The sequence below is a fragment of the Leucoraja erinacea genome, chromosome 3 (assembly GCF_028641065.1).
Source record: "Leucoraja erinacea ecotype New England chromosome 3, Leri_hhj_1, whole genome shotgun sequence".
NCBI classification, from domain to species: Eukaryota; Metazoa; Chordata; class Chondrichthyes; order Rajiformes; family Rajidae; genus Leucoraja; species Leucoraja erinaceus.
Genome location: NC_073379.1, coordinates 56,681,077 through 56,957,779, shown reverse-complemented (window position 1 = coordinate 56,957,779; position 276,703 = coordinate 56,681,077). Strand labels below are relative to the sequence as shown.

The window sequence follows — 276,703 nt, the reverse complement described above, 5'->3', positions numbered from 1 at the left end:
CACGGCTGAAATACGGGGAAAGAACATTGGAAAAGTGTGCAAGAAACTTTGGGGCCTTGCAGTTGCCATCATTCACTAGTTGTGTAGCTTCCAAATATTAGAATCTCTCCACAACACCACAACTTTTATAAACAATTCCAGAAACCATACAAATTTTGGGCGGCATAGTGATTCAGTGGACAACATAATGGACCGGCGGTAGAGTTGCTGCCTTACAGCGCCAGCGACCCAGGTTCGATCCTAACTCCGTCTGTACGGAGTTTATACATTCTCTCTGTGCTGCGTGTGTTTCTCCCGGTGCTCCGGTTTTCCCCTCACACTCCAAAGATGTACAGGTTTGCAGGCTAATTGGCTTCAGTAAAATTGTAAATTGCCCCTAGTGTGTAGGATAGTGCTAGTGTATGGGGTGATAGCTGGTTGGCCGAAGGCCCTGTTTCCATGCTGAATCTCTAAAGTCTAAAGTAAAATGCTATCTAATTGAATCTAAGTTTGCAATTAAACTTAAAAAAAATTATAATTCACTGAACCCTACAGAGACGTATCATTGAATTCCAACTGGCATAAATCAGACACACTGATTTTTATTTCAACGGTAAGGCATATTTCTGTTGATGAGTTGCCTGCTGTAATTGAAACTTAGTGATCCCAAATATTCATTTCAGGCTCCACTACACCCTGTGAAACATCAAAATGATGTTATTATTGTTATCATTTGCTGCTATTCCAGCCTAATGACTAAACCCTATTAAGAATTTTCTGCTTTTTTGTTTAAAAATTTCAGTAATAATTCATCAATCAAGAGCATTTCAGAACTAGATAGTAAAAATAACACTGCAGCCCTCTGCACAAATACACAAAGCAATCCCCGCCAATCTGCTATTCTAATCATTCTAATCATTTAATCTGCAGGCCAAATATGACTGAGACTTAAAATCTTCCATTTATCTTCTTGCAAATGATTGTTGCGTTATCCATCATTATCATCTGCAGCCTCTTGTTATCACAGCTTAATGATGGGGACAGACCTGCTGTTAACTCAAGTGGGTGTGTAAGCACAGGGCAGCACACTCTGATTCAGTCTGAATCAATGCCAACCTCTCAAGGTAAACAAGGCAAAAAATAAACTACTGCACAAAGTCAGCAGATCAAACAGCAACTGTGGAGGGAAATAGACAGACCACATTTCACCAGATACTGCCTGATTAGCCGAGTTCTTCAGACAGTTTTTTTTGTGCTCAGGATCCCACCTCTTGCAGTCTCTTCTGTCTCCATGGTAAACAAGGCATTGACTGTGCCGTTTTGAACACCACCATAGGTGGTTTCGAATCATGCTTCCAAAGGCAGCATGAATTCGGTAATAATATAATTGGAACCAAAGGTGCTTTATTTTACCACCAGGCAGATTGATGTTTGAAATCTTCAAAACCATCCCACAATAAGAGGGTGTTTTTATTGCTGCAGGCCTTGAAGACATTTCTCAATGTTTAGACAAGCCAGCTCCTGAATCTACACCCAATTCATTGAGGATAGATACGAGAAAGGACTTATTACTGGTGCCACTTTTGTAGACCTGTCAGCGGCTTATGACACAGTCAACCATCGAATACATGTGCAAAAGCTATCTAAGATCACAAAGGATGCAAATCTGACAGCTCTGATCCAAAACATGCTGGAGAATAGACGCTTCTTTGTAGACCTCAGGGGTGATCGCAGCAGATGGCACAGACAAAAGAATGGGCTTCCTCAAGGCAGTGTGCTTGCCCCTCTGCTTTTCAACATTTACACCAACGACCAACCCATCCATCCAAGCACCAGGAGCTTCCTGTATGCTAATGACCCCTGTATCACATCTCAGTGTCAGTTCTTCGCGGAACTTGAGAAGTCCCTCACTGAAGCATTAGACGACCTTACCGTCTACTATGCCCTAAATCTTTTACGGGCAAACCCAAACAAAACACAAATTAGTGCCTTCCACCTCAAGAACCGTGATGCGAACCGCAAATTAACTGTTCACTGGTAAGGGAAGAGTCTAGCCTACTCAGCCAAACCCATATACCTAGGAGTTACCGTGGACCGCACCCTAAGCTATAAAGACCATGTTATCAAGACAAAAGCAAAGATAGGAGCCAGAAACAACATCCTGAACAAGCTGGCCAACTCTAAATGGGGATCAGATGCAGGAATATCCAGGGTACTGCCCTTGCACTATACTATTCAGCAGCCGAATATGCCTGCCCAGTCTGGGGACGTTCTTCACACGCCAAGAAGTTGGATCCGGTGCTAAACGCAGCGTGCAGAACCATCTCTGGTTGCTTCAAACCCACACGAGTTGATGACCTGTACCTGCTGATTGCACCCCCTCCAATCAGAAGAGCAGTATCCTCAAAAGTGGAAGGCACCAAGCAGGAGGATGACCCTCGTCACCCACTCTTCCAACACGTACACGCAGCAAAGAGGTGAAAATCCAGAAATAGCTTCCTACATGCAGTTCAACCCCTGAATAATAACCCCTGCACCTGTAGGATAGATGCTTGTGTGACGCACCTACAATCAATACCCCACACACTGACTCTACCCTGAGGAGTCCCTTCCATTGGGAGTGGAAGAGACATGGCCAGTCTGGCTCTGCCTCAATCGCCTCAGAATATGGGTCAGATGGTGCAAAGCCCTCATGCAGAAGTGGGGGTACAACAATGATGAGCCAACCGAATGTGACTGTGGGGAGGCAACCCAAACTATGGAGCACTTACTTACCCGCCCCCTTCTCCCAGAGTCCTGCAAACCAGGAGATCTCAAGGTCTTCAACCCATGTGCCAGAGCTTGCGTTATACAGTGGCTTGGAAAAGTGGAGCGACATGACAAGAAGAAGAAGTTACATATCATCCTGCAGCAGTGTTGAAGCAGAGACTCTGAAAACTCGACAACCCAGGGAAGTACCTAACGTCTCCAGTACCTTTTTGTGCTCTGCACATCACAAGTACCATGAGTTATAGCAAAGGCTATGGGGCCAGCCAATATCTCAGCAGTGTAACTGAAGAGCAATGCTGCATCATTAGCTGGATGGGTCAACATTCAGGCATGGGAGAAAAATGGCAAAAATTATATGGCAAGTTTGAACTTGCACTTGAAATATTACATTTCTTCCACATTTGATAATGGTTGCAATGACTGCATATAATATCACCCGAATCGTAGCAAAAATTGAGATATAATTATAGAATCAAGGAACTAGAGAATGGAAGCAGACCTTTAGGCCCATCTTGACCATGCCAACCAGGTTGTCATTCTGGGCTAGTCCAATTTGCCAGTATTTCGCCATAGCCCTTTCAACCTTTCCTATCCATATATCTGTCCAAATATCTTTCAAAAGTCATTATTGTATCCCCTTCTATAGCTTCCTCTAGCACCTCATTCCAGATAGGGATTACCCTTTGAGTGAAGTGGTTGGCCCTGAAGTCCCTCTTAAATCTCTCCCCTCTCGGTTTAAGCCTATACTCTGGGGAAAAACTGTGATAATTCACCTTAATCATGCTCCTCAGGATTTTGTACACTTCAGTGAGGTCATCCCTCAGCTTCCTACAGTCGAAATAAAACAGTCCCAGCCTATCTGGCCGCTCCCTACAATTCAAGTCCGCAAGCTCAGGTGGCATTCTGGTGAATCTTCTCTGCATCCTTTCCAAATTGATGACATCCTTCGTATAGTTGTGGAACCAGCAAACAGTACTCCAAGTATGGTCACACCAATGATTTGTCCAGCTGAATCAAGATGTCCCAACTTTTGCACTCGACATCCTTCCCAATTAAGGGAAGCATGCCAAATGGCCCCTTCACTAAACTGTCCACCAGAACAGCAACTTTCAGGGTACCATGCACCTGTATTCCCAGATGTCTCTGGTCTATAACACTCTGGGGTACTACTATTCACTGTGTAAGTCCTGCCCTTGTTTCATGTACAAAAGCAACCCCACCTCATCCTTGCCAAATTCCATTTGCCATTCCTTGCCCATCTTCCCATCTAATGTAGATCCTGATGTAAACTTAGATGTCCTTCATTATTGTTCACTGTACCACATAATTTGGAGTCATCTGCTAAATTGCAGTATTAACTACAATATCATCTAAATTGTTAATGGAGACAACAAACAACAGTGGACCCACCACAGACCCCCTGTGACCCTTGACATCCTTACTAAACAAGAATCTGCCAAACTCCACCTTAAAAACACCCAATGCCTTGACCTTCACAGTCATCTGTGGCAATGAATTCCACAGAGTAACCACCCTCAACTCTCATTCTCATAACTTCCTCACAACCCTCATTCTCAACACCATTCACATAACTATATATACTTCCATCAGGTACGCTTCTGCTGCCAATACTACAAAGAAAGCAATCCAAATTTGTCCAGCCTCTCCGTATAGCTAATACTCTTCAATCCAGACAACATTGGTGAACCTCTTCTGCACCTGCCTCTTCTTTATTCCTGTAATACAGTGGCCAGAATTGCACACGATACTCCAACTGTGGCCTAACCAATATTTTATATGGTTACAACATGAATTCCTGACTCTTATACTCAACATGTGATGAAGGCAAGTATGCTGCATGCCTTCCTTGTCATCCTATCTATCTGCGTTGCTACTTTCAAGGAGCTATGGACTTGCACCACAAGATCTCTCTGTATATCAGTGCTCCCAAGATCCTGCCATTTACTATGCAATTCTTCGTCATATCATTAGTGATAGAGCAGAGCGAGGCCATCCAGCCCATTAAGTCTACTCCACCATTCAATCATGACTGATTTATCTCTTCCTCCTAACCCCATTCTCCTGCCTTCTCCCCATAACCCCAGACACCCATACTAATCTAGAATCCATCTATCTATGCATTAATAATATCCACTGACTTGGCCTCCACAGCCTTCTGTGGCAAAGAATTCCACAGATTCACCACCCTCTAACTAAATAAATTCCTCCTCATCTCTTTCCTAAAGGAACGTCCTTTAATTCTGAGTATGACTTGTCCGAGACTCTCTCACTAGTGGAAACATCCTCTCCACTTCCACTCTATCCAAGCCTTTCACTATTCTGTACGTTTCACTGAGGTCCCCTTTCATTCTTCAAAACTCCAGCGAGTGCAGACCCAGTGGCAACACACGCTCATCATATGTTAACCAATCATTCCTAGGATCATTCTTGTAAACCTTCTCTGGACCCTCTCCAGAGCCAGCACATCCTTCCTGAGAGATAGTGTCCAAAATTGTTTGCAATACTCCAAATGCGGCCTGCCCTGCATCTAAAAGAGCTCCAGCTTTACACCCCTGTTTTTGTATTCTAGGCCTTTTGAAATAAATGTTACCATTGAGTTTGCTTTCTTTACTACCGATTCGACATGTATATTAACTTTTTGGGAATCCTGCACCAGCACACCCAAGTCCCTTTGCACCTCCGATTTCTCGATTCTCTCCCCATTTAGAAAATGGCCTACGCCTTTATTCCTATTGCCAAAATGCATGACCGCACACTTTGCTACACTATATCCCATCTGTTACTTCTCTGCCCACTCACCCAGCCTGTCCAAGTCCTTCTATAGAGTCCCTGCTTTCTCTACATTACCTGCCCTCGGCCTATATTCATATCATCCGCCACAAACTCGGCCACAAAGACTTCAATCCCCTCATCCAAATCATTAATGTACAACATGTAGAGTAGCGGCCCCAGCACAAAACCCTGTGAAACTCTGCTAGTTACTGGCAGCCAACCAGAAAAAGCCCCCTTTATTGCCACTCTTTGCCTTCTGCCATCCAATCAACCTGCTATCAATGCTAGTATCTGTCCTTTGATACCGTGGGCTCTCATCTTCCTTAGCAGCCTCACGTGTGGCACCTTACCAAAGACTTTCTGAAAATCTAGGTAAACAACATCTACTGACTCTCCTTTCTCTGTCGTGCTATTTACTTCTTCAAAGAATTTCAGCAGATTTGTTAGGCATGACCCCTCCTTTACAAAGCCATGCTGACTTCGGCCTATTTTGTCATGAACTTAGTACTCCGTAACCTCACCCTTTATAATGGAATTCTTCACATGATAATGATAATGGTTCTACACATGAGTCCAGATTAAACTTCAACTGCCTTTTCTCTGTCGATATTTCCAACTGATTGGTATCCTGTTCCATCCTTTGACAATCTTCCTCATCCACAACTTCCCCAATTCTTATGCATAAATTATGCCAGATCGTACAGTTATTCCTCTGTAAATATGCTTGCCCAGGATAAGCTATTCAGGACCACTGGTGTTAATGACGGTATGGATGTTGAAGAGAGACTAGTTACCTATCATACTTGCAATGGAAACAGCCAAGATTAGTGGAAATAGATTTAATTAAGTATTGCATTTCAATAGATCACCACGGAACATGAGCCAAGAGTTGTTTTACATGGACCATCAACTTTATCCAAATGCAACAAGCTTTCTTACCAAAGACAAAATCAGATGTTTAATCATGGATGACTTTCATGGATATTAACCAATATCCTTTTTGTTCATTGCTGCAGTGGTACCGGCTGAGCTCCAAATACTGCAGTACTAGGTTTGTCCCTCGACAATATCTGGATGCTGCCAATAGATTGATGCAACTCGAAGTGTACCTGCAGAGTCTATTGCGTAAGTGGATGCTTTGCAGCACAGAATTTTAATCATGTGGTTGTACATTGTGTTAAACCAGATGGCAATATTTATTTAAAAAAAACATATTTGCTCACCAAGCTCTCCAGAAGAGATCACTTGAGAACTTGATAAAATGCAGGGTTGAAAATAATAATCCATTTTTATTGCAAATACAATATCAAACCTCAAAGAGACGTAAAAGAATTTCTATAAATTTACAGATCAAGCAGAATAATTTTAATCGGTTATTGAAATACATTAATCCCATTCTAAGTACGCATATGTTTCTGAGGAAAATAACCTGCCAGCAAATCTTTGGAAGTAATTATTTTCTGCAAGAAATAAGGGAATATTGCGGAGCGCCACAAAAAGCAGAGATGTTCTCATTGTTTCTGCAAGAAACACAAGCATCAAGACGCTCACAAATGTACCCATGAGGAAAATAAAAAGAACTGCCAGCGAAACCATGCAGAAAATAAGAGCATGACTAACTAGATGTAAAGAAGAATTCCAGTCAAAGAAACAGAGTGTCCAATGCGGCAAGGATTTCTGGTTAGAAGTGATTAATCTCTCTAACTAGTTGGGAAATAAAGGCCATTGCAGGAGTTTCAAGGAACCGTGTATTCCAAGCATAAAAAGGATTTCATATTTGTGATTCCAGCAGTGATATTTGTGACTCCAAATATTTGTGACTCCAGCAATGATATTCCTTGTAATATCCAGATAAAATTCACATTAAATGCAGGAGCAAAATCTCAGCACCTATTGTGAATTACGGAGGAAGCTCAAAAATTGTGGTTGAAATTGGCAAGCCAGCAGACTTTTGAAACACTGCAGAGAAAATTTATGGGGAGGTAGGTACATTTATTTTGTTAATGTGTACAACTTTTTGAAATGTTAAGGAGATAGTGGGGAAACTACTGGAAAAAATGTTCTTTTGGATAGGATTCATGATCGCTTGGAAAGCGGGAACTGTTTTGGGGGGAGTCAGCGTGGTTTTTTTTGCAGGGCAGATCATGTCCCACAAATCTGATAGAGTTTTCTAAGGAGGTTACTAATAAAATTGGTGAATGCAAAGCAGTAATCATGGTTTTTATTGACTTTAACAAGGAATTGAACAAGGTCCTGTAAGGTAGGCTGGTCCAGAAATTTAGGATACACGGAGTTTTGAAAAAACTGTATCCAAAATTGGCTTAGTGATAGGAAGACAGATGACATTGGTGGAGGACCAATTCATTTTGTTCTGACTGGTAGTCTGTAACCATGGGTGTATTACAGGGATAGGTGTTGAGACCTTTGTTTTAAATGACCTGGATGAGAATATGGTCTGATGTCACTTTGGTGGTGATGCATGGATTGGTGGAGTTGTAGATACAGAGAGACATAGAGATGCTAGAAACTTGTGCAGAACAGTAACAGATGGAATTTAATCCAGACAAGTGTGAACTAATGCACTTTGGGAAAATACATTCTGGTAGGACATATTAAATAAACTGCAGTGAGCTTAGGAGTGTTGATGTCGAGAGGGACCTTGGGGTGCATGAACATAATTCATGAAAATAGCAACATGGGTGGATAGGATAGTAAGGAAGATAGAATATTGGAATTGGAACAAAATGTTGCAGCTGTACAAGGAATTGATTATTATGTACATATCTGGTCACCATACTATAGGAAGGATTTTGTGGCATCAAAAAGAATGCAGAAGAAATGCATCAAGGAATTGCTTGAAATGGATGGCTTTAGTTACAAAGAGGGGTTGGATGGGTAGGGATTGATCTCAATGGAGCACAGGAGGCTGAGGGGTAACTTAATGAAGGTTTATAAAAATGAGGCGGGACATAGATAGGGTAGATGGTTACAGTCTTTAGTTACAGTTACAGGAGAGGAGCCCAAAACTAAGGACATTGATTTAGGTGAAAAGGTGAATTATGTAAGAGATCTGAGGAGCAAATTTTCCACACAGGGGATGGCGGGTGTATGGAACGAGCTGCCAGATGAGTTGGTAGAGGTAGATACAATCACACCATTTAAAAAGCATTTGGACAGATACATGGACAAGAATGGAATTGAGGGATATGGATCTAATGCAGGAAAATGCATTGATAGACCTTCATCAGCTTGGATGGGCCGAAGGACCTGTTTCTGTGCTGTATGATTTGATGGCTCGTCGATTCTATGAGATAGTTGAGCCTTTCTAAAAGCCACATTGTATAAACAAGTAGCTGTCATGACAGGGCAAGAAACCAAGTCTGTTGGCAAACTAGAACACAGCCTCCCTGTTTGACAGGTGCCAAGCAAGAGGGATGTAAACAATATTTTTCCATTTGCTAATTCACTACATCCTCCCCACAGAACAGCAGCTCAGATTGAAGTATAGTAACATATTGAGGATAAATGTGGCAATTACTAGCATTAGCATTCAAATAATACAGATACATTTGGATCAGAGACTTGATTGGCAGCTTAATTAAGCTTCAGTTTGACTCAGTTAGCAACACTTGTCTGAATTGTCAGACCACGAGGATACAATTTCATGCTGGGCCATATATTTCCCATAACAATTCACAACAGGAGGCTTTCCTTTTGATGCAAGCTATTTCCATCTACTTTAGCTATAAATGTTACCCCTGAGTCTCTGCATGCCATTGAGGCCTCTCACGCTGCATGTCCATGGGTCAAACTGTGTGGCACACCGGTCTGGGCTTTCCAGGGTTCACACCTTCTCCCAGGTAGACAAGAATTCTGAGGCACACAGGCAGCGATCATCACATCGAGGCATGTGTTTGTCAGACAGCAAATTCTGAAAACTTTGGACAGTGATTTCTGCAACTTTGAAATGCTTTACATAATTCGACCAAGACATGTTCTAACTCTGCCATCACACACAGGGTCAGCTCATCGGAGGAATTTCCCAACTCCAGCCAGAACAGTGGGACGTCCTCGGTGCAGCCTTGGCGGTGGCGATGGTAAAGCCTTGCAGGTCGACCCGTGGTCGGCAGTGGAAGAGAACTTTGGGGGACCGCTGTGAGGGTGAGGGGGGAAGAACAATGGACAATGGGGATGGAGGGGGGTGAGGGAGGGAGAACAATGGACAATGGGGAGCTGGCGTGGGGGGGGGAACCACTGTGGGGGAGAGCAGGGAAGAACAAAGGAGGAGCCATAGGTGGCCGCTATTTGTATAGTTTGGGTGTGCAGCAAATAATTTCACTGTGCCTTGTCACATGTGACAATAAAGTAACCCATTCCATTCCATCACATTAGATTTCCACTCCTTCAATCCCCATGTATTTTCTGAAGCCACTCGGTGCCATGTCTTCACTGACATTGTCCAGTATCCCATGGCAGGTGGAGGAAGCTGCCTTGGACTGAGGAAACATAGTGTAGTGTGGACATGGGGCTGGGATGGATTCATTCAGGGGAGAAGGGGACACGTGTGCATCAGTCCGCAATGGGAGCAGGAGTGGATCATTCAGCCCTCAAACCTGTTTTACAATTCAACAGAGCCATGGCTGATCTTCTCCCTCAACACTATTTTCTGCCCCCTCCTCTTAAATCTAAACATCTAACAATCTCAGTGTCAAATGAGACATTGACTGATCTGCAGACCAGAGCAGGGAATTCCAGAGATCTGTCAATCTAGGTTTAGAAATGTCTCATCATTTCAGTCCTAGTTGGTTTACTCCTTACTTTGAGACTGCAAACCCTGGCCCAAGGGAAACTTCCTCTCGTTATCTATCTCTTCAAGTCCTCTCAGAATTCTGTTCATTTCAATGAGGTCACCTCTCATAGAGTCATAAAGTCATACAGCATGGAAACAGACCCTTTGGCCCAACTCATCCAATGCTCCCTCTAAACTAGTCCCTTTGCCCACGTTTGGCCCATATCCCTCTAAATCCTTCCTACCCACGTACCGTTCTCATTCTTCTAAATTCTAAAGAATGGGGCCTCTGCCCACTCATTCTCACTCCAGTAACAGACCTGCTTTCTCAGGAACACTCAGCCTAATATTTACAGTACTCCTTCTATAGCAAATACTCCATGGTATCACCCCGTGCATTCGCACTATCCAACACGCAAAGGACAATTACAAATTTTACAGAAGCCAATTAACCTACAACCCTGTACATCTTTAGAGTGTGGGAGGAAATTGGAGCTACTTTAGAAAATGCATGTGGTCACAGGAAGAATGTACAAACTCCGTACAGACAGCATCTGTAGCAGGACCAAAACCAGGTCTCTGGCGCTGTAAGGCAGCAACTCTACCGCTGCGCCACTGTGCTGTCCAAATGTGCAGTTGCTTTACCATGGTTCAAGATGAGGAAATAGAAACAGTCTTGTATGTGACGTGTGAAGAGATGACTGTGCAAGCATTGCTTTATGGGGATGAATAATATATTGATGACCAGGGAGAGCAAACTCACTCTGTCCCAGCAGTTTTCTGGCTCCATCTGATGTGAGTGAAATTACAATGTTTTACAGAAGTAGTACAGACATTTCTAACTCGTGCAGTGCAGGTATTTAAGAGTGGAGAAAAATAGTGGAGCAAAGTTTATCTCTTATCTAAATTTCACCAGAGCTGTGCTCAAAAGTGATACGTGAGGCTGCCTATAGCTATTTTACTCTTACAATTGCTACAATTGCATCAATAAAATATAACTGGAGCAAACATTTTCTTTCACTGATGATTGCTGAACATATTCCTTCTAATGGAACATCTAGGATTGACTAATTTCAAGAACATTTCAGGTTCAAACCCAAATCCAGGATTGGTGCATAAAGCCACCCTCATCTCATGCACGGTACCAATGTGCCAAAGTGTCCCCTTTCAGGTCATGTGTTTAACCAACAGATGATGCGGATATAAAAATCCTGGCACATTATTCTCCAACCCAGTATTCATGCTTCAACCAACTCCACCCTGAGAAGGCCCTTTGTTTTATTTACATTTTGCTCAAGATTCCAGTAACTGCAGTTTCCTACGTCTCCAATTTAACTAAGGCACATCTTCACCACTTTGACATTGGGCTGGATGCAAGGAACAACATTCCCGAAGCAACATTTGATAATTTTGGTTTCTGATCATATGCTCACCCTACAAGGTGTTTCCAACTGATGCTTTGTTCTTGCCATTAATAATTTCAGGTGGTGGATTAGGAAGTGGTCAGTTCCTGCTGGGTGTATAATGAAGTCTCAGCTAGGTTTGTCAAATCTAATGTAAAAATAGCAGTACACAGTGTCATAGAATCATTGCAACATGGAAGGAGGTTGCTTGAGGAACAAAACAGTCCATGTGTTACGTGTTGAGCACAGAAAGAGGACATTTAACCCTTCATTTCCATCCTTGCTCCCAGCTGAACAATCCCATCATCCCATTTCCTTTGTTTCCTCTTACAGGCCCATGAATTTGCCTTTGGTTCTTATTTCGCTTACTTATCTTAAAGGGTACAGTTGCAAATTAACCTAAAGATGTGCAAGTTCTAGTGGCTTCTAACGTATAGATGAGTGTTATAATCTGGTGAGAGTTGATAGAAATGTGTGGATTCATTGCCTTATGCCCAGGGTAGAAATGCCAAATAACAGAGGGCAAAGGTTTAAGTGGAAAGGAGACAAGTATAAAGGAGATTTACGTGGTAATTTGTTTTACACAGAGAATGGTAGGTGGCTGTAAAGTGCTGCCATGGAAGAAATGAGCAGATTTGGTAGCAACGTTCAAACATTTAGGCAGGTGCATGAACAGGCAGAGATTGTGAGATATGAACCATGTGCTCATGGGGTGAATTTGGTCTGGCATGAGGTTCAGCACAGGTATGGTGAGCCAATCTTGTGCTGTATTGTTTGTTGTGTGTTACACACCACAACAGCTTATATTTGTGTAACATTGTCAGTATAAGTCATGTCCCTAAGGTGCAGTAGAGAGACTTGATCAAACACGCTGGCCAGAATTTCTTCAAAATGATGCCTCTTCTGTGCAGGACCATCAACTTTCACCTGTTACATGGAAACATAGAAAATAGGTGCAAGAGGAGGCCATTCGGCCCTTCGAGCCAGCACCGCCATTCATTGTGATCACAGCTGATCGTTCCCTATCAATAACCCGTGCCTGCCTTCTCCCCATATCCCTTGACTCCACTAGCCCCTAGAGCTCTATCTAACTCTCTCTTAAATCCATCCAGTGACTTGGCCTCCACTGCCCTCTGTGGCAGGGAACTCCAGAAATTCACAACTCTCTGGGTGAAAAAGTTTTTTCTCACCTCAGTCTTAAATGGCCCCCCCTTTATTCTAAGACTGTGGCACCTGGTCTGGACTCGCCCAACATTGGGAACATTTTTCCTGCAGCTAGCTTGTCCAGTCCTTTTATAATTTTATATGTTTCTATGAGATCCCCCTCATCCTTCTAAACTCCAGTGAATACAAGCCTAGTCTTTTCAATCTTTCCCCATACGACAGTCCCGCCATCCCAGGGATCAAACTCGTGAACCTACCCTGCACTGCCTCAATCACAAGGATGTCCTTCCTCAAATTAGGAGGCCAAAACTGTACACAATACTCCAGATGTGATCTCACCAGAGCCCTATACAACTGCAAAAGAATCTCTTTACTCCTATACTGAAATCCTCTTGTTATGAAGCCCAACATTCCATTAGCTTTCTTCACTGCCTGCTGTACCTGTAAGCCAACTTTCAGTGACCGGTGTACAAGGACGCCCAGGTCTCGCTGCACCTCCCCCTTACCTAACCTAACCCCATTGAGATAATAATCTGCCCCCTTGTTTTTGCCAGGGTTATGCAGACTGAGACGCTGGTTGACTGACATCGAACAGGTCTTCTTGTTGCACATGGGAGAAATGAGTTTGTGGAACATGCAGTCAATCGTAATGTTACTGCATTATATATTTTAAATGAAGTAGCTTTTAATTTTTATTGAGGGCACTATGGACCGGCTGGAAAAGTTGTATCAACACACAGTATACATTGAGGCTAACTTACTGATTTTAGCTGTTTCTCTGGTCCCCAATCACTAGTTTTGCTCTTGCGACACTACTTTCAGGACTATGAAATCAAATAAATTGTGAAAAATGAAAATATTACCATGTGTTGTCAGGAAAATTGAGAATGTCAGAGCAGCACCTGTGGGAAGCGGGAGAATGGCTCCAAACTGTGTGAAAAATGACGCTTTTATAAACATTGCAAATCCCAGGAGAAATGATGATGTGTTGCTTTATGAAAGGCAAATGTATTCCGAAGAACCGTTGAAAGAAAAGAGCACTTCAGTGTTTGATTGCACAAGAAACCATGAAACTCACAAGTGAGTTTTCAAGTAGCTGAAAATCCTTCAGAAGTGATAAATTGTTCGAGGAGAAGGTAATACTGCAAGCACCAACGATGAACATTGAAAACATTGCTATCGTTTTTCTTTACACTATCATGACCAAAGTCAAATCTTGTCCTAATTCTTTGCATTTATGCTGTCAAATGCCTCCAGCAGTTGGAATGCTTTTAAAAGCATTTCCTCCTCCCAATTTATTTACAGCATCACTAGCTAGGACCACCCTCTGACCCCATCCCCAGTGCCCTTGAGATGGTGTTGATGAGGACCTTTCCGAGCTGCTGTAGTTTATGTGGTGAAGCAGCTCCTAGCAATCTCTTGGCTGGGGAATCCCAAGATTTATACCCAGTGACAATGAAGGGACATAGAAACATAGAAACATAGAAATTAGGTGCAGGAGTAGGCCATTCGGCCCTTCGAGCCTGCACCGCCATTTAATATGATCATGGCTGATCATCCAACTCAGTATCCCGTACCTGCCTTCTCTCCATACCCTCTGATCCCCTTGGCCACAAGGGCCACATCTAACTCCCTCTTAAATATAGCCAATGAACTGGCCTCAACTACCCTCTATGGCAGAGAGTTCCAGAGATTCACCACTCTCTGTGTGAAAAAAGTTCTCCTCATCTCGGTTTTAAAGGATTTCCCCCTTATCCTTAAGCTGTGACCCCTTGTCCTGGACTTCCCCAACATCGGGAACAATATTCCTGCATCTAGCCTGTCCAACCCCTTAAGAATTTTGTAAGTTTCTATAAGATCCCCTCTCAATCTCCTAAATTCTAGAGAGTATAAACCAAGTCTATCCAGTCGTTCTTCATAAGACAGTCCTGACATCCCAGGAATCAGTCTGGTGAACCTTCTCTGCACTCCCTCTATGGCAATAATGTCCTTCCTCAGATTTGGAGACCAAAACTGCACGCAATACTCCAGGTGTGGTCTCACCAAGACCCTGTACAACTGCAGTAGAACCTCCCTGCTCCTATACTCAAATCCTCTTGCTATGAAAGCCAACATACCATTCGCTTTCTTTACTGCCTGCTGCACCTGCATGCCTACCTTCAATGACTGGTGTACCATGACACCCAGGTCTCGCTGCATCTCCCCCTTTCCCAATCGGCCACCATTTAGATAATAATCTGCTTTCCCGTTTTTTGCCACCAAAATGGATAACCTCACATTTATCCACATTATGCTGCATCTGCCAAACATTTGCCCACTCACCCAGCCTATCCAAGTCACCTTGCAGTCTCCTAGCATCCTCCTCACACCTAACACTGCCCCCCAGCTTAGTGTCATCCGCAAACTTGGAGATATTGCCTTCAATTCCCTCACCCAGATCATTAATATATATTGTAAATAGCTGGGGTCCCAGTACTGAGCCTTGCGGTACCCCACTAGTCACTGCCTGCCATTGTGAAAAGGACCCGTTTACTCCTACTCTTTGCTTCCTGTTTGCCAGCCAGTTCTCTATCCACATCAATACTGAACCCCCAATGCCATGTGCTTTAAGTTTGTATACTAATCTCTTATGTGGGACCTTGTCGAAAGCCTTCTGGAAGTCCAGATACACCACATCCACTGGTTCTCCCCTATCCACGCTACTAGTTACATCCTCGAAAAATTCTATAAGATTCGTCAGACATGATTTACCTTTCGTAAATCCAAAAAATAACTGTCAGGAATGTGCATGACTAAAAGAGAAATGTTTGGCTGGTGGCCCATGGGCCATGCAAACGTTACCATCTTCATTTCATAGTCTCAGGACATGGGAGGACTTGAGGACACCTTGACAAGTTACAGAAGTGCCGTGATGAAGTGAATGTGTAAGATGGGGTGCCACTGAATGAGAACCACTTTATCCTGGCTATTTCCCCTCACCAGTTTAAGTATTGATGCACGATTTGGACCTGAAACATTCTCTGCCTCCACAGATGCTGCTCTCAACTCACTGATTCCTCCAGCTATTTTTTTTTTTTTAGATTCCAGTATCTGCAGTCTCTTGCATATTTACTCTACACTTGCCTGGACAATTGCTGCACCAAAAATATTCAAGCATTCTGAAGGATGTTCCTATACATCACTGATTTCTTCCTCCTTGTTTGCCAATAATTATTGTCTCTCATCCCTCTCCTGAATGTTTTAACCTCTTGCTGAGGTATTGTCATTATACAGCAATTATTCTTAATTGTTTTAGCCGATGATTTGCTTGCCAAAAACATTATTGAGCCATATTCTGCACTCCAAGCGATTTAGTGATTATACAAATATTGATTTAATTCTTGAATGATACCCTTATATAACAATAGTTTAATAATGTATTAGCATTCATTCTTCCTGGAGTAATTCTGCAGTACAAGTTTACACAATAGAATCCTCCACATACTGCAAACTTAAGCAAGTGATTAAGTCATGGAGTCAGAGAGAGATATGGCACTGAAAAAAAAGGACCTTAGCCCATTGTCCAGTGACCACCCATTTACGCTAATCCTATAAAGTCCCTTTTTGTTGTTCTATCCACATTCTTATCAATCCTCACTAGATTCGAGCACACACCTGCACTCTTGAGGTAATTCACAGTGCCAAACTAACGTACCAATGAACATGTCTTTGTGATATAGGAGGAATACAAACCATTTGGAGGAAACATATGCTGTCACAGGGAGAACATGCAAATTTAGTCCTTTAAAAAATATTGTTCCATATGCTCTGGAGGAGGATTTAAATAACCTTTGTTCCTTTAATTAGCTGGCTAGATTTGTTTTCTGCTGAAACCTCACCTTATTAAAGTTAATGTATCATATTGTCTTAAAATTGGATTGAAAGTTGCTCACATTGATTTCTCCTGCCTTTCAACTTTCAGACACATTTACTTTACTTTCACAGATTTCTAGCTTTGTAAATATTTGTGTGAAAACATGAGGCCTGATTTCACTCGTGGAACATCCTTGCTTTCATTTTAATACGTTTTTTGCTCTTGTTCCTTCCACCAGAGGAAATGATCAGATCGTTCCAGCATTTTAACCACCTCGATCAAATCGCCCGCAATCATTTGTGTTCAAGGGCGAGTGGGGAAAATTTATGCAACCAAGTCTCACATCTCACATCCATCCTCGAGCCCTGCATTGCAATATTGTTGTGGCCTTCGTGGCTGCAGAAAGAACTATGGGATTACTTGATGTTATATATAAATCAGAGGCAGTAGCTGGATTGCCAGAGATGCTGGCTCCAAACCAAAGTAAAATCAGGTGTTCCTTGATATAACCTATTAGGACTGGCAGGCTCTTATACTTGAGTCCTTCAGAACTGATTAGAGCACCAGCTAATTTGTCATTGGGTCTGCAGCTGTCAGGGCTGATGCGGTGATGGGTGCTCTTGGCACAGCACATCACCACCTGGCAAATTGTGGGGCTGAGAGGTTTGATAATCCCCTCCAATCAACCTGCCCTTTGTTGTCCACTTCCAGCACCAACTAGTCCCCAAATTAACATACACCTGGGAAAGATTTAATAGGAACCAGAGGGCAGGTTTTTCCATTCAGAGGGTGGGTGGGTGTATGTAAGATGGTGCCTGGGGAGATAGCTGAGCAGGTATGAAAACAGCCTTTAAAAGACACTTGGATAGGTACAAATGTTGGAGTAACTCAGTGGGAAGGCAGCATATCTGGAGAGAAGGAATGGGTGACATTTTGGGTTGAGACCCTTCTTCAGTCTGTGACTTCAGTCTGAAGAAGGGTCTCGACCTGAAACGTTACCCATTCCTTCTCTCCAGAGATGCTGCCTGTCCCGCTGAGTTACTCCAGCATTTGGTGTCTGTCCGGTTTCAACCAGCATCTGCAGTTCCTTCCTATACTTGGATAGGTATATGGATAGGAAAGGTTTTGAGGGATATGGGCCAAATGTTGGCAAATGGGACAGGGTTAGATGAGGCATCTTGGTTGGCATGGACAAGATAAACAGAAGGGACTGTTTCCGTGCTGCGTGTTTATGTGAATTTGTACTGTTCATCCAATTTATTTAGCACTGCAGAGAGGAAATAAACATGCTCCCAATTTTATTGGCTGTACCAATAACATCTTAACAATATGATCCACCAAAAATCAGATTGAGTTTTTTGAAGATGTGACAAAAAAGATTGATGAGAGCAGAGCTGTAAATGTTGTGTATATGAATTTCAGCAAGGCATTCGTCAAGGTTCCACATGGTAGGCTGCCCTGGGAGGTTAGATCGCAAGGGTTTGAGAGATATCTGAATGATAGAAAATTAGCTTCATGGAAGGAAGCAGAGAGTAATGGTGGAAGGTTGCTTCTCGGACTGGAGGCCTGTGACTAGCGGTGTGCCTCAGTGGTCAGTGCTGGGCCCTTACTGTTTGTCATCTATATCAATGATTTAGATGAGAATGTAAATGGCAAGATTAGTGCGTTTACAGATGATACAAAAGTGGGTGGTATTTCAGAAAGTGAAGATGGTTGTCAAAAATTGCAGCAGGATCTTGATCGGTTGGCCAGGTGGGCTGAGGAATGATTGATGGAATTTAATACTGAGAAATGTGAGGTGTTGCATTTGGGAAAGTATAACATGTGCAGAACTTATACAGTGAATGGTAGGCCTCTGGGACGTGTTGTAGAGCAGAGGGATCTAGGAGTGCAGGTTCATAGTTCATTGAAGGTAGCATCACAGGTAGATGGGGTGGTCAAAAAGGCTTTTGGTACATTGGCTTCCATCAGTCAGAGTATTGTGTATAGAAGTTGGGAGGTCATGTTGCAGATTTATAAGACATTAATGAGGCCGCATTTAGAGTACTGAGTTCAGTTCTGGGCACCATGTTATAGGAAAGATGTTGTCAAGTTGAAAAGGGTACAGAGAAGATTTACGAGGATGATGGTAGGACTCGCTATATGGAGAGGTTGAGCAGGCTAGGACACTATTCCCAGGAGTGCAGGAGGATGAGGGGTGATCTTATAGAGGTGTTGGAATTCATGAGAGGTAGACGTGCAGAGTCTCTTGGTCAGAGTAATGGAATCGAGAATCAGAGGGCATAGGTTTCATGTGAAGGGAGAAGGATTTTATAGGAATCATCTGAAGAAGAATCCGCATGCACAGGTCAATACCACCGACCGGACTGACACCTGGGCCGCTGGGGAACTGCTACAGTCATGAAACCTGCTGCCCAGAACATTGACATCAGATAACTTGTTCCACTGGGAGTGCTGTAGCAAAGCCACCCCTGCCATTCTGCAAGAAGGTAGCACTGGCACTGAATGGCAGCTTCCTCACCATGCAGTTCCCATGCAGTGCTCTGTGGAACATGCTCAGTGTTCTTTCCAGGAACATTGCCAGTGTCTTTGGCAGCTGTGGGACCCAGAACCCATGGGCACTCGCCTGAAAGGGAAACTGAGGGAAGTTGAATCTACTTTCTAACACGGAGATTGTTCACAAACGTTTACATGTAGCAACTGAAACGTGTGGCAGCATTATTGTAATCGGCAACATTGCTGCAGATAGGAACCGATCTCTGATCACTGCTCCAGTGGAGCATAAATTAAACATGTCTTTTGACGTACTCAGTGATAATAAAAAGCTGCCTTCACAGTGTCCTTTAGACTTTAATTTCGACTTTAGCAATACAGTGTGGAAAGAGGCCCTTTGGCCCATTGAGTCTGCACCGACCAGTAATCATCCCGTATACTAACACTATCCTGCACACTAGGGACAATTTTACTCATAGTCAGGATTGGACCATGGTGTCTGGCGCTGCAAGGCAGCAACTAAACCACTGCTCCACTGTGCCACCCTCATGGTGCCATTAATGGGGCATCTTGGTCGGCATGGGCAAGTTGAGCCAAAAGGCCTATTTCCGTGCTGTATGGCTCAATGGTTGTAAGATCTGACTGTTGTGACTGTCCTAATAACCACAGAGAAAGTTGTGCAATCATATTATCACGGCAGCAGGTGTCATTCTGTGTGAGTGTAAAATTCTTGCCACCATTGACAGGTGACAGCTTCCATTGAGCAGTTGTTTGATGAGCCACTCTGAAGTGGATCAAAATAGATTCCATGTCAGAAGCATATTTTATATTGATGAGGTGCTTCATTCAGTCATATTTTGCATACATTTCAATCTTAAATGAGGCTCTCATTTCTTCACAATGGAGCCGCTTTATTCACCATAAATTGAACAAAATGCGCATCAGAAATGTGAAAGGCCAATAGAAACATAGAAATTAGGTGCAGGAGTAGGCCATTCGGGCCCTTCGAGCCTGCACCGCCATTCAATATGATCATGGCTGATCATCCAACTCAGTATCCCGTACCTGCCTTCTCTCCATACCCCCTGATCCCCTTAGCCACAAGGGCCACATCTAACTCCCTCTTAAATATAGCCAATGAACTGGCCTCAACTACCCTCTGTGGCAGAGAGTTCCAGAGATTCACCACTCTCTGCGTGAAAAAAGTTCTTCTCAGCTCGGTTTTAAAGGATTTCCCCTTTATCCTTAAGCTGTGACCCCTTGTCCTGGACTTCCCTAACATCGGGAACAATCTTCCTGCATCTAGCCTGTCCAACCCCTTAAGAATTTTGTAAGTTTCTATAAGATCCCCTCTCAATCTTCTAAATTCTAGAGAGTATAAACCAAGTCTATCCATTCTTTCTTCATAAGACAGTCCTGACATCCCAGGAATCAGTCTGGTGAACCGTCTCTGCACTCCCTCTATGGCAATAATGTCCTTCCTCAGATTAGGAGACCAAAACTGTACGCAATACTCCAGGTGTGGTCTCACCAAGACCCTGTACAACTGCAGTAGAACCTCTCTGCTCCTATACTCAAATCCTTTTGCAATGAAAGCTAACATACCATTCGCCATGTTTCATTCCTGCTCCTTGCACCAGTCAGGGTCCAAGACCTTTGCAGACTGAGGCTGGAAATGTAACATAAAATTATATATTTATATGGAAATGGAAATGCAATAGATGGGTTCTCGTTGTGTAGGAAAGAACTGTAAATGCTGGTTTAAAACCTTCGACACAAAATACGGGAGTAACTCAGCGGGACAGGCAGCATCTCTGGAGAGAAGGAATGGGTGACGTTTCGGGTCGAGACCCTTCTTCATGGATTCTCGTTGCCTTGCCTCTTAATGTAATGCAATGGAGAGGGGGCAACATTCTCAGATTTTTGCTCCAGTCCGGAGTGTTTTGGGCAGTAGGTCTGGCCAGGCAGACAAACACTTTGAAAATGATTTGGATGCAAAGGGAGATAATAAAGAGCTGCCTTACTGAACCATTAAAGTAAGAGACCTTTGGACATGAACTTAAATAAGGGAAAGTTGCTGAATCCTAACAAGTTACTGCTCTGGCCTCCCGGGATGTACCACGCAGTGGCAAAAGACTATGCTACGCGGCAGCAGAAAACGCTGCTGAGATACGCTGCAGAACTGAACGACTGGCGGGGCGAGAGCAACCCTAGATGCTGTCTGATTTTACTGGAGTGTATGCAAAGACAAATAATCTCACTGTACTTAGGTACATTTGATTATATAGTATCATTGAGTATCACTGACAGAAGAATTGTGTTCAGTTCTACCCCAATGCACACTGTAGGAAGCAAATGAAGGAATGAGGGAGGATCGGAGACTAGTTCCTGGCATGAAGAACTACAGTTACAAGGATGGGTTAGGGATGCTGAGACAGTTTTTTATTTGGAGAAGAGGAGGCTGAGACCTAACTAACTCACAGAAAAACATGCTGAGCTGATAATGATTTTTTTTGCTCCAGAGAAGGATGTTCAGGGTCAAACATGAGCTGTTTCATCACACCAGCTGTTGTGAAAGCTAACGATAGCTCTGCAATGCAAGCTGAATTCAAGTTTTAATTCAACTTTAACAACAATTCAAGTTAATCATTGTGAGCATCATGATATCCCTGAATGAGCTGATTCTTATATTTAAAAGCAGTGAGGTATTTAGAAATGCTTTTTTTTTACTGTGCCTTGAAAGGTTGAGCTTCACATTTGTCCACAGTACAGCCCCGTTGTTTCCCTAAAATTGAACAAATTGTTTGTCAGAGATGTGGAGACAAAGGCCCAATATTTCATTCATGCTCCTGGTTTTAGTCAGAACTTGAGTCCCTTGGCAAACCGAGGCTGGAAATTAATACATGGATCCACTGTTTTTCTCTCTTTGCCTTGTGGCAAAGACAAATGGGCATGAGTTTAAAGTGTGAGAATAGAGTTTTAAAGGGGTTTTGTGGGGAAAGATTTTGACATAGAGAGTGTTTGCAGCCTTTTAAGAGATGCGTAAACAGGAATGTGAATAGGCAGTGTATAGTGGGCACGTTAGATTAGTAGAGACGGCCATAATGGTTGGCATGGACATGGTGGGCTCAAGGACCTGTTTCTGAACTGTGTGGCTCTATAAATCTGAAGTTATAAGTCTGAAGAAGGGTCTCGACCCGAATTGTCACCCATTCCTTCTCCAGAGATGCTGCCTATCCCGCTGAGTTACTCTAGCATTTTGTGTCTACCTGACTCTATAACTCTTTGAGTTTAAAGTTCACTGTTTTAAAAGGTAGAAGAAGCTAGGGCAGAGAATTTAAAATCAGAAGATGCTGAACCTTTAACAAATACCAGCCAGCCAGGGCTAGATTATTATGTTCATTGTACGAAGGATGGGACGGAATGAGGGAGGATCCAGAATTGGTCTCTGACATAAAGGGACAGTTACAAGGATGGGTTCAGGATGCTGAGACTGTTTTCTTTGGAGAAGAGAAACATGAGGGAAATTTGATAGACATATGTTAAATGATAAGGGGTCTGGACATGGTGGAGAGTGAGAAGCTGCTTTCTTTGATGGAAGAGTGGAGAACAGAAGTCATTGGAGGGGAGGAGAAGAGAATTAGAGGGGAGGGGAATGGAGGGGAAGAGAATGATAAGAAATATGGTTAATCTTTTTAATGCACTTTACTGCTGTAATCTGCAAATGCACCAGCTGTTGACTCGGCAGAAAGAGATCCTATTTAAGAGGGATTTGGCAGCATACAGTATATGGTGGAGAAAAATTAGTGAGGTTAGAGAGAAAGGATGAGTGGGTGGAAGCAGAGCGATGTTCTTGTGGACAGCTGGAACAGACATGATGGGTCAAATGACCTCTCTGAAGCATTGTAAGAGTTTGGGTGTGTGGGGAGAATTTCCTACTTCAAGGACTCCATGCCTATTGCATTTACACGACTTTTCTGACAAATGTTTAGACTTTTTGCCTGGAATCATATCCCTATATCAATTTGAAAAATAATTTGTGATTGACAATAATGCTGGAATTTAAAAGAGCAAATGTTGATGATACAGTAAATTAACCATCCAGGATATTGGATTAAAGAAGTCATAGAATCGCTGCCCATGATGTGTTAAATGGACAATCCTCTGACCTTCGTATCCCCCCACCTGACTTCACTCAATGGTGTGCAAATTGATGGATGAGTAGCATGATCATACCTTATCTAGGAATTGTTCAGTTTATCATAAGGTGGCAGAGCAGTGCAGAGCTAGATCTGCTGCCTCACTGCGCCCGTGACCCGGGTTTGATCCCGACTATGGATGCTGTGTGTGTGGACAACATTTGCACATTCGCCCTGTGACCACGTGGGTTTCCTCTGTGTGCTCCAGTTTCCTCCCACATCCCAAAGACATGCAAGTTTGTAGATTAATTCACTTTTGTAAGTTGCCCTTATTGTGTATGATATGAAAATGGGATAACATAGATCGATAGATAACATAGATAACATCCTCCAGTGCTTCTACGCAGCGGCGGTGGAAAGCATCTTGTCCGGGAACATTACCATCTGGTTTGGGAATTGCTCTGCCAAGGACAAGAAGGCTCTGCAGAGAGTAGTGTGTTCGGCGTTGTTATGAAGGCCAATATTCCATTTCTTCACTGCCTGCTGTACCTGTAAGCCAACTTTCAGTGACCATTGTACAGGGACTCGCTGCACCTCCCCCTTAAGTAACCTAACCCCATTGAGATAATAATCTGCCCCCTTGTTTTTGCCGCCAAAGTGAATAGCCTCACATTTATCTATATTATAGTGCACCTGCCACGCATCTGCCCACTCACTCAACCTGTCCAGGTCACCCTGTAACCGCCTAACATCTTCTTCACAGTTCACACTGCCACCCAGCTTTGTGTCATCCGCAAACTTGCTAGTGTTGCTACTAATTCCCTCTTCCAAATCATTAATATATATGGTAAACAGTTGCGGCCCCAACACCGAGCCTTGCGGCACTCCACTCACCACTGCCTGCCATTCTGAAAAGAACCCGTTCACTCCTACTCTTTGCTTCCGGTCTGCCAACCAATTTTCTATCCATGTCAACACCCTACCCCCAATACCTTGTGCTGTAATTTTAGTCACCAGTCTCACGTGCAGGACCTTATCAAGGGCTTTCTGAAAGTCTAGATACACTACATCCACTGGCACCCCTTCATCCATTTTACTTGTCACATCCTCAAAAAATTCCAGAAGATTAGTCAAGCATGATTTCCCTTTCATAAATCCATGTTGACTTGGACTAATCCATTTACTGCTATCCAAATGCCCCATTATTACCTCTTTAACAATTGACTCCAGCATCTTTCCCACCACTGAAGTCAGGCTAACTGGTCTGTAATTCCCCGTTTTCTCTCTCGCTCCTTTCTTGAAAAGTGGGATAACATTAGCTATCCTCCAATCCACAGGAACTGATCCTGAATCTATTGAACATTGGAAAATGATCACCAATGCGTCCACTGTTTCTAGAGCCACCTCCCTGAGGACCCTGGGATGCAGACCATCCGGCCCAGGGGAATTATCATCCTTCAGTCCCATTAGCCTACCTAATACTATTTCTCGCCTAATGAAAATTTCTTTCAGTTCCTCTACCCCCTTAGATCCTCTGTCCTCCAGTATATCTGGGAGATTGTTTGTGTCTTCCTTAGTGAAGACAGATCCGAAGTACCTATTCAACTCTTCTGCCATTTCCTTGTTGCCCATAATAATTTCACCCATGTCTGCCTTCAAGGGACCCACACTTGACTTTGCTACTCTTTTTCCCTTAACATACCCAAAGAAGCTTTTACTGCCCTTTATATTCCTGGCCAGCTTCCCCTCGTACTTCATCTTTTCAGCCCGTATTGCCCGTTTTGTTTCCTTCTGTTGTCCTATGAAAGTTTCCCAATCCTCTAGCTTCCGGCTACTCTTTGCTGGGTTATACATCTTTTCTTTTAGTTTTATTCTATCCCTAACTTCTCTTGTCAGCCACGGTTGCCTCCTACTCCCCTTAGAATCTTTCTTCCTTTTTGGAATGAAATGATCCTGCGTCTCCCGGATTATGCCTAGAAATTCCTGCCATTGCTGTTCCACCATCATTCCTGCTAGGATCCCTTTCCAATCTACTTTGGCCAGCTCCTCTCTCATGCCTTCATAATCCCTTTTGTTCAACTGCATCACTGCCACTTCTGATTTAACGTTCTCCTTCTCAAATTGCAGATTAAAACTAATCATATTATGATCACTACCTCCAAGCGGTTCGTTTACCTCAGGTTCTCTTATCATATCTGGTTCATTGGACAACACTAAATCCAGAATTGCCTTTTCTCTGGTCAGCTCCATTACAAGCTGCTCTAAGAATCCATCCCGGAGGCATTCTACAAACTATCTTTCTTGGGGTCCTGAACCAACCTGATTTTCCCAGTCTACCTGCATATTGAAATCCCCCATCACCACAGTGGCATTACCTTTGTTACATGCCAATTTAAACTCCTGCTGCAACTTACACCATATATCCGGACTACTATTTGGGGTCTGTAGATAACACCAATTAGTGTCTTCTTGCCTTCACAATTCCTCAACTCAATCCACAGTGACTCTACCTCATCAGTCCCTATGTCTTCCCTCGCAAGGGACTGAATTCCATCGCTCACCATCAGAGATACCCCCCCCCCTCCTCTGCCCAACTGCCTGTCCTTTCTATAGGATGTATAACCTTGAATATTAAGTACCCAGGCCCGATCCTCCTGCAGCCACGTCTCAGTAATCCCCACAATGTCATATCTACCAACCTCTAACTGAGCCTCAAGCTCATCTACTTTACTTCTTATACTTTGCGCATTCATATACAATACTTTTAATTCCTTATGCATCTCACCTTTCAGACATATAACTAGTGTACGGGTGATCGAAGGTCGGTGTGGTTCCAGTGGGCCAAAAGCACTGTTTCCACACTGTATTTCTGAAAAAAGCAAAACAACTTGAATGATCTTGAGGGACTCCAAGTTTAGCTTTTCAATACATATATTAATTCCCATCATGAAGTCCTGCAGGTATTTGTGCATTCACCAAGCATTGTTTTTTTTTTTTTGATATTTAATTTTTATTAGAAATACGGTAAATTACAATAATACACAACACATATGTCTTAATACATTTTTTGTACCGCTTCATTTTTTGAGCTTTAAGAAAAAGATAGAAGTAAAGAAAGTAAAGAAAGTGCGCAAGAGTCGTGAAGGTGCAGGAGAGTGTTGAGAAAGGAAAGCCCCTTAGAAAAGAAGTTAGAGAAGGAAGTAAAGAAAGAAAATAGACCCTAGAAAAGAAGGAAAAAGAGAGGAGAAACAATCGCTCTATTATAACATTAAACTCCGCAGAAAGGATGACTACCAACCAAGTCTGTTTTTGTTGTTTTTTGGGGGGTTTTTACCAGATTTTACCCCCCGTTGCCAGATCCTGGTACCTTTTATTTTTTTTTTTATTTATTTATTTATTTATTTATTTTTTAATATTACTATTGCACCTTATGCTTGTAATAGTTCCAAAAACGTAGACCACGTCTTTTGGAAGTGGTCTGGTCTGCCTGCTAAGAGGAATCTCATCTCTTCCAGATGTAGTGTTTCAAACATATTTGATATCCACATTTTTATTGTTGGTGTGGGCGCATTTTTCCAGAATTTAAGTATGAGCTTTTTTCCCATTATTAGCCCGTAATTGAGTACATTCTTCTGAAACACGTTTAGTTCAAGGTAACCCTGAACCAAGCATAGTTTAAAGTAATGGATTGACTGGACTTTTATGAAGACATTAATCAATACTTATAATATTATGAATTAAAATGAAGATTTGGGAATCGGCCATCCAGCGGAAATGAAGCTCGGGGAAGATGTGTTGTTCGATAGATTTTCAGGGCATTCCTGCATTTCAAATTTGTTGGTTCTACCTTATGACTGAGAACAGATACCTATTAGGTTTTCAGATTTCATAGAAACATTGAAAAATAGGTGCAAGAGTAGGTCATTCGGCCCTTCAAGCCAGCATCGCCATTCAATAAGATCATGGCTGATCATCTAAAATCAAATACCCAGTTCCTGCTTTTTCCCCATATCCCTTGATTCCTTTAGCCCTAAGAGCTAAATCTAACTCTCTCTTGAAAACATCCATAATGGAACTTTAAGCTGGGAAACGCAGGAAGGAAATTAACTGCAACTTAAAAACCTATCATGCTGCACTGGCTCTGCATGTTCATTATCCTTTAACTCCGCTTTGATGTGGAGTCACTGTGCATATACAATAAACTATGTACTCTTTGCCTAGCCGTACAATTAAGGATAATTTAAACACAGCTAAGAATGAGAAATCAGTTTGCCTTGCGGTCTTTTCCATATGAAACAAAAATGACCTTTCACAATAATATATGATGGTAATTGGTGCAATAATATTTTTACTGTGAAGTTTACAGCTGTAGAAGTATCATGATCTTGCCTTCTTCCTAATGTATTGTGAAATTTGTCATCTGTGCAAATCATAGTCCACATTGGACTAACTTACAAGGCTAGAACCCATATCATTGTACATGCAAGCCACCACTTTATTGTTTGTTCATGATAATATCATGCAAAATTATGCATGAAAACAGGCTCTTTGCCCCACTGTCCCCAAACTACTAAAGTTGTGACCATTTACCATTAGTAGATGTGCATATTTGGCATAATATTAACCAGTCATATAACCAATGTTACTTTGGTTCATCACTGCTAATAAAGTCAGTTACTCTTGCTCTTATAAGGCAATCCTAACCACTGGTACAAAGGCACAAAGGCACAAATGGGGAGCCTTGTGTTTATGGTACAAACTAGCAACCAGCTTCATGAGTGTGACTATCTCCTTGACAAACTGCAGAATTGAATTCAATGAATTGGCTTTTTTTAAAGATGTAAATGGCCATAATAGTTCGCTAAGTTTAAAAATAATTTTAGATTTATACCACACCTTTCCCTATCTCAGCCTCCAATGTGAATAAGCCCAGCCTATCTTGTCTTTTTTTTATAACTACAGCCCTCCATTCCAGACAACATCGTGGTGAAGCTCTCCTGCACTCTCTCTATTTCTAACACGTTCTTCCTACAGTGTGGTGACCAGAGCTGTACACAATACTCCAGTGCATTCTAAGTAATGCCTTGTTCACCTGTAGCATGACTTCCCAACTTTTACTCTCAATGCGTTGAGAGTAAAGACAAGCCCGCAAACTGCCGTCTTCACTGACCTATCCACCCGCATCGCCACTTTGAGGAAGCTTGGGACACATCCCAAGGTCCCTCTGTACATCAACAATGTTAAAGTCTCTGCCATTTATTCTATATTGCCATCTTGTGGGAGAATCTAAGACACAAGGGTATTGCCTTGGAATGAAAGGATGCACGTTTGAAATGCAGATGAGCAGGAATTACTTTAGCCAGAGGGTGGTGAATCTGTGGAATTCATTGCTACGGTTGGTGGTGGAGGCCAAGACATTGGGTATTTTTAAAATGGAGATTGATAGGTTCTTGATTAGCAAGGACATCATACAGGGAGAAAGCAGGAGAATGGGGTCGAGAGGGAAAAGTAGATCAGCCATGATAGAATGGCAGAGCAGACCTGATGGACTAAGTAGCCTAATTCTGCTCCAATGTATTATGTGGAGAGATGAGTAAACATTTTTTCAATCAGAGTGCTGGGGGTCTGGAACTCATTGCCTGAAAGGGGTCGAGAGGCAGAAACTGCCACTAAATTGAGCTAGGATGCTTGCAACTGTGACCAGCAGGGCTGAAGAGTCAACGATGGGACGTGGGATGTGGTTGTGTGAACAGAAATGAATGGGCTGAATGGTCTCATGCTGTGTCATCCTTTTCTATGGTTCTATGATCCTAAACTATGTATTTCTGCAGCACATGTTTCAAGCCAGAATACCCAAAGCATCTGTTTTCAGTCATTATTAATAGATTGTCTGCTTATAATACAAATGCTGGATTATGGTTTCTATGCTAAGAAGATTAAACCAGAATAATTCCATAAACCAGTTGCAATCTGATTCTGATAGCATGTTGGGGCCACAGTAATTTCCCCATATGTCAGGATATTAAAAGGACTTTATGAACAGGATCCTGCAGAAGTTTATCTACTTTACCAAGGACAATCCAGTATTGACATGCTCTCTGTGAAAGCTACTTCTGTTGCTATAAGTAGAAAAACAATTTTGAAATCTTTCACATCAATATACCTGCAATGTAATGAGAAGGTCAGGAGTTCGGGCATTTGTGTTTTATTCTTTCATCATAAGGGATTAGAGCCATAAGCATATTTGAATTATATTTATATAGATAGTAGAATCTTATTCAAAGCAAGGTCAGGAAATGTTCCAGTTGCGAGGGCTACTGCTCTGGATGGTGCACTGTGGCAGTTGCCATCATCTGCCAGGTGCTCTTGTGTTGCAGCCTACAATGATTGTAGCAGTATTGGGAGCAGTTTTGGGCCCCATATCTGAGAAAGGATATGCTGGTTCTGGAGTGGGTCCAGAGGAGGTTTATGAGAATGATCCCAGGAATGATTGGGTTAATGTATGATGAGCATTTGATTGCACTGGGCCTGGACTCTCTAGAGTTTAGAAGGATGAGGGGACACCTCATTGAAACTAAATGAATAGTGAACGGCCTGGATAGAGTAGATGTGGAGAGGATGTTTCCACTAGTGGGAGATTCTCAGAAAAGAGGCTATAGCTTCAGAATAAAACGAGGTTCGTTCAGTAAGGAGATGAGAATGAATGTCTTTAGTCAGAGGGTACTGAATCTATAGAATTCATTGCCACAGAAGGCTGTGGAGGTCAGGTGAAGGGATATTTTTAAGGTGGAGATTGCTACATTCTTGATTAGTACAGGTGTCAGGGGTTATGGGGATAAGACAGGAGAATGGGGTTGAGAAGAGAAGATAGATCAGCCATGATTAAATGGCAGAGTAGACTTGATGGGCTGAATGGCCTAATTCTGCTTCTACAACTTATGAATTTATGAATGATCAAACATTAAAGTGACTGGATTGGCGAATCAGTGTGAGCAGGAGTTGGTGCATGAAAATGAAATGGACGATCAGGAGCTCTCCCTCCTACCTTTCCAGCATCAATGTATGGGGCCTGCCAACCCAATGCCCATGTCCCACCAACACCACACCAAACAGCCACAGCAAAGGCAGATGAAGTCTTTCAATGAACCTTCTTCAGCATACCTCTTTAAATCTGGATAAATTGAGTGCCTTTGAAGTAAAATTTACCAAAACTGGTTACCAAACCTGCAGCAGAGCAGCATATCATTTTATAAATAAATAGCGTGTATTTCATTTCAATATGGCCCAATTTTAATATTATACTAGACTAAGTGGGACCCGTTGGATCCCTGTCACACGGGAGGCCTGGTCCCCCAATGTAACCTGTTCCCCGACACAATATTCCACCACTCACCCGTTCCACAATGCAACCCGTCCCCCCAATGCAATATTGCACCACTCACACATAGCCCCTAACTGCACAGGCACGGCTCATTTCCCCTCATCCCCGAGCATTCCTTCCCCTCCTCTTCACCCTCCCTCTTCTTTCCCCTCTCCTCCTCCCCTCCCCCAATCCCTCTCACCTCTCCCTCCCTCTCCTTTCCCCTACCCTCAGTCATTCCCTCCCTCCATAACTCCTCTCCCCTCCCTACCCCCCTCTAACCCCCACTCCTCACCTCCCCACTATCCCTCTGGACCTCTCCCACTGCCCTCCTCTACCTCTATTCCCCACTCCCTACCTCCCCCATTTCCCCCTTCTCTCCCTCTAGTCCCCCTCTTCCCCCCTCTCCCTCCCCACCCCTTCTTCTTTCTCAGTCCCTCCTCACCTCCTCAAGATCTTTCCCCTCTCCTCCTCCCCTCCCCCAATCTATCCCTCACCTCTCCCGCCCTCTCCTTTCCCCTACCTTCAGTCAGTCACTCCCTCCCTCCCTCCATCCATATAAAGCAGCATCTGCAGTTCCTTCCTCCACAGGTCATTCACTGTTAGCTGTGGTTTAGATCAATTTGACTTGACGATTGAACCAGTTTGGATCGTGTGTGTATGTGTGTGTGTGTGTGCGAGTTACTCAAACTCCGCACAAACTGCTCGGCCACCCTGCAGCCCGACTCTCCCTCCCTCCTTCTACCCACTCCAGCTCAGCCGCCGGCTGCTGCCGCTGCCAGTGGTGGGGGAAATGATAGACAAGTTACCATGAGGAGGGGAGAGAGGAGTTTGTGAGTGAGGCGGGCCAGGCCGCCGCCAGTGGGGCAGTAAGGGGCGCCGCCATCCCAGCCGTGGCATTGGCTAACAGGAGAGGAGACCAATCTGCGTGGCGCTGACTGAAGGAATCTGCGCACGCGCGGTTTTTAAGATTTTTAAACCTGGATAACTTTTATAATATACCACCGATCGTAACGAAAGGTTGCACTCGCAGCACTGGAGAACGGTGAGTAACCTGGCGAAAAACCGTAGCGCTATTGTGTGCCATTTTTGCGCAAATAGAAAAACCCTGCAAACCGGAAGAGCACAAGATCAGAGTTTTAGTTATGTATAGATTTTATCCAATGAAAGACGGCTTTGAAACTAAACACCGACATTCTCTAATAAGAAAACATAATTTATTTCAGTAATGTACGTTAGTCAAAATGAAATAAAAAGTATACAGACAGGAAGCACTTGAGTTTTAAGTGGCCTTTTCAGGGTTATTCATTACACACTAACCAGTAATGGTTAATCAATAAGAAAGACTTGCAGTTTTGCCTTCACATAAGCAAAGTCTCTGGAGTCCGCATTAACATGAGCTGCACCTTATCTATTTTACTCACCTGCCAATGTAAGGAAGGGAATTAGCTTAGTGTGTGGACTCAGAGTGCCACCTATTGCTCTTATGAAAGTAATCATTTAAATTGGATTTTAATCTTCTCAAACAATTCCATATCTTGGGACAAGTATGGAATGTTAAATAGATATCTGGTCATAAGTGCCTGGAATTCTAATTTCACCCATCGTGAATATTTTCTTATTTCCATGACATTGCTTTTGTTATATTGGTATCTTTATAATCTCGGGGGACCTTTTTACATTCAGAGAATAGATAAGGCCACAGATTAATGTCAAAGCCAAAAAATGCCATTTCAGACAGTACACACTCACGCAGCTCTACACAAAAGCGTTGCTTTGGTTTTTGTGGTCTTGCCTTAAGAGTGACATTTGAAACTTCTGACTCAAAGGAGAAGGTGCTTCAAAGACAGAACTGATCATTAGCATACTGGAGATGCACGGCGGCAGTGGGGTACAGCTGCCAGAGACCCGGGGACGATCCTGACTATGGGTACTGTCTGTACGGAGTTTGTACGATCTCCCTGTGACCGCATGGGTTTCCTCCATGGGTATCCTCCCACACTCCCAAGATGTACAGGTTTGTAGGTTAATTGGCTTCTTGAAATATTTTTAATTGTCCCTATTGTATAGGATAGTGCTAGTGTATGGGGTGATCGCTGGTTAGCACAGATTTCGTGGATCAAAGGGCCTGTTTTCACGCATTTATCTCTAAAGTCTAGTTTAAAGACTAGATGCTTAGACATTTCTTGAGATGCCCATCAGAATGTACCAAGGTTGTCCAATAAGGTTTCAGTGTGGTAGAATCCAGGATAATTGTACAACAAGTGTTGGAATTCTGAGGAACCAGGTGAAGAAATAATGGGTTTCTTTGGAAAATTAGAGCAAAGATGAGGGAGATGAGGGGGAAAATAATGAGGGCACCCATCGCCAGCAGTAGACATTGCTGCTCATGGTTGCCTTTGTGTTCTCTTAGTCTGCACTGGTGCATGTATGTCACGAATGGTTATTCAAATCAGTGAAGAGGTACATGTGTGGACATTGAAATGATACCGTACAATGCACAGTTCAGACGTTAACATGTGAACATATACCTGTCCATATGTTTTTGAAACATTGTGATAGTACCTGCCTCAACTACCACCCCTGCCAGCTCAATCTATACACCTACCATCCTTTGTGTAAAAAAAGTTGCCCCTCAGGTTCCCCGTCACCTTAAACCTATGACAAATAAAGGATTCAATTCAATTCAATTCAATGTACTTTGGTTCTTGATTCTCCCACTCTGGGTAAAATACTGTGCATTTACCCTTTACATTCCTCTCATGATCCTCGATAAGATCACCCCACATCCTCTTCTAGCCTGCTCAACCTCTCCTTATAGCTCAGACCCTCGAGTCCTAACAACATCCTAGCAACATCCTTGGAAATCTTCTTTTTGCTCCCTATTCAGCTAAACAATATATTTCCTTTAACAGGCTGACCAAAACTGAACACAGTACTCTAAAGTGGCCTCACCAATGTATTGTACAACTGTAACATGGCCTCCTAACTGCCATACTCAGTACTCTGACTAGTGAAGGGCAATGTGCCGAAAGCTTACTTAACCACCCTATTTACCTGTGACGCCACTTTCAAATAACTACGTCTCTGCATTCCCTCTGCTCTGCAACACTCCCCAGGCCCCTAACATTCACTGTGAAGGTCCTGCCCTGGTTAGACTTCCCAAAATGCAACAACTTGCACTTCTCCATATTCTTCTTCTTCTTCTTCTTGCGTATGGCGTGCACAGCCCAAAGTTGTCGGACAACTTGTTCTATTTGATCTTATTTGATTGTGCACGCCGGGTTGATTGCATTTGTCGAAACAGGGCGGCCCACGTGAAGGTTGCAATCACCCACCCCATTTCTCCATATTAAACTCCATCAACCATTCCTCAGTCCATCTGCCCAACTGATCAAAATCCTGCTGCAAATTTTGACAACCATCTTCACTATCTACAATATCACCCACTTTAGTGGCATCTGCAAACTTACTAATTATGCCTACCAGGGGCATAAGACAATTATCCCCTATGACACCTCAGTAAACTAAATATATTGACGAGAGGAACAGTGGAAGAGCGGTTGAGTTGCTCGCTTACAGCGCTACAGACCCAGGTTTGATCCTGACCTTGGCTGCTGTCTGTAGAGTTTGTACACTGTGTAGGTTTCATCTGGATGCTCCAGTTTCCTTCCACATTCCAAAAGATATGCAGGTTTATAGGTTAATTAGCTTCTGTAAATTGCCCCTCCAACACTTTGTCCTTTTGTGTATTAACCAGCATCGGCAGTTTCTTGTTTCCAAATATATAAAAGGGTCTTCTTTTTGTATAGAAGGACCAATGGCCTAAAATAGGAATATTTAGTTTGCTACTGCGCTGTTAAATGGTTTTAGGTGCAGTCACTGCCTGATTTCGTTGGAGTCGTTTGTGAGTGATATCAAAAGTAGACTAGTTACACCTCTGTTCCAATGAATTCAATGTAGGGTCAGGGATAAATAAACTTAAATTTCCTATTAGTATAATCATATAGTCAGGGGATATGGGGAGAAGGCAGGAACGGGGTACTGATTGGGGATGATCAGCCATGATCACATTGAATGTGTCGAAGGGCCAAATGGCCTGCTCCTGCATCTATTGTTTATTGTCTATCATCATATTATTAAAATTGCCTATTTAATCCATTTGTGCTACTTGCATCAGGCATTTCTTGCTGATCCACCATCCCACCTGGTGGTAGAGCTACTGCCTCACAGCGCCAGAGATCCGGGTTTGATCCTAACTACGGGTGCTTGTCTGTACGGTGTTTGTACATTCTCCCCGTGACCTGCATGGGTTTTCTCCGGGATCATCGGTTTCCTTCCACACTCCAAAGATGTACAGGTTTGTAGGTTAATTGTAGGTTAATAAATGTAAAATTGTCCCTAGTGTGTGTAGGATAGTGTTAACGTACGGAGATCTCTGGTTAATGTGGACTCGGTGGGCTGAAGGACTTGTTTCCCCGCTGTATCTCTAAACTAACCTAAACTAAAACACACAAATGATCCAGAGTCCTGTGTCTCGCAGGATAATGCTGGCTCTTCTGTTGGAGAAAAGACAGATAAAACATTGTGGATAACTAGATGTAAAAGAAGGAACTGCAGATGCTGGTTTAAACTGAAGATAGACACAAAAACCGGGAGTAACTCAGCAGGACAGGCAGCATCTCTGGAGAGAAGGAATGGGTGATGTTTCGGGTCGTAACCCTTTTTCAGACTTGATTACTTCTTTAGTTCTGCTCCACATTTATTTACTCTGCCAGCCGCAGATGTGACCTTCCATTGTAACTCAGGGCAGCAATTAGGTTGGCAAGAGGCGGGAAATGATTTGTGTTATGGTTGTGTTTATAATTTGTTTGGTTGTTTTGTTGTTTGTCTTTTGCACAAAAGTCCGCGAGCCACTTTCATTTCACTGCACATCTCGTATGTGTATGTGACAAATAAACTTGACTTGACTTGACTTGACTTGAGTTGAAAGCAACAGGTTGCTCAACCTCAGCAGCGAAAGGCCTGCGTGTTTTTATCTATTTGGTCTAATTTACATCCTCTAGTCAGTTGCCCAAAGCCATTGATGTAGATCAATTTTTTTTTAATTTCTCTCGCTGCTAGTCATGATTTGTGAATTCAGTAAGGGCAGATTTTCCTTTCCTGAACTGCTGTAATGAATGGGTGTACTATTGTTATTGACAAGAACTGCTTGAGGTACATATCTTCATTCATTGCCACTAGGGGTCAGCACTGAGCCCTGCAGCATTCTCACCAGCAAGCAAACAATCCACCAGCAAGCAAACCTATTTTGCAGATACTGGATCCTTGGAAAACCTTAGGTCCAGAAGAGACTAAACTTCGCTCTTAGCTATGGAAACCTTTCTATGTAAAGCCTTTCTGAGATACAATTTCCTATTGCTGTAAATCTTGATCTCCTGGTCCACTTTGAAAGATGATTTTGCTGATGGATTTGTTCTGGCTAATTGTAAGCTGCACTTATATAAAGGTATAATGTGATGCAGTATGAGGCAAAACAAAACCAGAGGGCCAGCATGGAGATGTTTGGCTTTTACTCAGTTGATGCAGGAAGGATTTAACTCAAATTATGCTCCTGACACCCATTGGAAAGTTTGTGCTAAATGAGGTTAAGTTATTGTGTGCACTAGCTGAAAACTTTCATAACCAACACTTAACTGACAAAATGGAATTTACCGAAAGCTGGCCCATGACCTATGTTCTATGGCCTGTAAATAACGCTGTACAACAGACTTCAACCCAGCTTCGGGATGCAGCAAGAAAAAATTGCTCTTTTTTTTCATGGTCTCTTACTGCTCTGATTAATTACGTTGCTCTCAATTTTGCGCCATCATTGATTTCACAGGTCTCTTGCCCGCATCTGCAAATTTGCACTTCAGTCACACTTGTTGCCTGCCAATAGTACTGCAATAATCAAATCAAATAAAAACGTTATACATACCAGAAACAGGGCCTTTTTCCCAACTTGTCCAACCTTTGTCTCTTTTCTCACCTCACAACAAACATGCTGCTTTAATCTAACCCATATCTTCTTTCATCGATGAATTAAACACCAAGATGCACAGAAATAGCATAGTAATATTTAGGAGCACGTATAGCTCACAAAGTAATCTCATGACATTAGACCACAGTCTACTTTAAACAGTGAAGTAATGTAATGTCATACAGCATGGAATCAAGCCCTTCAGTCCAACTTGTCCATGCCACCCAAGATGCCCCAACTACACGTCCCATCTGCCCATGTTTGGCCCATCTATCTATATTACTAAAAGTCTGATCTTGACCGCTTTTGGCCCACTGTGCTGTGCGAGAACGCAGCCACTTACGGCCGTCATTTTTGGCCACCTCGCTCAGAACCCCCCCTCTGCCTTCCGGGACCAGACGATTTTTCCCATCGATGAAATATCAGAGAGAGATATTAATGTTTTTACAAAATTCCCCATTCTCTCTGCTGCCCCCGCTGGCGGCAGGGGGGAGGGACTATAAAACCCGGAAGTCTAGTCCCTCACTCAGTCTCTGCCAGACCCAGGAAGCGAGAGGGTCACGGCTCTCTGAGCTGCGAATAACACTGAATACACGTCTACTCCATGATGAGTCCCCTCGATGTGGCAGTAAGGTGGCTGCTGCCCAATTGTTTGCCTCGCCTTTTTAACAAGTTTGTGTTCACAAAATGAATTTTGGTTGTCGGGTGGCTGCTGCCCAATTGTTTGCCTGGGCTTAAAATCGTTGCAACAGTTGGCTGCCAGCCCAAGAATGCATTTGGCCCACAATGTCTATACTAGCCCTCTGGAAAGCAGTACCTTCGGCCCGCAACACCCGTACTAGCGTGACAGAAAGCTGCACACCCCCCCACCACCCCCACTTGCGAGCAATATTGGAATTGGTGTAGAGGTGAAATATTGCGTTGGTGACCAGCCCTCCCGTGTGATGCTGGGACCCAACGGGTCCCACTTAGTCTCGTATTATACTAAAACTTTCTTTGTGGCTGTATGTGTGTGTCAATCTGGTTAGTTTTCTTATTTTCTTCCAAACGCTATGCCACAACCTTCCCATATTCATACATTCTACTCACATTTTTTTTTTCCCGTTGAGGCGATAATCATCTTCCCGTCATATTCTTACCTACATTTCCCAGGTTTTTCATAATTAAAGATTTTAAAACAGCCTGAAACCTCACCCATTTTCTGACCGAGTGATGTCACAATGCACTCTCCAGCGCTCCAATGGCACTTTCCAGATTTTCAAACAATTCCGGGAGGGAGGGCACTCCAGCACTCCAAAGACAACTCGCAAAGCAGGACCGGACACTCTGGGAGGGAGGGAGGGAGGGAGGGGCACTCAAGCGCTCGAGAGGAGTGGCAGCAGCTGCTGACGCCCGAGGCCCACCGCCCGAGGCCCGACGCCTGGTGGGGAGGTTGGTGCTGGAACTGGAGTGAGCGTCGAGCCCGGGGCTTGGGAAGGGGCCGTGACTGGGGCCGAGAAAGAAGACGCCGCTGGAACCAAGGACGAGTCTGGATCCGGGGTCAGGGATGAGTACAGGGCTAGAGTCTGCAACCAGGACCGGGCCAAGTACGAGAACAAGGCCGAGTTCCAGGCCCTGGCAGGGCCCTACAACGTGGGTAGGTCCTGGGGCAAGGAATGGCAGTGAGGGGAGGAGGTTGAGGGAAATGAGTAGGGTATGGGGAGGGGGGGGGTGGGGGGAGGGGATTGGAGAAAGGAGGGAGATTCCTCCTCCCTATCTACCCTCCTACCCGCTCTGCCCCCTACCCTCTCTCCCCCCCCCCCTCCCTTGCCCTTGCCCTCTCCCTCTCTACCCTCTCCTCCCCACACTCTACCCCCCTCCCTCTACCCCCCTCCCCCTCAACATCCTCTCCCTCTACTATCCCTCTCTACTCTAGTTCCCTCCCTCCCATCTATACCCGCTCCCCCCTCTCTACCCCCTCCCTCTCTCTACCCCCCCCCCCCCTCTCTACCCCCCTTCCTCTCTCTCCCTCCCTACCCCCATCCCCCTCCCCCCCCTCTACCTACCCCCCCCTCTCTACCCCCCTCCCTCGCTACCCACCTCCTTCTCTGCCCCCCCTCCCCTCTCTACACCCCCCTTCCCCTCTCTACTCCCCTTCTCTCTCTACCCCCCCCCCCCCTCCCTCTCGACACCACCACCGAGTAGGAGGGATTTCTGGGGGATGAGGAGAAATGGGCCGTGCCAGCGCAGTTGGGGGCTATGCGTGAGTGGTGCAATATTGCGTTGGGGGACTGGCCTGCATTGGCAGAACGGGTGAGTGGTGGAATCTTGTGTTGGGGGAGCAGACCCAACAGGTCTGCACTTGGTCTAGCATCCTTTTAAACCTTTCCTATTCATGTTTCTGTCCAAATGTCTTTTAAATGTTGATCCAGTACCCACCTCAACTTCCTCCACTAGCAACCTATTCCATATATCCATGATCCTCTGTGAGAAAAAACATCCCCTCAGGTTCCCATTAAATCTCACTTTGAACCTGTCCTCTGGTTCTTGATTCCCCTACTCTGGGTAAAAGATTCTGTCCATCTACCCTATCTATTTCCCTCATGATCTTATACATGTCTATAACATCACTCTTCATCCTCTTCTGCTCCAAGGAATAAACTCCTAGCCAGCTCAACCTCACCCTTTAGCTGAGACCCTCAAGTCCTGGCAACATTCTTGTACATCTTTTTTGCACTATTTCCAGCTTAACAACATCTTTCCTATGGCAGGGTGACCAGAGCAGGGCATAGTACTCCAAATGTGGCCTCACCAATGTATTGTACAACTGTAACATACATTCCAACTTCTACATTCAATACTCTGACTGATGAAAACCAATGTACCAAAGCCATTTTGACCACCCTACCTATGCCACTTTCAAGGAACTATGTACATTATCAGGTCCGTCAGGGGGAATTCCCTCCTTCACGGGTACCATGTAATCCCGTGCTACCTGCTCCATGGTCGGATAGTCGGCAGCTAAACCGTCTCCCCCACCTGGTTTGCCAGGTGAGGAGGGGGCTGTGGACCCCAGCAGGCCAAAAACAAGACCTGTCAAAGGGCGGTTGAGCTTCTAGCGTGCCAACGGCCATCCACACTTCAGTAGAAGTTGCGATCATTGTCGTACATAGCATTGTAAGGAATGATGATAAAGCATGTACACCAAAATCCTACACTACCAGCGGTGGAAGTCCGCAGGAACTGGAGGACAGATATGTGTGGTGCGTCTGTCATCATTCCCGTTGGAAACCAGCAACTCTGCGTCTCTAATATTTTCAACGATGATGAATGAATGAATTAATGTGCGTGCACTCCTGGATCCCTCTGTTCTCCATCATTCCACAGACCCTTGCCATTCACTGCGAAGATGCTGCCCTGGTTTGACTTCCCAAAGTGCAACGCTTTGCACTTATTTGCATTCATTTCCATTAACTTGCCTCAGCCAACTTGCCCAACTCATCGAGATGCTGCTATAATTTTTGATAACCAGATTCGCTATCTACAATACCACTCACTTTGGTGACATCTGCAAACTTATTAATCATGCCTCATAACTATATAACCATATAACAATTACAGCACGGAAACAGGCCATCTCGACCCTTCTAGTCCGTGCTGAACACGTATTCTCCCCTAGTCCCATATACCTGCGCTCAGACCATAACCCTCCATTCCTTTCCCGTCCACATAACTATCCAATTTATTTTTAAATGATAAAAACGAACCTGCCTCCACCACCTTCACTGGAAGCTCATTCCACACAGCTACCACTCTCTGAGTAAAGAAGTTCCCTCTCATGTTACCCCTAAACTTCTGTCCCTTAATTCTCAAGTCATGTCCCCTTGTTTGAATCTTCCCTACTCTCAGTGGGAAAAGCTTATCCACGTCAACTCTGTCTATCCCTCTCACCATTTTAAAGACCTCTATCAAGTTCCCCCTTAACCTTCTGCGCTCCAAAGAATAAAGACCTAACTTGTTCAACATTTCTCTGTAACTTAGTTGCTGAAACCCAGGCAACATTCTAGTAAATCTCCTCTGTACTCTCTCTATTTTGTTGACATCCTTCCTATAATTAGGTGACCAAAATTGTACACCATACTCCAGATTTGGCCTCACCAATGCCTTGTACAATTTTAACATTACATCCCAACTTCTATACTCAATGCTCTGATTTATAAAGGTCAGCACACCAAAAGCTTTCTTTACCACCCTATCTACATGAGATTCCACTTTCAGGGAACTGTGCACAGTTATTCCTAGATCCCTCTGTTCAACTGCATTCCTCAATTCCCTACCATTTACCATGTACGTCCTATTTTGATTTGTCCTGCCAAGATGTAGCACCTCACACTTATCAGCATTAAACTCCATCTGCCATCTTTCAGCCCACTCGTCCAACTGGCATAAATCTCTCTGTAGACTTTGAAAATCTACTTCATTATCCACAACCCCACCTATCTTAGTATCATCTGCATACTTACTAATCCAATTTACCACACCATCATCCAGATCATTGCAGTACATGACAAACAACAGTGGACCCAACACAGATCCCTGTGGCACCCCACTAGTCACTGGCCTCCAACCTGACAAACAGCCATCCACCATTACTCTCTGGCATCTCCCATTCAGCCACTGTTGAATCCATCTTGCTACTCCATCATTAAAACCCAACAATTGAACCTTCTTAACCAACCTTCCATGAGGAACCTTGTCAAAGGCCTTACTGAAGTCCATATATACAACATCCACTGCTTTACCCTCATCAATTTCCCGAGTAACCTCTTCAAAAAATTCAAGAAGATTAGTCAAACATGACCTTCCAGGCACAAATCCATGTTGACTGTTCCTAATCAGACCCTGTTTATCCAGATGCTTATATATATTATCTCTAAGTATCCTTTCCATTAATTTGCCCACCACTGACGTCAAACTAACAGGTCTATAATTGCTAGGTTTACTCTTAGAACCCTTTTTAAACAATGGAACAACATGCGCAGTACGCCAATCCTCCGGCACTATTCCCGTTTCTAATGACATTTGAAATATTTCTGTCATAGCCCCCGCTATTTCTACACTAACTTCCCTCAATGTCCTAGGGAATATCCTGTCCGGACCTGGAGACTTATCCACTTTTATATTTCTCAAAAGTGTCAGTACTTCCTCTTCTTTGAATCTCATAGTTTCCATAGCTACTCTACTTGTTTCCCTTACCTTAGCTACTCTACTTGTTTCCCTTTGGATAACTTCTCATCCAAAACTTTGACATAAACCATAAACGGCAACAGGCGAAACACCAATCGCTGAGGCACACCACCAGTCACCAGCCTCTAGTCCAAAAACAACCTTCCACCATCACCATCTGCTTCCTTTCATGAAACCACTTCTCTATCCAGTTGGCTAGTCTCCCTGGATCCCATGCAATCTAACCTTCCGGAGCAGCCTACCATCCCATGCGGAATCTTAACAAATACCTTGCTGAAATCCATGTAGACAATATCTACAGCTTTGTCCTCATCAACCTTTTTGGTTATTTATTCAAAAAACTCAATCAAACTCATGAGTTACAATCTCCCAGGCACAAACTATGCTGACTATCCCTAATCAATCCTTGTCTATCCAAATGCATGTATATCTTATCACTCAGAATACTCTCCACTCTCCAATTAATAAGTTTGTTTCATCATCTAAACTTCCTTACGTCCACCCTACCTTTCCCTTCACTCTAACAGAAAAATGCAGACGTTCGATCCGGCTCGCGGTTTCATCATTGACGGTCGATCCAGCTCAAGATTTTTCAGGCGAGTGCCCTCGAGCTTGAAGGTTGGAGACAGTCGCTGAAAAGTCGCGTTAGTGGGACAGGCCCTTTAGGCTATTTTTTAGGCGACGACTAGGCTGTCACCACATGGTCGCGAGGGTGTTGCCTGTATGGTCGTGAGTAGTCTCCTCAGTTGCCCAAAAAATCATAGCGTTTATTTGATCGCCGCTGGATTTTGAAATGTTCAAAACATTTTGGCGACAATCGGCAATAGCTGGCTTGACACCAATGAGCGTGGCTTGACTTCTCCTGACGTAGTTGCTGTTGTAGGTTGTCGCCAGGATGACGTAGGTTGTCACAGTGCTGACCAGTGAATTCCATTGGCGACTATCTACGTCAACCTACGTCAACCAGCGACAGGTACCGGCGACTGAATTGTCTTAAGTTGTCTTCAGTTGTCACCGACAGGGTCGTAGCTTGTCGTGGGTGGACATAGGTTGGCGTAGGTGTGGTTCTAAGTGGACGTCCTAATTGATTGCCGGTTGTCGATAGCTTGCTGTAGCTTGACGTCGACTAGGTGTAGACATTGTCTTTAAAATTGTCATAGGGGGGTCCAGTCGCCAGTTTTACGGCGATCTGCTACAACTATGACAGTCGCCGAAAAAAATCACCTAAGTGGGACAGGCCCATCAGGCTTTTATTATAGTTAGGCTATAACTAATTTTAAGCAGTTATTCAAAACACAAAAATAGCTTGAATAATATTGAAATATGGTTACTAAGTTGACCAGGATCTCTATCATTCCCAAGCTTTCGATTCCTATCACATTTATACAAACACAACCCAATTAAGAGAACACAATTAAATCCACAGTGTTCATAGCAAATGTATTAAAATAATGAATAATCTCTCATGTTTATTTCAATACAAAATTGGATCAGTAGTTACAAATACAAATCCTAATCCAAGTTGTAATTCATAGAATATGGATGTCTTCAAATCACTATCCATTTTACAAATACCAACTTCTTAAGAAAAATGCATAAGATTATAAAACATGGCTAATAATTTTAAATGCCTTATGGAAAATTCACATTTTAAGGACAAGGATTTAATTCACAGAATAACATTCATATCAAAGCAGCTTAATAATCTATGAATAAATCCACTCAAAATACCACTGCACATTGTTAGCGACTTTGAAAATGAGAGGCTAGAAAAAATAGTTTGTACATATCAGCACATCTGAAATGTCAGACCCAATGTAACCAATGCATCTGGCCTATGTAGATATACACCCGTCAAATTGCAGATACATTTGAAATTGTATTTGAAAATATGGTGCCTTTGATACAAAAATATTAAAAGATATTCAGCTTTACTGTTCCTGCAATTTATAGATTTGTTTGACTTGAAAACTAGTGTTGTTGGCAAATTTACTGTAAATTGTGGTCTTTAAAGCTTATGCGTTAATTGCTGAAACTTAAAACTATATAGTGGATGGTTAAATTTTAAACAGAAATGGTCGCCCAACCAACAGAAATGCGGGTGTTTGAAATGTCATTGTTATCCTGTCGGTACATCATGTGCACAGTGTAACAGTGCAAATATCATTTTCTTCGCTCCAGTTACAAGCCTCATAAAATTTATCTAACATTTCATTCACACTGTGTTTAACCAGTGTGCAAAAGAAAGCAGAAAGGGCAATGATGGGAGTAATTACATTTCTGCATGTTCAGAGACAGAAATTAATATTATGCTTATTGTATTAAGGAAAACATTCAAATCAGCATGGATTGATGTGCCAGTAGACTTGAGGAGAAATCATCTCTGGTCATCAGTTATTGTGATTGCTTCCAAGAGCATGATTTGAGACCAGCAAATGGCACCTTTCAGTAATTAACTTAGTATTCCAAACATAGTTGAGTACAATACATAATTATTCTATTTTTATAAAATCGACACTACAATGTGAAATCAATCTATTTCACATTGTACTTTTCACAATTGTTGGACCTCTCTTCATCTCTCAATATTCTGCACTTAAATCAGCTTCCATTGTTGCAACATTTCCACTCAGCTGTTGCAAAAATTAAAGTTATAACCATATCATGCCTTGCACATCCATAGAACATCCCTCAAGTCAAGTCAAGTCAAGCCAAGTTTATTTGTCACCTAAACAGTCTATAACAAATAAATTACTTTTAAAGCTGGGTTGCGTTTAGTAAATGCAATAGAAAACTTTTGCATTGCAAGATTACACCAGTAGTAGTAAGATAAATGGCCGGCTGATTCCTTTATTGCAGTTGCGCCATTGAGAAATAAATGTTAGCGCAGACACCAGGCCAATTTCCCTGCTCTTTGCAAAGTACATTGAGATCTTTTGTAGACAAAAGAGCTGGAGAAACTCAGCGGGTGCAGCAGCATCTATGGAGCGAAGGAAATAGGCAACGTTTCGGGCCGAAACCCTTCTTCAGACTGATGTAGGGTGGGGGGGGGGTGGGGGGGGGAGAAAGGAGAAAGGAGAAAGGAAGAGGAGGAGCCCGAGGGCTGAGGGAGAGCTGAGAAGGGGAGGAGACAGCAAGGGCTACCGGAAATTGGAGAAGTCAATGTTTATGCCGCTAGGATGCAAACTGCCCAAGCGGAATATGAGGTGCTGCTTCTCCAATTTCCGGTGGTGCTCACTCTGGCCAGAGGAGGCCCAGGACAGAAAGGTCGCATTCAGAATGGGAGGGGGAGTTGAAGTGCTGAGCCACAGGGAGATCAGGTTGGTTAATGCGGTGGTGTTGGAGGTGTTCGGCGAAACGATCGCCAAGCCTACGCTTGGTCTCACCGATGTAGATCGGCTGACATCTAGAGCAGCCGATTCAATAGATGAGGTTGTGTCATATCCAATTCCCTTTGCATTTCAATGGTTGTTTAGTTTAGATCATGTGCTGAAATCCCTGGAGTGAGACATGAATGGGCAACATCTGATCCAAGGCCAGCACATTTGACAAGTAGATTCTCTTGTGTACTGATAATAGATTCTCTCGTGTACTGATAATTCTGCACTAAGACTCCTGCAACTGGCTATGTGAACAAGTACGTGTTCTTGCATTTACTGATAATTCAAAATTAGGAGGGTCACACTCTCCACTCCGAAAATAGATTCTGATTCTTTTAAAAGCTGGATTATTAATTGGCATTGTACAAATACAGTCCATTCAAGAAGAGTAAAATGATCCATTTAATGCAAAGAACAAAAATTGAATCTTGATTAATAATGAATTGGCAAAAAAAAGTAAAATTGGGGAAAATGTTCACTTTATAATAGACCCATGTAATATCCCTGGATTTTCAAATAATTGCAACTTACATTTCAGTGATCTTCGTATACAGAGATAAATTTACAAGGTGGTGTTTAAATGCACATTAAGCAGCAAAGAAAAGACTTGATGGGTGCTGAAGCTGAGGTCAAAGATGGAGATCATCATCAAAGGGCAAGTGCATTGTGCTTCAAAAAGCAATAATCAATAGCAAGGCAGATAATGATCTGGAAAGAATAGACACAAATTTTCAAATATCAGCCGATCATTAAGATAATAGTATGAGGATGTGAAAAGATTTGAGTGTAGATGATCAGAGGCAAGGACAAATCTGTATATTCCCTTAGAACATGGGTATCTGGGGTGGATGAGGACTTGGGCCACAGATTGGCTACTGCAGTGTAGAAACTTGTAGGGTCGGTGCAAAGAACATTGAGTAAATCAATAGTAATATTGCATTTCAACTGCAAGGCAAAGGAACCAGAGGTTAAAATGACCAACTCTATGGAGATGACGGAAAACATTCAGAGTAAACAAATAAGTTATGGCAACAGATAATGGTGCAAAAAATTGTGGATTTGGGAAGTGACGGAATTGAGATGCAAAAGTATAGTTATTAAAGGAGCAAAAATGAATAGAGGACTGCTTATTGACAAATAGGTTGAGGTCAATTCTGTTATCTCTATATTACTAAAAGTCTTATCTTGATCGCTTTTGGCCCACTGTGCTGCGATATCCGAGAGAATGCCGCCACCAACGGCCGTCATTTTTGGTCACCTCGCTCAGAGTCTCCCTCCGCATTCCGGGACCAGATGATTTTTCCCATTGATGAAAAATCAGAGAGATATTAATGTTTTTTTTAAATCCCCATTCTCTCTGCTTCTCCCGCTGGCGGCAGGGGGAGGGACTACAAAACCCGGAAGTGTAGTGCCTCACTCAGTCACTGCCAGACCCAGGAAGCGAGAGGGTCACGGCTCTTTGAGCTGCGAATAACACTGAACGCACGTCTACTCCATGGTGAGTCTCCTCGATGCGGCTGTAAAGTGGCTGCAGCCCAATTGTTTGCCTCGCCTTTTTAACAAGTTTGTGTTCACAAAATGAATTTTGGTTGTCAGGTGGCTGCAGCCCAATTGTTTGCCTTGGCTTGGCTTTTAAAATTGTTGCAACAGTTGGAAGCCACCCCAAGAATCCATTCGGCCCACAATGTCTATATTAGCCCTCTGGAAACCAGTACCTTCGGCCCGCAACACCCATACTAGCGCAACAGACAAGCCCCATACCCCTCCCCCCCCCTCCTCCACTGGCGAGCAATATTGGAATTGGTGGAGAGGTGGAATATTGCGTTGGTGACCAGCCCTCCCGTGTGATGCTGGGACTCAACGGGTCCCACTTAGTATAGTTCTATTTATAAATATTAAGAAAGTAATAAACAGATTGGAGGATTATGGAGGAAGAAAAGTAAAGGAACATGTATATGTGAAACATGGCCTATTGGATTCATTGTCTCACCTCTTGAGGCAGAAATTGGTGGGTTCAGGTCCCCTCACAACCCCTGAGTACATAAATCTATGCTCATATTTCAATGCAGAACTGAAGGAGTATAACTTTTGGATGAAATGCTAAACCAAGGCCTCACCTCTTCTCTGATCAAGATATAAAATTCCCAAAAGAACTATTCAAGGAAGAGCAGGATCATTTGCTGATGTCTCCCATCATTTTAGGAAGTAAATGTCCCCCCCTTCTGCCCTCACCACTTTTTACAGGGATGCCATTGAGAGCATTCTTACCAGCAGTCTCTCAGTCTGGTATGGCAGTTGCTCTGCTGCTGACCAGAAGGCACTACAGAGAGTGGTGAGGACAGCGGAGAAGATCACCAGATCTCCCCAACCTGCAATCCAGGACTTATACCCATCTCGCTGTCGCAAGAGAGCAACCAATATCATCAAAGACACCACCCACCCAGCACACAAACTGTTCACTCTCCTACCATCTGGCAAGCGCTACCGCAGCATGCGGAGCAAAACCACCAGATTCAAAAACAGCTTTTTACCTCAGGCCATCAGACTACTCAACACACTCAAGAAAATTCCATGAACATTACACAAACAAAGACCAACTGTCTGTCAAAATAACTTTAACTCAATGTCTGCAGTATGCTATTTGCACTTTTCTATATTGCACCTTTTATTATTGCACCTTAATAACATACCTCAAAATTTTACTACATTCTGGCACACTGTGAATATTTTAAATAATGTATATTGTCTATTCTTATTGGTATATTGTCTGTCTGTGTTATAAATATTACTTGCACATTTGGAGTATGGGGAAACGCAATTTCAATCCAATTTATTTGAATTGACAATAAAGTTTACTTTGAACTTTGAAAGTTTACTTTGAACTTCAGTTATTGACTTTCAGCTCTCTGTGGGGGTCTGCCTTGTGAAAATTGGCAGCCACATTTATACATTACAACAGGAAGAGAATTAAGAAGAAATTACTTTATGCAAAAAATAAACTGCTGGAGAAACAGCGACTGGGCAACATCTTGGGGGGGAAATGGACAGATTGATGAAGTAGAGGAGTGATAGCTGAAACACGATTATATGCACTGAACTATTATGAGCTGGAAAGTACTGTCTGTAAGAGGGAAAACAGATTGAATACTATCTTATAACAGAAAATTGTGCAAATACTTGAGATAAGGAACAAAAATGTGGTAATTAGTGGATAACCTTTCGATGGCCTGCCATTAGATTCAATGTTGTGATTCTGTAATGGTGTTCTACAATTCAATAATTGTTTGCTTTGCATTTTGTGGTGTTCCAGGATCATTAAAGATGCTATATAAATAAATATTTTGTTTTGTTTTCCATATGATGTTGCCACGGGTTAGAGATATACAATGTTAGCACAATGAGTTCTCCTCTGCCCTAGTCAAAAGCCTGCCATCCTTCAATGCCAAATCTCACACATGAATAACTTGAATAAGAAATGGACATCACCAAAACAAACATCACAAAAGATCTGAAGAATGTCCCAACCCAAAACATCGTCTATTCATGTTCTCCGGAGATGCTGCCTGACCCGCAGAGTTACTTCAGCACTTTGTGCCTTTTATGTAAACTAACATAGACTATTCCTTGTGTTGTGTCACCAATACTTTGTTGATCTGTACTCCAGGGAAGGTCACTGCCCCCATACCAAAGGCAATTGGATAGAGAAAGGCAGAGGAGTTTAAAGGATGGCATAGAGGCAAGGTCACCTTTTCAAGGACAGGACAAAAAAGGGAATAGTGCAATTGCTTTAAATTCAAGGTCACAAGCAAGTTCTATTGCAGAAGGATCAGATGAAGAGACAGTCTGTGGATAGAGGCTGATGGGCATACAGAGTGAAATATTGAGCTTTACAAAGTGTGCCAGAAAGAGTGATTTCAATGTCACGGTGCTTTGAGGGGATCACATGGCATAGGGCTTCATAGAGAGCCTGGAATTTGCCCTTTCCAATGTGAAAGTTGTGGCCATCACCGTCAGCAATTTTTTGAGAGGCATTTTGAACAATGACACTTGCAGCAGTGATGGCAGCAATCTAAGCGTCTGTGCCAGATGACAGCTGTACTGCAATGGAAGTTGAGATGTTCTGTCAAACTGGAGCTAGCCATCACATTCATATTGGAAAGGTGAGGTCCTATGGCTCCATGCAAGACCCCATGCAAACCTGTGGCTGGACTCCTTCACAGAGTTTGATGTTGTATGGAGACCCAGTCTGCGGTCTGAAGAAGAGTCCCAATCCAAAATGTCATCAGGGTAAATGTCAGAAGGGTAACGACCTGATATGTTGCCTGTCCAGTTCCTCCACAGATGCTACCTGACTTGCTGTGTTCCACCAGCAGTTTGAATCTTGCTTGACATTATAAGTGTGTTCCTGTCAGGCCAGACGATGGCACTGTTGGTGGGCTTTTGAAGATGCATGTAGTGATCTTGGCTAAAAGATCTCTGAAATCCTGTGGCTCTGTTTTCTTGTCTGTTTGGCTACAGAACTTGCATCGACATAAAACCATTCCAGCTTCAGGAGCTTGTTCCTTCTCTCCTCATTGTCCGAGGCTTAAAGTGCTGCATCTGAAAACCTAGGTACCCCCTCTTGCTAGTATACTGCCATCTCTTTCAACAAGCTACCAACTTTTAGAATGAGATCTATCACCTTCTCCAGCCCAATGCTTATTCCCTTTCAGAGTTGCAGGATCAATGCAAGGTAATTTGAACTGGTCACTCCTGTAGTTGAGCTCTTAACCGCAGTTAACACCAGCTGGAAGCTGAAATCGTTTAACTGAGATGGCACAACAAATTTTATGTGGGTCTGAATCTGGTCCAATGGTCGTGAATTAATCAAATGTACATTTTCAAATTCTAACAAATTTTGCTCTCATGAGAGATTTAGTGTTATTATGGATCTAAGGTGCAAAGTACATATATCCAGAAATTTGGGAGACACCTCTGCCTCATGAAATAAAGCTTTCCCAAGCTCGGAATCAAAACAATGTATGGAAAACAGTGCTCTTAAGTAACTTTCAGTTGAGACTTATTCTCTGCAAAAAGTAGTGAAACGTATGGAACACCAATGAAGGCCCACTTCTCACTGGGCCAGAACTTGATAACTGGGCCCTGCTCTGGGATTTCTGAGACGGCGTCAAAGTAGGCAAAGCAAACACAACCCAGATAGGCAGCAAGACAGATCAAGATGTGCCTGGAACAAAAAGGAAAAGTAAGATGAGAATAAATGCAAGGATTTCTCAAAGTTCTGTTCTTATCACTTCCAGATAATAAACCTGATCAGATATTTTGTATATCCAATCCAATAATCATTCCCCATTCATTCATGTTTTTTTACCCCACATGGATTACCAATTCTATTGCTGATTTAACAAAACACAAAATATATATTATTATTAATTTTACAAATGTATTTGTTGAAAAATACTTATGATTCTCTGCTGTTCATTTCATTTACATTTACAAATACTAACTTTTGCTCATAACCGATAAATTGACATTTGGAGATTTTGTAAGGTATTGTAAAACAATAATATTGTTCAGACGAGATAAAATTGACAGTCTACTTTAGTTGCTTTCCTGAAGTTTGTAAAAACGTTTCAGTCCTGAGGCAAAAGCCTCGAGGTGAACACCACATACCACATAAGGGAAGATGAACATAATTTCAGAGTAACTCTGAAAGTCAGGCAGCATCTCTGGAGAAAAAGGATAAAGTACATTTCGGGTTGGGGCACTTCAAAATAATTGTAGTAGGGAGATTGGGGAAAAAAAATAAAGGGAATAAAAACAAGATAAATCAGGACTCGGTAACAGGCGACCTCAGGAAATTCCCTGAGAGGCAGATTGTTGGATATTTTGATTAATGTTGACCATGAAATATTCCTGCCAACAATGTCATTAATTTGTAATATGGTTATTTGATATTTTTCAATCCATTATTCTGTTGATAAAGGAAGGGTTTTTGACCTGAAATATTAACTGTGTGTCTTTCCTCAGATGTTGCCCAACGCTGAGCATTTCCACTATTTTCTGTTTTTATTTCATTATTTTATTTTCATTATTTTAATACAGTGCATTATGCTTTTGTATAATGGGTCCAGCTGAACGCAGTTCTTTTTTTTTTGTGCCTCGGTGAGTTCAGGTATAGGAGTAAAAGGATTTGATACGCATCTGCTCAAAGCAGATTCAAGTAGATGTGGCCTGTGTTTTACCAAAATACATGTAACAGATAAAACAGCAGTGATATGCATCGCAAATGAAATGGAAATGTGCAGCAATAATGACAATTATAAAATAGTTGGTAGCATCTTGTTTCCCCATATATTGTGATAAAAATTCTGGTTTTGAGAAATGAATGAGTTACAATTTATACAGCAAATCATCAATGTGCAAATTAATCTGAACCATAATGGTATATCCGTCATGAAAGCTCAGTTTTGCCAAGCTACTTTTGGCCCAACTTTCTGTACTATGGTAGTGCGGAAGTTCCATTTGTCTAGGTCCAATGGTTCCACTGAGGGATATCTTGATGATCAATCAAATTTGTTGCAGAGTAACTGCAATTTCATTTATCTGAATCTGGAATAGTAGACATTTTCAATGCTGAGATATTGTTGGACATTTGACCATGATCAGATAATTCTTACCTTAACTCCTACTAAATCCTATTCTCACCAATGTGAATATTATTCAAGGTGTACAACTTTATCTGCTAACAAAATTAGAGACAAATAAATAAATAGAAAGTTAGGAAACTGTAGACAATGTTAGGGACTCTTCCTTTTGGAGAGGAACAATTTGATACTACTACATTTTCTAGGACAGTCAATCACTATCTGCTTACAATTTGACGGAACCCAGTCTCAGCTATTTGCTCCTTTTTAATGATAATGTTATTTCAATATAGAGTCATAGTCACAGCACAGAAATAGGTCTTTGGTCTAATGTCTATGCTGACCAAGATGCTCCATCTAAGCTAGTCCCATTTGCCTGTGTTTGGTCCATACCCCTCTAAACCTTCCCAGCCATTAATTAATTTGTGAAAAACAAACATTAGAAGAAAAATTATTAATGTTATTTCAATCATAATTTGTCAGCATGCATCTCACCAGCCACAATGTAGATATGGAAAGTTGAATGCAGACCAGAGCTCACAGAAAAGATTATCGCTGATCCAGCAGAGTAGTGCTAAAGCCCACCAAAAGCCTGCCAGGAGACCCAGCTTGTATACTCGTATATTTTCACACCTGAAAATGCACAAAACTCAAGTTAAGTAGCGAAAGCCTAAGATAATGCAGCAAAAGCACAATTCTTTTTAGGTGAAATTGAAAAAAAAATGATAACTCAAATAGAAAATATAGTGATGTTTGTACTTTGACAGTGAGAGAATAGCAGAAAATAAGATGAAATTCTATTAGCCGCACATTTCTTCTAACCAGTTTCCCTGTCCCTTGTGGTAGTTACTTCTTTACCAACCAAGGGGTCTGGGACAGTGAATGTTTCAACCAATGCTGATCTTGAACAAACCCCTGAATGTTTGCAATAAACTAAACAATTTACACTCAGACTGAATTCTCACAATTCTTCTGTTGAGATTATGAGAATGTCATTGACTTCAAATGACATTTTATAGATAAAATAATGTATTCCATTCTTTGTTTTCATAAAATGTACAATAAAAGATTAAAAAAATAATGGCCAAATTATATCGACTGACAGCCAGTCAGCAGTTCCATGGAGTTACCAGCTGTCAGTTGTCCATGTTTGTTTATTATGGACCTCTGTGCATGTTCAACCAAATACGGAGGACTAGCATCACCTAGAGGTTATTTGTTAATTAGACCCAGGTCTTCTCAGAATGAAGTTAGAAAATACTTCTTCATGCAAGTATTAACAGAAATTTGAAATCCTCTTTGCAAATACCATTTAATACTGGACAAATTGTTAATTTTAGATCTGAGACTAATCATTGTGATTATTGTGATCTGAAGAAGGGTATCAACGCGAAACGTCACCTATTCCTTCGCTCCATAGATGCTGCCTCACCCGCTGAGTTTCTCCAGCATTTTTGTCTACCTTTAATAATTGTGATAGTCAGAGGTACCAAGTACAGTTTTGGTCTCCTAATCTGAGGAAAGACATTCTTGCCATAGAGAGAGTACAGAGAAGGTTCACCAGACTGATTCCTGGGATGGCAGGACTTTCATATGAAGAAAGACTGGATAGATTTGGCTTGTACGCGCTAGAATTTAGAAGATTAAGGGGGGGATCTTATAGAAACTTACAAAATTCTTAAGGGGTTGGACAGGCTAGATACAGGAAGATTGTTCCCGATGTTGGGGAAGTCCAGAACAAGGGGTCGCAGTTTAAGGATAAGGGGGAAGTCTTTTAGGACCGAGATGAGAAAAACATTTTTCACACAGAGAGTGGTGAATCTGTGGAATTCTCTGCCACAGAAGGTAGCTGAGGCCAGTTCATTGGCTATATTTAAGAGGTAGTTAGATGTGGCCCTTGTGGCTAAAGGGATCAGGGGGTATGGAGAGAAGGCAGGTACAGGATACTGAGTTGGATGATCAGCCATGATCATATTGAATGGCAGTGCAGGCTCGAAGGGCCAAATGGCCTACTCTTGCACCTATTTCCTGCACCTAAGTACTATGCGGAAAGAGGGGAAATGGAGTCAAGTTGCAAATCAACCATAGTTAGTTGAATGGAAAATCAGGCTCAAGGGACTAAAATACTTACTCTTGCTCCTATGTCACAATGGATTTCAATCCCTTATTTCAAGAGGTTTTGTTCTCCACTCACTAGTTGTCTCAGATGGAATTTTATATTTTTACAACTGGAAGGTTAAAGCATTAAACCAATTGAGATACGGTGTAGTAGGTAGTTGGTAGAGACACAACAAGTGGGAATGATTTGCTCAATGTTTAAGGGAGTTGGAAATAATTAAATTTCCAGGCAACCAGGTATATCTTTCTATTTTTATTTCATTTTAATTTATTTAAATAGGCACTATTTTTTTGCAACATATGCTGAAATATGTCCCTGATACTCACAAAACAAGGTATTTTTATTGAGCAGAGCGCTGGTTTGTGAACGGCCAGTTGCATGCTGATCTATTCCAGCTTCTTTAACCATTTGACAGACTGGTTTTGCTAATTAAATCCCAATTTACTTTGGATGATTAATGTTAATGTGCCGGAAGAGCAACTGCTTAAACATTGACCAAAAAGGGAAGAAACATGTATTTCACAAGATATATATAATTCTTGATGCGTTTAGTAAATTTTCATTGTTGCATTTTAGCTGTTCTGTGTTGATTAGGTGCCACGTTAGAAGCCTTAGCATGTCAAGCGTTAGCACCTGGAGATACATCACATGAACTGAATAAAAGTGCCTGCAAAAAATTGCAAGCTATCAGTTCTATTCTTTCCTTTTCTTTCATGAATCATGCCTGAGTTCATAACTGGTCATTCAAAAGCAGTTACATTTATTGTTAAATGCCAGCTGCCTCATTTTCAGCACCATAATCATAGACTTAACCATTGTCCTTTATACATGGAGGATTAATTTCTATGTCTAACATCCGATAACACACTAAGCTGATTTTGTGCAGGACATCCTGAGACTTATTATTGTGGCTGAGGGAAATGACCTTTCCATTCCTGCAGCTTCCTCTGGAAAAGGTCATTCAATGCCAGCTGAACCTCCTGCAAATCTTTACATTACAAAATAAAACCTAGTTCAAATTTAATAAATCCGATCCCGCTTTACTCTTGTCAAAACTGAATAATTTTTATGGGAAGACAGTTGTCATGTTTGGAAGTGGCATATGTGATTAGAGATATTAGATGAGATTATACATTTGCTTCTTGCTCTGACAGAAAGCTGCTTCACTTAAAGGGAGTGTTACTAAGCATAATGAAGTGGCTGTACATATGCCAAAGCAAATTACAAAGCTTTTGTGAACCTGTTGTTAACCAAAAGATCCCCGTAGCTTTAACCATGGAGTTCTAAACTCTGTGGTTGAAAATAATTTGTAAAACCTGAACCAATTACTGGACCCATTTGAATATTTCAGGCTCCAAATGACTATCAAATTCACATAGAATTTTAGCTTTGAACAGAAAATTGTAATTATTTAGGCTTCTTAATGTAGGAACACATCACAAAGCACTTCATGGTAAGATATACAAACAATGGCACTGAGAAAATAATCTTGCAGCATAATCCATCAAGCGCAGCTGGAAGGTGGACTCAGAAAACCTCGATATTCAGTTATTAGAAGTCATGCAACTCTGGTCCAGAATAATTACTTTCTATCCCATCCACTTCATGTAGCATTAAATGCTGATGATCCCTTATTCCTATAACTGCAGGACATAAATTTTACAACATATATTCTGCAGGGCAAGCTTGCTGTTGGAAAAAGAATGGATCTGCTTTAACGAACCAACTTTATTTCCATTTTGTGGTGCAATATAAACGCTCAATTGTTCCTCAGAATTATTACAAATGATTTGACCTTATCAGTCTTGTTGAATTTAGAGATTGACAGATTTTGTATATAAAAGGAATCAAGGGATATCGGACCATTGCAGAAAAGGCGGAACAAAGATGGAAAATCATCCATTGTGTTATTGAATGATGGAGCAGGCATGATACACCACACCTCTCACCCCTGCCTCTACTTCTTAAATCGTTCCCCGAAAGGTTACTTAATCAAGCCTCAACTTTGTGTAATTACTTCCATAACAGTTCCTTTGCCTGGATCGGGAACAGCTTCATCCAAGATTGCGAGGGATTGCAGAGAGTTGTGGGTGTAGCTCAGATAATCACACAAACCAGCCTACCTTCCATTGACTCCATCTACACTTCATGCTGCCTCAGAAGGCCACCAGTATCAAGAACAAGTCCCATCCCGACCACATCCTTTTCTCCCATTGCCCCTCGGGCAGGAGATACTGATGGCTGAAAACGCATATCTCCAGATTCAGGAACAGTTTCTTCCCCGCTGTTATCAATCAACGGGCCAAACGCAGGCAGGTGGGCTAATGTAGCTGGGCCGGTATGGTCAAGTTGGGCCGAAAGGCCTGTTTCCATTCTGTATGACTCTAAGACGCTAACTGAATAGTCCTCTCATCAGCTAGAGTGGTCCTGACCTCCCATCCACCTCATTGGAGACCTTTCTTTAATTGGACTTTTTCAGATTTTAATGTTACATCTTTGCACTAAACGTTGTAACATTTACCCTTTATCTTAGCCCTGCGTATGGTTTAATTGTATTCATGTATAGGAAGGAACTGCAGATGCTGGTTTAAACCAAAGAGAGACGTACAAAGCTGGAGTAACTCAGCGGGACAGGCAGCATCTCTGGAGAGAAAGAATGGGTGACGTTTCGGGTCGAGACCCTTCTGACTAGTTAGGGAAATGGGAATGAGAGATATAGACGATGATGTCGAGAGATAAAGAACAATGAGTGAAAGATATGCAAAAAATGTAATGATAATAAAGGAAACAGGCCATTGTTAGTTGTTTATTGGGTGAAAACGAGAAGCTGGTGCGACTTGGGATAGAGAGATGGAGGGAATGTCAGGGTTACTTGAAGTTAGAGAAATCAATATTCATACCACTGGGTATTCACCACTCATATTTCACTTGGGCAGCTTACAACCCATTGATATGAATATTGATCTCTACATCATTGTCAATATCTCTCATTTCACTTTTCCCTAACTAGTCTAATGAAGGGTCTCGACCCAAAACATCACCCATTCCTTCTCTCCAGAGATGCTGTCTGTCCCACTGAGTTACTCCAGTTTTTTGTGTCTATCTTGATCAGCCATGATCATATTGAATGGTGGTGCAGGCTCGAAGAGCCGAATGGCTTACTCCTGCACCTATTTTCTATGTTTCTTCTGTATTCATGTTTTCTGACTGTATAGCACGCAAACAAAAGCTTTTCACCGTATTTCAATGCATGCGACAATAATAAACAAAAACAAACAAACAAACTCTCTGGTCCAATCTAAGATAAGTAAATTTACTCCAGTAACAATCCGGAGACGACTACCTTCAAAATTAAGGGCTTTAATTAGTCTCATGCTACGCAATATCTCTTAGCAAACCTATTCCTAATTCTACTAATGTTGTTGGGTACCACATGGACCAGAACAACTGGATCCTGTTCTCCCATTCCAAGCTCTTATCCAGCCTCAACGTGATGTTCTTGGCCTACCCACTGTGCGGTAGCATAGCTTACAGGACTTCCAATCACAACTGCAAAAAGTGGTACATTTAGATAGGCAATAATTATTTCTACAAAGTTCCTTTTCATTCCTAACTAGAACAATCCCCAACAACAATGCTCCTTTGTCAGTATGTCCAACCACTATACAATGTCCATCATAGCCATCAGGCTGCATGTTCTTCACGTGTGTTGAATGAGGTCAAAGTTTGTCGAGCATTCATCTAGCCCCATGGCATACACCACAGAGAAGCAATAGAAAGCAAATGTTAAAATAATTATAATCCAGCAAGGGTGTGCATTCAGTTGAGATGATAACATTCCTTTCTTTGGCAAGGCCGCATTCAATTTATTGATTTGCTCCCTTTCTGTGCCGGCCCATTGTTGTGCCTGAAGGACCAATTCACCCTTTCATTTTTCTCATGGTAAACGTCAATACATGACAGGACCTATTAGGCAGATGTGCAAGACCATTATGTGTGCCTAATGAACTATTTCATTCAAAAAACAGTGGGTGGAGAATTAGTATTGGTGTCTTTCATTTATTATTTGTTACAATTGGTTAAGTGAACCTTCAAACCATGGGAGCATCCCAACATAAGATTATGTTACATATTGTAAGTAGCAGAGAAACTGACCATTCAGCATTAACAGTCCTTGCCATATTAATATCATTTGAGTTTCCTTAATCACCCCTCACATATTTGACCAGCCTCCCCGTAAAAGCATCAATACAATTCACTTACACCAATCCCTGTGAAAGCCAATTCCACAGGCTATCAACAGATTTAATGATTTCAAAGATGTTGGTTAGGTCACCCATAGCCTTTTCTCAAAAGAAAGGTGAACCAGTTTGTTTGTCCTTTCCTGATGGGCATGTACTTACACTTCAGGCATCATCCCTGTAAAGATGTTTTGCACTTTCTCCAGTGTTCTACATCCTTTTTACAATATACTATGCAATATAACTAATGTCCATATCAGTTTAGGATAGGTATTCTATGTTTCAATGCTATCTCATGAGAAATAAATAGTGGCATTGACCATCATACCCTGCAACCAACCCTCCACCCCCTACTCCCCGTCCCATCCTGCATCCCCTCTAATTAGGTATTATCTTCAAATTTTGGAATTGTGTTTTGGGATTCCAGAATCTAAATTGTACACAGAGGGGGAGCACCGCCACCCACCTTATTCTGCTGTAAGAAGCCACTCTACGTTTTCTCCTGAAACCAGCCAGCAGCCCATTTTGTCACTAATCTCCTGACACTACCTTCTCTGGCCCCATGCATTAGTCTCTTAAATGATATCTTAGCAAATAGGTAAATCCAGATAAATAATTTCCACAACAAAGGATTTCTAAATATATCCCAATCCATCACATGGACCAGACTTCCCACTATTGACTCAATTTTCATTTCACGCTGCTTCAGAAGAGCAACCAAAATAATCAAGTTCAAGTTCACATTGATTGTCACATGCACCAATTGAGGTACAGTGATATTTGAGTTACCATACAGCCATAAAAGTAAAAAGAACACAATACACGATAGAGTTTTCAACATCCATCACACATCCATCACAGTGGAAGGCGATAAGTTCATTCCTCACTGTGATGCGGGAAGGCGATAAAGTCGTCGGGATGATCGAAAGTCAATCTTCCTCCGCTTTGTCCAAATCGGCCCCGTGGTCGGGGCACGATGTTGAACCCTCTGCACTTCTTCTTTGCCGCTACAGGGATAAGTCCGTGCCCGATGTACAAGCCCGAAGACTGCGTCGGGATGATCCAACACTGGCGACCCTCTTGAAAACTCCGACGTCAGCGATGGATCCGCGCCTGCTGCACTCGGTCACCGTCTGGAAAACACTTGGAATTCGGAAATCGAGAAAAGTCACATCTCAGTTGAGGTAACTGACTGAAAACAGTTTCCCCTAATTCCCCCCCACATAAAACATACCGAGAAACATTAAATCATACATTTAGACGCACTAAAAATAACAAAAAAGTCAAAAGGACAGACGAGCTGCTGGTGAGGCTGACGCTCGCGGCGCCACCCGAAGAGATTGTTCCACCCTAGTCATTCCTTCTTCTCCCTGCTCCTGTCTCGCAGAAAGTACAGCTTGATAGCATGCACCACTAAAGTCAGGAACTGCTTCTTTACCTCTATTACGAGGCTTCTGAACAGTCCTTCCACAACTTAGGGTACTGTTCGATTCACCTCCACCTCATTGTGGACATTGGACTTGGTCTATGGAACTGATGGTCTACAATACTGAGAACTATATTCTGCGCTCTGTATCTTCACCTTTGCTCTATCTAATGTACTTAAGTTTTATATGATTGTATTTATGTATAATATATCTGATTTGTTTGGATAGCATGCAAAAAACAACGTTTTTCACTGTACCTCAGTATATGTGACTAAAACTAAATAAATAAATAAATAAATAAATAAATAATGAATAAATAAATAAGCTGAAACCTAAACCTGAAATTCTACTCTGTCTAAATTTTCTGAAACAATGTCAAGCAAGGTGTTGCCTTTCAAGGTCCATTTTTTATAATACATACCTTTAATTTCCAGATATTCTTCTATTCACTCTATTACTTTTCTGACCTTCAAAGTTAATTCATAATTGAGGTGAATAATTTGTCTTTATGTGGGTATCAATTAAAATCACCTGGGATATTTTTCTAATGCACGTGTAGTAATGTCTCTGCTTTGTCTTACCTTGATTTGTTAAAATGCAAAGATGCAATCCACTGAAACCTTTCTTCTATTTTAAATGCACTGATTACTCCTTTCATTATCCATTTGTATGTCTACCCGTTCAATATCCCCGATAACAAAATTAAATAATTAAATATTTAAGAAGGGACTGCAGATGTTGGAAAATCGAAGGTAGACAAAAATGTTGGAGAACCTCAGTGGGTGAGGTTCTCCAACATTTAAGCAGCATCTATGGAGCGAAGGAAATAAGCAACGTTTTCGGGTCGAAACTCTTCTTCAGACTCCAATGTGGCAAAATAATCAAATATTTTGCCACATTCCCACTGTTATGTGGCGATCTATAATCCCCCTAATGAGCCTGTTCTCATCTGAACCTTCCCTATGTTGGTTGATCAGTAAAATATGTTGCTATTTGGTTTACATTTCTTGATAATTAAATTTCAAGCCTTCTGTTTGTTTTTAAATTTTCTCCTAATCTGTTCACATTCTTTCTTATTATGCATTCTTCTGTTGTACATGCAACATATGCTCCTTTCCTTGACTTCAATTGTTTCCTTAGATCATTATTCATCCAAGGAGACATGCAAAATGTTTAGTTTGCTCCTTCCTTTTAACAAAATATATTTTGGTTACACACTGTCAAACAGCAATGTCTGGCGAAGTGAGACCCGCCTTCAATGTTCTCCTCCTCAGAAGAAGAAGAAGAAGAAGAAGAAGAAGACAGCTATGCCCTGCTCCTTTTCAAATCCCCACTGTTGCACAATGTTCTTCAGGATGCAACTCACATATATCATTCCTGACAATCTCCCTGGTGAGTATTAAGGAACCAGGTAGCCCCCCTTCAACAAACTGATGGCTTTCTCTACCCTGTTGTTCTTCTATGCCTCATTGAAGCTCTCTGCTTGTGTAATAAAGCAAATTTGAATTGGGTATGAAAATCAACAACAAAAAACTGAGCAGGCTAGAAATAAGAAACAAAGCAGAAAATGGTGGAAACGCCCAGCAGGTCAGGCAGCATCTGTGGAAAGAGAAACAAGAGAGTCGATATTTCAGGTTCTGGTGAATAGTCTTCAACCTGAAACATTAAACACTTCTCATTCCACAGATGATGCCTGATGCTGCGAGTCTTCCCAGCATTTCTGTTTTTTGTAAAATCAATGTCCCTTGACGCTTAGAAATCTGCCTTAAATCTACTTCCTAGAATGAAACAGGTCTGGAATTGTTTGGACTATCTTAATATAAAGGCATCACGACCTCTCCCAAAGATTCTGATGCACACCACATGAACCTTTCACACTTATGCACTGACTGCACACTGAGTGAATGCGACCTCTTCTACATAATTTGAAACATCCCAGGTTGCTGTGATTATGCTCAGATTGCCACATATGTGCAATCCACAGCAATCTGCAGTCTGAAGGTAACCCATTTGCTATTTCTGCCACCCTCAAAGAGATTGAACCATGAAGCACATATTATTTTCCCCTTTCAGTACTGCAAAGGGCAGTTACCTTTGCAACTCCTTGGTACACTTCACCAAACACACACTTTCCCATGCAACCAATAGTGATGCAACACCTGCCCTTTCATCTCTTTGCTTCCCAATATCCGTAAACTCAGGCAAACTTTGCAGATGCAACAGTGATTCACTTGCTCTTCGTCCAGTCTAGTCTACTGCATTTGATGTTCACAATGTGGTCCCCTCTCTTGCCTGAAATTTTAATTGACCATCCCACTCTCATTGCACTGTTATAATGAGACCAAATGTAAGCTTGAGGAGAAATCTTCCATCGGACCATTTGCAGTTTTGAGGCTTAACACTGAAATCAAAAAATTCCAATAAATAAAGCTCTCTATGTATGAGCTATTTCTTCCACGGGTCATCTGTCTTCAATAATGGCTCAATTTCTGCGATTAGTGCGGCCTGCCAATTAAATAATTTCCTACTGCTCCACCTTTTGAAGCTTTTATATTGCTTATGGTTTCTCTCTAACTTCCCTTATTCATAGATTTTAAACTTGTTTGTTCATGTTATTGCTCTCTATCTGCTCTCATTAATCCATCACATCCTTTCTCCATAGTAATCCTGACCTCACCATCAGAGAGATTCCCTTTGCTCTTCCCAATTTTTCTGTAACTTAAAACTAACTTGTGTTGACTCCTTCACCGTCTGACAAAGGGTCTCCACCTGAAACGCTATCTCTGTTCCACAAATGCTATCTGACCTGCTGAGTATTTTCTGTGTTTAAATTTGAGATGCACATTAGAGTCCATGCTAACTATTGACATCACTGAGGAAAGGTGATTTTTCGACGCTTTGGTAAATAACCTGCCAGCAACCCGGCTTGTACATTCTTGTGCAGCCGAGTCAAAAACCATCGGGATCATCCCAGTCACACTCTGGAAGGGGAAAAGATACTGAATGTGTTAGCAATGGACAATGCTTGGCCACCGGGCCCAGCAGGGAGCTACTTAGGCTGTGTTTATTGTCGGTCTGGTCTGTATAAGCACTTCACATTAGCCATGAAAACTGAACCTATGTCAGCGGACCTTCTCTGAATTCAAAAGTCTGCTTTATTCCATTGAAAATGCCAACAGAGGATTACGTTTGTCATTGTGGTGATGACTGACCTACCTGCCCTTAAGGTCCAGTGAGTCAGTTACCCATAAGTAGCCCAAACTGCCTCAGAGAACTAGAGTTGCAAATGTCGGACCCAGGTCTGATTGGCATCAATTCTTTTCAATAATTTTTTCTCATCCCAACTCAACACAATTTTTCAGGGAGGAACAACATTCAACTCTGACTCTTGAACATTTTAATCTATGCTAACATTAACAAAATACTCCAGAGTCACTCCGTGTTTGTTTTCAGATGCAGGGTGTTCTAAAATAATAATGTACCACACCCATAGATTCAGAACATATAAAGCATACAAACAGATTCTGGGAAAAGAGGTAGGTATTGCTCATTCAACTTTTCCCCTCTAATTATAATTACTTTGCACACAATGTGCCAAGAAAAATGAAGTAAATTGATTGGGAAAACTCGTTAGTTTTAAGAACAACAATGCTTTGAATCTCAAGGTCAGGACGGGTCTTCTGAAAATCTCTGGAGAAATATGTCTCGTAGATGCCATAAGTGACTTTTGCAGTACCCACACTAAATTAGCATCAACTTCTGCCGGTTGAATGGAATTGCATTGGGACATTGCCCAAACAGTGAAGGAGTGCAGATAGGTATTTCATTGTCCACATTGCTAAGGGAAGAATTTCCTTATAATTTCACCACATGACTTTTGTACACCATGTAAATGATCGCCAGAGTTCATTGGTCTTCACAAACCACACGTGTAATCTGGGACCAAAAGATGCTAATAAATATAAGAAACATAATGCCAGAACAGTAAGCAATAACAGCTTCACTTGATACTGAAAACAAAGTTGGAAATTCATTTTGAGGAGTTTTTGTATACCAGTGATCGCATTATATCCTGTAAATTATTGGGTACAACATTCATATTGTTTAGTGCAAACACAAAATATTGCAGATCTGAGAAATCTAAAACAAAGGCCAAAACTGCTGGAAGGACTGGCAGCATATATGGTGCGTGAAAGAGGAAATGTATGCCCTCTGGAAAGGTGCAATAGATGAACCAGAGCATTTAAGCTTGTACCCTTTTAACCAACAATAAAGCAGGCAGTACAAGAATTATGAATGCCCACAGGCCATGCACATGTTGACTCAAATCATGCAAATGGAATTTGGGATGTCCACATCTGTGTGTCAGACACAAACAGAACAAAGAAGGAAATGTAAGCACTTGGTGGAAATTTCATTATTGTTTTGAAATTGAATGGTAGATTGTACAGAAATGTTCCTTAATTTTTAGGCCTAAGGATTACATTTCTCACTTTCATGGAAACAGAGAGTAAATAAGAGCACAAGTTGATCATTTGTCCCTTCTAACCTGCTTCACCATTCAATGCAATCATGGTTGACCTTCCTTCTCATTACCATTCTGGCTCTCCCTCAAAGCCTTATGTGACAAGTAATCCATTTGTCTCCTTCTTAAATATATTTAGCCATCATGGTCTCCACAGCCCTCTATACCAGAGAATTCCACAGACTCAACTCTCAGTTCTAAACATCTGACCCTATATCCTGAGCCTATGATGCCTAACCACATGCTGTCTGTTTAACCCCACCAGGACTTTGTAAGTTTCAACTCCTCTAAACCCTAGTGAAGAGAGGTTGAATCTCCACCACTGGCAACTGTGGCATCAGCAGTCAAGGATTTGCCTCACTAAAGCTCACTTCCCTTCTACCTCTTAGATTCCTTTAGATACTCGCTTAAATCTACTTCATTGATCAAGCTTTAAGCTGCAGCACTCATTTCACTTTATGTGGCTCAGGGTCAAAATGTGTTTGATTAAGTTCTTGTGAAGCACCTCGGGGGCATTTTACTGTATTGAAAGCCTTACGAATCACAAGTTGTTGTTCTACATTCTTTGGTTTAGCTTTAATACAACTCAGGAGTCCACAGTCAGAGATCAAAGTAGGCAGTGAATTAAGCTCTGGAATTCTGAACTGGGTTGGTGAGTAGCGTGACTGCTCAATTAGTCTTTCCTGGTAAATGTATGCAATATAGATTTTCATCTCCAGCAATAAAAGTGGGAGCTAATAGCAATAAAATTAATGATATGGATTCAGTATAGTCTGTTTCCTGCAAATGATAGGAACATAAACATATGAAAACGGGGCAACAATATTAATAGGTTTTAGTCAACACTTACCGTAGAATGGGTAGTTATATTTGTACCCAATAGTTTGCAATGACTTACCTTTTTAGTTCAGCAATAAGCAGAGCTGTACAAGGGATTCCCAGAGTCATCAATGAAATGTTATTGATTGCTGGCTTCACGAATGCAAGACACGTGGTCACACCGGATAGAATGCCAACAGCAGCCTTAAATCGACTCCTAAAACAAGAATCAGATATTATAGAATACCTCTTCTCCATGTGAATGTAAACACCCTCTAGATGTAGGTATATCCCTTTGGTCTGTGTATATTGTGTCAACAGATTCTTGATAGCATGACTAGCTTTATTGTTGCCTACTTACAGCCTGACAACAAATATTTTTCAGCAACATAAGGGTGCCTTGTCAATTGAATCTCCATTCACAGTTTATTGTAGTTAAAAGAAAGTCTTCAAAGATAATGGAATGAGAATGGATTTATTTAAATATCTAACATAGCCACAGAGGAAGGGTAACACCACAAACCAAAGGCAGTGACCTAGATAGAATTGGATCATTAACAACTAACTACAGGGGAGTCAGGTGGGGAAATTAATAGGATATTAATTTGCATATTTAAGAAGAACACTGGCTATTAGACACATACTGTTTATCCATTAGCAGGCCTTTCTTAAAACTGCTTTAGGTGGGTGTTTAAGGCGCCTTCCACTCTAATAATCAAATGTCAATTTCCAACAGGAAACAAGCAGTCAGCAACAGTTGAAGTTTGTCTTCAAAGATGAACAATGGAAAGTGAGGCTCTGTTGGCCCGAGAATATCAGATGTTTGCAGCGAGAGAATAATTCTGAGGAATGAATAAACTAAATAATCATGCTTCACTCTCTTTGATTAGCATCAGGTTCCTGATATCTCCAAAGTTCTTCTATAAAAGGACCTCAAAAATCACATAGGTACAAATATTCTTAGAGTTAGAAAATATATTCATTTATTTCATCACTTTGACCAGCAACCTTGGCTGAGCACAGATGCAAGTGAACTAATTTGAAAACCTTCTGCATTTCAGTCTGCAACAAATGTTACATCAGAGCCATCTGTTCTCAAGATGATAATATCAGCATGATGACGATCTAACTGGAAAGAACTGATGTGATTAAACCCTGAAAATAAGATAACAACTTTTAAAGAATATGCACTCTTCATCAATGGTTTAATCACTTTATTATTGTCTTGTGAACCGAGATACAGTGAAAAACAATGAATTGCATTATCTATGGTATGAATTGCACTGCAGCAAATCATACTATAGACGAGTACAATCATAACATACATCAGTACAACAGGTAGTGCAAAATGAGAAAAGAAACAGAAAGCCAGTGGCATTTCCAACATGGTAAGAGTTTTCAAACACAAAAACAGTAATGCAGCACCATAGATACTTAACAAAAATCTAGTACACAGAATTAGGAGAAAACCTCTTCAGCGCAAAAACATTTGGTAAAAGCCTGGTATTATTTCAGGAATTACACTGTTAAACTGTTAGAGATTTTCACATAAATAAACATATACTTATATCCTGTCATATTTTTCCTGGGGTAAAAATAGTATGTCTTAAATGGAAGAGTGTACGTACGATATTTTACCTAACTGAAATGGTAGTAATTTAACGACTTTAAATTGATTCTCCTGACTATTACTGTTTATAGCTTTGATGTGCAACAAATGAGGGAGGCTTCCTATGCCACTTTTAGTTAGAGCTCAAGTTTCTAAAAGTATTTGTTCCTGATAAGTTTGCGGTTTTTCCCTTCCCCCTTAATATTTTATGATATCACTCTCAAGTAGAGACCTATTTATATATTTGTTTTAATATCTGCAATTGCAATGAATAGTACTCATTAGAAAATGTATCACAAGGGCAGTAACCAGTAGCCTGTTTAGCATTCATCTAATTTGGATGTAGTAGAAATGATAAAGAAAAGAGCAGAAATTTTCACTTGTCGCATACATGAGTGACTATTGATTCAATGCATTCACAAACATTGGAATTTGGGTTTAAATTGGGTCAGATCACTTCCATTATCCAACAACCACAAAAAATACCCAGCATGACATATTCTTACAGCAGGTAGTAAAGATAACACTTTGTCCAACTAACTTAATATCTGTCCTGAGGAAAAGGTTAACAGCTATTATAGAAAACATTATAGTAAGGAATTCAGAAAAATTCAAGGTACGCAGGTAGAGTCAACATAATTCTCTGAAAGGAAAATCATGCTTTAACAATTTATTGCAGTACATAGAATAAATAACTTTTAAAAATAGAGATAAAGAAAATCAGGAAGATGTATGATACTTGGATTCCCAGAAAGCATTTGATAAGGCGCCATGTCAAAGCTTACTATGGAAAACAAAAGCTCATGCTGTAGGAATACTATATTGGCATGGGTAGAAGATTGACTGGCTAATATAAAACAGAGTAGGCATAAATGGATTATTTCTTCATTGACAAAATGTGACATGCTGCGTTTCACAGCATTGGTGCTGATGCCGCCATTTTTTTGCATTTCATATAAATAATTTGGATGAATGAACGAGAGGTATGGTTGCTAAGTTTGATAATGGTAAATATGTTAAAAAAATAAGCTGTGAAGAAGGTAAAGAGAAGCTACTGATATATATAGAAAGGCTAATGGAATATCGTAAATGAAAATATGAAATTGATTATTTTGGCAGGAAAAGTAAAAAGTTACATTATCTAAATAGTAAGAGACTGCAACACTTTCAGATGCAGAGTGATAAAGGTGTGTGTGATTTGTAAAGGAATAACGTGCAGATAGAGCAAGTAATTAGGACCGCAAACAGAATGTCATTATTTATTGCTGGAACAACTACATACTAAAGTAGTGGGTTATATTTCAGTTGCACAGAAAATTGTAGATACCACATCTGGAATAACGTATACAATAATGATCTCCTCATTTAGGGAAAGATATTCAGAACAGATTTACGAGAATAACAGAATGAACAGGTTGTCCTGTATTATTGCTCAAGCAAAGTTTGTATTTGCTGTAGTTTAGAAAAATGAGAGGTCATAGGAATCAGAGGGATCGACATGGTGAATGGGAAGAGGTTTCCTCTCATGCAAGAATCTGGAGCAACGATTCACTGTTTTAAATACCTGTAGTCTTTGGAACCCTCTTTTTTCAGAGGGCAGTGGAAACAGACTTTTTCAATACCTTTAAGGGAGAGGTAAATATATTCTTGATCAGCAAGGAAATGAAGGTATACTGGCCTTATGCAGAAAAACAGAGGTCACAATGAGATCAGCCATGATGGAGCATCGATGAAGTGTTCAGTAGCCTTTTCCTGCTTGTGATATATATGATCATATGTGCTTTCCATCAGCACTGACTGGTATCCATTGCATTTGAATGAAGATTGAGGCTTAACAGGTGGCTTAACAGGTGGAAGCTTTAAGACTGGAGACAATGGGGCGGCGCGGTGGCGCAGTGGGAGAGTTGCTACCTTACAGTGCTTGCAGTGTTTGCAGCGCCGGAGACCCGGGTTCGATCCCGACTACGGGTGCTGTCTGTACGGAGTTTGTACGTTCTCCCCGCCACAGCGTGGGTTTCTCCGATATCTTCAGTTTCCTCCTGCACTCCAAAGACGTACAGGCATGTAGGTTAATTGGCTTGATGTATGTGTAAATTGTCCCTCATGTGTGTAGGATAGTGTTAATGTGCAGGGATCGCTGGTCGGCATGGACTCGGTGGGTCGAATGGCCTGTTTCCGTGCTGTATCTCTAAATTAAACTAAACTAAACAATGCTGGGTGTTCAGAACCAGTGGCCCTGCTTAAGATTGTACAATGTAAGTCTGAGGCGGAGCAGCCGGGGACAGCTGAGTGACATGCAACAATAAAGTCACTGACAGCAGGGCGGGTGTGTTCAAATAGGAACATGTGCGGCAACTACTCTCGGCAACTTTTTCCGTTAACTTGTATTCTGACAAATCTCTACCCATTCATCAAGCTTTGTTGACTGACAAGCATAGAAAACATATTTTAATTAAAATAATATTTTGAAATGAACTGTACCTGTATAACATGCTGACTTTATACACTAACTTTTCATATTTTCATATTGTTCTATGAAGCAATCCCTTTACAACAATAATGACACCTTTATCTTGTTTACACTGACTTTTATATTACTAAAAGTCTGATCTTGACCGCTTTTGGCTCACTGTGCTGCGATTTCCGAGAGAACGCCGTTATCTACGGCCGTCATTTTTGGCCACCTCACTCAGAGCCCCCCTCCGCCTTCCGGGACCAGAGGATTTTTCCCATCGATGAAAAATCAGACAGATATTGATGTTTTTTAAAACATTGCCATTCTCTCTGATGCCCCTGCTGGAGGAAGGGGGAGGGACTATAAAACCAGGAAGTGGTGTGCCTCACTCAGTCCCTGCAAGATGGAGGAAGCCAGAGGGTCACATCTCTCTGAGCTCTGAATAACATTGAACACATGGCTACTCAACTGTGTGTGCCCTTAATGTGGTTTGAAAATGAAAATATGGTTGGTTTGAAGTAAAAATGCACTGCAAATGGTTGTTTGGGTTGAAGTAAAAATGCACTGCAAATGGTTGTTTGGGTTGAAGTAAAAATGCACTGCAAATGGTTGTTTGGGTTGAAGTAATTGGTGGAGAGGTGGAATTGGTGGAGAGGTGGAATATTGCGTCGGGGGACCAGCCCTCCCGTGTGAACATGGGACCCAATGGGTCCCACTTAGTCTAGTATGTAACTATTTACAGCCAAAATATCCCTTATCCCTTTCAATTGCGTTACCTGCTTAACAATGATGTGTTTTTCCCTGTTTTTTTTTTAAGTGAAGCAGTGTGAAATTGTGAGCATCAGTGATAGGATGAGAATTTTTATACTGACGAATTGTAATGTTTATGTTGGCCTAAAATAGGACACCTTGATAGTGTCCTCTGTGATGTTCAAAGGAAAGAATCTGAACTATTGAACTCTCTAAATGAACAGATCCCAGTTCCCATCATTCTCGTCACCAGACTGTGTCCAAACCCTGTGCTCGATAAGAACCTCTCCCAAACCAGATAATCATAGCTCATTACACACAGACTGTAATCCTACCAAGTTTTAACTAGCTATGTTTAAAGCAACCTATACAACTTCATACTGAGGCAACGTACAATTTTGTATCTCCTCATTCCACTTCTACAAGGTCTGACTGCTTGCACTCTTATTTCCTGCTCACTGCAATACAAGAAAATACAATATTAAACTAGAAACAGAGGAATGGAAATGGGCCTTTACACCCCTAGATCCTGTTGCACAATTTCCTCAGATCATAGCCAACAGTATCTTAACTCCATTGACTTGTCTTGGATCAGTATCTCTTTCCAAACAAAACTCTACCTGTCTCAGCATTTATGCGACAAAGTGCTTTCTACTATCACAGCTGTAAAGCCTAATTCCAATTTTAAGTTTACATTGTCCTGATTGTCCCACCAGAGGAAGTGTTTCCTCCCTGTCTCCCCACCTACTGTTCCACTCATCTTGCATAACTCCAATGGATTACTATTATTGGAATAATAACTGGGAGCACATTTTATCACCAAAAGTGGTAATTATTATGATAAAGTGTTATGTTTGTGCACAATATAAAATGTTTAATTAAGTAACTGCCATTGTCAAGCTGACTTATAATTTACAAGAAGACAGGCGGTTTCAACCTTTCCTACTCCCAAGTCATACTCCCACTGAAACTGTTACTGCAACCCACAATATAATCTATTCTGCAATTACTTTTGAAAAATAATGTGAATGATTATGGATACACCTTCTTGTTCTGTCTCTTTGTCTTGCATAGCAATAGGCTTTGCAGATGGTTCAATACATTGCTTCCTGACATCCTGGGTCCCTCCTCCAGCACAAGTAAATACAGTACAGCAGAATCTTCGAGCCACCCCCAGATAGACTGTTGACCCTCTCCCGAATGCTGGAATTAAAGCTTATTTCAATGTAGAGGAGAGCAACCTTCACAAAGATGTCCTCTCAGATGAGGAGGAAAACATGGCTTTAAATGTATCAACATTTTTCAAAGTGTTATTGTCATATTTCTGGAGCCTTTTATTTGATCACTGGTGGAACTCAATGTAGTCTCCAATGTGCCTGTGAATATTAAACCTATTTTATGTGAAGGCAAGCCTAGCAGCACAGGAGCCCCATGTCTCAGGAACTGACAGTGAGCTCTGTTTACTATTAATAAGAAGCTAAATATTTCACCGAGTGTCACTTACTTGCCTCAGTAAGTGCACTGCACTGCAACCAGGCCACAATGTACTTCCAAACTAGGTCCCTGACATACTTGTCAAAACACAGGAAGTAGGAACTGAAAGTAAAACAACAACTCACATCAGATACTGAACATTACAGAATGTGTGCAACTCAGCTTCTGATAATTATCATTTATTTTTCTCCCCCTTCATATCCGTCCTGACGTTACTGATTCACTCTAGAACACGGACGTTGGCCTCCTCTGAACCTAATTCCAGATTCTCAAATCTGTGTCCGGGTAGTGTCAACAGCTAATCATTTGTGTGGCCTATTCCCACGAAAACCGAGTGCGGAATCACCCACTTACACGCACTTCCCAATGGTGATAAACAATTGACTACATCTGTTTTTTCCCCATCTTACGTTGGAAACTTCCACACCACCCAGGCAAAAACAAAGAGGAGGAAGTAAAATGCAAAATATTGGCAACCTGAAATAAACGCAGGAACTGCCACAGGGTACAAAATATGTTTGTCAAATATGTAACAGGTCCCTCCACCGATGCAGACAGGTATTCAATGTATTTCAAGTATTTCCTGTTTTTCATCATGACTGGACAACATATTTATCAGTTGAGAAGCACATACTTATGTGTTCAACAGCCATTTCCTACTGCTTAATTTTCCACTGCTTCAGTAAGAAAGACTTACATTGTCCAAATATTTTGCAGATGCCATAATTAAGATTGATGTTTTGCATATGTGGATATCACTTTAATTTCACTCCATTTAATAAAAACAAGGTTAATTAATGACACTCCATGGCCAGCTCATTCTGCATATTTTAAAGATTTAATTATGTTTGATATACTATTTTGTATGAAAGGTTTTGTTGATTGCTTTTTGAATTCATAACAGTGACTTAAAACATTTGACACAAGAGGTTATAAAACAGAGAAAATAACCCGTCAACCTTGCCAAAATTCCAAGTTAGGGAGACTAATCTGAGATGAGAATTGGTAGAGAGGAGCAGAAGTAGAGTTGCTGCCTTATACCGCCAGAGACCCAGGTTCGATCCTGACTACTGATGGCTGTCCGTACAGAGTATGTGTGTTCTCCCTGTGTTCACGTGGGTTTTCTCCGGATGCTCAAGTTTCCTCCCATGCTCCAACGACGTACAAGTTTGTAGGTTAATTGGCATTGGTAAAATTGTAAACAGTCCCTAGTGTGTAGGATAATATTAGTGTATGGGGATCATAGTGTATGGGGATCATAGTGTATGGGGATCATAGTGTATGGGGAGCAGACTCAGTGGGCTGAAAGGGCCTGTTTCCACACTGTACCTCTAAAGTCTAAACTAAAAACTAAGTATACAATGCAGACACATTTCTGTTCCAAATGCTTTGATCATTGATTAAGTCTGAGGACATGACATTTCATGTTCCTAATGCACTTTGACAAGACCAGTTCTACTTCACCGTTTATGATCTATCCACTTTCCTCGTGTACCTATCCAGCATACAGTATAAGCAGTAATTGAATTCAGGTAAACTTTAGAAAAGCTGTAGCCATCATCTTCAGTGCCAAGAAGAGTCTTGTTGCCTCTCAATCAATTATTTATCCTTCCCTGCCAATTTCCTATAGTTGATAACCAACTGCAAACCATCTGCTAAACTAAACGTCTGCACCCTGAGATTGGTGAATCTTTGGAATTTGTTACCTAAGAGGCTGTGGATGCTTAAGGGCCCGTCCCACTTGCGTGTCCTTGGCACACAAATTACGCGACCTCGTCTTCGCGTTGAGGTGCACGGGCATCGTATGGCCGCGCGGGGCCGGTCCCACTGAGAAGCGCGGAGGGGTATGTAGTTGTGCGTGACATATGACAATAACACTTTGAAGACCCTTCTTTCAGACTGAAGAAGAGTCTCGACACGAAACGTCACCCATTCCTTCTCTCCAGAGATGCTGCCTGTCCCGCTGAGTTACTCCAGCATTTTGTGTCCATCTTCAAATGACGTCACATGCTCCAGACGGCTGTGCGAGCGCATGAAATCGCGCGCAACCTTCGCGGGCCCATCGCGCCTCAACGCGACCATGACGTCGCGTAATTACCGTGTCAAGGACACGTAAGTGGGACAGGGGCTTTAGTCAGTGAATGTATTTAAGGCAGTAGCAAACAGGTTTTAAGGATATCAAGGGAGATTGGATTACGGCTCGACTACATTGTCCAATTAACATTTGATTCTTCTAAGGTTCACTGTACCATCACAACTTCAAATATAATTATATTACAACTAACAAAGCTCTCTGGGATAGCGAATTCCAAACTTTTATGAAGTCTTATGAGAAGGTGTCTTCATTTTAAATCAGCAATTACTTATTCTGAAGTAATTTTGAAGGTTTGATAAAGTGAATAAAAAAATTATATTTTCTAGCTTGAGAAGCAGTGGCACTGCTCATGTTGTGCTCATGTTGTCGACCTCCCCATGGTGAGCCCTGTCAACTGACGTCAGTCAGGCGAGCGATAACAAACAGAGACAACAGCAGCGCTGCAGCTTGGCATGCGCCCTTTTTAGGGCGGGCACCTACAGATGTCGAAACGGATGGCATCACCCTGCTGCAGACTTCTGCTGCCTCAAACGCAAGAAGAAGAAGAAGTGGCACTGCTACAATCGCCAGTAACTGATGGGGGAAAATCAGGGGAACTTCATTTACATGGAAAAATATTGAAAATGTAATTACTTTGCTTTTGGGTGTAGTTGGGATGGAAACTATAAATCATTGAGTCATAGAATGATACAGCATGGAAACAGGCCCTTCAACCCAACTTGCCACACCAGCCAACATATCCCAGTTACACTATCTCTCACTTGCTTGGTCCATATCCCTCCAAACATGTCCTAGAAACATAGAAACATAGAAATTAGGTGCAGGAGTAGGCCATTTCGGCCCTTCGAGCCTGCACCGCCATTTAATATGATCATGGCTGATCATCCAACTCAGTATCCCGTACCTGCCTTCTCTCCATACCCTCTGATCCCCTTGGCCACAAGGGCCACCTCTAACTCCCTCTTAAATATAGCCAATGAACTGGCCTCAACTACCCTCTGTGGCAGAGAGTTCCAGAGATTCACACTCTCTGTGTGAAAAAAGTTCTCCACATCTCGGTTTTTAAGGATTTCCCCCTTATCCTTAAGCTGTGACACCTTGTCCTGGACTTCCCCAACATCGGGAACAATCTTCCTGCATCTAGCCTGTCCAACCCCTTAAGAATTTTGTAAGTTTCTATAAGATCCCCTCTCAATCTCCTAAATTCTAGAGAGTATAAACCAAGTCTATCCAGTCTTTCTTCATAAGACAGTCCTGACATCCCAGGAATTAGTCTGGTGAACCTTCTCTGCACTCCCTCTATGGCAATAATGTCCTTCCTAGATTTGGAGACCAAAACTGCACGCAATACTCCAGGTGTGGTCTCACCAAGACCCTATACAACTGCAGTAGAACCTCCCTGCTCCTATACTCAAATCCTCTTGCTATGAAAGCCAACATGCCATTCGCTTTCTTTACTAGAGTCCTATCCATGTACTTGTCTAACTTAAACATTGGGATCGTCCCAGCCTCAACTACCTCCTCTGGCAGCTTGCTCCATATACCCACCACCCTTTGTGTGAAAAGGTTACCTCTCAGATTCATATTAAATCTTTTTCCTCACCTTAAACGTCCTCTGGTCCTCGATTCACCTACACTGAGCAAGAGACTCTGTGCATCTACTCGATCTATGATTTTATACACCTCTATAAGATCACTCCTCACCCTCCTGCGCTCCAAGGAATACAGTCCCAGCCTACTCTATTTGCTATTTGCTACATTTGCTATGTCACTCTTCCAGGGAGATGCTAAATGCATTTTGTTGTCTCTGTACTGTACACTGACAATGACAATTAAAATTGAATCTGAATCTGAATCTGAATCTACTCAACCTCTCCCTCTGGCTCAGACCCTCTAGTCCTGGCAACATCCTTTTAAATCTTCTCTGTGCCCTTTCCAGCTTGATAACGTTTCCTATAACACGGTGCCCAGAACTGATCACAATACTCTAAATGCGGCCTCACCAACGTCTTATACAACTGCAATGTGATCTCCCAACTTCTATACTCAATACTCTGACTGATGAAGGCCAATGTGCCAAAGGCCTTTTTGACCACCACCCTACCTATCAATCCAAGATAAACTGCATAATTACTTGAGGCAAAGCAGTGAGTGGGATTAGTTTTATATTGCATATGTTTCAACTTCAGAACCTCTTTATCCTCCTATTTATGAAGCCCAATGCACTCACTGAGGTAATATACCTTTGCTGCCCAAAAATCTTTCAGATGTTATCAGTGCATGAATTAAGGTTTACCAACAGGGCCAACATTACCTGTCTCGTCGAAAGATGCGTGGTAGATATCGTCTGGGAAACCACATGGCCAAGGCACACATTAAAACCCAAAGAATCGCCAGTTCATCCAGCATTTGGCCAAGGAAGCTCAAGGTTGCATGAAAATAAACTGACCCTATACCTGAAAGGCAAAAAATTGATAGTTCCGGTTACAGGAGCAATCATTTGGTGACTTGAAGTACTTCATTGCTTTGCAGACTACAATGGTTTAGAAAAAAGTATTCCCCAGCCACATTAATAATAACTCCCTTTTTCATTCAATTACTTCTCTTGAAAACACAGCCACAGTCTATTTCAAGTCAATTTGTTTTGATTACCACTCTAAATTTAAGGGACCATGTGGATGGTTTGAGAAGCCTCATAATGTCAAGGACACTAAGTTCAATCACCCATGCTCTCCTTTGAAACAAATAGGAAGTGAAGTTTATTTGATTTTGGCACGCTGCCATGCACATCACCATATGCAGAATTAAAAGCTGGGAGAATGCAATTTAATCACAATTTACCAGAATACAATTTAATCACATACATCAAATGATGTCAAGCAAAAACAGCAAAAACAGGGTTGGTGGGAGGGGGGGGGGGGGGGGGGGGGGGGGGGGGGGGGGGGGGGAGTCATACATACAGAAGTTGATTGACAACTATTATCACATATCCAGAAAAGTTGGATGAAATAATACATTTAGGACTTTAATCACAACGTGATCCGGTGAAAATCTATTAAGGTGTATTTAATTACCAAATAAAGGCTTCAGAGATACAGATTTTATTTTCATAGTTTTTAGTTTCCTCATCTCTGCAAAAAACATGTGGAGCAAAATAAATTTGCCCGTATTTGAGAAGATGCCTATGGCATATTTGAGTTAATGATAAGGGATATGGCAGGGTAATTTCAATAATTTGTTGAGAGGTCTTGAGGCTCTAATGTAAGTTTAAACATATTCTTTATAGCTTTGATTGATTCATTCTCTATATAGGACATGAATTTGGATATGTTAATAAATAATAGGGTGAATATTGCTGACACCGAAAACTGTGGATATGTAGAAAACAATCCAGGCGACACTGCAGCTACCAGTCTATTCCATCTTCCACACCTGCGCACTACAATATGTAAGATAGTGGGCTTTACTGAGGCCATGAATCCATCAATTATTGATTTATAATATCCTGAGCTGAGGGACCAGATACACTTTGCACCTCAGCGTTGATGGCCACTGCGCCTGCAGTTGAGATCATCACTCTTAAATATATGGGGAGCTTTCCCCAACTTTTGTTTCTTTTCCATTATATCTCTAGATATTCATGTTCATAATTGATTAAAGGCACACTAATGGGTTCTTAATTAAATATTTGTTCATATTTTTTATTATTTACATAAATGTCAATGGTTTATTTCCTGGATTTTAAGGTTCCAGTATTTAGGATCTCAAGTCCTTAAGTTGTTGGGAGCTGAAAGGTCACAAATGTTTGGTACGGCTGTGGGATCACTTTTTGGTTAGAACAGAAAAGCAGGGGCAAGTAAGCAATAAAGACAATGAGGAAAAAATAAGTCTGGATGGTATGGCCATGGAGAATGTTGTAGAGCAGAGGGATCTAGGGGTACACATTCATAGTTCCATGAAAGTGGCATCACACATACACAGTTGTGAAGAACGCTTTTGGAAGGCTGGCCTTCATCAATAAGGATTTCAGTATAGAAGTTGGGTCAGTTTGTTACAGTAGTACAAGGTATTGCTGTGTCATAGAGTCATAGAGTGATACAGTGTGGACACAAGCCCAGCGGCCCAACTTGCCTATACCGGCCAACATGTCCCAGCTACACTTGTCCAACCTGCCTGCGCTTGGTCCATATCCCTCCAAACCTGTCTTATCAATGTACCTGTCTAACTGTTTCTTAAATGTTTGGATAGTCCCAGGCTCAACTACATCCTCCTTGTTCCATATGCCGACCACCCTTTGTGTGAAAAAGTTACTCCTCAGATTCCTATTAAATTTATTCCCATCACCTTGAACCTATGTCCTCTGGTCCTCGATTCCCCTACTCTGGGTAAGAGACTCTGTGCATCTACCCGATCTATTCCTCACATGATTTTAATACACATCTATAAAATTCAAGTGGCCCAGCAAGTTATCCAATGAATATTTAAATTACGAGGAACCAGCGTAAAGCATTTTTGCAAGAAAGCCGGAACGTGAAGGTCTTGCTGAAATTAGCAGCGGGACTTCCGATTAACTATTTCCCACCCAGGAGTCACAGCTGACCAGATGCTGGTATGGATGGCTCAATTGAGCTTTGATGGGGAGTCAAGCTGGCAACTGGAGTAGAGGTTGGACCAGCAAACATAGCAGGGCTATGGTTTTTACAATATCATAAGAGGCCATGGAGATACAAGGAATTGCAGATGCTGGAATCTTAAGCAAAACACAAAGTGCTGGAATAACTCAACGGATCGGGCAGCATCTGTGCATAGAATGGATAGACAACATTTCGGGTCAGGACCCTTCCGCAGACACCGAGTTCCTATTCAGAAATTAATAGGAAGCCATTTTGACCCATCAACTCTATGTGAGCTCATAGATCAATCCCATTCACTTATTAATTTCTGCTGTAACCCATTCTCCCCATATATTCCCCATCAACACCCTCGCACTCTACCACTTACCAATTTACAGTGGCCTTTTAGTCTACCATCCATGTCTTTGGGACATGGAAACAACTTGGTCAAAGGGAGAATGAGCTAACTCCACACAGACAGGACTGAATGTTCGGAGCTGGTAGCACTTCTGACTGCACATTGCATTGCCTAAGGGCTGTGGTGAGTTATAGGGTGTGGAGAGCTGATTGCAGAGGGATCCTCTTGCTTCTTCTGATTCACCAGTGGTCAGGTGCTCACCACTTTTAACCTGTCCAAGATTCAAGACTCAAGATTCGATTCAAGAGAGTTTTTTGTCATGTGTCCCAGATAGGACGATGAAATTCTTGCTTGCTGCAGCACAACAGAATATTGTAGGCATAAATACAGATCAGACCAGTGTGTCCATATACCATAGAATATATATATATATATACACATAAATAAACAGATAAAGTGCAATAGGCTGTTATAGTTCAGAGTTCCACCCAAGGCAGTTGTGTTTATTATTCTAATGGCTGTGGGGAAGTAGCTGTTCCTGAACCTGGATGCTGCAGATTTCAGGCTCCTGTACCTTCTACCTGATGGCAGCGAAGAGAAGAGTGTTTAGCCAGGATGGCGTGGGTCCTTCATGATGCTGGCAGCCTTTTTGAGGCAGCGACTGCAATAGATCCCCTCAATGGTAGGGAGGTCAGAGCCGATGATAGACTGGGCAGTGTTTACTACTTTTTGCAGCCTTTTCCGTTCCTGGACGCTCAGGTTGCCGAACCAAGCCACGATGCAACTGGTCAGCATGCTCTCTACTGTGCACCTGTAGAAGATCGAGAATCCTTCTTGACATACTGACTCTCCGTAATCTTCTCAGGAAGTAGAGGCGCTGATGTGCTTTCTTTATGGGATTCTGGGACGAGGAGAGGTCCATACGGTGGATGGAGAACCCTTCAGGCTGGACCGCTGAGTCTGGGGAGCTGGGGGTGAGCCATGTCTCTGTGAAACAGAACCCAGAGTATTCCCTCAGCTCCCTTTGGTAAAGCAGCCTTGCCCTTAAGTCCTCCACTTTGTTTTCTAGTGACTGTACATTGGCCAGTAGGATAATAGGGAGAGGGGGCCGGTCCCCTCCACTTCAGTCTTACTTGTAGTCCTGCCCGACGGCCACGTTTCCGTACTCCATGAAGCCCTCCTCGGTGTTTAAAGGTACAGTACTTGCGAGTCTCCGCGAGGTCAGAGATTCCCCTGAGATCGGGGATTCCCTTACAGTCGGCCTTTTGAATGCTTTAAATGTATTTGCCTCCACCTCTTCCTTTCGCAACATGTTCCAGATAATCATCTGGGTGTGAAACCAGATAATCAGGTGTGAAAAACCTGCCCCTCAGACCTCCTTTAAATGTCCCCCCCCTCACCTCAAACCAAAGATCCTATAGCAGAGCTCCGCTATAGGATCTTTGCCTCAAACCTCTGCACTCTCGTGTTAGGAACCCCATCCTAACTAAAGACTCTGGCTACCTACACTGAGTATGCCCCCAAAATTTTACAAACATCTTTAAGGCCATCCCTCAGCCTCCTAATATTCCATTTAATCTATGTCCTAAATAAGAAAATATAGGTCAGCTAGTGTTGAATTTAAATTGCTTCAAAGTCCAGGACTGAAATCTCATTAACACATTATGCCCAGTAGTCTCTCTCTCGGGAGTGAGCGAATCAGATGCTTCTAAAAATCATTTCTGGTTTTGTTCCGGTTTCATATATTTGCTAATTTAAAATGTAAACCTGACCTTCTCTGGAGAACCAAACAGCGTCATCTTTGATTTACTCACGGTTAACTTCCCTCAGTTGTGTTAATATTACAAATGTGACAATTGAAAGCCTTATCCCATAAACCTTCAGTCAAGATAAATGAAGGCACTTTTCATGTTCTTAAACACTATCCTGTAATATTTACTGAAAAAATGATCTGGTATAATACATTTATTACAAAAATCCACAATATGTGCTGTGCTATGCGTGCTGGGACTGAGGGCAGCACGGTGGCGCAGCAGTGTAGTTGCTGCCTGACAGGGTTTGATCCTGACTACGGATGCTGTCTGTATGGAGTTTGTATGTTCTCCCCATGACCTGTGTGGGTTTTCCCCACAAGCTCCGATTTCCTCCCACACTCCAAAGACGTACAGGTTTGTAGGTTAATTGGCTTGGTAAAATTGTAAATAGTCCCTAGTGTGTGTGGGATAGTGTTAATGTGCGGCAAACGTGGTCATTGCGGACTGCGTGGGCCAAATTTCCGCATGGTATCTCTAAACTATTAAAAAAAAAACTAAACTTAGCCTAGACAATAGAAACCATTGATTCAATATTACAACTGCACTTAACCTCAAGGCTGGAGTAGAAAACATTCAAATGAGACACACAAGAGAGTGCAGATGCTGGAATCTGGAATAAGAACAAACTGCTGGAGGAACTCAGCTGGCGAATAAGCCCTTTTACATGAGTAAGATGCAAAAAACATATTAAGAACAATTAAAGTGCAAATTATTTCATCATGTAGTTTGTAACTATTTTGTCACATACTTTAAATGTTATTTGACCAAACTAATTTGGTTTACAGGCAGACAACAGTAACATCAATTGTTTACAATACCACACATTCATTGATTCATGAAGTAAACAGTGCCTGGCCTTTAAATAATTTCATATTTTTAAAGGAACACATTTTTGTAAAATGGCTGAAGCCAAACAACTTACCTACAACAACAAGCAAAGTCCAAATTAGATATATTCCACTGTTGAAGCATGTTGCATACTGCCGAAATAAATACATGCATATAGGTGGCAACACGAAAAATAGAACATTGCTAATCTGCAAAATAGAAGTTAAAATAGATTCATATTATATAAATTATGCAAATACAGTTAAATCGATATAATAATACAATAAACAACACTTCAGAAAGAGCAAGCTGCAGTCAGAACGCTTTCAGACAATTTTAACAAGAGCAAACTTTATTGAAGAACAAAAAATTGTAAAATGAATGCTTACAAAATAAGATTATGGGAGTTTGCTGTGTGAAATCTGATTGTCACATTTTCTATATTACAACATTGTCAACTTCTCATAATCATTTAATTGGCTTTAAAATATTTTGGGATATCCTAAAAGGACATAAGAATTTATATTAATCAAAACCTTTTTGTTCTTACGATTGTATAGATCCTCTGACTTTAAGAGGATCTATACAATGATCCGGGTAAGATCATCTCTGACCCCTCTCACCCTGGTCACAAACTCCTTGAAGCACTTCCCTCTGGAAGGCGACTCCGGACTGTCAAAGCCGCCACAGCCAGACATAAAAACAGCTTTTTTCCATGAGCAGTAGCTCTACTCAACAGCCAAAAGTGTGTAGCCTCATTTTGCCCTGGTATTTTATTTCATTCTTCACATGTTTAAATTATAATGTTTTATTTTTAACTGTCTACTGTATATCGTGTTGTTACTTGCGAGCAAAGCACCAAGGCAAATTCCTTGTATGTATACATACTTGGCTAATAAAATGTATTCAATTCAATTTAAAAATAAAGCACGTTACTGTCTTGCTTTGGAGAAGAAATAAGAATGTGTGAAAAGATGATAAACATTATTACTGCTAACGTTTTTTTGAGGAAGGCAGTGAACAAAATACATAAACAACATATGAACAGTTGAAGTTGCAAACTGAGTTAGAGGGAGGGCCCTCCATGTGCTATCAGTCTTCAACATGACTGAACTTTCGCTAAACAGGGCAACCCGTACTTCCGCAAACAGTCGCAAGGCGGCACCCCAGAGTAACTTTAATGAAAACGCAACATAAAGTTTATTTTATAAGGGCTTACAGCAAAAGAACACATTTCTGGCACACGTTAAGGTTATCCACATGAAGAGATGCTCATAGCCTGTTTAGTAAATGACTCCGCCAGAGAAAAACAACTTACAGCCCTAACTGTTTGCTGAAGAAGCGGACTCACAAACCATCCCTTCTGCCAAACTTCCGCATTAACCAAGATAACAAGAATTCCTCACCAGCAACTTTCCTGACCCATCCGCCTCCCCCCCTGGGGAAATTCACAAGCACTCTGTCCTCAAACATTTCAACTTCATGAGAATATATTTTTTCAATGCAATCCCCATTTTAAAAAAAATCTGATACAGACCGTGTTGTAAAATTCAGCAATGTTTGAGACGATCATGTAATTCCCTTCACACCAATCCACTTCAGAGCTCCCAGCCTTCAGTTGGTTCCAAAATCTGCTCATAATTGTACTTTATTTATTTGCACAGACGTGGTCCAAGTTAACTCCCGAGTAGTGGCGATTTCTTCAGCCGTCTCCCCCCTGCGATGAGCTGGTTCTCCCTTTTCCTGCAAGTTCACACATGGTTCTCCCACTTTGTGTTGCTGTCTTCCTGATTGCCTGGGTTTCCCTTGACGTGAACCGCTGTGTGCCGGGGCAATGTGACGCCTTCTGTCTCCTTGACATCGCTGGGTCAGCGGGCTCGCCCATCCCCTAATCTCTATCCTGCCAGAAAATCCGCCGTCCGCACACTTTACTACTCTTCTTGGCCGCAATGGAAATAGCAATGTAGAGTAATATGTTCATAACGATTCAGCAGCGATCTCGGAGGTAACTTCCACAACTATAGCAGACACGGAGGGTATCATTGGCACGCAACAATTTCTGTTGTATGATAATACTGGTGTGTCTGCGTTATGGATAAGGGGATGACACTTTATCTAACCTGTAGTAATGATGATTTTACTCTCTATAGCGATGTTACGGTTATGATGACATTGCACCTTAATGGTAATATATAGCCATTAATGCATGATTACATTATTAAGAGATCGGCCAGACGAAATAACAGTATAATTGCGATACAATTTCTTGAAGGGAGATAGACAATAGACAATAGGTGCAGGAGTAGGCCATTCGGCCCTTCGTGCCAGCACCGCCATTCACTGTGATCGTGGCTGATCATCCACAATCAGTAACCCGTTCCTGCCATCTCACCTGTCGCCTCTCTCTTGAAAGCATCCCGAGAATTGGCCTCCACTGCCTTCTGAGGCAGAGAATTCCACAGATTCACAACTCTCTGGGTGAAAAAGTTTTTCCTAATCTCCGTTCTAAATGGCCTACCCCTTATTCTTAAACTATGGTCCCTGGTTCTGGACTCCTCCAACATCGAGAACGTGTTTCCTGCCTCTAACGTGTCCAATCCCTTAATAATCTTATATGTTTCAATAAGATCCTATCTCATCCTTCAAAATTCCAATATTAGCCCAGCGCTCCATTCTTTCAACATATGACAGTCCCACCATCCCGGGAATTCACTTCGTAGACCTACGCTGCACTCCTTCAAAAACAAGAATTTCCTTCCTCAGATCTGATTGAAGTATATAAAATTAATTTTAGTGATGTCCTCTGAGAGGACAGGCAGGGTTTAATATCACAACTGGTGGACAGTACTGTATCCCCAACAGTGGGGATACACTGGGTTAATCTGCACCATGTTATCGATCTAATCCCTGCATGGGACTTCATCCGCAACCTACTTACTTGGAGAGCGCTGCTAACCAGGGCACTCATGCTGCACACTATCTTAGGACAACACCCTCAAATATACTATGTAGGAAGGAACTGCAGATGCTGGTTTAAACCGAAGATAGACACAAAAAGCTGGAGTAACTCAGCGGGACAGGCAGCATCTCTGGAGAGAAAGAATGGGTGACGTTTCGAGTCGAGATGCCTGAAGAAGGGTCTCGACACGAGACGTCACTCATTCCTTCTCTCCAGAGATGCTGCCTGTCCCGCCGAGTTACACCAGCTTGTTGTGTCTTGCCTCAAAGATGGCACAAATATAATCTTAAAATAAGTTGTCAATGTCATGCCAGTGGGTCTTTTAAATACAACTGAGAGGACATGTGGCACGTTAATTTTTACACAGAGTAGTGAATCTGTGGAATTCTCTGCCACAGAAGGTAGTTGAGGCCAGTTCATTGGCTAGATTTAAGAGAGAGTTAGATGTGGCCCTTGTGGCTAAAGAGATCAGGGGGTATGGAGAGAAGGCAGGTATGGGATATTGATTTGGATGATCAGCCATGATCATATTGAATGGCGGTGCAGGCTCGAAGGGCTACTCCTGCACCTATTTTCTATGTTTCTATGTAATTACCACCAGAAACCATGCTGGGAAATATCAATGAGGTTAAAAGGTTAAAACTTGAAATGGTAATGTAATAAAACTATGATCAATACAATGTGAGGACACGATATAAAAGGAAGATGTAAGGAACTCCCTGTTCTGAGGAAGAAAGGTACCTCTAAGTTGTATTTTACCCAACCGGTGTGACATCCTGCACCAAATGTGTACAAGACTTCGTGAGTTATTATATTTAATAGAACAGGCTTTGCGGTTTGCATGTACAAAGGGCATTTCCTCTGTGAACTCGCCTTTAAGGAGGTCGGGATGGGGGTCAGTTGCAGTATCGTGTTGTGGAGAAGTAGATGAATCTGGGGAAAGTCAATGAAACTTGAGCAGGAGGAGGATCAGGAAACGAATCGACTGAAAGACGGGAGTAGCGGGGTGTGTGTGGCTGGGGGCGGGGGATATCGGATACATTCAGGGCCAATCGCAGGAGTCGGTGCAGAACGTTGTATACACTCCCCCAAATGTTATAGATGTGCCATAATATCGTTTATTTTCAATATATATAATCTCGTATTACATTAACGTTTCACTTTTTTATGTATTTGTTTCCTCAGCTGAGAAATAATTGGTTGGACAGTAGAAACTGCGGACTCTGAAATCACAAAGTGCTGAGGTAACTCAGCGGGTTAGGCAGCATCCAAAACGTCACCTATCCATGTTCTCCCGAGATGCTGCCTGATCTGCTGAGTTACTCCAGCACTTTGGATCGTTTTAAGTAGCCGGTGGATACATGTGATGGGGCGATTGGCACATGGGTGGAGTAAGTGACAAATGTTAGAGGTGGAAAGGTGACACAAGGTTGACAGATAACTAGAGAATAGGAATGAAATATAAAGCTGGGCGGATATGGGTGGAAGTGGACGGGGGGGAGCGGGAGATAAAAATGAAATAGAGGACATGGGGTGGGAGATGAGTATAGGGAAAGGAATAGGGTGATGTCGCGGGGAGAGAGATGATGGAAATAATGATGGTGGGGAGAATCACCCGAGCGAGAGGGATGACAACTGGCCGAGATCACATCACACGGAGAGGTTAAGACACTCAGAAAGATGATCGTCAGGTCAGGTCAAGCTTGGCCAGTCCCAGAGTTTCTGGAAAAAAAGGTTCAAGCAGCAGCAAGGATTCGGATGCCACCTGGTGTAAGGAACTGTAGGTGCAGAAGGAGAGGCTTCAAAATCTTGAGTTTTTGCAAGGGCACTGGATCGTTAAAAGGGCAGTGATAGTTACAACAGACTGCTTCTACCCACAAAAAGCAACCCACCCAAAATTCTAAACATTAATTCACTCCACCGCCAACACACAGTGGCTGTTGTAGTCACCATCCACCAAATACATTCTACAGGCAACTCCGACAGCACCTCCTGATCTCAGCATCTCTACTGGCAAGAAGGGAAAAGGCAGCAGGAGCAGGACACCACCACCTGCGGGTTCCCCTTCAAGTCTCATAGCACTCTGACTTGGAAATATGTCACCAGTTCTTCATCATTGCCGAGTCTAAAACATCGAGCACTTCTCCCAACAGTACTGTGGAAGTACCAGCACTAGAAGGACTGTAAAGTTTCAAGAAGGAGCTCACTACCACATCCTAAAGGGCCGTTGGAGATGGGCAATAAATCCTGGTCTTGCCAGTGACACCCAGAACCTGAAAATAATTTATTTTAAAATTATGTAAGGAATCTAATGCAATTGTGGAGTGCAGAAGATTTTTTGCAGTTAGTCAGGCGACAGTTCTGTGATGTTATTAGTATTGCTTTATTATCGTCACGTGTATCTAAATACAGTGAAAAACATGTGTGCCACCAAGATAAAATATCCATATATGAATACAATCAAACCATGCACAATATAGTGTAGACCTAGTCTTAGAATAAAAAATTTTAAAGGGTGGAATAATTGTAGTGGATGAGAGTGGATCCTCTTCTTGGATCAACATGCAGCCTCACCTCATTCTAGTACCATCTTGCAGTAATCCAAGATACTGTCTGAAGTTCCAGTCTCTCTGCCTCAGCCTCACCTGTGAAGGTATAGCAGCTGCACACTACATTGTTCATGTTATGTTTACAGCCCATCTTCTCTTCGCCTGGATCTCTCAACAGATCCTCTACATCTCTGGGCCTGAACAAACCACCTCATGAATCCAAAGTGGGACCTGCAGAGTTGGCCACAGGTGACGCTGGCCAGGGTACGTATACGAGTCATTGGGGAGGTGGTCACCTTCCGTCATTTACACTGTACGTGCATAGAAACATAGAAAATAAGTGCAGGAGTAGGCCATTCGGCCCTTCGAGTCTGCACCGCCATTCAATATGATCATGGCTGATCATCCAACTCAGTATCCTGTACCTGCCTTCTCTCCATACCCCCTGATCCCTTTAACCACAAGGGCCACATCTAACTCCCTCTTAAATATAGCGAATTAACCGGCCTCAAGTACATTATGTGGCAGAGAATTCCAGAGATTCACCACTCTCTGTGTAAAAAATGTTTTTCTCATCACAGTCCTAAAAGATTTCCCCTTTATCCTTAAACTGTGACCCCTTTTTCTGGACTTCCCCAACATCGGGAACAATCTTCCTGCATCTAGCCTGTCCAACCCCTTAAGAATTTTGAAAGTTTCAATAAGATCCCCCCTCAATCTTCTAAATTCTAGCGAGTTCTAGTGAGTGCAGATTCATGTGCACTCCTGAGGTACAGAATCATGCTCCTTAGTGCCTTCCTGATTGCTCTTTCCCCACTTTGAGCAGACATGGCCAAGGTTTCCCATGAGGCAGTGAGGTGTTGCACTTTTCCAAGGAGGTTTAGAGAACATGTTTGAATATTTTCTTCTGTAACAGAGCACCAAATAGAATGTCTGAAGTCAGGCATGTGAATGATATGACCTAGGTTTAGGTTTCTTATTGTCACATGTGCCAAGGAACAGTGAAAAACTTTGTTTTGCATGCTGTCCAATCAAGTCAGATGATACAATCAAGCCAAACTTAAGAACAATAGATAAAGCAAAGGAAAAGATACAGAGTATGTAGGAAAGAACTGCAGAAGCAGGTTTAAATCAAAGATAGACACAACATGCTTAACTCAGCGGGACAGGCAGCATCTCTGGAGAGAAGGAATGGGTGACGTTTTGGGTCGAGACCCTTCTTCAGACTGATGAAAAGATACAGAGTTCTGAGTATAGTTCTCAACAACTAGCATAATTACTGGTGTTCAGTCTACCAGCATTACTCATCTTGATGGGCACTAAACGTCCCTATCCAGATACATTGAGGGAAATGTATTATGCTGAGGGAAATCAGTAGTAGTGTTCAAGAAGGAACTGCAGATGCTGGAAAATCGAAGGTAGACAAAAGTACTGGAGAAACTCAACAGGCAGCATCTATGGAGCGAAGGAAATAGGCAACGTTTCGGGCCGAAACCCTTCTTCATCTGAAGAAGGGTTTCGGCCTGATATCAGTAGGAGGTTGATTGGAGACACAATAAACTGCAGATGCTGGAATTGTGAGCTATAACAAAGTGCTGGAGGAACTCTGTGGGTCAGGCAGCATCTTGGGAACAGACAGATGATGTTCCACCTCAGGACCACTCTTCAGACTGGAGTGTGAGAAAGCTGGAAAAGAGAGATGGGGATTAGACAATGCCTGGCAAGTGATAGGTAGATGTAGGTGAAGGGAGTTTGATTGGCAGATGGGTGGAGTGAGTGACAAAGGCGGGAGATGAAACGGAGGCACAAAGGTGTCAGATAAGGAAAGAACTGGAAGAGTGCACTGCAATGGCAGGGGGGGGGGATATGGGTGGAAGAGGATAATGGGGTGTGGGGAAAGGGGGGTTTATAAGGGAAATGGTGGACCAATGGATGGGAGATGAGTACACGAAGGATGGGAAAGGAGCATGGTGATCTGGGTAGTGAAGGATAGTGGGAGAAATGTGTGCGTACTGGGTGGGTGGAGGGAGGGGGGAGGGGCAGGGGAAAGAGAGGGATGGGGGGTTGTACTTGAAATTGGAGAATTCATATCATAGGATTGTCAGCTACCCAAGTGGAATATGAGGCACTTTCTCTCAGTTAGTGGTGACCGCACTCCATCAATGGACAGAAAGGTCGGTGTGTATATGGAAAGGAGGTACCTGTACAAATGGGTCTCAACCAGATCCAGCAAGCCTTTGCAGAAAGAATGAACAAGTTTGGCGAAGCGGTCACCTAGACTACACTTGGTGATGCCGTAGTAAAGGAGGCCACATCAGGAGCACCAGGTGCAATAATGAAATCCCCAATCAATTTCTCTCTACTAACACTCTTCTCCACCTACGGAACCTATTCTCACTATTAACAATTTGTTATTTGAGTCCTCTCACTTTCTTGAAGTGAAAGGTATACTTACCTAGGTCCCAGCTATGCCTGTCTTTTTGTCAGTTATGTCAAACACTCCTTGTTCCAAACCTACTCTGGCACCTTCCCCCAACTCTTTCTCCACATCTACATATGGGGCTGCCTCCTGTGGTCATGCAGAACTTGTTGATTTTTACAAACTTTACCACAAACTTCCATCATGCCCTAAAAGAAAAGTCCTATACTTTTGACTATACTTCCTCCCAACCCTGCCCCTTGAAAGACGTTATCACTTACTCTCAATTTCACCGTCTCTGCTCCATCTGAACCCAACATAAGACTTTCCACTCTGGGCTTAGCTTCCCCCCTGATGTTGTGGATGGAGTCCTCCATCCACAACATCATGTCTTCTCTGTATTGGAGCCCTCCATTCACAATCCACGTCTTCTCTGTATTGCCCAGTTCTGCTTTTAATACTCTTCCCCTGGAGGGAACAAGGATAGAGTTACTCTGGTTTCCAACTTTCACCTCAATAGGTAATAGACAATAGACGCGGGAGTAGGTCATTCGGCCCTTCGAGCCAGCACCGCCATTCACTGTGATCATGGCTGATCACCAGCCTCCGCATCCAAGTAATCATTGTCTAACATTTCCGCTGGCTTCATTGTGATTTCACCACCACTCTCATCTTCCTTTCCCATATTTTTGTGCTTTCATGTACTCCACTACCTCTGCAACTCTTTGGTTCGCTCATCCCTTCCCACACAACCCACCCTCTACCCAAGGTACTTTCTCCTGCAACCAGTTTCAAACTAATCTCTTCCAACCTTGTCTACTACATTTGGTTCCCTATGCGGCTTCCTGAGATCAGGTGTGGACTCAACGATAATTTCGACGATCACCTGCTCTCAGTTCACCACAGCCTGTTGGAGTTTCCAATTGCTAACCATTTTATCTACCCTTCCCATCCCCATACCTAATCCTTGGTCTCCTCTGACGCCAAAGTGAGGCCACGTCATATTCCGCTTGAGTAGCTGCAGCCTAACGATTTGTACATTGAATTCTCCAATTTCAGGCAATGGGCAGCCAGGGATGATGCCAGTTTTGACAGTGACCACACTAGCAGCCATGGTAGGGAGAACTCGCGCGATGTTTTATTTATAGTGACAAGTCCAGGGCCACATAGGGGTGCTGTCCCTCGTCGTCAGTGCGTACGCAAGGTGGCGCTGGTGTTCTGGGGCTTGTACAGGCAGCTCAGTCCTGGTCTCAAAAGAGAAGGCATGGCAATCTCTCTGCAGTTCACCCTTGCCTTGAGAGGAAGCACTGGCAGTCTTATGCCCCTGTCCCACTTAGGAAACCTGAACGGAAACCTCTGGAGACTTTGCGCCCCACCCAAGGTTTCCGTGCGGTTCCCGGAGTTTGCCGGAGGTTTTTGTCAGTCTCCCTACCTGCTTCCACTACCTGCAACCTCCGGGAACCACGTGGAAACCTTGGGTGTGGCGCAAAGCCTCCAGAGGTTTCCGTTCAGGTTTCCTAAGTGGGACAGGGGCATTAGGCTTATCTTGGCAGTCCAGTCTTTTCCTCCAGATATGGATGCAGTACCTCGTTATCCATAAGCAGGAAGTGGCACTGACATCTCAGCCTTGCCCTGGCCACTCAATCTTGGCCTCAGCAGAGGCACTGGCTGTCTATGGCTTCTTCTCAGCAGCTCAATCATGACCACACAATGGTGTTGCTGGTCTCGGGTTTGTCCCAGTGGCTCAGTCTTCCACTGTATTCCACAAGTGAGGCGCCTCCCTGCCACATGGGAACACAGCTAGCAGGGAGGCACCTCACTTTCTCTCCCTTCCCCTTTCTCTCTTCTTTCTTCCCCTTTCTCTCTTCTGTCCTCCTTCTTCCTCTTTCTCTCCTGCTTGGCAAATAAGAGTTAGGCTTGGTATCATGCTTAGCAGAGACACTGTGGACCAGAGGGCCTGTTCTTGTGCTGTACTGTTCTATGTTTTAAGAGGGAATGGGCAGGGTAAGAATTGTCCTTGATTATGTTGGCTCCTTTCCCGAGGCAGCATGAAGTGGACATGGAGTTGATGGAGGGTGAGGGGAAGGTTGGTTTGTGTGACAGACTGGACTACATCCACAAATCTCTGCGACGTCTTGCAATCTTGAGCAGAGCTGTTGCTGAACCAAGCTATGATACATCCTGATAGGATACTTACACAGTGCACCTGTTGAAGGTAATAGAAGATTCATATTTTCAATGCCTTAGGGCAACAAAAGGTTGGAGATTATAACCTTCTCTATAACCGTTACCTAGCTCCTAAACTCGTGTTGAAGGATCTCATCCCTTCTACCTACATGGCTGTTCCCCATCCCCTTTCAGAATGTCCTGCAGCTTTTCTGAGAGAAGTGCTGGAATGTAGAATTAGTCTAGATGGGTATTGGGTGGTCAGCATGAACGTCTTGGCCTGAAGGGCCTTTTCTTGTGCTGCATATTGTACGAGTTTAAATGCAAAAAGTGCCACAAATAAGGCGCCTGAGTTACAGAGAAAAGGTGTCATGCGGTGTAGCTAAAGTAAGAGTGTTGGGTTAAACATGTGCAGGAATGGGACCTAAACATTCTTGGCTACGTTTAATGCAGGACTGGATGCTGGACAACATTGTCAGATGGAAGATACAAAATGTTTCATCTATCAGGTTCGAGCAAAGGGGGAAAAAAACACAATTACTGTTGTGACAGTCATTTACCTTGGTATTGTTTGAGGAATCGTTTGAGCAAAATCAATCTGGGATGGACTTTACAGAGTTGATGTGGACAAGCTTTTCCCTTTGAGAATAGGGAAGATTCAAACAGGAGGACATGACTTCAGAATTAAGGGACAGAAGTTTAGGGGTAATATGAGGGGGAACTTCTTTTCTCAGAGAGTGGTAGCGGTGTGGAATGAGCTTCCAGTGGAAGTGGTGGAGGCAGGTTCGTTGGTATCATTTAAAAATAAAATGGATAGGCATATGGATGAGAAGGGAATGGAGGGTTATGGTACGAGTGCAGGCAGGTGGGACTAAGGGGAAAAAAATTGTTCGGCACGGACTTGTAGGGCCGAGATGGCCTGTTTCCGTGCTGTAATTGTTATATGGTTATATGGATGAAACTAAATCCGGACCAGCAGTGACCCAGCTCGCCGCAGACACAGACAGTGGCGCAGCGGTTGAGTTGCTGTCTCACAGCGCAAGAGACCCGGGTTCGATCCTGACCACGGGTTGCTGTCTGTACGGAGTTGTCCGATCTCCCTGTGACTGTGTGGGTTTTCTCCGGGATCTCTGGCTTACTGACACACTCCAAAGACGTATAGGTTGTGGATTGTTTGGTTGGTTGATTGTAAATTGTCCCGTGTGTGTGTGTAGGATAGTGCTAGTGTGGGGGGGTCGCTGGTCAGCGCGGACGCCAACGCTGTATCACTAAACTAAGTAATAAAGGTCTCAACCCGAAGCATCACCTACTCTCCTCGATGGACGCTGCCGAAGCCGCTGAGTTACTCGGTGCTGCCCCTGCTGGCCATGTTGCTCACTGTCCGCCACTGATCTTTGGAGGGTAGTGCGCATGCGCTGGGCTGTTAACCACGCGAGCTGGCGGTTGGGGGGCGGAGATCTCGCGAGAGTTGGCGGTTGGGGGGGCGGAGATCTCGCGAGAGCTGGCGGAATGTGACCGCGCGGGCCCGAGGCGCCACCTCTTTCGTGACGCGGCCGCGGACGTGGTGTCGGTCGCTGCTCCGGCATGAAGGTGAGTCCCGGCCCCCGGGTCGCCGGCCCCCACTCATACCCGCGCCACTCCACACCCGAGCCCCCTCTGCGCGGTCTGCAGGCCCCGGCGCGGTGTCCGGCGGTGGTTGCGGCGCGGATGGCGGCGGATTGCGGGGAGCCGCCATCCCCGGGCCTGAAGACAGGAGGAGGAGGAGGCCGTATTGCGGGGCCTGGCGCCGGCCTCGGGCTGGGGCTGGCGGGCGGGCGGGCGGGGAGACCGAGCGGTGCCGTGGGCGAGGGACGTAGAGTGCCAGGCAGTTGGCCATCACGGCACCGGCATTGCCAGCCACGGGCTGAGCTCGTTGAGTGCCTCGCTCAGGCAGCTTTATGTTAACTTTATGTTAACCCTGGGTGTAGACGTTCCTGCTCGCATTCCCTGCAAACCTGCATGTCTTTATCAAGTCCCTGGTTAACCTCCTCTGTTTCAAGAGAAGCAAACCCAGCCTATCCAGTTTCACAACTGAAACGCGACGTGTCAGGTGGGGTGCGAGAGCTGATGATGGGTCTCCACACAATCATGTGTTTACAATGAGTTAACCTGAACTGCACTAGCTGTGATAAAACCAATAATTTATAGCGTTTTCTATTACCTTTGTAATAGTATCCTTTCATTCTATACCCTGGCCAATGAAACTTTATGTCTCCTTTAGCTTTTCACTGTACCTCAGTAGATGTGACAATAGTAAAGCTGAATCTACCTGTACTACATTTTTAGGGATGATGGACTGTAGTACTCCCTAGGGCCCTGATATGCATTGTTTAAGACTTATTTGTTATATATTCACTATATTAGTTCTCCTATAATCAAACTGCGATTTCTTTACACATCTTGTCAACTGATTTGTAGTGTCCTGTAGGTTATGATTATCCTCATCATTAGCAAAATCAACCATGAGTTACAAATACTATTTCTGCAAATTGTTAATGTGAATTGTTAATAAATAGAAAGGTCCCTGTTCAACACCTTGTAATACACCACTGGTCTCAAACATTCAATCACAAAAACAACTGCCAACAACCATCTGTCTGAAGAAGGGTCTCGATCCGAAACATCACCTATTCCTGTCCTGCTGAGTTACTCCAGCTTTTTGTGTCTATCTTTGGTTTAAACCGGAGATAAGCCAAATAATTATAGGTCCAGGAGTGGTAGGAAAGTACCACTTAGAAAAATTCAGTGGCACAGGTTTAATCAACATATGGAATGGCAAAGATTAAGATAATCCCCCTCTCTTAGGGGTAGACCCTGTCTAAAACAAATGGCAATATTTCTCAGAGGTAACAAAATATTTTTTATGTCATCTATATGCACTTCAGTAAGGCATAGACCAAAGCCCCACATAAGAAACAAATCAGACTGAAGAAAGGTCTCGACCCGAAACATCACCCATTCCTTCTCTCCAGAGATGCTGCCTGTCCTGCTGAGTTACTCCAGCTTTTTGTATCTATCTGCTGGGTGTGTATGGTTTACACAGACTAAAGTAATAGCCATTTTTTTTCAGTTAAACATCTCTTTCCCGGCCACGGGCTGCCAGAAACTGATTGAGGTGGACGATGAACGTAAACTGCGCACCTTTTACGAGAAGCGTATGGCGACTGAGGTTGCCGCTGACTGCTTGGGGGACGAATGGAAGGTGAGCCTCAGTAATGTGCCCACTTATTTAAAGGGCAACAAATCTGCTTGTCTAAAATAATAACCAGAGGGTCCACTTTTTTACGGTTTCAAAGGTCTTTTATTGTCACATGTACCAATTAAAGTACAGTGATATGTGAATTATACTGCCATACGGGGGGGAAAAAGCAACAAGACACACTACATAAAGGTTAACATAAACTTTCACCACTGTGGATTCCCCGTATTCCTCACTGTGATGTAAAGCAAAAAAGTCCAATCGGCTTCCTCTTTATTCTCCCATGGTCGGGGCAGTCGAACCATCCGCAGCCAGCGGTCGAAGCTCCTGCTGCCTGGAATTCCCAAATTCAGTCTCTAACCAGAGACCACGGGCCCCGTGATGTTAAGTCTACAAACACCCATGGGTGGAGTTACGAGGTCAATCCCTGGCAAGGGGATGGTAAGCTCTGCGATGGCGACTATGGTGGAGCTCTCAAAATCAGTCTCCAGCAAAGGTCGCCAACTCCTCGATATTAGGCCGGAGATACGATACAGGAAAAAAATCGCTTCTCTGTAGAGGTAAGAGATTAGAGAAAGTTCCTTCCCCTCCCCCCCCCTTACATAACACAAGCTAAAGAACACTAAAAACATACATTTAACACATACTATTTAAACACAAAGAAGGATGGGACAGACAGACTGTTGGCGAGGCAACAAAGATTGTTCTGATACATTGCTGACTGAAAGACTGCTATGGTACATTGCTGGCGCCACTCGGTTAAAATACCTTGTGCTGAATATTCTTATTTGAAAAGTTGTGAAGGGGGAAATGTTCTGGGTGTCACCTTTAGAGTGGTGCTCTGTGATGCTGAAGCTTGCCTTTTGCCTTCTCACCAATTAACTGAAAAGAGGTACTTTTCGTTTCTCTTCAGACTGGTACTGTTATGGTTTCTGATGGACAATAATACTGATGTTTAGTGAACTATAACTTTCAGGAAAGGTATAGGCAGGTGTGTTCTGTGGTAGTGAAGAAATGTGTTGTAAGTTGTAGTTATGCAGATCATGTGCCTCATACTTTATTTTACTAATGTGTGGTTTGTTTTATCTGATGGTTTTTAACACATTTCATTTGTAGAATGGAATGACCAGTGAGAAAATAGTATTAATTGGTATGCCTCCCTACAGTGGCAACAAATTCTAATTTACACAATTTGTTGCATCAATAAGAGTAGATTTCATCTTGAATTTTCTTTCTGTTGTGTCTCCATTGCCAAGAGGAGGCATTTGTTTAGTTTAGAGCTACAGCATGGAAAATGGGCCCTTTGGCTCACCAAGACAACGCTGATTATTGATCACCTGTTCATACTAGTTCTATGTTGTCCCACATTCTCATCCACCCCTTATATACTAGGGGCATATACCAAGGCCAGTTAACCTACAAACCAGCACGTGTTTGGGATGTGGAAGAAAACCAGGGTTCTGAAAGAGGTGGTTTTAGAGATTATAGAGGCATTAACATTGATATTTCAAGAATCACTAGAGACGGGATTGGTCACAGTTGATTGGATACATGCCAGTATTACCCTGCTGCACAAGAAGGGAGCAAAGCAGAATAGTGGGAACTGTATGCCAGTTAGTCTGACTTTTGTGGTTGGTGAGAGTCCACTATAGTGAAGTAAAGTATCCTTTATTGTATCTTTCACGTTGCCTTGCAGTCATACATATAATAAAATAACACTCAATAAACACAAATTTAACATCCACCACAGTGAGTTCACCGGACACCTCAATGTAATGGAAGGCAAAAGTCTTTGTCTCTTCCCTCCTTGTTTTCCCTCTGCGCTGAGGCGATCCAGGCTTCCGATGTTGTGACCCCACCGGGTGATGGTAAGCTAAATCCGAGCTCCGTGAACGGGCCGGTTCAAACTCAGTGGGGTGGTCGAAGTTGCCGCCCTCCAGTCCAGCGGACGAAGCTGTTGTTGCAGGAGCTCCGGGGAAAAAACAGGTCACCAACCTGTGACCTGCGAGCTCCTGATGATTATAAAGGATGAGGTTACGGAGTGCGTAGAAGTTCACGATAATGTAGGCTGAAGTCAGCTTGGCTTTGTGAAGGGAAGGTCTTACTTGACAAATTTGATGGAATTTGAAGAAGTAAATAGCAGGACAGACAAAAGAGTGTCCGTAGATGTTGTTTTCAGAAAACCCTTGATAAGTTTCCACACGTGAAGCTGCTAAGGAAGATAAGAATCCATGGTATCACAGGGCAGATACCAGCATGGATAGCTAGATGGCAAAGAGTGACAATATAGGGGGCCTTTTCTGGTGGGCTTCCAGTGACTAGCGGAGTTCCACCGGGGTCGGTACTGGGGCCACTATTCTTCACGTTGTATATTAATGATTTGGACAAGGGGATTTAAGACAGTGGCCAAGTTTACGGATGATACGAAAATAGGTGGTGTAAAGAAAGCAGGGACTCTGCAGAAGGACTTGGACAGGTTGGGAGAGGCAGATGGAATTTAGTTTATCAAAGTGTGGAGTTATGCATTTTGGTAGTAGGAATAAAGGCATAGACGGTTTTCTAAATGGGGAGAGAATCCAGAAATCGGAGGTTCAACGGGTCTTAGGAATGCTGGTGCAGGATTCCCAGAAAGTTAATCTGCAAGTTGAATTGGTAGTAAAGAAAGCAAACTCAATGCTAGCATTTATTTCAAGAGGGCTTATATACAAAAAACAGGGATGTAATGCTGGGGCTCTTTCTGGTAATGCTGGTGAGGCCACATTAGGAATATTGTGAGCACTTCTGGGCACCATATCTGAGATGGGATGAGCTGGCTCTGGAGAGGATCCAGAGGAGGTTTACAAGAATGATCCCTGGAATGTGTAGGCTGACCTATGATGAGCGTTTGTTGGCACTGGGCCTGTACTCGCTGGAGTTTAAAAGAATGAGGGGGAGGACCTCATTAAAACACAGAATAGTGAAAGGCTTGGATAGAGTGGATGTTTCCACCAGTGGGAGAGTCTAGGACTAGAGGTCATAGCGTCAGAATTAAAGGACATTCTTTTAGGAAGGGGGTGAGGAGAAATGTCATTATTCAGAGGCTGGTGAATCTCGAATTCATTCAAGACAGGAGAGTGGTGTCAGGAGGGAGAGATAGATCAGACATTAATGAATGGTGGAGTTGACTTGATGGGCCGAATGGCCTAATCCTATCATTTTTCGGCCTATATAATCGTGAACTAAGTACTCTAACCTATCCTTTATAATAATCTACTATCACTTATGGCCTTAACCAATGAGGTCATGGAGAACGTGCAAACTGCCTGCAGACAGCACCCGGGATTAGGATTGAACCCAGGTCTCTGGTGCTGTGAGGCAGCGGATGTGCCGTCAGGTTCATCTCAGCTGCAATCTGAGATTGACCTGACATGGTTTGGGAGCGGTTTCCTTGAGCACATTTGGGTCTAGACTTTAAAAAAATTAAATGACTCTGCGAACACGGTAAAATGTGCCAATTATATACTGTGATATGCCTCCGAGAAGGTGCAAGTATAATGGAATATGCTCTTTTTTTGCTTGGTTAACATCTCCACAGTCAGAAATTGTACACCATCCAGGGCGAGCGAGGTAGCTTGTTTGAGAGCCGGCCCATCCACCATTCTGTATGCTCGTTTTCTCCACCACTGGTACACAATGGTTGAAGCTTGCCTAGATCCTGTATGGCAGTTGCTGGCTAGATTAATCTGATAACACCTCACTGACTAGCTATCTATGCGACCAAGAAAGACAAGGGCTTCAGATACATGTGGACACTTCCAGTGTTTTTCCCTCCAAGCCAGGCTCTATCCTGATTTGGAAATATCACTGTTCCTTTGCTGCTGGGTTCAAATCCTGGAGCACTTATGCGTATCTTCACCAGTATGGATGCAGTTCAATCAGGGTGCTCCAGCGCCGCTTTGTCCTGGGTAATAAATGCTGGCAATAGTCAGGTTCCCAAAATTAATAAATAAAATAACTTAACCATTTTCTGTATTCTTTCCACAGGGGTATGTTGTGCGGATCAGTGGTGGCAATGACAAGCAGGGCTTCCCCATGAAACAGGGTATCTTGACTAATGGCCGTGTTCGTCTGCTGCTCAGCAAGGGTCATTCCTGCTATCGCCCAAGGAGGACTGGTGAACGTAAACGCAAGTCTGTCCGTGGGTGCATCGTTGATGCCAATCTCAGTGTCCTGAATCTGGTTATTATTAAAAAAGGTGAGAGTAATTTACATTCTACTATAGATTGAAGAGATTAATTTCAATTATAGATGTTACATTTGCAACTGTTTTATGCTGAGATATTGCTGCATTTTTCTTTGCATTCTATATTACCAACTGAGCAAAAAGTGTTCTTATCAGTTTAAATTCTGCAAATATTGTCAAGCTAATACGTGTATCACAGCAAGCATCACATGCTAATCAAAGATTGTATTAGCAACTTAAGAATAGCTGAGAATTTTTTTGGAGTGTGATGTCACAAAGGCAAAGTGGGATATGGTCAGGTGCAAATTTAACTTCTGCCTTTATGCTTTGTGTGCAATGAAATATGCTGGTATAAAATGTTATTTCTAAATTTTAATGAACTTCAAACTTAATTGCTCTACAAAAAAAAGAATACGTGCAGGAGGAAGTCAGCAGGTCAGACAGCATCTCTGGAGAACATGGGTAGGTGATGTTTTGGGGCGTGGGGCCTTATTCAGATGGATGGTGTTGGGGTGGGGAAAGAGAAACTGGGCAGAGAGGAGAGGCGGAGTGATTAAGGTGTATCCTCATCTGTTTCCACCTATCACTCGCCAGGCTTTGTCCTGTCCCCAAACCATCACCTATCCATGTTCTCCGCAGCTTAAAGCTTTTTACTGTAACTCGGTACGTGTGACAAGAAATGAGTCTCAAACTCTGATACATTGCCTGACCTGCTGAGTTACTCCCGCACTTTATGTCTTTTTTTTAACCATTCTGTTATGCTTAGTGCAGGTGGCCTTACAAAGTGGGGTGTAAACGATTGTGTTGTCATGGTGGCCAATTACGGGTGAATTATGTTGGTGTTGTGGTTTGAGAAGTATCACTCTTTCAGGGCAATCTTCTGCCAGGCTCCTTTCCTTCCTTCTGTGTCTCCCTCCCTAGAGCATAGCCGCCTTCTTTCTCTTGGTTTTGTTTGAGCTGAGTCAAGTTGGGTTTATTGTCATACACAAGTACAGTAGGGTACAGGTACAATGAAAATCTAGCGTACAGCAGCATCACAGACAAACTCAGTGGACTCAGACAAACACACAAAAATATAAATCATACATTACACAAAATTGTGAAAAGAAATACAGCAAGAAAATACCAAACACTAGTGCAAAACACAATTAGAGGAAAAAAGTCCATGGCAGTGCACGGGATGGTCCGTAATGTTCTGTTGTGAGGTAAGGCCCTGTCCCACGAGCATGCGACAGCATGCGACAAGCGCAACCAAACCAGAAGCGGGGGCCGCGCGGAGGTCGAGTGAGTGACATGAAGTTCGCGCATGACGTACGGCGTCGAGGCGGTGCGTACGGCGTCGAGGTTGCTGCGGGCCGGCAGGCCGTTGCCGCGCGGAATGTTTGAACACGGTCAGTTTTTCAGAGCCCCTGTGCATTGAAATTGACGTTCCAGTCTATGATGCAACCAGTCGGGATACTTTCTACAGTAGATCTGTTGAAGTTGAGACGTACTGAATTGATTTAACCCTTGTATTCCTCTAGCTCCAGGGCCACGTAGGAAGAGTCAGAAATGTATTTTCTCTTGCTCATGCATTTGCTGTTTTCATCTCAAGGTGTTGGGGGTTCAGAGCATGCAACAGCAAAATCTCTACCTGCTGGGCATAAACTGCAAGGCATAGGCGAGTGCTGTGAAATTTCATTTCAAGATGATGGACCGTGTTTCTGGTGCATGGCTGTTGTAATAATGAACAGCAGCCGTGATAGGCTTGTGATTGGTGTCAGAAGTCAGGGAAGTAGAGGGTGGGTCTCGTTACAAACATACATAGCCCAGCACGGTAATATTTTGTTTATGTACACAATTCGGTCAATTCTAATGGTTGTAAGATTCTTGCTGGAAATCCATGCTGCATAAATGGTTGGAGGGATGTCAGGTGATCTTAGATTGCATTTTTTGAGCTAGGGTTTGCAATGTCCACACCAATCATGGTGGCAATGAATTTTTATGGATTATGTTTTTTGGGAGATAAAAGCAGAACTCAAGCAAGATGAACATTAAAGTTTGCTTTAAATAATTGTTGATACTTTAGCTTTATACAGGCATGTTTGACAAACAATTTAATATTTTTCTTGAATAGGTGAGAAGGATATCCCTGGGCTAACAGACAATACAGTTCCCCGCCGTCTTGGGCCTAAAAGAGCTAGCAAAATTCGCAAGCTGTTCAATCTGTCCAAGGAGGATGATGTGCGCCAGTATGTTGTGAGAAGACCCCTAACCAAGGAAGGTCAGTATACGGTTATGTTGTAATTTGCATATTACTGCTCTCAGTTACTTAACTATTATTGTTCTATAGAAAGGTTCTATGGAAGTCGATTTGCAATTAAAAAATATATATTTTGCTCACTGCAACAAATGATGATGTGGTAAAGGAAATAATTCTGTAAACTGTTTTAATTGGTATATAGCTATTCAGAAAGTTAAAGGTTAACAAGAGAAGAATTGTAAATGGTAAAACCCCAAAATTCCTCTACCCTTGTTTCCTATAAGATCTTCTGCCGCTGCTACCTCTCTCCCTCTTGAATGCATTCTCCTTGGGTGTCTCCCAGTTCTTCTATGATCTCCCTTCAATCTTCACTTCCATGTGCCGTGCATAGAAACAGCAACTGTCTTCGACCTTCACGCTCGAGGGCACTCGCCTGAAAAACCTCGAGCTGGATCGACCGGTAGCGCGCACACACAAACACACACACACACACACACACACACACACACACACACACACACACACACACAACACATCACAAAGACGGGGGCCATGGGAAGCGGGGGAGCACTGTCTGAAATTCACACCCGCAGTGAACAGGAAGTTAAAAGAAGGTGGGGGGAAAAAAATTTTACTCGCCCAAACTGAGGCCGCAAGTGTGCGGGAACTTCCCTCGAGCATGAAGGAGAGTTACAGTGACCTCCTAGGACCACGTGTCGAACATGCTGCGAGTTTGAGTCAAGCGCAAAGTCTTCTAAACTCGCAAATTGGGTCCTCGCAGTGGGACAGGCCCTTTAATCTACTCTTCTCACACATGTTTCATCCACATCAAAAGTGGCAATATTGTGCCCTCCAATTCCTTTTGCATATTGTGCTGGCTGGTTGGCCTGCCATTTTGATGTTGATAGGAGACTCAGCAATGGTAATACCATTGACTATCAAAAATAGACACAAAGTGCTGGAGTAATCCCAGTCAGGCACGCGCAGGTAATGTTTTGGGTCAACCTTTCACCTTTCAGAGCTGGTATGGGGCAGGTGGGGCGATGGTTGAGAAAGCTAGAAGATGGCTGGACAATGGGGTATGGGGCAGGGAAAGAAATCTGGCAAGTGAGGGTGGGGGAAGGAAGGGGGGGGGGGGGGGGGGGGGGGGGGGGGTAAGGTAAGTTACCTAAAATTGGAGAATTCAATATTCATGCCATAGATTGCAGGCAACCCAAGTGGGATATGAGATGCTGTTCCTCCAGTTTGCATGTGGCCTCACTCCCTTTATCATCTCTGGTATGTGCCACGTGTCTCCGTAGTCCCCAATACTACTGTCCATTCAGTGCAATGGAATGCTTGTGGTTATCAACTCTACCTCACTGCAATCTTTCTTATCCCTGTTGCACTGAAGTCACAGACTCTCCCCTCTAATGTTGGTTACTTTTTAACTGACTGTTTCTGTGCCTCATGCTAAATCAGACAATTTGTAAACTTGGTGTATAGTTAGAACTGTGATGAGACCTGATGGTGTGCTCTATCAGAGGCCGCTGAAACATTGACATCCTTGTCACCTCGTGAGCATTCTGGTGCATTTCTGATTATCTCCAGTCTTCTGTCCTTGTACACATAAGCCCTTTGGTTCCTGGTCTGCCAGTATGTCTTGAGTTTTGAGATTATTGTCTTTGGTTTTGGCTTTTAAAGCCACGTCTCATTCTTTCCATAATCTTCCCGTTCTCTGTATGTTACCATCCTCTGCTTTTACTTTTCTGGACTCTCCGTTTTAAATATTCCACCTTGCAACCTTCCTTCTGCCTCTTTCCTTTAAACACTGCTGAATTGCTAGCCTTTTGGGCACTTGTCCTAATAAATCTTAAGTAGATTGGGTGTCAAAGTTGTTTGATAATGCTTCTATGCTGTTCAGTGAGACATCACATAGTTACTTATCGTTAAAAGAATATCCAGGCAAGGTTAAAAAAAACATGCTATTTAAGTATTGCTGTTTTTTTTGCACCGTCATCGGTTTTGGTCCAATTGCAATTTAACTCAGAAACTTTGTACAATGGAGTTGAATTGAGGAACATCTAGAACTCTAAATTAGATTAATATTTTATAACTGTTTCTATTTCAATTTTCTTTCGGTATTTAATTTGCATTGTTTTTTAATTTCCAGGTAAAAAGCCCAGAACCAAAGCTCCCAAGATTCAGCGCTTGGTAACTCCCAGGGTTCTGCAGCACAAACGTAGACGCATTGCCCTGAAGAAACATCGTACCCAGAAAAACAAGGAGGCTGCAGCAGATTATGCCAAACTTCTGGCCAAGAGGATGAAGGTTGGTTGGGATTTCTTTGAGCATTTGCTTACTTCTCTGCATCTTGCTAATCCACATTCCAATTTGTCAGTGAGTGAGAACCCGACTAGTGGTCCTGCGTAATAGTGTTTGAGCTGGGATTCTCCACCACAGCACTTGGTTAATACCTCTACAAACAACTGCATCCCCCGACCCTTTTATCATTTAAAGCAAAAAAGCCAGATGCTGGAAATCCACACCAAAAGAAATGGAAATTGCAGGCTGGCTACTATTATACAGATAAATTATTTGGGATATTTCACCTTTCGTTTATCTTAATTGTTAATTCTATTTTATTGCTGATGCTGTCTGCCCTAAGTATTTCCCGCTTTATCATTTGCTGTTTGTTTATTCTTGACATCTTCGTACTGAGCTGTCGACCAGCCATTTCATTGGCTTCGATCCTAGCTACAAACTGTGGGCCTTGGTCTTCAGCTCTGAAAATCCAACAAATCAGTTGTTGGATCCAGGATTGGCTATTGTTTACTTTATAATTCTGTGGCTGTATTTATTTTGTTAATTATTAAAAAAAATTGGGGAGCTGTGAGGGGGAACAGTCATTGTCAATTATATTCATAGGGGATAGAGAATACTTGTCAAAATTCTGACTTTTTAACATTTCTTTGCAGGAAGCTAAAGAGAAACGCCAGGAGCAAATTGCAAAGAGGCGACGTCTTTCTTCACTGAGGGCCTCCACGTCTAAATCTGAATCTAGTCAAAAGTAACATTTATTTGTTTGCTTAAACAAATTAAAGTTTTTGTTGAAACCTCTTGCTAGTTTCTTTGTTTGTACATTGAAATCAAAGTTTTGAACAGTGCCATGGTCAACGGCTGGACTTTCCCTTGTGAAAGACAGAATTGCAGAACTTGGTGGCCTTGGTTACCACAAACGTATCATTTTCTATTTACCAATTTTGTCGGGGAAGAAATAATGTTGCATAGAAACACTGAGCAAAATTGAGGTTGTTCTTTGTGTTGGTTCTTGATTAGCCATGTTCTGGTTTCTGGGTTCAATCCTTTAAATTTCACTTCCTGTGGGAATCCCTTTTAAAAATGATTGATACAATCCACTCCCAGCCATTGGACAGAACATTCCTGCTCCCATGAAGGCATGGGTTCCATCATGTTGAAAGTCTCCTTTGGGGCACTTGATCCCTCAAAAAAATATTCTGCCTTTTCCAGCCTCTTCATAAACCTACTCGGAAATCAATCCGTTACGATAGTTGACATTACCTCTTTCACAATAACACTCAGCACTGACTCCCTGCAATTTTGTGCTCGGGGCTAAACAGCCAAATTCAACTCTAATTCCATCTGCAAGTTTGCAGACACTGCCACTGTGATATGCTGATTCATAAACAATGAGGTAGTCCAGGAATGCAATAGGTGACTTAGTGAATTGTGTCAGGATAATAACCTCTCCCTCAATGTCAGCAAGATGAAGGAGCTGGTTATTGACGGCAAGCAGCATGATGAGAGAGTGCATGCTCCAATCAACATCAATGATGTGGAAATGGTTGAAAGCTATAAGTTCTTGGCATTAATATTAACAACGATCGGTCGTGGACCAAGCACATTGATGTAATAGCCAAAAGGGCATAAAATGCCTCTACCTCCTGAGGTGATTTGGCATATCTTCAGTGATTTGCAGACTACAGATGACCCATAGAAAGCTTACTGGAGGGTTGCATTCCAGCTTGGTATGTGAGCAGCTCTGCCCAAGTCCTCAAGAAATTGTAGAGTTGTGAATCCATTACATAGACCAGACTTTCCACCACTGAATCCATCTACACTTTACACTGCCTTGTAAAAGCATCCAACAGAATCAAAGATTTGTCTCACTCCAGTCATTCCTGCTCCCACCAACATAGAAGCTTGAAAGTACACTCAGATTTGGGAACAGTTTCTTCCCTTCCTATCAGGCTTCTGAATGGTCCATACTGTTCAGTTTGCCTCTACTCTGTTGAGAACGCTGGACTTTGTCTAAGCAACTGTCACACTACAATGAGAGCTGTAATCATCCATCGGGTGGCGTCGAGTGTGGCAGCCTCGCCAGCAGCAGTCCGTCCTTTCACCCTTTTTGTTATCTTTAGTGTATCTAAAGTATGTTTTTAAAGGTTTCAAAGTATATTTTATGGGGGGGGGGGAATAAGGGGAAGCCGTTTCCCAGTCACTTCCTGGTCGAGATGTGTCTTCTCCGAGGGGCATCTTTGCCCCCCCCCCCCCCCCCCCCGGCAGCCTACCATCTGGATAGGCGTGGCCTTTCCTTCAGAGCTTCTTCAGAGCTTCAGCACTAAATTAGCCAACAATATGAAGGAGAATAGTAGAAGCTTTACTTATGTGAAAAGGAAAAAGTTAGGTAAGACCAAAGTTGGACCCTTGACTGAAAAAGATGAATTTATTATAGGGAACAAGGAAATAGCAGATGAGTTGAACAGGTACTTTGGATCCGTCTTCACTAAGGAGGACACAATCAATCTTCCTGATGTACTAGTGAACAAAGGATCTGGGGTGACAGAGGAACTGAAGAAAAAACCAATGGTGTTGGGTAGACTGATGGGACTGAAGGCTGATAAATCCCCAGGGCCTGATGGTCTGCATCCCAGGGTACTTAAGGAAGTGGCTCTAGAAATCGGGGACGCGTTGGTGATAATTTTCCAATGTTCTATAGATTCAGGATCAGTTCCTGTGGATTGGAGGGTGGCCAATGTTATCCCACTTTTTCAGAAAGGCGGGAGAGAGAAAACTGAATTATAGACCAGTTATCCTGACATCAGTGGTAGGGAAGATGCTGGAGTCGATTATAAAAGATGACATAGCGGCACATTGGATAGCTGTAATGGGATCGGTCCGAGTCAGCATGGATTTACGAAGGGGAAATCATGCTTGACTAATTTTTTGAGGATGTAACTAGGAAAATGGACAAGGGGGAGCCAGTGGATGTAGTGTGCCTGGACTTTCAGAAAACATTTGATAAGGTCCCACATAGGAGATTTGTGGGTAAAATTAGGACACATGGTATTGGGAGTAGATTGCTGACATGGATAAAGAAGTGGTTGGCAGACAGGAAACAGAGTAGGGATTAACGGGTCCCTTTCTGAATGGCAGGCAGTGGGGTACCGCACGGCTCTGTGCTGGGACTGCAGCTATTTACTATATACATCAAGGATTTGGATGAAGAGATTCAAAGTAACATTAGCAAATTTGCAGATGACACAAAGCTGGGCAGCAGTGTGAACTGTGAGGAGGATGCTATGAGAATGCAGGGTGACTTGGACAGGTTGGGTGAGTGGGCAGATGCAGTTTAATGTGGATAAATGTGAGGTTATCCATTTTGGTAGCAAAATCAGGAAGACAGATTATTATCTAAATCTAAATGGTTACACAAAAAAGCTGGAGAAACTCAGCGGGTGCAGCAGCATCTATGGAGCGAAGGAAATAGGCAACGTTTCGGGCCGAAACCCTTCTATTATCTAAATGGTGTTAAGTTGGGAAAAGGAAGTCAATGGGATCCTTGTTCAGTCAATGAAAGCACGCAGGTACAGCAGGCAATGAAGAAAGCGAATGGCATGTTGGCCTTCATAACAAGAGGAGTAGAGTATAGGAGCAAAGAGGCCCTGCAGTTGTACAGGGCCCTAGTAAGACCACACCTGGAGTATTGTGTGTAGTTTTGGTTCCCTAGTTTGAGGAAGGACCTACTCGTTATTTACGGAGTGCAGCGTAGGTTTACAAGGTTAATTCCCGGGATGACGAGACTCGTATGCTGAGAGAATGGCTGGGCTTGTATACTCTGGAGTTTAGAAGGATGAGTGGGAATCTTATTGAAACATATAAGATTATTAAGGGTTTGGACACGCTAGAGGCAGGAAACATGTTCCTGATGTTGGGGGAGTCCTGAACCAGGGACCACAGTTTAAGAATAAGGGGTAAGCCATTTAGAACTGAGACGAGGAAACTCTTCTTCGGAGTTGTGAGTCTGTGGAATTCTCTGCCTCAGAGGGCGGTGGAGGCCTGTTCTCTGGATACTTTCAAGAGAGAGCTAGATAGGGCTCTTAAAGATAGCGGAGTCAGGGGATATGGGGAGAAGGCAGGAATGGGGTACTGATTAGGGATGATCACATTGAATGGCAGTGCTGGCTTGAAGGGTCGAATAGCCTACTCCTGTATCTATTGGCCATTGAATTCCATCATGGAGCGGGATGATGTCTTGGAACTCCAGAGTGTTGGGCCTGCTGCTTTAACACCATGGAGCTGTGGTTGCGGAGCTTCTAACCGCAGGCGGCACTGACTTTAACATCGTGGAGTCCTGGGATCTTTTGCAGAGGGTACCAGTGTTGAATGTCCGCCCATATCGGCCTGTGGACTTCAGGAGCCACGGTCCCCGGTAAGAAGTGGTCGATTCGGAAACTCCAAGCCGCTGAGGGTGTTCTTCTGTTCCGATGCCGGAGGTCCGATCATCTTGGCGAGAGGGCCTGACCATCGGTGACTGCGGAGGGCTCAAAGGCCCCGACCACAGGTGAACAAAGGTGAAGATGACTGAACTTTATTGCCTTCCCTCGCAGTGGGGAAATGTTGATTCCACTGTGGGGGATGTTCATGTTAAACTCTATCGTGTATTCGTATGGCTGTATGGTAACTCAATCTCACTGTACCAATTGGGGCATGTGACAATAAATGTAACTTGAACTTGTATTCTGCCCCTCCCCTTTTGCTGTATGCATTGTACTTGAGTTTGAACTGATATCATGCAGAACAAAACTTTTGTTCTCTACCTCAGTACATGTGACAATAAACCTAAACCATTCATCCCTGATAAATGCAGTTATAAATTTTAAGTTATAACTATTGAAGATTGGTTGGTAGAGCTGTACACATTACTCTTGTTAAGGCCTTCATGGAATTCCAGTGTGATGACTGGTTTAGTTTGTTTATTTGTAGGATGCCTTATTAATGTGCCACCTTAGTGTCTGTATATGACGTAAAACTGAGAAAACATCCATTATTATTTGGAAATATCTTTATAAGCGTGGTAGCTAACATACTGGGTGCTTCTCCTAAAGCAATTTGCAGCACAAAATAGGTTTAAACAAAGATCTTGTGGTATGCAGCATTGAAATGGGCACTTTAGCCCACCACAACTATGTATAAACCTATGTTTACCCAAATTACTTAAACATAGCAATTGTATATATGCCCCATGCCCTGATACCAGATATCGACCGCTCTTAACAAATGTTCCCTTTAAACCTTTGCTCCCTTTTTGATGCCCATCTGCACCTCTTGTAATTTTATCACAATTAGCTCAGCTTCCTTTGGCACAGGCAAAAGAAAGCCCGCCTATCCAATCTCTCCCCATAACCATATAACCATATAACAATTACAGCACAGAAACAGGCCATCTCGGCCCTACAAATCCGTGCCGAACATTTATTTTCCCCTAGTCCCATCTACCTGCACTCAGACCATCACCCTCCATTCCTTTCCCATCCATATACCTATCCAATTTATTTTTTATGATAAAATCTAACCTGGCTCCGCCACTTCCACTGGAAGCTCATTCCACACAGCTACCACTCTCTGAGTAAAGAAGTTCCCCCTCATGTTACCCCTAAACTTCTGTCCCTTAATTCTGAAGTAATGTCCTCTTGTTTGAATCTTCCCTACTCTCAGTGGGAAAAGCTTATCCACGTCAACTCTGACCTCCATCAAGTCCCCCCTTAACCTTCTGTGCTCCAAAGAATTAAGACCTAAATTATTCAACCTTTCTTTGTAACTTAGTTGCTGAGACCCAGGCAACATTGTAGTAAATCTCCTCTGTACTCTCTATTTTGTTGACATCCTTCCTATAATTGGGCGACCAAAATAGTACACCATACTCCAGAATTGGTCTCACCAATGCCTTGTACAATTTTAACATTACATCCCAACTTCTAAACTCAATGCTCTGATTTATAAAGGCTAGCATACCAAAAGCTTTCTTTACCACCCTATCTACATTAGATTCCGCCTTCAGGGAACTATGCACAGTTATTCCTAGATCCCTCTGTTCAACTGCATTCCTCAATTCGATACCATTTACCATGTCCGTCCTATTTTGATTTGTCCTGCCAAGATATAGCACCTCACACTTTTCAGCATTAAACTCCATCTGCCATCTTTCAGCCCATTCTTCCAAATGGCCTAAATATCTCTGTAAACTTTGGAAATCTACTTCATTATCCACAACACCCCCTATCTTAGTATCATCTGCATACTTACTAATCCAATTTACCACACCATCATCCAGATCATTGATGTACATGACAAACAACAGTGGACCCAACACCGATCCCTGAGGCACCCCACTAGCCACCTGCCTCCAACCTGACAAACAACCATCCACCATTACCCTCTGGCATCTCCCATTCAGCCACTGTTGAATCCATCTTGCTACACCTGCATTAATACCCAACAATTGAACCTTCTTAACCAACCTTCCACGAGGAACCTTGTCAAAGGCCTTACTAAAGTCCATATAGACAACATCCACTGCTTTACCCTCATCTATTTCCCTCGTAACCTCTTCAAAAAATTCAAGAAGATTAGTCAAACATGACCTTCCAGGCACAAATCCATGTTGACTGTTCCTAATCAGACCCTGCGTATCCAGTTGCTTATATATATATTATCTCTAAGTATCTTTTCCATTAATTTGCCCACCATTGAAGTCAAACTAACAGGTCTATAATTGCTAGGTTTACTCTTAGAACCCTTTTTAAACAATGGAACAACATGCGCAGTACGCCAATGCTCGGGCACTATTCCCTTTTCTAATGACATTTGAAATATTTCTGTCATAGCCCCTGCTATTTCTACACTAACTTCCCTCAATGTCCTAGGGAATATTCTGTCAGGACCTGGAGACTTATCCACTTTTATATTTTTCAAAAGTGTCAGTACTTCTTTTTCTTTGAATCTCATAGTTTCCATAGCTACTCCACTTGTTTCCCTTACCTCACATAATTCAATATCCTTCTCCTTGGTGAATACCGAAGAAAAGAAATTGTTCAATATCTCCCCCATCTCTTTTGGCTCTGCAGATAGCTGTCCACTCTGTCTCTCTAATGGACCAATTGTATCCCTCGTTATCCTTTTGCTATTAATATAGCTGTAGAAACCCTTTGGATTTACTTTCACCTTACTTGCCAAAGCAACTTCATATCTTCTTTTAGCTTTTCTAATTTCTTTCTTAAGATTCTTTTTACATTCTTTATACTCCTCAAGCACCTCATTTACTCCATGCTGCCTATAATTATTGTAGATCTCTCTCTCTTTTTCTGAACCGTGTCCAATTTCCCTTGAAAACCATGGCTCATTCCAATTTTTACTATTTCCTTTCAACCGAACAGGGACATAAAGATTCTGTACTCTTAAAATTTACCCTTTAAATGTCCTCCATTTCTCTTCTACATCCTTCCCATAAAACAAAATGACCCAATTCACTCCTCTTAAATCCTTTCGCATCTCATCTCGTCTCTAATCAAAAATCTCAACCCTAGGTCCAGTTCTGACCCTCTCCATAATTATATTGAAACTAATGGTATTGTGATCACTGGACCTGAAGTGCTCCCCAACGCATACCTCCGCCACCTGACCTGTCTCATTTCCTAACAGGAGGGCCAGCACTGCCCCTTCTCTAGTAGGTACCTCTATGTATTGCTGCAAAAAACTATCCTGCACACATTTTACAAACTCCAAACCATCCAGCCCATTTACAGAATGCGTTTCCCAGTCTATGTGTGAAAAATTGAAATCTCCCACAATCACTACCTTGTGCTTACTACTAATATCTGCACTCTCCTTACATATTTGCTCTTCCAATTCTCACTCCCCATTTGGCGGTCTATAATACACCCCTATAAGTTTTGCTATACCTTTCCCACTTCTCAGTTCCACGCAAATAGCCTCCCTCGACGAGCCCTCGAATCTATCCTGCCAAAGCACTGCTGTAATATCTTCCCTGACTAGCAATGCAACACTTCCACCTCTTGCCCCTCCAATTCTATCACACCTGAAGCAACAAATCCTGGAATATTTAGTTTCCAATCACAGCCCTCCTGCAACCATGTTTCACTGATTGCCACAACATCATACTTCCAGGTGTCAATCCAGGCTCTAAGCACATCCACCTTTCTTACAATGCTCCTAGCATTAAAATATACACATTTAAGAAACCCACCGCCTCTTATTCTCTGTTTATTTTCTTTTTCTTTTTCTTTTTCCTCCCCTAGATTTTGGGTCCGAGTGCTTCCCTTCTCTGCCTCCTGCCTCACACTCTGTCTACTAGCTTTCTCCATTTGTGTCCCTCCCCCCAACCATTCTCGGTGGGTTTTCGCCAAGTCCTCCAGTTTCCTCCCATTCCATAGACGTACAAGTTTGTAGGTCAATTGGCTTCAGTAAAATTGTAAATTATCCCTAGGGAGTAGGATAGTGCTAGTGTACGGGGTGATCGCTGATCGGTCTGGATTTGATGGATTAAAGGGCCTGTTTCTGTGTTGTATCTCTAAAGTTTATAAATTCATCTGCAGGATAAATGACTAAAAATATAATTTTACTTCGGAGTCACGTGAGTGACTACATGAAGAAGGCCGTCCAGGCGCACGCGCGTCATCTCGTCAGACGCATTGCGCTGCGACCACGGTAGGAGGACGGACCTCCAAGCGGTGAGTGAAAGAAAACCTGAACGTAAGTATTTTACTTTCATTTCAGGCTGCTTTTCTCCATGGAGACTGCGTGCAGAGACACAGGCAAGTCTTATGTATGGAGAAAAGTGGGAGGAAGAATGGTAAGCGCAACGCAGTAAGCACTCAAAAAGACAAAGTGTCTGAGAGTAGCGGGCGCCCGACTAAAAAGTCGATTGTAAAGAAATTACTATAACGAGCAACCGCATGGAACACCCAGAAGAGGTTCCGGGAAAAGATTTGAAAACCATGTATCATTTTCCTTCCACTTCACAATTATGCACCAATTTGTGTTGGTCTATCACGTAAAATCCCAATAAAATACATTTACGTTTGTGGTTGTAACATGACAAAATGTGGAAAAGTTCAAGGGGTATGAAAACTTTTGCAAGCCACTGTATATGAAGGGCATCTTTAATGCTAAACCTCCCAGACCGAGATATACGGAAATCTGGGATGCACTCACATTACTTAGGGATTGGAGTCCCATCTCAAATTTGTCTTTAGACAAAATCACTATGAAAGTAGTCATGATAATGGCTTTAGTCTCAGCCCAAAGAGTACAAACTTTACACAAGTTACGAGTAGACAGAATGGGAATGGCAGAAGAGGAAATTACATTCTATGTCTATGACCTGCTAAAACAGAGCAGACCAGGAGTCTCGGGGTGTAAATTGGTTTTCAGTATATCCTACAGAAAAGATTAGGTGTAGTTACATATTTGAAACACTACAGTGAGACCACCAAGCACCTTAGAGGTGTAGAATCCGCATTATTTATCAACCATAAATAACCACACAAAAAAGTGACAACACAAACAATTTCAAGATGGCTGAATAAGGTGCTATTGGATTCAGGAATTGATACTGAAAATGTTTTAATCTTATTCCACCAGGGCGGTGGCAACATCGGATTTGGACGTTCCAATAGACCATATCCTCACGGCCGCAGGATGGTCAAATGAAAGGATGTTTACAAATATTACCACAAAGATTGCAGACCCTGGTGTAATTGGTGGTACTGTTTGGATTCAGTATTAAATGTTTCCAGTGATTAAAATGGAACATAATGTTTATCATAAAACAAACCATTAACTGATTAACAAATGTTATGGTTGCATGTTATTGACTGTTTTTCACTCAGTCAATCTAAATGCAGTGATACGCTGGAATTGAATCTACGGCCTGAAATCACAGAAGCTTTAAAATCTTCATGTAGTCACTCACGTGACTCCGAAGTAAAATAGTAAGTCGAGGGACAACGTGCCCTCCGCTCCCATCCTAATAAAGATCAAAGATAAGTTAAGTTTGTATCACGTAGCTTACTATTATGCTTCGGTATATATCATCTATGATTTCACACCGCTGCTTTGAAGTTTGACGCGCATGCGCCTGGACGGCCTTCTTCACGTAGTCCCTCGACGTAACTCCTCATAAAATAAAGATCAAACTTCAAACTGGTAAGTTCTCGTTTAATCTTACTATTATTGTGGCCTTGTCTCAAACATAAGGTTTAGCACTACACGCTACGAATCCCAGTTGTGGAGACACTGGTATTGTTCTCGTTGTAGGACATTGATCATTCTTTTTATTCTGGATTTGAATTCATGTATTGTGTTTTTTTTTAAATAATATAATTTATGATGCTTTTATGTGATATATCTAAGAATTTATATGTACTTTATGTTTTTAATATGCAATGCATTTTTATGTAATGTTGTCCCTTGTCTGGACCTTGAGTGTGGAATAAAGTTTATCATTATTATTATTATTATTATTAAAGTCTAAACTAAAGCCCTTTAAACCAGGCAACATCCTGGTGAATGTACTCTGAAGCATAATACAATCCTATAGTCTGGCAATTGTAACTGCACACAATACTAATGATAACTGGAGTCTATCTAGAGATTTGTGAAGTCCAATTTTTTTTGCACTATATGCTATGCCCCAACATTTGAAGGCAAGTATGCTATATGCTGCCTTCACCCTACTGTTCCCATTTTCAGGGAAATGTAAATTTAAATCTGGACCTGGTCATCAATATTGCTTTTAGACCCTTACTGAATATGTCCTATCCTCGTTTGACTTCCCAAAGTGCATTGCCTTACACTTCAGGATTAAGCCCCACCTACCAATACTCTTTCCAAATGATCCTGCACTCATTCACTTGGACCATTTCTGACACATCCCTCCCCTTTCTTGATCTCACCGTCTCCGTTGCAGGAGATAGGCTATTGCCTGACGTATATTACAAACCAACCAATGGCAACAAATATCTCAACCTCACTTCCTGCAAAGACTTTCCCATACCCCCAATGCCTCCATCAGCGCCCAAGATGAGGTGCTTCATACCAGGACATCCAAGATATCCTCATTCTTTAAGGAACATGGCTTCACCTCTTCCATCACAGATGAGGCCCTTACACGCGTCTCCACAGTACCCTGCAGCTCCCCCTCGTCGCAACAGGGAGAATCCCCCTAGTCCTTACCTTTCGCCCCATCAACCGCCGCATACAACACATAATCCTCCAACATTTTCGCCACCTCCCAATGGGATCCTATGAGTCACATCTTCCCATCTCCACTCCTTTCCGCCTACCTCAGAGACCGTTCCCTCCGCAACTCCATGGTTAACTCATCCCTTCCCGCCCAACCAACCATCCCCCAACTCCAGGTACCTTCCCCTGCAACTGCAGGAAATGCAACACCTGTCCCTACACCTCCTCCCTTGACTCTATTCAAGGACCCAGACAGTCCTTTCAGGTTAGGCAGGGGTATCTTTAAGAGCCCCATCTAGCTCTCTCTTGAAAGTATCCAGAGACTCGCCCACTAACGCAGAGAATTCCACAGACTCACAACTCTATGTGAAGAAGTGTTTCCTAATCTTTGTATATTGTTCTAGCTGCGGTCCCAAATGGCTTACCCCTGGTATTCTTAAACTTTGTGGCCAACCAATCTCTATCCATGGACTCTCCCCCAATACCATGTGCTCTAATTTTGCCCTCTAATCTCCTATGTGGGACCTTATCAAATGCTTTCTGAAAGTCCAGGTTTCCTGCCTCCCTTGTCACGTTACATCCTCCATTTACAGCCTGCCCATCAATCAAACTCAGACAATCACAGTTAGCCTCGTCACATTTACAATAAAGATCCTCGGGGTCCAGCCCACACCTCTCTCAGTCTCTGTGCCTCGTGGTTAATAAAGAACTTAATATGAAGTTAAACTACTTGTAATTCCTACAACTTCATACACCGCCCACCTTCCACTCTTCTTCCGCTGCGCCGCGATGCTCGACACCAGCGGATGCGACCCCCCCAATGTCACACCCACTCCCCTCCCCCAGACGTGCTGTGATTGGCCCACCACACTGTCCATCAATGCATGATTGTCAGGTCGTGTATGCAGATTGCCATAGAGAGAGCGGCTGCCGTACAGATATATAATAAATGGTCGTGAATATACTTTTTTGACACCCCTGGGCTAGACTAAACGTAGACTCAGTGATCACTGAACACCTTTGCTCAGTCCACCTGGACCCACCTGATTAGCTTGGTCCTTGAATTGCACCAAGGCTGATTTCAACTGTTCAAAGTAAATTACTTGAAGAACTGAGACCTGTGCTAATGAGGGACAAAACTACAAAGTACTTTCAACAATTAGTAGGTAGTCAGAAGGTTGGTCAAAGTAAAGTGTTTTAAGATTGGAGCATAGAAGATTAAAGAACTGAATTGGGGTTTAAAATGTGCATTTTCTTTGAGCTAAAAGGCTTGGAGAAGATTTGCCATGAATTCTAAAAAGTACCAATTGTTTGGATAACATGGATGTAACATCAAGACATTAATTGAAAAGGTATAAAACAAAGTGTCTTCACAGTGGTTAAACTGTGAAACTTTTTACCTTGCAAAGGGGGTGTGGAAAGAAAACACGGTGCTTTCTAACTAACTCTGCTCAGAATGAAGAACGGTCCCTACCCTAAACATAGTCTGTTATTTTCACTCTACAGCCTGTCTTGGTAATTCCTCCAGCACTTTGTTTTTGGAGTGTCTGTGCTAAATATTCTGAGCTTGCCTTTCTGACAAAAAAAAACATTTCATACAAGTATCTTTTAATGAATAAGTATTTTTATTTAAACTACCACACTTAGAGAATTGTACTGACCGCTGTCATATAAAACAACTGTGCAGCTGTACAAGATTTGAACCATTGCTGCAATCTGCATTAAAATATAAAAATCAATTATTTTACAGCTCAATGGGTTGAGGAATTTAATATAATCAAACTTTTTACTTCAATACATTTGTACTGCCATGATTCACCCAGTGCTCTTACAATATCTCGGTTGAAATCACGAAGAAACAAGGTGTCAGCAATATGTCATATTTTTCATAAAATTACTCTGATTTCATTATGTGAACAGAAATGAAAATGATAGCTCCAACCGTGCTTCTACTAGAAATATCAAAAATACCACCATAAAATTATAGATCCTTTATATATGGAGCACTAAGGAACAGAACTGTCAGATATTAGGATAGATTTTCTATATCACCACCAAAGCATAAAGCATGAGCTGGCCTTAGCATAACGAGAGAATTCAAATGGATTGTTAATTATAAGTGTGCAATCCTCTCCAATTGTTTTTCTTCTCTGCAGTCCAATTGGGTGTTGCTTTATGGCTTGATGGGACATATATATATCACATATATATTTTATATATATATATTTATCATTCTGAATTGTAGAATCTCAACACATCATTTACACGATAAGGGAATCATCCAACACAAAATCCAGGCACAGATGCTAAAAAAATACAATATGGTCAGAACCATCCTTTGTGATATTTGTACAAAACACTGCACTACTACACCATAAGTTTAAAAAATGGCAAAACTGCCTTAAGACATTTAGTGCTTAGCAATTACATTCTATTAAATCCCCCTTCCATAGAAGCATAGAAAATTACTGGACACTTCTTTCATTATTCACAAAGCCACAGCACTTGTGCATCATATTTCCATGTGTATTCTAATCCTCTGGGCACATGTAGTTTGAAATGTTTACAATTATACTTTGGACATCATAGTGGTTCAATTCCGTAGAGATGTTGCACTTTTTTTTAGATGAAGAGAGGCTCAAAACACTTGCGACACCACTCAATCCTGTTGCAGGGTGGCAAATCAATCGCTTGTGTTACCTTCAACTGTTCTTCTGTTAAGCGCTCGTACGCAGATCTGTATTCTCTATCAAAAGCATCTGTTTTCACAAATTTGAAATTGGATTAGTATACAGAGTTAAACATTACAATCTTCCATTTTGTTTCTGAAGTTATTAATACCTCCATAAATCAGAGCGCTATACTAGAACAGCATAGGAAGGTGGTATTCAACCTCCAGGCTGATGCCAAGTTGCTCAGTCACCCAGATGATAAAGCCAGCCCTTTCTCACCAATAGATCCCCATAAGCCAGCCCTTCCCCACCAATATATGTGGCCTTTGATAATGTGCCACAAGGGAGGCTGCTTAGGAAGATGAGAGCCCATGGTATCAAAGGGCAGAAACTAGCATGGATATCAGGTTGGCTGGATGGGAGAAGGCAGAGTGGCAATAAAGGGGGCTTTTTCTGGTTGGCTGCCAGTGACTAGCGGAGTTCCGCAGGTCTCAGTGCTGCTTTTCATGATGTATATTAATGATTTGGACGAGGGGATTGAAGGCTTTGTGACCAAGTTTGCGGATGATACGAAAATAGGTGGAAGGGCGGGTAGTGTAGGGAAAGCAGGAACTCTGCAAAAGGACTAGGACTGATTGGGAGAGTGGGCAGAGAAGTGGCAATGGAATATAGCGTAGCAAAGTATGAAGTCATGCATTTTGGCAATAGGAATAAAGGTGTAGATTATTTTCTAAATGGGGAGAGAATCCAGAAATCGGAGATGCAAAGGGATTTTGGATTCCCCAAATGTGTATCTGCAAGTCAAATCAGTAGTAAAGAAAGCAAACACAGTGCTAGCATTTATTTCAAAGGCTTGTATACAAAAACAGGGATGTAATGCTGAGGCTCTATAAGGTGTTGGTGAGGCTGCATTTGGAATATTGTGAGCAATTTTGTGCACCATAATTGAGAAAGGATGTGCTGGCTCTGGAGAGGGTCCAGAGGACATTTACAAGAATGATCCCAGGAATGAGTAGGTTAACATATGATGAGCGTTTGACGGCACTGGGCCAATATTCGCTGGAGTTTAGAAGAATTAGGGGGACCTCATTGAGACGTACAGAATAGTGAAAAACTTGGATAGAATGGATGTGGAGAGAATGTTTCCACTAGTGGGAGAGTCTAGGAGTAGAGGTCATAGCCTCAGAATTAAAGGACGTTCTGTTAGGAAGATGAGGAGAAATTTCATTAGAGTGGTGAATCTGGAATTATTTACCACAGAAAGCTGTGGAGGCAAAGTCAGTGGATATATTTAAGGCATAGATAGTTTCTTGATTAGGTAGGAGGGTCGGCCCTTTATGAGGATCATTATGTATCCCGGGAGCCACAAGGGAAGGCAGGAGAATGGGGATGGCAGAGGAGAGATAGATGAAAAAAGTTCTTCTCATGATTGAAAGGCAGAGTCAACATCGGGAACAATCTTCCTGAAGGTCCAACCCCGAATTTTGTGATCTCCCTAGAGATAAACCAAGTCTATCCAGTCTTTCCTATCCACATGAATCAGTTGGTGAACCGTCTCTGTCTCCCTCTATAACACACAATCTTAATGTTTCCACACAGATGGGGGTGGTGTATATCAGCCATGATTGTGGACCGAGCCTGACCTAATTCTACTATCACATGATTTTGGCTGTCTCATATAACACACAATCTTAATGTTCCACACAGAGGGTGGTGTATACATGGACCGAGCTGCCGGGGGAAGTGTTAGATGGTAGGTACAATTTGATATTTTTAAGAATTTATACAGAGACAAAGATGGAAGTATGTAGGCCAGGCACAAGTAAGTGGACCAGTGTGGTTAGGAAACTAGGTTGGCATGGATACATTAATTCAGAAACACATCTATCCTTTGCTACTTCAAAATCAATAATGGCTTCATTCACTCCATTGAACTGAAGACCGTTCTTCCAACTACTGAAAGTCTTTCATGTCCTTCAGGTTTCTGTGTGTACATATCACCGAAGATACAGTCTTTGACCTAAACATTATGGAGGGCACTCTATGTGGTGCCTAATTTGAACACCACCTCTGAAGAGGTAGATCCAATACTTTATAAAGACTCGGCCCAACTCCCTTGCATTTGCTATTCCAATTTTGCGTTCAATAATATTATTCCACTTTTTAAAAAGTTATAAACTAGCTCTTCCACATTTTATATCCATGCTATCATTCCCATCTGTTTTAATTTTTCATACTAATTTATAGTGCTGTTCTCGAATGAAACTTAAAAAATCAACTTGCAGAATATTCTACACTACTGTCACTAACCTCACAATGAATCCACCCAATTACAATGACTTATCTAAAAAAAAAAATCTTGGGCTACTTTTATTTATTATCCCATACTTTTAACAGGTTAGTTCTGAGTATTACATGAATATTGTTCAAGCATAACATTCCCATAAATTTCACAAAGGATTTCTGACTCAAATGTGGGAATGTGGACCAAGGAGTTTGTTTTCATTATACTCCTTGAACATTTTATGAGCCCTACATAATCTGGGTGGTAGAATGGCACAGCTGATAAAGCTGCTGTCTCCTCTCTCACTTCCATCCAATGACCCCAGCAGCCATTCAGGTGAAACATGTGAACTCCACTTCCCATTCCTATATCATCCTTCCTGTCCTCCTCATATTCGGGTCGGATCAGATTCAGATTCAATTTTAATTGTCATTGTCAGTGTACAGTACAGAGACAACGAAATGCATTGGCTAGCTGACAACCCAATGGTATGACCACTGAACACTTTAATTTCAATTAGTAGCTCTTATCCCCCTCACTTTCCTGTGCCCTTTCTCCCTCCACCCTGGACTGCACCCATTTCTCCCACTCCCTCCAGTCACCTTGCTTCTTTCCCCTTCTTCATACACTCATCTCCCATCCCTTGTCCCAAATTTCCCTTTTATATTCCGTCTTCTCCCTGTCCTTTTCCACCCATATCCCTCCCTCCAGCATTACATTTCACTCCATCTCCTCTTCTTTTATCTGACACCTTTTAGTCTCCTTTTCACCGCTAGCTTTTGTCACTTACTCCATCCATCTGGAGTCATACTTCCTCACCTCTATCTTTGTGGTGGGTGATTGCAACCTTCACGTGGTCAGCCTTGTTCGACGAATGCAATCAACACGGCGTGCACAATCAAATAAGATCAAATAGAACAAGTTGTCCTACAACTTTAGGCTGTGCACGTCATACGCAAGAAGAAGAAGAACCTCTATCCACTTATCACTTGCCAGGTTCTGTCCCGCCCTACCTCTCTTTTCCAGCTTTCTCCTCCCGCTTCATTCGTCTGAAGTAGGATTCCAATCTGAAACACCGCCTGTCCATTCCCTCCCCGATGCTGCCTGACCCGCTGAGTTTCTTCAGAAACTTGTTTTTTGCTCAAGATTCTAGCATCTGCAGTTACTTGTGCCCCCAGCTCTTCTCTTATGCGAGTCATGGAATTCAGTCCTACTTACCAATATCAATATTTTCTCTCCCAAGGGCCACGAGGGAAAGAAAAAGAATTTCTCTATACATACTCCTGTGGATAAAGAAAAGAACTCCAATGAGTTTCCCATTACTTTTGTGTATAACCTGATGTCATCAACATGAAGTGTTCCAAACCCGAGGCAACGTCTGCTTTCATCAAAAGTTACTCACAGGGATTAAGTCAAAGAACATGATGCACTGGACCCGTACTTGGAGATTAGATAGAAACACTAAATGCAGATAAGGACAGACAACATTTGCTTCAAAACTTTCCATACTGCAAACAATTTTCTCATGAATTTCTGACCTTTGCCATTTGTTTTCAGGGTGTTTGCTGGTCTCCTTCAGGAGTAGGCACATGGGCCCAAACACATCATTGGTCTGGATACTTCTCACAATAATATGTAGAGGACTCTTCTCCACCTGACTATCAGGGGTTAATCCACCAACCAAATTTTTATCTGCAGATACAGAAGATTAATTTGATACATTAGAATTTTTTTTTTATGACACCATATTGTGTGTTTTGTGCTCTAGTAGTGCACATTAACAAAAAATAATCACACAAGTGGATTTTAAGATTGAGGTACATCATTCTGTGACATTAATGAAAACTCACAAACTTCCCAAAAATGCCAGAATGCTCAGTGAAGTTCAAGAGCATAGACAATTGAACAAAATGCATCAGCATTTAATTTAATAAAACTACATTCTGGGCTGTAAATATCACATAATCCAATTTACATGAAACTATTCTGAGGGGTTAGTTCTTAGGATTTCTGACTTTTCTTGTTTTAAAAAAACTTGACACGGCATTCTTAGAGTGGAATTATTTCCATTCAATTAATCATCTCCGTTTATATTGATTTTTTTGTACCGCAATGACTCATTCAATGTACTCATTTTTTGCTGTTCTGTTCACAGTACCTTACTGAATATGTTCATGAGCACCAAAACAAATAGTTAAATTCACGTGGGGTTTGGGTGGAGAGGAGAAAGTGAGGGAAGGGAATGTAGTGAGCAAGTCAGTTAATTAGGCTGCCACTCACTCCTGTTTCTCCATCGTATGTACAGGGGTTCACCAGGCTCTCGATGAAGATTAATGTTATCCCAAAGAAGCTGTATGTACACCAACTTGCTGTCCTGTGAAAGATTTGATAGAGACATCTGGAAGGGAATAAATATGAAAATTTTAATAACTAAGCGGATTAAACTATTTGCCAATTTAAAAATACACATTTGAAACATAGAAACACAGAAAATGCGTGCAGGAGGAGGCCATTCAGCCCTTCGAGCCAGCACCGGCATTCATTGCGATCATGGCTGATTGTCCCCAATCAATAACCCGTGCCTGCCTTATCCCCATATCCCTCGATTCCACTAATCCCTAGAGCTCTATCTAACTCTCTCTTAAATCCATCCAGTGATTTGGCCTCCACTGCCCTCTGTGGCAGGGATTTCCACAAATTCACAAATCTCTGGGTGAAAAAGTTTTTTCTCACCTCAGTCTTAAATGGCCTCCCCTTTATTCTAAGTGTGGCCCCTGGTTCTGGACTCGCCCAACATTGGGAACATTTTTCCTGCATCTAGCTTGTCCAGTCCTCTTATGTTTCTATAAGATCCTCCCCTCACCCTTCTAAACTCCAGTGAATACAAGCCTAGTCTTTTAAATCTTTCCTCATATGACAGTCCCGTAATCCCAGGGATCAATCTCGTCAACCTACGCTGCGTCGCCTCAATCATAAGGATATCCTTCCTCAAATTAGGAGACCAAAACTGTACACAATACTCCAGATGTGGTCTTACCAAAGCCCTATACAACTGCAGAAGAACCTCTCTACTCCTATACTGAAATCCTCTTGTTATGAAGGCCAACATTCCATTCGTTTTCTTCACTGCCTGCTGTACCTGCATGCCAACTTTCAGTGACTGGTGTACCTCCCCGTACAGGCTAACTGGTCTGTAATACCCAGTTTTCTCTCTCGCTCCTTTCTTGAAAAATGGGATAACATTAGCTATCCTCCAATCCACAGGAACTGATCCTGAATCTATTGAACATCGGAAAATGATCACCAATGCGTCCATTATTTCTAGAGCCACCTGAGGACCCTGGGATGCAGACCATCAGGCCCAGGGGATTTAACATTCTTCAGTCCCATTAGCCTACCCAATACTATTTCTTGCCTAATGAAAATTTCTTTCAGTTCCTCGACCCCCTTAGATCCTCTGTCCTCCAGTACTTCTGAGAGATTTGTTGTGTCTTCCTTCGTGAAGACAGATCCGAAGTACCTGTTCAACTCTTCTGCCATTTCCTTGTTCCCCATAATAATTTCACCTGTGTCTGCCTTCAAGGGAACCACATTTGACTTTACTATTCTTTTTCCCTTAACATATCTAAAGAAGCTTCTGCTATTTCCTTGTTCCCCATAATAATTTCACCTGTGTCTGCCTTCAAGGGAACCACATTTGACTTTACTATTCTTTTTCCCTTAACATATCTAAAGAAGCTTTTACTGTCCTTCTTTACATTCCTGGCCAGCTTCCGCTCGTACTTCATCTTTTCACAGTGGCATTACCTTTGTTACATGCCAGTTTTGACTCCTGCTGCAACTTACACCCTACATCCGAGCTACTATTTGGGGTCTGTAGATAACACCAATTAGTGTTGTGTGCCGAGCTGTGTGCCGAGCAACTATGCCCTGTCATGGTGCAATTCATAAGTAATTACCTATTCACATACTGTAGCCATTAATCTTCTACATACCTGCATTCCTTTATTACAATGTTCAGAAGTCAGAATGAGTCCAGGAAGATAGCTTTGCATATCCAGCCTTCTGAAATACCAGACCAGGTTCCAGAAAATAATTGGGTGCTGGTTGATAAATTTGGAACTGTGTATCACCTGATCTCCCTCATTCTCCAGCAGAGATTCCAATTCCTTACGCAGCACCAATGGACTTAGATATGGTACTGACACAGGCTTTGGATTAGGTCTACTTTGGAGACCCACTGGATCCTAGAACACAAATGCACATATATATATTTGGTCACTCCATACATTCATACCAAATATCATTCTCAAAAATCATATCTCCCGATTTGAGTATCCCCCATCAGTGGAAATATTTTGCAAATCAATTTCTTCATTCCGTGTACCAACAATGAAAATACTTTTTATTACTTAGCACCAACAGAGGTCATTTCAATGGAAGATTTCAATTGACACTTCGGAATTTTCTAAATTTTCAAATTAAAATATTATAAATTCCATTTTAAATTTTATTTCAACACAATTCAGTGCATCGAGTGGACAAGTTTAAATCAGTTCTACTGAAAATGTAATTTTCAAGGAAAATATTCAATAACATCAATTCATTTCACACATAGCAGCATTATTTCCTTACCACACTTTCATGCAGACTGTTTGGAAGACTGGTTGTTGAAATACCATGTGTTGGCTGCTGAGTCACATCCAAGTTTTGCAATGGACCACCGACACTGTAACTTCGGGTCAAAGAGAATGTCCGTTTAGGGGCTTCATTATTTCCACTGTCCAGTACTTCCTGAGACTCCTTTGTCAAAGCACTGATCCAAAAAAGGTAAAGAAAAATTAAATACTTAGCAAAAAATTAATTGAACCAGAAGGTCATCATTCATCTCATCAAAAAGAAGCCATTTCATTTCAATTGGCAATTCCACTTTCCTCATAACGCTCAATTCTCCACCTCTCCACCTGTGTGGTGTCGAGGCACCACAATGCACCCCCCCCCCCCCCCAGGTCCACTCAGCGGCTTGCCCAACTCCACTCACCGGCTCAAGGGAGGGAGAGAGAAAATGGGGAATTACAGACCAGTTAGCCTAACATCGGTAGTGGGGAAACTGCTAGAGTCGGTTATTAAAGATGGGATAGCAGCACATTTGGAAAGTGGTGAAATCATTGGACAAAGTCAGCATGGATTTACGAAAGGTAAATCATGTCTGACGAATCTGATAGAATTTTTCGAGGATGTAACTAGTAGAGTGGATAGGGGAGAACCAGTGGATGTGGTGTATCTGGACTTCCAGAAGGCTTTCGACAAGGTCCCACATAAGAGATTAGTATACAAACTTAAAGCACACAGCATTGGGGGTTCAGTATTGATGTGGATAGAGAACTGGCTGGCAAACAGGAAGCAAAGAGTAGGAGTAAACGGGTCCTTTTCACAATGGCAGGCAGTGACTAGTGGGGTACCGCAAGGCTCAGTGCTGGGACCCCAGCTATTTACAATATATATTAATGATCTGGATGAGGGAATTGAAGGCAATATCTCCAAGTTTGCAGATGACACTAAGGTGGGGGGCAGTGTTAACTGTGAGGAGGATGCTAGGAGACTGCAAGGTGACTTGGATAGGCTGGGTGAGTGGGCAAATGTTTGGTAGATGCAGTATAATGTGGATAAATGTGAGGTTATCCATTTTGGTGGCAAAAACAGGAAAGCAGACTATTATCTAAATGGTGGCTGACTGGGAAAGGGGGAGATGCAACGAGACCTGGGTGTCATGGTACACCAGTCATTGAAGGTAGGCATGCAGGTGCAGCAGGCAGTGAAGAAAGCGAATGGTATGTTAGCTTTCATAGCAAAAGGATTTGAGTATAGGAGCAGGGAGGTTCTACTGCAGTTGTACAGGGTCTTGGTGAGACCACACCTGGAGTATTGCGTACAGTTTTGGTCTCCAAATCTGAGGAAGGACATTATTGCCATAGAGGGAGTGCAGAGAAGGTTCACCAGACTGATTCCTGGGATGTCAGGACTATCTTATGAAGAAAGACTGGATAGACTTGGTTTATACTCTCTAGACTTTAGGAGATTGAGAGGGGATCTTATAGAAACTTACAAAATTCTTAAGGGATTGGACAGGCTAGATGCAGGAAGATTGCTCCCGATGTTGGGGAAGTCCAGGACAAGGGGTCACAGCTTAAGGATAAGGGGTAAAATCCTTTAAAACCGAGATGAGAAGAACTTTTTTCACACAGAGAGTGGTGAATCTCTGGAACTCTCTGCCACATAGGGTAGTCGAGGCCAGTTCATTGGCAATATTTAAGAGGGAGTTAGATGTGGCCCTTGTGGCTAAGGGGATCAGAGGGTATGGAGAGAAGGCAGGTACGGGATACTGAGTTGGATGATCAGCCATGATCATATTGAATGGCGGTGCAGGCTCGAAGGGCGGAATGGCCTACTCCTGCACCTAATTTCTATGTTTCTGTTTCCCCCAAACTCCACTCACTGACTTCCCCCCGACTCAACACAGCAGCTTCCCCCCCGACCACACATGGCTTGTGGACTCAGCCCCGCCTCCGTAGCTTTATTCTCCTCACCCAGAAGGGGCGTTACCTTCATGGTGAATGACAGGCGAGAAGACCAATCTGCTGATCTCACGATTTTTTAAACCTTCATAACTTTTGTAATATTCCAACGATCGGAACAAAACTTGGTGCGCTTGGAGCAGAGGAGAACGGTAAGGTGGTGGAAAAATCCTAGCGATATAGGGTACCGTTTTTACGCAATTTTTTTTTTTTTAAAAAGCAAACCGGAAGTGGTCAAGATGAGAGTTTTAGTAATAGTACAGATAGAAGATGTTCCCACCATCTTTTCTGAAAAGGCAAGCCATATCCTAAACACTCAGGCAAATACATGACGGAACCATGGTACTGTGGCTGCGTCCCTCAGTGGTCAACGTTTAGTGTGGACTATGAGTAGTTTATCTGTGATTATATGGTTACACCTTATTTTAATTGCCATGCATCTACTTTCCATATGCTGGTTCAAACCTTTTGTGTACAACTATTATTAAAACTTTCAGATGAGTTTCTCTGTACATTTCGGTGCCTTAAAATAAACATTTATCAGAGACTATAAAACTGGCCATTGGTAAATTAGTCCTATTGAGCGAGGCATATTTGAAACATGATACACGCAACAGCTGAGAGTGAAAAGAAACAGGTTTGCGCTCTTAATCGTTTACCAGGTGATTACTGAAAGTATTGGGAACTAAATGGTTCCTCTGGACTACTCATGCACCAACTTCAAAACGTATATATTAGAAATAAAAACACTTGCTTCACAACAGAAAATTACTGGAGAAATACTTTTTATAGATAAAACATTAACAGACAAAAAAAGGAAAGATGTTGTTTGCATTTTACAGTAACTACCTTTTATCTACTGAAGTAGATTCCTCCTGTGCTCTAGCAGGCACTGGTGAGTCTTCCACATTTATTAGATCTGATGTATCAGACGCAGAGTCAGTGTTTTGCATAACAGGTTCTGCCACAGTGGTAGTGGTGACATGGTGGTTGTGTAAACTGTCGCCGGATACACTGGACTTCAAATAAAAACTGAGGAAAATAAAAATCACTGATCTTTAGCCTGGTATCAAATTATAAAAATCCACACAGATTATGTAATTTTATAGGGAAAAAAAAGCATTTCATATAGGAAAAAAAAGCAAAATATAAGATGCTTCACCGAGTTAAATATTAATTCTGCATTGCAATGTTTCATGTGCCATGAACAAAAAAAAACTAATATGCACACCATTAGTTAGAAAATGTCATCAGTTATATTTCAAAAGCAATAGTGTAGCCAATTTTTACCACTTCCTTCCACACATATTCAGGGCAGCAAAGCACTGAAAACTTCTGCTGGTAATAGTCTTGCCTCCTGCACTGAATAAAGGCTTGAAAATAAATTTTAAGAATCTTCAATACCAAATAAAAGTAAAAAATTAACAGTGCTGTACCTTCCAGTATCTCGCAAGTCCTTAAACTCAATGTTTAGTACTGGCAAGAAAGCATTCTTACAAAATGGGCATGTGGTGTTAAGGTTAGAATCATCTGCACTCCAACCAGACATAATCTCCTCATCATAAACCAAAGCTTCACAGACATGACACTGAGAACAGCTGGACATCAACACCTTTGGAAAGAAAGAAAATTGCATGATGGATTAATCAAACACTTTCAAAGTGTCTATTTGAACAGTTTCTGCTAGAAAGAATTTTAAAAAATGGATTTAATCAAGAACAGAAATTCATTAAGGTGTTTAAATTTGAATCTACTAAATGCAATTTAAAACTACAGCTAATGCTTTCCAGTATAAAATTCACATTAATATGGGAGGAACCACTGAAGGGAACAGATAATTTTGAATGGCTGGATTTTCGCTCAATACTTGAAATGTGCAATGTTGCAGTGATTACTCAATTTAAAGTCACGTATTGTTAGCATTTCTATGGGTTAGTAATGGTGTTAAATTCCTAATGACCTATAATTATACAGAAATCCATACTGCAGTAGGTACAGTAAATCTTTAACATGAGGGATATCTGAGGGAAGCTGCCATGGATGGTGATAAATCTGCAGTCGATTTTCTCCCAGAAATCAAAATCTGGTTTTGACAAGCTGCAACCAGTCCTTTATCAAAGAGACATTCTTGCCAATGGAAGAACACAGTTCGCAAGAGTTATTTCTTCCACAATTTGTTCATTTACCAGACTTCTTTCCATTTGACCAAATCAAAAATACTTAATTGTCACCAGTGTGTGTGATGGAAAAGCAGTCTCCAAACGCAATCCCTACCATTCTTTGCAGTGAACTAAACCATCAGTAACTAATTAACTTTGTTTTAATTCTTTGCTGTAGTGAAGATTTGCTGTGTACATGTTTGTAAGCTGTGAGAATGTTGTATTGCTAAATTTATTCACAAGAAAAAACATACCAGCAAACATGATAGCAGGGTGCTCAGCACCAGATAGCTCATGACATCCATATGAAAAACACTAACTGCAACTGCAAAATCAAATCTATATCTATGCTTGAAATCCAAAATGCAGAAAATACTCAGCTGATCAGGTAGCACAATGGGCAATCTTGATTTTCTCTTGCAATATTCCAGATTTTCTGCGCTTCCCATATTTTCTGTAATATCAAGGGATGATACAGTTTCCCAGGAAGGGAAAAACGGATTTTTCCCAAGTTCTTCCAGTTTTCTGGAAGAAAGGCCGAGCTTCAAACTTTTTAACTATTTCTTCTTCCCGATAGCCTCGAGATCATGCTGAGTGTACTTATCTTCTTCTGTAGGCTCCAGTGAAATTGAGTCTTTTCTGGAACTCTCTGATTGCCACGCCAATGGCTTGATGGGAGGGGTGACGTATATATTTAAATCATTGGACAATCCTTTCACTGTTTGCATTTGGCTTCACCGTGCTCCCAGATTCTAAATATTTTTTCAAATGCCTCTATGCCAGATCAACAATCTTGCTCTCAATGCAAGATCAAGAAGCTGATTTGTGACTTCAAGAAGGGAAAGCCAGGGATCCATGAGCTGTATTTTTGAACAGGATGGCGATGGAGAGGGCAAACAGGTTCAAGTTGCTGGGGGTGCTTACCCCTGAAGGTGTGCACATGGGCCCAGCACATTGAAGCAATCACAAAGAAAGCTCATCAATGCCTCAACATCCTTTAAAGATTGAGGAGATTTTGTATGTCAACAAATAGTTTATTGTATTTCTACAGTAGAGAGAACACAGACTGGTTGCATCACGGTCCGATTCAGCAACTCAAATGCTCAGTCATGAAGGAGATTACAGGAGTAATACAGGAGTGGTAGACAGTGCCAGCCCATCACAGGTACTGACTTCCACACCATCAAAGCGATAGGAAGTATTGTCTCAAAACGGCAGCCAATATAATCAAGGATCCACACCACCCTGGTCATGTTCTCAGTTCGCTATCTTTGGGATGATGATTTAGGAGATTGAAAACCGTGACCACCAGGTTCAAGTACAGTTTCTTCCAAGCAACCATCAGGCACTTGAACAGTACGCAACGCTAACCTCAACAACTATGAACTTCTTTGGACCGTGTCTTTGGTTGGACTACAGATTTTGTGGTTTTTTTGGCACTACTATTATGGTTATTGATTTATTGAAACTATTGATTATCATATTTATCTGTGTGTATTGCATTTATGTGCCTGTTAACAAGCTGCTGCTAGTAAGAAGATCCCATGTCAGAACATGACAATTAAACACTCTTGAGAGCCAATTGGGTATGATCAAAAACTCGATGTCATAATTATGGCTGAGAGCACACAGGTTCATTGCCGATTTGCAGAAACTGGTGGTCCAGCACCTGCTTTAATACGGACATAATTACGAAAGTGCACTTAAAATTTCCTTCAGGAGGTCCCCCTGAAAATGTGGCACTGAGAATGGATGAGGCGGGCGATCTCAACCTCATTGGGATCTCCGCGGCAGATTGAATTTTCCCCGAGACCGAGGTTCTGGCTTTGCTGGCTAGTAACTTGGCTCCTCGGCTCCTTGGCTGTGGCCTCTGTTGGTCTAGCAAAAAGGATAATCCAGAAAGGTTCTGGAACCGAGAATGCTGGAAAATCGGTGATGGACCTGATAAATATGGAAGATTTTACACAGGCAGTACTGATCACACTTTGCCAGTGGTTTGAAGTGCCCAATGCAAGTTGTCGGTCTATCATGCATACAAGAAGGCAGTGAGCAGGAGATCATGAGCTTGATGCTGGGTTGAGAGTATAGCCTTCCCAAGATATGTTCAAGCAGAAGTGAATTTTGACTTTATCATCGACAAGTGGCCTTGCTGAGATGCACTTGTCGAAACGTGGAATTGATATACATTGATTGTGGTCTCTATATGGATGGAGTGATTATATTGAAACCCCCTGTCCAGCTGATTTACTCCAGCTATTTGTGTCTGTCCCCAGGATGAGGGATGTGTCCAGACCCCCACAGTTTAGTCACTTAACACAATCATAGTCATGGTCATGTTTGTCATCAATATTTGGGGTGTTTGTACATCCGAAGAACCATCCCTCAATGCTGTAGCAAAACAGGATGTTTTGTGGGTCTGGGTGCAAACAAAGGTGTTTGCACATTCAGAGTTATAGCCGAGTCTCACGTTGCGAGTTGACACAAGAGGTAACCGGGTTAAAACTCGTGGTAATAACGTACGATTAACGTACGGAACTCGTGGACGCAACTTAGAGACTCGTGGCGCTAACGGCAGGTACTGGTGTAACTTGTCGACTCTTGCAAAAAATCAAACATGTTTGAAATTTTCCACAAGTCAATTTTACTCTTATGGTTAAGAATTGAAACATTTTAACTCGTTGTAATAACGTAGTGGCCCGTGCGTTTACCTTAGTGTATCGTGAGTCTACCGTGGGAACTCTAACTCAGCGGGCAGGCAGCAGCAGATTGTGGCTCCCTTCAGTTTCCCAGCGACAATCACCTGCCATAACGCGACAGATATCATGCACTGTTGTAGGTCTCCTTTGCACGCCAGTGTTTCTGTCTTTCTCCACTCATTGTTGGCCCTATCTGTCATCACCCCCACCTACAACCCTCTGCTTCCCGGCCATGTGTGTGACCCCTTCCCTCCCTTCTCCAGCTCCCCGCCCATTGTACCGGCGCAGGGGCTTTGCACTGTCTTCACGTCGGCGATGCCAACAGGTCTGTGCCAGTCCCACCGGGGAAGTCGCTCCCTTCAGTTCCCCAGGGGGTTGGGACGGGATTGCAGTTGGGAGGGAAAGGTGGTGGGGGGGTTGGCTTGAATCTTTAAACTTCCTTGTTGCCGTGAGATGCTTATGTCAGCTCAGTGCTACATTAATTCTTAACTAAGCTTGTCACTTCCATGCCAGGGCACTCCCACCCACCAAATCCTCCCTCTCATTTTAATAAAGCAGACGGGAGGTTATAGTGATATCACAAACAAAAATGATACAGAAATTACTACTTAAATAAAGATATGGCTGTAATCATGCTGACTGAGTGATGTTAGTTGTGAAGAGAACTGCAGGCTATTAGTTGTTTGTGACTGCTCATTTTTGTTTTCTAATCGCATGGTGAAAGGTGGAAGCTTGAGATTAACAGGAAATCAGAGGGTGACAAATCGACTTACTCAGTTGGATTCAGGACTCTCATGGAGTCCAGCACGCACTGAAGAGTCTAAATGCACTTTATATTCATCCTTCACACCAGAGGAGGCTAACATACAAATAGTGATCATGCTCAGAAATTGATTCGCCACAGAAAGAGGCCCTTATGTCCATGCCGATTATTTATGACCTATTCCACAATTTATGACTAAATCCACAATAATCCCATCTTTTATTCTCCCCACTTTCTCATCAACTCCCCAGCCCCCCAAAATTCTCCCACCCACCTACACCACAAACTTGAATGCAGTAGCCAGCCCTGTGGAAAATGCTGAGCTTAACATTATGTGTTTTTTAACAATCATTAACATGTATGTTGAATACATTTATTTTAACGCAGTTATTTAAAATATTTTAAAATTTAGAAATATTTAAAACAAGAGAGCTGTTGAGACCTTCAAGGGGATCTAGGGCTATGGCCTAAGGATATGCTATCCGGCAGGATATCCCGAGGGACATTCATCACTCAGAACCTGCTCCATTGTACATTTAATGTGGACTAGACTAAGTGGAACCCGTTGGGTCCCAGTCACCGGGGGGGGGGGGGGGGGGGGGGGGGGGGGGGGGGGGGGGGGAGGGGGTATGTGCGCGGGAGGGGTTTGCGGGGGGGGATGTGGGGGGGGGAGGGGGGGGAGCGGGTGGGGGGGAGGGTGTGGTGTGTGGGTGGGAGGGAGGGAGGTGAGGGAGGATGCGGGAGGGGAGAGGAGAGGGGTATGTGGGGGCGGGGGTGGGGGCAGAGGGGGGGCAGTGCAGTAGGGAGTTCAGGGAGGGGGAACAGATGTTGGGAGGAGGCTGTGGGGGAGGGTTGTTGTGGGTGGAAGGGGAGGGTATGTGTGGGCTCACAGGAGGGATGTGTGCGCTGTGGGGCGGGGTCACTAGGGAGGCTTGTCGTTGGCCGCTTCGCTGATCAGTAGAGTGGAGCCTGCACCGCCATTCGATCATGGCTGATTCAGTATCCCGTACCCGCCTTCTCTCCATACCCCCTGATCCCCTTAGCCGCAAGGGCCACATCTAACTCCCTCGCCATCTCCGCGCCGGGTTGGAGAGTTCCAGAGATTCACCACTCTCTGTGTGTGAAAAAGTTCTTCTTATCTCGGGCTGTTTCCCCCTTATCCTTCTGTGACCCCTTGTCCTGGAAGCCGAAAATGGGAGGCGGTTGGTGGTGCGATGGGGACTCACAGCGGGCGCTGGTCACTAGCTGCTTGCCGCTTGTCGTTGGCCGCTTCGCTGATCACAGTCTCCGCTTTCTGTTTGGTGCCATCGACGACATCTCCGCGTCGGGTTGGGCTGGGTCGGGCCGGGCCGGGCTGTTTCCGGTCCCTCCCTCCGAAAATTGTGTCTGGTTGGAGACCTCCGCCGGCCATCCAGAGCCTCCCACAGCTGCAGTAAAGACGCGATGGCGCAGGAAGGGGCCGACCGTCCCGCAGAGTGACAGTAGAAAGGACTAATCCGCGCGGCGCTGAATGGCAGGAGAGGATCTGTGCATGCGCGGTTTTTAAGATTTTTAAACCTCGATAACTCTTACCAGCTTCCACTGATCGGAACAAAACTTGGTGCAATCGCAGCACAGGAGAACGGTGAGTAAGCTGGCGAAAAATCGTAGCGCTATCGCGTACCGTTTTTGCGCAAATAGAATGACTGCCAAACCGGAAGATAACAAGATCAGAGTTTTAGTTATGTATAGATGGTCAACTCATTCAGCCCTCATCCAAGAGAAAGTGCAGGTGGATGGGAACTGCAGGCAACAAGACAATGTCTGGGTCAAGGATGACCTGCCCAATAATAAAATTCACTCACTAATGACCTGGCCCGATAAAACTCACTAATCAGAAGTCTGAATTTATTGGTAGACAAAAGTGCTGGATAAACTCTGCGGGTGCAGCAGCATCTATGGAGCGAAGGGGGGTGTGGAGCAGAGGGGGTCTGTGTGGGCGAAGGGTATGTGGGTGGGGGGGGGGGGGGGGGGGGGGGGGGGGAGATGGAGTGGTTTTCCTTCGCTCTATAGGTGCTGCTGAACCCGCTGAGTTTCTCCAGCACTTTTGTCTACCTTCGATTTTCCTGCATCTGCAGTTCCTTCTTAAACAGTCCAGATTTATTAAATGATGTCAGCTAATTTCACACCATTTGGTCATTATGCAGTAAAGATCATGGTCCAAACAAATTATACATACCTGGTCAACTAATTTTGAAATCAAAGGCCTTCTGTATAATTTAGTACGCCTTCAATATAGTGCCAGCACGATTCAATGGTGATAACTCCACTTGAATCAATATTTGCAAGGTCAAATACAAAATGCAAAAATCACATCCAGGATAATACTTCATTGAGACAGCGAGGAAATGCTGCACAGCTGAAAATAACATTTTTGAATGAATCTTAAACCCTGGCCCCATCTAACTGTCCTGGCAAATGCAAGAAGGAAATATCTACTACTGCATCAAAATGTGTTTCAGATGGCAAAAATTGAGATTAGTTTGAAGAATGCTCCCCATGCACTTCACAAGAGCCTTCACAGTTTTCCTACCTCCAAGGCACAATTCTGGAAGATACTTGATGTACTGACACATTGGAAGGATCCAAGATCTGATTTCTCATGGTCATTTTCCTTTCCTACTTTAGATGAATGTGCAGCACCTAGTTGAGCATACAATATATTAATAGATTAAAATATATTTTTTTACATTTCAAATTAATATTATTCTGTAGCTAGGTACACCTGTCTTTCCCCCAAAAAGTTAAATATTTATATACTTAACTATTTTTCACAAATAAGTGATTAGGGACTTTCACAGACATATCATACCATATAATGTTCATTAGTTTCCCAGACACATGACAATGGTTTAATGAACTCCATTACAACTCTCAAGAAGTGAAATGAGTTGTGGTAATCTTTGTTCAGATTTTAGCAAAGATAACATACAAAGATCTCCTTCATCTGGAGTTCTATAAAAATAGATTTATCAGAAATGAAATGGAAACACAATCTATTAGTACATTAACAAAGGAGGGTTTTATATTAGGATGCTGGGTATTATGTGAAAGCATGGAACATTAGAGACACAAGCTATGTTTTGATTAACAAGATCACCACAGTAATTATGGTTGAGAATTTTTTTTAATTGCAGTCCAAACTTGCTACTAAAAATAAAATTTTGACAACATTCAATGTCTTAGTTAAACACAAGATAAGGTCAATCCTAGCCACTCTGAACCTAGGATAAGAAAAAAATCAACATATAAAACCAACGTAACAACACTGCCAGATACTTAAGAGAAATTCACCCACTTGTCACTCACCCTAGTTAATGAATTGTCCAAAGAAGCCTGAACAAGGAAGGGATAAAACAGGGCAATAATAGAATGGACTAAATAATCTTGCTAAAAAAAATAATTAAGAAGCACAGAGTGAATAAACAGGTTTCCACATTGCCGCGCTTAAATCTAAAGCAAATTGTGGTCGAGCTGTGATGTTCTGCCCAAGGATGTGTTAATCAATGATAACAGAATTGATCTCAGACAGGAAGGTAGAAAGTATGGTGCCAGGTAGAAAATAAGCATAATAAGACATGGAATCCAAATGTCCGACACGCACAAATATAATTGGGGAATTAGTTGACAGTTTAGAAATGGGTAAGTAGGGAGAGAATTCTAAAAATAACATTTGTGATCAAGAAATTTGAAGCAGAAGCAATTCACAAATCCAAAATTATTTGTTTTACAATAGATAATCTGCATTGTTTCCTTAGAAAATGTTTAAGGTAGTATTTTTCAGTAATTTTAACTAACCAGTCAGATGTTTGCCAGTATCACTGCTGGTGCTGCTGCCAAGACTAGTGCTGCTTTGATTAAGGCCATTTGTAGCCACTGTAGGTTGACCAATTCTTTCAGTTGGACTGCCGCTATAATGATAATCCAGACCACCAGGAAGAAAATTGGATTTTGAATCATCAAACCATTCATCCTTAAAAAAAAAACAATTCCCGTTAATACAAATCAGCTAAATATTCATTTCACAAAGGCAACTCCAAACACAACCAGCACCAATTATATTACAGCTAATAAAATTTAGAAATATATATATATAAAAAAACTTAAACTCTCATCTTGTTTGTTTGTGAGTCTGTCTGTTTGCGTGCGTGTCTGTGTGTCATGCCCTGAATTATGCCAAAACAGTACACGATAGTGTTACAATTTTGGACCATCTGACTCAGCATTGTCTTGTGGTGTGGTGTATCAAGTTTCGTTCAGATTGATGGTAAATTATACACGTTATTCACATTTTGAACTTTACAAAATCCAGTTTGAGAAAAATCAGTTCAAGTTGTAGTGGCAGTTAGCAGCTATGACATCACAATGGGATCTCATTTACATAAACTGCCGACTTAACTTTTCACTGTACAATGTTGCAAATCACAGGACACCGAGTCCTGGCAGCAAGTGGAATTGGATTTTTTAAAGTGAAAAGTCAATTTTTTAAAGTTTAAAAAGAGGGAGGGTGAAGGGGAGGGGGAGGGAGTGCTGAGGGATAAGCGGAAATGAGCCGCCCCAGCGCAGTTGGGGGGCTATGCGCGAGTGGTGGAATATTGCGTTGGGGGAACAAGTTGCGTTGGGGGAACTGGTGAGTGGTCGAATATTGCATTGGGGAACGGGTTGCATAGGGGATATGAGTGAATGGTGCAATATTGCATGGGGGGGGGGGGGGGGGAAATGGGTTGTGTTGGAGGCAAGGCCTCACATATGACAGGGACCCAACGGGTCTCACTTGGCCTAGTATATTATTATAATTATTATATTACTAAAACTCTCATCTTGTTTGTTTGTGAGTCCGTGTATTATTAGCTGGCCAAATTAGATTCAAACAAAGAGACTCAAGAATAACACATAACAATTCACAGCATCTGCATTGACTTCATGCTGAGCAAATCCACAAAACTCCTTTTTGTGTTGACTGTATCAAATACTGTTTGAAAATGCAACTGCAACTAGTAAAAATCTAATTAACACTTGGCCAGTTATTAATATGAGCATTATTTATAGTGCTATCTTCTTGTCCAATTAAATGGAATTGTTTGATCGTTTACATGGCATTCCTACAGCTCATAATATAGTAATTGCATCCTACTTCCTTTCTGAACCGTAACTGCTTATGCTTGATGCTTTACATACAAGCTGATACACTGGCCGTATGTTTTCACCATTTAACTAAATCAGATTTGCTATTTAAGGGTCAAGACTGTTTTATGACCTATGTGACATATTGTCATTTTTTTAAACTTTAGTTTAGAGATACATGCCCTTCGGCCCACCCAGTCCGCGCCGACCAACGATGCTCATACCTACCCTACACACGAGCGACAACTTACAATCTTTACCGAAGCCAATTAACCTACAAACCTGTACGTCTTTGGAGTGTGGGATGAAACCAGAGCACCTGAGGAAAACCCATGCGGTCACAGGGAAAAAATACAAACTGCATACAGACAGCACCCATAGTCAGGATTGAACCTGTGTCTCTGGCGCTGTAAGGCAGCAACTCTACTGCTGCACCATCGTGCCAAAACGGAGCAATTCAATTCTTATAACACCACAGCATATAACAATGAAATCCATAATAAACAAAAAAATTCAGAACACACGCACACACACCCATCATGGACTGGTTCAGCAACTCGAACGTCCGGGAACAAAGAAGATTGCAAAAGTTGGTGAACATGACCCAGATCACCACAATGATACGATCATTGAACCACCATTGAAGGGACCTACAAGAGTCACTGCCCCAAAAAGACAGCCAGCATCAGCAGAGACTCACACCGCATTGGCCATGCTCTCATTTCATTCCTGCCGTCAGGAAGAAGGTATAGGAGCCTGAAAACTAATGTCCAGATTCAGGAACAGCTTTTTCCCAATAACCATCAGGCTATTAAACACTACAATCTTCAAAAAAGCCTCTGAACTATGTACAGTTGGGGACATTATATTTTGACTTTGCCCTGCTATTGTCTATTTATTTGTCTGTTTGAAGACAGAGGCAGAGGCAGAGACAGCGATAGCGACAGAGATAGAGAGTGTGAGAGTGTGTGTGAGAGAGCGAGAAAGAGTATGTGAGAGCGCGAGAGAGAGCGCGAGAGTGAGTGTGTGTAAGAGAGTATTTGTTGATTTACAGAATCTCCTAACTCTTCCAAGGAAGAAGACGCATTGATGGGCTTTCTTTATGATTTCATCAATGTGCTGGGTCAAGGACAGCTCTTCAAAGATATGCATGCCCAGGAATTTGAAGCTTTGGATTAACTCCACCACCGTCCCATCGATGACGACATGTTTGCAGATCCTCGTTCTTCCTCTTCCAAAGTCCCCAATCAGTTCCTTGGTCTTACTGTTATGAAAATAAGGTTGTTGTTCTGGCACCATTTGATCAGTCGATCGAACTCCCTCCTATATTCTTGACTCATCATCATTTACAATTCGTCCAACAATGGTAGTGTCGTCGGCAAACATGAAGGTGGAGTTCAATCTGTGTCCGGTTACACAGTCATGAGTATACAATGAGTAGAACAGGGAGTGAGCACGCGGCCTTGAGGTGCTCCCATGCTTATCGAGCTTAATGGTTAGAGGAGGAAGTGTTGCTGCCTATTCGTACAGATTGTGGTCTGTTGATGAGGAAGACCCAGTTGCAGAGGGATGCACAGAGACCCATGCCTGTGAGGTTGGAGGGGATGATGGTGTTAAATGCGGAGCTGTGGTCTATGAACAACAACCTGATGTAGCTGCTTTTTATTGTCCAAGTGGTCCAGTGGAGAGCCAGTGAGATTGCATCCTCTGATGACCTGTTGTAGCAGTAGGTAAGTTATAGCGGGTCCAGGTTCTTGTTGAGGAAGGAATTGACGAGCACCATAACCAACCTCTCAAAGTACTTCATCACTACGGACGTAGGTGCCACTGGTCAGTAGTCATTGAGCACTATTAATGCCCTTTTAAAACAGGTGGGAACCTCAGACCTCAGTGATACGAGGTTGAAGGTGTCCACAAAAGCACTAGCCAGGTAGTCTGCACAGGTTTTAAGAACACGACCAGGTATACCATCAAGTCGAGATGCTTTTTGAGAGTTCACCATCCAGATGGATCTTCTACATCGGCCTCTATGATTTTGAGATTGTAATATCATAGGGTGGGGGGGGCTATGGGGTTCAGGGAGGGTGCATCAGTGTTCAGCGTGCGTAGAACGCATTGCGCACATCTGGGAATGATTTTACATTGTTGCTTGATCTGCTCCCTTGCAGGAAGTGATGGCATGCAAGCCCTGCCATGGCTGCCAAACATCCGCCACATCCTCCACTTTGGTGCAAAAGTCTTTTTTTTGCCGTTTTGATGGTCTTATTAGGTCATGCCTGGACTTCTTGCATAGCTGCCCAATGCCAACTTGAATGCCCGAGATATGGTCCTGAACAGAATGGGGATCTCCTGGTTCATCCAAGGCTTTAGGTTGGTAAACAATTGAATGTTTTTTGTGGAAACACACTCCCCCACTCGACAACTAGAGAACAGTCCTGAGCTACTACGTGTGACCGCTGCGAAAGGGCAGCTGACAACCAGGGAAAGACCTAGTGACGGCCTGGAGAGACTGCTGACCGGAGGGAATAGACCCCACCGGGGCTGGCATGGGCTAGCTCCTCATGTCAGCAGGACCCATCGCTTATCAGTGATTCGGATCCACCCCTATATTGCTACGAAAGGAATCGACTATGAATATGACAACTAGCACAGCAATTGACAGAGCAGCAGCACCGGCAGGACATTAGCTATGAAGCTGCATCTGTGGCTGGGAAAAGATAACATCAGAGAAGGGTCTCAAGATCCACCAGGGCAGGAAAAAGTGCCCGAGAGAACATGGTGAGGGGCCTCGCATTGACCATTACTTTCTAAGAGGTAGGCCAAATCAGTCGAGTGAAGCCCAGTGGCAGGTTAACCACCACAGTCCACAAGGTATCAGCACCCCAGGCAAAGCTCAACCAAATACTGTCCCATCAACGGACACGAGTCCAGAGCCCAACCAGCCACAGTCAGCGGTAGAGAGGAAGATGGAAGGAAAAAAGCCAAATGGAGCAGTCACTGGCTGTGGCTGAAGAGAAAAGATGCTGTCTGGGCTGCCATGTGACCATCTAGAGGCTAACCATAAGACGCACACCCAGGTCTGATCACCCTACGGTGGGCCTGTCTCGACTGAGGGCGTCTTGTGATAAAAGGCCGAAACAACCAGTGACATTGAGGTCCACAACTGAAGACGTGTCCGATTGGTAGCAAAATCACCTAGTGGTCATCCCCATGAATACCGAATGTCAATTGTAGTGAAAAACCTTAGGGATTGTAACATCCAGTCCTACTAATCAATAGGACACACAGATTACCTTTAATTTGGCTTTATCTTGCACTAAATGTTATTCCCTTGATAATGTATCTAAACATGCAGATGGTTTGATGGTAATCATGTATAGTCTTTCTGCTGACTGGTTATCACACAACAAAAGCTTTTCACTGTACCTCGGTTCACGATAGTTTTCTTATGAAGCCGGTCGCATATTCATTCAGATCCATTACTTCGATGTGGCGGCGCCTTGTGGCTGCGGCTCGACTGCAGTCCGTCTGTCTTTTTCTTTTTTTTTGTCCCATTAGATGTATGTTTTTGGGTTTATTTTTTAGCTGGGTGGGCAGAGGGGGAACCTTTAAATCTCTTCCCTTTACGGGGGACTCGACCTTTTCCCTGTCGGGTCACCGCTGTCGTTGGGCCTAACATCGTGGAGCCGGCGGCCTCCAACCGGAACCAACCTGAGGGCTCCAGTTGTGGAGCCTGCGGACTCGCCATCGTGGTGCCGGACAACTTTGGAGCGCGGAGACCTGTGGTGGTGCGCAGCTGCGACCCGACTTCGGAGCTCGGAGGCTCCGGCCGCAGGCCCTGTAGACGGTAACATCGGGAGCTCGCGGGTCCCTGGTGGGAGACCGATTTTCGTAGCTCCCGCAATGGCAACTTCTCCCGCCCGAATTGCGGGGTTTAAAACGACCCGGCACAGCCTAAACGGCCGCGGGACTTACCATCGCTTGCCGGGGGCTTTAACATCGGGAGCCCTGGTCGCCTCAACGCAGCAGTTGGACTACTGGACCGCGGGGAGAAGAACAAAGAACAGGGAAGAGATAAGACTTTTGCCTTCCATCACAGTGAGGAGGTGTTTGGAGATTTACTGTGATGGATGTTTGTGTAAATTGTGTTAATTGTGTGTCTTGGTTTTTTTTTGATGTTAGGAACGTTATGACTGCAGGAACAAAATTTTGTTCGAACCTTGTCTTTTTGAATGACAATAAATGGCATAGGGGCCAAATGTCTATTGCTGCTAATTTTCAGCTCACCCAATATCCCATGTTGTACACTATCCTACATGTTTCCAATTCTTTTCTATGTACGTTTTCTAAAAAAAAATCGCATGTACATCACAGTTCTCATTTGTATCCTATATATTCATTAATGGCTTTTCACACTGTAAAACTTTCCTCCTTCGTTCCCTCCCTCAACCCCCCCCTCCCCTCCCAACTTAAATGATTTGCTTCTAGCTCTGTGCGTCTATCCTTTTCCAAGATCATCAACTGATCACCAAAAAAGCATTCAAAAAAAGCTTTAGTCATGATGAGTATTGTTTAAGAGCTTGGGATGCATAATTTGGCTGCACCATTTCCAATGTTATATGACTATCTTTCAAAGATTATTTAATTCGCTGCTAATAGCCCTGTCCCACATTGCGAGTTCATTCCAAGAGCTCTCCCGAGTTTAAAAAAAATCAAACACGTGGTAAGCACGGAGAATGAACGTAGCGGGTACATCGGAGCTCGGGGACTTCTCTTAGCGCTAAGGCAGGTACTCGGGAAGACTCGCTAAAGGTACACACGGGAAGACTCGTGAAGATTTTTCAACATGATGAAAAATGTCCACGAGAGTCCCGAGTATCGACGAGTGGCCATTACCGTAAATCTCCAAGTTCGAATCAGGGCAAACTCGGGAGAACTCTTGGAATGAACTCGTACCATGGGACAGGGGTTTAAGGGGACATCTTGAACAGGACATGGAAGTTTAACAACAATTCACCTATTACTAAAATATCAACAGGAGGATTGTTGAAATAAATGACATCTGTGCAGTCTTTCAATATCTATAATATTGCTGCTTGCATTAAAACATTTGTGCTGTAACTGTGAGCAAGTCACCATGCATTAACACCAGGTGCTGAGAAAGTGTCCCCACAATTGCCTATTCAGTAATTAAAAACTGAAAATGTCATGACGAAAATATAGAAATTTTAGCTGGGTCAGTTAGAATTTCTTGACATTCCCGAACTGTTCAGTCTTCAACAGGGTTCCAAAACAATTGTACAAACATTTTTCAGATACTCTCTCGAAATGTTACCACAGAAAAAACTGATTAGAACCCCCACTTTCGGCATCAGCCACCATTCATCACGTTGATACAATTGCCATAATACATAGTAATTACAGTTTTCCAGCCAAAACGTTACGTGCCCTATGATACGGCAAAGCTGAACCACAGGAAGTATGTGCAAGTCCTTGATAAAGACTTATCTGCCAAATTATAACTAATCTGAGGTAATTACTAAATTAGAACAAACATTCGCTCCACTTCCCACTAATCACGCATTAAGCAGCTATCCACTTTGCAGATGGAGAAGCTCAACTGCTGTCTCATTGAACAACAGAGCAACAATGGGCACTATAATTAGGTATGTTACAAAACCTACCTGAATCGTGGCTGAGCATCTGTCCCAGCCCCGTGTGTGCGATTTTGGCGCTGTTTAGAGGGGGCGGGTTTAAAACACGATTTTTACTAGGCTGTTCCAATCGAAAATGTTCAGCCTAGTAAATCATTAACGGAAAATCGCTGAAAGACCCCGTCGCAAAAGGTATTATTAGTTTTTATGGCCTTGTATAATATTTATAGTAGTTTAAAAATCACTCTCTCACTCCGCAACCTCTCGCAGCCCCAGGGTTTTATAAAGCAAACAATTAAAGGTATGTACCTTATTTTTACATTAAATGAGGCTTGTATATAACCCTGTATATAAAGTTTTCTATAGCGAGTAGTTCATTTTGGGCTCTTTATATCCCGCAGTATTTTTCTGGGCACTTGAGGGCACAAATCCAGCGCAATGTGAACGTTCTAAACCAGCGCGTTCACAGGAACCCACTAGAAAGCCGATTTAAATTGACTTTAATTTACAGCAAATGAACACTAAATTCCTTCCATTTGGCCTATACATTGATGTAAATGAGATTTAAAAATCATGTTTTATTGTGAATTATTTGTGAATATTATTTGGACACTTGGGCTATTTAAAAATGTTAATCATTTATTAAGAAATGGATAGATGTTTAGATCTAGGAATTGAAGTTTGAAATTAGCTACAATTGGGTAACTAACTAATTATATGCTTTAATTTCAGGTCATCCAAGTAAGATTATTTTATATTTGTTTCAGAATGCTTCAATCTATGATAACTGAAATTTCATTCAGTTCTCTTAATTTTTAAGAAGGTTATGGGCTTTTGACTGTCCACGATCACAGCTTTTTTGTTATGTCCATAGAAAATCAATAGGGAACAAGATGCTAATTTCCGAGTATGAAAATGGCCATAACTTTTTTATTACTTGAGATATGAAAGTGAATTAGGTGTCAAATTAAACATTGTTTATGCTTTTATCTAATGGGATAAATTGCAGACTTGATTTTTTAAATCTCAAAATTTTGTAACATTGCTACTATAATAAAAGCTAATATTTTATAGTTCTGAAGATCGCAAAAGAAGGACATGCAATTACCTCTCACATCCCTTTCAAAATACACAACAATAAAGAAACTTCATAGCATAGAAACTGTCATCACACAAGAAGCAAGACACCTCTCGTGAATAGTAATGTGGTAACAACCAGACAATCTTTTAGTGAATTTGACAGGGATAAATACTGGTGAAGACACATGGGAAAACTATATTCTTCAATTTGTGCAAAATGATTAATAAAGTTGAAGAGTTTAACATCTCTTCCAAAATTGGGAATCCGCCAGTGGAGATGCCACACACATTGCATTGGAATATCAGAGAGCCCAATCTTCTGACTCATAGGTTAGAAAGCAGCCAACCAAGTCACAGCTGACGTGAAAAACAAAGTGATGCTATAATCGTCTTATGTGGAATTTAGGTAAAATATATTAGAGACAAATGAAGTAAGATAGTTTTGGCCAATAAGATAAATGAGAATTCAAAGAGATTCTACAAGTATAATAAGGCAGACTTGTAACTAGGGGTGGGAGATTGCAACCTTCCACCTGTTTCGACGAATGCAATCAACCAGGCGTACACAATCAAATAAAACAAGTTGTCCTACAACTTTAAGCTGTGTACGCCATACGCAAGAAGAAGAACTAGGGAGAGAACAGGGGCCCCTGGGGATCAATGAAAACTATGTATGGATTCAAAGGAGATAAGCAAGATGTTAAATTTCTCATCCGTATTTACTGTGGAGAAATTCATGGACATTAGGGAACTCGGGCTAGGAAATAGTGATGTCTTAAAGCGAGACCAGATTATAGAAGAGGTGCTGGAGGTTTTAATAAGCAGGAAAGGCATAGATAAGAAAAAAACATATTTCTCCCAGCATGGGGAGTCTAAAAGAAGAAAGCACAGGTTTAATGTGGGAGAGAATTTAAAAAGGAAGCCAGGAGGGCAAGTTTATCCACAGAGAACCAAACTCCTTTCCATTGACTCAATTTACAGCTCATACTGCCTCAGCAAGGCCACCAGCATAAACAGGGACAAGTCTCATTGCTCTCCCATCAGGCAAGAGGAATAGAAGTGTGAAGATTCAGGGATAGAATAAATAAACTAGTAAGTATAAAGATAAATGGGGTGGAAGTTGAACGAGTGCATGAAAATAAATTTCTTGGGGTTATAATTGACGATAAAATAAGTTGGAAATCACATATTAAACATGTAAAATTAAAATTGTCCAAAAGTATCTCTGTATTATACAAAGCCAAGCAGGCTCTGGATTATAAATCGCTCCGCATTCTTTATTGTTCATTAATCCTACCCTACTTAAATTATTGTGCAGAAGTCTGGGGCAATAACTATAAAAATTCGATACACTCATTAACCATGATGCAAAAAAGAGCAATTCATATTATACATAATGCCAAGTATCTGGGTCATACGAATCCATTATTTTTAGAGTCAAAATTATTAAAATTAGAAGATTTGGTTACATTCAAAACAGCTCAGATAATGTCTAGGGCCAAAAATAAAAATTTACCTGGAAACATTCAAAAATTATTTAACGAGCGTGTGGGGGGTTACAATTTAAGAGGAATATTTAATTTTAAGAAACAAAGAGTCCGTACGACTAGAAAAACCTTTTGTATTTCGGTTTGTGGAGTAGGAGTGTGGAACAAATTGAACGAGGAATTAAAGCAATGTACAAACATGAATCATTTTAAAATGATATATAAAAAAATAATTTTCAAGGGGTACCGGGATGGAGGGGATGGTTGACAAGTGGGGGTTAATGTTTGTCTATTGCTTTACAATTGTTTACTTATGTTTGGTTACTTCATATATGAAGTTTGTATGTGTATAATAGTTGTATGTATATATATGTCTGTAGGTATTATGGGAAATTGCCTGGGGTAGTATTATTATTATTAATTAATTGATTTTTAAATATGGTAGAAGTGTTGGGGAAAAGGGGTGAGATTTAATAAGTTATTCTTCTTCTCACTCCTTTTCGAGCTTGTACAGACACAGAGTTGGACATTGGAAATTTGCTTTTTGTTCTTTTCATTGCTTGTAAATATTGATTGTAATGTCTAATTGTTTGATAATTTCGATTTTGTTACTATTAATGTCTTTAATGTCTTTACTTGTTTGGAATAAATTAAAAAAATAAAATTAAAATAATAGTTTCTTCCCAGCAGTTATCAAGCAAATGAACCATCCTACCAATAATTAGTGAGCAGTCCTGAGCTACTCTTTACCTCATTGAAGACCCGGACTAACTTTAATCAGACTTTACTAGACTTTATTTTGCACTTAATATTATTCATTTTATCATGCATTATGGATGGCTCGATTGTAATCATGTATTGTCTTTCTGCTGCCTGATTAGCATGCAACAAAAGTTTTTCACTGTACCTCGGTACACGTGACAATAAACTAAACTCAACTAAACTAGAGTAGGTGTGCACATGGAATGAGCTGCCAGAGGAAGTGGTAAAGGCAGATTCATTTGAGATATTTAAAATGCTACTTAGACAGTTATATGGATATGAAAGATTTGGAGGAATCTGGACCAGAACTTGGTTAGGCCATTTGATCGGCATGGATGAGTTGGCCAATGGGTCTGTTTCTGTGCTGCATAGCTCTATGGGTCTGTGACTATGTACAGCATTACTTTTATAGAATTTTATTTTTCATGCAATATTTGCATGATAGTTATAACAGCAGTAAAAATAGCTTTACACTACATACTTGACTATATCCTTCATTCTGCATAATGTTCAGCCCTTCAGGTACTAATTAATTACACAAATTGCTGTTATCTTACATATACACATGTCTGGTCAACGTTGAAACTTGCTGTTAAAAGGAATAATAAATTTCCCATCCTATGAGGCAGCATTGTGGTGCAGCAGTAGGCTTGCTTCCTTACGGCGCCAGAGACCCGGGTTCGATCCTGTCTACAGGTACTTGTCTGTACTGAGTTTGTACCTTCTCCCCGTGAGCTCCGTAGGTTTTCTCCAGGGATCTCCAAGCTTCCTCCCACACTCCAAAGATGTACAAGGTTGCAGGTTAATTGGGTTGGTAAAATTATAAACTGTCCCAAAGTGTGTGTAGTGTAGTGTTAATGTGCGGGGGTCACTGGTTGGTGTGGACTCCGTGGGCCGAACGGCCTGCTTCCACACTGCATCTCTAAACTAAACTAAACGCTACCCCCCCAAAACAAATGTACAATACAAAAGTAAAGTTAAGTGCCAAACCTCATCATCAGAATAGGAGTATGCTGATGCCACAGCTCCCCACATCTTGCTGGCAACATTTGCTGCTTGTTTCATACCAGATTTAAGTACATCTATCTTGGGTCCTGAGAGAAGATTGTCAAGCTTAAATCCAGAAATTGTAGTGACCATGGATCCTAAGGAGCCATGCTGACTGTTCCTCACTAAGGCAGTTAATGAAGCTGAACGCATCTTCTGTGAAATGGCCTTAGGCACTTTAGGTTGTCCAGCAAATGTTTTTGATCTGGACACTGTTACAGACATTGATTGTACATCTTCCGGCGGAACAGGACTAGATGGAAGACTTGACCTTCTTTCTGGTGCATGACAGTGTATGTCGTCACTGCAGTCCGATGACTTCTCTTCATTCTCTGCCTTGTGCAGTTCCATACTGGCTGATTTTCCCCCAAGAGGGCTCTTAAGATTCATATACATTTCAATCTCATCCGCAAGTTTTCGAGACACAACAGTAGGCACATTCTTTTCACCACTAGAAGGGATTTTCTTCTCAGTCTCCAAGGCCATCAATGACAATGGGTCAAAACCTATCTTAACATCTTCTCTTTCCACAGGTTTAACTGGAGGACACACAGTTGTTCCTTTGTGCACAGAATCTTCAACTTCATGCTCTTCATCAATCGGAAGAAAAGCATTTGGCTCAATGTCTAGGTCAATAGTGTGTTTATCTGATGTTTTCATTTTTCTTAAGTCCATACCTTCCGAAATACCCATGAATTTATCAAAGGTAATTGTGCATTCATCTTGACACTTTCCTGTTTGGTTTGTTGAGTGATCCAAGATTGGATGAGTCTTAATGACTGAATCTGCTTCTTTTGCACTGCACATAGCAGCAGCTAGGATCTTGGCATCGGCACCCATCATCTCTGCTATTCCATTAGGATCAGTGTCAAGGCTTGCCGTTTTAAGTAACATATTAGACCGCGTATCAGAACTGAAGCTGCAGCTCCTTTCTGCCCAATGTTTTTGTCGTTGCTGACTTTTTTCACTGTTTTTCCGGTGCATTCGAGTACTGGTGTCACCAACACCATCTTGACAATGATCATTTTTTACAATTAGCAAATTTTCCACATTACCTACGTTAAACAGAAAATAAAGAATTAATTTTGACAAGTGCATGATTTACTGTTACTTTCTATCAGCTTTTTTTTTTTAAATGAGTGTGGATTTTGCGGAAAATCTTCAATCTAACCAAGAATTCTCAAATCCTGAATGGCTAGGACAGATTTCAATTACTATTGACTATTATGCAAACTAATGTCAGCCAAGGGGATTAAAATTCTGTCTCATCTGTCATAGAGTCATGCAGCATGGCACCAGGCCCCTGCCCATCCAATCACGATGCCCTACCTACTCTAGTCCCACCAGCCCATTTTGGTCCATATCCCTCCAAACCTTTCCTATTTACGTGTTTTCTGAATGTCTTTAAAATGCTGTTATAATACCTGCTTCAACTACCTCATCTGGCAGCTCATTCCATATACCCACCACCCTTAAGTGAGCAATCCCTAATTTAAAACGAGCAGCCCATAGTTCTAGATTCCCCAACAAGGAAACATTTTCTTCATATCCACACCTTTAAGTTTGTATGTTTACTTATATGCTTATCAAAGTGAATAGAAAACCAAATCATCCAATATTTCATAAGACAACCCACATTCCAAATTTTAGTCCATTAAACCTTCTCTGAACTACTTTAAATTAATTTACATCCTTTCTTAAAGTAGGGAGCTAATACTGTTACATGGTGCTCCATATGGTCTCAAGAATGCCCATGTAGCTGAAGTATAGTTTCCCATGTAGAAATTACATTTGATCCCACTTGTCCCATCCCTCCTCCCTTTTCCTGATCAGGACTTAAATTTCTCTCATCATCCAACCTTCCTTTCTCCCACCCATCTTGCCGTTCACTCTAACGGGTACAAGCACACACTGAACTCTTGTCATCACACCTTTATAAGTATCCCACTTTTTGGAGATTCCTTCGTCCATAAACAACTTGCTCTAATTTAGCAGGTTCCTGTCTAATACAGTAAATCCTCGTTATAACAGACGTGTGGGGGGGGGGAAGAAGGAGAATGGTCTCCATTATTTCCGGTTGTCCGTTATACCTGAGAAAGGTATTATCATTGTACGTAGTCTAAACAAAGAACTGCTGGTTGACACATACAAGGACATAACGTGGTGGAGTAACTCAGTGGGTCGGGTAGCATCCTTGGAGAACATGGATAGGTGACATTTCGGGTCAAGACGCTTCCCATGGTTTCCCAAATTTTGTATTCAATTCCTTCAGCAATAAACATGTTTTTTTTCACAATTACTTACTTATTTGCCTTTTGTAAATCCTATACTAGGACACCCAATCCTGCATTATCTCACAATGCTTATCATTTTTCATGCCAAATGGAAATGTACACTTTTCTTTTTGTATTTTAGGAACTATAAATAGGGATAGTCATTCGTCCCCTTGAGCCTGCTTTGCCTTTCAACACAATTATGACTGATTCCATAGTCCTCATGTCCACTTTCCCGCCCTTATCCTCCACAACCCCTGATTCCCTCACCAATCAAAAATCCATATATTTATCTCAGCCTTGAATATATTTTAAGGATTCAACCTCCATAGCTTTCTCAAACAAGGAACCCAAGGAACCAACTCCGTGAGGAGAAACTTTTCCTTATCTCAGTGTTAAATGGCAGTATGTAATTTGTTCCGGGTCTGTCGTATGTATGGTAATATCCTCCCAGCATTTTGCCTCTTAAAGAACCTTGTGCTTTAACAAGTCCGCCTTGCACTTTTCTAACCTTCATTGAGTACAAGCTCAACCTGTTCAACCTTCTCTCCTAAAACAACCTTTCAGTTTGCAGAATCATGCAGGTAAACTTTTTCTGAGATGCGACCAATATTCATGCATCCTTCCTTAAATAAGGGCACTAAAACTACACAATTGTCGAGATATGGTCTCACTCATTCGTTGTGCAGCAATACAATACTTTTGTATTCCAATCTCCAAAGCCACATCTTTTAGGTACATTGTGGCATGATTTGTTTTTTGGCCTTCTTTTCCCAGCCTTTCTCTTTTTCCGTTCCATTTTTGTTTCCCTCTCCTCTAAAGGTCTGCTCAGGTCTAATCTCCCTCCCAGTTTTAACCCCACCCAAACAGCACCAGCAAATGTCCACAGGATGATACCAGATTCGGGTCATATCTGCATGAGACCCATCCAGCTCATACAGATCCCACCTTCCCCAGAAATGGTCCCAATGCACCAGGAATCTCAGCCACCTTTTTACACAATTTCTTTGAGCACACGTTCTATCTATCCTTCACTAGCAAAATGTTTGCCTACTCGCTTAACCTATCTATATCCTACTGTAGCACCTTACAAACTTTTTACAACTTTCGTTTGTGTCTATTTTTGTTGCATCAGTAAACAGAGCAGCCATATTCTGTTGCCTCCATCCAAACTATTTGTACAACCATAAATTGAGGCCCCAGTCCTTCCTGTGTTACATATTGTAAAGAGAAAACATTTATGCCTTCTCAGTTTACCTGAAAGAAACTGGTTAACTATAAACATAACTATGCATTATATATATATTTTTTAAGCACAAGACACAAAGAATGTTGACAAGGGCAAGGCCGTACATGTTGTCTGTCTGGACTTCAGCAAGGCCTGTAATAAAGGTTCCACATAATTGCTGCCCTGGAAGGTTAGATCTCATGGGATCCAGGGACAGCCGACCGAATAGATAGAGAATTGGCTTCATGGAAGTAAGCAGAGGATGGTGTTTTTCAGACTGGAGGACTGTGACTAGTGCCATACCTCATGGGTCAGTGCTGGGCCCATTACTGTTTGTTTTTTATATCAACAATTTAGATGAGAATGTACAAGGCATGGTAACTAAGTTTGCTGAACTTTCTTTTTGTTTATTATATTGTTTACAGAGTTTATATATTTAGTTGTGCTGCTGCAAGTAAGAATGTCATTGTTCTAATTGGGACACATGACAATAAAACACTAAACATTTAATAGGAACCATGGGGTAACTTTTTCACACAAGGGACGAGTGGGGCCGAAGGGCATGTTTCCGTGCTGTATGGTGATGTTTTTATGATTAGATTGGGTTCAAATCAGTGATTTTGTTTTGTTTTATTTACAGGAATCATTGAATTGTCACGGATTTAGCAAAGATTAATTTTCTTGAAGATTTTCCCGAGGCATGCTGGCCGTTTTCAATGCGCAAACTATTGTCGAGCCATAGAGTCATCGATCTAGACAGTATGGAAACAGCTCAACTCATCCATGCCGACTCGCGTGTGAAACAGAACTAGTCCCATTTGTCTTTGCCTGTCCCATATCCCTCAAAACCATTCATGTGAGAAAGGATGTCAAAGGATGCAATGGGATGTAGATTAGCTACCGAAATAGGCAGAGAATGGCAGATGAAATTTAATCCGTTTGAGTGTGAAGTCTTGCACTATTGAAGATTGAATGCTGGGAGTGGTGGCAGAGGCAGATAAGTTAGCAACATTTAAGACGTTTTTAGTTAAGCACGTGGATAGAGAAGGAATGGGTGGGGTTGTGGATCATGTTCATGCAGAGGAGATTAGTTTAATGGCATCATGTTCAGCACAGACACTGGGCCAAAGGGCCTGCTCCTGTGCTGCACTGTTCTATGAATCTATCTCATTTTTATTTTATCACCCATATTCTAAAAGCAGATAGAAATCTTCAAAACAAATACACTGAATAGAATTCAACTTCAAGTTCACATTTATTGTCACATGCACCTATTGGTACAGTGAAATTTGAGTTACCATACATCCATACGAATGAAAAAAGAACACAACACACGATAGAATTTATCCCGCACAGCGGAATCAGCGTTTCCCACTGTGACGGAAGGCAACAAGGTTCAGACAGCCTCCTCTTTGTTGTTCACCCGTGTCATTCATTCCAAAATACAAGATATAATTTTAAAACGTATGTGATAATAAAGCAGAATGCAATTCAATAAATTACAAACTACTGATGAAATAAAAATTACTTACCGCTGTTTCCATTGTTGCCAACATGAGGACATTGCAGCTTCACAATGCTGCTACTTGAGTGTAGTCTTTCTGGGGAGTTGAGATTCTTGATTTCTTTACTTATTGCTGATGCCTCGCCAATGCCATCTGTGCTTTCTATCAATAAGGTGTAAAGAAAATTAATGTGGTATTTGTTTCAGATTCACGAGATTTAAAGCTCAATAATCACATTTGCATAGAAAAGTGATAATGAATGGTGAAGAAAAATCTAAAAAACATCCAAAGCTTTTCACGTCTTTTCTAACATTAACCCTTCCACTTTACAACTTAGTCAACATTAACCCCGACCTCACTCATTGCAGATATTCCCTTTATTCTTTTCGCCCCTCCTCCTTCGCAACTTGTTTTCTCCGAAGGGTCCCAAGCAGAAACGTTTCCTATCCATTTCCTTTGCAGATGCTGTCTGACCACTAGAGTTATTCTAGAACTTTTATTTTGCTCAAGATTCCAGCATCTGCAGTTCCTGTGTCTCTTTAGTTCTCTTTTTCACAATTTTGATGAAGAGTGTTCTACTTAATATGAAAAGCCAGTTTCTCTTTCCATGGATGTTTCCTGAGCTGCTGAGTGTTTTTATTTTTACTGTAACTTGTTTTCCAAACCATGGAAGGACATCTAACAGGATGATGAACTTCCAGGTAGATTCTGCATATCCTGGAAACCCCTTCAACAGCAAAAATAATTGTCTCAGAATCAGATTTTATTCGCCAAGTATGTTTTGCAACATACGAGGAATTTCACTTGCCAGGTCAGTCATACAATTAAAAACAACACTCAAAAACACATTTTAACATAAACATCCACCACAGTGACTCCTACACATTCCTCACTGTGATGGAAGGCGAAATAAAGTTCAAGTCCTTCTTTTTGTTCTTTCTCGGTCGGGGGGCCTCGAGCCCTCCGTTGACGGGACGGTCTTGACTCACGTAGCCGGCAGCGTTCGGTCCTTGCGCGTCGAGGCGTTCAGCTCCTGCATCGGGGGGTTGTCAGCTCTCCCGCGCCGAGCGATCCAACCTTGCGTCGGGGCTGGTCGAACCCTCTGCGGCGTTGGAGCTTCCAGACTAGTCTCTCCCAGGGACTGCGAGCTCTTGATGGTAAAGTCCGCAGGCCGCGGTGGGAGTGATCCCAGGCAAGGGATCCGCTCCGATGTTAAGTCCACGCCACGCGGTGGGGCTCACGACAGTCTGAGGAGGTCTCCAGCTCCAGCGATGGTAGGCCGCAGAGCCCGGAGAATGTGATCCGAAAATTGATCACATCTCCGGCAAGGTAGAAACTTGAAAAAAAGTTTCCCCCAATCCCCTCCCCCCACATAAAACAAACCAAAGTACATTAAAACAAACTTTTAACAAACGCTAAAAATAACAAAAAGATGAAAAAACAAACACTGCCGGCAGGGCTGCCATCTCCCCGGCGCCCCTGGTGGTCACACTCAAAATCCCAATATCTCTTTGAAATGTATATGTTTTTTGCAATATTCTAACATGAACAAAATCAGGATACTCAGGTCTGTACAAACTTGACCATCATTTTCAGATATAAACTGTACATCTAAGAATTAGTCACAACAAACACTCATGCATTATGGTTTAAAGAATCTTTGTAATATCTTTTAGTGATGGGACTTTGCTCAAATTTAACATGAGCTACTGCAGGAATCACTTGTCACCTCTCTGTATGTTTTTACCTTACAAAAGGCAAATACTTAGCATGCGATTCCAGCTTATCGCAGCATGGCAATGTGCAAAACAGTATTAATGTATTAATCAGGAGTAAAATAAAACACTTTTAAATTTCAAGGTCATTCCCATCATATTCACCTTGTTGCTCTGCTATTGTACCAATTTCTACTAGTGTATCTTCATGGAGTTCAATGCCATCACGCCGAAGTTCATCTTTGGATCCATAACCTTGGTCTGATTGAGCACCTGTAAAGCAGTGACACATAATTTGAACACAAATGCCTCCTAATATGTGAGCCATCCCAGTACCAAAATAAAACATTCCATCAACGCACTAGAAATTGAATATATTATAGACCAGGTATATACATGAGTTTACCCTTGTGACACTCCTAAGATAATTGCATTTTAACATTAGCTTATTGGAGTTGTTTAATATAAAACATTAACATATTATAAAACACTGGTTAGGCTGCACTTCAAGTTATATAGCAGGGAAACAAGCCCTTCGGCTCAACTTGCCCATGCCAACCAAGATGTCCCACCTATACTAATCCTACCTGCCCGTGTTTGGCCCATATCCCTCTCAACCTTTCCCATCCATGTACCTGTCCAAATGTCTTTTTAAATGTTATAGTACCTGCCTCAACTATCTGCTCTTGCAGCTCATTCCATATGCCCACCATTCCCTGTGTGAACATGTTGCCCCCAAGGTTCCTATTAAATCTTTTCGCTCTCACCTTAAACCGATGTCCTCTGGTTCTTGAGTTACCTAACCAGTGTAAAAGATGTGCGGCATTCACCCTATCTATTCCCCGCATGAATTTATAAACTTTATAAGATCATCCCTTAGTCTCCTGCTCTCCAAGGACTAAAGGCTTAGCTTCCCCAGTATCTCCTGATAGCTCAGGACCTCAAGTCCTGGCAACAACCTCGTAAATCTTATCTGCACTGTTTTCCAGTTTAATTACATCTTTCCAATAGCAGGGTGACCACAACTCAATACAATACAACAAATGAGGCCTCACCAACGTCTTGTACAACTGTAACATAACATCTCAACGTCCATACTCAATCCCGATTGATAAAAGCCAATATACTGAAAGCCTTTTTGATCACTCTATCTACCTGTGACATCATGTTCAGGGAACTGTATGCCTGCACTTCTACATCCCTCTCATCTACAACATTCCCTGGAGCCCTGCCATTGGCTGTGAAGGCCCTGCCCTGCTTTGATTTCCCAAAATGCAACACCTCACACTCATCTGCATTAAATTCCATTAATTATTGCTGCAATTTTTGATAACCATCTTCACTCTCCATGATACAAATGTATTAATCATGTATTCTACATTCGTGCCCAAATCATCATTGATATAAATCTCAAAAAGAAATGGGCCCAGCACCAATCCCATAGGCACTGTTATTCACTGGCTCCAGTCCAAAAAACAACCTTCCATCATCACCCTCTGCTTCCTTCCATGAAGCCAATTTGCTATCCAGTCAGCTAGCTCTCCTCAGATACCAAGCGACCTAAGCTTCCAGATCAGCCTACCATGCAAAACTTTAATAAATGCCTTGCTGAAGTCCAAATAGACAATATCTACAGCTTTGCCCTCATCAAACGTTTTGGTTACTTCTTCAAAAATCTCAAATACATTTGACGCAGTATCTCACGTACAAAACCATGCTGATTATCGTTAATCAGCCCCAATCTATCCAAATGAACATGTATACTATCCAGTAACTTGCCCACCACAGATGTTAGGCTTTTCCTTGCAGCCTTTCTGAAATAGAGGCAGAACATTGGTCCTCCAGTCTTCCAACACCTTGCTCATGTCTAATGATGATTCTTATATCCCATCCAGGGTACCTGCAATTTTGTCTCTAGCTTCCCACAGTGTCCTCAGATATATCAATAGACAATGGACAATAGGTACACGAGTAGGCCATTCGGCCCTGCGAGCCGGCATCGCCATTCACTGTGATCATGGCTGATCATCCACATTCAGTACCCTATTCCTGCCTTCTCACCATATCCCCTGACTCCGCTATCTTTAAGAGCTCTATCTAGCTCTCTTTTGAAATCATCCAGAGAATTCGTAACTCTCTGTGTAAAAATTTTTTTCCTCATCTCCATTCTAAATGGCCTATCCCTTATTCTTAAATGTCATCAGGCCCAGGAGATTTATCTACCTTCGTACTCCTTAGGACATCCAGCACCTCCTTGACCCTAATACAGACAAGAAAGCAAATGGATGACCTGTTCAAAATCTATTAGATGATGAGGACATGGACACAGTGGGCAGAAGGGCCTGTATCTGTTCTGAATGATTCCTATAAATCAGGGGTTGGCAACCTACGGACCCCGGGTCGAATGCGACCCGGAAACCCGAAATCATCCGGCCCACAGTCGGATTTTTTGTCCCGTAATCATCCGGCCCGCCGAGTGCCCCGAGTGTGGCCGGGCACCCTTGCGAGCCGAGCTCTGGCTGTACCGCATCCTGCGCAAAGCCACCGGCACGGCCGTGCACCTTCTGTGAACACGTGATTTGATGCCTGCCATCCAGGGCGGGATGGGGGTGGGGTCATGTGCACACTTGATAGATGTGGCCCACCATCCGCTCAGACATGCGTCCTACCCCTATACAGAACAAGGTTGCCGACCCCAGCTATAAATACACTGCAAAGCCAGTTTGTGCAGTTTTTTTGCATTTGCACAAAGCCATTAAACATAATTTTTCTTTAAACCAAGTCCAAATATGTTGAATAAAAATCCAACCAGCACAGTCGGAGAATAAAATAACTGAATATTTAACTTGCATTAAGACCATAAGAAATTAGAAAGTCATGCAGCCACTGGAGCCTGCTTCATTTTCCAATAGCATGGCCAATCAGAATTTCTTAACTACACTTCCCTACTAATTCCCTATAAGCATAGACATTCTGCTTTGAACAGTGTAGGAAGGAACTGCAGATGCCGATTTTAAACCATACACCATTCTAAAATTTAAACCAAAATAGATCTAATCTTGAACACTAACATGCTGTCTTAAGCAGGTCACATGGTTACCCCTTTCCCACACAAACACTACCAATATCTTGCCTCTCCTACACAAAAACTATTCCCTCTTCCAATACGGATTCCCGGGATGGCAGGACTGTCATACGCTGAGAGATAGCGGAGCTCTTAAAGATAGCGGAGTCAAGGGATATGGGGAGAAGGCAGTACTGGTGTACTGACTGGGAATGATCAGCCATTATCACATTGAATGGCAGTGCTGGCTCGAAGGGCAGAATGGCCTACTCCTGCACCTATTGTCTATTATCAGGACCTTTGTTCAAACCGATCAATTTTCTCCAGTGATGCTGTCTGACCTGCTGAGTTGCTCCAGCATTTTGTGTCTATCTTTGGTTTAAGCCAACATCTGCAGTTCCTTTTTATTCCAGGTTTCAAGATAGTTATGAGTAAAGATGTCAGGACTTTGGTGAAGGTATTGAATTGGCATTTATATATTGAAGGTTGTTGGCTTGAAGCGTTTTAGCCGTACAATGGCTGCCTCGCCAACAGTCTTCTCATCTCTTTCTTTCTTTGTTGTATTTTAGTCTGTAGTTAGATGGTGTTTTTGTGTATCTTTAGTTTTGTATTATGTGGGGGGTGGAAAAAACTTTTTTTTTCTCTTTCCTCGATGGAGATGTGACTTTTTCCTTAACGTATCTCCATCTGCACTGCGACCTAACATCGTGGAGCTGGCGGCCTCTTGCTGGGGATCGACCTTGGGAGCTCCAAGATTTTGGGAGCCTGCAGATTTAACATCTCGGAGCTGGCGATCCCTTTGCCAGGCATTGACCTCGGTAGCTCCAACCGCAGGGGCCTGCAGTCTTTAACATCATGGAGCTCGTGGTCCATGGTTAGGGGCCGGCTTCAGGAACTCCAAGCTGCAGAAACTTTGTTCGCCCCAATCACGGGCGCTTCAATCACCCCGACGTGGGACTTCAATAGCCCCGACTGCAGATGGTTCGACTCCCCCAACCGCGAGAGAAAAAGGAGGAAAGTAGATATTGCCTTCCATCACAGTGAAGAATGTAGAGGAGCCGCTGTGATGGATGTTTATGTTAAATTTTTATGTGGTTGCGTGTTTTGGTGCTTTTTTGGTATGACTATAGCAAATCAAATTCCTCATATGATTTACTTACTTGTTTTGTTTTCATACTTGGCTAATAAAATCAATTATAATTACAATTGAGGTAAAGCAGACTACAGCATGATTAGGCAGGAACAAGGGAGAGAAAATTGAACACAGATTAAGATAGAGAGTTTTTATTAGGCAAATCCACATTTGACATGTGGGAGTCGTTTAAAGGCCAGTTGATCAGAGTTATGCATGTTCCAGCAAGGAGAGGGGTAATGATGGAAAGGAAAGGGAACCTTGAATGACCAATGGTCAAAAAGAATAAGGAAGCAGGTGTAATGTTTAGAAAGATGAAATACCTATGTGAAATACACAACAAGTTAGAATGAACTCAAGAGACTATGAAATGTCATTGGCAAGTTGGATTCAAGAAAATGCCAATGCTTTTTATATGTATATTAAAAACAAGAGGGTAACCAAGGAGAAGATAGGATCGCTCAAGCAAAAAAAAGGAGGGAATTTATACTTGGAGTTAGGGGATGGATGTGAGGCAGAAAATGAGCACTTTGCAAATGTTTTCATCAAGGGGGACATGGAGGACACTGAAATTAGTATGGGGAATACTAATATGTAAGGGCTCTGAGAACAAGAAGAACCTGAAAAGCTATCCCTGGTTATTGACAGACATTAAGCTGTAAAATGAATCATTTTCAAATGCTCAGCCATTCAGTAACATGTACCTCATAATTAACACAAGGATAGTCAGACCATACATTTGTTTTTACCCAGAGAAAATCTCAGTGATTTACATATTGTTCCTTAAGCGAGTTCGTTATTTCAACTGCGCAATCCCAGGTCATAGGTCATTCATGTTAAACATTCTTGCCGGCTAAGCTGCTGTGTGTATACAGACCTGCGTTTCATCTGTATTTTCCAATTTTGCTTCTTCGAGATAGATAATATTGCTTTCAAAACTATTAACTAGGTGTATTTATGGTTCATTTTGTTGGTTTTAGTACTTTGTGCTTCGGTGTTTTATTGGTTTATGCTTCGGAGCGTATAACTGTAATACCAGTGTCTCAAACTAACTGCTATGTTCAGTAGACATGATATTGCTTTAAGCAATATTATGTCTACTGCACATAGCAGTTAGTTTGAGCCACTGGTATAACAGTTATACTCTCATTACAGTTATTGGTGTGCCTGGTAAGAACTTCGGGAAACAAACCTTTCCAGTTTTCTGTGATATATTTGGATTCATTCATCCTTGGAGTATAGGAATGTAATTTTATCAATGGCAGTATGTAGGACATCGGCAGTAAGTGCAGTGTTTAGCTCACTTGAACATAAACAAACTGTTGAAACGGAAACAGTCTCTCGCTACTGCCGTTGCTGTGTGAACACATGTCGATCCATCATTTACATGCTGCTGGAATTTAAATCCCACCCCACGTCTGTCTGTCTCTCTCTGTCTCTCTCCGTCTCTTCCCTTTCGACTCTTTCCCCCCCCCCCCCCCCCCCCCCCCCTCATGAACAGCCACCCACTACAATAGGCGGAATGGTCCTTTCCTTCTTTAATCCTGCCTGCAGTCTCTGATGGGGCCGGTTTCACAGATATAACTGCGACCGGCCGTGTTTAACCAGGGCTCTGGGAACACGGCATCTGATGGGGACGAGGAGGGTTCCAGAGGGAAGGCAGGGACAACTTAGAATCCGGCAGCAAAGTGGCTCTGTTAATGGATTCACTCCACAGCGAGTTCAGTTCGGAAAGAAGACACGCAGGGAGATCCGCGGCCACTGGTTCAGGAAATCGATCCAATTATTGACCAACAGACGGTGGAATCCGCATGTGACAGACTCCACAGTGAGACGTGTCCACAGGAACGGGTGTTCACTCTGATCAATAACTCAGGCACGGTGAACTTCACAATGTAAAACCATCCCAGTCAAAACCGTCCCGGAGCACTGCCTTGCCTGAGCACGGGGACAACTCTGGTCATAGTACCACTGAAGGCAAGAGTAACATTCTAGTCAATAAAATAATACGCCTTCGGGCCGGATTCGGCTCGTGGGCCATAGGTTGCCGACCTCTGCCTTAACGATACATTCACACCGCCTTTAGGTAAAGCATCAGCCCACATCACACTGATACAGTCACTGCCTGCCTCAGATTAAATATATTTTTACACATAAATTATGAATAAAGATAAGAAAATGTTTCAAACACAAGTAATATTTTCTTATTCCAGTAGCATACACATTAAATAAAAAGGGTTAAAAGAAAATAATAAATTCTTTAACTTTTTGAATATCTCATAATTACAGAATAATGAACTGAACTAGAACTAGGACTGTGTAAGCAGTGTGTAAACAGAAGAACAAGAAAGGAAGCTATTGAGTTGACAGAATTCTAGATTAATTCATTGGTAGAATAACAGTTAACAATTTATACACAGTTTATACAACGCTGCATTTGCTTTTTTTTCCCAAATGACCTTTCACAAATCCCATGATCCCTTGTGTTTATCGGAATACCGAACTCGCTTATTTTGCAAGTTGTCCATGCCACATAAACACCCATGAAGGTTAGCTAAACCAAAAGCTTGTTGATCTCTTGGGAATTTGCAAACATGTTACAAGCTAACAAGAATAAAATCAGAAAAAGCTACAATACAGGTCAGGAAGATGCTGCTGACCTGTTTATATGTTCAGCATGTTTCATTTCAACGACAGCGAAGCATCACTCCCTGACGAACTCAATGCATTCTACACACGGTTCGATAGAGAGAACACTGATGTGCCTTCCCGAGCCACCATTCGCCCTGACGGTATAGTCAGTCTCAGAGGCCGACTTCAGGGGGGGTGAACCCTCGGAAAGCGCCTGGACCTGATGGTATACCTGGTTGAGTTCTCAAAACCTGTGCAGACCAACTGGTGGGAGTTTTTGCGGACATTTTCAATGTCTCACTTCTGAGGTCTGAGGTTCCCTCTTTAAGAGAGCATCAATAATACCGGTGCCCAAGAAGAGTAAGGTGACATGCCTCAATGACTATCGACCAGTGGCACTAACGTCTTTGGTGATGAAGTGCTTTGAGAGGCTGGTTTTGGTGCACATCAACTCCGACCTCGACAAGAACCTCGACCCACTACAGTTCGCTTACCGTCACAACAGGACGATGCAATTTCACTGGCTCTCCACTCCGCATTGGACCACTTGGATAAAAAAAACACTTATGTTCGGCTGTTGTTTATCAACTACAGCTCGTTGTTTAATACCATCATCCCTTCCAAGATGGATTGTGGACTTTGGTAGGGGAATGATGAGTACCCACAATCCTGTTCACATCAATGGGATGTTGGTGCAGAGGGTAAAAAAACTTCAAATTCCTGGGTGTGCATATTTCTGAAGATCTTTCCTGGACCCAGCACACCGTTGCAATTATAAAGAAGGCACGTCAGCAACTCTACTTCCTTAGAAGATTACAGAGATTCGGCATGTCGAAGAGGATTCTCCTAAACTTTTACAGGTGCGCGGTAGACAGCAGTACCACTGGTTGCATCGTGGCCTAGCTCGGCAACTTGAAAGCTGTGACTACTGCCCAGTCCATCTTTGACCTCCCCAACGTCGAAGGAATCTATAGTAGTCGCTGCCTCAAAAAGGCAGCCAAAATCATCAAGGACCCACACCATCCTGGCCACACACTCACTTCACCATTGCCATCAGGAAGAAGGTACAGGAGCCTGAAAACTGCAACATCCAGGTTCAGGAACAGCTCTGAATAAGCCCTGAGCTCTGAACTGCAAAATACTATATTATTATTGCAATACATTTGTTATTTATTGAACTTTTTTTTTCTCTCCGTTTCCTCATTATGTACTATGTTTACATATTCACATATTTTGTTGTGCTGCAGCAAGTACAATTTCATTGTCCCATCCAGGATATATGACAATAAAATACTCTTGACTCTTGAAATGTGTCTTCACCTGGTAATTAAACCAGCAGAGACATTTTCCATTGAAGAACATTAATGAATGGTACAATATTTGTGAAGATATTACACCAACCAGCTCCTGCCCTGCTGGTTCCACATGTCTGTCACCCCTAGTTCGGAGTGGCGGCGCGGCTCTGGCTGCAGCGGCTTACCGGCGGTCCCGTTGTTTTATGTTTTTTATGTTGTTTTATTTTGTTTGGTTAGTCTAGTTTTTTGGTTTTAGCTTGTGTTTTGGGGGGGGGGGGGGGGGGTTGAAGCGGGGTTTGCAGTCTCTCCCTGCGGGGGAATACAACCTTTTTGTCGTATTCCCCTTCTCTGCCTCCGTCTGTGCTGAGGCCTAATGGAGCTGACGACATCGAGGCTCCGGAGGCAGAGCACCGTCAGGATTCGCCCTGAGCTCGCTCCCGTGAGGGTGGTCCGGCTCAGGGCTGGAAGAGGCTGGGACGCTCCCGTGAGGACGGCCAGCCCGAGGGTGGAACGAGGCTCCCGTCGGAGCGGCCGAGCTCGGGAAGGTGCGGCGCTGGCAGCCCGAGGGAGGTTCGGCGCCCAAGTCGGGGCAGCCCAGCCCGGGGAAGAAGCGACGTCCAAGTCGGGGCGGCCCAGTCCGGGGGAGGTTCAGCGCCCAAGTCGGGGCGGCCCAGCCCGAGGCTGAAGACGGCGCAGTACTCACGTGAGGGTGGCTGTGACGGTGTTCTGGCGGTGGTGGCCTGAGTCCGGGGTTCGGCCGCGGGCCAGCGGCTGCGTCTGCAGGACTGCTGGGCGGCAGCTTCAACCACCCCGGGCCGCGGTGTTTGAGCCGCGGGACTGTTCTTAACATCGCCTGGGGGGGGGGGGGGGGGTATCGCCCCAGCGCAGAGAGAGAAGAGGAGGGAAGAGACTGCAGACCAAAGACTTTTGCCTCCATCACAGTGAGGAGATGCTGGGTGGACTCACTGTGGTGGATGTTAATATGTGTTTATTGTTGTTTTATTGTATGGTATTATATGTATGACTGTTGCAATTTCGTTCAGACTTCGGTCTGAATGACAATAAAAGTCAGTCAGTCTGTCTGTCTGTCTGTCTGTCTGTCGTGCTTTAGACATAGTAACATCCCAGATCCGCATTACCCTTTTATTATTCAAACGATCAAGGTAGAAAGCTGCTTCGGAAACTTGGAAATTATACCTCAGCTGTCAATTTTTCAAAACCTAGGATTAGCTGCTTAAAAAAATACACTAAATACATGAATTAATTTTGGTTACCTGAGATCAGTGAAACTGTAGGATTTGAAGAGCTTGTCTTTTTAAAGGTTTGACGAAATTGTGCGACACCTCGAACCACATTCCGTACTTTTGTCCATAAAAAGGAACCACTGCGGTTACTGCTGGGCCAAGGACTCTCCAAAACAGCCTGCAATGAATTCCATCAACAGCACTTAGGAAGTGAATATTTTTATTATTTTACCCTTTTTTCCCCCATCATACTATTTTATTTTTTGTGCTCAACTCGACAATCAGATAGTCAAGAATGGTCTCGACCCAAAACGTCACCCAATCCTTCTCTCCAGAGATGCTGCCTGTCCCGCTGAGTTACTCCAGCTTTTTGTGTCTATCTTTGGTTTAAACCAGCATCTGCAGTTACTTCCTACACAGTCAAGTAAACAGATTTTTACCTTTAATGTATTCATTTTTCTGGATATAGCCAGCATATCTATAGCCAGCATTTAGCTTTGGACTGTTAGTAAATGAATTTGGTTTTATACTCCAATAAATTTAACAAGTATACCCACTGCATATACCACAGCTAAATTACCATTCTTCCAATAATTCAATCTCACAAGCACTGTGGCATTTGAACATGGAAATTACTAATCTGAAGCCAATTCAAACATAGGTCCTGCCACCAGTCCTCTCAGGCATTACCACTTGTCGTGTAACTAATCTGAAAAGCCAACATTAAAATCACTCGAGGCTCACGAAAATGCAACTCAGTTTAACGTGCATTCAGAATTTGATCGCAAACATGGCCATACACAAATATAAACATAACTAACCCATTTTCTAACTGCCAAATATATGAGGCACTTCAAACTACTTCTATCACTACAAGTAAAAACTGAACAGCTAGGGGAGCTCAGTGGATCAGGCAGAATCTGTGCAGGGAATGGATGGTCAGCATTTTGGATTAGGTCCCTTCTTCAGCTGAATGTCAATTCCCTCCAGGGATGCTGCCTGATCCACTGAGTTCCTCCAGCATTCAGTTTATTTCCCGAGATTCTAGCAGTTTGGACTACTATCGCTCTCCTGTGGGTACCCATCTTTTTACACACTTTTGTCAACCTTTACTCCAATCCAGAATCAGCACGATGCATGAAACATATTAAAAAGATGTACTGTCTAACCTATCGTCCAAAAACTCATTTAAAATATCGTTGATTATTGCACGAAATAGAGAAATCACACATCCGTGGAGCACAACCTCCAAATATTTCATTAGAATGTGGGATTAATCTCCGGATCTGGATGTAGTATCTGGATGCATAGAGCATCACTCAGCACTATGATGGTGGTGGACGTGCTAGTCGAGACAAAGATGCTTTTGGAGTGCATCTTTGTATATGTTGTTGTTTTGGAGATTTCTGATACTGGCTGGTAGGATATTCCAATCCCTTGCTGTCTTGAAGAAAAACGAGGTAGAAAGTGCTAATGAAATGCCGTGCGGAATGAAATAATTTTCAGGTTGGTAGCTTCTGGTTGACATGTCTATGGGTGCTTGGGTTAACTGGCTGTGGTCCTCCATCTTTAAATCAAAAGTGGTATTCTTGATGTTGTGCAATGTTGTCAGTCTGATGAACTTGCAACGAGTAGTAAGTGGATGAAGTTTAAAGTCCTTTATCATGCTGGAGACTGAGCTCTGCCACTTGCAGTTGTTAGATATGAGCCTTGCTGCTCTGTTTTGCACTGCCTGGATCTTATTGATGTTCCCTTGAGTAAAATGATCCCACTTGGAGCTGCAATATTCAACATGTGGACATGCAAGGCTATTATATGCTTGGATCTTAACTTCTTTGGGTGCATTTTGCAGATTGCGACGTAGAAAGCCGATGAAACCGCTGGCTTTGGCTGTTGCCCCTTCCACATGATTGTTCCATTTCATGTTTTCAGACAAAGTAACTCCTAAGTATTTATGACTAGAAACTGCCTCTAGCTGATGTCCAGAGAGTGTATAGGAATGATGGATTGATTTAGGTTTCCTAGTAAAACGCATGACATTACATTTTTCTGGTTTGAACATCATTTGCCATTTCTTCTCCCATCTCTCCAATGAGCGCAGATCTTTTTGAAGTGTTAGGCAATAATCATGAGACTTGATCGGTCGATAAACCTCACAATCGTCAGCGAAGAGGCAGACCTTAGATTTGGTGTATTTGTTAATGTAGACTAAAAACAGCAGCGGTCCCAGCACAGTGCCCTCATGCTATTAGATTTATATAAATAAGTGATCAAAATAGGGGCTTATCTGATGGCAGTCTAAGTAGATCACAGAGCTCAGGCTGCTCCCTGACCACTACCCCTGATTAGAAATATTCCTGCAGGTCGCAGAAAATCTACAAATATTACCTGCAGTTAGCTCAAAGTTGGAGTATTGTTGTTAAAGGCTTTGGCTTTGAACCAGCAGCTATTATACAAATAGTTCAGAGATTCAAGAGACCACCCATGGACAGTGAAGAGGGGAAAACACAAAGGTAGAAGAAACAAGGAATGTGTGGGAGGAAGCTAATCTTGGGCATAATGAGTGTCAGTGAGAATTTTAATCTAACCAATAACTAACTGAAATTGCACCACTAATATTGGAAGTACTAATTGTAAGTAAATAAGTTTATTGGCCAAGTATTCACATACAAGGAATTTGCTGCTCTGTTTTGAAACAGAAGAAAACAACTGTAACACAGTGACTCAATTATGTCTTATGTGTAATACATAGGTTTTGCACCCCCAACCTCCTTCAAATGGAAAGTAACATGTTATGTGCAGATTCAGGGCAATTTACAGGTTTAACTCTTAGTTGTTACAAATATGTTCCACTTAATGTCCAAATTTATCCCATTTCACAGCCAGTTCAGGCATCTGACTTAAAACTAACAAGACTAGTAGTCAACTGTATCAATGCTTTAGTGATCCTTAGCTTCCAATTCTCAATCTTGTTTCTACAGATTAAGAAAGCAATTTGCCCTTTATTTATCAACTTGATGTTTCTGTAATTGTTTTGAGCATTAAAAAAGTACATCATATTCTTGATTCACAATGAAAATAGATTTGGTCTCAAACTTACTTTGTTGTAGTAACCATAAGTAATGGCATTTGGTTGCACACCAGCATTTTTCATTTCAAACAGAACTCTAACAGCAAGTACGGGCTGTTCCAAGAGTCCACATAATTGCATCAAAACTCTGTAGCACACCTAAAATGGTAAGAAAAACAAAAAGATCCATTGGTACTTTGAAAAACATAAAAAGTGAACAGTAACATAATAGACACATCTCCATTCCAGCACATTTAATGAAACATTCCTTATTCCTCATAAGAACATGCCTCAAAATCACTGGAAAATATCTTAGGACATTTCCATTAACAAGAACACTATTCACAAATTCTAACACATTAGATTTTCTTACATTTCATTATTACGAACAGGCAACCAACACGCAGTCTAGAAGTGATTACACACATATAGTTACAGTACTTGCTTTAACTTAACCAGAATTTGTTTGGTGAAATGTGCACTTGCCTCATCCAATGGATCAACCTTCAAATTTCTCATTTTCACGAGGACATCATAAGCTAGCTGCAGTGCTCTGACCTTGGAATGAGAAACTCCAACATATGCTGGCAAGCAAATGAACCAAAGACTGTAACAATGGCTTAACAAGCACTTGAACCAAAGTGCAGAGATAGTGTAGTATTTCCGAGCAATTTTCTGAGCAGTTTTCATCTCCTGTAAGGCAAGGTATTAATTATTTCTCCAGGTTTTGGCAATGCAAAAATGTAACAATACAAATATTTTAATTGTTTCACAACTGTTTGGTATTCACTCTCAATTATTTTCCGATGTAACCAAAATTTGGCACAAAATAACTTTGCTGTTACAGTTTCTACCAAATAGATTATTAACCTTTACAACTACAAACATTCGTGTAAATAGAAATTATGATGGAACATGGCGCAATGCTAGATTCACTCAGCGCAATGTTAGATTCATTGACAAATTCATTTAGTGCAATGCTAGTTTCATTCAGTACATTCAAAACAGCACGCACCTGTTTTGTTCGTTTTGCCATGAGGGCTGGACTACTGGTGACTGTACCTTCAATTAACAACCTGACAGGCATTTTCATTTCCTGTGGTCTGTCAAAGAGCTCTGGATTAAGCACTGGGAATGTTTTATAGCTAAAATAAAAATAACAAAAGCTCAACAAAACTGTTTTCAGACTAATTTATAATTTCAAACTACAATAAACACGTTCAACATATGCTGAAAATTAATTTTAAGACTATTCCCAATTTCCTTGAAACTTTTCCAATCAACACAAGTTTCATTTAACACCCAATCAAATGCATTTGGTTCCTTTCTGCAATAAACACAGTCCTGTAAATTATCCAAGACATTTTTTTCAAGGGAAAAACAGCATGTTTATTTTTTGGTATAATATTGCTACTGTTGACAATTGTTACAATTAAAATTTATAAACCAGTATTAACTATAATAGAGGAACGAACATTTACCTAACAATCAAATGTGCAATTTACAGTACCATTATCATGGAGATGTGAAAGTTACCTAGAAACAAAATGTTTTAAAGTAATTGGTTTAACATGTACATCAAATGAGAATGTTTCTGATAACCTAGTTGAAAAGTCATGTCTAAATTTTGGCTATCTACATGAACCCAATTTGAAATTCTCCCTGCATCAAAAACTACAATTGAACTTTTAAATGGACGTGTTTATAGTTTCTTATGTGTTTGATATCATCTATCAATTTTTGCCAACAGTCAGCCAATGTCAAGTCCCCAGTCAATTTAACGACGATAGAAAAATGTCTGTTATCGTTGCTTGTCCATTATATACGACTACGGTATTATCATTATATGCAGTTGAAATGCAGATGATAGTTAATACACGAAAGAACAGTGCTGGAGTAGTTCGGCGGATCAAGCAGCATCTCTCGAAAACATACAGTGCATTCAGAAAGTATTCAGACCCCTTTACTTCTTCCACATTTGGTTACGTTGCAGCCTTATTCTAAAATTGATTCAATTCATTTTTTTTATCATCAATTTACACACAACACCACATAATAAAAAACCGAAAATAGGTGCTTAGAAATTTTTGCAAAGTAATTAAAAAGAAATAACTGAAATATCACGTTTACATAAGTATTCAGACTCTTTGCTATGACATTCAAAATTGAGCTTAGGTGCATCCTGTTTTCTTTGATTATTCTTGAGATGTTTCTACAACTTGATTGGAGTCCACCAGAGGTAAATTAAATTGATTATACATAATTGGAAAGGCACACACCCAGGGGCAAAAACATCAGGAGCTGACCTGGTTGGTGACCGACTCCAGAACTCCAGCAACAGCAGCTTTGTCTGCCCCAAATCGTGGGGCTTGAATCGGCCCGTTTGCGGGGCTTTTCATCGCCTGGCCCAGCTTAAAACTGGCCGCGGGATCTTCCATCCCCCGGCGGGGGTTTTAACATCGCCTCAACGCAGCAATTTGACCGTATCCGATTTCAAGCCATGCGGGAGCCGTGCAATGAAAGGCCCCGAGAACGGGCCAATTCAAGCTCCGCTCTATGACCTTTGCTCCACCAGGACGTCTCCCCCCTCCAATCACCCACACTCTATCCTCAGTCCCACCCCCCCCACTTCTGCCTATGGCCGACACCGCCCTTCTCCAATCATGCTGAATCATCATGTCCCTTCCCCCCCCCCATTGCCTGCCGACTGACGTCTCTCTCGTCCAATCGGCGCCCTCAATCATCAGTCCCACCCCCACCGCCTCATGGAAAGCGGAGACTTATAATAGATTTTTTTTTCCACCGGATTTCTAAATCCGGATTAAAAAACATGGGGGGGGGGGGGGGGGGGGGGGGAATTGTCCCCCAGCTCTCAATACATGGAGGGAACGCATCAACAGTTCTGACATGCACCGTCAACAGTTGACAGTGCATGTCAGAGCAAACACCAAGCCATGAAGACGAAGTATTGTCCACAGACCGAAGAGACAGGATTGTGTCGAGACACAGACCTGGGGAAGGGTATAAAACAATTTTTGCAGCATTGCAGTTCCCGAAGAGGACAGTGGTCTCCGTCATTCTTAAATGGTAGAAGTTTGGAACCACCAGGACTATTCAAAGAGCTGGCCGCCCGGCCAAACTGAGCAATTGGAGAAGGGCCTTGGACAGGGTGGTGATCAAGAACCCGATGGTCACTCTGACAGAGCTCCAGAGTTCCTCTGTGGAGATGGGAGAACCTTCCAGAAGGACAAAAAGGTAGAGTTGCTCTGCTTTCAGTGCTTTGACTACTTTTTATTTTAGATTCTGTATTTGATTCTTACAAAAAATGTAACCAGCAGCACCATTTGGAGAAATAAAGTTAATGCAGCAAATACGTCTCACAAATCTGTTTTTTGAAGAGGTCATCAAGAGGATTGATGAGGGCTGGACAGAGGATGTTGTCTGTGAGAACTTTAGCAAGGCCTTTGACAAGTTCCCATGCAGTAGGCTAGTCTAGAAGTCCAGATCGGCATGGGATCCAGGGAGTGCTAGCAAATTGGATACACAGTTGGATTCATGATAGGAAGCAGAGGGTGGTAGTGGAAGGTTGTTTTCCAGACTTGAGGCCCATGACAAGAAGTGTACCACAGGGGTTAGTGCTGGGCCCACTGATAGAAACATAGAAACATAGAAATTAGGTGCAGGAGTAGGCCATTCGGCCCTTCGAGCCTGCACCGCCATTCAATATGATCATGGCTGATCATCCAACTCAGTATCCCGTACCTGCCTTCTCTCCATACCCTCTGATCGCCTTGGCCACAAGGGCCACATCTAACTCCCTCTTAAATATAGCCAATGAACTAGCCTCAACTACCCTCTGTGGCAGAGTTCCAGAGATTCACCACTCTCTGTGTGAAAAAAGTTCTCCTCATCTCGGTTTTAAAGTATTTCCCCCTTATCCTTAAGCTGTGACCCCTTGTCCTGGACTTCCCCAACATCGGGAACAATCTTCCTGCATCTAGCCTGTCCAACCCCTTAAGAATTTTGTAAGTTTCTATAAGATCCCCTCTCAATCTCCTAAATTCTAGAGAGTATAAACCAAGTCTATCCAGTCTTTCTTCATAAGACAGTCCTGACATCCCAGGAATCAGTCTGGTGAACCTTCTCTGCACTCCCTCTATGGCAATAATGTCCTTCCTCAGATTTGGAGACCAAAACTGCACGCAATACTCCAGGTGTGGTCTCACCAAGACCCTATACAACTGCAGTAGAACCTCCCTGCTCCTATACTCAAATCCTCTTGCTATGAAAGCCAACATGCCATTCGCTTTCTTTACTGCCTGCTGCACCTGCATGCCTACCTTCAATGACTGGTGTACCATGACACCCAGGTCTCGCTGCATCTCCCCCTTTCCCAATCGGCCACCATTTAGGTAATAGTCTGCTTTCCCGTTTTTGCCACCAAAATGGATAACCTCACATTTATCCACATTAAACTGCATCTGCCAAACATTTGCCCACTCACCCAGCCTATCCAAGTCACCTTGCAGTCTCCTAGCATCCTCCTCACACCTAACACTGCCCCCCAGCTTAGTGTCATCCGCAAACTTGGAGATATTGCCTTCAATTCCCTCATCCAGATCATTAATATATATTGTAAATAGCTGGGGTCCCAGTACTGAGCCTTGCGGTACCCCACTAGTCACTGCCTGCCATTGTGAAAAGGACCCGTTTACTCCTACTCTTTGCTTCCTGTTTGCCAGCCAGTTCTCTATCCACATCAATACTGAACCCCCAATGCCATGTGCTTTAAGTTTGTATACTAATCTCTTATGTGGGACCTTGTCGAAAGCCTTCTGGAAGTCCAGATACACCACATCCACTGGTTCTCCCCTATCCACGCTACTAGTTACATCCTCGAAAAATTCTATAAGATTCGTCAGACATGATTTACCTTTCGTAAATCCATGCTGACTTTGTCCAATGATTTCACCACTTTCCAAATGTGCTGCTATCCCATCTTTAATAACTGACTCTAGCAGTTTTCCCACTACCGATGTTAGGCTAACTGGTCTGTAATTCACCATTTTCTCTCTCCCTCCCTTCTTAAAAAGTGGGGTTACGTTTGCTACCCGCCACTCCTCTGGAACTACTCCGGAATCTAAAGAGTTTTGAAAGATTATTACTAATGCATCCACTATTTCTGGAGCTACTTCCTTAAGTACTCTGGGATGCAGCCTATCTGGCCCTGGGGATTTATCGGCCTTTAATCCATTCATTTACCCAACACCACACTTCCCGACTAACCTGGATTTCACTCAATTCCTCCACCTCCTTTGACCCGCGGGCCCCTGCTATTTCCGGCAGATCATTTATGTCTTCCTTAGTGAAGACGGAACCAAAGTAGTTATTCAATTGGTCCGCCATATCCTGGTTCCCCATGATCAACTCACCTGTTTCTGACTGCAAGGGACCTACATTTGTTTTAACTAATCTCTTTCTTTTCACATATCTATAAAAACTTTTGCAGTCAGTTTTTTATGTTCACTGCCAGTTTTCTTTCATAATCCATTTTTCCTTTTCTAATTAAGCCCTTCGTCCTCCTCTGCTGGTCTCTGAATTTCTCCCAGTCCTCCAGTATGCTGCTTTTTCTGGCTAGTTTGTACGCATCATCCTTTGCTTTGATACTATCCCTGATTTCCCTTGTTATCCATGGATGCACTACCTTCCCTGATTTATTCTTTTGCCAAACTGGGATGAACAATTTTTGTAGTTCATCCATGCAGTCTTTAAATGCCTTCCATTGCATATCCACCGTCAACCCTTTTAGAATTAATTGCCAGTCAATCTTGGCCAATTCACGTCTCATACCCTCAAAGTTACCTTTCTTTAAGTTCAAAACCATTGTTTCTGAATTAACAATGTCGCTCTCCATCCTAATGAAGAACTCAATCATATTATGGTCACTCTTGCCCAAGGGGCCACGCACAACAAGACTACTAACTAACCCTTCCTCATTACTCAATACCCAATCTAAAATAGCCAGCTCTCTCGTTGGTTCCTCTACATGTTGGTTTAGATAACTATCCCGCATACATTCCAAGAAATCCTCTTCCTCAGCACCCCTGCCAGTTTGATTCACCCAATCTATATGTAGATTGAAGTCACCCATTATAACTGCTTTGCCTTTGTCGCAAGCATTTCTAATTTCCTGTTTGATGCCATCCCCAACTTCACTAGTACTGTTAGGTGGCCTGTACACAACACCCACCAGTGTTTTCTGCCCCTTATTGTTTCGCAGCTCTACCCATACCGATTCCACATCCTCCAAACTAATGTCCTTCCTTTCCATTGCGTTAATCTCCTCTCTAACCAGCAACACTACCCCACCTCCTTTTCCTTTCTCTCTATCCCTCCTGAATATTGAATATCCCGGGATGTTCAGCTCCCAGCCTTGGTCACCCTGGAGCCATGTCTCCGTGATCCCAACTATATCATAATCATTAATGGCTATCTGCACGTTCAACTCATCCACCTTATTACGAATACTCCTTGCATTGAGACACAAAGCCTTCAGGCTTGTTTTTACAACGCTCTTACCCCTTATACAATTATGTTGAAAAGTGGCCCTTTTTGATTTTTGCCCTGGTTTTGTCTGCCTGCCACTTTTACTTTTCACCTTGCTACCTATTGCTTCTACCTTCATTTTACACCCCCCTGCCCCTCTGCTCTTGTACCCATCCCCCTGCCACATTAGTTTAAATCCTCCCCGACAGCAGTAGCAAACACCCCCCCAAGGACATTGGTTCCATTCCCGCCCAGGTGCAGACCGTCCTGTTTGTACTGGTCCCACCTCCCCCAGAACTGGTTCCAATGCCCTAAAAATTTGAATCCCTCCCCCTTGCACCATTTTTCAAGCCACGTATTCATCTGCAATATCCTCCTATTTCTGCTCTGACTGGCCCGTGGTACTGGTAGTAATCCAGAGATTATTACCTTTGAGGTCCTACTTTTAAGCTTATCTCCTAGCTCCCTAAATTCATCCTTTAGGACCTCATCCCTTTTTTTACCTATATCGTTGGTGCCAATATGCACCACGACAACTGGCTGTTCACCCTCCCCCTCCAGAATGTTCTGCAGCCGTTCAGTGACATCCCTGACCCTTGCACCAGGGAGGCAACATACCATCCTGGAGTCTCTTTTGCGGCCGCAGAAACGCCTATCTATTCCCCTGACAATTGAATCCCCAATTACTATTGCCCTTCCACTCTTTTTCCCCCCCTCATGTGCCGCAGAGCCACCCACGGTGCCATGAACTTGGCTGCTGCTGCCTTCCCCTGATGAGCAATCTCCCTCACTAGTTTCCGAAATGGTATACCTGTTTAGGAGGGAGATGACCGCAGGGGACTCCTGCACTACCTGCCTACTGCTTTGCTGACTATTGGCCACCCATTCCCCTTCTGTCCTCTTACCTTTTACCTGCGGTGTGACCAACTCACTGTACGTGCTGTCCACGACTTTCTCAGCGTCGTGGATGCTCCAGTATGAATCCAACCGCAGCTCCAATCGTTCAATGCGGTCTGCCAGGAGCTGCAGCTGTACACACTTCCTGCAAACATAGTCACCAGGGACACCGACCATATCCCTGATCTCCCACATGTTGCAGGCTGAGCAAACCACGGGGCCAATCTCCACCGACATATCCTACCCCCAATTTAACTATATTAAATATTAAAAAACACAAAACTTTATCTGTTAAACTTTACTAATAAATACTGTACCCTTAACTCCCAGAATCCTTACCTTTACTCAGAATCCTTCCCAGAATCCTTAGCCTAAAGGCAAAAATGTAAAAATGTAAACCAATCAGAGGCTTCCTCCAGACTCCTTCTGATGTTTACCATTTATTTAAATGATTTGGATGTGAATGCACAAGGTGTGGTTGGTAAATTTGCAGATTAACACTAAAATAGGAGGTAACATAGGCAGTTAAGGTTGTCAAAAATTACAATGGTAAGTAGGCCGAGGAATGGCAAATGGCATCCAATTCCGATATTTGCGAGGTGTAGCATTTTGGAAATAAACCAGGGTAGGATTTTCACAGTAAACAGTAGAGCCTTGGGAAGTGTTGTATAACGGAGTACATTTATAGTTCATCAAAAGTGTCTACGCAGGCAGGGCTCGAAAATAGCGGTTGCCCGGGTGCCATTGACCACCCAAAGTGCCGCCGGGCAACTTAAACAGCGCGTAATTTTGCTCGGCTTGGCGCGCAAATACTGGTTTATACCGATAAACAAAAAAAACTGGAGTAACTCCGCAGGTCAGGCAGCATCTCTGGAGAATAGGAACGTGATGTTCCGTGTCGACGGCTGCTGTGCGGGGCAAACATACTAAGTGCGTGGTGACGAAGGGTCGGAGCGAATGACGGGCCCCGAACAGCGACAGCGGCTCCACCGCCTCCTCCTCCTGCACCCCGCCCGGCGGAAGGAGGCCTCCCTTTCCCTCCTCAGCGTGCGAGAGGGGTTGTTTTGAAAGCGCCGTTGGTGGGTTTGCAAGCAGCGGCCGCTATCTCGCTGATAACGGCCGCTACCTGCAAACCCGTTAACAGTGCTTTCAAAACATCCCCTCTCGCACGCCGAGATCGGGAGGAGGGAGACGGAGAGGGAGGCGAAGGCCTCCTTCCGCCGTCTCAATCTGCTGCACCAAAGATCCCACACCTTGCTGTCGGCTGGCGAAGGGAGGCGGTGGCGAGGAGATCCCAACCGCCACCCCCTATGGCGTTGGACAGGGACGGCCAAGGCAGCGGGCGATGTTATACGAGGAGCGCTGACATTCCTTCCTCGCCACCTCCTCTGCCCCTTCCCCCCCCCCCCCCCCCCCCCCCCCCCCCCCCCCCCCCCTCTCTCTCTCTTGTATGCCCCTCTCCGCCCCTCTAATCCTGGGACCCCTCCTCTCCATACCGCACTGATTCCCATTCCTCTATTCAGTCCTCACTGAAATCCCCTGTGCTCCCCTCTACACCCATCTACACCCCCCCCCCCCCCCCCCCCCCCCCCAATCTATTCATCACCCTACCCACCTCGCATTGATTCTCCTGCCAACCCTCCACCCCCCCCCCCCCCCCTCATCCATCACTGGTCCCCCATTCATCCTGTACTGACCCCCCTTCCCATCCATCCTGCACTTCTCCCCCATTCATACTGCACTGATCCACCCATTCATCCCGTACTGACCCACCCTCCATTTACCCTGCACCAATCCCCCCATCCATCCTGTAGTGATCACCCCATTCATCTTTTACTGATTCCCCATTCATCCTGTACTGATCCCCTCATTCATCCTGTACTGACCTCCTCATTCATCCCATACTGATCCTCCATTCATCCTATACTGATCCCCTCATTCACCCTGTAGTGATTCTCCCTTCATCCTGCACATACCCCCCGATCCACACTATCCTGACCCCCCCCCCATTCATCCTGTACTGATTCCCCCATTCAAGAAGAATGGGGGGGGGGGGAAGTCTGAAGAAAGGTCTCGACCCGAAACGTTGCCTATTTCTTTCGCTCCATAGATGCCACCTCACCTGCTCAGTTTTTCCAGCATTTTTGTCTACCCCCATTCATCCTGTACTGACCCCCTATTCATCCTGTACTGATCCCCCCCCATCCATCCATCCCGTACTGAACCCCCCCATTCATCACCACTGACACCCCCCCCCCCCCCCGTGCTCGCCCCTCACAATTTTACATACACTAACCAACACATACTAATTCACCTGCCTCAATCCATCCATTCCACACCAATTGCCTTCTCAAACCCCCCCCCCCCCCCCCCCCCCCCCCCCCCCCCCCCCCCGCCATCTATCCACCCCGCACTGATTCACACACACCCCCTGACCCTATTGTGCTTCATGGTCTTCAGAGCAAACATTGACTCTGTTTGATAATGGAATGCAATCAAATGTGTTTTAATTCCCAATGTTATTATTTGTCTTGACATCTTTAAACATATTACCAAAAGAACATTTGCTGCAGTTATGTCCTTTGGCCACCTCTCGTCAGTTAGTGTAATGTTTAACCTGTCAGATGGGTATAGTCGGTTTTGTCAGCTATTATCATAAAATGCCTTTAGAAATTTCCTCGCAACCTGTATATTTTGTTATGGATAAATTATGTGGGAAGCGAGAGTGTTTCTGTACCAATAGCAATAACGACCCATGCTAAGGCCATGTCATGATCATTTTCGGTCCTTCACAGAGAACATGCTTGCATCAATCTGTAGTGTGTATGGTTAAGCATATATGTTACCATGGCCCAGGATTTATTGACACAGGTTGATCATATGCTGAATAATCCAACCACATTTTTGTTTGGAAGTGGAAAGATCTAATAGAAATTGCATTAATTGCAATGTGTAAAAAGAATTGAGATATTGTATTATAATTTTGCTGCATGTCATTGTGGTATATATCATGTCTTGATTGGTGAATATGTTTAGTTTGTGAGTTATTTGAAGCAGAAATGATATGTGAATGTAGACAAAAGTGCTGGAGAAACTCAGCGGATGTGGCAGCATCTATGCAGCGAAGGAAATAGGCAACGTTTCGGGCCGAAACCCTTCTTCTTCAGATTGATGGGTTTCGGCCTGAAACGTTGTCTATTTCTTTCGCTCCATAGATGCTGCTGCACCTGCTGAGTTTCTGCAGCACTTTTGTCTACCTTCGATTTTCCAGCATCTGCAGTTCCTTCTTGAACATAATATGTGAATGCTTCATTGAGCATAATTCCGACTGGTAACTATGCACTTCGTCCAAGTACATTATCGCACGCGTCATGCAAACAGTCTTAAATGACCACCTAAACTGTCATTTGGCAACCTAAAAAGCTGGCAAGGTTGCCCGGCTGGCAACAGAGGAAAAAAAGTTAAGTGAGAGCCCTGGCAGGCAGTATTTTCTGGATGAATTCTGTTAAATATAAAGATAAAATAACAAAAGAAAAAGGAATAAAGAAAAAAACATAATTCAGGGCACACAAAAATGGTTTTCAACAGTCATGAAATAATACCTAAATTTCCCTTCCAGATGTTGCTCATCAGATAATGGAGGTTCCAGGGGCATGATAAACACAGTGTGCTCACTTCGTTGTGATTCATCCAGCTCAATTAGCTTGGTATCTTCAGTGCAGTCAGCATCAACCTTGATGTATGCAAACAAAAAACATTACCACATTTTGGCTCTATTGGCCTCCTGCCTTCATTTACATTACCCGTTCACAAAAAAAAACTCAATTATCTTCAGACAATCCTTGATCTTTCACCACAAGAAGAATGTGTAATTCTTCTCGTGGTGAAAGATCAAGGACACACAAAAATGATTTTCAACAGAGCCATGGAATAATACCTAAATTTCCCTTCCAGATGTTGCTCATCAAGTCTGCATGGGCACAATGCAAGAGTAACCCAACTAGTCCCAGTTGTCAGCTAATTCCTTCCTTGGAGATACTGACTCGGGTCCCTTTTGAAAACTGCAATTGAATCTTCATCAGCTACTGCCCATGGTAGTGCCTTCTAAGCATGAATCATTTGTCGCATCACAAACATTTTTCCACTTGGATCCCATGACTCATGATATATATGCCAAGGGGAACAGTTTCTCTTTATGTACGAATGTATTCGAAGTTCCTAAACAATTAAATTATTTGGCAATTTTTTTCAGCATCTTATCCAAATATCTTCCCCAAAATTGGTTACTGTCACAGCTGTGAACAAACACCAAACAACTGAACCTTTTGTCTTTATAAAGGGTATGTCACAACGACATTGCTCTTGTGTTCTTTGCCTTTATTTATAAAGCTCAGGGTCTTTCACGCTTTGAGTTATGAAAATTGTAAAGCAAATCCAAATCTTCCTACCTTGCATTTGCTTTTTTTTAATCTCCATTTCAATTCTCCTTGGAACATGAGTAAATCTGCTGCCATCTAACTTTCAGAGAGTATAGTCCAAATTACAAAATTTGAGTAGAACAAAGTTTTCTATGGTACTGTTGGTTCTCTTGCTGATCACTTTAAAACTCTGGTTACAAAATCTTTTGTCTGTCTTGCTCGATATTCTATAAAATCATTCAAAATTTGTATGCTTTGTTCTTCCTGCTTCTTCGGTAACTTAACGTTAATATTGTCACTATCGTTTTAATTGCATTTTAATTACATTTCCTAATCCATATGCAATATTTTGCCAAAATCAATTTTCAATGGCCACACAGACAAATCTCACCAATCCTCTGTTATTTCAATAAATGCTCAAGTTAGCTTTAGAGGGTCTGTTTTTCTTTTAGAAAGATCTACAGTTTTTTCAAAAGCTAATTATTTGTCGCCATAGATTACAGCCTCAAATATCCCCACAACAAATATCCTCACTTTCTCCTGGTCTTAATAATGCATAAACATCAAAATCTCCATTTCACACTACATGATGAAATCTTGATCTCTTGAACCTTTGAGCTAATATTCTGATGTGTTTATGCCGATGCTCAATTTCTAAGTGTACGTTCACACTGTAACTTTAACGTGTAGACCATTCTTGCATCATTAAACTATTGGTCAAGGTAAATGCTGTTGGTCAAGGTAAATAAATCAAATAAACTACCTAACTAATCAATAATCATACTAACCTTGGTTCCTTTCTCTGTGCCTTTGTCAGAATGAAATAGCTGGAAAAAGATGTAAATGCTTTATTAGAAATGATTTAAAAAATACTCAATTCTACAGCACCATTTCAAAAAACTAGTAAGCAGCAACAAAATGAGGACCCGAAAACTTCTGAATTGAATTACACTTTGCAAAGTCATCTGAATACTCTTGCATTTAATCATCTCAAAGATCTCACAAAAACATTTCCATCATAACACAGTTGGTTCCTTAGTATGTGTGACATCTTGTACTTTAGTGTCGAGATATAGCATGGTAACAGGCTTTATAGTCCACACCAACCACCAATCAGCCGTTCACACTAGCTCTGTTACCCCACTTTTTCATCCATTTCTTACACACAAGGGGCAACTTAAAACAACCAATTAACCTACAAAACCAGCACATCTTTGGAATGCAAGAAATCTGACGTTCCCGGAGGAAACCTGCGTGATCCCAGGGAGAACGTGCAAACTCCACATAGACAGCACCAAAGGTCGGATTGAACCTGGATCTCTGACTGCGAGGCAGCAGCTCTACCAATTGTGCATTGCCCTCATGCCTTATTCACCATAACAAGCTATCTTTAATATCAGCAGACAGACAAGTGCAAGACGTGCATGCAGTGTAAGAGAGACTGATATTTTGTATTTAAGCATTTAGTTGTTTTTTTTTTACCAATGTTCTTGAGCCTGCAATGCAGCTAGATTTTTTACACTGAAATTGATAGATAATGCTATCTTAACTTCATAAAAAATTCTCCTGGAACCTAACATCTACATAGATCAAGGACTATTTTAGAAAAAGTCATAACATTAAAAATGCTGGTCCTATATGCAAGTACCTACAAAATCTCACCTTATCTATACAGTCATCAAAAAATGCAAGGCTAGCATCCTTGTCACTCACAAAAGAGCACTCTTCAATGAAACGAATGAACATCTGTGTTTTAGTCAGTTGAACGTAGAACTTCTGATGTGTTCGATCACGAGATTTCAAGAATCCTACCAAAAATATATTGACAGTTAAATATGAACCAGCAACATGCTCTGCAAACAACTGTTTCAGTAAATCATAGATGGTGCTTTATATTTGAAGGGCATTATATGCAGAGTTGCCATGCCAAATCAGGTATAGAAATGGGCTCTCAAGCTTTGGACATAGACATAGACAACAGGTGCAGGAGTAGGCCATTCGGCCCTTCGAGCCAGCACCGCCATTCAATGTGATCATGGCTGATCATGCACAATCAGTACCCCGTTCATGCCTTCTCCTCAAACCCGGGGATTTCGCTTGCCCCAAGAGCTCTATCTAACTCTCTTTTGAACGCATCCAGTGAATCAACCTCCACTGCCTTCTGAGGCAGAGAATTCCACAAATTCACAAATTTGTGTGAAAAAGTATTTCCTCATCTCAGCTCTAAATGGCCTCCCTTATTCTTAAACTGTGGCCCCTGGTTCTGGACTGGAGTTTAGATTACAATAGAATGACAGGAGAAGCAGGGAATTATAGACAATGTATAATTGGAAGTTTATGGGTCCACAATATAATGGCAATCTTATTAATTCAGGACAGGGTTCCATTCCAGCCAAGTCACTTAATTTTAAGATGCTCATTAGAGCAAACATTCTGTACAAGATATTCCATTCAATAAATGGGCAAAACAAAGAATTATATTTTTCGACAGTGATTTGAAGGTAGTTTGGGCATTAAGAAATAATCCAAAGATCACCAAAGAATTGAAATTAGCAGCAAAAATCAGTAACATCTTTCAATAGATTTTCCTGCAACTCCTAAGCAAGTCTCATATATAAATGAGTACATTAAACAACTCCCTTCGCTCAAGTTAGATCATAAGGTAAAAATGCTTCTCAGTTATCAGCTCACATTCGTTGAAAAGCTCAGAAAGATTCTGCCCAGCCTCGAATCTCAGACTGACTTCAATCTGTACTAATGCAGAACTGAGGATAAAAAACAGCAAGTACAGATTTGTTCCTTTGCAACTTTAAGATGCACAATATTTAGATACATGCTTTCATGTACTTATCAAAATATAACAAGAGTCACTATATTTGAAAATCTTGTCAGTAAAATGCTGGATCAGAGTCTTTCTTGCACAACAACATGAAAGTACCATGTGATGTAATCAGAAGAGGATAAACGTCATGCGTTGCTGCAGCTGGAGAGATAGAAATTGAAGTTCGTGTAAATAAAATGATGGGGCTGTGGTCTATAAAAAATGACCAGCTGAAGCAGAATATGTTGGAAAGTGGAACTCAATTTGAAGGGTTGGGGTTACACTGGAAGAAATAACTTCAAACAGAAAATCAACAGCATTTTTCAATTAGTGTCCTGCAAATTTAAGTTTCTGGAACTTTTCTACAATTACATTGTTGTGTTTGGGACACTAAGTCAGTCAATACTGCAAGTTTATTAATAATCCAGTGCCTAATCTATTTTATTCTTACTGCACATACTGTGTAATTATGAAGCAAGATTTACAATTCATGACGATTTTCACCTTCTTAACTGACTGAAAATTGATCAGAATTAAGACCAAATGATGGTGACCATGACGATTGTGCCAAAGGGAAGCAAAGGATTCAACCATTCTCACACAATAATATCCCAGAATGGCATTCAATACCAGGCCCTCTCACGGTGAACTTCTCCAGAATTATACTGAAGAAATCCACAACCCAATCCTGTGCCATGAAAAACTAAAAGATTCGTGGTCTGGTGAATGAGAAAGGCTGTTGCTAGTCTTCAATTATTTTACTGCAAGAATGCATTTATATTGAGTGGGTGGGTAAGGAACAAAAGATCAAGCACAAGTTGGTCACACATGCAGACATACACAGCTGCATATTTCTCTTGCATTAAAACAGATCTATGAACTTGGCCGTTTTGTCTTAGCAGAAGACAAATACAAAACTGAACCAGTGAGGAAATTTGTTACTAACATTTAAATACAGCAATCTAACAGGGTTAAGGTTGTAACAGAAATTTAATTTGTATATGTATAAAACGCTAAATTCAGGGAAAAACAATTAACAAATCACCTTAAAAATGGATTAGGACTGTACTTCATCTTACCTGTGCATCCTTCAACCTACAACAAACTGCCCTTTGAGATGTACAATAAGCAAGCAAGATTTTGAAATATACCTTGCAGATCATAGAGCGACTTTGCAGAAGTGGCTTTTTCAGAGGGAGCCTGGGTGATGGGCTTGAGGTACGTTCTGTATCCCTTCAATATTGATGCCATGAATCGCAAAAATGCCTCCTGGATTTCTATTTCTAGTGATATCATCTTTTTATGCCAAGAAAAATCAGCCTCTATTGGTGTCATCTCTACAGCGGACCCTTCCTGTGCTCTCCTGTGAACTAAATCATGCAACACAATCAATCTAAATCAAATTGCCAAACGTTAATAAAAGTATTCCCTTGCCATTTAGTTACGGAGTCAGTGGGGGCCCTTCAGATTAAAGCGTCAGTAAGCGAGGAGAAAGAAATAACTTTAATAAGTGTATCATTTCAACCCAATGTTAATTTGCAAATGTTAACAGTACGGCCCGATTTAAATTTTCCCAAATAATTTGATGAATTTTCTTCTTTTAAAGAACTGCACCACTACATTGCAGCAGTTTAAAATGATTATATAATTCTCACCTTCACAAAACTTGAAACCCAAGTACATTGTGAATACCGAAAAAATTAAATGCCAGGCAAATGTTGATCTATATGCATGTGCACTGTCAACTCAGCTAACCTTTCCCTTTTTGCAAACCAGTTGGAGCCATGAACATGCCAATCATCTGATCATCACACAGAAGAGAACTGCTGACAAGATGCTCCTCATGGGTCAGCACATGCTGTATTTGAATTAGTTCATAACACTGCAGGCAAGACCTGGGATATGTGGCCATGTTCCCTCACCCTGGTCTCATCCTTAAGTCTAAAGGAGACATTGAAGTATCTTGATTATCAGAAGCATTTACAAATAATTTAATGCCTTTGATAACTCCAGTTCTCAAAAGATCATCATGGGTGTTCAGAGACTCAGGATCTAAGACTCATTCGCCACATGCTGATGACTTAATTCTAGACGAGAGCTGAGCAGCAAGACCTTGAAGTCGTTCAGAGCCTTGTAGCACAGTAAGCATTTTGACAGGAGAATACAACAGATGTATATTCGATACATGGGCCAAAATCATGATGATCCGGCTCAAGAGCACATCACCATCTTACTGCGAATCCATCCACATGTTCAGATGTAATGTTGAGGTCATACAGTTTCAAATTTTGTAATTTCAGTGTTTGTGAAGCAAAGTGATCAATATTTCTAAATTCAGAACTATTGTCACAACGCCACAAAGGATGGTTCGAGTGTTAGAAAATTAATGCAGAAAGGAAGTAATTTTTTTATTTTTTTTAAAAGGATTGTTTTAATTACAAATGTATAGATAACCACTTTGGAGTTCCTCGTGGCAATTTAAAGAAAGGAGAAATAGCAAAGAGCAATTTCTGAACATGATTCAATTTCAAATACAAGCTTAAATTTTCTTTATAAAAATACTGTTTTGCTTACCCAATGAAAGCTGATTTTGTAAATTTACTAAAGAACTGAAGAGATTCTTTCCAGGTTTTTTTGGAAGTTGCTTCCAGGTCAAATTTTTCCTGTCGTTGAATCTAAAAAAATGTAAGAAAATATCTGCCATTAAACAAACATGCAACCAATATGGTGCATAAAGAATGCTACCAGAATCCTACACCATATCTGGATTGAGACTAGTTCACTACTCGGGCACCTTCTTCATTTTCTCCTTCACCAACCAGATCTTCTATTTGAAGTATTCTGTACAGTTCCTTGCTATCTTCATTTGCATGCCTGTAAAATGGCTCTTGCATTCACACCTGCATTGCCTAACTTCTTATTTCATTCCTACACATAGTAAGTCCTGCATCAGCATCCATTCACTGCATTTTTCTAGTCCAATTGACATGTTTACAATCATACTGGTTGTGTAGTTACAAACATAATTGCACTGAAAAATACTGATCTAGTTTCTGCTACAAGGTTCTATTCCTTGTGTTCTTTAAATGGGCTGTTTCCCAATAAAATAGATTCTTTGAATACACTATTGTTTGAGATACAAATCAACTGTTTGCTGAGAACATAACAGCATGCCAGCTTCAAATCACTCGTTAGTGAACCCTTATTTCAAATGCTTAGGTCTAACCTATGAAAGGATGCAGCAAGATCAATGCTGATAAGACTTCCATTCCTTCCTTGGTGAAAATATACAAGCTTTTAAGTTTAAAAACCATATATAAATGCTTACAGATATATTGTATTTGTATCCAGGTCCACACACACAACATCCAGTGGTGGGTCATTAAGATCAAAATAGCGTGAATCAACACCTACAATAAATGGAATTGGTGCATTGAGGACTCCAGCTAAGGACAAGGGACAGAGTGGAATATATGGACACTGCCAATGAAAAGGAAAGATCATCTGAAAAAGAAAGTATGAAAAACTAGTATGAACATATTTTCCAAAGAAGTTACTAATAAAAAAATCCAGATGGCTTTATGTTAATATACCAATACTTACAGTTACAACAGCTTCAGCCACACCTGTCAATACAGCAGGCCTGAGAGAATGCAGCAGAATCTTGTTTTCTATCAAGACAAAGTACAGTAGAATTGCACAATTCTCAGCACCCAAGTTCATCAACAAAGTGCTGAAGTTTGCTCCTCTAAAAAGAAAATAAATAATCATTTTGGGGTCTTTGTACTTTACTTTGAAAAAAGGTTATGGTTAGATTGGTGGAAACCAGCATAAATTATCTTAAAATGTAGACTGAAAAACAAGATCTTTCCATGGATTACAGCAGGAAACATTTAACCTAAATAAACTTTCTGAAGCAAGTATTCACACCATTCCTTCCAAAGCTATGCGGAAAATTCTCAAAGCAACTAACATGAGTTGGTGTGATGAATTTGTGTATAGTAACAGCTTTTCTGTGACGCTTTAAAATATTCAAGCTCTAGTATGACCACTTCACATAACCAGTTCCAGAATTTCAATTCCAGGTTTTCAGTTTCCCATTGGGTCACTTTTCTCCAAGAAATCAACTTTTGGAATCTCATGTTCATAAACAATGTGTTTAAACAGCAAAAGATTTGAAGATAACAGCACAGGTGCAATTAAGCAATGCAGCTTACTCGATAACACAAAACATTGCTAAATAGTTCATGCAGTGATGTCTTTGTGTGATCAACTACAATAATAACATGGGCAAGAAACACTTTCTCTGAAATATTTTAGAAAATCAGATTTTTAAAACTTTTTTTCAACATAAGTGACTCAGAGGTACAGCGAAGAGTTCCTGCCTCACAGCACCAGTGACTCGGGTTCATGTACAAATCCAAATCGGCAAATAAGTGGTTAATTGAAACAAAAATGATCAGATTAATTTAATGGAAAATTTGTAATGTTGTAAATTTGAGCCACTGATCATCTAATCAATAACACACAAGAACCCACCTTGCTACTCATCCATTAATATTCTGTCTGGCAGCTTTGAACTTCATACTATGCTGACCCCATTGAAATTTTAAAATGTAAATGTAAGAACAAATCAGTGCCACTTTGCACTGATAAAACACATCAATACTGTCAATTCATTGTAATGGCTCTATCAGACATAATTCATTTTAACATTCATCTGCAAACGTAATCATGCATCCAAACTATTCAGTTCAATTGGCAATCTGTAACTGCTTCTGTTGGAAGTGAAGTGTGAAATGAGGTGGTTAAAGCATGAAGTTCATGACAGGACTTAAAGAGCTTTATTTTGTTGTACCTTATCTGGATGTGTCAAACATTGATACTGGCTATGCAAAGTGGAAAAAGCACACCACCAGCATGTTACCTTGGGCATATTTTATATTAAAAGTTTTATTTTTCATATTTCAACTTACCTTAAAGGCAAGGGCGTTGAAACTGGCTGAGACAAAATCAATGCATCAAGTGCAGACAGCTACAAAAGAGAAACATGTTCAGTTTCAAGTTAAACCTAAATCAAGCTAACATTAACTCTTTTTTTTATTTTTAAACGCCCAAATCTCCACAGCTAATTTTATATGACTAGCAATGTGCATTAACGTTACCTGAACCAAAATTCTTGGCCTCTGGGCTGATGGGAAGGGAACATTATGCATGAAGTGGGATATATGCCTATAAACAATATAAGAAAAGTCTCAAAAATTATAAATGACAAAAAACAAAAGTGATTATAGTTAATTTGCATTAAACAGAAGGGCAACAAACATCAAAACAATGCTATAACAACAAATGTCTCCAGACAGTATCAATAGTAGTGCGCTACTTATGTTCTAGTTCTGATTCTAATCGTTCTGTTGTATGCATTTGTCAATGAAACAAACTAAGACAAAACATTTAAAAAATGGCTAGTTATCAGCTAAGCAAAATCACAAACCAATATAAAGTTCATGGACAAGGGAAAATTACCCAGGAGTTTAAAATCCTAAGAAAGTGACTTAAAACGAAGTAAGGTCAATCAGGTTTTCAGCAATGCCAAGAAATGGCTGTGGCATTCAGTGGTAAATATAACAGGCATTGCAGATCCACATATTTGGTTCTTCTCCATTGAATCGTAGGCTTAAATCCTGCCAAAAATCATGGACCCTAAAGTATAATGTGAATAGAACAATATAACAAAGATTGTGAATGAGCAGCTGCCAGGGCAAGCAGTCCACCCGGTGCTTAGATGCAGTAGAATCCTCTGACCACTTAATTAGAGATAATTTCTGTTTACCCAGTCCTAGACGTTAAACAATCTGCCACCATCACTCCCATCTTTGATAGCCCTTACTTGTTCCAAGTTCAATCAATCAATCAATAAATCAATCAGTTTTATTCTTCACTTGCACATAAAGTGTCAATGAATTTGCCAGCAGCAGTACAATGAAAAGAGAACACACAAAAACACAATAAAAATTATCCACCAACTCCAATATAAGACATCGTTCAAAAATTCTATGTGTTTTGCAACTTTCCTTTCACTTAAATGGAGATATACTTTACAAATTTTTTGAAATCCCATTTCAATTTTATTACCCCATAGAAACTTTATAGCTGCATTAAAACTTAATTGATACGTAATTAATTATTACAGTGGTATAATTACTGTTGAACTGTGCATTACCTATTATTATGGCAAGTGTGGCAATGAATTAGACAAGTAATCACTAGGAATGTTTGAGCCCCAGCAGACAAGAGAAAAAATATTCAAGAAAATATTAATTACATATTTTCACACCTAGTTGTTAGAAGCACTTAGGCTAAGTGGGCCAATTGGCAAATCCATCCATCAACAGAGTTCGAGGGAACAAGTATCTTTTTAGGCTGTGGGCCGCGCATCGAAAATGTGTCTAGAATTTAACTTTCGTGGCCCATGTCTGGTATCTACTTGAAATTTGGCACAGATTTGGATAAAATATAATTGAGAAGGAATTCATAACTCGCCAGTGTCAAACGTTGCACACTAATTAATCAAGCTAATTAGAAAATTAGATCGAAAAAGCAACATCTAGTGCTCAATGCTCATATTACTCTATGGGGAGCCTAATTCCATGCTGTGGTCTATTTAAACCATATATTATAATACTATATGTATACATATACACATGTTTATATGTATATATATACACACAGCTATATATGTACATATATATATACATATACACACACACACACACATATATACACACACATATACATACACACACATATACATACACACACACACATATATATACATACATACATATGTATATGTATATATACACACTAGACTAAGTGGGCCCGTTGGGTCCCATGTTCACACAGGAGGGCTGGTCCCCCGACGCAATATTCGATGGAGACGATAACCTCTCCACCAATTCCAATATTGGTGGCCAGTGGGGGGGCTTTCTGGAGCACTGGTATGGGTGTTGTGGGCTGATGGGACTGGTCTCCAGAGGGCTAGTATGGACATTGTGGGCCAAATGGATTCCTGGGATGACAGGAATCCAAGACACTCAAGCCTGATGTGCTGGCAGCTCACTCACGGCTGGTGGGCTGGCAGTTGACTCACGGCTATTCCTTAAAATTCCATTTCAAGCAGGGTGCAAGGCCACCAAATTCAAATCCATTTTCCTACCATTTCAAGCAGGGTGCAAGGCCACCAAATTCAAGTGCAGTTTCATACCATTTAATGCAGGGTGCAACGCCACCACATTCAAATGCAGTTTCATACCATTTCAAGCAGGGTGAAATCACCATAAAACCACCATAAAACCATACAAAACAACACACTCACAATTCAGTAGACACTCAGTGTTCAGTTGATTCATAGCTCACAGAGTCGTGACCTCTCTCTCCCCATCATGCAGAGACAGAGCCACACCCACATTTCGTGGTTTTATAATCCCTCCCCCTCCCACCGGAAAAGGTGGAGCCTTCATGGCGTGATTGACAGGAGAGAGATTCTCACTATTTCTTAAACACTAAGAACACTTTTATTTTTCATTGATGGGAAGAATCCTCTGCACCTGATGAGCGGAGGGGGACTGAGTAAGATGGCCAAAAATCACAGCCGTAAGTGGTAGTGTTTTATCTAAAATACAGTGCAAACAGGAAGTTAAGTTTTGACAACCATTTGCAGTGCCTTTTACTTCAACCGAAACCCCCAAAGAACCATTTGCAGTGCCTTTTTACTTCAACCCAAACCCCCCAAACAACCATTTGCAGTGCCTTTTTACTTCAAACCAAACCCCCCAAACAACCATTTGCAGTGCCTTTTTACTTCAACCCAAAACCCCCAAACAACCATTTGGAGTGCTTTTATGTCAAACCAACCATATTTTCATTTTCAAACAACATTAAGGGCAGTCAAGGTCAGTAAAACCATACTCAGTTTAGTAGACATGTGTTCAGTGTTATTCACAGCTCAGACTGAGATGTTTCGATGTTTCTATGTGACCCTCTCACTTCCCCCATCTTGCAGAGACTGACACTGCCGGGTTTTATAGTCCCTCCCCCCTCCCACCAGCAGGGGCAGCAGAGAGAATGTCAACATTTTTTAAACATTAATAACTCTTTTATGTTTAATCGATGGGAAAATTCCTCTGGTCCAGCTCAGCGGAGGGGGACTCTGAGCGAGGTGGCCAAAAATGGCAGCCATAAGTCATAAGCCATAAATATGTATATATATCTATATCGATGTGTATGTATATATATATATATATATATATAGTGTTATATATGTGTGTGTGTGTGTGTGTGTGTGTGTGTGTGTGTGTGTGTGTGTGTGTGTGTGTGTGTGTGTGTGTGTGTGGTGTGTGTGTGTGTGTGTGTGTGCTGCGCGCGCGTGTGTGCCCACGGCTCCCTGGGGGGAGATATATATATATATATATACACACACACACACACATATATATATATACACACACACACATATATACACACATATATATACACATATACATATATTTATTTATATATATTTATAATATATATAAATATCTATCTACATATATATCTATCTATCTTTATATATCTATATCTATATATATATATACACACACACACATATATATGTATACATGTATATATGTGTGTGTATATAAATAATGTGAATATGACTGGAGTTACATATAATTATAATTATATAAAAATGTGATGAATATAATCGCGAGTCAAAATTTTCATGATGTAAATATCACTAACAATGCGTCCAGGTCCAGCAACATTGAAGTTAGATCCAAGAAGCACACCAATATCTCTCACTTCGTCAGAGGGCTATGGAAATTTGATGTCTGTAATAACTCTTAGTAATTTCGATGGATGCACCGTAATAGTATCCTATCCCAGATAGATCATAGCTTGGTATGGCAACTGCTCTGTCCAAGAATGCAAGAAATTGGAGCAAGCTGTGAATTCAGCTCGGTCAATCACTAAACCCGCCGCCTTGCCCCCCCCCCACCCTCTCCCCAATCCACTCCAACTATATTTCCACTGCCTTGGAAAAGCAGCCAACTTAAACAAGGACTATTCGCACCCCAGTTATTCTCTTTTTCCTCTTGCAGAAGAAACAAAAGCTTGAAAACATGTACCACCAGATTCAAGAACAGATTCTTACCTACAGTAATCTAACCTTTGAATGGACCTCTCATGTGCTAGGGATGAATCCCTGATGTTCCAATCTTTCTCATTGTGCCTCATTCACCTTTTTTGTTTTTAAATCTGCACTTCCTCTGTAGCTGTAATATTCTATTCTGCACTCTGCTTATTTTTCTCCATTCACTACCTGATGTACTCATGCACGGTATGATTTGCCTGGAAACTACACAAAACACTTTTTCCACTGTATCTTGGTACGTGACAGTAATCATTTAATAACAATTAATATTTCTAGTTAATTCAGATTTACAGAATTTCCTTTATTTTGATTTTATGTCTTCTTAAGCATGAGTTAGACAAATAAAGAGCAAGGAATGTATTTGAGTATTGTCAGCAAGCATTGTAAACTGAAAATAAAATGCAAAGCATTGCCAGTGCTGAAAATTTTAAATAAAAAGAGAAAATGGTAGAAGTACTCCACATGTCAAGCAACATTTGCAGAGATAAAGAGTTGACATTTTAAGTTGATTATCTTTTTACCAGAACTAGGAAAGTCAGAAATCAAATGTTCTAAGTTGCAGGAGAGTGAAAGCTAGAGAAAACAAAGTGAAAGTTTGAGATAAGATGGAAAACATGAGAGAATGAATAATCCTCATGGTAGCAGTGATGGCTGAGGTTTTGTTAATTGCATCTAAATTGTATTCCGAAGACACAAGCAAGAGAGGAAAGAATGAGAACAAAATAAAAAACAAACTGCTATTAGCAATGTAAACTAATTGTCCAATCAACAATTCAGTTAATCAACACAGCTAATTCAATTGTTAGTGGTATAGTTATTATATCAGATAATTGTTTTAACATTTTACATCTGATGCCTCAAGTTGATAACTATACAGATTGCTCTATTTATTCGAAGAAACAAAAGCTGCCTTGTGATAAATTGAAAGTAGAACGAAAATGTTGGAAGTGCTCAACATATGCTACAAAAGCTGACATTTTGAGATGAAAAGTCATTAAACCAAAACATTAATTCTCTCTCTCCACTCACAACCTGGTTGGCTGAACTTCCACAATTTTGTTTTGCTCCAATATAATAAATCAGTTTATGTCGATATTAAGGCATTTATAATAACAAATGTTATTAACAAATGAAATGCTCAATTTTCTGTACCAAATACTTGGATTTTATGATAAATTAATGAGATTTGAGTTTTGGCTGACAAATTAAAAATTGTGAATTAAAAAGATAAAATTACCAGGAACTCGCGCAAGGAGCCTGGAGCGGCGTTTCCTGTCGCGGACCACCCAGAACCTCGGCTTCGGCGGCGGCACAGCGCTGGAGCGCTATCGTGGAGCGGGCGATGCCTTGCCTGGGTCTCCGCACTGGAGCTCCGGTGAGCTGAGACCGCCGGGAACAACATCGCGGAGCTGCGGGACTGTGGAGCGGCCAGCTGCGGGCGGCGGCGCCGAACTTTACACCGGGAGCCTGGGATCTCGCGACGAGATCGCCAGTTGTGGAGCTCAATCCGGCGCGGCCTTGTCGGCTTCGGAAGCCGCGGCCTCCAGTACGGAGGCGACCGTTCCAGGGTTCCCATGCCGCTGTGAGGACTCTCCCGACGCAGGAGCACCACCACCCGGCGAGAACGGCCAGGAACATCGGGCCTCTGTAGAGGCAACTGTGGAGGCCTCAATAGGCCCGACTATGGGTGAACTGGGGTTGGGGACTGGACTTTGTGCCTTCCCTCATGGTGGGAGCCATTGTGGAGGGATGTTCTTTGTGTTTAAGACTCTCATTGGTGTTATGTCTGTATTTTTTTTGTGTGCTGCAAAATGGCAAAAAGCATTTCACTTCATTACACCTCGGTGTATGTGAATGTGACTAATAAAAACCTTTGAATACTTTGAAAAGTTGATTGGAGGAGGATGTTTGAAGAACAAGGAACATCTGGAAAGTGGGATGTTTTAAAAAGTGTGCTGACAAGAGTTCAGGACATGCACATCCCTGTTAAAGTGAAGGGCAAGGCAGGCAAATGTAAGGAAGCCTGGATGACGAGGGAAATTGAGGCTTTGGTCAAAAGCAGGGGTGGGGAACCTGCGGCCTTAAGACAACCTTATCCACGAGTTTAGAAGACCCTAGACGAGTTGAAAAAAATGTCAAGGCTGTGTTGACTCGCCAAAGTAAAAGGACTCCTACGACCATGTCTACGGCCTCTTACGACTATGTCTACGACCTCCTACGACCCCCCTCAACCTCAGTCTTCCACACCTAAGACCAACTACAACTAGCTACGAGTGGAAATTTGATCACATGATAAAATAATGTCATGTTTGCATTTTTTTCTCGGGCCAATTACCGACCTACGACTACCACGACTACCATCGCAACCTACCTATGGGTAAAAAGTATCAATTCTTTCCATGCCAACCTTTTTTATTACTCGTGGACATTTTTTATCAGTCTGGAAAAAACGCCGCAACATACTAAGGCCACGAGTTAGCAGAGACCACTCACGAGCATGAGGAAGTGTTACGAAGACCTCCTACGACCTCGTGGCAACCATGCTGCAAGTATGAGTCAAGGGCAAACTTGGCAGAGGTCGCCAATTAGGTCGTGAAAGTGGGACAGGGGCTTTAAGGCCACATGCGGCCTTCCAGGCCATTAAGTGCGGCCTTTTGAATTAATCCAAATTTTGCAGAACAAATCCTTTTATTTTTATGTTTTTGTTTGTCTTTTATTATTTTTATTTTAATCTTAAAATGACAATAGACAATAGGTGCAGGAGTAGGCCATTCGGCCCTTTGTGCCAGCACTGCACCGCATGACCGTATTTAAAATACCAAAGAGTAAAACAAGATTCAACGAAATAATCCTCCCCGATTGACAGCCACAATTAAAACATTAGTAAGTTATGAGGGCTATTTTAACACCTGTTATACTCATGATTTTGTTCTAATGCGACTCTAGAATGTACGTTAACCTCCCTGCCTGACTGGCGCCACCACTGCCCGAGGCTGGTTGACGAGAGGGAAAATGTCGGGGAGAGTCCGCTGGCCACCCAGTCTTCAGTATTATCAACTTTTGATAGCGGTGCTTTGTGATACTGCAATATCAACATTGAAGAAATTCAATGCTCATCAGCATTATGCCACTCATAAGGACCACAAATATTTCAAATTAGAGAGTGAGGCGCGAAAGGTTGCATTGCAGAAATTAAAAGATGAAAAGCAAAGGCAAAGGCAGTTATTTCAAGCAGTGGTAAGGCCCGGAAATAATGCTACTGAAGCGACTTATAAAGTAGCTTATATACTCGGGGGGGGAAAAAAGGGAAGCCATTTAGCGATGTAAAAATCGTAAAAGAATGCATTGTCGAAGTTGTAGGATGCTTAGACCCCGATAATGTTTCAAAGTGCAAACAACTGCCTCTTTCAAGGAGAACTATAAACTGATCAGCAGCAGGAATTAGCCCTCAACGTAACAGAACAACTTCACGCAATACTCTAAAAGGAAAATATATATTATTCATCGCTTTGGATGAATCAACTGATACTACTGACTTGGCGCAGGTATTATACTTCATACAAAAAATACAAAAACCTCATTCAAATATTATAAGAATAATTTGATGCATTGGGCTTGTTAAGGGAAGGATAGACAAAGAAACATGGAATCAACCAAACAACTACTCAGCTGTATACCTAAGTTGGTTACCCACTAACTTAGAATTAAAATAGATTGAAGAAATGATCTGGAACAAAATCATCCAAACCCATTCACTATTCAGAGCCACTCATGGAAAGAGTGTATCTGTGGTGACATCTGATTAAATTCTTATTCTTCTTTCTACAAGGATCAACATTCTTCATCTGTAATCAGTTTGATTGGGTATATTTAATTTGCTCATTGACACACATTATGGAAAAGCTTCACTTTACAATGAAGTAATTTAAAATTAATTGAATTTGCAAATAAATGACCAGGAAAAGCAGATTCACGTTTGAACCTATACATACTTCTCAATCGGCAAAGGATGAGGTCCAGAGACAGAAAGTTTGTAGAGAAACATCAAAAATTTGCGGAACGCCTCAAAGAACGGCCAGCGGGAGAGAAGGCAGATGCATTTATTGGTGTACACAGACTTGGATACGATAAGTTTCTTGCCCACTGCAGTGATGAGGCCCAGTTGCACAAGCTGTTTCTCAGTAAGTTGTTCCATTGGATACGATTCATAAAACTGGATAGCTGCACCATAAACCTATTTTGTTTAATCACAGTGGAAAAGTATACACTTAATTCTTCAAGATAGAACATTGAACAAAAAAAAAGCACTCCAGTCAGGAATTCAGTGACATTTTATGGATTTTACACAAAATAAACTGCACAATCTAAGTATATTGAGGCAGTTACTTTTCAATTGGTAAAAATATTATAATTCCATAGTTAACATTATTCTAATGCATGCTCGAAACAACTGACCTTACTGTGAGGATAAAGTAGGCTCCCCTTGCTAGAAATTACAGGTTATTAGACTAGATTCCCTTAAAAAAATTGACCTTCTCAATCGTCATAACAGACATTATGATATCCCATTACAGAAAATGTTTAAACTATAATGGCCCTAAATTCTGACATTTGTCACTGCTTTGTCTCAACTTCAAATCTATACTTTCCTTTGCCACAAACTTCAGAATACATACCCTTTTTCTCTGCCATGCATTAGGGAGTTAATATCTACTTATGTACCTGGTCTTAATGCAAATTGATAGAACAGGGAATACTAAAATACAACAATCCAGAATTCTAAAGACTATGGTGCTGGATTAACAAATTTTCTGAACTAATGGATATTACTCCTATTGACACCAACACATTTTTCAATGTCACAGAACGTACGTATTTTTCTAGTGAACCAGTTAAGATTATTCCCCCTCTGAACTTACCTTTTCTGCTGATGAAGCAGTTAACACAAAGGTTGAGAAAACTGGTAAAGGATATTTTGTCTGGGGTGGCCAGCATTCAATAGTAGCTCCCATTGGAAGGCAGAAGAGAGGCACCGATTCTGACAGTGGGAACGACTCATAATCATCTTCAGGATATCTGCATATTAACCCTGAAGAGAGATTTAGAATGGAATGAAACTATTGGAGCAAACTTAAGGTAACATTGGGCTTATTATCAAAATCTTTCCCTGAAATATATTCCACCAACAAGGCTGGAGTACTATAATCACATTGTGGCATTTTTGCCAGTCTCCAAATCAATAAAAGCCAATAGCTGCTCCAGACATCCTGAAGTGTTTAATAGCAAGCTACTGGATTTTGGTCGATCAACTCAAGATACCAAATGTCATTGATGTAAAACAAAACAATAATTTTAATGCCCATATTAATCTGGAAAAACATCATGAGCAAAGGTACACGTCAAACAACCCAGATACTAATCACATTTAACAATTCTTCCCAAATGCCTTATTTTATAAATCCCCAGAAAATGGTTACAATTATTAATAGTAGCAATCTATGCTTTGCACAGTGGCAAAGGGATTTAAAATGTACAATATGTGCTATTACTGGTTATGCATGAAGTCACTTTGATCATTTTTAATCAGAAGCCCCTATTAAGTCTACCAGCAAATCATTTTGTGGTGGCATATGAAGAAATTACACGCATTGTGGTGGAATTTCTGCTGTTTGCCAATTGAGGGAATGAAGGATGTAACCAGTGTAATGGCCCCATTGAAAAAGCCAGCACCTGGAGAAATTTCATTCCTGGCAGAACTGCAATGAAGCAAGCAAATCATGCACAATACATGTGCTCATCTGATGGAAATAAATGTGATCCAAAAGATTTCATAAAATGTATCTACTGGTCCTGCAACTTCCACAATTAGTTTGAACTGCAGGCTCTCACAAGTTAATAAAGCAATAGCTCAGAGGATCATGTCTAATTTTTATTTTTGAAGCTGCAATTAGAAGATATGAAAAGATATGCGATGATATTTTCACTTCCTGAAAATGCTCAAAAGGTTATTAATTGGATGACATACCTGCTTTATAAGCAATCGAATTGGAAACAGGAACAGACTTCTTGTAACAAAGATAAACACTGGAACCCCACTGTCAATAGAAACACAGAGTTTAGATACAGCCTCACTTTAGTGTGAAAAAGCTACATTTAAAAACACCTTTGATCTACAGTGCCCTCCATAATGTTTGGGATAAAGACCCATCATTTATTTATTTGCCTCTGTACTCTACAATTTGAGATTTGTAATAGAAAAAAATCACATGTGGTTAAAGTGCACATTGTCAGATTTTATTAAAGGTTATTTTTATACATTTTGGTTTCACCGTGTAGAAATTACAGCTGTGTTTATATAGTCCCCTTATTTCAGGGCACCATAATGCTTGTGATACATGGCTTCACAGGTGTTTGTAATTGCTCAGGTGTTTAAATGCCTCCTAATGCAGGTATAAGAGAGCTCTTAGAAACATAGAATATGGGTGCAGGAGAAGGCCATTCAGCCCTTCGGCCCTTAGCACATAGCCCTCCATCACCTTTGGAAGCTTTTATTGCTGTTTATCAACATGAGGACAAAAGTTGTGTCAATGAGAGCACTGGTGAGCTTACTTATCGCAAAGGCACCGGCAGCCAAAGGAAGACCTCCACAGCTGATGATAGGATTCTCTCTATAATAAAGAAAAATCTCTAAACACCTGTCCGACAGATCAGAAACACTCTTCAGGAGTCAGGTGTGGATTTATCAATGACCACTGTCAGCAGAAGATTTCATGAACAGAAATACAGAGGTTACATAGCAAGATGCAAACCACTGGTCAACTGCAAAAATAGGATGGCCAGGCTACAGTTTAACCACATGCTTATTACAAATCTCAAATTGGGGAGTAGAGGCAAATAAATAAATGATGGGTCTTTGTCCAAAAACATTATGGAGGGCACTGTGTTTGTCAAAAATGAGTAACATACATGGAACAAAATGGAAAATACTCACTTTTCTAGAGTTTAGCTCCTGCTGGAAACCAGTGAAGCAAATATAATGATTCAATGGTGGAAAACCTTTGTTTACAATGTTTGATTGGCAGATGTTTGCTTTACTCAGTCATGTGATAAATTCAAGTCAGTTGTCATATCTAAGTAATACCTTAAACTCGGATTAAGCACTTCAGTCAATTTCAAGATTTTAATTAGGCATTTAGCAAAATTCTTTAACCCATTATTACTAATTAGGTTTGAAAGAACAAAATTTGCCACGTCTCAATCCAACTGTTTCCCCCCTTTTGCAGATACTGTTATGCCAGCATATTTCTAATTTTTTACCTTTATGTATAAATTGCCCAGGTGGATGAAAGCGAAAAATAAGTTATGCCGATGAATGAACACTGCTCACTTTTGAAAGAAATCTAAAATTTATGTTTGCAACCTTGCTTTGTCTGTAATTTTGTCAATTATGTAATTGTTGAAATCTCTCATTGATCTTAAAGAAAATGCAAGACGGTTTAAAAAAAAACTAGGACTAGTCCATCAATGCTGTTCAGTAAAATCAGGTAAAATGCTGATGTAATTTGGTCTCAAAGCTTTGCTGCCAAGTCCTCAATTCCCTTAATTGGAAAACAATTTGCATAACAAAGACAAACAAAGAGCATTGAAATCACAAAATAATTTGCTTTGGTTGGTTGAGCAGCCGTGTTTTGGTGGAATACCAGGGTAATTTCCCTGCTCTTCAAATTGTGCCCTGGAAACTTCTACATCTGGTTGAGGTGACCAGGCAAAGCGTCAACATAATGGCTTGGGATTTGCTTTGGGACCGACACAGAGGACAACAATTTTAGATTTTAATTTGTAAATCAGAAGTGTCAGTCAAAGACTCTTTACACATTCACAAGTTTTAATCCTCAAGGACAGAGATTTAGAACCCCAAGAAATCAAGGGAGCAATTTAATGAATTTTATGAAGAGTAATTATTAGCATAGATCATGGGAAAAAACGTATTTTGCACACAGCTGTGACAATGATGCAGTGGAGGAGCTGTTGCCTCACAGCGCCAGAGATCTGGGTTCGGTCCCGGCTATGGGGAATGTCTGTGCATGGACCGTGATAGATGGTCACTGTTAAGTCAGTGAGCTGAAGGGCCCGTTTACATGCTGTGTCTCTAAACTATGCTGTGACAATCAGCACAACGAGTCATGGTGAATTGTTTTATTTTGCTCAAGATTCCACCATCTGAACTCTTGTCTCTTCATTGGTAAAATGTCTCCAACAACCTGATTCAGCATAGTTATATTCACACTATGTACTCTCATTCGATCCCAATGAGGTGGCAAACACAGATAGAGCTCATAAAAGGATTGTAAGCCAACTATTTGAAACATTGTTTAAAAGGTATCTTCCTCATATAATAAGCGAAACACAATGTGCAGGAGGAACTCAGTGGGTAAAGCAGTGTCTCTGGAGGGAATGGATAAGACGTTTTGGGTTGGCATCCTTCAGATTGATTGTAGTTGGGGCAGAGAAAGTGAAAGAGGGGTAGAGCCGGGATAAAGCTGGCAAGTAAAAGTAAAACAATACCTTTGTTATAACAGTTTGCTCCAAACAGACCTTTAATTGAATAAAATCCAATTTTTGGGTACATGGAAATACCAGTTCAAATCATACAGAATGCATGGTAAATTACTCATTAGTCAAGCTGTACGCTGATACCAGTATTTGAATACTGATTTCAGTCAAAATATAGATTATTTAATTTGTCATTTACAGCAAGTTTAATTTATGACATTGCTGAACAAAATTTTGAAAAGTAAACTTCAAGAATGTTTCCAATCACCTCAAATGGAGGTTTGGAACAGGAGGGATTCATTATTTTATCGGCTGAGAAATCAGGAGGGCTGATTCATTAAGTAGCAAATGATAGATATCAAGACAGATATTGAGGAAGTAAGCAGTAACAAGTTAGAGCTATTGTAATTTTCCCTGTGAGAAAGGTACACTAGAAACAAACATGAGTTAATGTAGCCAGGTCAGCTTCAATAGTCATCACATGATCTGCTTATCATCAATGTTCCGGCTCACATGCAGTATTGTTACAATGGCAAAGACAGAAACAGCACCACAGCTTTCACATTTGTCTTTTTTTCCCCCTACATCACAATGATAGTAATTGGCACAACATTAACCTCCTTAAACATTAATTCCAACTATCATGGGCACACAGTGGCTATGGTGTGTATCATTTAGGCAAAACACAGCATCGACCAATCAAGGCCAACCTGGCCGCTGCCCCGCCCCTCCGCCGCTGTGGATCAAAGGCGCAGAAAGATCGAGAAAGTTTTGCAGAACAAATATTCTACAGCTCCGTTCCACTTTAGGATCTTTCTTCTGCAGATCTCGGATCAGTGGCGCCTCTCTCTCTGAACCTTTTCCTCACTGCCAGCGCAGCTCGTGAAACCAAACCCAGCTGTGGGTTTCCAGGGAGTCAGAAGCTGGTGCTTCTTTGCTGTTAGATCTCTACCCGTCACGGGATATGATCTACCCGTCTTCAGATTGCTCCATGCCTCGCTCGGGCTGTCGACCCGCCCCCCTCCTCTCTCCCCCCCCCAATCTCCTCTCTCCCTACCCCCTCTCTCTCCCTCCCCCTCCTGGCTCTCTCTCTCTCTCTCACTCTCCTCCTCTCCTCTCCCCTCTCTTTCTCTCTCCCCTATCTCTCTCTCTCACTCTCCTCTCCCCACTCTCTTCCTCCCCTCCCTTTCTCTCTCTTTCCTCCAACCCCCTGCCCTCCCTACCCCCCCTTTCCCCCTCTCTCCTCCCATCTCTTGCTCCCCTCCTCCCCCACCCTCCCCCCTCATCCACTCTCCTCTCCTCTCCTCCACCCCCCACCCTCTCTAGATCTGCGAGTTGGGGGCCATGCGTCATCTGCGAGTTGGGGGCCATGCGTCAGTGGATAGGGCGGTTATGGGGTAAAAGGTGCAAAGTAATAATATTAAAATAATATCAAGGGGGGTAGTTAGCGTTTGTGTGGGGGGGTAATTAGTGTGTGTGATGCCGCATGCCACCCCCTCAGCCCACCCCCCCCTCCCCCGCCACCACACGTTGGGGAGCAGACCCAACGGGTCTGCACTTGGTCTAGTGAGATCTATCAAGAGAAAAACCAAAGGGCACACTCTTGAACCAGTCAAGTGAGTCTTCAATGAATTCCCACTATGACAAGTATTGGCAGTACTGTTATAATGTACGTTTCCATAACATGAAGAAATAAGCAACTGCAGATGCTCATCTGCAAAGAAAGGACACAGTGCTGGAGCAACTCAGTGAGTCGGGCAGCATTTCTGAAGAGCATGCATTGGTGACATTTTGGGTTGAGATGTTTCGGGCAGGGCGAGGTTTTGGGTATGGTCCTCAGCCGAAAAGTCAACTATCCATGTTCTCCAGAAATGCTGCCTGATCCACTGAGTTACTCCAGCACTTTGTGTCTTTGTCCTTAGCGTCAATTAGATATAATGCAATAATTGACAGATTAGAGAACACTTGTTCGACCAGTTAGTAAGTGCAGGAAAAGCTGAAAATGAGGTGGGCAGAACAAAACCTGGCAAATGATAGGTGAATAGATGTAAAATAAGTTTTGATTGGCAGACGGGTAGACAAATGCTAGAGATGAAAAGGAGACAGAAGGATAGGAGAGAAGAGGGGGGTGAAATGTGAAACTAGAGGGAGGGATATAGATGGAAGGAGACAGGGAGGGTATTGGGCAGGACAGTGGGAGTATTGGGTGTGCACCCGATTGGGACACAGGGAAAAAAGGATGAGAAACATGTGGTGGGGGGGGGGGGTGTTCTTACCTAAAATTGGAGAATTCAATGTTCATATTGTTGGGTTATAAGCTACCCAAGCAGAATATGATGTGTTGTTACTCCAGTGTGCAATGTGGTCTCACTCTGGCAATGGAGGCAGCCCGTGACAAAAAGGTCAGTATGGGAATTGGAGTTAAAATAGTTAACATCTGGGAGATCCAGCAAGCCTAGGAAAAGCGTTTGGCGAGATTGTCGCCTAGTTTACATTTGGTCACTGATATAAAGGAGGTCATAGCGAGAGCTACAAATACAATAGACGAGGTTATAAGAAGGTCCATGTGAACCTTTGTCTCATCTAGAATGGATGCTGGAGTCCCTGGATGGATGTGGAGGAGGAGATGGAGGGACAGGTGTTACATTTCCAGGGGAGTGCACCTGTTGAGGGAGTGGTTTGGTAAGGAAGGGGTGAGCAAACCTAAGGGTGAGGAAGGCAAGATGTAAATGGCAATGGGATCACACATTGAAGGTGGCAAAAATATCAGAGAATTATGTGTTGGATGCCAACGTTGGAGGGGTGAAAGGCACGGACAAGCACAACTCTATCCTTGTTCTGTCTGAGGGGGAAGAGGATGAACGAGAGCAGAACTACAGGACACAGAGGAGAGACGGGTGAGGGCTTCATCTCCGACAGCAGGAGAGAAACCACGTTAACTACAAAAAGAGATCTTCATGTCCTAGAATGGAAAGGCTCATCTTGAGAGCATATGTGGCGGATACGGAGAGATTGAGAGTGGCTTATTTGCAAGACGCAGGTTGGGAGGAGGTGTAGTTCAGATAACTATGGTATATAGTAGACATCAGCTGGGCTCGAAATTAACGGTTGCCCGGGTGTCACTGACCACTCAAAGCGCCGCCGGGCAACCTAAACACCGAGTCATTTTGCTCGGCTTGGCAACCAGATACTGGTTTGTACCGAAGATAGACACAAAAAACTGGAGTAACTTCGCGGGTCAGGCAGCATCTCTGGAGAAAAGGAACGCGACGTTTTGTGTCAGCGGTGACGGTTGTATTGGCGTGGGAAAGATACTAGGTGCGGGGTGAGGAAGGGTCGGGGCAAATGACGGGCCCCGAACAGCGGCAGCAGCGTCCGCGATAGCGACTCCATCTCCTCCTCCACCCGCACCTTGCCCGCCCTGATAAGGGCCTCTGCTTGCAAACCCACTAACGGCGCTTTAAAAAAAAAAACCCTCCCACACGCCAAGGCCGGGAGGAGGGAGGGAGGGGGAGGTCTCGGTGTGCGGGAGGGTTTGTTTTTTAAAGCGGTTATCGCCGTTAGTGGGTTTGCAAGCAGCGGCCGCTATCAGGGCGGAGGAGGAGATGGAGCCGCTGTCGTGGTCGCTGTGCGGGACCCGTCATTCGCTCCGACACTTCTGAAGCAGCTGCACCATAGATCCTATAGCTATAGGATCTTTGAGCTGCACTGCTCGGCCCCGCACCTTGCTGTTGGCTGGCGGAGGAGGAAGCCGGTGGCGGTCAAGGCAGCGGGGCGATGTTGGCCGAGGAGCGCTGACCCTCCTTCCTCCATACCTCAACCCCCTTCTCTCTCTCTTTCTCTCTTGTACGCCCCCTCCACACCCCCCCCCCCCTTATCCTGGGACCCCTCCTCTCCATCCCGCACTGATCCCCATTCCCGCCTCTATTCAGTCCTCACTGACATCCCCTGTGCTTCCCTCCCCATCTCTGTCTCCACCCCCCCCCCCCAATCTATTCATCCTGATCACCCTATCCACCTCGCATTAATTCTCCTGCCGCCCCCCCCCCCCACACTGGTTCCCCAATTCACCCTGTACTTACCCCTTTCCCATCCATCCTGTACTGATCCCCCATCCATCCTGTACTAATCCACGCATTCATCCCGTACTGACCCACCCTCCATTTACCCTGCACCTTCGCCTCATTCATCCTGTAGTGATCCCCCATTCATCCTGCACAGACCCTCCGATCCACACTGAACTGACCTCCCCCCTCCATTCATCCTGCGCTGATCTCCCCCCTCCCCCAATCCATCCTGTACTGATCCTCCCATTCAAGATGAATGGGGGGAAGCAGTCTGAAGAAGGGTCTCGACCTGAAACGCCTATTTCCTTCGCTCCATAGATGCTGCCTCACCCGCTGAGTTTCTCCAGCACTTTTGTACCCCCATCCATCCCGTACTGAACCCCATTCAACACCACTGACATCCCCCGTGCTCTCCCCTCACAAATTTACCTAGTCCAACCAACACGTACTAATTCACCTGCCTCAATCCATCCATTCTGCAACGACTGCCTTCTCCGCACTGATTGACACACACCCCCCTCCCTGACCCTATTGTCCTGGAAATGTCTTCAGAGCGAACATTGACTATGTTTGATAACGGAATGCAATCAAATGTGTTTTAATTCCCAATGTTAATATTTGTTTTAATCTATAAAGGTGGATTAATTATATTGTGAACATGTGAAACATTAAAACTGCAGTGTTCGATTGTCACAGCTACCATTGACACGTTATTACAGAATTCATTTTAACGGCAAATCAATGCTCTTAATATGGAGTATCAGTACTGTAGTTATTTAATGAGCAACATTCACAACTATACGTACGCATATATGTTACCATGGTCCAGGATTTATTGACACAGGTTGATCATACGCTGAATAATCCAACCACATTTTTGTTTGGAAGTGGAAAGAACTAATAGAAATTGCATTAATTGCAATGTGTAAAAAGAGTTGAGATACTGTCTTATAATTTTGCTGCATGTCATTGTGGGATATATCATGTCTAGATTGGTGAACGTTTAGTTTGTGACTTTATTTGAAGCAGAAATAATATGTGAATGCTTCATTGAGTATAATTCCGACTGGTAACTACGCACTTCGTCCGAGCACATTATCGTACGCGTCATGCAAGCCGTCTTAAATGACCACCTAAACTGTCATTTGGCAACCTAAAAAGCTGCCACGGTTGCCCGGCTGGCAACAGGGGAAAAAAGTTAAGCGAGAGCCCTGATTGGTCCATGGTCTGTCCCCTGTGATGGAGACAGAGAGATCGAGAAAAGGGAGAGAGGTGCCAGAGAGTCCAAGTAACTTTGAAAAGGTAGAAGTTAGTGGTAAAGTTGATCAAAACAATGAGTTCCGCACGGGTGCATTACCATTTGACATAATTAACAAAAGGCTGTGGCCCATTGGAATGCCCATCGCTGCACCTTTAACTTGACGTGAGGGGTCTAAAAAAGGTTGTTGAGGGTGAAGAGAAGGTCTTACTGAATAGTGGTGCAGGCTCAAGAGACCTTGTGGATTGCTACTGTTGTAGCTACACCTGGTGGTGGCGCTGGGTAATCGAACCCTCGTGATTGGCTGGAGAAGCCACATGAGCGCGGGTATTTGATTCGCGGGTTTTTTACGGTATTGATTCATTCTAGCGCCACACGTGTGGAATCAACATTGTGTATTTGGCTGTCTCTAGTGATTTGAGTAATTTTGTTGTTTTCGTCTTCAAAATAAAACAATTTTACTTACTCACCGTCTAGACTCGCCAAACTGTATTTATTTTATTTTACACACCCTTTATGATAATATCACATTTAAAAACACATTACTACAAAGTAGGCAAAGTACTAGAATTGTCCACTACTTCCTATGTAGTATGAAGTCAGACAGTGCCAAGACCACTTCAATCTTAAATAATTCATTGTAAGCACAATATTCCCCAACAAAAGCTAGAACATAGAACTATACTCCCCCCCCCCCCATATTATGCGTCATCTTCAAAGCAGACAAAAATACAATGGATTAGTAAAGCACATGACTATGAAGTATATAAAATATTCATACCATTTGAGATAATGTAGTACAATTGACAAAGTTATCCTTACCATGCCACAGTTTAAGTTCTTATCAACTTTGCAGAATGTGTGGGGTGGAGTTTCTCCTTTACTCGTAACAAGAACACAAATATCAGTCACAGCTAAAGAATTTTGAGGCCTGTTCAATGGAGCCCTCCGATAGGTGATGAAGATTTTCTGAGAATTGGCTGAACTGTTGTTAACATTGGCACAATGGCCAAAAGGAGTTGCTTGTAAGATTTCACAGCCTGGAATTAAGCGTTCTTTCCCCTCATATAACACCCTGAGGGGAAAAAATATATAATTATTCCAGTTAGTAATCTTGGTCGAGAAGGTATACACCAATTGGTACCCTGCTGAAAAGCAACAATGTGAATACCTACTTCCAGTAAAGATAGGAAACATATTGAAGTGATTTAAATTAATCTCAAAGCAAAGGAACATCAGCAATAGAGATCATTGCTCATTTTACTAAATGACCTTAAATGATGTGCAAATAATACATTTTAAACTGTGCAAGATTAAAGGTCCAAATCCAGGTTGCAACATAAAGTTAATTGGAATCTGAACTAATTTCATTCCATCATTTGTGTGAAATCAAACTTACTTTCACAACTTTAATAACCATTTAAGGATGCATGTCAAGACCAGAGAGCTAACATATTCTGCCTGGATAGCTTGCAACCCAAACCATAAACACTGAATTTCCCAAATTCTGTTGGTATGTTTCCAATGAAACATCACTTCCAAATGACATCCATCAAAGATTCCTTCCGATCCTGAGCCATGTCATCTTCTCACTGATATTATCAGAAAGACATTACAGAAATCGCATCACCTGGTTCTGGAACAGCTACTTAAAAACTCTCTAATTCTTGAACCAACCTCCACAACCCTAGTCATACCTTGACAGCAGAACACAATGGACTACCTCTTGAACTACAATAGATGTTTTTTTTTTCTGTTTTCTGTTTCGTATTAATGTTCTGCTTTTTTGATGCCTTCCTTCTTTTAGAATTGTGTGTAAGGTAATGTATAATTTATTTTTTGAGTAATCAAAAGCTTTGGTTAAAGTTTCAGATAGGCATTATGTTCAGGACAGCACTAGAGCACCTGTAAATTAAACAATAGAATTTTAGCATATGCATTGATCTAATGGAGACTAATTAATGTTACACAAGGAGTGGACCTATTTGTAATAGTCAGAAGATCAGCTCAAGAGCCAAAACTGATATTAAAGATTGTGGACTGGCTGGATGAATATCAATAAACCAAGATGATGGTTCAGGGACAGTTTTTTAGGCAGCAATAGAATATTAAAACTGGCCTCACTATTCCATGTCCATAAGCAAATTTTTATTCAGATTCAAAGTCAAAGTCAAATGTATTTGTCACATGCACAACTAAGGTGCAGTGAAATGAATTTGGCATGCAGCGATACAGTTGAAAAAAAGAACACACAATACACAATAGAATTTAACATAAACATCCACCACAGCATTCTTCACTGTAGTGGAAGGCAACAAAGTCCAGTCAGTCCTCCTCCTTTGTTTATCTGATCATTACTGAGCAAAAACTGAGACCACCAATGAACTTTTTCTACAAACAGCAAAGAGCAGACTTTGTTCCAAAACTTCCCTGTAGATGGCAAACCTGCTGACTCATAACTGAGTCTAGAGACATAAGTTCTTCTATTAATCTAACTGTCAAACTAAGCTCTGAAATTATACTAAAACCAGGGAGTCAAATGCAAACTAGAGCAGATAACTCCATAGAGTCATAGAGTGATACAGCGTGGAAACAGGCCCTTCTGCCCAACTTTCCCACAATGGCCAACATGTCCTAGCTACACTAGTCCCACCTGCCCACATTTGGTCCTTATCCCTCTCAACCTGTCCTATCCATGTACCTGTCTAACTGTTTCTTAAATGTTGGGATAGTCCTTGCCTCAACTACCTCCTCTGGAACTACTTGCTCCATACACTCAGCACCCTTCGTGTGAAAAGGTCACCCTATTAAATTAACACTTCTATCTTCTAATAGATTCCTTTAAAATCTATTCCTCTTCACCTTAAACCTATGCCCTCCGGTCCTCGATTAACCCACTCTGGGCAAGCGACTACCTGGTCTATTCCTCTCATGATCTTATACACCTCTATAAGATCACCCCTCATCCTCCTGCATCCCAGCCTACTCAATCTCTCCCTAGAGCTTAGACCCTCTAGTCCTTGCAACATCCTCGCAAATCTTCTCTGTACCCGTTCCAACTTAATAACATCTTTCCTACGACACAGTGCCCAGAATTGAACACAATACTCTAAATGCAGCCTCACCAACTTCTTATACAACTGCAACATGACCTCCCAATTTCTATACTCAATACTCTAACTGATGAAGGCCAATGTGCCAAAATCCCTTTTGACCACCCGATCTATCTGCGACTCCACCTTCAAGAAACCATGCACCATAGATCCCTCTGCTCTACAACACTACAAGTGCCCTACCATTCATGGTGTAGGTCCAGCCCATGTTAGACTTCCCAAAAATGCAACACCTCACATTTCTCTTCATTAAATTCTATCAACCATTCCTCAGCACACCTTGACCAATGTCCAGATTGACAACACTTCTGCGGCTAGTAAGTACAAGACTGCAAGTGAAGAAATTAATCTAGCCTGCCTGTCCAAATGGATAAAACATATCCAAATAGCTCTTACAAGTGGGGTACTTTAATGTCTCATTCTTTCCACTTTTTGTGTAATTTAAAGTGCACTTTATTTCCAATCTTTCTTATTCAGATGAAAGAACACCAATCTGAAATCTATACTACTAAAAGTCTGATCTTGACCGCTTCCTGGTGTTCTGTATATTGATTTTAGAAAAAAACCCTGCCATTTACGGCTGTGATTTTTGGTCATCTTACTCAGCGTCGCCCTCCGCTGCGCAGGACAAGAGGAAAGCTGTGTTGCGTCTGGTTTGGAAATGCTAAAGCTGTGTTGCCTTTGGTTTGGAAATGTTAAAGCTGTGATGCCTCTGGTTTGGAAATGCTAAAGCTGTGTTGCCAAATTAAAGTTGCCTTGCCAAATTAGAGTTGCCGTGCCAAATTAGAGTTGCCTTGCCAAATTAGAAGTGCCCTGCCAAATTAGAGTTGCCCTGCCAAATTAGAGTTGCCCCCAGCCAAATTAGAGTTGCCCAGCCAAATTAGAGTTGCCCAGCCAAATTAGAGTTGCCTTGCCAAATTAAAGTTGCCTTGCCAAATTAAAGTTGCCTTGCCAAATTAAAGTTGCCTTGCCAAATTAAAGTTGCCTTGCCAAATTAAAGTTGCCTTGCCAAATTAAAGTTGCCTTGCCAAATTAAAGTTGCCTTGCCAAATTAAAGTTGCCTTGCCAAATTAAAGTTGCCTTGCCAAATTAAAGTTGCCTTGCCAAATTAAAGTTGCCTTGCCAAATTAAAGTTGCCTTGCCAAATTAAAGTTGCCTTGCCTTTTATATAATTAAAAGTCTAATCTTGACCACTTCCTGTTTGTGCTTTATACCACGTACGGCTGTGATTTTTGGCCATCTTACTCAGAAGGTGCTGAGGATTTTTCCCATCAATGAAAAATAAGAGTTATTAGTGTTTAAAATATGTTGAGATTCTCTCTCCTGTCAATCACGCCATGAATGCCACGCCCCTTCTGGGGGGGGGGGGGGGGGGGAAACTATAAAACCCAGAAGTGTGGACGTGGCTCAGTCTCTGCAAGATGGAGGAGGGAGAGGTCACAACTCGCTGTCTTTAGTGGCCTTGCACCCTGCTTGAAATGGTATGAATCTGCACTTGAATTTGGTGGCCTCGCACCCTGCTTGTAATGGAATTTCAAGTAATAGCCGCGAGTCAACTGCCAGCCCACCAGCCGTGAGTGAGTGAGCTGCCAGCACAACAGGCTTGAGTGACTGAGCCGCCAGCCCAATAATCCATTCGGCCCACAATGTCCATACTAGCCCTCTGGAAACCAGTCCCTTCAGCCCACAACACACATACCAGTGCTCCAGAAAGCCCCCCCCCCCCCCCCCCCCCCCCCACCGGCCACCAATATTGGAATTGGTGGAGAGGTGGAATTTTGCGTTGGGGGACCAGCCTTCCAGTGTGATGCTGGGAACCAACGGGTCCCACTTGGTCTAGTATTAACTGTTTCTCTCCAGGGATGCTCTCTGACCAGTGTACTTTTTCCATTATAGATTTGATATTGATATATTAGCAGCACATGTATCAAGATAGAGTGAAAAACTTAGTTGGTGTGCTATCAGTCAAACCATACTACAGATCCAAATAACGAAAAGCTCCGAATAGCGGACATTTTTTCAGTCCTTGAAGAAAGGTCCTTGAAGACGTTTACCGAGGGCGGCCCGCAGAGGTGACAGCGGAACCTCCGGTCGGTCCTCGAAGAAAGGGGAACTAAATCCCCATTCATAAAAGAGGTGAGGGTATATTGCGCGGGAGGGTTAATAATTGACAATCTGCTGCTGCCTGCCCGCTGAGTTAAAAAGTTCCCACGGTAGACTCACGATACACAGCGTATCGTGAGTCTTGCGTGGGAACGTTTTAACTCAGCTGGCAGGCAGCAGCAGATTGTCGCTCCCTTCAGTTTCACCCCACCAACACCCCTCTGCTTCCCGGCCATGTGTGTGACCCCTTCCCTCCCCTCTCCAGTTCCCCGCCCATTGCACCGGCGCGGGGGCTTTGCACTGTCTTCACGTCGGCGATGCCAGCATACAATGCCAGTCACCGGAGACGTCAGGACCAACGGGAAACCGACCCCCAGGTCCACTGCAAGCACGGAGATCCCAGAGACCCACAGCCAGCAGCAGCCCAGCCCCGTTCCAACTCCAGAGGAACACGCTTCCCGTAGGGACAGAAGCTGATGGTGTGCAAGGTGCGTCTTGTTCTTGGGGTTGCAGATGAGGGGGCGCAGCTCGGGCTGTGACGTCTCCAGCCACCCCCCTGTACAGGAGCTGAGACTGGGAACTGTACTGCCTTTGCAGGTGAGCAGGAGAGTGGGGTTGTTTGCAGTTGCAGAGGAAGGGGGCAAGGGCGGTACAGTTCACAGTCTCAGCTCCTGTCCAGGGGGGTGGCCGGAGACGTCAGGACCAACGGGACACCAACTGCAAGCACGGAGATCCCGGAGACTCACAGCCAGCAGCAACTCTAGCCCAACCCCGTTCCAACTCCAGAGGAACACGGGTTGCGGATGAGGGGGCGCAACTTGGGCTGTGGGCGAACTGCCACTTGTCGCTGTAGCGGCCCATCAGGGAGTGGGTTCCTGTTGGTCCTGACGTCTCCGGCCACCTCCCTGGACAGGAGCTGAGACTGGGAACTGTACCGCCCTTGCCCCCTACCTCTGCAACTGTAAACAACCCCACTCTCCTGCTCACCTGCAAAGGCGGTACAGTTCCCAGTCTCAGCTCCTGTACAGGGGGGTTGCCGAAGACGTCAGGACCAGCAGAAGCCGCTCCCCAATGGGCCGCTACGGCGACAAGTGGCAGTTCGCCCACAGCCCGAGCTGCGCCCCCTCATCGGGACACCGACCCCCAGGCCCACTGCAAGCACGGAGATCCCAGATCAGCAACTCCAGCCCAGCCCCGCTCCAACTCCAGAGGGACACGTTCCCCGTAGGGGCAGAAGCTGATGGTGTGCAAGGTACGCCTTGTTCTTGGGGTGGCGCAGCTCGGGCTGTGGGGGAACTACCACTTGTTGCGTAGCGGCCCATCGGGGAGCGGATTCCTCTGGAGTTGGAGGGACAGGGAGACACAGCGGCTTTTGAGAATGGTGGGCAGTTCTTCCAAAGTTCTGCCCACACAGTCAGTACACCTCTCCTATACTTGTCTCCCGCACTAAGATTATCTCGCAGAGAATGATCCCAGCCTAACCCTCCCTATTCTCTCCTATTCCCCTATTCTGCAAGAAAAAACTACATTGAAGACTCAAACTCGCGATCGAGTAACTGCCGGGTTCGAGGCGCAAATTCGCGACGTGGCGGATATGAGCCGAGCACTCTACCACTGAGCCAGCCATTAAAATCTACGCTAAAAATCTTCCAATCCGAAAGCCGAAAAATTCCGAATTACAAAAAGTGTCTGGTCCCAAGGCTTTCGGATAAAAGGTTGTGCACCTGTACATACACAAATGCAATCAAGCCATACACAAGCAAAGATTACAGAGAAAATAATAGATTACAGAATGGTGTTACAAAATTAGCGTTGGGTTACAGTGAAAGTGCAAAGGCTTAATAAAGGAGGTTGGGAGATTAAAACTACACCCTTAGCTTATGAGAACCATTCAGTCGATTCATAACAGCGGGGAAGTAGCTGTTCCTGAATATGGTGGCATGTGCTTTCAAGTTTTATATCTGCCCAATGGGAGAAGGGAGAAGGGAGAAGGAAGAAGGAAGAATTGAGATGTAAATGATCCTGGATTCTGTTGGCTGCATTCCAGAAGTAGGGTGAAGTGTACATGGAATCGATGGGGAAGGCGAAGGTGGTTTTGTAGGATGAACTTGACTATATCCACAGCTCTCTGCCATCTATTGCTTGGAGAGAGCTATTGCCAAACCAAGCTGCAATACGTCTCTCTAGGATACTTTTTGCAGTACATCCGGTGGGCGGCACGACTCGCGTCGCAGTGGCCTCTGCAGTCCGTCTGTCTTTTAGTTATTTTTTTGTCCCGTTTTAATGTAGTTTTTATTATTTTTTTGGACTTTGCTAGCGCCCGCCGGAGGCTCCAACACCAAGACCCGGAGCGCGGCCTTGCATCACCCAGCGCGGCGTTAATGGCCGCGGGACAATTGCCATCGCCTGCCGGGGGCTTTGACTGACATCGGGAGGGGAATGGGGAGTGCAGGGGAGGGATAAGTTTTTGCCTTCCATCACAGCGAGGAGGAGATGCGCTGTGATGGATGTCTGTGTAAATTGTGTTGTGTCTTGGGTCTTTTTTTATTTGTGTATGACTGCAGAAACAACATTTCATTTGAGCCTCTATGAGGTTCAAGTGACAAATAAATTGTATTGTGTATTGTGTGTATTGCGTAGAAAATGGAAAAAGTTGATGGAGACATGCCAATCTTCCTTTTAAAGTAAGGAGAGGCGTGGATATGCTTTCCTGGCTGCAGCTTCAGTGTTGTTGGTCCAGGACAAATTGGTGGTAATATTTACACCTCAGAACTTGAAGCTCTCGACCATCTACATTTTGGCACCATTATGCTGACTGATTTGCGTTTTGTATTTGAAGTGTCCCAGCATTCTCAAAATTCAAACGATCAGCAGCAGAATAAACCTGTCGCAGTACGTTTTTTGACAAATTAGATATTAAATAATTGGATCTACATGTCAGAAATAATTCGGTGTATTTAAAGAGAAGAATTTTAGAAAATATGAAGAATTAAAACACAAGGATCTTGTTTTGTTGCAGAGTGACAGGCTCTGATGGTACAATATACTGTGGAGATAACGTTCACATTGGAGGCAACAACAATTCATTTTCACTGCAAAATCCAAAAGGGCTTGGATATTTTACACAGCCAGTTAAAATCAGTACTCATTATTCCTGCAAAAATAATAACCTGTTGAAGTTTGGTCAATCTTTCATACAAAATAAAATTTCAGAGCACCATAAAATGAACTCTAAACTAGTGAATGCCCTATTCAATTTTGTTTGGCTTGGAAAAAAAAAAGAAACTATAGAAAATAATCTAGAAAATAGTATGCCTCTACTAAGAATAAGGAAATTCATATTTTAAAAATGGGGTCCAGGTTGTCTTTCAGTTTAGTTTAAACAATACCTGTTATATTGTACACAAACTAATTTGATTTAGGCTGCACTTCTCTTTCACATTAACATAGGGAAGTAATCATTCAGGAACCAGTTCAATTTTCACATCTTGTTGGAAATATTAATATCTCTTTAACATTCATATATCCAACAACAAACTCCCAAAACATCTGAGCTCACATAGATTGCTAGCTAAATAAAACAAAAGCAGGGATCAGCTTGGGGAAAAAAATGGTACATCTCCACAAACTCCCTGGCTGATGACTGATCAAAATAAAAGGTATTCAGCAAAGCACTGAACGACCTGCATCAGGAACACAGAGGCACACAGGAAACAATGGAATGCACACGCCATCTCACAAACTGTCCCCAAACATCACCTACCCCAGCTGTGATAGAACCTTGCAAGTCCCTCAATGGTCTTGGTCACCTTAAAACTCAAAGCTCTGGAGCAAAAATCCAGATCGCAAAATTAAAATTTCTAGACAAAAACATAACTATAATTACCACTTACCTGCTTAAGCATAGTTTACATTAAACACACAAGCTTCAAATTGGCACTATACCAACGCAGAGATCAAGATGATTTTTCAAATCACTTACCCAATATCAATAAGGGGTGGCACATCAAGTCCCCGCTTGTAGCAAAGGTATATCTCTGGACTTTTCAAACTCCCAAAATTCAAGTTTGCAGGAAGTCCAGTTGGCGTGCTCTCAATGCAAGTATACCCTTCAGGAACATTTTCTCCAATCGATTTAATTATGACAGTGACATCTGTTATTGGTGCTTTCGGCTTTGATGACCTGGGCTCTACAATTGTGATTTCCTGCTCTAATGGTGTAGATGTGTCAGTCAGCCCTGCAACTACAAAGTAGTCACTAATTCTTGGACCTTTATCTTCAATCATGGCTGTGTGTTCCTAAGAAAAGGAATAAAGAACATCAGAAATTCTTCCTGGTAAAAAACTGGATTGTGCATAATCTCAGACAAGTTTTAATGCTAATTCTCAGACAAACTATAGATAGAAATTTTAATTAAAATACCATTTTCATCCACTATTCCAGCTAAATGTGGTCTATGTTACCATCTTCAAACAATTGGTTCCACCTCTGAAGAAATCAGTTACTTACCAACAATTGAAAATCCTTAAGGCATTTAATGAAGTTGAACTCAAAGTAGACAACCCCACCAACAACTAACCTCCATACCAATGAATTGTCTAAGTCACCTACTACAGAGTTCAGCCCAGATGAATCACCCCACCTGGCCAAACACATTAACATTTCCCCCAATGACAGAAAACAGATAGTATTTTTTAATTTTAACTTCATAGAAACATAGAAAATAGGTGGAGTAGGCCATTAGGCCCTTCGAGCCTGCATCGCCATTTGATATGATCATGGCTGATCATCCAACTCGGTATCCCATCCCTGCCCGTAGGCCAGTTGGCTTAACATCCATAATTGGGAAGACGATAGAAGAAATAGTTGGTCAATTAGAAAATAACAATTCAATCACATCACTGGTTTTATGTAAGGTAAATAGTGTGGCAAATGTTCTAAAATTATTCAAGGATGGTAATGCGCTTTTGATTCAAGAGAACATCAAGATAATAAATACTTAGAGAGAAAAATTCTTGAGGAATGAAACAGTATGAATGGAACTGTATGAGAGGATGATCACTTTGATGAGATTGTACTTAGGCCTCCACAAGAGTCAGTGAAAATTCGAGGAACAAATATGTAAGGTGATCACAGTTGTAAAAACAATAAGATTATAATAGTTACAACTTGTATTGACTGGAACTGCCATAGTCCCATGGCCTTAGATAGGTCATTTTGTTACATATATCCAGGAAAATATTCTCAAGGAGCAGGAGAGTGGGGTTGTTTGCAGTTGCAGAGGGAGGGGGCAAGGGCGGTACAGTTCCCAGTCTCAGCTCCTGTCCAGGGGGGTGGGAGGAGACGTCAGGACCAACGGGACACCGACCCCCAGGCCCACTGCAAGCACGGAGAACCCAGAGACCCATAGCCAGCAGCAACTCCAGCCCAGCCCCGCTCCAACTCCAGAGGAACACGAAGCTGATGGTGTGCAAGGTACGTCTTGTTCTTGGGGTTGTGGATGAGGGGGCGCAGATCGGACTGTGGGCGAACTGCCACTTGTCACCGTGACGGCCCATCGGGGAGCAGATTCCTCTGGAGTTGGAGCGGGGCTGGGCTGCAGTTGCTGTTGGCTGTGGGTCTCGGGGTTCTCCATGCTTGCAGTGGGCCTGGTGGGCCTGGGGGTCGGTGTCCCGTTGGTCCTGACGTCTCCGGCCACCCCCCTGGATAGGAGCTGAGACTGGGAACTGTACCGCCCTTGCCTCCTCCCTCTGCAACTGCAAACAACCCCACTCTCCTGCTCACCTAACCCAACCATCCCCCCCCCCTCCCAACTCCAGTCCCGTCCCGACCCGACCCGACCCCGTGGGAAATTGAAGGGAGCGACTGCCCCGGTGCGACTGGCACTGACCTGCTGGCGTCACCGACGTGAAGACAGTGCAAAGCCCCCGCGCCGGTGCAATGGGCGGGGAGCTGGAGAGGGGAGGGAAGGGTCACACACATGGCCGGGAAGCAGAGGGGTGTAGGTGGGGGTGGTGACAGATAGGGCCAACAATGAGTGGAGAAAGACAGAAACACCGACGTGCAAAGGAGACCTACAACAGTGCATGATCTCTCTCGCATTATGGCAGGTGATTTGCGCCTGCCCGCTGTTTCTGACGGTAAAGCCTTGGGATCGTTGCCCTTCGTATTGGCGTGGAGGGGGAGGGGGGTATTGTGCTGTTTGATCGCCCCCTACTATCCCAGGGACGGAGACACAGCGGCTTTTGAGACTGGTGGGCAATCACTTCCAAAGTTCTGCCCACAGTCAGTACACCTCTCCTACACTTGTCTCCCGCACTAAGATCATCCCGCAGAGAATGATCCCAGCCTAACCCAAGAGCCATGTCACCCCAGACAGATTAATGACGCCCCCCCCCCCCCCCCCCAACCTCTCTCCACCTCAACTCACGACTGGGCACCAAAGCAACTCAGGAGGCGAACCTTGAGCTCCGTCTCACAACAATCTGATGTGCACACCCGTCCATATTCAAAGATTTAATCTCCCGTCTCCCCGCAGTGTGTAGACATGGCAGTAAATTCAATTAAAACATATCAAACCTGTGTGTTTCAAACAAATCATAAGTATAACTGCTCTGGCACTGGATGGTGCGCATTTTCCCTTTGTAGGTCACATCAATTGATGCGGCAGCGCTGAATTCTATTTTTAAAACAAAGCCACGGGATGGAAAGGCCTTCTTTAACACTGTTGCTTATTAAAACATAACACTGTTGCTTATTAAAACATACCTTCAATCAGGATTGGCTCAAGAGTAACTCGGGAGACGAACTTGGAACATCGCAGAAATGACAAGTAAACGGCAAACTTGTCATACCCGTGGGAACTCGGTTAAACTCTTGATCATACACTTGCAATCTCGTACACAACCACGAGTCTTTCACTCGGGGTACCTCTTGTGTCAACTCGCAATGTGAGACTCAGCTTTTATGCAAGTCAAGGAATTAAGCAAAGTGGAATGATGTCTTGCAACATATCAACTTTACAAAATAATAGGCGTGTCAGATTAAAAGCATATTAAAGACTGATAAATCACCAGGGCCTGATCAAGTGTTTTTGAGGACACGGCAAGAAGCTAGGGAAGAAGATACAGGGGTTCTGGCAAAGATATTTGCATTTTCTTAAGTCCCAATTAAGGTATCAGAAGACTGGAGAGTGGTTAATATTGTATCTTCATTTAAGAGCTACAAGGACAAGTTATGGAACTAAATGCCAGCAGCAGGAAAGTTACCAGAGGGGGTTCTGCGGGATAGTATTTATCAGCTTTTGGAAATGGACAGATTTATCAGGGATAGTCAGCACAGGTGGGGAAAAAAAGTCTCGACTTGCTCTCTCCAGATACTGCCAAACCTGTTGAGCAATTCAAGCATTTTGTTTCCAGTCTCTGCAGCTGTTTTTGCTCAAGAGGACATACTGCAAAACAGGTTGAGAATGCAGTCCACACCAAACTGATGAGAGGCTGATTACCCTGCTTGCAGATTAAAAGTGGAAATTTTCAAAAGCCAGGCTCCAGATGATAAATGATGATTTAAATGACTGTACAAGGACCTATGACTCAATGACCATTCAGCACATCAGTCTGCACTACCCAACAGGCAGATATTTACATTAATCCCACACTAATTCCCTCTCTCCCCATTTTTGTCGGTTTCTCTCATGACCTACAAAAGGGCAATTTAGAGCAGCCAATTAACCTATCAACCCTGTATGACTTTGTAATGTAGGAGGAAAACAGGAACATGGGGAAAGTCACACAAATCACAAGGAGAACATGTAAGTACGCAGAGCACTGGAGATTATTCCCCAAGCATTACAATAGTGTCTTCACCCCAAAATGGGTAACTACCATGGAACACATGTTTGTTTTATCAGCAAACCCACACTAAATATGCTCCATTTTTGTTTCATCTGAGAGCAAGGGACAGCAGGTAGGTACCATGCGAATGCAGAGAAATTATATTTTGTTTTGTGAACATTAAATAACAGCATTGTTTAAAATGGGTCAGAAATTGAATTTCATTTTAATGGTATTCCATGATTTCTGAGCCGGTGTTTAGAGTTTGAAGCATAAGTCTATGATAATGCAGTTGCAATCACCAGCATGGATGCTTTGACCCACCAAATCAGAGCTGGCCACCAGATATCAAATTACACTGACCTTTATTTTTTTTACGAATCACTTTCTTATCAACGTTCGTCCATTCTCTGCCATTCCCCGTCATTCCCCAACATCTATGGACAACTTACAATTTATCAACCCACACATCTTTGTGGCATGGGATGAAACTGGAGCACCCGTAGGATATACATATGTCACGTTAGAGAATATGCAAACTCCATTCAGACAACACGGGAAGTCGGGATTGAATCAGAGCGGCTTGCAGTGCGAGGTAGCAACTCTACCAGATGCGTCAGGGTATCTCAAAACTTTTATGTACGTCAGAACTTAATATTTTGGCCAAATATTTACTACCAACCAATGGAGTGAGTGCCCACATTAAAAATAATCTTTAATCTGAATTATTTCAAAAACACGTCATGAAAGAAACAATTAACTCTCTTTTTGGAATTACAGGTTATCTTAGATGCTATTTATGAGAGTTTGGAGTTCAGTGAAATTAAATCACACTGATCTAATAGAGCAAGAGCTTTACAGAGATAAAGTACTAAAAATTCAGGCAAGAACTTTCAACAATATGCCACGCAGAAATTGTGCAGTGAAATTGAGGATGAAAATATCCATGCAGAAACTGTTTATTCATTGCCATGAACTGGAATTGGAGACGTTTTCTGAAAGCAACATTGTCCAGTGTGTAGAAGATGGGCCAGTATCGTGTGAAATACCCAATTTTATTGCATCAGATGTCTCACAATATAGTCCTTGTCTGCAAAGAGATGCTGCTAAATCATTTTCAGCAAGATGCCACATCCTCAATCAAGAAACCAGCTCTCCTAGTGATCCAAAGTAGATAAAGAGCAAGCCAATTGATGAACCAATGTCTAATTGATAAACAATAATATGAAACATTTAAGCCTTTTGATGATTTAAATTATTCACTTTCCTCCTTCATTCAGTAATCGAGACTCAACTGCAGAGGTGAAGTACCAAAGTATACCAAGCTCTTATGCCCCTTTGAATTTCAGCTTGCAAAGAGTTTAATTTTCATCAATAAAACTTGGATAATATTCCAATAATAACTTTAAATATTTTTGTAGAAAAATATTTTTTGCATGGATTCACTTTTCAAATTGAAAGCGTTGAAATCCAGCCATCTAAAAACCGCAGTGCATAAAGTGTTTCATAAAACTCAATAACTATCACTGCAGCCCAGTGTCTGCACCATGGAGGTACGAAGTCGATAGCAGTGAGGCTTTGGCTGCGGTGAAGCCTCGGCGGTGGTGAAGCCTCGCGGGTCGACCCACAGTCGACGAGAGTGTGGAGGACCATCGTAAGGGGTGGAGGGGAAGAACAATGGAGGAACTGTTGGGGGGCGGGGGACGACGACAAAAGGGGGAGCCAGCATGCTTTGTAACTTTGCCAGCGCCGTAGGTGGCTGCTATTTGCATACATTGCGTGTGCAAGCAAAGAGTCTCACTGTGCCTAGTCACATGTGACAATAAAGTATTCCTATTCCTATCCTCATGGAACATCAAGTCAAACCTTAGCCCAACATTAAGAGGGTCACTTCAAATGAATGTCAACTCAAAAGCTTAAAATAAAAGCAAATATCACTCAGATTTTCGACAGATTAGGGGGCCTCAAGTATTTATTTTAGTTCATGGGCTTTTCGAGCTCCCTCAGTGCTCAATCACTCCACGTTATAATACTTGTGAAATAACATTAGCCCAAGCCATTAATAAATATATCCCTGCTACTAAAGATGCCAGGACTTGTTTTGTACCCTAATTTTGGTTTTATTCATCATTGATTTTTACGTGATAGTTTATATTTTACAATAGTCCTTTAGTCACCTCTCCCCCGAAACAAGTTGCTCAGGATTAGAAAATTGCAATTATCTTCTTTGCTGTGCCATTTAGTTGATAGCAAGAAAAAACAAATTGAATAACGACAGAAACAAGCTTTAAAAAAAAATTCACAAAAATGACAGGAAGTGCTACATTTACACTTTCAGTCAAATAGGAAGTGGCAAATGCTATCACACTACAACCTTGCACTAACGTACATTATCTCAACAATTTTATTAAATTTAAAACAAAAACTTAATACAAAGTCACCAAGTTTCAAAAAATATTGAATAAACGGGATTCCTTTACACTGCATGCAATTGTATTTTTAACTATGTGTCTCTTGATGGGAGTTTCGAAACGGTGTGAAAATTAAAATAAAAATGGTTTATCATAAAAATCATTTTTTTTTTTTAAACTGATAAGAACATGAGGAAAAAATAGGGGAATTTAAAACAGTCTGCTGATCAAGCCAGATGGATAACTTTAAGATATTTTTGTAGGAAAAATGCAGATGCAGCAGGTGGGTACACTTTTGAAATTGAAAACTTTGAAATCAACCACCTCTCATTTGGACTCACTCTCTTCCTGAATGTGCTCTGGGCATAAAACTCAACTCAACCATTTTATTTTATCCCAGTTCCCTGCACCATGGAAGTACGAATTCCTGCACGGCACCTTTCCACTATTGGCGTGTAAGGCTCTCGCGGTGGTTTTTTCCCGCGGGTTGCCAGTCGGGCAACATTGGCAGGGTTTTAGGTTGCCAAATTACAGTTTAGGTGGTCATTTAACTGGCTTGGGCGGGCGATAATGTGCTCGGGCGAAGTGCATAGTTACCAGTCCGAATTATATATTATTTACATATTATTTCTGCTTCAAATAAAGTTACAAACTAAACATATTCACGTGTGCAAGACAAAGATATACCACTGTGACTATGCACAAATGACAATACAGTATCTCAACTCCTTTTTCCACATTGCAATTAAGTAAAACCTTAGCCTTTCAACAAAATTGTAGTTGGATCACTTCAAATGAATGATCAACTCAAAAGCTTAAAATCCTGGACCAAGGTAACACTCAGCTTAACCGACAGATTACAGCCTTGATGCAAGTATGTTTTCTGTGAGTTCATGGGCTTTTCGATCATGACAGTGCTCATAGCGGGTCACGTTATAATTGGTGTGAAGAAACATTAGCCCAAGCCATTAATAAATATATCCCTGCTACTAAAGATGCCAGGACTTGTTTTGTACCCTAATTTTGGTTTTATTCATCATTGATTTTTACGTGATAGTTTATATTTTACAATAGTCCTTTAGTCACCTCTCCCCCGAAACAAGTTGCTCAGGATTAGAAAATTGCAATTATCTTCTTTGCTGTGCCATTTAGTTGATAGCAAGAAAAAACAAATTGAATAACGACAGAAACAAGCTTTAAAAAAAAAATTCACAAAAATGACAGGAAGTGCTACATTTACACTTTTAGTCAAATAGGAAGTGGCAAATGCTATCACACTACAACCTTGCACTAACGTACATTATCTCAACAATTTTATTAAATTTAAAACAAAAACTTAATACAAAGTCACCAAGTTTCAAAAAATATTGAATAAACGGGATTCCTTTACACTGCATGCAATTGTATTTTTAACTATGTGTCTCTTGATGGGAGTTTCGAAACGGTGAAAATTAAATAAAAATGGTTTATCATAAAAATCATTTTTTTTTTTTTAAACTGATAAGAACATGAGGAAAAATAGGGGAATTTAAACACAGTCTGCTGATCAAGCCAGATGGATGTATAAGATAAAAGCAGGAAATACTGCAGATGCAGCGGGTCAGGTACAAAACATTGAGAACGTTAACTTTGCAGATCAACCACCTCTCATTTGGACTCACTCTCTTCCTGAATGTGCTCTGGGCAACCATGCAACTCAACCATTTTATTTTATCTAAGTTTCCCAGCATCAGGAAGTTTTACATTCCTGCACGGCACCTTTCCACTATTGGCGTGTAAGGCTCTCGCTTAACTTTTTTCCCCTGTTGCCAGTCGGGCAACATTGGCAGCTTTTTAGGTTGCCAAATTACAGTTTAGGTGGTCATTTAAGATGGCTTGCATTATGCGTGCGATAATGTGCTCGGGCAAAGTGCATAGTTACCAGTCCGAATTATATATTATTTACATATTATTTCTGCTTCAAATAAAGTCACAAACTAAACATATTCACCAATCAAGACATGATATATACCACAATGACATGCAGCAAAATTATAATACAGTATCTCAACTCTTTTTACACATTGCAATTAATGTAATTTTTATCATTTCTTTCAAACAAAATTGTAGTTGGATTATTCAGTGTATGATCAACTTGTGTCAATAAATCCTGGACCATGATAACATATATGCTTAACCGTGCACACTACAGATTGATACAAGTATGTTTTCTGTGATGGACTGAAAATTATCATGACATGGCCATAGCATGGGTCGTTATTGCTATTGGTACAGAAACATTCTCGCTTCCCACATAATTTATCCATAACAAAATATACAGGTTGCAAGGATTTTCTAAAGGCATTTTATGATAATAGCTGTCAAAACTGACTATACCCATCTGACAGGTTTTACATTACACTAACTAACAAGTGATGGCCAAAGGACATAAATGCAGCAAATGTTCTTTTGGTAATGTATTTAAAGGTGTCAAGACGCCACTTTACCGGACATTCAGATTAGTTGTATGTGTTGTGAACAGCAATGAAGATACCCAGTTTGTAAGCAACAAATTTTAAAAAAAAATTGTTGATAAACGCTTTTTCCATCATTCCCACTTCAGAAATAACGTTAGAATTTCAACTGAAATATCTCCTGACCAAATATGTGATGTATATGACTGACTGGAGAGAGCGTGAGCGCAGCGAGCGAGAGAGAGAGAGGGCAGAGGAGGTGGGAAGGTCAGCGCTCCTCGGACAACACCGGCATCATCGCTCAAATCGCTATCAAAATCTGGAGGGGACCGGAGGACAAAAAATCTTGGCGGCCGCGCACGCATGCACACACTCACACACACGCGCGAGACTTCAGAGGCTCAATCCAGCGCTAAATGCAGCTCTACTCTCACCTGTCTCGCCTGCTCATGCCTGGACTGATGACATATTTCCCGTAAATCCAGGCAGGGTTAACCTTGCGGGATAGGCAGAGCTGAGCTGGGTTTAGAGCTGCTTCTCTGCGCTGGCTGTGGGCCTGAGGGAACCGCGCCCATCTGACTCCCGATGTCCTGCTTTTCAACTTCAAATTATATTTAGGCTGCAGAGGTTTTGCTGGGCAATCGCTCTACAAAGCCTTGAGTGCACTGGGCATAAACGGAGTGGCGAGGAGAAAGGCCATCAAGAATACCACAGAGGCAGCGGAGAAGGCCTCGAGATGGCTCTGGATCAGGAGAGGAGGTCCATGGAGAGGAGGTCCATGGGGCGGAGCGAATGCAACCTGAACACAAGTCGTGGTCTGATCAACCACGGCTGGGTCGCCTGGGTGAGGGTGTCTGATGTTGAAAGACCCAAAACACCCAATGACCCCAGGTTACATCACTGATGATGTGTTCAGGAGCATCTATCGATGTATTTGTATCAAGTGTTCAATATGGCTTTGCTATTTCAATATGAATTTCTTAACAGTCAGCATTTTTATGAATGACATATATACGGATCTTAACAGATTGGAAGCATTGAAAACTGTACTAATTCAAGAGATGTGGTGCACAGTAAAATTGATCTGCAGTATATAATTTAGACTTTCTTAAACCAATGGAAATTTTACTTTAGCAACCTCTGAGGCTGAACAGTAAATACTTCTTAAAAAGGGAAACCACATCCTCAAAAAAGTTCAAAATAGGTTTCTAAGAAATCAGGAATGTACGTCATGTAATCATGTCCCAAAACACATGTAAAAGCCAACATTGCAAAGAAATTCATGATCTCTGAGACAAAACTAAATGTAAGAATACTTGAGTTACAAATTAGATGTTGTGTGCGAAATTAAGACAGAGGCATGCATTTCAAATATTAAATCAATTGAGGCCAACTCCCTCAAACAAATAAAAACTTACGCAGTTTTATATTTCTGTTAGTGGGAGTTGTGTACAGGCCACCTAACAGTAGTAGTGGAGTTGGGGTGGCATCAAACCGGAAATTAGAAATGCGTGCAACAAAGGTAAAACAGTTATAATGGGTGACTTCAATCTACATATAGATTAGGTGAATCAAATTGGCAGGGGTGCTGAGGAAGAGGATTTCTTGGAATGTATGCGGGATAGTTTTCTGAAACCAACATGTAGAGTAACCAACGAGAGAGCAGGCTATTCTAGACTGGGTATTGAGTAATGATGAAGGGTTAGTTAGCAGTCTTGTTGTGTGTGGCCCCTTGGGCAAAAGTGACCTTAATATGGTTGAGTTCTTCATTAGGATGGAGTGTGACATTGTTAATTCAGAAACAAAGGTTCTGAATTTAAAGAAAGGTAATTTTGAGGGTATGAGACGTGAATTGGCCAAGATTGACTGGCAATTGATTCTTAAAGGGTTGACAGTGGATACGTAATGGAAGGCATTTAAAGACTGCATGGATGAACTACAACAATTGTTCATCTCAGTTTGGCAAAATAATAAATCAGGGAAGGTAGTGCATCCGTGGATAACAAGGAAAATCAGGGATAGTATCAAAACAAAAGATGATGCATAGAAATTAGCCAGAAAAAACAGCCTACCAGAGGACTGGGAGAAATTCAGTCCAGCAGAGGAGGACAAAGGGCTTAATTAGGAAAGGGAAAATAGATTATGAAAGAAAACTGGCAGGGAACATAAAAACTGACTGCAAAAGCGTTTATAGATATGTGAAGAGAAAAAGATTAGTTAAAACAAATGTAGGTCCCTTGCAGTCAAAAACAGGTGAATTGATCATGGGGAACAAGGACATGGCAGACCAATTGAATAACTACTTTGGTTCTGTCTTCACTAAGGAAGACATAAATAATCTGCCGGAAATAGCAGGGGACCGGGGGTCAAATGAGATGGAGGAACTGAAATGGTGGATGCATTAGTGATAATTTTTCGAAACTCTTTAGATTCTGGAGTAGTTCCTGAGGATTGGAATGTAGCTAATGTAACCCCACTTTTTAAAAAGGGAGGGCGAGAGAAAACAGGGAATTACAGACCAGTTACTCTAACATCGGTAGTGGTGAAAATGCTAGAGTCAGTTATTAAAGATGGGATAGCAGCACATTTGGAAAGCGGTGAAATCATTGGACAAAGTCAGCATGGATTTATGAAAGGCAAATCATATCTAACGAACCTTATAGAATTTTTCGAGGATGTAACTAGTAGAGTGGATAAGGGAGAACCAGTGGATGTGTTATATCTGGACTTTCAGAAGGCTTTCGACAAGGTCCCACATAAGAGATTAGTATGCAAACTTAAAACACATTGGGGGTTCAGTATTGATGTGGATAGAGAACTGGCTGGCAGACAGGAAGGAAAGAGCAGGAGTAAGCGGGTCATTTTCAGAATGGCAAGCAGTGACTAGTGGGGTACCGCAAGGCTCAGTGCTGGGACCCCAGCTATTTACAATCTATATTAATGATTTGGCCGAGGGAATTGAATGCAACATCTCCAAGTTTGCGGATGACATGAAGCTGGCGGGCAGTGTTAGCTGTGAGGAGGATGCTTGGAGGCTGCAAGGTAACTTGGATAGGTTGGGTGAGTGGGCAAATGCATGGCAGATGCAGTATAATGTGAATAAATGTGAGGTTATCCATTTTGCTGGCAAGAACAGGAAAGTAGATTATTATCTGAATGGTGGCCAATTAGGAAAAGGGGAGATCCAACGACACCTGGTGTCAGGGTACACCAGTCATTGAAAGTAGGCACACAAAAAAGCTGGAGAAACTCAGCGGGTGCAGCAGCATCTATGGAGCTATGAAGGAAATAGGCAATGTTTCGGGCCGAAACCCTTCTTCAGAAGGGTTTGAAAGTAGGCACACAGGTGCAGCAGGCAGTGAAGAAAGTGAATGGTATGTTAGCATTCATAGCAAAAGAATTTGAGTATAGGAGCAGGGAGGTTCTACTGCAGTTGTACAGGGCCTTGGTGAGACCACACCTGCAGTATTGTGTAGTTTTGTTCTCCTAATCTGAGGAAAGACATTCTTGCCATAGAGGGAGTACAGAGAAGGTTCACCAGACTGTTTCCTGGGATGTCAGGACTTTCATATGAAGAAAGACTGGATAGACTCGGTTTGTACGCGCTAGAATTTAGAAGATTGAGGGGGGATCTTATAGAAACTTACAAAATTCTTAAGGAGTTGGACAGGCTAGATGCAGGAAGATTGTTCCCGATGTTGGGGAAGTCCAGAACAAGGGGTCACAGTTTAAGGATAAGGTGAACTCTTTTAGGACCGAGATGAGAAAAACATTTTTCACAGAGTGGTGAATCTGTGGAATTCTCTGCCACAGAAGGTAGTTGAGGCCACATCATTGGCTATATTTAAGAGGGAGTTAGATGTGGCACTTGTGGCTAAAGGGATGAGGGGGTATGGAGAGAAGGATACCGAGTTGGATGATCAGCCATGATCATATTGAATGGCGGTGCAGGCTCGAAGGGTCGAATGGCCTACTCCTGCACCTATTTTCTATGTTTCTATGTTATCAATTGCAAGAAGACAGTGCCAAAAAGTTCTGAAAAACTAACATGCAGCAAATTAGGGTAAAATAGAGAACTTGCACAAACCTTTCCCGTCATCTTCACTCCACTACAGTGCCAACCACAATTAATGTCATGCCCAATCTCAATCCTTCCATGATGCTGCCGATCTGCAAACTTCTCTCAATCCAACCCAACTGTGGTTCCCACCTCCACTGTCACAGCACATGCTTTTGAAGCAATGCTGTTCATATTCAAGCCCCCTTGAACATCAGAATAAAGGTACTTAAATGGATCAAACAATGTAACAATATCAACATTGAGCAACCAGAAAAACTGAGCCATAAAAAAAAACTATTCTTACAACCCTCACACTCGTTTTTCAAGGTTTCTCCAGTTGTCATGCTTGCTGGAAATTACATGTTACAAAAAGGTCATGTTAATTTCTGGAAAATAAAACATGAACCCAACTGTATCATGTGATTATTTTATTCAATAGTAGTCCACATGTAAATCGAGCAAAACTTTAAAGTCTGCCATCCAATCATTTGGAAATAGCAATAGTTCATTATCTGGCTAACCAGAGCCCGATTCCCAGCATGCCTCAGACTCGGTAGCTCCCTTTAAAATAACCTGATTCAATTAATACTTATGAGACTGCTGTGCGACACCAAAGCAAATTAAAAACATGTAATTTGTTTAATAGGAGTAATATCCATTATTCCAGAAAACCTGCCAGTCTGGCACGTCATGAGGATGCCAGATTATCAGAGTGTTACTTTGGAAGAGTTACAACAAAATGGCATGTTTATTAACTACAGTTTGTTCTTCTGTTTCCATTATTTTCAATCACAAAATCTGAATTGATTTTTAGAATAAGGCAATCTCCTAGAAAGATTTTGATTAAGGGGAGTAAAAATGATTTGGAAATGGCACAATTGCTTCTTTTAAAAAAAAAAATACATTTGCACCAGGCTGCCTTTGGCTTTGTCAGAATTCAGTCTAACGTCAATCAAAAATACTGCACATGCAGTTTTATGGACATAGTAAACATTGTTCCCTTTGGTTTATTTTACCAATGCGGCAGCATTTTGTTTTGACACAGCTCATTCACCAAAAATCAATTACAACTGTTTTAGATACAATATTAATTTTTAAGCATATCTTCAATAAGCGAGTTCAGTATTCCGACTGCGCATGCCCAGGTCATCGGTCACTAGCTATAAACAGTCTCGGCAACAGTGGTGCTGCATTGTGTGCAGGCTAGCGTTTCGTCCGTGGTCGGGGTCGGGCCCGGATCTCCGTCGCTGCGGCTGCTGGTGAGTTGCTGCTGGGCCGTCCCCGTCCCCTCCCTGTCCGGAGGTGTCCAGGGTGGCCCTGGGCTGATGGGTCGGCAACTTGCAACCAGCATTGCAGCCGCTGGCTCCAACTTGGCTCTGCCTGTCCGACAATTTGCAGGGCTCTCGCTTAACTTTATTTCCCTGTTGCCAGTCGGGCAACCTTGGCAGCTTTTTAGGTTGCCAAATGACATTTTAGGTGGTCATGGCTTGCATGACGCATGCTCGGACGAAGTGCGCAGTTACCTATTGGTAATTATTGCTATTGGTACAGAAACACTCTCGCTTCCCACATAATTTATCCACAACAAAATATACAGGTTGCAAGGAATTTTCTGAAGGCATTTTATAATAATAGCTGACAAAACTGACTATACCCATCTGACATTACACTAACTAACAAGAGATGGTCAAAGGACATAAATGCAGCAAATGTTTGGTAATATATTTAAAGGTGTCAAGACGCCACATTACCAGACATTCAGATTAGATGTATATTGGCAATGAAGATACCCAGTTTGTAAGCACCATTAAAAAAAAAATTGTTGATACACGCTTTTTCCATCATTCCCACTTCACAATTAACGTTAAAATTTCAACTGAAATATCCCGACCAAATTTGTGATGTATATGACTGACTGTAGAAGTAAAACCTGAATAAATCCAACTTATAGTTGTGAATGTTGCTCATTAAATAACTACAGTACTGATACTCCATATTAAGAGCATTGATTTGCCGTTAAAATGAATTCTGTCAGGCACAGAAATCGCAACCAAAATATGGAGGGGACCGCGGACAGAATATCTTGGCGGCCGCGCGCGCATGCGCACACTCACACACACGCGCGCGAGGCTTCGGAGACTTCTGTGAACAATAATTTCAGCTCAATCCAGCGCTAAATGCAGCTCAGCTGCCTGTCTCGCCTATTGCCCCGTCTCAATCCAGACATGGCTGCTGGTTAACCTGGCGGAACAGGCAGAGCTGAGCTAGGTTTTGCACTGGCTGTGGGCCTGGTGGTGCCGCGCCCGTCTGACTACCGACGCCTCTGGCCATCCTCGGGCGTGTGGAGGCTCTCGGGTGGGGACGGGAATGGTCCAGCGATTGCAGCGCCAGAGACCGGGATCGATCCTGGCTGCGGTGCAGGTCTGCCGAGAGTGTTTTGGTTCGTCTCCCTCCTCCAATCACCCCACCCCCTCCCACCCCTACTCTACTTCCGCCTCTGACCGACACCTCCCTCCTCCAAGGGTCTGTTTTGAAAGAGCCGTTGGCGGAGTGGCAGTAGCTGCCGCTAACACGCCGGGCGGGGCGGGGTGCGGGAGGAGGAGATGGAGCCATCGCCGCTGCTGCCCGTCTTTAGCTCCAACCCTCCGTCACGCCACACTTAGCATCTTTCCCACAACCGTCGCCGACACAAAACGTCACGTTCCTTTCTCCAGAGATGCTGCCAGACCCGCGGAGTTACTCCAGTTTTTGTGTGTTTATCTTCAGTATAAACCAAGTTGCCAAGCCGGGCAAAATGACTCGCCGTGTAGGTTGCCCGGCGGCAGTTTGAGTGGTCATTGGCACCCGGGCAACCATGAATTTCGAGCCCTGATTTGGCCGGCTGCCCTCCACCCTCTTCCAGTCCGACCCCACCATCCTGCTGAAAATGGGCAGCCGCCCTGCTCGAAAACGGGCGACTCGGAGCCACTGCTGCTGGAGTCGTCCTGGTCGGAGAGAGAGTCTGCGGACGGGTTCCTGCTGGCCATGGGCAGGCCGGGTGTCCGCTGGAGCTGCTAGTGCTGGTGGCAGCAGCAACCCCCTTCCCCTCCCTTGCCCAACCACAAGCCCAGGCCAGCTCCAACTCCAGGTCGGGGCTGAAGGCCGCCCGCAGCACGACCCAGGCGAGCGCCGGGCCGGGGGAGGCTGAGCCCAGGCTGGCGCAGTTCTATGTGCCTGCAAGTGCTGACAGCCGATCCACGTTCGTCCCCCCCGGTCTCCCACTGAAAAAACCCAATAAAAACAAAAACAAAAAATCGGAACCAAACTATACTCACTGAATCTACACCGCTTAGTTCGATTTTTATTTATAGCGTTTCGACCTTTGACAAATCCCATGATTCCTTGCGTTTTCGGAATACCGAACTCGCTTATTGGCTGCACATCAGTTTTATTCCTACCAAATATTATCTTAGCATTTTTCAGAAAATGCCATTTTTGAAAAATGTAACATTTACTTTGATTTAATATTTTTTGTTAATTTTAAAGCAAAATTAAATATGGCATAATGTGCTAAATTTCAATGATGTTACACAAAACTGCGAACAATGTAAATAAAAGGAAGGTTCTGAAAATGCACGAGTTTAAATCCAAAGTTACGCTTGATTATGAACGTGCAGCAATAATTTGCTGAGGAATACAGCAAACAGTTTTAGTCCAGAAGTCCTTTTTAGAAAAGTAAATTAGGCATCACAAACCAGGTTCATGATCACACCAGGCAATGCAGACCCCAAATCTCAGCAGTAAAAAAACAAAGACTACAATCAATATCTGCAGCCCCTCCATTGACTCAACCCCAACATTGAGCAATTGAGATTGAACACATGACAAAATTAATTGACCAACTTCCTCAAAAAAAAATCCTAGGGATGTATTCACTTCCACTCTATTGCATTAGAAAAATAGGCTACCTTCAATGTCCTACAATGATCCCACGCATATCATTCTCCAACAACAAATCTGTTGCACAAAGTGATCAAACGGTTTCAAAAATAGATGCCACAACATCCTCTGACAAACCTGTAATCTCCATTCCAGGCATCTGTTCAAATGAAAAATAAATTATTCACAAATCGGAGGCTACATTTCACGTCAGTAGAGTTCATTTCACAATTCCATGTCATTTTAAATTACTTTAAATTGGCATTGTGCTTTCAATTACCAAACTGTAAACTGCCCATCTTCAATTTCCCTACTTTCTGTCCTTAACGGAAATCCACAAAATCTGTTCAAGGTTTAGATCATCAGTCTTAGTATCTCATTCGATGACTGCATGATAATAACTCTTGCTAAGATGGAACAATTTGCTACCTCAAACCTGCTATTTATATTCAACCAATATAATTTAGACACTTTTCTTAGCTCCTCATGAGCATTTGAATCTTAAGCACTGTTCCTGCATGCCTAGGTTCCACCTCTGTTAGTGGAACTTACAAGTTGAGGAAACTTCCAGTGGCTCAAGACCATGATGCAAATTCAAATGCCGATAATATGGCCAAAATGTGCACAACTGCAAACTTCAGTTTTCAGTAAAGATTGTTTTAATGTCCAAATGAGGAACATAACCAGCTAGAACTGCAAATCGCTACTAGTTTTTATATTTAACAACTCCAAGTAGACAGGTCAGGCCATTTGTAAACACAACAAATTACATCCTGACATTTTACAAGGACAGGAATTATGGAAACACAACAAATTACAAAGAACCTGAACAGTTTGAATCAACTAGAAAAATATCAGTGATTTTCAAAGTGCTTTGTGAACGATTAAAAAAAAGCTTTTCACCCTCTCCTGCCAGTTTTAACTTCAGCAAACTACTTTAACCTCAGTTCCCACAAATCCTTTTGTGCTTATCAACAATTCACTTTAAAACCATTTGCAGCAAAGCATCAAAAGGATGGAATATAGCCAACAATTCTTGTGACCTTTTTTGTTATAAGCTCAGTGAAACTTCTTTTAACTTCTGTTATTGTATGGATGAAAAACTTTTACCAATCACTTTAAATATAATTCTTTTTAATTACTTGATAATGTAGTTTTCCCTCACATTTCACCAAAAGGCATTTAATCAGAAGCTTGCACAGATTTAATTTTTCCCCTTTAGACTATAAACCTCATGGTGATTCTTCAATATTTATGAGAATCAGAATGTAAAATTCCTATATACATATCTCCATTCTGATTATTTAAGATATGGTGCGGAAGAGATGACAGATTTGAAATATGTCACAAATAGGTCAAGTTGTAAGACTATCTTTAAGTCAAGTGCTGAATATTCAAATCCAGGCCTTACATTTCTATATTTTGTATATTATTATCAATCAATACAGAGTAGTATTTGTTCCACACTCCTAATTATATACAGTGCTCTCCATAACTTTTAGGACAAAGACCTATCATTTATTTATTTGCCTCTGTACTTCACAATTTGAGATTTGTAATAGAAAAAAAAAAATCACCTGTGATTAAAGTGCACATTGTCAGATTTTAGTAAAGGCCATTTTTATACATTTTGGTTTCACCGTGTAGAAATTACAGCTGTGTTTATACATAGTCCCCCTTTCAGGGCACCAATGTTTGAGACACATGGCTTCACAGGTGTTTGTAATTGCTCAGGTATGTTTAATTGCCTTCTTAGTGCAGGTTTCAGAGAACTCTCAGCACCTAGTCTTTCTTTCAGTTTTTCCATCACCTTTGGAAACTTTTATTGCTGTTTATCAACATGAGCAACAAAGTTGTGCCAATGAAAGTCAAAGAAGCCATTATGAGACTGAGAAACAAGAATAAAACTGTTAGAGACATCAGAACTGGTGAGCTTACTAACGCAAAGGGACTGGCAGGCCAAGGAAGACTTCCACAGCTGATGACAGAAGAATTCTCTCCATAATAAAGAAAAATCCCCAAACACCTGTCCGACAGATCAGACTCTTCAGGAGTTAGGTGTGGATTTGTCAATGACCACTGTCCGCAGAAGACTTCATGAACAGAAATACAGAGGCTACATGCCAATATGCAAACCACTGGTTAGCTGCAAAAATAGGATGGCCAGGTTACAGTTTACCAAGAAATTCTTAAAAGATCAACCACAGTTCTGGAAAAAGGTCTTGTGGACAGATGAGACGAAGATTAACTTATATCAGAGTGATGGCAAGAGCAAAGTATGGAAGAGGGCAGGAACTGCACAAGATCCAAAGCATACCACCTCATCTGTGGAACACAGTGTTGGGGGTGTTATGGCCTGGACATGTATGGCCGCTGAAGGTACTTGCTCACTTATCTTCATTGATGATAGAACTGCTGATGGTAGTAGCATAATGAATTCTGAAGTGTATAGACACATCCCATCTGCTCAAGTTCAAACAAATGCCTCAAAACACATTGGCCAGCAGTTCATTCTACAGCAAGACAATGATCCCAAACCTACTGCTAAAGCAACAAAGGAGTTTTTCCAAAGCTAAAAAATTGTCTTGAGTGGCCAAATCAACCACTTAATCTGAACCCAATTGAGCATGCCTTTTATATGCTGAAGAGAAAACTGGACGGGACTAGCCCCCAAAACACGCATAAGCTAAAGATGGCTGTAATACAGGCCTGGCAGAGCGTCACCGGAGAAGACACCCAGCAACTGCTGATATTCATGAATCACAGACTTCAAGCAGTCATCGAAACGTTAACGTCCCTGGTGCACGATGCACCTAAACGTTATTGCTGTGAATTTTTGTTTATGAGGAAACAAAATGGAGATAGCAGTTAACTAACATTTCATTTAAATACATTTTTGGACCAGTTCCCCAATATTTTTAGAAAACTTCAATTTTTATATATTGATCTTTAAAAAAAACCGCAGTCAATTACTTTGTCCAAATAGTCAATTCATTTGTCCAAGAAGTCAAGAGAGTTTTATTGTCAAATGTCCTGAAATGGAACAATGACATTTTGCAAGCAGCACAACAAATATGCAAACATTGTGTAGGAAGGGCCTGCACATGTTGGTATAAACCATGGATACAAAAAGCTGGAGTAACTCAGCGCGACTGACAGCATCTCTGGAGAAAAAGAATAGGCGACATTTCGGGTCGAGGTCGAAGGTCACTATGCTTTTTCTCTAGAGATGCTGTCTGACCCGATGAGTTACTCCAGCTTTGTGTCCATCTGCAAACTTTGTATTCTGTATCCACCATAATAAACAACAAGTTAGTTCAGAATATTTTAAAAAATAATCGTGCAAAGACAAAAACTATGCCACACAAGTCTAGATTGTTCCTCAGTTCCTTAATTGCAAGCCAGCTTGTCGACAACTGCAGACACAATGGAAGCCTCTCTGGTGTTTCCTGGCACTATGCTAGCTGTACCTGCGAACCTCCATGAGCTGGGTGATACCTCTGCAATCGGGATTGCCAATGCAATCGTCAGCTCCATTGTACCATTGGGAGGTCGCAATAGTGCTGATCCACTTAAATGGACCAACAGCTTGTCAGTTACGGCAATCTTGTGCTGTTTCTTTTATCCAAATAAACTGCTGTATTTGATTCTTTGCTGTTGTGCTGCTTGCAAAACATTGAACAAGGCACAATCCCCCCCCCCCCCCCCCCAGGGCTATACATTCCAAACCCCCCCCCCCCCCCCCCCCCCAGGGCTATACATTCCAAATAAAATTCCTTATTAAACCCTACATGCTAAAACTCTCTGTTGAGAGTACAGGTAGTTCTGCTATAATACAGCAAACCGGATAATCAAATCTGGGTGCCATATTACGATTATTTGTGAATATACATGAAATGATATGGAGCGTGATTTTGTTGCCATTCCCATTATGTTTAACTTTGGCTCCATTGTTGATGAATTACATGGGCCACATTGGTTATAATGCAATTTCCATTTGGAACTAAACAGCTACTTAAATGTTACTTAGGATATTGACAACCAGAAAAAAGATGGATGGAGGGGGGGGGGGGGGGGGGGGGGAAACATCAGCCTACATTTTAATGTAACCTCCCTGAAGTAATCCAAAACCATTGTCTCTTAAGAATAGAGGCTCTATGTTTCATCACAGTTGGCCACTGAAGTAGATAAACAATTGCTTCCATTGATACTTGTGCAATATTTCTTGATTGAAAAATGTAACATACAGTCCTTGGTATTTTTAGCTTGCAGTAATAACAAAAATGTGTTGAAAAGACCTTTCTTTTTTAAAACCCTGTGGGGGAAAAACGTTGTTATTTTGAGTCTGCAATTATGAAGCCCCGGACACCAATTTCTTCATTAACATGATTGTTTTTGTCATGCTATTTTCAGTCTTCTTCTTCTTTTGTATGGTGTGCACAGTCTAAAGTTGTAGATCAAGGGTCGACATCCAGGCCAGGACAGCATCAGTTACTGGGTGGATGGCTTTGATGCCCCCAGGGAAAAGCCTCACTACGCAGTCATTCACGATGTGTGGGGTGGTCTGGTCTGGATGTCCGCAGTCGATGTCTGCAGTCGAGAGCAGGGCTGTCTGTCATCCCCCACTTATGCAGGTGATGTGCTGTTCTTGCATGGAGGGTGCAGATTCTTTTCAGGGTTAGCCATTGCTTGCGATGGAGGTCAAAACCCAGTGATTTCACTGTGGGGTCTGTGATGACCTCTCCATTGCAGATCCCTGTGATCTCATCCAAGCCCCTCCCACGCTGGAACCTCAGGAAAGCAGATTGGACAGGTTACACACAAGAAGTTGAGGAAAAGATCATAAGTCTTTAACCTGTCCCCAAGAACTACATCCTTCTGCACGATCCTGAAGTCCCTCGAGGCTTCCGCAAAAACTTCACTCGTTGCTGGCTCCTCGAATCAGAAGACATCCTGAAGCAGTATGAGGCCACATGCGACCCAGATACTGCCGCAGAATTGCTAGATTCCCAGGATGCAGCAAGACGTCAGCGCTAGCAAGAGATTGTAGATGACTTGAACTTTACGCACTCCAGCAGGAATTCTCCTTCGTCATCTTGGTTCAGCTGCTCCTGCCCGGTACAATCCCCCCAAGGTGTCAGCAAATGCTGTAGCCTCTCGCCTGCTGACAAACTCGAAGGTCGCCACATCCAAAGAAGCCCGACAAGAAGTGAGACGGAACCTGACAAAGTCCACCTCTTCTTCACCATCTCAAGCTCCCTTTCTAATCCATACACTCGAGTTGATGTGGACAAAGGCCTGTCCTCTACTAAAGCTGGGAAAGCAGCAGGAGATGATGGGATCAACCCAGAATTTCTGAAGAACCTTGGCCCCCATGGACGTAACTGGCTGGCGGTTTTTTCACCCATATCCATTGTAGTGGAATAATCCCCAAAGGGCCTGTCGCACTAACGCGACTTTTCAGCGACTGTCTTCAACCTTCAAGCTTGAGGGGACTTGCCTGAAAAACCTCCAGCTGGATCGACCGTCAGCGTTCGGGGCCCGTCATTCGCTCCGACCCTTCGTCACCACGCACCTAATATCTTTGCCCCGCAATACAGCCTTCGCCGACATAAAACGTTATGTTCCTATTCTCCAGAGATGCTGCCTGACCCGCGGAGTTACTCCAGTTTTTTGTGTCTATCGGTATAAACCAGTATCTGCGTGCTAAGCCGGGCAAAATGAGTCAGCGTTTAGGTTGCTCCGTGGCACTTTGGGTGGTCAATGGCACCCGGGCAACCGCTAATTTCGAGCCCTGTAAAGCATATTACCAAAGCATAATAAAGCAATAAAAATGACAAAATAATCTGGGCTTTTAACAAAGGAACAATAAATACAACTATTTCATAGTTTGAAAGCAGTATTTTCTTACCTAGAAGAATCAAAGCTGGAAAAAACAGTAGAAATTAAGGTCCACTGCTTCACCGCTTTCCAGGGCTGTTTATGCATAGTGACCTTTGACCTGGGCATGCGCAGTCGGAACACCAAACTAGCTTATTAAAGAGTTGACTATTCAAAACTGAGATGTGAAGACATTTCTTGAAAGTGAAATCTTGGAATACGATATCCAAAAGCCGTAAACGGCCCAGTTGTTGAATATACTCAAGGAAAAGTAGAAATTGATATTAAGAGAACTAATGGATAATGGAGTTAGTGCAAGAAAGTGACAGATAAAAGTCCAGCCATAATAAACAAGCCCTGCTTTTATTTTGTCTGTTCATTCACATCATCAACAATAACTGATAAAGATGAAAGCATTTGCAAATATATTCAACCAGAAATGCCAAATGTATGATTCATCTTGGCATCCTCCCAAGCTCACAGAAGCCAGTTCTACCAACTCAATTCACTGTTATGTGTTATCTGGCTAAAAGCATTAGGTACAGCAAAGGTCACTGGAACAGACAACATCCTGAACAGCAGTACTGAGCATTTGTGCTCCAGATTCAGCCACACTTCGGCCAAGCGGTCTGATATAAAAATGGAAGGCTGGCTTCAAGCAATATACATAGAAAATCGGCAACATACAGTGCCCTCCATAATGTCTGGGACAAAGACCTGTCATTTATTTATTTGCCTCTGTACACCACAATTTGAGATTTAAAATGTAAAAAAAAAAAAATCACACGTGGTTAAAGTGCACATTGTCAGATTCTATTAAAGGCCATTTTTATACATTTTGGTTTCACCATGTAGAAATTACAACAGTGTTTATACATAGTCCCCCCATTTCATGGGACCATAATGTTTGGGGCACAGCAGTGTCATGTAATCGAATGTAGACATGTTTAGTATTTTGTTGCATATCCTTTGCATGGTGTCTTCTCTGGTGATGCTCTGCCAGGCCTGTATTGCAGCCATCTTTAGCTTATGCTTGTTTTGGGTGCTAGTCCCCTTCAGTTTTCTCTTCAGCATATAAAGGGCATGCTCAATTGCATTCACATCGGGTGATTGACGGCCACTCAAGAATTGACAATTTTTTAGCTTTGAAAAACTCCTTTGTTGCTTTAGTATGTTTGGGATTGCGGTAGATTGAACTGCCGGCCAATGGGTTTTGAGGCATTTGTTTGAATTTGAGCAGATAGGATGTGTCTATACACTTCAGAATTCATTATGCTACTACCATCAGCAGTTGTATCATCAATGAAGATAAGTGAGCCAGTACCTTCAGCAGCCATACATGCCAAGGCCATAACACCCTCACCACCGTGTTTCACAGATGAAGTGGTATGTTTTGGATCTTCGCAGTTCCTTCTCTCCTCTATACTTTGCTATTGTCATCACTCTGATAAGTTAATCTTCATCTCATCTATGCACAAGACATTTTTCCAGAACTGTGGTTGCTCGTTTAAGTACTTCTTAGCAAACTGTAACCTGGCCATCCAGTGGTTTGCATCTTGCAGTGTAGCCTCTTTATTTCTGTTCATGAAGTCTTATGCGGACAGTTGTCATTGACAAATTTACACTTGACTCTTGAAGAGTGTTTCTGATCTGTCATCTGTGTTTGGGGATTTTTCTTTGTTATAGAGAGAATTCTTCTGTCATCAGCTGTGGAGGTCTTCCTTGGCCCGCCAGTCTCGTTGCGATTAGTAAGCTCGCCATTGCTCTCTTTCTTCTTAATGATGTTCTAAACAGTTGATTTTGGTAGGCCTAAGAATTGGCTGATGTCTCTAACAGTTTTATTCTTGTTTCTCAGTCTCATAATGGCTTCTTTGACTTTCATTGGCACAACTTTGGTCCTCATGTTGATAAACAGCAATAAAAGTTTCCAAAGGTGATGGAAAGACTAGGTGCAGAGAGCTCTCTTATACCCGCACTAAGGAGGCTATTAAACATACGTGAGCAATTACAAACACCTGTGAAGCCATGTGTCCCAAACATTAAGGTGCCCTGAAATGGGGGGGGGGGGACTATGTAAAAGCACAGCTGTAATTTCTACACGGTGAAAGCAAAATGTATAAAAATGGCCTTTAATAAAATCTGACACTGTGCACTTTAACCATATGTGATATTTTTCTATTACAAATCTCAGATTGTGGAGTACAGAAGCAAATAAATAAATGATGGGTCTTTGTCCCAAACATTATGGAGGGCACTGTAAGTTTCACTTGTGCATCTCTCTCACTCACAATGACTTCAGACATTCCTAAGTTGCTCTCAGCCTAGTTGATCTTGTTCTCCTCACAAATATTTGGGAGCAGGTGTCGATTAGGAAAACTGTCCCGTGATTCAGTAAAGCAGTATTCTGGCAGAATTGTCCTCACAGAATCTCACCTTACAAGTAACATGCCAAGCTATATCTCTATTTCTGATCTCATCAGCAGTCCAGGTGAGTAGGGTGGATCCCTTGGAGTTTTTAAGATCGATTCCAGCCACAGTGAACTCTCATGCAATGAGTGCATTGAAACCTGACTCCAATCTACCAACCTCCATTAGCTGCTGAATCATTTCTCCTCCACACTGAACCACAATTGGAAGAAGCATTGGGAGTACCAAAGCTCAGTGCAATTTGGCTGGGAACTTCAGTGTCCATTGGCAGCACACTGATCTGTCTGGCCAGGTCCTGAAGGGCACAGCTGCCAGACCATGTTTACAGCAAATAGTGAGTGAAGTAATTCAGCAGATAAACGTGCTTGATTGCATCCTTGTGGATGTCTACGTTATAGATACCTTGTACCAGTGCTGTACTGATGAGTGACAGTTAAACAGTCCTGTCGAAAGCTGGCACAATCTTCACTCTTAGGATGCTCTCCATTGTGTGCTTATCTAGTTGAATGACTGTAGTCATTCAGTTGAAGGAACACTGGTTATTATAAGGTTTGAAGATTTCTAGGTTTTGGATGCAGAAAAGAAGGAATGGTATGTTTATGTCTGGATGCCTGACATGGAGGGATGTGGCATGCGGTCGGCTGTGTTCCCCATGGAGGTAGTGTTCAGGTTTGGGAAGTGTTGTTGGGATGGTGTATCTACAGTGGATTTTGTAGATGGTGCATACAATAGTCATAGTGTAGGAAATAAAATATATAGATTATATTTGTGGTGATAATTGAGATAAGCAGATTTGTCAGAAACTGTTGAACTTGGATTGTGTTTAGCTGCTGGAGTGTTGTTGGAACTGCAGTCACTCAGGCAAGTGGAAAGGATTCTGCGTGCTCTGACTTGGGTGTTGTAGATGGTGGAAAGACTTTGTCATGTCAGGAAATGAGTCAGTGGACACAATATACCTAGCCTCTGACTTGCTCTTCTGAATAACTGGTTCAGATGAGATTCTGCTCAGTGAAAATCACCACGTTATTGTTGATCTGGGATCTGGTAATGATAATTCTAGGAAATATCAAGTATGAGTGGTTGGGTTATTTCATGGTCATTGGCTGCAATTTGGGCACCAAATACATTGATTCCATTTTTTCAGGCCCTGTCCCAATTTTACTATAGCCTTGTCGTACATGGATAGGGAAAGCTTCTTTGTTGTAAGCGGCTGTTAAGGAATTTAATATTTTGCAATTAGAAGTGAAGGTCCTCGCTTCTGACTTTTTGAGGGCAGGAAGGTTTTTGAACCAATTAAAGATAACTGATCCCAAGACATTACCCTGAAGCTGAAGATAGACACAAAAAGCTGGAGTAGCTCTGCGTTACTCCAGCTTTTTATGTCCACCTTCGGTTTAAACCAGCATCCGCAGTTTCTTGCTATACATTTTGTTTGCCCTGAAGCTGATGCAGGTCAGAGGCTAAATATACTATGTGGTGTGACTTTGACCAGAATTGTCATATGTGGTCAGACATGTCCTTGATATTGGGTGCAGTGACTACTTACACACCTTTGCACTTCAGTTCCTTCTATCACTCTTTTGACCAAGGTTGTGCTGAGTGGTCCTGGAGAACCAAACAGGGCAAATGTGAATAGATTTTTGGAGTTCCTCTTGATACCACTTGATAACAGATGTCTGAGAGTGGATTGATTGTACAGATTTATTTTTTGTTAGTGGGTCATACAGTGCATTTGGTCAATTCTTGAATGCTCGATCTAAACCCAATTGAGCATGCCTTTGCCTTTTATATGCTGAAGAGAAAATTGAAGGGGACTAGCCCCCAAAACAAGTATAAGCTAAAGATGGCTGTAATAATACAGGCCTGGCAGAGCATCACCAGATAAGACACCCAGTAAATGGCGACGTCCATGCATCGCAGACTTCAAGCAGTCATTGCATGCAAACGATATGCAACAAAATACTAAACATGACTACTTTCATTCACATGACATTGCTGTGTCCCAAACATTGTGGTGCCCTGAAATGGGGGCACTAAGTACAAACACTGCTGTAGTTTCTACATGTTTATTAAAAACTGACAATGTGCACTTGAACCGCATGTAATTTCCTCTATTACAAATCTCAAATTGTGGAGTACAGAGTACAATAAATAAGTGCCTTTTTAAATGGGTCTTTGTCCCAAACATTATGGAGGGCACTGTGTCTATTATAGTACCAATTGCTGGACTCATTCATTAATGCACTGGTTTAAAAGCAAACATCAATATTTTCCCCAAGCATTCAACTGTGCAGCACAGGAATATGGCTTGAATTACTTACTCAACCTGTAATTTTTCTATGATTCTGTTAATATAAATCAGGTTTGTTAGAGACAAGGAACTGCAGATGCTGGAATCTTGAGCAAAACGCAAAGTGCTGAAGGAACTCAGCAGGTCAGGCAGCATCTGGGCAGGGAATGGATATGTAACGTTTTACGTCAGGACCCCTTTTCAGGTCTGTCTATTCCCTCCCCAGATGTTGCTTGACCCACTGGTTCCTCTAGCCCTTTAATTTAAATTTTTTTTTTTTGTTTGTTTCTTTTGGGAACAATTATATAACTGAAATCAATTCAACAGATTCCTAAACACACTCCTTCCACAAGTCTTTCTAAATTAACTTTAATTAAAGACTTCCACCTCCACTCTCAGGTGAAAGGAAGATAACGAGAACATACCAAGTTGTCAGCTCAAAACATTAACTGTATTATTCTCCAAATGCTGCCTGAATTCACGAGGATTTTTTTCAGAATTATTTTCTAAAATCACCAAAAAAAGTTTGGAATAGCAAATGGATGTACATTCTCTCCAATATTCCAGAAAGACCTAAACATATTTAAAGTAACAAAATAAACCGAATATGCAAATAATGGCTCTAGCTCAGAGACAATGACAGGTTAATTAACTTATTGTGCCTTACATCTCAAGCACTGCAAAGCTTTCAAAAGGCAAACCAAAATAGTTAGACGGGAAAGTCCAGTGACACAAGTAAGGAGAGAGCGAGTCAGGATGTGTGGGAAAAGAGGTGTATAAAGAGCAGTAAGAGAAAGGGAAGCACGGGATCCCGTGAGACGTGAGAAAGAAAGCCGCAAGCGGAGGAAGGCCAGAGGGGTAAAGAGGCAGAAAACTCGGTGTGGTGCGATGGGGGCAAGGAAAAGGGGCAGAATATCAGGTGGGAAAACAGAGAATTGGGATGTAGGAAAGGAAGTTAGAGAAAGGAGTAGAACACGAGTGGGGCAACGGAGAGATGAACATATGGGTGCAAAGAACAGGAGTTGGTAAGTAGAATTCTAAGGTGCAGTGGGTGGGTAGAAGGAATCCTGGTTGGGTGGAAAGAAACGAAGTTATCGTGGGATTGGTGAAGGGTGAAGGAAGTGGGGTGCAGGGTGGCCGAGTGAACAAGAGCGTCCGGTCGGGGCCCTCGTTTCTTGGCAAGTAACCCACACCTCTGCTGTTGAACGGTGGAGCAGCTTCAAAGGAGAGGCCCGCCCGCCCGCCCGCTGACTCGATGTTGTAATGGGTTCCAGTCGGCTGTCGATGAAGCGCTTCCCCCCCTCTCTCACCTGCAGCCGCTGCCTCTCACCGGCGCCGCACGGGAAAAGCGCCACAGGTGGCGAAGCCGCATTCCCAACAAACCGATGCTCTAAAGCGCAATGAGAGCCTTTCGATCCCGTACTATCTTTTTTTTCCTCCCCTCAACCGGACTCACCTGACGCGGCCCGTCTCGATCGACTGCGACACTCCGGTGACAGCGCGCGCCACGGCCGCCATGTTTGTTTGTGACTTTCCACCCGGCCCCGCCCCGCCCCCCCGGCGCTGATCGATTGGCACCCGGCCCCGCCACGTTTGCCCGGCGCTGATCTGATTGGCACCCGGCCCCGCCCCGCCCCGCCCCGCCCCGCCCGGCGCTGATCTGATTGGCACCCGGCCCCGCCCCGCCCCGCCCCGCCCCGCCCGCGCTGATCTGCTGCACCCGGCCCCGCCCCGCCCCGCCCGGCGCTGAGCTGATTGGCACCCGGGCTGCTCACTGCACTCAGTCTCTCTCGGATCTGCCTGAAGTCACAGGGAAACAGCAACAAGTCAAGAGAGTCAAGAGTCAAGAGTCAATTTAATTGTCATTTGGACCCCTAGAGGTCCAACCGAAATGCCGTTTCTGCAGCCATACATTACAAACACATAGACCCAAGACACAACATAATTTACAAGTTCATCAATGTCCCGATATTCGGATACCACAAACACTGTGACATGATCAGCAGCGTTCGGATAAGGTCAGCATGACATTGAAAGTAATAAGTAGACACAAGATATTGCAGGAGTTGCTGTTGGACGAGGTCAGCAGGTCAAGCAGCATCTGCGGAGGGAAATAAATAGTCGATGTTCCCTATCGCTTGGACACAAAAAGCTGGAGTAACTCAGCGGGACAGGCAGCATCTCTGGAGAGAAGGAATGGGTGACGTTTCGGGTCGAGACCCTTCTTCAGACTGCTAGCTCTTGTCCCACCTCTCTCACCCACTTCTTTATGCTGTGCTGGCTATTTCCCCTCTACTTTTTCCAGTCTTGATTAAGGGGCTCAGCCTGAAATATCAGATTCCATTTCCTTTCACATATGCTGCCGAGCCAGCTGAATACCTTTCACCGGCTTTTGTTTTGCATCAATTTAAAAGTGCCTTTCAATCGGCACAAGTTAGGAGAGTGATGGAATACTCGCCATTTGACAGAATGAATGGAAAGATGGTAATGTGGCACTAGAATTTATATGGTGACATGAGGAAATTTCTGTTCCTCAACGCCTCTACTTCCTCAGAAGATAGAGAAGATTATGTATATCATCAGATCCTCTCTTGAACTTCTACAGGTGTACATGGAGGGCATATTGACTGGTTGCATCACGGCCTGGTTTGACAACTCGAACATCCAGGAATTAAGAAGAATGCAAAAAGTGGTGAACCCAGTGTTGGAATGTTACACAATTTTGAGATTTAAAAATCAAGCCTGTAATTTATCCCATCAGATAAAGCATAAAAAGAACTTTAATTTGATACCTAATTCACTTTCATATCTTCAGTATCAAAAATGTTATGGTCATTTTCATACTCGGAAATTAGCATCTCATTACCTGTTGCTTTTCCATTTCCATTGACTTAACACAAAAGCTGTGATCGAGGACAGTCAAAAGCCCATAACTTTCTTAAAAATTAAGAGAACTGAATGAACATTTCAGATTATAGATTGATGCATTCTGAAACAAATATGAAACATCTTACTTGGATGACCTGAAATTCAAGCATATAATTAGTTAGTTACCTAATTGTAGCTAATTACAAAATTGACCGTTGTGACTGAAATAGTATAAACACCCAGACTGCCTTGAAAATTCAAAAATATGATATTCTCAAGATCAGAACTTTAATATTATTGTATTATATGCTGTAAGTCCGTAACAGATAGGTAAATAAATGACAATTTCTAGCAATAGACCTTAATAGCAATAGTCTTTACGGAGAAGATCAGTTGCATGTGGCAGGGAATCCAAACCATCACAGACTATAAGACTGCTCCACCACCCTGTGAAGACAACATAAACTTCCTCAATGAACTCAATAAATATTTTGGACGGTTCGAGGCATTCAACAACACAGCTGCGAGGAAAGTTATTCCTCACTATGGTGAACAGGCACTCAGTCTTGATACAGTGGATGTCCGGAGGACCCTAAAAGGAGTGAACACACGGAAGGCGGCAGGCCCTGATAACATACCAGGCCGGGTGCTCAGGGAATGTGCTGATCAGCTGGCACATGTCCTTACTGACATCTTCAACACCTCGCTGAACGTGGACTTTAGTTCAGCATTCAATACAATCATCCCTCAGCACTTGGTAAACAAATTGGGTTAATTGGGCCTCAGCACCCCCTTGTGTAACTGGCTACTGGACTTCCTCACTGACAGACCCCAGTCAGTGCGGGTAGGAAACAACACCTCCAACATCATCTCTCTGAGCACCGGTTCCCCTCAGGCCTGTGTCCTGAGTCCGCTGCTGTTTACCGTGATGACCCATGACTGTTGTGCCAGGTTTAGTACAAACCACAAACCACATCATGAAGTACGCAGATGACACGACAGTGGTGGGCCTTATCCAGGACCCATTCCAGTTTGGACGACAATGAACTGGCTTACAGCGAGGAGGTGAAACAACTGGTGGACTGGTGCAACACGAACAATCAGATCCTGAATGTTGATAAAACAAAGGAGATCATCGTTGACTTCAGGAGAAACCGGCACATTAATGACATCGATGTGGAGTTGGTCAGTAGCGCTAAGTTCCTGGGGGTGCAGATTAGGAACAGTCTGACCTGGTCACAAAACATCGCATCACTAGTTAAGAGAGCGCAGCAGCGTTTGCACTTTCTGCGCCGGATGAGAAGAACTCACCTCGCCCATCCCTTTCTACAGGGGCACCATAGAGAGCATTTTGACCAGCTGCATCTCTGTATGGTTTGGGGACTGCAAAGCCTCTGGAAGTCCGTATAGAGTGGTGAGATCGGCTGAAAAAATCATCGGGGCTTCTCTTCCTTCACTCGGGGACATTGCGTGCAAACGTTGCTTGGCCAAGGCCAACAACATTATAGAAGACCCCACACATCTCCATCATGGACTGTTCACTCTGCTGCCCTCGGGCAAAAGGTATCGCAGTATAAGGAGCAGAACGGGCAGGTTTTGCAACAGCTTCTTCCCCCGAGCCATATAACCACATAACAATTACAGCACGAAAACAGGCCATCTCGGCCATTCTAGTCCGTGCCAAACACTTACTCTCACCTAGTCCCATCTACCTGCACCCAGACCATAACCCTCCATTCCTTTCCCGTCCATATACCTATCCAATTTATTTTTAAATGATAAAATCGAACCTACCTCCACCACTTCCACTGGAAGCTCATTCCACACAGCTACCACTCTCTGAGTAAAGAAGTTCCCCCTCATGTTACCCCTAAACTTCTGTCCCTTAATTCTCAAATCATGTCCTCTTGTTTGAATCTTCCCTACTCTCAATGGAAAAAGCTTATCCACGTCAACTCTGTCTATCCCTCTCATAATTTTAAAGACCTCTATCAAGTCCCCCCTTAACCTTCTGCGCTCCAAAGAATAAAGACCTATCGTGTTCAACCTTTCTCTGTAACTTAGGTGCTGAAACCCAGGCAACATTCTAGTAAATCTCCTCTGTACCCTCTCTATTTTGTTGACATTTTGAGGCCAGTTCATTGGCTATATTTAAGAGGGAGTTAGATGTGGCCCTTTTGGCTAAAGGGATCAGGGGGTGTGGAGAGAAGGCAGGTACAGGATACTGAGTTGGATGATCAGCCATGATCATACTGAATGCTGGTGCAGGATCGAAGGGCTGAATGGCCTACTCCTGCACCTATTTTCTATGTTTCTATGACATCTTTCCTATAATTTGGCGATCAAAATTGTACACCATACTCCAGAATTGGCCTCACCAATGCCTTGTACAATTTTAACATTACATCCCAACTTCTATACTCAATGTTCTGATTTATAAAGGCCAGCACACCAAAAGCTTTCTTTACCATCCTATCTACATGAGATTCCACCTTCAGGGAACTATGCACGGTTATTCCTAGATCCCTCTGTTCAACTGCATTCCTCAATTCGCTACCATTTACCATGTACGTCCTATTTTGATTTGTACTGCCAAGATGTAGCACCTCACATTTATCACCACTCTTCCAAATGACCTAAATCTCTCTGTAGTCTTTGAAAATCTGCTTCATTATCCACAATACCACCTATCTTAGTATCGTCTGCATACTTACTAATCCAATTTACCACACCATCATCCAGATCATTGATGTATATGACAAACAACAGTGGACCCAACACAGATCCCTGAGGCACCCCACTAATCACCGGCCTCCAACCTGACAAACGGTTATCCACCATTACTTTCTGGAATCTCCAATTCAGCCACTGTTGAATTCATCTTGCTACTCCACTATTAATACCCAACAATTGAACCTTCTTAACCAACCTTCCATGAGGAACCTTGTCAAACGCCTTACTCAAGTCCATATAGACAACATCCACTGCTTTACCCTCATCAATTTCCCTAGTAACCTCTTCAAAAAATTCTACATTAGTCAAACATGACCTTCCAGGCACAAATCCATGTTGACTGTTCCTAATCAGATGCTTGTTTATCCAGATGCTTATATATATATTATCTCTAAGTATCCTTTCCATTAATTTGCCCACCACTGACGTCAAACTAACAGGTCTATAATTGCTAGGTTTACTCTTAGAACCAATTTTTAAACAATGGAACAACATGCGCAGTACGCCAATCCTCCGGCACCATACCCATTTCTAATGACATTTGAAATATTTCTGTAATGGCCCCTGCTATTTCTACACCAACTTCCCTCAATGTCCTAGGGAATATCCTGTCAGGACCTGAAGACTTATCCACTTTTATATTTTTCAAAAATGTCAGTACTTCCTCTTCTTTGATCCTCATAGTTTCCATAGCTACCCTACTTGTTCAATATCTCCCCCATCTCATTTGACTCTGCATATAGCTGTCCACTCTGACTCTCTAATGGACCAATTTTATCCCTCGTTATCCTTTTCCTATTAATATAGCTGTAGAAACCCTTTGGATTTACTTTCACCTTACTTGCCAAAACAACCTCATATCTTCTTTTAGCTTTTCTAATTTAGAAAAATAGAAAATAGGTGCAGGAGTAGGCCATTCGGCCCTTCGAGCCTGCACCGCCATTCAATATGATCATGGCTGATCATCCAACTCAGTATTCTGTGCCTGCCTTCTCTCCATACGTCCCTTTAGCCACAAGGGCCACATCTAACTCCCTCTTAAATATTTCCCCTTTATTCAATTCAATTCAATTTATTTGTCATTTGGACCTCTTGAGGTCCAAACGAAATGACGTTTCTGCAGCCATACATTACAAACAAATAGACCACCCCCCCCCCCCCCGATGTCAGAGTCAAAGTCAAAGCCCCCCGGCTTGCGATGGCGATTGTCCCACGGCCATTAAAGCCACGCCGGGTGATGCAAGGTCGCACACCGGGTCTTGGTGTTAGAGCCCCCGGCGTGCGCTCGCAGAGTCCCGCAGCCATTCCAAGCCGCGCGGGGCGATGATGTAAGGCACCGCTCCAGGAGCTGTTCAACCCCGCAACTCGGGCGGGAGAAGTCGCCATTGCGGGAGCCCTGAAAAGCGGTCTCCCTCCAGGGACCCGCGGGCTCCCGGTGCCGCCGTCCGCCAGACCCGCAGTTGCAGCCTCTGAATCTCCGGAGGTCGTGCCGCAGCAGCGCTCCATCCGCTCCGGACTTGGCCAGCTCCGCGACGGTGAGGTGAGTCGTCGGCACCAGAGCCCCCGGTCTTCCTGTTGGAGGCCGCTCCACGTTGCAGCGCCAACGACAACGGAGACCCGACAAAGAAAAGGTCGGGTCTCCCGTGCAGGGAGAGATTTAAAGGTTACCCCCTCCCTCCCACCCCACCCCCACACACACACCCCAACAAAAAATAACAAAAACTACATAAAAACATAGACAAAAAATAATAAAAACGCAGGCGGGCTGCAGAGGCCGCTGCTGACGAGAGTCGCGCCGCCTACCGTATATATCCTTAAAGTGTGACCCCTTGTCCTGGACTTTCACAACATCAGGAACAATCTTCCTGCATCTAGCCTGCCCAACCCCTTAAGAATTTTGTAAGTTTCTTTAATATCCCCCCTCAATCTTCTAAATTCTAGTGAGTACAAGCCGAGTCTATCCAGTCTAATTTCTTTCTTCTTTTTACATTCTTTATACTCCTCAAGCACCTCATTTACTCCATGCTGCCTATAATTATTGTAGATCTCTCTCTTTATCCGAACCAAGTGTCCAAATTCCCTTGAAAACCATGGCTCTTTCCAATATTTACTCTTTCCTTTCAACCGAACAGGGACATAAAGATTCAGTACTCTTAAAATGTCACCTTTAAATGTCCTCCATTTCTCTACTACATCCTTCCCATGAACCAAAATGTCCCAATTCACTCCTTTTAAATCCATTCGCATCTCCTCAAAGTTAGCCTTTCTCCAATCAAAAATCTCAACCCTTGGTCCAGTTCTTGAGCCATTAGACTCTTGAATTCCATATAATGTACCGGCACTATTGTCTATTTTATCTTTTTATCTATTTTATCTTTATATCCTTTTGTTATTTTATGTTGCACGGTGAGCCAGATGCAACAAAATTTCATTCAGACATGCATTTGTTGGTGTATTTTTGAATGACAATAAAGTCTTTGATTGATATCATAATCAGTAGCATCATCATACTCCTCAGATTGTAACCAATAAGCAACTCTGTACACCTTGTTTTTCTTCATCTTTTCAATTTTGGACTTGTAGACTACAAGTTTTTGCTCTTCAAACAACGCATGACATGCCTTTCTGCCCACTACTTTCCCATTAAGAATGTCCTGTAGATCATCACATTTGGAGTACTCCAAATTCGGATAATCTCTGCGAATGCTGTCTAAATCAGTCTTTTTTGCTGGGCATTTGGATTGACAACTTTGCATTTCTTCTTCGAAGATTTCTGTTTAAAATGTAAAGGAAAAAAAACACTGAACAGCATTAACAGAAACAAGTTATTATTTGCAGTTTTAGAAAAAAAGACAATAGGTGCAGGAGGAGGCCATTTGGCCCTTCGAGCCAGCACCGCCATTCAATGTGATCATGGCTGATCATCCACAATCAGTACCCCGTTCCTGCCTTCTCCCCATATCGCCTGACTCCGCTATTTTTAAGAGCCCTAACCACATTCCACAAATGATAACGTTAAACGCTAAAACAAATAGAGAGTGGATGTTTCTGGAATGTGATCGATTGGAATGTTGCAGTTGCCATAAATTTAAGCCCATATCGGCAGGCAAGACACGGCCGATTCGTATGGGGCCTAAATAACATTTTCGCATCATAAAATTAAAATAAAGTCACCAAAAAGCAAAATAATATGTTAAATAAATGACATACCTTTTGTTTTGTCCTGATATTGCGATCCGTGATGTTGAAGGCGGTGAAGGCTTTCTTAGTCACGTTTAAGTTTAATACAGCAATGCAATGGTACAGCAATTTTTTTTTAAACCCCAAACGGAAGCGTGAACGATTTTTCTTCTAGCAGCCAGAGGAAATCCCTCTCCGACAACCAATAGAAGGTATTGGAACATCACCCATTCATAGAAAAGAAACATAGAAAATAGGTGCAGGAGTAGGCCATTCGGCCCTTCGAGCCTGCACCGCCATTCAATATGATCATGGCTGATCATCCAACTCAGTTCTGACCTCCGTACCTGCCTTCTCTCCATACCTGCTGATCCCCTTAGCCACAAGGTTCCACATCTAACTCCCTGAAAACTAATAGAAACCAATACCTGCAATTATTAGGTGCAGGAGGATAGGCCATGATCGGCCCTTCAACTACCCTCTGTGGCAGAGAATTCCAGAGATTCACCACTCTCTGTGTGAAAAAAGTTCTTCTCATCTCGGTTTTAAAGGATTTCCCCCTTATCCTTAAGCTGTGACCCCTTGTCCTAGACTTCCCCAACATCGGGAGCAATCTTCTTGCATCTAGCTTGTCCAACCCCTTAAGAATTTTGTAAGTTTCTATAAGATCCCCTCTCAATCTCCTAAATTCTAGAGAGTATAAACCAAGTCTATCCAGTCTTTCGTCATAAGACAGTCCTGACATCCCAGGAATCAGTCTGGTGAACCTTCTCTGCACTCCCTCTATGGCAATAATGTCCTTCCTCAGATTTGGAGACCAAAACTGTATGCAATACTCCAGGTGTGGTCTCACCAAGACCCTGTACAACTGCAGTAGAACCTCCCTGCTCCTATACTCAAATCCTTTTCCTATGAAAGCTAACATACCATTCGCTTTCTTCACTGCCTGCTGCACCTGCATGCCTACTTTCAATGACTGGTGTACCATGACACCCAGGTCTCGCTGCATCTCCCTTTTTCCTAGTCGGCCACCATTTAGATAATAGTCTGCTTTCCTGTTTTTGCCACCAAAATGGATAACCTCACATTTATCCACATTATACTGCATCTGCTAAACATTTGCCCACTCACCCAGCCTATCCAAGTCACCTTGCAGTCTCCTAGCATCCTCCTCACAGTTAACACTGCCCCCCAGCTTAGTGTCATCCTCAAACTTGGAGATATTGCCTTCAATTCCCTCATCCAGATCATTAATATATATTGTAAATAGCTGGGGTCCCAGCACTGAGCCTTGCGGTACCCCACTAGTCACTGCCTGCCATTGTGAAAAGGACCTGTTTACTCCTACTCTTACTCCTACTTCCTGTTTGCCAGCCAGCTCTCTATCCACATCAATACTGACCCCCAATGCCGTGTACTTTAAGTTTGTATACTAATCTCTTATGTGGGACCTTGTCGAAAGCCTTCTGGAAGTCCAGATACACCACATCCACTGGTTCTCCCCTATCCACGCTACTAGTTACATCCTCGAAAAATTCTATAAGATTCGTCAGACATGATTTACCTTTCGTAAATCCATGCTGACTTTGTCCAATGATTTCACCACTTTCCAAATGTGCTGCTATCCCATCTTTAATAACTGACTCTAGCAGTTTCCCCACTACCGATGTTAGACTAACTGGTCTGTAATTCCCCGTTTTCTCTCTCCCACCCTTCTTAAAAAGTGGGGTTACATTTGCTACCCGCCAATCCTCCATTTTAATGTCCAGGTTCAGAAGCGGCTCCTTTGCTACAACCATCAGGATACTAAACACCACAACCTCCAAATAGGCTCGGAACTATATGGACTTAGGAACATTATTTTTTGACTTTGCACTATTATTGTTTGGTTATTTGTCTGTTGTACATACTGGACTTTTTTTGTTGTTTATTGTGGGTTTTACAGTACTAGGTTTACATATCCGTTGTGCTGTTGCAAATAAGAATTTAATTGTTCCCTTTTGGGACATATGATAATAAAACACTCTTGACACTTGCGGTAGAACAAAATAATGAGGGGACATAGAAACGTTGGATAGTAATACACGTTTCGCCAGAAACTGTCAGAAGTTAGAGGTTACAGGGTGAAGGTAAGGGGTAAGAGGTCCAGAGGAAATGTGAGGAGGAATTATTTCATCCAGGAAGTGGGTAGAATCTGGAGCAAAGTTCCTGAGGGGATGGTGGAAGTGGTACTCTCAATATTTATGGAATATCTAGACAATTTCTTGAATTGTTTTGGTTTTGAAGGGTATGAACCAAGCGTTTATAAATTTTATGAGTGTAAATGGCCACTTGATGATTGGCATAGGTGTGGTGACCTGTTTTATTGCTGCATGATCCTAATAATGTCAATGCAAGCAAGTTAACAAAGGAAAGCTAATGCATGTGAACAACTACTACAAATAAGAGAAAATGTCTTCAAGTGTGGTTTAAACAAAGGAGAAGAAAGTATTGGCAAAACGTATTCCACTCAATTAAGCCACAACACTGCGATTACTTTGTTGATATAATATTTTACTGATATTTTCAGATGGGTTCTTAATCACCACAAAACATCTTGAAATTCTCCTGGCCTATTTAGCCAACCTTAAGTAGTGGTGTCTGCATTAATATATCAAGACTCTGTAATAAACCTGCCATTTTGGGTTGCAATGAGTTTCCAGTACCAGTTACATTATATGTTCAGTCTCTATTAAATTTCTCGATCATTTGGAGGAATATATTCAATATCTCTTTCTTTTGCTCCTTCAGTGACTCTCCATGCAAATCTAAAATAACAAAATTGTCGATACCAATGGATGTCCACAAGATGAACAAATCCAACTTTACCCTTCCTCCATAAAATAACAATTTGTAGATAGAAGATGCTCTGTTAAAAAATTGTGAGTTTAGAAAATGGCTTATTCGCAACAACATCCATTAAATTTACTTTTTTTAAACTAAAGGATCCAAAAGGTGCTTAAAAAACAAAACACAATGAGCAAGTGAGTTCTGAGGAAGATATAAAGAGTCAGAAATAAAAGATGGGTTAAATGAGTAGCAAGAAAGGCGAGGTGGGGCATATTGACAAAAAGAATGAAAGTACAAATTTCTTAATAAATAGTGAGAACATAGTAAATATAAGTGTTCAAAGGGCCATTAGTGTGTTGGTTCAGGGAAGACAAAAGTTGCAATGCAGGTACAGCAAATGTATGGGAAAGCAATTGATATGTTGGCCATCACTGATTGATTTTGCGCAGGAGTGCAGAATCCAGCTCTATTTGTACAGGGTTCTGGTCAGACTACATCTGGAGAAATATGTGCTTACTGAGGGAATTATATAACTTGTAGGAGGTTATCCAAAGTAGATAAGTTGTGTTCATTAACATATATTCACTGGAGTTCAAAAGAATCGGGAATGATTTCAATGAAAATACAACATTCTGTTGACAAGTTGGAGAAATAAAAGCAATTTCTTCAGACTGAGAGGTCTAAAACAAGGGAGCATAGTTTCAGCGTAAGGTATTAACTATTTTGGTCTTAGTGAAATAGAAATGTTCTTAATCAGAGGAATTCTCTATCTCAAAGGGCTGTAGAGGCTCTGTTGTTCAGTACATTCTAAAGCTAAGAGCAATAGATATTTGGATATAAAGCCAATTAAGGAATATTAATATTGTGCATTAAAATGCATTTTAGGCATAGGATTAGTCATGATAACAAATGCTGGTGAATATAGATGGGCTATGTAGTGTATTCCAGTTTTTATTCCTTATGTTCTTAAAATCATGTTCAAAATCTCAAAACCAAAGAAGTTCATGTTTGCACATATAAGAAATATCTATTGTTAAGCCATTTAGACCTGGAAAGTCCCAGCATTAATTTCCAACTTTTGCTGTTTTAGCTGATCTCAAACAAGTTAAAAGTAATACTGCTGCCAAAGGCCTTTGTAGTGATCTTTAGTGAGTAAAATTTAGATTTCAATTTCAGTTTAAAATATACAACGTTTATTTTGTTTTAACTTTTCCATTCATAACTGCCAGTCAGTGATCTCTGCATTTGTGACTCATAGATGAAAGAAGCTTTGACACCGACCCAAAAATGTCTGCCAGTTTTCAGTTTTATGCTTGAAGAATGGCTGCTTACTGTGTGCATTTCAATGTGCCAACATGAAGCACCATCTCAAGGACAGCAACAGAGATAAGGTGATAACATATACAGAAAAAAATTATTGTGCTCCGATCGCAGCCTTAGTTGAAAGATATCTGTCAATGATTACTTTAACATTATGGCAGAAAATAAACAGTAACTGTTAGCATTGGGTTGTACCTTGTGTACTAATGGTACAGCAAGGAACTGCCCAATAGCAAACTGAATAATATTTTCTGTTATGATATCAGTTACAGCAAGACCAACTTAAATGACAGAATTATCAAAGTCTATTTATCTCCTATAGGTAATCTTGTGAATTAATTTTCCATTGAATATTGTTGGAATAAAAAAACGTTTTTTGCCAATTCCCAATATCGTAGATTTTTCAGTTTAGTTTATTACCGAGATATAATAGGAAGCTTTTGTTGCATGCTAACCAATCAGCGGAAAACAATACATGATAACAATCAATCCATCTACAGTGTTTGGATACACAATAAAGAGAATAACTTTTCCTTGATGGGAGAGGGGAGAAGAGAGAGTGGCCAGGGTGTGACTCGTCCTTGATCATGCTGGTGGCCTTGCCGAGGCAGCGTGAGGTATAAATGGAGTCAATAGAGGGGAGATTGTATGTGTGAGGGTCTGGGTTATGCCCACAATTCTCTGCAATGTATTGCGGTCTTGGATGGAACCAGGCTATGATATCTCTTTTACTAAAACTCTCATCTTGTATGTGTGTGTGTATATGTGTGTGTCTTTATATTTTCACCAAAGCGCTACTCGGTAATGATAAAACTTTAACATATTCCGACACATTTTTCCCCTCTAAGCAGTGATCAACTTCACTTAAGATTTGATGCGATATTTCCCGACTTGTTTGTGATTAAAGTTTTTTTAAAAGAACTGTCTTTTAAGCTTCGACTGATGACGTCATAATGAGGTGGGCGGACACGATGGCTCGGGTGACCCAGCGCCCGTTTCACACACAGAATATTCCACCAGCTTCGAGTCGGGCGGAGGGCCGCGTTTAAATTAACATTCCAATTTTTCCGATCTGGACTTCTACGCACGATGCCCCGGCTGGGGTTTTACGTAGCCATCAAGGAGGCATCAAGACCGCGCGGTGAAGGAGACATTGAGACCGCAGCGGTGAGGCCGAGGCAGCAGTGAAGCATATCGATGGTAGGCCTCGGGGCGGCGGTGGGGTCCAGACCTGTCGGTTGGCCCGGCGGCAGTTGAGTTGAGTTGCCGCTTCTTCTCTGCGCTATTTGTGGCCCCAGGCCTACAGGCATCACGGAGAAGAAGCGGCACCCTCAGTTCACAAAGGCAGCCAACAACCCTCCCGGGTTATTCACATCCCCAGCCGCCTCCCCCCCCCCCCCCCCCCCCCCCACCCCCACATTCCTCGGGTTATTCACACTCCTCACCCCCGCCCCCTTTCCCACCCCGCTGCCAACCCCCCCACCACCCCCCCCATCCCCGGGTTATTCACAACCCCCTCCCCCACCACGCTGCCTCCATAAATTCCATAATTTTCCTTGTGGGGGGTGATTGCCACAGAAGGTAGTTGAGGCCAGTCCATTGGCTATATTTAAGAGGGAGTTAGATGTGGCCCTTGTGGCTAAAGGGATCAGGGGGTATGGAGAGAAGGCAGGTACAGGATACTGGGTTGGATGATCAGCCATGATCATATTGAACGGCGGTGCAGGCTCGAAGGGCCGAATGGCCTACTCCTGCACCTATTTTCTATGTTTCTATTCCAATTGGACTCGGGAGGCAGTACAATGCAAGGATGCCACTATCAGTGGTGGTGGGATTATAAATCAGCAAGTGCTGTGGGGAAATATCCATAATACATCTGGAGTTGACAACTTCAATTCCAATTATCTATTCAAATTAACAACTATTGTGTTTTCAGTTTTAAAATAATGAAACTGTGGATGAAAAATTAATATCACTCCTTTCTTAATTTTTGATTGGAATTGAACAAGGTAACGAAAGGGTGTTTTGGATGTGACAATTGGCAGCTCTCGCTTGACCAGGTGTAGATGTTAATGGAAATCGGCACAGTAAAATTATACGTATTACCCCTTGTCTGGGAATGTGTTGAAGGGTGGATGGTAAATGTAAACATTAAATAGTTGAAGTGATTGTATGATTGACCCCGGGGGGCACCTGTGTCCAGGGTGAGCACAGATGCCACGCCCCCCACCCTCCCCACCAGGTTGGGGGACAGGGCCCAGCGGTTCCCACTTGCCCAATATCTCTAAATCTCTTCTTGCCTCCCATGGGGGCTATGGGTGAGTGGTGTAATATTGCGTTGGGAGACCAGGACTCCCATGTGATAGGGACCCAATGGGTCCCAGTTGGTCTAGTATCCCTATAAAATGCTTTGTTTGGCACATTTGTAGATGGTGGTGAGTGGTTGGGGACAAGCTGTATTTGCTAAACCTTCTACGGAAGTAGAGGTGTTGGTGTGCTGATAGACCTGATACCGTTGTTTAAATGTTGATGGTCCACTTCACATGGCAATGGAGTGGAACTACTGTGGAAATTGTGCCACAACATTTGGATGGCACAGCGACCTAGCTGGTAGCAGTTGCAGCTTCATAGCACTAGAGACCTGGATCCAATCCTGACCTCGGGTGCTATCTGTATGGAATTTGCACATCCTCCTGAATGGAATTTGCACATAACCGCCACAACAGGTCAACAGAGGATGCAATCTCACTGGCTCTGCACTGGACCACTTGGACAATAAAAACATATACGTCAGGCTATTGTTTATAGACTAAAGTTCGGTGGTCAATACCATCATCCCCTCCAAGCTGGTTACGCAAGGAGGTGTGGTGGTGCGGAGCTCCTGTCCAAACACAAAAACGAGTGAGTTAATCATCTTTTTTTTGAATTCGGAGGTGGCACAGTGGTACATTTAAACATCCTTGTGTATTTCTGCAACATTGCAGAGACTTGTTTTAAAGTTTCTGCGTGTTTTGGGGCTGCGAGCAGTTTTATAAGCAAACTGCGTAGCTCCCACTACTGCGGCTGGCAAAAGGGGGAGAAAATCTTTCTGGACTTTTACACCTCCGTCCAGAACAACCCCCACCCCCCCCCCCCTTACTGCATCGGGCCGGTCTGGCTTTCGTGCGGTGTGGAAAGTTTTCTGCACATGAACTGTCTCAACCTCCTTGTGCGGCCTTGGAACCTGAAGCTGACGATGGGCGAGATTTCACCATCTTCTGGACATTGGAGCGCCCAAAGTGCCATGCCTGTAAGGAAATGGGTCATATTTGGAGGAAATGCCCCAAATCCTGGGCGGAGGCCTCTGTCTCCGGTGCCACTAATCCGCCCCCCTCCCGGTTCCAACCCCTCCTGTAGTTGAGTCAGGGGAACCTGGGGGTGCGCAGAGCACGGGTGGGGTGGGTCAAAATAAGTGGGGCAAGGTGGCAAAGAAGATGAAACACGGGGCACTAAACCCCCGGAGACAAGAACGTTCCACCCATCCCGTCAGTAGGGAGTCCGCAAGCACAATATTCCAACCGAGGATGGAAGGGATCTGGCGGGAGGAGGCGGTGCCACAGACGAAGGTTGCTCAGGCGACCCCAAAGTCTATGAGCTCCTCTTCATCACAAAAGAGAAGGAGGAATCTCTCTGGGGAGGAGCAGAAGGGTGACAAACGTGAATCTTCCAGGGGGGATGGAGGCGGAGATAAACTCCAGCCCTCTGGTTCGGGCTCCGGTCAAATGATCTGGAGGGGATTCTGGGGAGGGTGGCGATGTGGACCAGTCGTGTGATATGGAGCAGGGGGAGATTCCTGTTGGGGGGGGGAGTCTCTCATCAGGCACCCTAGGAAGCCCAGGAGCAACTCACCCAGGACGAGGAGCAGAGCGGGCCTCTGGAGGTAAAGACTACCAGGGAGGGGTTCCCCTCAAGGTCTTTTCTCCATCAAGACCTGGCTCCAGAGGGACTCTTTGAGTCTGGTGCACTAGAGTTCACTCTGGGCCCAACTGGTGGAGGGATAGATGCCCCCACTGCCGATGGTCTTGACTCCCCGGGTACATTTGGGGAAAGCCCCTCTGCCACTGGCCCCAGGGTTGGTACCGAGCTGGAGACCAGTGGGTGGGGCAGAGACAACTGCCGCACACGGTGGGGCAAGAGTATCGAGCACTAAGGGTGTGTCCGGGGATGGGGATGGTGACTCCATCTGCAGTGAGCAGGTGGAAGGGGACATCTCGGCCAATGAGGAGTCCCCTTCCACCAACAACGGCTGCAGGCAAATCCCTCCCGACGCCACTCCACTCATTTCAGTGGAGGAAATCCGCGAAGGAGCCCAACATTGCCCAGACTGACCTCCCTCCTGTGGCCAAACTTTCACGGGCTCACCAGCTCACTGAATATCATCCTCAAAAAGAGGGGGAGGGGCAAGGAGGTGCAGGGGGTGTAGGGGAACGACTGGCGTCAGCTCAGGTCCTTTTTGGACAACCAGGAGAAGGACACCAAGACCAAGAGCAGCGTCGTTCATGTTGAGGGTAGAGGGACCAGTAGAGGGTCCCTCGTTTTGCCAGGGTCCAGAGGGCAAGGAACATCGCCACTCCGCCTAGATTCCGTAGGGGGAGAAGTGGCTCTGCTGTCAGCGACCGAAGGACTGGTGGCGGGATCCAGGGAGTGGACAGGGTTGAAGATGTCCTGGTTGGGTTGTTTCTAGGCCTGGCCAAGCTGGCCATCCGCGAATCATGCCACCAGGCGGAAGTGGGCTTTGCCCGAGCCAGATGTTTTCCCCTTTACCGGGGTTACGTCGGTGCCCGGGTGGTATTAGAGGGGGACATAGTTGTATAGTAGTTATTTAGTATATTTGTAACATAGTTGTTTGGAATTTAGTGTCTGAATAATTTGGTGATTTTGTAATATAGAGGTGGGTGTGTCACCACAGCTTGTATCGTGTTTGTAATCAAAATAATTATTTTTGATGTTAAACCCCCCCCCCAAAAGCTGGTTACAAAGCCCACGTAAATGGGTCTCTGCGCATCTCTCTGCAACTGATCTTTGACCTCATCAACAGACCACAGTCCGTTAGAATTTGCAAAAACACTTCTTCCTCAATAACATACGGTACGGGAACATTTCAAGGCTGTGTGCTCAGCCCCCTGCTCTCCTCACTCTATACTCCTGACTGTGTAGCCGGACACAGTGTGAACTCCATCCTCAAGTTCACCGACGACACCACCATTGTTGGACGAATTACAGATGGTGATGAGTCAGAGTATAGAAGTGAGATCGATCGACTGACCAACTGGGGTTGATCGACATGGGTTGGGGAAAAGCCTGCGGGTGAAATGTGTTTGCAGAAGGTGAATGGAACCAGAAGGAGGAGATGGATGAAGATTTGGGGGGAGGGGGGGAGTAGTAGTTGTTCAGGTTCAGCCAGGTGGATGAGCATTTTGGTAGAGGGGAACTGATTGGATCTTTATTGTAGAAAGAAGTGGAGGTCTATAAGAATTACTTGATGGGGGATGGAGATCTATAAATACTGGAAATGCCCCAGTGTCATCACCTTCCCCCTGCTTGTTCCCTCCATGCTCAACCACAAGCTCTTCTGACCTTCCTCCAGCCATTTTTTGTTTCTATCGACCTCCATCCATCACCTGTTTCTGCCCCTCACCTCTACCCCACTCCCTAAACCACCCAACTCCTTGTGCCATCATCCTTTACCAGTCTGTCAATTTCCTCTTGTTTCTGTCTCACCATTCCACCTCTCCTTCATACCATCTTCATTCTCTGGCTTTGGGTTTCAACCCAAAACATTAAATATTCCTTTCTACATACAGAGTCAGCTCGACCCACTGAATTCCTCCAGCAGATTGTTTGTTGCTCCAGTTTCCAGCATCTGCTGTCTCCTGTGTCCATGCACAAAGTATATTGTTTTTGCAAAAGAGATCAAAAGAGGATGTGCTCAAAAATCTAAAAATATTGCAGGTCTGGATGAAGTTTCGGAGACTCGGAAGTATTTTAAAGTATGAGAATTTTATTATCAATGTATCATCAAACAGTGAGAAGCAAAACATGTGATCAGCAGCAGCATCCCATATGACCCTTTGGGCCTGTTTAGTAAGATTGTGTCTGTTTGTTGGTCTCAACCCTTGATATCCATGTAGTCCACTATTTAAGCACAAGGATGGTGGCCGTACAGGATGTGAGACTAAGGGAAATGACAATGCAGTATGGAGATTCAAGTAGACTTCATCAGTTCCCTAAATCTATCCAGCACCCTCATTTGCCTCATATTACACTGTAACAAGATCTTCAGCAGTTTGTTGAGATCAAGGAAGACTTACTTCCATGTCATTTTTTTGTTTTCTGAGATGGATAACGAGGCCTATGTGGGAACCACAAAGTCTTCCACAGATGAGCGAGAAACTAGTTGTTCAGGTGGGTTTGTGGGTAAATAGTTTGAGGGGTCTTGTGCTCCTTCTGCAGCTTAAGCAAGGCTTCTGTATGTTTCCTGTTCCTGATGCAAAGCCTCAGTGTCCTGAATATTCCTTCTCCACTTTCAGCAACCATGAGCCAGAGGTTCCCAGAAGTCAGTGGGGATGTTGCATTTCTTCAACGGAGCTTTGAGAACATCCTTAAATCTTTGAGAACATCTTTGAAACTTTTCTGCTATTTGAGTGGCAATGTATTTTGAAGATGGAGTTTGGAACAGATATCTGTTTTGGGAGATAGAAATAAAAAGCTGGAGTAACTCAGCGGGTCAGGCAGCATCTCTGGAGAAAAGGAATAGGTGATATTTCAGGTCGAGACGCTTCACGATACATAGAACAAATGAATGAAATATATGCAAAACCAATCGTCCAGCAAATCTCTCTCCCCTGACTCTCAGTCTGAAGAAGGTTTAATTACTCCTCCTATGATTCACCTATCCACGCAGAACAATTTACATTAGTCAATTAACCTACCAACCGGTATGTTGTTGTGATGTGGGAGGAAAACTATGAGATTAAAGCAGAAAATGCAAATTCCACCTGGACACACCAAAGATCAAGATTGATGACTATCAAGTTCAAGTTCACATTTATTATCACATGCACCAATTAAGGTACAGTGATATTTGAGTTACCATACAGCCATACAAGTAACACAATACATAATAAATTTAACCTAAACAACCCCAGTGGAATCAACACTCCTCACTGTGATGGAAGGTAATAAAGTTCAGTCATCTTCCTCCTTTGTTCACCCGTGGTAACGGGGCGTTTGAACCCTCAGCAGTGCCTCTGCCGCTGTTCAAGCCTTCTTGTCGGGATGATGGAAACTCCGGCATCGGGATGGATCGGAACATGGAGCTCTCGAGTCGGCCTCGTCTTACCGGAGAACGCGGCTTCACGGTGTTAAAGTCCACAGGCCCGGCAGTCGGAGCACTTCCACAGCGATCCTTGGCAAGGGATCACCCGCTCCGCGATGGTAAGTCCGCACCACGCTTGCAGCTTGAAGCTCCGGGCCGGTCTCCAGGAAAGGCTGCACCAATCCAAGTTGTTGGGCAGCAGGTGGGGGGACGGAGAAAGGTCACATCTCCGTCGAGGTAGGTGACTGAAAAAGGTTTCCCCCTATACCACCCACCCCCCACATAAAACGTACAGATAATCATTAAAACATGCATTTTAGACACACGAGAAATAACAAAAAAAGTCGAAATGACCTACAGCCTACAGCGAGGCTGCCATCGCGGCCTACAGCGATGACCTACAGCGAGGCTGCCATCGCGGCCTACAGCGATGACCTACAGCGAGGCTGCCATCGCGGCGCCACCCGGTGGGAACTGTGAGAGAGCAGCACTTCCTACTGTGCAATTCTGTTGCCCCTTTCTCTCTTGCTTTCCACTGGTCCTCCTCTTTCCCTTTTTAGCCATCTTAATCATTTTACAATTAGTTTCAAAGAAAAGTAAAAAATATGACATATGCTCCTCTTTTCAGTTTTTTCATCTTTTTTTATATCCAGCTCATTTGCTTGAAGACATTTATTAAACTATTAACTTAATCTAGCTCATAAATCACTTTTACATTTAATATAGCATACTTGTTGCTTGAAGAAATTGTAATGCATGGGACGTTGATTTACACAATTAATTTTTTTTCGTTTTCTCATCTGATGCTAATAGAACATTTGGTGGTTAGCGTTAATTGTGCCATTGCACCATGAATCTGCCAATTTTCTTTTACTGGGTTCAAGATGAATGGTAGGAATCACTGGTGGTTGGAAAATGGATGGAGAGATGAAAGTCAGCGATTATTTAAAGCAAAACATTTTTGAAAACCATTCCAGTACAACTCAACCTTCAGTCTATGTATTGAAAGTAGACATAGAGCAATGGTACTTTAATGAAATTCCATTATCAATTGATATTGAAGAAAGATTTCCGAGTTAAGATGACATATGACTTGGAGAGAAAAAAATGTACTCAATTATGTCATCAACTTCTTTGGATGTTCAGTCACTCTACACCTCCATCCCCCACCAGAAAGATCTTAAAGCCCTCCGTTTCTTCCTCGACTGCAGAACTAGCCAATTTCCATCTACAAACACTCTCCTCCGCCAAGCAGAGCTGGTCCTTACCCTTAACAACATCTCCTTCAACTGCTCCCACTTCCTCCAAATCCAAGGCCTCAGATATGTCTGCATCGCCGAACAATCCCAGTTCCAGGCGTACACTGGCCCTATCCCCGAACTCTACCTCCACTACATTGACGACTGCATCAGTGCTACCTCCTGCACCCATACATAACTCACTGACTTCATTAACTTTATTGCTAATTTCCATCCCGCACTCAAATTCACGGATCATCTCTGCCATCTCCCTACCGTGCGCAGTGGGTTCGGTATCCACGCCTGCGCAGTTGGGGCCTTTTCCGATTTTCAGATCATTTTTTTTCTTTTCGCGTGTACTTGCCTGGCCTTACAACGGGGACCTAACGGCTCCACAGGTAAGTTTTGTTCTATTTTACAAACGCCTCCATGGGTCCTCTATTCACTTTATTAACTTTAACTGTGCCATCAACAGCACAGCTTTGAATGCGGCTGTCGTGCCTGCGCAGTGCAGGCCCGTCAGCCACACATGCGCAGTTTGGTGGAATATTGCGTTGGGGAACGGGACCCCGTCAGCCACACATGCGCAGTTTGGTGGAATATTGCGTTGGGGAACGGGACCCAACTGGTCCGCGCTTGGTCTAGTATCTAAAGGGCCTGTCCCACTTAGGCGACTTGTTTTGCGAGTGCAGGCGACTGTCATGGTCTTGTTGAATCGCCGAAAAGGTGGCATCTTAAAGGGCTGTCCCACTGCGGCGACCAAATCTGCGAGCTCAGGCGAGTTTGCCTTCGACTCAAACTCGCAACTTGGTCGACACGTGGTCCTATGAGGTCACTGGAATTCTCCTTCATGCTCGAGGGAAGTTCCCGAATACTCGCGGCCCCAGCTAGGTTGCGGAAAATGTTTCAGCATGTTCAAAATGTTTCCGCAAGTAAAATTTGGTCGGCATGGTTCTTTTGAACTCGTATTGCAGTGGAGTGGGATCACTATTTAGTTACAGGCAGTTGTAGGCAATCTAATTCACTGACCGGGCATTTTGATTGGCTCATCTGAGTTTTCAGGACCAAGGAAAACTAACAGGTGGGTAAAATGCCCGCTAAACTTTATTATACTTCTTAAAAGTGTCTCCACACCTTCTCCCCCCTTCGCTCTCCTTCTATCCCCTTCTCTCCCCCCCTCCCTCTCTACGCTCTCTAAAGGACACCGTTACTGTGCAGCCGTCTTTCTCATCACGGGTGTGAATTTTAGACAGTGCTCCCCCGCTTTTCCTGACTCCCACCTTTGCGGTGTGTGTGCCGTCTTTCTCATCACAGGTGTGAATTTTAGACAGTGCTCCCCCGCTTTTCCTGTGTTGTGTGTGTGTGTGTTTTGTCTGTGTGTGTGTGTGCGGCCGGTCATTCCAGCCCATGGTTTCAACGCGGGCGGTCGATCCAGCTCGAGGTTTTTCATGCGAGTTCCCTCGAGCTTGAAGGTTGAAGACACTCTTTTTAACTCGCAGATTAGGTCGCCGCAGTGGGACAGCCCCTTTACGACTATGTAGAAGACCTCCTATGACTACGTAGAAGACCTCTTATGACTATGTTGAAGACCTCCTATGACTACGTAGAAGATCTCCTACATCCTCCTACGACTATGTAAAGGCCAAGCTATGACTATCTATCTATCTATCTATCTATCTATCTATATTTAAAACTCTGTGTGTGTCTGGCTGTGTGTATTTCTGACTTGTGGCTGCCAACCTTTGATTCGTTGCTACACCAACACCCGACCCAGAAATGCTGAGTTTTTTTCCATTTCGGTAGAGATTTCACTTTTCATTCCAAGTATCCACTCCTCATTAAATTTCGTTGTGCTTATGTACACATCTATATTACTAAAAGTCTGTTCTTGACCGGTTTTGGCCATCAGTGCTGCGATTTCCGAGAGAACGCCGCCACCTACGGCCGTCATTTTTGGCCACCTCGCTCAGAGCCCCCCTCCGCCGCATGTGTGCCGAGGATTTTTCCCGTCGATGAAAATTGACAGAGATATTAATGTTTTTACAAAATTCCCCATTCTCTCTGCTGCCCCTGCTGGAGGGAGGGGAGGAACTATAAAACCAGGAAGTGGCGCACCTCAATCAGTCTCTGCAAGTGGTGTGCCTCAATCAGTCTCTGCAAGTGGTGTGCCTCAATCAGTCTCTGCAAGTGGTGTGCCTCAATCAGTCTCTGAATGGCACTGAACAAATGCCTACAGCACTGTGAGTACCCTTAATTTGGTTTGAAAATGAAAATATGGTTAAAGGTAAAAAAGCACTGCCTGCAAATGGTCGTTTGGGTTTGGGTTGAAGTAAAAAGGCACTCTCTCTCTCTCTATCCCTTCCTCTCTCTCTCTCTCTCCCTATCCCTCTCTCTTTCTCTCTCTCTCCCCCTGGCTCTCACCCTCCTGCTCTCTCTCCTCTCTCTTTCTCCCTCCTCCTCTCTCCCCAACTCTCTACCCACCCCCTCTCCATTCCCTCCTCTCCACCCCTCTCCTCTCCCCCTCGCCTACCCTCCTCTCCCCCTCTCCCCCTCTCCTCTCCTTTCCCCCCTCTCCCCCCCCCCTCTCCTCCCCCCACCTCTCCTCCCCCCTCCTCTCTCCCCCCCCTCTCCCTCTCTCCTCTCCCCTCCTCTCCCTCCCCCCTCCCCTCTTTTTCTCTCCCCTCCTCCCCTCCATCCCCTCCCCTCCATCCCCTTCCCCACCATTCCTCCCCTAAAACCCCCCTCCCCTCCAAACACCCCTACCCCCTTCCCTCTCCCTCCCCTCTCAGCACACACCCTCTCTCTCCTCCCCCTCTCTCTCCTCCCCCTCCCTCTCTCCCTCCCTCCCCTCCCCTAAACCCCCTCCCCCCCCTACCCTCTTCCCTCCACCCTCCCTCCACCCTCCCCCCTACCTCCCCCTCCCTGCTCCCCACCTCACCCCCCTCTCAGCACCCCCTCTCTCTCCCCTCACTCTCACCCTCCCTCTCTCTCTCCTCCCCTCCTCCCCCACCTTTCCCCCCCTCACCCACCCTCCCTAATCTCCTCCTCTCCACCCCCCTCTCCCTCTTGCCCCCTCTCTGTCTCTGTCTCTCTCTGTCTCTGCCCCTTCTCACTCTGCCCTCACTCTCTACCCCCCCCTCCACCCCACCCACTCTAGGCGTGACTGCAAGTTGGGGGCTATGTGTCAGTAGATAGGGTGTTTATGGGGTAAAAGGAGAAAATTAATAATATTAATATAATATCAAGGGGGGTGATTAGCGTGAGTGCGGGGGGATAGTTAGTGTGTGTGACGGTGCATGCCGCCTCCCCCCCCACGACCACATGTTGGGGGAACAGACCCAACGGGTTCTGCACTTGGTCTAGTTTTTAATAAAATCCTTCTCCCCCCCCCCCCCCCCCCCCCCCCCCTCACTCATTTTGTCGCCTCCTGCTGGCCAGAGACCATAACGGCTGCTGGCGCCGGCATCTCGCCTCAAAGACGCCATTTAAAAACAGCCGCGCTGCTGATTCCTGAGCCGCTTGAGTTGGAGGACCACGTCTCCCGTGAGGGCTACGGGTAGGGAACGGCTGCATTGGGGGAGCAGACCTAACGGGTCTGCACTTGGTCTAGTCTACATCTAAATCGCCGATGCACTCGTGAAAATTGGAGACCCAATAGTTCTTCTTCCTCATGTCCGCCCATCTTCTATATCACGTCTTTCCGGTCGGTCAGTGACGGTTGACGATCGGTGGTTACAGAATTGGCTACTTCAGTCAGTCACTGTGGTACAGTTTCTGTCGTCAGCATTGCCCGGGATGCGCCACGTGGATCCCGACCGAATAGTGGGGACTGAAGACGACCACCTTCGACTTACTGATCACAGAAAGCAAACTACGACAAGCTACGACTGGCTACAGCTCAAAAGATCACCTAAAACAGTGACGTCATGTTTACAATGTTATTTCACTATAAAATGGTTTGCAGGGTGTTGTCTAAAATCATTCGGAGCAAGGGAGGAACTTGTGAAGAAAATGCTCGCAGTAAAAATACAATCGCTGCTGCTTGCAGCAGCCCTTTTGCTTGTACAGCCAGAAGGCAGAAGGACAAGAACAAGGGTGAAGTGGAAGCCCAAGAAGAGGTCTCAGTGGGTGAAGCCCCTCTTCCAAAGGAGATTCAAGTTGGGCCAGTATGAAAACTTGATAAATGTGCTGCATGAAGAAGATTTGGCTGCTTTTAAAAACGTTACCAGAATACCCCCCGAGCTGTTTCAGGAGCTGAAGACAATGGTGGGCCCTCTCCTGGGAATAAAGGAGACCTATATGAGGAAGCCACTGGAACCAGGCCTGCGCCTAGCCATCGTCTTCCGCTATTTGACATCAGGAGACTCGTACAAGAGCTTCTCCTACAACTTTCTTGTGGCCCACAACACCATCAGCAAGATTGTCCGAGAGACCTGTGAGGCCATTATTTAGGTTTGAAGTGATGGACTGCTCTAGTGCACCAGATGACTGGAAGTGAGTGGCGCAGGGCTTTGAGAAAAGATGGAACTTCAAGCACACATGTGGGGCAGTGGACGGCAAACATGTCGTCATCAGGTGTCCACCCAAGGAAGGGTCAAAATACTTCAATTACAAGAAGTTCCATTCCATCGTACTCTTAGCTGTGGTGGATTCAAACTACAACTTCCTGTTTGTAGATGTGGGCACACCTGGCAGTGTCGCAGATGGTAGGATCTGGAGAGAGACCTCCCATGGGAAGGCACTGGAAGAATGAACAGTAGGCATGCCTGATCCAGTACCTCTGCCAGGAGAAAACCCTGACGTACACTACACACTGGTTGGTGATGATGCCTTTCCACTCGGGTCATGGATGATGAAGCCACACCCTCACAGGCGGATGACAAGTGAGCAGAGAATCTTTAATTACAAGGCTGTCCAGGACTAGGAAGGTTGTCAACAACGCATTCGGCATCCTTGCCAGCAGATTTAGATGCTTGCTGACTACGATGGAGCAGGAGCCCAAGAATGTGGAGACAATTGTGTACACAGCATGTGCCCTCCACAACCTGATCTGTATCAGAGGTGCAGCATCAGCAGCAGCCATGGAGGAGAGTGACCGAGTGGACAACCAGACAGAAAACAAAACACCGGGTGCTTGGAGAACTCGAGTACAGGCTGAACCTATGGTGTCACTGCAGCAATTGCCAGGAAACACAGGCAAAAAGAGTGCCAAGGAGCAGAGACCATCTCTGCTCTTACTACAACTCAAAACTGGGCAGTGTACCATGGCAGAACGAAATGATTTGAAGAACAGCAGCAAACATCACACACCACAAATTGACAAGAAAATTCACTTTTCAGGTACATTCACATCATGCTGAAATAGTTTAATTCTAAGTGAAGTGGACTTATTGAACTTTTGTTTCTCTTTAAGTTAAAAAAAACATTTTTGCAAATATCTGTTCTAAATGCAGTGATTTGCTTGCCTGTTTGATTAATATAAATATATATTTTTAAATGCTCTTCTAAAAGCATTGCATTGCTTATATTATTGTTATAAATTTTGCTTGTGTTTTATTGTTTAGATTAATCAAAAAATATCAAAATAATATTCTTTTAAAAACAGTTTATTGCTTTTGTTTCCTTTTTATTTTTAGGTTCATCAAAATGTATGAAAAAGTCCATTTGAATTCAGTGTATTGCTTGTGTTAGTGTCAGATTTCTCAAAATGTATAAGCATTATGTTCTTTTAAATTCAGTGTATTGCTTGCTTTAGTGTTAGATTTATCAAAATGTATAAAAATGTTCTTGCTAGTGTTAAATTTATCGAGATGTATAAAAATGTTATTTTAAATTCAGTGCACTCCTTGTTTTAGTGTTAGATTTATCGAGATGTATAAAAATGAAATATTTTTTAATGCAGTGCATTTAAAGTGCTTGTGTCTGTTTTCTTCATCAAAATAATTGTGTACGGTCAAACTGTAAATACAGTGCATTCCTTCCTTGCTTGTGTGTGTGTTTCAATGATCAAAATATGAGAAATTAAATATGTGATAAGTGATGACATGAGGGACTACATTAAAAAAAAGTTATATTCACACATCAATTTGAGGTTAAAAATTCTTATAAACAAGCAAATGTTGATAACAACATTTTTTACAAGTAATTTTAATAAACCTAAATAAATTTAAGAACTTCAAAATATATCTATAAAACTTCAAACAAATAACTTTTTCAAAAATGAACATTAACATAACCATCGACATCAAAGACAAACTCAATTTTGCCCCTGGTCCATGGTGTTATCCCCTCGTGCTACTGGTGCCTGTCTGTGTCTTTCATGTATATTGTAGTCTGAGTAAACAGCTGCAAGTGAAGATAAGACAGATCTTGCAGGCTGCATATCTATGGTGTCACAACAGATTGTCTCTGAGAAAAAAAATATCAAGATCAATTGAAAGGCAAAAACAATGAAGACCCTCAAAAGCTGCGATTGACAGAGCTTTTGAAGTCAAAGTAAACTGACAAAAAGTTTAATGTCTTTGTGGTCCCATCATGGATTATTTTTGAAACACAGAAACATTATGATTGGAAGGAAAGTAAATTTAAAAATCTTAACAAGCTGTGATTGAGAAATAATTAAAGGCCAAACTAAACTCCCATTAAAAAAAAAATGTTTTCCTGGTGAGCCTGCAGATGTGGTTGTGCCCCCATTTGCACGTGTTGTGCTTGTCCCATCACTGACTGTTTTTGAAACACAGAATCATATATTAGTGGAACTCAAATAAAATTAAAATATCTCACTCAGGAGTTGTGTGGCAAAGAATTGCAACTATCAAAGCGTTTATTATATTTTGATACCTGTTCAACATACTGAAATTGTTGCTCCATCGGCAACATCGGGCGTGGTGCCATCTGTTGTCGTCCCACTTGTGTGCATCGACTGCTCAGACTACAACACACATGCTTGCCATATATTGTTCGCTGGTTCTTTATCCACTGGCAGAGCTGGTCACCTGTCCAAAAGAAAAAAATACCTGTGTGAATTGCCTGCCTGCCTGCCTGCCTGCCAGAGAATGGAAGAGGTGTTGCAGACAAAGTTGGAACATTAAAAGTAACGTAACGTGACCAAAAATATTAGAGTGGAGCAAGATAGACCACCTGCAAAATCCAATGGACTGACGTGTAGTACGCAACGGAGCATAACCTCCGCCATTTCAGTAAACTCGATCCTGTCTTTGACCCGACCCGACTTCAGTTATGCGTTCAGTTAAAACGGCACATAGGAACTGCAGATGCTGGTTTAAACCAAAGACAGACACAAAAAGCTGGAGTAAATCAGCGGATCAGGCAACATCTCTGGGGGGGGGGAGAGGGCCGGGGTGCTGATGCAACGCGGTCAGTGACTGGGTGGGCAGAGGAACCAGACTGGCCCCAACTCTGCTGCAGCAGATGGGGACGTTGCCGGGTGGTCAGGGGTGGTCGGTGGCGGGGTGGTCAGTAGGGGGGGGTGGGGGGAGGGGGTCAGAGACTCTGGGTGGGTGGCGAGGCCAGTCTGTCCCCCACTCTGCTGCCGCTGACGGGGTCATTGCCAGGTTTTCGTTCCCATGTGTCCGCTGCCCAGAGCAGTGGCCCCGCTCCACCCGGCCCCGTGCGTGGGCGCTGCCGACCCACAGCCCGTGACAGTGCGGCCGCACAGGGGGAGGTTGGGTGGAGGGTGGCCATGGCCGGACAACGCTGACCCCAGGGGGGATAGTGGGGGCTGTCACGAGGGAGGCGCTCCTTCAGTCGCTTACACCTTGGTGCTCGGGTTTAGAGCAAAAATACTGGAGCATTTGGTTCAAAGCGCTCAAGTCACCCTCCACAATTATTTACAGCGCAAAAATTGGCCATTTCAGCGGTTTTTAAACAGGTAAGAAAGTACTGTTTCATGTGTTAACATTTTATGCTGGAAGCTGCCATGTCCTCCAGATGGATTGAGCTGCTCCATGCATTACGCCCTTTGACCCGATGACCTTACGTGCAACTCCCCTATAGTACCTTTGCTTGTGACTGTGAAAGTTGCCTGCCTGTCTGCAAGAGAATGGAAGTGGTGCTGCAGACAAACAACAAGTAGGCACTTAAAAAACATTAAAGCCGGTGTTAATTGCCTGCCTGCCAGCAAGAAAATGGAAGAGGTGCTGAAAATAAACAAAGTAGGATCTTTGAAACAAATACCTCTTGTGCTAATTGCCTGCCTGCCTGTGGGAGAATGGAAGAGGTATTGCAGACAAAAATTATGAACTTTAAATCCATAGGAACCTGTGAAAATTGCCTGCCTGTCTGCAAGAGAATGGTAGAGCTACTGAAGCTAAAAAAACAGGTACTTACAGGTGCAGTCAGGGAACCCCATAGCCTTTTCCTGGAGTAATTTTGTCTTCTTCATCCCCATCCTGTAGGCTTCGTTGTCCTTATCATACAGGAGCGGGTTGCATTGCGTCTCCTTCCTGCTCCCTGGTGAAGGTATAAGGTCAAACCTTCCTCCAGCCCTTCCTCACTACAATTGAGGCATTGGTGTCTGATGCTGTGTCTGACACAGACACAGCAGCAACAGCGGCAGTGCCAGTATTGTTGGCTTTAAATCAGCCAGTCCGGGATGGGGTGGTGGTGGAGACCAGGCCTACCTCCCTGGTCTCCTCCTGTAAATGCTCCAGGGCACGCACCCTCCTCCTGGGCTTTCTCCTCCTGTGGCATCTCCACCAGTGCCATTTCCTCCTGGCACTCCTCCTCCTGGGTCTGCAACACCTGCCTAGTGGGTTTTGTTGAGGGTTGTGCCCTGCCCGTGTGCTGTTGCCTTCTCCTCAGAACCATGTCTCACACCATCTGATGCACTGGAAGAAAAATTGAGTAATAACCGCGCACTGGAGTGACAGCGCATCACGTGATGCTGTTCACATACCTTTTTTTTTCGCAACGAGCCATTGGAACGAGCTAAGACGTTCCATTTTGCTAGCGAATTCGCTTTTACATTCACTCATCCACTCCTCAAAACATTTTGACATTTTTATGCACACATTTTAAAATAAAATCCTCCGGTCACGGATGGGGCCGTGACCGGGGCCTAAAAAAGAAGCTGCCCCACGTCTGACTCTGTCTCTGCCCTCTCTCTGTCTCTGCCCTCACTCTCTACCCCCCCTCTCTCTCTAGACGCGCCTGTGAGTTGGGGGGCTATGCGTCTAGAGAGAGAGGGGGGGTAATGGGGTAAAAGGAGCAAATTAATAATATTAATATATCAAGGGGGGCAGTTAGCGTGTGTGCGGGGGGGTAGTTAGTGTGTGTGATGCCGCAGGCCACCCCCCCCCCCAGCCCCCCCCTCCCTCCTCTCTCTCTCCCCCCTCCCTCTCTCTGTCCCCCTTCCTCTCCCCAACCCCTGCCCACCCCCCACCCTCCCTCCCCTAAACCCCCTTCCTAGTTAGTGTGTGTGTGGGGGGGGGGGGGGGGGGGGGTAGTTAGTGCGTGTCACTCCACATGCCGCCCCCCCCCCAGCAGATCAAGAAAAAATGCCTTTTTTTAGATACAATTCCGATCAAAATGAAAACTATTTCAAAAACCATTCTGATTTTCACATCGTCATTTTAATCTACTTCCCAATGGCAGTGGCCCCAGTATTCGTGTCTTTTTGATGTATTGTTTCCATGTGACAGGGACCCAACGGGTCCACGCTTGGTCTAGACTAATGTTAAAGACAAAGCTAAAAGCTTAATTTTCTCATAAACACGTTTCACGTTCAACGTTCTACTCAACTTTTTTCATTACTCGGACCTATTGAAGCATATGACCTGCGGAATGGGTGGAAAGGGTGGGAAGGGATGAGTGAATTAAGAAGTTGTGGAGGGAGCGATCTCTGTGGAAGGCGGAAAGTGGTGGAGGTGGGAAGATGTGACCAGTGGTGGTCATATTCGCTAAAGAATGAGAACATCTCAGATGTCCTTGAATGGAAAGTCTCATCTTGGGAGCACATGTGGTGGAGCCAGAAGAATTGAGAGTAGAGGAGAGCATCTTTGCAAGAGGCAAGGAGGGAGGAAGTGCGGTCCAGATACCTGTGGGAGTAGGTAGGTTTGTATAGATGTATGGCAGTAGACCATACATAAAATTATACCATTTATTAATTGATATATTGTAATTTGGAATTTACAATGATTTTAATTCCAAAGAGGAAGAAAGATTCCAAGGGGAGTAAGGGGCGACTGTGGCTGACAAGGGAAGTCAGGGATAGTATAAAAATAAAAGAGAAGAAGTACAACATAACAAAGATGAACGGGAAGCATGAGGATTGGGTAATGTTTAAAGAGCAACAGAAGTCAACTAAAAAGCTCCTGTACTGGAGCTCTCGGCTCGGGTCTCAGCTCGGCTTGTGTCTCGGCTCAGGTCTCGGCTCAGGTCTCGGCTCAGGTCTCGGCTTGGGTCTCGGCTCGGGTCCGTCTCGGGTCAGTCTTGGGTCGGGTCCGTCTCGGGTCACTCGAGTCCCTCTCTGCCCCCCTCTCCCTCTCTCTATGCCCCTCTCTCTCTCTCTGCTCCCTCTCCCCCCCTCCCTCTCTAGCTGCGCCTGTGAGTTGGGAGCGATGCGTGAGTGGATAGGGCGGGGGATGGAATAAAAGGAACGAATGAATAATATTAATACAATATAAAGGGGGGTGGTTAGTGCGTGTGTGTGTGTGGGGTGGTTAGTGGGTGTGTGTGTGTGGGGTGGTTAGTGGGTGTGTGACACTGCAGTCCACCCCTCCCCCGCAACCGCGCGTTGTAGGGGACAGGACCCAATAGGTCCCACTTGGTCTAGTATCGTTCTAAAATTATTATATGGCAATGCTGTTTGAGCAACTTTAATTACAAGGAACATAATTTTTGTATATTTCCCAGCAAATGAATGAAAATCATTAGAACGATATGTCAAATTTCATTTGTTCATGAACATGCACACGGGCGACCCCTAGTGCATAAATCTAAGTATTGGTATTTATTATTGTCACTTATACTGAGATACAGTGAAAACTTTGGTGACATGCCATCTAATAATACCATGCATAAGTACAATACAGGCATATGCAAATAAAAAAGGTAGTACAAAGAGAAAAATACCAGACTGCAAAATATAGTGTTACACGATAATAGCATTGCAGATAAAACAACATTGTGAAAATGCAGAATATAAAATTCTAATGGCCATAATGAGGTAAGTTCTCCCATCAGGACGACACCCTGTTCTTCTGGGGGACAATTCAGTAACCTGATAACAGCGGGGAAGAAGCTATTCACGAATCTGGTGGTACGTGCATTCAAGGTTTTGTAACTTCCATCTGGCAGGAGAGGGAAGAAGAGGGGATGATTGGGCTTCTGGTAATGCCTGGTATTGTAATTTGTAGTTTTTTTTATTCCAGCAAAAACAAACTGCTGGAAGAATTCAGAGGGTCAGGTGGGTTCTGTGTAGGTCGAGACAGAAGCATGAAGGTAACAAATTGAGACACATGAGATGCTGAAATCTTATAAGTAAGGAAGGTGATAAGTGGAGACAGATAAGGGAAGGTGACCGGGTGATTGAACTAGGTGGAAAAGGGGACATGAGAACATGAAGTTAAAGTTTACCTTCCTTCCTTTATCAGATTTCAGATTGCAACTTGGTGCTTCCACTTATTCAGATTCAGATTCAATTTTAATTGCCATTGTCAGTGTACAGTACAGAGACAACGAAATGCATTTAGCATCTCCCTGGAAGAGCGACATAGCAAATGATTTGAATAAATAATAATAAGTGTCCGGGGGGGGTGGTGATTGGCAGTCACCGAGGTACGTTGTTGAGTAGAGTGACAGCTGCCGGGAAGAAGCTGTTCCTCGACCTGCTGGTTCGGCAACGGAGAGACCTGTAACGCCTCTCGGATGGTAGGAGGTTAAACAGTCCATGGTTGGGGTGAGAGCAGTCCTTGGCGATGCTGAGCGCCCTCCGCAGACAACGCTTGCTTTGGACAGACTCAATGGAGGGGAGCGAGGAACCAGTGATGCGTTGGGCAATTTTCACCACCCTCTGCAATGCCTTCCGGTCGGAGACAGAGAAGTTGCAATACCATACTGTGATGCAGTTGGTAAGGATGGTCTTGATGGTGCAGCGGTAGAAGTTCACCAGGATCTGAGGAGACAGATGGACTTTCTTCAGTCTCCTCAGGAAGAAGAGACACTGGTGAGCCTTCTTGATCAGAGTTGAGGTATATTGGGTCCAAGAGAGGTCATCGGAGATGTTGACTCCCAGGAACCTGAAGCTAGAAACACGTTCCACCTCCGTCCCGTTAATGTGGATGGGGGTGTGCGTGCCGCCTCTGGACTTCCTGAAGTCTACAATGAGCTCCTTGGTCTTCTTGGAGTTAAGGGCCAGGTTGTTGTCAGCGCACCATGCTGCTAAGTGCTGGACCTCCTCCCTGTACGCCGACTCATCGTTGTTGCTGATGAGGCCAATCACCGTTGTATCATCTGCATACTTGATGATGGTGTTAGTACCATGTACAGGTGTGCAGTCGTAGGTGAAGAGGGAGTAGAGGAGGGGGCTCAGCACACAGCCCTGTGGAACGCCGGTGTTCAGGGTGAGGGTTGAAGAGGTGTGCTTGTCTAACCCACAGACTGGGGTCTGTTGGTTAGAAAGTCCAGTATCCAGTTGCAGAGGGAGGGGTCAATGCCCAGGTTACCGAGTTTGGTGATCAGTTTTGATGGTATAATGGTGTTGAATGCTGAGCTGTAATCGATGAACAGCATTCTTACGTAAGTGTCTCTGTTGTCGAGGTGGGAGAGGGCGGAGTGAAGTGCCGTTGAGATGGCATCCTCCGTACTCCTGTTCTTGCGGTAGGCAAACTGATAGGGATCCAGTGTGGGGGTGGTAGGCAGCTTTTGAGGTGTGCCAGGACCAGCCTCTTGAAGCACTTGGTGATGATGGGGGTAAGTGCAACTGGGCGGAAGTCGTTGAGGCTTGCCGCAGTGGAGTGTTTTGGCACTGGCACGATGGAGGTGGTTTTAAGGCAAGTGAAGACAACTGCTTGGGCAAGTGACAGGTTGAAGATGTCAGTCCAGACGTCTGTCGGCTGCGCAGCACAGGCCCTGAGCACGCGCCCGGGAATGCCGTCAGGGCCAGCAGCTTTACATGCATTAGTCCTACTCAGTGCCACGTATACGTCATAGGGGGTGAGTGTGAGGGGTTGGTGATCGGCAGGTAGCACAGCCTTGATGGCTGTCTCTAGATTGTCCCTGTCGAAGCGGCCATAGAAGTGATTAAGCTCCTCAAGGAAGGAGGCGTCGCTGGATGTGGGGGTGGTGTTGGAGGGTCTGTAGTCCGTGATGGCCTGGATGCCTTGCCACATGCCACAAATCAAATTGCCTTCCAGCCTGTCCCTACCTCCACCCTCCCATCCTCACCCCCAACCTGGCTCAATTTGATTTTTTTCTCTCTCATTATCTGTCTCTGCCTATTACCCATCAGTTGCCAATTACACCCCTCCCTCTTTTCACAACCTGACTCCATCTCTACAGTTCTCCCACTCGTCTTACTGTATCTGACTACATTCTATCATTGTCCCGCCCCCTCCCCTCATTTCAGTCTGAAGAAGGGTCTCGACCCGGAACGTCGCCCATTCCTTCTCTGCAGAGATGCTGCCTGTCCTGCTGAGTTGCTCCAGCATTTTGTGTCTTCCATCTACCCATCATCACCCTCCTCACCATGATTCTGCCCATTACCTGCCAATCCTTGCCTCACCCCCCCTCACTTTTATACGCTGACTACTTTCCCTCTACATTCAGTCGGTCTGTTTTCACTAATGCTGCGCGACCTACTGAGTTGCTCCACCAGTTTGCTTTTTTGCACCAGATTTCAACATCTACAGACTCGTGTCTGTTAAATTTGAGGTATTTATATTAATTTATTGTCACATGTAGAGATACAGTGAAAAGCTTTGTTTGCATGCTATCCAGAGAAATCATACCATGCTTAAATACAATCGTCATCTACAAGTACAACAGATAGTGCAAGAGAAAAATAGGAGAATGTGGAATATAGTGTTGCAGTATTATAGCGTTACAGTTAGAGAAAGAATCCAAGGTCAGCTGCGAGGCAGGTTGAAAGATTGGGATTACACCTTATTTTAGGGGAGGACTGTTCAGTAGTCTGATAACAGCAGGGAAGATTTAAGATCATAAGTGATAGGAGCAGAATTAGGCCATATGGCCCATCAAGTCCACGACATTCAATCATGGGTGATCCCTCTCTCCCTCCTAACCCCATTCTCCTGCCTTATACCCATAATTTCTGACTAATCAGTACTAATCAAGAATCTATCTTTGCCTTAAATATATCCACTGATGGCCTCCACAGCCTACTGCGGCAAAGAATTCCACAGATTCACCACTCTGACTTAAGAAATTCCTCCTCATCTCCTTCCTCAAAGAACGTCCTTTAATTCTGAGGCTATGACCTCCAGTCCTAGACTGGATGGAAACATCCTCGCCAAATCTACTCTATCCAAGCCTTTCACTATTCTGTACGTTTCAATGAGGACCCCCTCATTCTTCTAAACTCCAGCGAGTACAGACCCAGTGCCGTCAAATGCTCATTATAGGTTAACCTACTCATTCCTGTGATCATTCTTGTAAACCTCATCTAGACATTCTCCAGAGCCAGCACATCCTCAGATTTGCTGCCAAAAATTGCTCACAATATTCCAAATGAGGCCTGACCAGGTCCTTATAGAACCTCAGCCATACATCCCTGTTTTTGTGTACAAGCCCTCTCGATATAAATGCTAGCATTGCAATCACTTTCTTTACTACCGATTCGACTTGCAGATTAACTTTTTGGGAATCCTGCACCAACACTCTCAAGTCCATGTGCACCTCCAATTTCTGGATTCTCTCCCCATTTAGAAATAAATCTGTGCCTTTATTCCT

General features: G+C 42.8%; 3 protein-coding genes across 3 annotated transcripts; 1 reads left to right on the top strand and 2 right to left on the bottom strand.

The window, feature by feature from the left end:
• Window positions 1–47,187: 47,187 nt before the first annotated feature.
• Window positions 47,188–83,524, bottom strand: acer2 (alkaline ceramidase 2). The gene is made up of 6 exons (XM_055632761.1): window positions 82,699–83,524; window positions 81,256–81,370; window positions 75,863–76,004; window positions 65,225–65,362; window positions 52,510–52,647; window positions 47,188–50,594 (listed from the first exon to the last, which is right to left on the bottom strand). The coding sequence occupies exons 1-6, from the start codon at window positions 82,798–82,800 to the stop codon at window positions 50,408–50,410; spliced, it is 822 nt and encodes a 273-aa protein (XP_055488736.1). The 5' UTR covers window positions 82,801–83,524; the 3' UTR covers window positions 47,188–50,407.
• A 9,169-nt stretch (window positions 83,525–92,693) lies between these two features.
• On the top strand, window positions 92,694–104,055 carry rps6 (ribosomal protein S6). Its single transcript, XM_055632760.1, has 6 exons — window positions 92,694–92,844; window positions 94,364–94,495; window positions 98,516–98,726; window positions 100,831–100,977; window positions 103,109–103,266; window positions 103,914–104,055. Exons 1-6 carry the CDS (start codon window positions 92,839–92,841, stop codon window positions 104,007–104,009), a joined length of 750 nt encoding a protein of 249 aa, XP_055488735.1. The 5' UTR covers window positions 92,694–92,838; the 3' UTR covers window positions 104,010–104,055.
• Window positions 104,056–116,107: 12,052 nt separating this feature from the next.
• On the bottom strand, window positions 116,108–241,749 carry dennd4c (DENN/MADD domain containing 4C). Its single transcript, XM_055632759.1, has 32 exons — window positions 241,704–241,749; window positions 212,958–213,274; window positions 204,582–204,834; window positions 195,907–195,976; window positions 194,801–194,970; window positions 193,874–194,115; window positions 185,848–185,914; window positions 185,659–185,717; window positions 184,286–184,430; window positions 184,011–184,186; window positions 183,257–183,357; window positions 181,834–182,052; window positions 179,524–179,669; window positions 178,650–178,688; window positions 177,046–177,176; window positions 167,016–167,145; window positions 166,487–166,693; window positions 166,031–166,159; window positions 162,961–163,108; window positions 153,730–153,837; window positions 151,877–152,011; window positions 146,787–147,898; window positions 135,488–135,662; window positions 134,223–134,332; window positions 127,469–127,644; window positions 126,882–127,064; window positions 124,093–124,273; window positions 123,453–123,704; window positions 121,738–121,855; window positions 120,996–121,149; window positions 120,676–120,740; window positions 116,108–117,260 (listed from the first exon to the last, which is right to left on the bottom strand). Exons 2-32 carry the CDS (start codon window positions 213,260–213,262, stop codon window positions 117,124–117,126), a joined length of 5,643 nt encoding a protein of 1,880 aa, XP_055488734.1. The 5' UTR covers window positions 213,263–213,274; window positions 241,704–241,749; the 3' UTR covers window positions 116,108–117,123.
• Window positions 241,750–276,703: the final 34,954 nt, after the last annotated feature.

What these genes read in the sequence shown, in the direction of transcription:
- dennd4c (XM_055632759.1), bottom strand. Translation starts at nt 213,262, where the DNA reads ATGATTGAAGATAAAGGTCCAAGAATTAGTGACTACTTTGTAGTTGCA. An exon ending in TTCGATTGCTTATAAAGCAG is followed by an intron (nt 194,971 to 195,906) that starts GTATGTCATCCA and finishes ATCTCTCTTCAG; the next exon opens with GGTTAATATGCAGATATCCT. An exon ending in GTCGCTCTATGATCTGCAAG is followed by an intron (nt 179,670 to 181,833) that starts GTATATTTCAAA and finishes TATTTTTGGTAG; the next exon opens with GATTCTTGAAATCTCGTGAT.
- acer2 (XM_055632761.1), bottom strand. Translation starts at nt 82,800, where the DNA reads ATGAGCAGATTTTGGAACCAACTGAAGGCTGGGAGCTCTGAAGTGGAT. An exon ending in GACTTTGCTTGTTGTTGTAG is followed by an intron (nt 76,005 to 81,255) that starts GTAAGTTGTTTG and finishes TTTGCCTTTCAG; the next exon opens with GTATAGGGTCAGTTTATTTT. An exon ending in CCATATCTACATTGTGGCTG is followed by an intron (nt 50,595 to 52,509) that starts GTGAGATGCATG and finishes TTTTTGTTCCAG; the next exon opens with GCACATCTTGATCTGTCTTG.
- rps6 (XM_055632760.1), top strand. An exon ending in GCTTGGGGGACGAATGGAAG is followed by an intron (nt 94,496 to 98,515) that starts GTGAGCCTCAGT and finishes TTCTTTCCACAG; the next exon opens with GGGTATGTTGTGCGGATCAG. An exon ending in TTCTGGCCAAGAGGATGAAG is followed by an intron (nt 103,267 to 103,913) that starts GTTGGTTGGGAT and finishes ATTTCTTTGCAG; the next exon opens with GAAGCTAAAGAGAAACGCCA.